Below are 288,358 nucleotides of genomic sequence, written 5' to 3'. Positions count from 1 at the left end.
CGAGGCCTAACGGATTTTTTGTCAGTTGTCTCCAAACTTTGGTTAAGGTCACATTTTGCTCTTCCTAAATACATCTAAGCATTTGAACAGGACATTTTCATCCATAGTGCATTCTTCATAAATAGTAGAGAACAAATAACCATTTCCCTCACCCTGTCTCTCTTCTATGTTGATTCTATGGTTCTGAGGACTCAAGAGCATTTTCCTCAGAGACCTCCTACTACAGAGCACAGATATCCATGACAGCAAGCAACGCCAGAGCAGAAGACTGTGGTAAAGCTGACCTACAGAAAACAAAGCAAATCTCATTCTATTTTCATGTTCTTTATATGTTTTTAATTTATCATTTTGTGGATTACTCACATAATACATGAATATAATTTTATTTTTTTAAAAATTCAGATAATGAAGATTCTTTTTTACTCCACTACTCAGCCCTACCCAGCCCTTCAATGGGTGGTGATACCCACCCATTGAAACTGACTCTAGAAGGAAACCCCCATAAGTTTAATTCTCTCTGTGTAGGGGGTGGGTGTGTGTGTGTGTGTGTGTTTGTGGTGCACTATCGTGGTTATGGCTTGGATTTGTGTGTCCCAGATGATTTTAGATTGTCCTGAAAAGGCTTGAAGCCTCTTTTAATCATTCTGGAATTTAAATCTTTTATTTTATGCATGGAAAGTCAATAGAAGTTTTTATTCCATTTACACAGTTTCTGTTTTATATCAATTTCTGGTGTACTTGTGTGTGTCTGAATGTGACTGTGTGCACACATGCACCTATTACCATATTGTGTCTGCCTACTTTAAATAATAGGGCAGTGAAATATTTTTTCTTTAGACATAGAGGCAGAAATTCAAAGTCAGTGTGGATGTTTATACAACACCCATCAAACATCCATCCAGTTTTTGCATGGTTGCATAGCAGCAAACTGCCAGTCAGTAGTTCGATTTTGGCAGTCACCATCCTTGTAGAACAATATCTTTGCTGGTACCTGAGTATCTTGTTTTTCCCTTTTTAGTTGCATTTAATTAGATGAAAAATGTAAATGCTGAATCTATTATGACAGGGCTGTAAATCAGCACACTAAAAACAAGAACTAACTTTAGTCAAATGCTTAAAAGACTTCATGCCATTTGGTTTTTGGTTCAGTTTTGAAGAAAAAGCACAGACTGGGCGTTAATTGAAAGAAATATGTTGCCAAAGCGGATGTAATGATGGACTTTAATACCTTTTTGCCTGTCTCAGAATAGGAAGTGCCTATAGCATTTTATTCTTTAACTGAAGACTTTTGCTGATTTGATATCTGGATTATTTTTAGGAATGCATTACAGCAGTATAATATAATGGCTAGTGGCATATTTTCTGGAGTCAGACACAGGTTGCTCCAACTTTTCGGCAAGTTCTTAATCTTCTCTGGGCATGGCTTTATTCCTGATGCCTACCTCAGAGACTTGTTGTAAAGATTAAATGAGATATGCCTTCAGCACAGTGCCAAGCTTATGGTAAGGGTCCAAAACTGTTAGCCGTCAGTGTTATTACCATTGTCTTCATCTTCATCATCATGACTGTGGTATGTATATGGCAAGGAGAAACTACCTAAACTGGTGCTTTACTTGTATGTGGCTATAATACAGCTCAAAACTTCACTAACTAATGAGGCATGAGGGCCTATTGGGAAAAGGCTACCAGCCTTTGACTTGTATTTCAAATAAGGTATTTTTGCTTCTCATTTTATTTATTCTACATATGTCCATATTTTTTTACCTTCCTCTTCACACTTGATTTTTAGCATTTCCTTTTTCTCCCTAAACTTTATATGGAGAAAAAGAGGCAATGAGATGCTATTTTTGCAACATTGGCAGAACCTGGGATATGCGTAGTCATGTTTATTTCTGCATCCAGAGATCACACACACCTAACTCAACTGTATAAAATATATTCAGAAGAAATTCAGTCAAATTAAAAGCATGATATAAGCATGCTTATGGAGTCAAAAGAAGAAAATGTTTTATCTTGATTATGGTCAAAAGAGAGAAAATAAAGGTCTTTTAAAAAATAATTTATGCCAGTTAATTAAGCAAATCTGCATGGGCATGTCTGAATAGCCATTGATGCTGCACTTTTTCCCATAAGATTGATACTTTAAAATAATATCCAAAATGCTAATTATTCTGTGGTTTTCTTAGAAATTTTGCTTATTATGACTGATGGAATAAGGGGTTTCACATTTATTAAACAGAATAGATGAACACTGAAAGGATATGTATACACATAAGTGAGTACTTTCTTTTCAAACTAGTCACTTGGGCAAATAATGATTTCACTGACTGAGAGATATGCCAATCTTTTGAATGGATCCTTAGCAATACAAATATTGATTCTTTGAGGGCAGATTTGGTTTTTCAGAAATTTCCACTCAGAACCAACTCTTGTGAATGAGATGAATAACAAATCTAAGGAATGAGGTGAATAACAAACCTAAGTAATATTTTGGGTGCAACTTGAGCTGTTATATAAAACAATACAGCCGGTTTTCTGATCTGGAAAGGTTTCTTGTGTGGACCGTTTTTTTTTTAACAGATTTCTAAAAAATATCGAAAATGACAACAGCCTTGCAAGGACAGTTTAGCCTCTAAAAGCAGTTTCTTTGAAGAGAAAATACTCAATTAGATGTATACATTCTATTCTGTTTAAAACTCAGTTTTATATTTTTCTCATTGTACTTAATGTAAAATGTATCCTATTAACAGTGAATAATTGGTTTGGGAATTTGTTTTTATTGAGAATATATAGTGAAAATAACTGTGAACACAATGTTCACCAGGGCTTGTTAGCATTTAATGTTATCATTATTCAGATTTCTCTATTTGATTTTTTTAATGAATGAAGATTTTTCAAAGTTTTTATATAATTTCTGATTAATAATTGACAGATCCTAATTTGGGGCCACATGCAAAATATATGAAAGCTCACATAATGTGGCAATTTTTTACTCTGAGAGACTGCAGCAGTTCCCATCTCCCCTTAACCTATTGCCACCAACACCGTTGATTTATTTTCCAGCGATGGCAAGCCGGCAGGTGGATATTGCAACTCAGGGCTGGTTCATTGGTCTAATGTGTGCTGTCGCTCTCCTTATCTTAATTTTGCTGATCGTTTGCTTCATCAGAAGAAACAAGGGTGGTAAATATCCAGGTAAGAAAGAAAGATTAAAATTGCTTTATAATGCTACATAATAATCCATTAAACTAAAAAGAAATAATGGGGGTAATCATGTAGATTGTAATATTATGTCTTCCCAGAGCCATGAGTTTGGAGTTTCTCTTCAACTGACTTTTGATCCCTTTTTATATAATGGCAACCTAAACATTATCAACGATCATAAGGCATTTGGAGGATTAAATCAATCTGTTCTCTGAAAACAGTAGTGAGTCTACTTTCTTAGACTCCACATAAGTTATGGATGCTGAAGTAACACCTAAAACCAACTGGCAAGGGGAGAATTGCAGGGAAGGTGCATGGAGTTTTTCAGAGGAAGTAATACATGAACTAAGTCTTCATATTGTGATGTGTGACATTGCTTTCCCTATGATGTAATGGTTTATTCAATTTAGCGGACCCATTAAATTTATATTTCCTTTACCTGACCATTTTCCCTTCAATGACAAGAAAAAAAAATCTGTGAAAGAATAGGCTTACAAAAACAATTTGCAACCATTAATATAGTTAATAAATAGATTGGTAAAATAGGGGAAAATCTTAGAAACTTAAAAATTATTTATTTATTGGGTGAGAGACTAGTCAACTTTATGTGTTAATAAATGTACATTCTATTGGGTTGCCTCAAAAATAAAACACCAGCATATATGTGTGGCCACAATATATATGGTTATACAACATCTACTTGTGTATAGAATTATTTTTCACTGCTGTATATCTCAAAGAATGCTCTCATGGACTTTGAATAAGAAAGAACAGGATCAACAGAAAATCATATCATTTTGACATTTTAGTTAAAGAAAAGGAAGATGCCCATGCTGACCCTGAAATCCAGCCTATGAAGGAAGATGATGGGACATTTGGAGAATACAGGTGAGCCCCTGCTTCTCTGCTCTTCATCTTCTCTGCCCACACGAACACAGTCTCGAGAATAGAACTCGGCCAGAACATGCTCTGCCTGGCATCTCATATTTTCCTCAAATAAAAGTTTAGGGATACTTCCATGTCTCAATGTTTACATGTCCCTCATGGTCAAACATTTTCATTTTTCATTAAAAAACTAAATTTTGATTTTAGTCATAATTGTGGAGGTGGAATGTCTCCCACTTTGTCATATTTTCCATGGGCCCATGCTGTATTGATCAATCTCATCTAGCAAAGCCAGTGTGCTACTATGAGCATTAAAACAACAAAAAAGACCCCCCAATGCCTGCGTTGTAAAGAAAACTATACTTGTCATCTTCTAAATATGCTGTAATAAAACCAGTGTGAACAGACTTTTTCATCTAGAATTTGAAGCTAGTTTTCCTAAACAATACCCATACCCTTGCCCTTTAATCATGAAATGGTGACTAGATTGTTTTAGAAGCTGTTAACTATTAAGAAATATCATAGCCCTCTAGGCAATGTGTTACTCACGGAACTTTGATAATACATTCTTGGCTTGACTCCATCATTAAGGGAAAATGTTAATATAACCTATGTGCTAAATTTTTAAACAATCTTCCCTTTAAACAAAGATAAATCTTTTCAAGAGAAGGAAAATATTATTTTAGATTTAAAAACAGAAACAAAATATGTATTTATTTAAATAAAATGTGAGGATTCTGTTATTCTAAAAGTCTACCTTTTTAAAATACCTTCTTTACCTTGCTTTTCTTTTTAGAAGCCTCTTGCTTATATAAAATACCTTTTAAATATGCATTAAGCCCACTTTGAGACATTGTTTGCAAGATGAAGAGGCTTTTAGGTGAAATAAAATATTTCACTATTGTGATTACCAGGCAGCATTTGTAGAGAAGATATTTATGTTACTTTTTACCTGTCTCCAGAGCTCATTTTTGGTTTTTCCATGTCACTATCATGTCAGTATCATAGAATTTCATGTGACATAATGCTAAGGATGAAAAATATAGAACTGATTGAGAAAAAAAAACATTTATTTTCAATAAAAATCACTTTCATATCAGTTTCCATGCAGATACCTGTGTTTTCCCTTATTATCTCAGCCCCTAAGTTTTTATATTCTGATCTCTTAAAGAGAGATAACTATGGTTTCAAAAAGTTCTCAGAATTTCTGTATCTCATGGTACAGAAAAATGAGTAGTGAGGGTTGTCTTGATATCAGAAGTTGGTTCTGGAGCTGAAGGTGTATGAAAACCTCATGCAGCATCCATACCCAGTTCACCCAAGAGGGTTTTGTAACACATTAGAGCAGCCTGCAGAAGCCCATAGCCTAGGGCATCTGGATGAGTAGAACTTCGCTGAAATAATTCACCCTTCTACATGTTTCTCCTGTAAAGCAGGTAAGCTGACAGTTACTAAATAACTTCTTATTTGTAAGACTTCTTGTGGCTATAATTATCTACAGGATATGCATACCACTCCCTTATTTATTGTGATGAAGCAAAATGTTTAATGTGGCCTGAAAAAAAAATATGTATTTGCATGAGTTGGAAATAAACTATTGTCTTTCATACATTCTCCACATGGTGATGGGCTCCTATTCTACATTATCATGCCTCAGTGAATCTGGCAATATACTGCTCACCACGTGGGTCTCAAACATCACCTTGCTCTTATGGCGATGTGAAACCATGATCTGAGGTCATGTGACTTTCCCAGATAATTGCTGCCTACTCCATTAAAACTTGACTAAAATCAAGGTTAATATTTGGGTGATGGTATACTAGAAGCCCAAACCCCACTGCTCTACAATGTATCCATGTAACAAACTTGCACATGTACCCCCTGGATCTATTAAAAACAAAACAAAACAAAACAAAAAAACGGAGTTTGAGTTTTATGAACTAGCTTGGAATTAAAAGACTGTTAGTTTTACTTTCAACTCAGCCATTGCCTGTGATTCATAGTTCTATAATTTCTGTTTTCTTCTATGAGCCATCTACTAACAACTTTAATAGAATTTTGTGTCTGGAGCAGTACATGGCAAGTATTTGGTTACTGGTCTCATAATCACTGTGTTTACGTCTGTTTGGTCATATTTCTTTGTCTTAGTGTTAATTTATATGTGCTGTGTTGGTAAAGTGTTTTCAAATAGCTGTCTTTAGCTTAGGCCTTAGTTTCTCAGGAAAGAAAGACTTTTCATTTGGGCTTATTGAGTGTAAACCCAATTGATACAAAGACAAAACCACTTGTCATAAATGTAATGATAAATTTGGGAGGTGCCAAGGGAAATCAGGTTCTGATGGGTGTCTTCAACTTGAAACATAACTCAATGATATAATTTTTTCAATGAAACTAAAAGTTCTTAAGGACAATCCCACAAGCAAAATCATTTCCCCAAAATTCCAGCCACGTTTTTTACTTTGGTTTACAAAGATAGGGCTTTGTCCTTTGATTTCCTGACACTACCTCAGAATGTTTTCCCTTTGGTTTATTTTCTATTTAAAGAAATCCAAACATGTTTATTATCTTAGAGTCTGTGATTAATGAAAACAGTTCCAACTGTTTATTAATAGAATCTTTTATTTTTAATAATACATTTAAGTGTCATGCACTTCCTGAAATCACCAGGGTCCTGTCTCTGCTTTGCACCTTCTGGAAGCTTTGAGCTCTGTATTATTTATTGATTCTTACTCTCTTTTATTTCAAAAATAAATTATTGTGCTGACCAGACACATACAAAATTAGGACTATTGCCTAAGTGTAAATTAATTCCATTTCTGATTTGCTTATTCACCAGTCTGAGGATGAAACCATTTCTACATGGCTGGCTCTGAGCCAGATGATATTTCATAGTGCAAAGAGGGATAGAACCTCACTGGTGGCCAAATGTGATTATATGCTATAACCCTGTGCCCTTACTCTGACACCCACCCCCAAGCAGTTACCCTCTGTTGGAAGCCTGCAGCTTTCTTTGTTTGTTTCTTTAATTATACAGACAGTAGGATCTGCATCCTTACTAGCATATAGAAAAATCAGAGAAACAATGCAACCAACAGTGTAAGTATTGTTTTATTCTTTAGATCCATTTTCCTTAAAACCAGAATAAACCTAGGTCATAAACCATATGCCCATATTACTTGAACTCATAACTTACTACGTAATTGGTGGCTCTTGCCACATGAATCTTGTCATTCATGTGAACATGGGCTTTTGGCAAGCATGCTAACCCATGCTCATAAGGCTTGAATGATGCCAAGATGTGTTGCATTCGTTATACACATTAGAGTTGTTTTGCTTACAAATATGAACTGGCTTGTAAGTAGAATAATAATGAACTTTTAGAGAGTGGGTAGGAAAGAGTATTTCGGTCATGAATGTCACTTGAGCTGCGATGTGGTTTGGCCATGGGAGGGTGGTAACGACAGGAAAACCTGACAGAATTATCACAGATTCACCTGCTGTTGCCGAATTTTACTCAGTGGGATTTAACAGATGTGCACACTTCTGAACAGAGTACTGTTGAAACACAATTTGAACTCCCTAAAAATTTATTCTTAGGGAAAAAGAAAGGAAAGGATATATTCCAATGCTTTGTCTGCCATCACAAAACTAAGAGGGAATGAAATGTTTTATGTTAGAATTTTTTTAAAAAGTTCTAAAATGCCCACTGTCTCCTCTATTATTTTACAGTGAACTCACTCTGCCAGTATTTATTGAGTGCCTACTATATGCCAGGACTTGGGAATATTCAAACCAATAGAATTTGGTCCCACTTAGGGAGTTTATAGCCTAGTGATGGATGCAGGAAAGTAAAAGAACAATGACCAGAGTGTGAAAAGTGCTATGAAAGAGATGTAACTAAGGTACCAAGGGAACAGGAGCAGGAAGGTAAAGCCAGGTGGGCAGCATAGAAGGAAGGTGGTACAGGGAGTCTTCTAGGGGAAGTCATGCAGTTTTAGCATTGTGATAGGAACATTTCTTTCCACTGCACAATGATCTTGATTCATGAATCTAAGTCTCAAGAATATACTTGATATTGTGTCAATACTTGTATACTGGATACTTTATATATATATGTCTTATTTTGAAATCCATTCAACCTTTGACATCCAAAACTAATAATTGTCTGATTCCTTAAACATTCTCATTAAAATGTGAATGAATTTTTACTTGTTTTGTAAAGCTTTGAATAATACTGCTGCCTACTCCATTAAAACTTGATTAAAATCAAGGTCTGCTAAATATATATATATATATATATATATAACTTTTAAATCATCTTCTATGACTTCTTGATTCATCTCATTTGGGAAACTCTCCCTTCATATTTAAACTTGACATGGCAACTTCACTGAATACAATGTCAAAAGCAGTTTATTTACTATTTCATTACAAAATTCATCTTGGAATTGAGAAAGGCAAGCCCTAATACAGTGCTTCACGCAGTCGTAACCACTCATTACACCTGGAAAGTTCTGCATGTGTGTTGCATAAGGTATTTCTTAGAAAAAAAAAAAAAATCTCTCTGAAGTAGGGACCTGGAGTGGAGAGAAGAGATGTGATGGGAGATGGACATGTATGCTTGTTGAACACAAACCATGTGGCAGCACTGTGCGTATGACACACAGTGATTTTTTCTCACTTAACCAGTTTCTAATTATTGAAGTATGATATTATATCACACCACTTATTAAAGACTGGTCTTCAAAAGATCTCACTGCCCTTGAATGGCTTTTCCTGGAAAGACTCTGTTGGAGGAGGGAGCATCCCACTTCCTTCTCTTCTTTCAAGCATAGCCTGTGTTGCTGTTGATTTTCTCCTCCGCCACAGCCCTTAAACTGGAGTGAATGGATGTTTCGGGAGAGCCCCTTCTTGGCTGGTCGTTAATTATAACTGATATGATTTTGTATGTAAAAACCCAAATGAATCAACAAGCAAATATTATAATAACAGAGTTCAGTAATGTTGCTTGACACAAAATTAACATAAAAGTCTTATATTTCTATGTACCAGCAAGCAATTGGAAAATAAGACTTTAAAATTTATTCTAGTTATGATAGCATAAAAATATGATGTAGGAATAAAACTAACAAAAAGATCTTCCCCCAGTTTCAAGATCCTGTATTCCATTCCATTGGTCAATCTGCCTATCTCTGCCCCAAGACTATATTGTCTTAATAATATAGGTTTTAATAAGTCTGCATATCTGCTAGGTCTAGTTCTCTAACTTCAGTTGTCTTCTTCAAGAGCCTTTTAAATATTCTTAGCCCTTTTCATTTATTTGTACATCATAGAATCAGCCTGCCAAGATACACATAAAAACCTGCTGAGCTTTTACTGGAAATAAATGGCAACTAAAGGGCAATATGGGGAAGGTTAACATATTTATGATATTTGAGTCTTCCATCCATGGATGTAGAACATTCCTCTACTCATTCAGATCTTCTTTAATAACCCTGAATAAAAGTTTTATTTTCTTCAGAGGTCTTACACTTATTTTTGTTGGATTTGTCTTTATATACTTCATATTTATGGTCTCATAAATGGAATAACATTTTAAATTTTATTTCCTAATTGTTTGCAAGAGCATAAGTAGACTTGACTTTTATGCCAATCTTGTATCAAGCAACATTATGAAAAATCTCTTTATATTCTTACATTTACCTGTAGATTCATCTGGATTTTTTTATATACACAATCATATCAGTTATGAATAATGATAGCTTCCTTTCATCTATTTCTTTTTCTTATAAAGTTGCTTAGGATTTTTAATGCAGTTTTTATTAGAAGTGGTTTATTCTAATTTATTCTAATTCTAATAATTCTAATTTATTAGAAGTGGCCATCATTATTATTTCTGATTTCAAACAAAGTTTTTGATGTTCACTTTAGGTTTCTTGTCGCTACCCTTAATCAGGTTAATGAAGATGCATTCTATTCCTAATGTTAGGAGTAAAAATACATTCTATTCCTAATGTTTTTATCATGAATGGGTGTTGAATTTTTTCATATACCTCTTTCTAAATTTACTGAGATTATCACATTTTTATTTTCTTCTGCTAAAATGATGAATTATATGAATTGATGTTTTAATGCTAAAATAAACCTGCATTCCTGGAATAAACCCAACCTGGATACAAAATATTGTCTTTTTCGTAGATTGCTAAATTTGGTTTGGTCATGGTTTGTTTGGGGTTTTTTCATCTATGTTCATGAATGAGATTAGCCTGTAGTTTGACTTTCTTGAAGTGTTCTTATTGGTTTTAGATATCAATGTTATACTAGCCTCATAAAATGATTAAAGGGATGGTTCTCAGGACATATTTTTAAACTTTAATATGCCCAAAATGGAACCATTGATTTTCCCCTCCCAACATGCTCCACTTCATAGTAACAGTACTTCCAAGCTTCCTGTTGCTCAAACCAAAAATCTTTTTCTCTGTTATTCCATATCTAACCCATCAGAAAATCCTATTGGCTCTACCTTCAAAATATGTTCATAATCTGAGCATCTTATATCACCTCCAGTGTTCCACTCTGGTCCAAGTCACAGTCATCTCCCTCCTGGATTATTGTAATATTCTCCCCTGACTCTCTAGAGCAGAGGTTGGTCAACTAAATATCTTAGACTTTACAGGCCACGTGGTCTCTGCTGCAACTCTGCAGTTCTGCTGTTGTAGCGCAAAAGCAGCCATAGACATTATGTGATAAATAGGCATGGCCTAATTTTACTGTAGTTTACCAACCCCAGCCCTCTAAGGTAGGCTATTCTCAACATTGATGGCAGAGTAGTGCTTTTAAAATATAAGTCAGAGCATGTCACTTATTATTTGAAAACCCTCCCAGGGCTTCCTATCTCACTCAGAGTTAAAGGCAGCATCCTTACAATGTCCCACAGGCCCTGATTTAGCCCTGCCACTCCCCTTACTTAACTCCTACTCTCCTACTCTGTGTGTCTCTCTCTCTTTCCAGCCACACCAAGCTCCTTAGTGTTCCTAGAACATGCCAGTCTTGCCCTCACCTCAAGACATTTATACTGCTTGTTACTCCTGCATGAACTGCTCTCCCTCCAACTGTCCACCTTGCTAACTCACCTCTTTTAAAGTGGTTGACTAGATATCACTGCTTGACGAGGCCTTCCTGGACATCTTATTTAATGCCAACTCTCCATCCCTTCTCCAACACCTTCTGTAGTCTTTACTCAGCTCTATAATTTGCATAGTGATAACCATCTTCTGACATAATATATGCATATTTTTTTATTATATTGATTGTTAATTGTATTTTCTTCCACTAGAAATAAAGCCAGTGAGGTGAGGGTTTTAATCTATTTTGTTTGCTGCTATATTCCCAGTGCCGAGAACAATCTGTCTTAGAGAAGGCACTCAGTAAACATTTATTGGATGAAAGGATGGGTGGATAGATGGCTAGACCAAAGAAATGCCACAGATGACAAATTTCCAGTAGTGTATTCCTTGGGACGCTCTATTACAAGGCAGAATAAGGGTAGTCATTGGAATTCAGGTGACAAAATTCTGCCTATTTTGAATTCTTCAGCTGAATTAACTGTCACACTGAAACATGAACTACATTTCACAGGAAGTATTTAATAATTAAACCCCAGAGATGTTGTGTAGGCTGTTTTCATAACAGGTTAGACACTCAATGCTATGTCCTCTGAAGTGCCCCCAAACACAGGCCACCCCAAGATGACTCCTCTCCAGTTGTTTATTAGCAGTGATGATCATATAGTTTATTCAGTGTGCAACAAGAAATCGTGTATTACCGAAACAGGTTGTTTTCAGTGGCATATGCCAGTGTGATATTATGCTAGCATTATTTCCCAGACTTGAGATTTTCTTCTTGGAGAAAAATTGAAATCCCTAGTAAAAGTTATTGACAAAAGAGCCAGGATACTTACGCATCTTGAAATATTTGTATCTTGGCTAGAAAAAGAAAAGTCACTGTCTGAAACAGAGGGAGCAGTAAAGTCTTAGCACAAATTGCTAGATTAAATACTGCAGCCAGTGATACCTTTTGTGTATTAAGGCTTTTTCATTTTTATTAATACTGTATATGTTTCCTATTTTGCCTTGCATTTTTGTTCTTTGAAAGAAAACAAAATGTTGGATCCTGTCATTGCCTTTTCCTATTTTTTTCACAAATGTTACCTATTTAAAAATAGATCAATATGCATAACTAGTTATTTGACCATAAGGGTAAACAGTCAAAAACATAATGATTACTCTTCAACTTCCAGAAATTGTGCTTAGGGGTTCAACAGAGAAATAAGCAAAAAATTGTAATAATGGAATCTTGTAAAGTCCTATTAAAGTATACTCCTCAGATTCCCATCCAGCGTGGTCAGGCTGCATAACACACATGGAATAAGGGAGCTGGGGGCTTAACATAAGTGTAGGAAGCATTTGCTATTACATGTTTGGAATCACTCGCATTCTTTAGAATATATTGGCATGCCATTCATAGTACAGATGTAGTGCTTTTAAGTTAAAGTGCGTCTCTTTCCAGATTAATAAATCTTTACTCATTAACTAAAATTTTTACCAAAACAATAACAAAAACAAAAAAAACTGTGTGCTATCAGTATAAGGATTTTGCTTTTCTTCTTAGGCTATTTTCATTTGTTTCTTCTGCATCCTTTTAATGGGATTTGTAGGTCTCTTGAAAGGTAAGGTTGAAGTTTACAGTCTGGCCTGCATTGATAACAAAATTATTTGAAATGCAGGATTTTGCTTCTCCTTCTGTCTCAGAAAAAAAAATCCATATTTCACACCTAACCAAAATCATGCTCCATTCACAACCAAGGAATCAGAGATATTGTGCAGTTTAACATACTAACTTCTTTACTTGCCATAAGCTTTTGCCTTTTTGAATTCAAAATAATGATGATTTTTCTCCTTTTCTTAATTCTTTCTTATTTAATGCTTGTGATTATTTCTGGATTGCTTTCAACTCAGGAATCAGAATTTGTCATTGAAATTAACATACACAATTGAGAGCCATCCACTCTACTGAAGACTTCATGATTCAACCATTTCTGCTCCTGATTTCCATTCCAACTCATCCTCGTCATTGGAGTCAACTTGACAATTAGATTTGGCCAGAGAAGCCCAGGACTCCAAATGCTTTCTCATAATTTGCATGCATGGTCTTTAAAAACAAAAAATGTTACCTAAATGCCAATCTCAACAAAAATGTTTTCTCTTTCTTCCAGTGACGCAGAAGACCACAAGCCTTTGAAAAAAGGAAGTCGAACTCCTTCAGACAGGACTGTGAAAAAAGAAGACAGTGACGACAGCCTAGTTGACTATGGAGAAGGGGTTAATGGCCAGTTCAATGAGGATGGCTCCTTTATTGGACAATACAGTGGTAAGAAAGAGAAAGAGCCGGCTGAAGGAAACGAAAGCTCAGAGGCACCTTCTCCTGTCAACGCCATGAATTCCTTTGTTTAATTTTTAAGCTCTTTGCCAATATTCCATTTCTCTAGAATGTTTATCCTAAGCACTTGTTTGTCAGCCCTCTCATACTATGAACATATGGGTAGAGAGTATATTTTCTGCTGTATGTTAATATTATGAGAATAGTTAGAGCAAAAACATAACTCAGTCAAATGATATGTTAATGTGAACTGGAATGCAAAGTGCATACTTTTTCGTTCAAAATGGGTATTCTTGATTTCCTCAGAACTGGTAAAAAAAAATAATGTGACATCACCAACAGATCCTGCTATTTCCTCTTCAGGATACAGTTCAATATGATGCATGAAAAATGCTCCACATTTAAAAGACATACCCGTGTATGTTATGAAAACATGGTTTGATACTTTGTTTATACTATCCTCAGCGGAACCCCTATATATGAATTCCGTTTTCATTGTCAAGAGTGTTACTGTAGTATTCTCTAGAACTTCAATGTCTTTGTGGACATTGTTGTGAAATTGGTGACTCTATGTATAGCTGTCGTTAGTCTTTTTGGGAGACTGTTAGGAACAGTATGTACAGTATATACTTGCTAAATGAGTTCATTATGACAGTCGCATTGCTGATGCTTACCGAGAACTGTTACCTACTCTTGGCTCCTGTTACTCCATAGGCTTCTTAATCTTCCAGGCATTACAGCAGCACAGTGTTCTTTTTACATCATTTCTATGTTGGGTTGTTTTTAGGCATAAACAAGGTGTATTGCAATGCATTTCGGCATGTGTGCCATACTGAAAGAATCAAAAACAAATCATTCAAATTAAATTTCAAACATTATTCCAGAGAACACAGGGCAAGACACATACAGTGCCTTCAGACATTAAGCATTCCATAACATACTGCATTTTGTATCAGCTGGTCCAGTCCATTCTGAGTCCTAGATTACTGTCATTGTCTAAAAGTAACTTTTAAAAAGCAGAGTTCATGAAAACTGCAATGCTGGGAAAAGAAGAAAACATGAAAATAAAAATAAGAAGACAGTTTATTTGAAATAGCATTTCCTCATAAGCATAAAAAGAAAAGCTTTGTCACCAACTGAAGCACATGATGATTTTGTGATCCTCTATGATTTCTGTTACATTCAGTAAGAAAGATGTCAACATGCTAGAAAATTAATTTTAAAAACTAAGTTATTCCAGCACTAAAAGCATACAACAGCATGCCAACAGTAATATATTTTTCTCCAAGACTTTATCTATGTGAGTGTTCAAAACTCTGCAGCATTAAACAACGTGTATGCAAATTGCTGTGGACACATTTCAGAATCTAAGGAATCTGACAAGTGCTTAAAAGGCCAACAGTCCAAGGGATTACATCTGCAGTTTAAAAAGTATATATTCTATCATATTCATAAACAATATCTATCAAATGGGTTACCTCCAAATATGAAAATCTATAACAACCTATGGTTGAAGGAATGCTCAGTTTCATTTGCCAATAAATTGGTTTCTCATAACTTGCATCAAGTTTAATTTTAAGTAAAGCTTTTTATATGTAGATATTTTGTTGAATTTGTAAATACACTTAAAGTGTAGATGCTATATGCTTATAGGTGTTACATACAAATAAACATGCAATGTTTATGTTGTACTGTATAAGAAGTAAGCTAATTAATGCAGTGAATGGGATTGGAAAGCATCTACTTAAATATGTACTGGGATCCCCCCTCCCCCTGCCTTTTTTGCTGTGAAACTGAAATAGTGAACTTTTCTACATATTGACGGCAGATTTCTCGATGAAATCTTCAGAGCTTTGCCTATGGGGCACAGTAGGCCTAGTAACCTGGCGTCTTTGATATATGTAGGTAAAGCATAATTTAAAGTAATCCCAGATAAAGATGGCCCTAAATACTTTCATGTCTCTATATTCACTTTTCACAGATCCACCTGTCTATTGAAAATACAAAAAGACAAAACAGGTTTGCCTTGGCATCAGAGAGCACAGAGATTAAAAGTTACTTTAAATTTGCCAATATTTTGGGAGAACAATAAAAACACAGTTTTTCCTCTGGTAGATGAAAAATACTGGTAGATGCGAAATTTATCTGTGCATGAAAGGGTCACTTCTGTATCACACCTGTAATAGTGCAACAGGTTTTGTATTAAAAATTAAATGTGGTTTTAAAAGTTCCTCTCTCTTTTGTAATGTATGTTCCCAATTGAGTGTGAATGTCCAAGTAATGGTGTATGTAATGGTACAGGCAAATGTGACTGCATTTCCCTCAAAAAAGTAACGATTAAACAGTCTTGATCTCTTTGTGATTTTTAACTTTTTCAAACATATATTGCCTAATGTTTTAAAATGGTGAAAGTTTTTATTTCTACTTTAAAATGGCTGTTCTATGCAGAGAAAATTAAAACTAAATACAAACAGACCTAATAAAACAGGACATACCAAAAACATTTGAATGAGAAACAGGACTAGATATTCCTAGCCTTTTGAGAAAGGTTCAAGAAATCAGGCGCTGCCTCCTTTCCCAAAGCCTGGTTCCTGGTGCCTGCCTGGGCCCGGCCCCTCTCTTCTGCTTGCCTGGACTCTGCCCTCCTGAATCACAGGCGACTTGGATTTCTTAACTCTCCTGCCTGAAGAGGACACTACAGGTATCGAATATATGTCATCCTCTCCCTTCTCTCCACCCTCATTCTTCTAATCTTCTCAAACCCCACTGCAAACAGCCAAGCCCCAGCATGTTTGCATGTTCCACCACCTGCCCATTATTCTCCAGCCCCCTGGTCCCAGCCCCACACCTACAAGACCTCCTGCTGGCTCAGAGCTGCCCTCCTCCACGGTGATTTGGATCACATGTTATATAAGTGAACCTTAAAGTGCTATGCCAAGCTTGGTGTTTCCACCTGGAGGGCATGTCTGTCACTCACTTCAGAACAGCATGTCAGGGCCTCTCCTCCCCTCTACAATGTGGGCCACATTCACAATCCATAGCTTTGTCTTCCTCATCAGTCCTGGGGCTCTTTAGCAAAAAGGGGCTGGAGAAATGCAATCTTGACCCCAAAAAGCAATGGTCCATTGATGGTATGAACTTTCTTGTTCAGATGGCTTACAACAGGCCTGGTTTACCTATAATGGCTGATTTGTTTTGTTTTGAGACAAAGTCTCACTCTATCACCCAGCCTAGAGAGCAGAGGCACTCACTGCAGCCTCTGCCTCCTGGGTTAGTTCAAGTGATTCTCATGCCTCAGCCTCCCAAGTAGCTGGGATAACAGGTGTGCACCACCACGTCCGGCTAATTTTTGTATTTTTAGTAGAGACAGGGGTTTTGCCATGTTGGCCAGGCTGGTCTCAAACTCTTGACCTAAAGTGACCTACATGCCTCAGTGGGTGGTCCGAGTGACTTGGTGGGCTGAGTGACCTACTCGGCCTCCCAAAGTGCTGGAATTACAGGTATGAGCCACCGCGCCTGGCCCTGATGACCGATTTTGGAAAAGGCTTATGGAGGCAAGGGAAAAGAATATGAATTCTCACCCAAATTAAGCAAATCCCTCCTGCTCAGGACATTTTCCTACAGATTACCACCAGAGGGCTCCCCTGCTCTATGCAGTGCAAGAGAAACCTACTTGCAGGAAAAAGTGGCCTCTGGACACAGTGCAAACCAGCTTTAATAATCAGCTTGTGATCTGATCATGCAAAAAAAATGATTGCCTGCTGCAACAGGGGAAAATGGGATTTGCAGCTTTCTCTGACGAGTCCACAGCTTCCAGGAAGCAAGCATGTGTCCCTGTGAGCCTTGTTAAGCTTCTTCCTCTCAATGATTGTGGCTGGGGAGTTTTGGTAGGGGGAGAGGAAGGAGGAGTATGCCTCCTGGGTCCTACTAAGCATCCCTACCACTGCTGCAAGTTGGTAGGGATGAGGAGAGGCATGTCCTTAAAATGGCATCTCCCTCTTCAGAGTATGCTATTTTATCTGCCAATGGCTTGATGTTTTGTGATGGTATAGCACCCCCCAAAAAAGAACTGTTTAAGCACAGACAGCTCTTTTCACTAAAAAAAAAAAAAAAAAAAAAAACAAGAGAGGGAGAGAACACTACTTGATACTAATAAATAAATAGTTCCTAGGTGGAGGTGGAAAATTCACTGAACCGGAAAGAGATGGGGATTTGTCACGGCAACAACCCCAATTCAGGAAGCCCCCAAACCTGTGAAATTAACCTGTGCTCGCAGCTGTGCTTGCTTACAGAAAGGAAGGCCGGATGCCAGTAACCATGAAGTAGCTCAGTAATACTGCCCTGACCTGCATTCTTGCTTCATTACCATGCTAAGACCTCCGCCCAGGGGCCAGAAATGTACCTTGCTAGGCACAAAAAGTGCCAAGTACAAAAGACTGTGCACACTGTAGTGCCTCCTGGAAGAACCCACCTTTTTTCAGGAATTGCGCCCCAGTCTCCACCTACCTGCCCTAAGAGCTCTTAACATCCCCCTTTACCCACCCCCATCCTCCCATCTGGCAAGAAGGTGCTTTGAGTATGAGCTTCCCTTATCCATTTCTTTATTAATAAATAAAGTTTCTGCTCTGCTTTACTAAGCTTGGTTTGGTTCTATTGGCCAAAACGGCACCAGGCAGGAAAATGACCCATTAGTGTCAACCAACCTCCCTGGAGGGTGGGTAACAGATTCAGATTCCAGCTCTGCCATCAACTAGCTGTGTGGCAGTATATAAATGAACCCCCTAATCTCCCACCTCTCCAAACCTCTGCCTTTTCAACATGAAAATGACAGATAGCAGATGTTTTCTAAGATATCTTTCTGCTTAGATCTTATGGTTCTTAATAACAAACCCACACACACACACACACACACACACACACACAATCTGAGCACCTTCTAGACCCAGGTATTTTGCTAATTGGGGAAGATACAAGATGAGCAAAACCAGATGTGGTTCCTGTTCTTATGTAGGCTGGAGGCTGGTGTGAGCAGACACGCGCTGTCAAATAATCACCTAAGTGAATGTGTAATTCCGAACTGAGGTAAGAGCTATAAAGGGAAGGCACACCATTCCATGAGAGCAAATGATGGCAGAGCCCAGCCTGGTCAAGGTGGTCAGGAAAGTGTCCCTGAAGAAATGTGAGCTGAGAGCTGGGACAAGTTGGATCCCTGAAGAAATGTGAGCTGAGAGCTGGGACAAGTTGGAACCAAGGAGGAGGAGGCAGGACAGAGTTGCTGCACAGAAAGGCCAGTGTGCCTGGAGCGGATGGAGGGCCAGACCATGCTGAGGCTTGAGGACAAGCTTTTGCATTTATTCAAGGAGCAGTAGCAACTGGAAGTCATTGGAGGGGGCTTAAGTCAAAGGCTGTATGATGCAATTTGTGTTTGTGGGGGGTGGGGTTTATGAGATTTTGTGTGGCGAATGGACTGGAAGGGAGTTAGGGAAGAAGCTAAGAGGCCTTTGGGAAGCTGAGCAGTAATTTAGACAAGAGATGATAGAGACTGGATCTGGTCATAACACTGGAGGTGGGGAGAAATGAGTGAATTCTAAGAATATTTAGGAAGTAAAACTGATGGGAACAGTGGATTAGATATGGAGAGTTGAGGGAAAGAGAGGTTATCAAGGATGGTGTTTAGATTTCTGACTTGCCTAACCAGACATGAGGTTCACTCAGGTGTGAATGTCAGAAAAGAACTAGATTTGGGGACACATTATAATTTCAGAATAATAAATAAGGAATTTGAAAACCTGAGACATCCAAATGGAAATAACTAATAGGAATTGGATATTTGAGCTTACAGCTCCAAAGAAACTTCTAAGATGAGAAGTAGCAATTTAAACCATGAGGCACGGATGAGATTGCCTAGGGAGAGAGTATAGACAAGAAGGCTGAGGACTACACCTTACTCAGACACTTCCAAATATAATGGACAGGAAGAGAAAGAAAGACCTCTAAAGGAGACCAGTAAACAGGAGCCCAAAGTCAGGAAGAAGTAAAGAGAATGTGTTGTCCTGGAAGCCAGTGAAAGAGACCATTTCAAGACCAGAGAATGGTTGATAATGTCACATTATACTGAAAAATCAAGCAAAATGAGGACTGAAAACTGTTTCTTGGATTTGAAGACATAAAGGTCATTTAAGACCTTAGTAAAAGTAACCACCTGGAGTGTGGTTCAGATTGGAAAGAGATGAAGAGTGAGTAGGTGAGGAAATGAGGACAAATTCTGCCATTACTCATATGGGCAACCCATCAGTGCCTACGTACAGTTCCGTGACATCTCTCCCTCCATAATCATGTAGTCTACACATCTCACTCTGCCCACAGCCTCTCCACTGCCCCTCTGATTTCCGTCGACCCTTCAGCTTACCCTTTTCTCCATCCCTTCTCCAGCACAGATGTTATAGTCCCTATGTGAAACACTCCTGCTTTACATTAAAGTCCTTTGGCCTTCTGTCTTTTCTAAATGCCCGTGGAGAAATTGCGGGACTCAGGAGCAAGTCTACTCTCTGTTTTCTCCTGCCCGCCCCTAGGGTCTGAGTAGATCAGTGTCATACAGTTTTGTATCTTCGAATTGTTCAACTCTCAACACTGCCTAGTAGACCTGCTATTTTTCTCAAGGGAACTTACATTCTCACACTCAACAATGACTATGTCAACTCTTCTTGATTCTCCTCAAGGATTTAACCCTGCCCTCTCTCCCCACTCACTCTCACAGATCACTTGTCTTTTTTTTTTTTTTTTTTTTTTGAGACAGTCTCACTCTGTCACCCAGGCTGGAGTATAGTGGTGTGATCTCAGCTCACTGCAACTTCTGGGTTCAAGTGATTCTCCTGCCTCAGCCTCCCAAGTAGCTGGGATTACAGGTGCCCACCATCATGCCTGGCTAATAGTAGAGATGGGATTTCCCCATTTTGGCCAGGCTGGGTCTTGAACTCCTGACATCAAGTAATCCATCCACTTTGGCCTCCCAAAGTGCTGGGATTATAGGTGTGAGCCACTGGGCCCAGCCTCACAAATCACTTTCTACAAAATGACCTTACATCATAATTCACTGAAAAGAGAGGAGGGAAGCATAGATGGGAATTCTCTCATCTTCCTGCTAGCAAACCAAAACGTTTGCCTCAATATTTTCGCATTCTCTACCTCTAACCTCCTGTTAAGACAGAGGAGCCATCCTTCCTCCTAACGAGGGCCAGTCCCTCTACCTAAGCTGCCATCTGTCTCCTCTGGTGGGTTCTTACCCATCAGTTATTTCTTCTCCTGTTTAACTGGAGTGTCTATTGACATTCACACTGTTCAAGTCTCTCCCATCTAAAACAAATGGACCATTGAAACCTTTGATTCCCACCCCACTTACCCCCTTCAGTTATCCTCCTCTCTCCTCCACTTCATGGCTGAAATAATACTGGAAAAAGTATATGAAGATAATTACAAAAGCTACTGTTTGCCAGACAGTACATCTTTTGTTCCTTGTATAGCCATAAAACTTCTCCAGTCTCACTCAGCGTGTCCTATAGACACTGTCTGTCTTCAGCTGTAACTATTTAACTCATTATCTCGGTGAATGACTTGACAAACTTTTTTTCATAGAAGAGCTTCTCAGTCTGCACACTGAAATCACCTGGGGAGTTTTAAAACCCTAATACCTGCCCACCCACCCTCACAGCATCTTTATTGTAATTGTCTGAGACATGGCTTGGACATCATGACTTGTTAAAGCTCCCCAGATGATTCTAATGTGCAGCCAAGATTGAAACCAGTGTAAAGAAACAACTTGTTCCCACCCTATTGTCTGAAAGCATTTAATGAACAGTATTTTGAATACGTTTCTTCCCACAGCCCATGTTTGATCTCAAATTCTCTCATATTCCTCTCATAGAAAATATATCTAGAGTAAATAGGCCCCTCATACATTGCTGGTAGGAATATAACAGTTTGGTGATTTCTTAAAATGTTAAATGAAAGTTTACCATATGACCCAGCAAGCAATTCCACCTCTAGGTATGTGCCCAAGAAAAATGAAAACACATGTCCACACATAGACTTGTACAGGAATGTTCAGAGAAGCATTGATCATAATTGCCCCCCCAAAAAAAATGTCCATCCACAGATGAATGGATAAACAAAATGTGGCATATCCACACAACTAAATGCCATATCTAAACAAGTAAATGGAATACTACACAGCAATTTTTTGAAAAGCATTAACACTCACCAAAATGTGGAGGACTGTCAAAAACATGCTGAACTAAAGAGACCACACACAAAAACTCACATATTGCATGATTCCATTTACTTAAAATGTTCAGAAAATGCAAACTTCTAAAGACAACGAAGAATAGTCAGTGTCTGAGGCTGGGAACGGGAACAAGGATTAACTGTAAGTTGGCATGCGGCATCTTACTGGAGTGATGGAAATGTTCTAAAACTGGATTTACTAAATTCAATTTACTAAATCATTAAATTTACTAAAAATTTACTAAATTTACTAAAAAATCATTTAAATTTACTAAAATTTACTAAATTTACTAAATTTACTAAAAATCATTAAAGCAAGTGAATTTATAATATGTAAGTTACACCTCCATAAGCTGTTAGAAGAAACCATCACTAGGCTTATGTTTGAGAAGTGAATAGACTATGCATAAATGAGGCTTCTGATGCCTATACCATATGTGGGGCACGTCCCCTCCCAGCCCTCCTGTTTCCTCAGTGAAACACCACAAGAGCAGTGAAGCCTTAGCTGTTTGGTAGCACCAGCTTCGTGTCGTGTACCATCCTGTTTCTCTTTCTTATCCCCCCACCCCCGAATTTTTACTACCTGTCTTACTCCTTCCTGGTACCTCCCTCATTTTTGCTCTCCAGGTCTTGAACAGCATCCTATATCCTAGCTTTCAAGGGACAAGGGATTTCTCTAAGGTCCCTTTTATGAGGGGACTAATATCATTCATGAGGGCTCATGATCTAATCATCTCCCAAAGGCCCTACCTCCTAATACCATCACAGTGGGGGTTAGGATTTAATATATGAATTTCGAAGGACTTAAATATTCAGTCTATAGTAGTGCCCAATCTCAGTAAATGGCACCACTTTGGCTCAAGGCAAAACATGTAGGAGTCATCTTTTAAGCTCCCCCTGCCTCCCCAACAAGTCCATTGGTCAATTCTAGAAGTCTTTTTCCAAAATATATGTTGAACACATCACATTCTTCATCTCCAGCCTCCCTCCTGTAAGCCATACTTCACACAACACAACAGGGTTGGCAGTCTTTTTCTTTAAAAACCCAGATAGATCGGGCACACTAGCTCATGTCTTTAATTCCAGCACTTTGGGAGGCCAAGGCAGGAAGATTGCTTGAGCCCAGGAGTTTCAGACCAGCCTGGGCAACAATGTGAGACCCCCACCTCTACAAAAAAATTAAAAAGCCAGGTGTGATGGCTGGGACCTGTGGTCCCGGCTACTTAGCAGGAACACTTGAGCCCAGGAGGTCGAGGCTGCAGGGATCACTATTCATGGCACTCCAGCCTGGGTGACAGAGCAAGACCCTGTCTCAAAAAATAATAATGATAATAATAAATTAGACAGTAAATAACTTAGACTTTGCAGGCCATTTGTTCTGTGTTGCAACTGCTAGCTCTGTCATTGTACAGCAAAAGCAACCCTAGAGAATACTTAAATGAATGGGTGTAACTATGACTAGCCAGATTTGCCTGTGGGCCATAGTTTGCTCATCTCTGCAAAAGAAAGATTATGTAACTCCCTGTCTAAGATACTTCAAAGACTTCCTACTCCACTTAGAAGAAAATCCAAATTTCTGACCAGAGCCCCTTGCTCCCTTCCTCCTTTCCACTCTGCTCTAGCCACATTAGCCCCCTTTCTTTTATTCACACAAAAACTGTGGCCTTTCCCACCCAAAGGCTTTGCATTTGTTGTTCTGTCTACCTGGAGGTTCTTCCTCCAGGTCTCTGCATGGTTCACTCCCCATTCTCCAGGCTGCAGTAGAATAATGCCTCCCCTCACATCTTGTCTACAAACAGTCCCCTTCCTCTGTTACTCTCTCTCACACACGTGTCATGCTTTGTTTTCCTTATAGCAGTTATCATAGCCTGAATTTTGCTTTTGTATTTATTTATTCACTCACTGAGTGTTTGCATTCCCAAACTAGAGCTGTAAGAAGGCCGGGGACTGACTTGTGTCCACCGCCAGATCCCTCATTCCTAGAATCAAATCCCTAAGACTTGTGTATTCTCTTCTTTTGAGGATATTTGCTGAGTGCCTCATATGTACCAGACACTGTGTAGGCTCACAGTTGATAATCAATAAATATTGCTGGAGTGAATTAAGAAGACAATGCAACCATTCCCAGATTCTTTTTATATTAGATGTCTCACTGGGGTGTGCATGCAACCATTTTTCCACAAACTTCAGCATTTTTAAAGCAATTCCTTTGACAAAAACTTCCCCAGACCAGCAAGGCAAATGAGATGTCTTTCCCTTAGTACTCGCTTTTGTCACCCCTGTTTGTGGTTTCCCCTTCAGACCTGTTCTTTTCTATTTTCTCTGGGAAAAAAAGTGTTCTCGGTCCCTTAAAAAGAAAAGACACCATTTTATATAATACCATCAGATACCATGAATAAAAATATAGGCATGCAGCAGCTTTGCACAAAAACACTGTGACCAAATGCTTTTTCAGAATAAAGCATTGCTGCATTGAGTGGAGATACAGAGATATCAGAATAAGCAATGAAAATAAATGTAGCAGCAACTGGCCTCTTGATGGATTCAATGAACAATTGACTTAGGAGAAGAAACAGGGAAGGTATGATATGTAGGAAGATGACATCATCTTTGGAGGGGAGGAGACTCTAAAGAGGGTGATTCTGGTAACTGAGGTAGCATGAGAAGTCCATTTCATCTGTAATGAACCACAGGAACTCTCACTGGGCAGGTGCATCAGGGGACCTGCGAGAAGACCCCACTCATCTCCACTGCTGTGGGGAAAGGCCAGGGCACTGGCTGATGCCACCATAGTCCAGAAAGGCAGAAGCAGGGAAAGAAGCATTCTTGTCAATATTAATGCAATTAAAATGCCCAAGGTGAAATCTGAAATGAAAGAAAATTTCAACTGTAAACATGACCTTGAAATCTGTATGGACTGGATATCTGTGTCACCCTCCACCCCCAAATTCGTATGTTGAAGCCCCAACTCCCAGTGTGACTGTGTTTACAGATGGGGCCTTTATGGAGGTAACTAAGGCTAAATGAAATTATAACAGTGAGGTCCTGATCCTATAGGGGTAGTATCTTTATATTAAGTAACAAATAAGAGCTTGTTCTCTCTCTCTCTCTCTCTCTCTCTCTCTCTCTCTCTCTCTCTCTCTCTCTCTCTGCCATGTGAGGACAGAGAGAAGGTGGTCTTCTGCAAACCAGAAAGGGAATCCTTGCCAGGAATTGAGTTGGCTGGCACCTTGCTCTGGAATACGTAGCCTCCAGAACTGTAAGAAAATAAACTTCTGTTGTTTCAGCCACCCAATCTGTGGTATTATTATGACAGTCCAAGCTAAGACATAATCCTTTGCAAATTATTTTACATTCTTTCACATCTTGTCCCCCAAATACAAACAATCCTTGTGTCTTCCTACTTTATATGTGTTTCTGGCATTTAATCCTCTTCATTTAGCAAGGAATTTCTGGATTAAAATGAGGAGGAAGAAGAAGATAACCCAACTTTGCTGCCCATTAAATTCCAAGTATTGTACAAGGCAATGTGTACATCATTCCCATCTAATATTCTCACCAATCCTGTGAAGTGGCATCGCTTTTATTTCCAAAGATTACATAGCTGTAGAAGAGATCTAGTCTATGAACTAAAGTGTGTCTGACTCCAAAATATAAGCCCTTTCTCTCTTTAAATTATTTCTCCTTAAATCTAAACTAAGTGAGAGTCTGATATCCAAAATGAGAGTAGGCCTATAAGTCTGTCCAGTTGTAAAAGACTATTATTTAAAAATGAAAAACAAGCCTATTGTTTTTAAAGGCCAGGAGTCCCCTAGTCCAAAAGCTGTGAAAAGGAAAGACATGGCTGTCTCTGGGTGTGCAGGTTTGGAGCTGACTATGGTGGCCTGGACCCACTTTTATAGAAGAGCAGAGACCCACATCTTTCTCTTTTTGGATTTTTGCATATAGAGCATGGCATGAGGGCAGCCAGCTTTCAAGAATCATCTAAGCTCTGATGGTCGTGAGGCTGCCAGATGCTTCAGAAGGCAGAGTGAAGGCTTCCTTGGCTTTCCCTCTTCTTACAAGTTGCTCATAAAGTCCCCTAAACCTTGTTGGGACTGGTTAGAGGTTGTCAGGGTTGTGTCATGATAATTATTTTCCATAGCGATGGGAAGGACACAGTAAGAATGTGAAAGTCAGGCCTAACCGCTTAATCAGCTCTATTCAGGAGAGCTTGCTCATGGGTAGACAATGACTTAGGATCTCAGCTCTCTACTCTGTTCAGCCAAGCTCAGTCTCACTTCCATAGCATGTAGACAAAGGAAGAAGAGAGGGCAAATCTAGAGGTCTGGATTTACCCCTCTGCATCTAGTTACTCCAAAAAAAAAAAAAAAAAAAAAAAAAGCAAATCCTTCCATCAAGCAGTGTTTTACATCTTTAGGTCCATAGCTAGTGTCACGGATTTCAAGAGAGATGGAAGAATGAAAACAATGATCTCTGCACTTCTGGCACCTTCCCTTTAGTGCATTTGGAGGACTAGGTGACTTCATGCCCAACAATTAGAGATCTAGGACGAAGCCCTGTGGTGGTTTATAGACTATAATTACAAAGACAGATACTACTGTGGGCTGAAGTAGAGGAATCCTAGAAGAGGACTCTGGAAAATGAATGAAATTTGGAAAGGAAATAGATGGAAAGAGGGTAGAGCAGACAGAAAAATGCCTCCCACCATCATGTGCATAGCATAATTAATCCCTGGAACCTGTGAATATATGACATGGCAATAATGACTTTGAAAATGTGATTGAGAATATAGAGACAGGGATATCCTGGATAATCCTAGTGGGCACAATAAAATCACAGCAGTCACCATAAGAGGAAAGCAGGAGAATCCACCTTAGTAACAAGAGACATGACGATGGAAGCAAGAGGTTTGAGTGGTACAAGGAAGGAGCCATGGAAGCTTCTGAAAGCTGAAAAAGGCAAGGGAATGGATTCTCCCCTGAGAGCCTCCACAAGGAACCAGACCTGCCAACTCTTGGCTTTAGCTTAGACTAATTCCAAACTTCTGACCTTCTTAACTGTAAGATAATAAGTTTGTGTTGTTTTCAGCCACCAAGTTTGTGGTAATTTTGTTACAGCAGCAAAAGGGAACTAATACAAGGGGAAACATTCAGTTTGTAAAAAAGAAAATTCAATAAATTCAAATGGCAATGGCTTCTAAGTGATAACAAACCCACAATCCCAGTATTGGGGTTAGGAAGAAGAAAGATGGGTGCAAAGGCTTCCCTAACAAAGTACCATGAACCGAGTGGTTTAAACGATAGAACTTTCCCAGGCATGGTGGCTCACGCCTGTAATCCCAGCACTTTGGGAGGCTGAGGCAGGCAGATCACCTGAGATCAGGAGTTCGAGACCAGCCTGGCCTACATGGCAAAACCCTGTCTCTACTAAAACTACCAAAAATAAATAAATAAATAAAATAAAATTAGCCAGGCCTGGTGGCACACGCCTCTATTTCCAGCTACTTGAGAGGTTGAGGCACGAGAATTGCTTGAACCCAGGTGGCAGAGGTCACAGTGAGTCGAGATCATGCCACTGCACTCCAGCCTGGGCAACAGAACAAGATTGTCTCAATTAAAAAAAAAATAAAATATAATACAATTTTATCTTCTCACAGTTCTGGAGGCTAGAAGTCCAAGATCAAGGTGCCAGCAGGGCCATGCTTCCTCCGAAGGCGCTGGGAAAGGAGCTGTTCCAGGCCTCTCTCCTAGCTTCTGGTTCCTGGGCTTGCGGCAGCAGAACTCCAGTCTTCACGTGGTGTTTTCCTTATGTGCATGTCTCTGTATTTCCAATTTTCCCTTTTTGTATGTGAAAGGGGAAACTAGTCATAATGGATTAGGAGTGCACGCTACTCCAGTATGACCTTGTCTTAATTTTAATTACATCTACAATGACCCCATTCTTAAATAAGTTCACATTCTGAGGTACTAGGAATTAGGACTTCCACACATGAATTCAGAGGGAGGGCTACAGTACACAATACAACCCGTAACACGTAGGAAATGGAAATGTGATCTTATCCATGCCAATACCTCCTGTAGCTTCTATAATATGCCAGATGTGGGAGGGTTGCAAAGGAAACAGAAAGGTCACTTCCTTTGAGGAACTAACATTTGTGCTTAGGCCTATGGTAGGTGGGGGAGGTATAAGACTCTACATGATTTCAGGTCTGGGACCAAAGAATTCTTAGGTCACCCAAGTGATAACAAATCCTGTAGCAGGACAAGGCGGAGAAGCACACCTGAAGACTGAGGAAGAGAATCAACAGATTCAGAAAAGAATTGATGCCAGTTTGGGGAGCACTTGTAATCGTACACTGCTTAGTTCTGTAAGAGTGCTTAAAGTTTTCTGAAAATCTTGTTCCTAACCATATTTTTATTCTCTAAGCTACTTTAATCAATAAATCCTGTATTGATTACTGAATGTGACATGACCCCTTGGGTTTCCTCACCAATGATACCTTCTGGAAGTGAAAATTTGGAGCAGCACAAAGAGCTGCCTGAGAAAGCAGAACTAGACTCCAGGGAGGTGCGTGGGTCAAACACACTGAGTGAAACAGGAAGCCACAAGAGCAAGGTGAAAGTTTCTTCACAGGACGAGAAGGGCAAAGCAGAAAAACCAAAGAATTAACGGAGATGGAAAGACAAGCAGAAGGGACTCTGAAACCCACGGATAAGCAGGCAAGTGAAAAACAATGAGAAAGCTACTCCCAGAAGTTGTACAACTGATCTCTGCCCAAGTTGGACATTGGTTAGAACTGGGCAGTCTCCTTAAGACGTTTTAAACATGTGCTCTGATCTAGGTACATTGCACCTTCTCAGAGCACAGCCACTCTTGCCAAGCCCCAGCAAGCTTGTCTTCACTACCTCTACCCGCACACTTCCTTGCTGTATCATTTCATTTCTGGGGATTAAGATAAATACTGATTTCTGTCATCTTATCTTAAAAATAAGGTTGATAGCTAGGCAGTTGTTAAATACTTGTTCAGAATACCATGCTATGCAAATGCCTTTGTTACCCAGTACAGGATGACAAGCATTTATTCAACAAATTTTGAGTGCAAACTATGTGTCAGTTACTATCTTAGGCATTGGTGATGGAAGGGTAAATAAGACCAAACCCACGTCCTTCAGGGCTTTACAGACGAGGTGTGGAGTTATAAGGAGAGAGTCAGCCACATAGCAGGGACGGCAATGGCTGCATACACACACACGGTATTATATGCATCAGGAAGGGGAAACGCAGCCCAGAATGGAGGGGTAGGGACAATGCCCTGGAGGTGATGCTGAGACTCTAGCAGCATGATGTAGACCATTGCTTAACAAACTTTTTCTGTAAAGTGTCAGCTAGCGGATGTTTTTGGCTTTGCAGGTGGTATGGTCTCTCACAACTACTCAACTCTGCCATCGTAGCTTAAACAAGGCAGCTGTAGACGATATGCAGATAATCAATTGGACTGTTCTAATTAAACTTTGTGAGTGCAAAAATTTGTATTTCATATCATTGTTATATGTCACGAAATGCTATTTTTAAAATTTTTTCTTAATATTTAAAAATGTAAAAGCCATTCTTACTTTGCAGGCCCTATAAAAGCAGGCAGTGGCCAGCCTGCACCTGTGGGTTGTAGAGTGCTGATCCTTGATCTAGATGAAGTAGGCAAAACATTCCATGCAGGAGGAACCACATACGACACACACGCACACGCAGGAAAGCCAAGCAGATGTTAAGGGTTAATATTTTTTAAAGGCAAAATCATGACTTTTATACAAATATAAAGCAAATATATACCAAAGATTCTATTCAATTTGCTCATTAATGAGAGAAACGGGAGAATGTTATAACCAGTTCAAAGGAGAATTTTTTTAAAAACACACATGTATAGGCCATCAGAAATGCTGTAATCAATTGGCTGGTATCTGTATCTATCAATATCTATATGGCAATAATGAACTGCATCTCTACAGGACACAAAATTGGCATTTCCATGGACAAGAATCGTTTGTACTGCTATCAGTATTCTAAGAGTACAGAGTTGTAAAGTAGCTCAAACACAGAAATAAACAGGAAAGATATACTACACAAGATACTAAGTAATATATTTGTTCATTTCAAAGATTTTCACAATTTTTCCTGGCACAGTTCAGCGTGATGGAAGGGAAGGTCCCTGGGAGGACTGATTCTGACATTTGATACCTGAGATTGGCCCCCAACAACCTAATCTTTACTACTCTACTTCCCCTGCTTTCTTGCTATTTCAGTTCATCTCGAGGGAATTAAATGTTGATATCTGTGTGATGATGGGCAAGTTACTTAACTTCTTTGTGCCTCAGTTTCCTCATTTATAAAAAGAATAATTTAGTATCTACCTCACAGGTTGATGAGGGGATTAAATTATTTAGTACAACATATTCTCTTACAAAACATTCCCATTTCCCTGGATTCACTGAAATCTTCAAGAGTGCTAGTGTAACTATGCCACAAAGCTACCACACCAAACAACAAAAGAAACATGGCATCACCGTGGGCTGTTACAGTGAGGTGGCTGTGGACTAATGTGTGGCTTTAGCTGAGTCATTTAACTCTCTAGATTTTCGCTTTTTCTCAAGGACAAAGAGAACTGTAATTATCTCTGAAGTCCTAGCTGGATCTCACACTCTTAGGACTGGTTAATTTTTGCTTAGAAATGACACATCTTTTGGTCGGGCGCAGTGGCTCACGCCTGTAATCCCAGCACTTTGAGAGGCTGAGGCGGGTGGATCACGAGGTCAGGAGATCGAGACCATCCTGGCTAACATGGTGAAACCCCGTCTCTACTAAAAAAAAAAAAAAAATACAAAAAAATTAGCTGGGCTCGTGGCGGGCGCTTGTGGTCCCAGCTACTCAGGAGGCTCAGGCAGGAGAATGACGTCAACCCAGGAGGCGGAGCTTCCGGTGAGCCGAGATCGCGCCAGTGCACTCCAGCCTGGGAGACAGCGAGACTCCAACTCAAAAAAAAAAAAAAAAATGGAAAAAGAAAAAAAGAAATGACACAGCTTTTACACATTTATCAACAACTGTAAAATGTGGTACATTTTAGCACTTTCCTATAAATGTTGAAATGTATTTTTAGATTCTTATAGGGATTATAACAATCAGTGGACCTGAGTCTCCTCTCCTCGTCTCTCCTAAATGCCCTGCGAGCTCCATCCACCTCGGTCTCTGTAATTAGAACACGCCAAGGCAGATTCTGAGGTGGAAGGTGCCAGGATAACCTCAGGCCCAGGCCGCTGCAGGCTGGATGGGTCTTCCTGTGAGGGGAAGAACTGGGAGAGCTGGTTTTAAGAGAAGCCAAATGGTAAGTCCATTGGGGTTCTCTCCAGCTACCAATGAGCCCTTTGTCTGTGGTCACTCTGAGGTAATACAAAGGGGGTTGACATGGGTTCTGTCAGGGACGGTTTTGCCACTTCCTCGCTGCCTAAGGGCGTTGTAGGCAGCCCAGCCCCTTCTGTCCTTTCAGAGCTTTGGTAGCGTGTGTCAGCTGCCTCAAGCACTAGGATCTTGGCTTCATTCAGGTTCACTGAATCTAATTAAAGGCTGATTAGCTGTTTCAAGGCCTCCTGTGACTCAGTAATCCTCCACACTTCCTGTCAGGACTTGCAAGCCTCGCTGTGCCCGGTGAAGACTCCTCAGCCCTCATGGAATCCCGACTGTGGGCAAGTCTCTTTAGGAACAGCCTCCTCAGCCCTGCAGTTAGGTGGGCCACCGCGGGGGAAAGACGGGCAAGGCTACAGCGGGAGGAGGCTCAGCTCACTAAGCAGTTCTGGTTGAGATGAGGCTGCGCAAGGAATTTCCTCCGAGGCTGACTTCTGGGGAAATACCTCCTCCTAAGGAAGAGATGAAAGTCACCTCTCTCACACTTAACTTCAGTTCAACCGAAGGCATTAACATGTATACTTACAACAAATGAATTCTGATAGGTCAGTTATACCTAATGGAATCTGTTGGTTTTTAAGGTTCTGTGACTAAAGAAACAGCTAAAGAAATAGAGACTAAAGAAAAATTACAGGCATATATAGACTAAAGAAAACCAGAGAATGAGGAGGAGGGATCTGAAAAGATAGTTATTCAAAAATGTGATGCTTTCAGGAATTTTTACTTTCCTTTTCCTTTGAATTTTTATGCTGTCTGATTTTGGGTAAATGAGCATATATTACTTTCCAGGAAAAGCAATAAAGCTATTTTCTTTTAGAAAAAAAGATATCAAGACTTTAAGAAGAGCTATACCAAGAGATTGCTTCTGATTAACTGATAGACTGATCTTTTAGTTGCATGGGAAAATTATTTTTCTTGAAAATATATCCTGCCTGACAGCTTCTAACTCTAAACCTAATCCTAAGACGTAAATAGTTAAATCATTCTGAGATGAAAGCAGATATGCCACGACATGGCATCAATTTACAGGCAAACAGCCTACAATAACCTATTCATGATTATTTAAATGGAAATTTTTGGAATTTGAACCATGTAACTTTGATTCTTGTAATAAAACTGGAGACACATATAAAGGGAAAAACCCTCAAGATATAATCAAATTACTCAAGAATGCAACAAGCTTTTAAAATTTACATATCTCAAAAGGCAAAAAAGACAATAGGAAATTCCAATGCTTGAAATAAGTTTTAAAATTATATAAAATTTCATGCCTAGAGTTTATGCTTTGCACAGTAATTTAAGAGTCTAAAGGGAAAATAGTATTGGTCTAATAAAACAGATCACAAAACCATCAATTGAACAAACTGAGAAGTCCCTTAATTTCACTCACACTCTTTGCTGAAGTATCTACCTAAAAACCAAATACTGCTCTTTGGTCTCCTACCACCTGGTACTTTGTGGAAGCTGTTGGCTTATAAAAATAAAACAAGTCAGTTTAGCAAATATTGACTGCAAGTTTCTTCTATACTTCATCCTAAAATGGAAAAGACATGTTCCTGCCATCTTGGAGTTTGCTTTCTAGTACATCAGAAGTGAGCAGATGAACCTGATCTATAGGGAACAAAAAAACAGTGGCATCAACTGAAAATAGAGCAATAAATTAAAACACAAATAACAGGTAAGAACCATTGAAAAATACCATTGAAAAAGCTTAAAGGCCTATAAGAGTGGTATTTGGTGAATGTTTGTTGAATCTATTTCCTGATTTGTAAATGTTGTATAAAAATGAGCATCTCATTTTGGCTCAGTTCACAATCATTATTCTTCCATGAGGGTACTTTCCATGAGCTTCTAGAAATCCTAAATGTTTTTTCAAGCAATCAATAAATGTACCCATTGAAACTGCATAGATTTGAAATGGAGATATTAATATACTGACAGGTGAATAAAACGTAAGACTGCTGTAGGTTCATTTCTATCCTACAAACCTTCCTCGTAGGAGAATGAAATTTCAAACCACATGGATTCCCAAACCACTCAAACCTGCTGTTCCCACAATGGTTAGTTGTACTTGCCAAATCACAAGGTAAACAGAAATCTACGAGCCATTTAAGATGATCTTGAGCCAGTTAGGACTGGTCAGAGCCTTGAGAACCCAACTGAAACTATTCCACCTGGTCCCCCTGAAAGTAGATTGGGATGGAGTCAGGAGTCTCACATTCCTGAGAAACAAACCCATCTAATTCCACACATTTTATAGCTGGTAAGTATCAAGCTGTCTGAAAATGACTGCTAAAACATGAACCAGAAAAAAATAATAAAACAGGGAACAAAATGTCTGTGCATTATTCCTGGCTATCAAAATTGTTTTAGAGAAAACAATAAAAATATTAGCTGTAAAACTAAGCTCTAGTTCCCTCTGTGTGTGTGTGTGTTTAAGTGAAAACTTAAGTGACTTCACAAATCACCTTTTTGACAGGTGTTGGAATACCTCTCATCTTTTTTTTTTTTTTTCCTACTTTTAGGTGCCTTGGGGAGAATGTTTTCTACATAAACTGGCTCTAACTTTCAGGTGTGTCTTCACATGCCCCGTTTGCTGCCTGCGCCTCTCCACAAAGACTACCAAATCCTGGTAAGTCTTGCCTGCTCTCTCACTAGCAAATTGGCATTTTTATGGATTAAATGAAGGTATTAGAATTTAGGGGGTAAGTGAAATTGGCATAAAGTAAGAAATGGAGCATATTAGCACATAGAATACTATTACTTTTACAGAATGATAATCCAATGACACTTATGTAAAGGTTATTGCAACATAAAACAGTATCCAATGGGAAAATTGATGTTAGTGCATTGTGATACGAAGCCAACAACTTGAGCTTTACTGTACCTTGAAGGAAGCTTCAAATTATATAGTGTTGAAATGTACAACTATATTGTTTTCAGTGAATCTTTGTTTTTGTTATGGTTATAAAACTTATGACAACTTATAAAAGTTTTAAATGCATTTTAAAACCCTTATTTTCAAAATATTTTGTTAATTTTCTAGATATGTGTAAGTATTGTTTTAAGAAATGTCTGCTATAACTAAAAGAAACAAACTTGGCCGGGCATGGTGGCTCATGCCTGTAATCCCAGCACTCTGGGAGGCCGAGGCAGGCAGATTGAGCTCAGGAGTTCAAGACCAGCCTGAGCAATATGGCGAAACTCCATCTCTACAAAACTTATACAGCCGTAGTGGCACATGCCTGTAATCCCAGCTACTCAGGAGGTTGAGGTGGAAGGATCTCTTAAGCATAAGAGGCTGAGGTTGCAGTGAACCAAGACTGTGCCACTGTATGACAGCCTGGGTGACAGAGTGAGACTGTCTCAAAAAAAAAAAAAAAAAAAGGAAACTTTATAGTTCTGTATTCTGCATTCCTCACTATGAAATTTAGGCAAAACAGCTGAAATATTTAATGAGTCCTGACATAACATGAAAAAAAGACAAAGGAATGTTAAATATAAGATTTCTGAGAACTGTCATTTTAAATATAAAATATAGACCATTATTTGTGTGCCAGAAAAAGTCTTATGGACTAATATAAATGTATTTATAATTATCTTCTGTGTTATAAATTACTGTACAATTTGCAGAAGAAACGCACTGTAGTAGAAACGAGCAGAATGCATGTCTTTCCTGCGGAGAGGTTCTTATCAAACATGATCCACCTGTGGGCCTTGGAGCTGGCCAACTGGGCACCACCTGCCCCTTTTCTCTTTATCGGTCTCATCCAAATTGTTTTGACAAAAAAGTCACTCTTTGCAGCCTTTAAGTGAGAGCAGATGAGGCAAATATAAGTGAATGGTCAGTAAATTAAATCAATTAGCAATGCCAGAAAGTTGTCAGTCTAATATATTTCAGTATTTATTGCAACATTTAATACACTTTAAGACTAGTGTCATCTAGCAGTATTCATTAAACAGTTACCAAAATGCACCCAGTGCCTTTGGAAATATGTTTGTACATATCTCATCCAAAGGAGGGATAATGTTTTGTTATTAGTCCCGAGCACTTTTACATATATTGCTAAAACTCACTGATGAATTTAACAAGAAAAAAGTGTCATGTAGCCCCTGAGAGGCTTCACAATGTCAGCTCTGGTAAACCAACCTGAAAAGCAGTACCAATTAAACTTATAGTTCAGAAAATGTGGTAACCCCATTGTCTGAAATTGTGCTATGTGTGCAGCTGTGGGTTTTATAATGACTGGATAGGTGATTTCAGATAACAGAACTTCTAGAAGTCGCCAGATTCATTATACTTATCTAGTTGGGAGCTTAGCTCTCCTAAAATGGGAAATAGAAAATGGGGAGGAAGACTAGAGGTGAGCAATTTTGGGAAATAAGGACTGAAATGATAAGGCCCATAGCTAAGGGCACTGAAGCCACTGAGAAAGTTTCCCAAGCTTAGCACTGTTAGTATTTTAGGATGCTTGATTCTGTGTTGTAGGGCCCAGGACCGTCCCGTGCATTGTAGAATATTTACTTAGCAGCATCCCTGCCTCTACACACTCAATGCCAGTAGCATCTGTCGTGCCAGAACCCTATTGACTTTAGTAGGGATGGCACCATGTTTGAGAGCCCAAAGGGACTTGGAGCCAGTGAACAAGACATAGAGTTTATTGAAGGGAACTTACATACAGGGCAGACCCATGGCTGTATGTAAGGCTGGACTGGAGAACCGCTCCTGCTTGTAAAAAACACGCAGTTCATATAGCATTTTCACTGAGCACCCTCCCTCTAACAACCTCCACCTGGCAACCTTTGTTTACACCAAAACAAAGGGCCTCGATCCCCTGTATCGCTGGCTGGCCTGTTCCATGGAATGGGCCAGGGGTTCAGATGTTCCTGATAAGGAATGAATCTTCAGGTTGGCTACTCCTGGATTCCTTAGCTTGGAACTCCAAACACACATTCCTTTTAGACCACAGGTCATTCTCAGGGTCTGCTTAAGTTATTGCTCTCAGGTGTGTCTGCCATACAGCATCTTCCTCTCATTATGACAGCTAAAAATGTCTGCAAACATTGCCGAATGTCCTGTACTCACCCCAGTATGGCAGCCGGCAGTGTCTTACTACTGAGGAGCCGTCAGTCTTTGTAGTGCAAAGACTTGGGAGTTGCTTAGGGCAGTGGTTCTCAAACTTGAGCGTTCATCAGACTCACCTGGAGGGCACATGGCAGCATGCTGAGCCCCATCCCAGAGTCTGTGAATCAGTAGGTCCCTGGCTGGGCCCTGATCATTGGCATTTCCACATGATGTTGATGCTGCTCATCTGGTAGGGTGACCAACCGTGTAGGTTTGCCTGGGACTGAGGGAGATTGCAGAACCTGGGGATTTGCAATGAGAAAATCAGAACAGTCCCGGGCAAACCAGGATGAATTGGTAATCTTATTAAGTCCATGGACTACACTTGGGGAACCACTGTTTTAGGAGATAAGGTCAAATGGGCTTGATGAGGAGAATTTAGATTTGAAGGGTGAGAAAAAGAGGAATCGAAGGTAACCCTCAAGTTTCTAGTCTGAGACCGATGGTCCATGGTTATGCAGTGGGTCTCCAATTTTGCTGCCTATTGGAATCACCTGGAATCTTTAAAAATCTGATGCCGGGACCTTACACCCAGATACTGTGGTGTAGTTGGTATGGAATGTGACCTGCGAAGCAGGATTTAAAAAAATTAAAATTAAAAAAAAAAAACCCTGGTGATTTTAATGTGCAGTAAAGTTTGGAAAGCGCTGGGTTATGCCTTTCTCTTAGAAGGGAATCCAGGAGCAGAGCAAGAGTGAGGGGCAAATTAATCAGTTTCAGGTATTGGCAAGCCATCAGTGGTTCTCAACCCTGGCTACAATCTCAGAATCCCCCAGGGAGAATTTTATACACATTGACACCTGGGTCCCTCCCCAGAGATTCTTAATTAGTCTGAGTTAGGCCTGAGCATTGGTGTCTTAAAATCTTCTCAGGTACATATTATGATATATTATTCAGTCTCAAAAAAAGGAAATTCTGACACATCCTACAACATGGATGAACCGTGAAGACATTATGCTAAGTGAAATAGGCCAGTCACAGAAAAGACAAATTTAATACAATTCTACATATATTAGATACTTAAGTAGTCAAATCCATAGAGACAGAAAGTACAATGGTGGCTGCAGGGGTTGGGGGAGACATGAAGACTTCTTGTTTAATGGATACAAAGTTTCAGCTTTGCAAGATGAAAAGTGTTCTGGAGATTGGTTGCATACAATGTAAATGTAATTAACACTACTGAACTGTACAGGTAAAAATGATTAAGATGGTCAATTTTATGTACATATATTTCTACCACAATTAAAAATAAATATTTCAAAAAGGAAGTCATTAAAAATATCTTCTCAAGTGATTCTCAGTTGCATCCAGGGCTGTGGCCTGCTGATCTAATGGAATTATTGGCAAGCTGTGTGATTCTGTCATTTATGTCTTCACATAGCAACTGTGATCATCCTTAACCAATTATCAATAAGGGAATGATATCTCTTCTAGTTCAATTTGGGATCTGCTTCTGACTCCTCCTCCTCTTTTGGGGCAGGTCATTTTTAAACCTGGCTGATGTACATTCGGAAGTCCAGTAGTCTTTGTACCGTGACCTTTATTGTTGCTTGAAGATAATTCCCATATGGACTGAAGAAATTTTCAGCAGTTCATTTTTATCATGGAAATATGGTGAACTGTGATACTAAGGAAGCTTTGTTCCCCAAATGCTCTGCAAAAGTTCCACTTGTTCTTTTATTCCTGCACTCAGCATTACAGTTCCACCTCCTTTCTTTCTAAATCTGAGTCCTGGGAATTCTGCACTCTGCCTCACTCCCACCTGTCCAATGTAGGAAGAGATTAGCCCGTGATTAGTAGCTTGAAACAGTCTTCTGCTTTGAACTCTGCCCTGTGAATAGGTTCTCCATTGGAGAGAGGCAGGAATGCCATGATATATCCTACGTAGCACTTTACCCTAGCAACTCAGAGCCTAGATCATTATGAGCCCTGAATCATAGGCTATTCACAGAGATTGTCATCTCACTGACTTCCATTTATTTGGTTATAGAGAATCATGTTTTCAAACTTTGCTAATAGTGCCCATTCTTATTAAATAAATGACCATGATGCCAATCATTTTGCATTTCCGGACAGAATGAAGCACACGGGCAGTTCTAAATAAAGGACAGCATCAGGATTAGAGATTTCATTTTTCAAAAGTGTATCTAGGCGGCTGACCAGAAGCCAAACTCCTGACTTGCCTGTGAGAAAAAAGCAATAAGAAAGTACCACCTAGAAAAAGTGCCTGTACAAGTTCAGGTGGCCTATGCAGAATGGACCTTCCTAACAGCTGCAACCTGGATTCTCCTATAGGTCTTCACAAGGTTTTGTGTGAGGCCATTAGCCCAAGACTGCAGACCTTTCTAACAGGTAGAACTCATTCTGATGGAGCTACTATGGGATGACTGTTTCTCAGTGAGTCACTTTCTGGCATTGGACTTCCAAAGTGAACCCTAGGCTTCATAAAGAGCCTGAATCACAGAATGGAATATTGGCTAATATCAGGCATTGCAAAACACCCTAAAAAGACTTCATAGGGAGGCTGACATTTGGGCTTAGGAGGGTGGCATTCAAGGCAAAGGAAACAGCATGAGAAGAAGGTTCAGAAAACAGAAACCGGAGTGCTAACGCTGGAGCGCAGGGACTGTGCACGTGCAGGGACTGGGAATATGGGAGTAGGAGGATGAAGGATTCACCAGGAAAAACCTTGAAGGTAGAATGTGAAAAAAATAGTCTCACTTGAAAATACATGAAAGAAGTTTTATATTTCCTCCTATTCAAATAAATTATAATGAGGCTTTTTTGCTTTTTAAACCGACAAATATTTAAAAATAATACTCCATGTTGGTAAGGGCTCATGTTAGCAGTTTTCACAGGCTGGTTGTAAGAGTGTAAATTGGGACAAAGTTTCTGCATGGTAGTTTGAAAGTGACATCAAAAGCTTTATATACACATATACATGTAGTATGTATATGTGTATATATGCGTGTGTGTGTATATATATACAATCTTTGTATATACATGTGGTTATATACACACACACACATATACTCTTTGGCTCATTATTTCTGCTCCATTTACTATATCCTAGTGAATAATTAAGGCTATAAACAAAGATTTAGCAGAAATATTTATAATAGGAAAATAGGAAAAACCAAGTACACATCAACCAATAGAGAATTCATTAAATCAATTCTAGTTTCTACATTCAGAGTAATACTATGCAGTAATTAAAAATACTGGTGTCCATCTTACAACATAGTGAGATTCCATCTTTACAAAAAGTAAAAATTAGCTGGGTATGCTGGCACATGCCTATAGTCTCTACTACTGGGGAGGCTGAGGCGGGAGAATCAGCTTGGGTCCAGGAGGCCGAGGCTGCAGTAGGCCACCATTGCATCACTGCACTCCAGCCTGGGCAACAGAGTGAGACGCTGTCCAAAAAAAAAAAAAAAATTATAAAGTTTACCTTCTTTTCTCCTGACCCACTGAAGTGCATATATATTCCACTCTGGATCAGAACTCTCTTTAATGGTAACTTGGGAATGGAGGGAGGCCTCTCTCTCAAGGGCCATGGCCAAATCTACAAAGAAGAAAATCATAAGTTTGCTTTATAGGAGACTCCAGGTGATCTTAATCTTGATAAAATATCACTAATTAAAAATGCATTTTTTAGTACAGAAAGATGCCTGGAAAGTATTGATTGAAATAAGAAAACAGTGTGATATTATTTTTGAAAACTAGTTGTGCAAGGAAAAAGTATGGAAGAAAAGGCCCTTGAGAGAGGGGCCTCCCTCCATCCCGTGTCTTGCCCTGTTGCCCACGCTGGAGTGCAGTGGAGCAATCATGGCCCACTGTGGGTGGTATCATAGGGGATATTTTTCTTCATTTTGCCTGTCTGAATATTCTACTTTTTCTATAATGAGTATGTATTAACTGTAATTTTTAGAAGAAAAAGTTTTTAAATAAGAACAGGTAAAAAGTAGGTTAAAATTAAAATATACAAAGGAAATTATATTTGTTTCCTCTTCTTTCCCACAAACAATTGAATTCTGTGATTTCGAAAAATGGCAAAAATTAAGAGCAAACAAATATTTATTAAAATGTTTATGCACTCTTATTTTTTGAGGAACTGGACAGTGTGGATATTTCTTATGTCTAAAGCATAAGAACCATTCAATAATTCTGAGCACTTTTACATAACATGTGATGATGGCAATTATTTCTTCTATCAGTGATTGACTTTAACCTTTTTTTTTAACCCAGTAGAATTGAACTTAATCATCTCCTGACAAAAGAATGCAATTTCAACTGACCCTTTTTTTGCACCTTGGTGAGTATTCGTTGTCAAAATCTATTTTCTGCTTGTATTGTCCTAAAATAAAGTGGAAATAGTTTTTAAACATTTCACTTCTTTCTTCTATAGTGCTGTGTACTTGTGTAGCTATTCTGTTGTTGTATAATTGTGTCAAGCAACTGAAAAATTCCACTCCAACAGGTTTAGTATCCACATATTGCTATTTCTGTCACTTTTTAATGGAATGTTATCTTCAGATAAGTAAAGTAAAATATTAAAGAACAGAGAATAGTTTCAGAGTCTTAATTTACAAATACAATGCGTCTAATTTTTTTAATAGCTATGCTTTCAGTGTAACACTTGTCCCAGCAATGAGGTCTTGTGAAGAAATTACAGGCACAAGTCCCTCTTCTAAGTAAGCAGCAGTTCTAAGCTAAAAGGCAAAATTCTTCATGCTCCTGCTATCTTTAATAAGCTGAGAATAATTTGCATTAATCATATAGAAGATGTTTCCAGCAATTACTCTCTTTGATCTGACTTTTCTACATTGAAAATAGGCCTGCCTTTGATTACTGAGTACTAACTAACTTGCTTAGAATCTTCACTTCAAAGATTTACGCTGAATTTCTTCATGACAGCAAACCTTCAGAATCTCACCTTTTTTTTTCTTGCAATTTTCCAACCCTGAGGTAATTTTCCAGTTAGATTTGCTGGTAATGGTCCAGATGGTAAGCACTCATTTGTTCTCTGTTGAAAATCCCCTTGGAGAGGTGAGCCACACCCCAGTGGGAACAGAAACATGTCATTCATCTGGAGCCCTCAGTTTATCCCCCACATCCCAGGACTAGGAGGTTTAGATCTGGTCTCATTCAGAAAAATAGTTATTTTAACCTGCACTTGCCTTACATGTTCTCTTTGAAACTAAACCAATATCCAAAATTAGAAGGGACCACTGAGGATCACTCTACCTTCTCCCCATCCTTTATATAGAATACCTTACTCGTATCTTGCAAAAGTTCTAAACCAATCCACAGTTGCTAAGAGAGCCTTCTTCAATTAGGGGACTCCTCTCTCTGGAGAAGGAATTTTCTAAACTAAATTAGCTTGGGCAGAAAAGGCCTCACTGCAATCAATCGTACATTTCTAAATGTAAGCTTGCCCTGACCTAAACCAAATCTCTAGAGTTGCCTGTGGTCAAACTCCCAACCAGGTTAGCCTCATATCATCAGCTTGGGAATTTTTCCATTGACAGTTTGAACATAACACTTATATAAATACTGCAGCATATTTAAACACTTAGTTTTGCCTTCTGACTGAGCAATATAAGAAGTAATCATAAAAAGTGCACTGCCCCATAGGTTTTAGGAACTTCACGCAAAGTGCAAACCTTATCTACATGCATTCTTTTTTTTTTCTTAAGACAGAGTTTCATTCTTGTCGCCCAGGCTGGAGTGCAATGCCACAATCTCAGCTCACTGCAACCTCCACCTCCCAGGTTCAAGCAATTTTCCTGCCTCAGCCTCCCGAGTAGCTGGGATTACAGGTGCCCTCACCATGCCCAGCTAATTTTTTGTATTTTTAGTAGAGACAGGGTTTCACCATGTTGACCAGGCTGGTCTTGAACTCCTGACCTCAGGTGATCCACCCACCTTGGCCTCCCAAATTGCTGGGATTACAGGTGTGAGCCACCATGCCCGGCCACATTCTTGGTATTTTTTTCTCACCCATTATGATCTGCGTGAGCATATAAATGTGTGTTTACATCCTCTAAAGCTCTGATGTGAAATCTAAAGTGTGAGAAAGCATCTCATGTATTTGAGAAAATTATGACAACATGCAGAAATACTAGAGAAATTATACAGTAACAGTAATTTCTATAAAACAATTCTTTACAGAAAATGTACTGTATATTTTCCTTAAATGACCAGATCTCCTAAATTCATTTTGGAATTTCATAACATTCATAAAATTCATAACATTCTATCTTCAGGTTCTAGCTTCAGGTTGTGTCATTTTTTAGGAATGTGTTGATTGTCAGAAGACATAAACATGTTTATTTTCTGAATTAATTCCAACACGTTGCTAATGTGATTTGGCATTCGGAAACTTCATCCCAGGAAGGATATTGCTTAGTCTATGTTCAGGCATGAAACTTTAACTATTTACATTTCTAGTCACTTTTTGCCAAATATTTTAGACAAGAAGTTCATATTTGCACTTATTATAGGAATAATGCTCAATTTCCCCAAGTCCTGGAATATATTTTCTGAAAAAAATTTCTGTTGTAAACAAGTTTGGCCAAGTCAGGTTATAAAAACATGTTAAATCTCTAAGGCAACAATTCCAATTTAAAAAAAATCCAGGATGGAACTTGTCTAAAAGAATAAATCCCTGGAAGGGAAGTCTTCTTTTATTCACATGTAACTTCAACGGAAATGTTATACCTGATCTTGTCTTTAAAAATCTTTGGTCTATTGGAGTCCAAACTTCTGAATAGCTATTTATCCTAGATACCAATTCTGAAAAAAACAAAACAAAACATGAATGTGGGTTGCTGGGTAAATTAAAGTCCACATTAACCATTTATTATACCACAAAACAACAAGTGTCCGATGGAGCCAGCTTTCTTCACATAGCTGTCTCAGAGAAAGAGAAAGAAATATGTTTTTGCTTTAGAATAATAATCTTTATATTGAGATTGAGAATAGAAAATTTCCTGTTCAAAGTATCATTTAGTAACTTGTGTGGGTGGAGACACTATAATATTCTTAGCTGTAGAACTTATGATCCATGTATGTTTTATGCCTAATAATACAAAATGACCAGATTAATAGTTCATGTGAATAATGTGTAAGAGAAATAACATGGTTTTTTCAATAACCGTATAGGCTATATTGGAGGTCAAACTGAAGGAAAGAAAGCCATTAAATGTAAAACAAGTTCATGAAAGATGATTATATTTTTTAAATGGAGAAAACTGAGAAGAAACCAAGCTGATTTCACTGTATGGTTATTATTTTTTATTATAGGCCCATCCCTGTCACTCCTGTCTACTGAAATAAGGCTTGGCATAAATTTTCATGTCTCAAGGATAAAGTGTGTAAGAGCAGCTAGAACATGTCACGTGTATATTTTGAGTCTGGGATTTGCTTGGTTTACCATCCAAAGGCTGATGGATGTTGGGAATTGTTTGTCTCTTTTACTTTTTATTTTGAAATAATTGTAAGATCACACACAGCTTTAAGAAATAACACAGAGGGAGACCATATACCCTTCACCCAATTTCTCTCAGTCATAGCATCTTATATAACTATAGCACAATATCACAACCAGGAAATCAACACTGATGTCGTTCACAGGCCTTTCAGATTTCACCAGTTATACATGTACTCATGTGTGCGTGTATTTGAGTCTATGCCATTTTATCACCATATAGATGTATGTGCCCATCACCACAGTCAAGATACAGAACAGTTCTACCACCTCAAGGATCCCTAGCACTACCCTTTTATAGCCACATCCACCTCCCTCCCTCCCTGCCTTCCTAACCACTGACAACCACTAATCTGTTCTCTATCTCTATAATTTTGTCATTTAGTAATGTGATACAAATAGAATTATGCAGTATATAACCTTTTTTCACTCTGCACAGTTCCTTTGAGATCCATCCAAGTTGTTGCTTATATCAATGGTTCACTACTTTTTTTTGCTAGGTTCCATGGTACAGATGTACCACATTTGGTTTAACCTTTCACCCAATGAAGGACATTGGGTGTTTCCAGTTTTTTATTATTACAGATAAGGATGCTGTGGACATTTGCGTAGGGTTTTTGTGTGAACATAAGTTGTAATTTCTCTGGGATAAATACTCAAGAGTTCCCTTGCTGAGTTGCATGATTAGCACCTGCTTAGTTTTGTAAGAAATAACCATACTCTTCCTGGGAGTGCCTATACCATTCTTCATTCCCACCAGCACGGTATGCATGATCTTCACATCCTTTCTAGCATCTGGTGTTATCACTATTTTTATCTTTGCTATTCTGATCTGTGTGTAGTGATATCTCATTGTGGTTTGATTTGCATTTCCCCAGTGGTTAATGATGTTGAACCTCTTTTCATGTGTTTATTTGCCATCTGTGTAACTTCTTCACTGAAGTATTGTGTTCATTTGCCATTTGCTCATTTGATTGGTTTTTTAATGTCAAGTTTTGAAAGCTCTTATTGCAAGCACAAGAGCTTTGTTGGATATGTGGTTTGCAAGTATGTTCTCTTACTCCATAGTTTACCTTTTCACTTCTTCACAAGGTCTTTCTCAGAGCAAAAGTTTTTAATTTTGACACGGTCCAATTTTCTAAATTCTCCTTTTATGGGTCATGGTTTTTTTGGCCATCCTAAAAATCATTCATCTAGCCCTAAATGCCAGATTTTCTCCTATGTTTTATATGAGTTTCATAGCTCTATAGTTTCACATTTTACACTTAAGTCTATGCTCAATTTTTAATTAATATTATAAGGTGTGAGGTTTTGCTTGCAGTTCATTTTTTCTTTTTCTTTTTTTTGGCTGTGGATCCAATTGCTCCAGCACTATTTATTTAAAAGGCTGTTCTTCCTCCGTTGAGTTGCATTTGCACCTCAAAAATCAGTGGGACATATTTATGTTGGTCTATTTCTGAGTTCTCCATTCTGTTCCATTGATCTAGGTATCTATTCATCTGCCAAAATTGCAGTCTCTTCTTTATTGTAGCTATATAGTAAGCCTTCATATTGGATAGAGCTATTCCTTCACCCTTATTTTCCTTTTTCAAACGTTTTAGCCATTCTAGGTCCTCTGCCCTTCCATCTAGAGGCTATTTTACGGCCACAAAATTATCACTATCATTTTGAATTGCAATAAAGAGAAAACTAGTGCTTAGATTTGGCCTCCAGAATCAAACAGGATTCTAATGCTTTAATTGAATTAACAATAAAATGATATTGTCCTCTTCACATATAGTTTTTAAAGAACAAATAAAACTATTTCTGTAAGGGTCAGAGGCATGTGAACCAGAACAACTCCATCTTGAATAGGAGTTGGGTAAAATGAGGCTGAAACCTACTGGGCTGCATTCCCAGACGGTTAAGGCATTCTAAGTCATAGTATGAGATAGGAGGTCAGCACAAGATACAGGTCATAGAGACCTTGCTGGTAAAACAGGTTGCAGTAGAGAAGCCGGCCAAAACCCACCAAAGCCAAGATGGCCACGACAGTGACCTCTGGTTGTCCTCACTACTACACTCCCATCAGTGCCATGACAGTTTACAAATGCCATGGCAACGTCAGGAAGTTACCATATATGGTCTAAAAGGGGAAGATATGAGTAATCCACCCCTTGTTTAGAATATCATCAAGAAATAACTGTAAAAATGGGCAACCAGCAGCCCTCAGGGCTGCTGTGTCTGTGGAGTAGCCATTCTCTTATTCCTTTACTTTCCTAATAAACTTGCTTTCACTTTACTGTATGGACTCACCCTGAATTCTTTCTTGCATGAGGTCCGAGAACCCTCACTTGGGGTCTGGGTCAGGACCCCTTTCCTGTAACATAAGTGGCTACCCACAAAATACAGTAGACGCTCATTGTATATATGTTTAACTTTGTGTGTTAACTTTAGATCTTAACCTCCAGTAAGATTCCACTTTGTTTTATTCAATCTTCCCAACAATTAACAAATCCATTAATAAATTATTGCTTACCAAAGTGTATTAGATAACATGATGGAACAAACCCTGCAGGAAAGAAATATTTCAGATGACCCTACTTGCCACTCATGCCCGTATAGACGTTTAACAGTTATCTTAACTCGGAATGATTGGAATGCTTGCTCATCTGCATGTAGAGTTTCCTTTGTTTCCTTCTTTATCTTCTCAAATGTTATGTTAGGATTTGTCTACACAAAACCATGTATACTGTACTATATAGGTAACTTACGAAATTTTCCAGAATAATTTGATTATATGGATTTATAACTTAATTCCTGAGATTTAACTTTAAATTCAATCTCTAAGTAAGATATGTGGACCTTCCTACTTCCAAAATGATAGGATTGTTTTGGTGTTGCTTTTGAGATAGGGTCTTGCTCTGTCACTCAGAGCAAGGCTTGATTGTCCATTGTAAATAAGAGAGGGATACAGAATGCGGTATCTTTCAAGTGTATTGTTCTCGGCATCTATTTTTGATGGAGAATCCTGCTGATACGGAGCTCAGTTCAACACATTTTAGAAGTATTTATCTTTAATCCAAATCTGTATTTTGGAATACAGATTTCAAAAGACTCAAAGAGTTATTACACCTCATGCCACCCAGCAAGCAAAGTAGGGACCATTTATCATCTATCAATAAACTTAAAAGTCTGTTACATCTTTGACCAATGTTAAATAAATACATAACTCTCCCCCTTAACTAGTCATTTCTGCAGGCCCTGTGCTATCCTTAGACTGCATTCCTTGTAAGGTATTTCTGTTGTGTTCAAGGCTGGCTCAGTTACTCAAAAGCTCAAGATGACTGCAACAGGGGTGCCTGTCATCCCACCACTGGCGATCTCCTGGTGGGCAGGAACACACAGCTTACGGCTTCTTCTACCTGTGGGCTGAGCAGAGCCCAGAAATACTGCATCCTCAGTTACCTGGAGGTGGGTTATTCATTTGCTGGGACATTATTTAATCAATCATGTAGATTTTTCCAGGTACACCTGGGGCTACTCAGACATTAAAGGAGACAACATTCCTTTCTAAACAATGGAGACACTGGTGCAGTTGTCCCTCGGTATCCACAGGGCATTGGTGCCAGGACCCTTTCCCCCAACACCGAAATCCATGGATGCTCAAGTCCCTGATCTAAAATGGCATAGTATTTACATGTAACCTACGTATATCCTCCCATGTACTTTAAATAATCTCTAGATTATTTGCAATACCTAATATAATGTAAATGTTATGAAAATAATTATTACACTACATGTTAAAATCTATGTTCTTTTTATTGTTATATTGTTATTTATCTTATTTTTATTCATTAGGGACAGGGGTCTCACTCTGTTGCCCAGGCTGGAGTATACCTCAGCCTCTGAAGTAGCTAAAAATACAGGCATGCACCACCACACCTGGCTAAGTTTAATTTTGTTTTTTTTAGAGACAGGGTCTCACTATGTTGCCCAGGCTAGTTTCGAACTCCTGGCCTCAAGCAATCTTCCCACCTCAGCCTCCTGAGTTGCTGGGATTACAGGCTAAGCCACTGGGCCTACCCTGTTATTGTTTTATTGTTGATATTTTTTCCCAAATATTTTCAATCCTTGGTTGGTTGAATCCACATATATGGAACCCGCAGATATAGAGAGCCAACGCTCACATAATTCAAAGTCCAGGAAACTTTAACTAATCAAAAATAAAGAAGATCTGCTTAATTTCCATTTCCTGTTACCTTCAGAATGAGACATAAAAGTCTTTTTGGTTAGTCTTTGTAGGGAATTACTATAAAATTTACTGGTCTACTTGGCTACCTTAGCCACTCCCATAGAGCAAACATAATTGACTCATTTAATGAAGTTTGAAGATTCATCAGGGCCTGCTGCCATTATGCTGAACATGAGTCCTCACTGCTCTGCCTTAATTAGAGATGGAGGAGGTGTAGAACTTTGAACTGATTATACACCAACATAATACCACTTGGAAGTTATACTGTCTAAAAATCATAAATTCCCAGTGTGAACATATTTTTATGCCTTTTCCCCTTAAAGACCAACTTTATAAAAGGATCAGTGGCTTTTCAGGTTTCTTTTCCTCTCCATGTACTAGCAATGGAACAAGCATCCAAGGTCATCTGAGTATCATCCCTACCGAAAACCCTGAGGTAATCACGTCCACCCCTTAAATGAGAGGATGTGCAGGAAGGAAGTTGGACATAAGCCTAACGTTAGTGGTCCAGGCTTTTCCATGTATTGTTCATTTAAAGCAACTGTTTAAGTCTCTGGGAAATGCTTTGTATTCAAATTGGTTTCTAGTAAAAGGTGACTATTGTAAATAAGTGGAGACAATACTTGGGTGCATATCACTGTTCTAAGTTTGGGAAGTACTTGTGTAAGAAAGCAAATTCTCTACATGTGCAAGGAAATTACATGGTGGAAGTTCTGCTCAACTCTAGGCCAGGTGACTACTAAGTCCAGGTGCTCTGGACAAAAAAGTGGTTCTCAACTCTATTTTTTACATAGGGTCTCACTTTGTTGCCCAGGCTGGCATGCAGTAACACGATCACAGCTCACTGCAGCCCCAACCTCCCAGGCTCAGGTGATCTTCCCACCTCAGCCTCCCAAGTAAGGGAGGCTACTCCACCTACTGGTGGAGTAGGCAAGCACCACCATGCCCTGTTAATTTTTGGTATTTTTATAGAGACCAGTCCCACTATGTTGCCTAAGATGGTCTCCAACTCTTGGGTTCAAGCGATCCGCCTGCCTCAGCCTCCCAAATGCTGGAATTACAGGCATGAGCCACTGCCACTTTCCAATACGAGCACCACCCATCTTGTTCTCCAACCACTGGCATTTACTTACTGTTGCCTGAGCCAACATGCTCTGATGATAATTAGAAATTGGTGTTCTTATATCACAAAATTATACTACCAAAAATAGAAGTAACTCCAGTTGTGGAGGCTTCTTTTGTCTAGAGAATGACAGAAATCTTAGAAAGCTTAGAGCTGGAAAAAACCCTCAAAATATTTCAGGCTGACAAAATGTATTATAGGAGGGGCTATGACCACTAGTCTAGACATACATGCAGCATGGAGGATGATTTTTTCCCATCTGTTACCTAAGAAAGAGCTACCAAACAAAACATTTTGTTCAGAAGCTTCCAGTCAACACTGACCTATTAAGTTATCCAAGATGGAACTCACATTTAGTGGCTACAACTAAGCATTCTCTTAAGTCAACTTCATCAAAGACTATACTTCTAAAATGTTAACCAAAAAATGGCCCACACGCCCTGAAGTTAAATATTTTCTCAAGCAATTTCCATAATATTATTGGAAATTATTTGAAGACCATCACTTTTGATAGAATCACAAAGCTTCTACTGGTCACTGGGATGAGCCTGCCCCTATGCAAAATTTATTTAGATCCATTTTGCCTTAATTTTCAAAGGGTATTTTGGCTTTCTTCAACAATAAGGTCTATAGTGACAAATGATGCTAAGATACAATGATTATACGAATCTCTTGAAGAGTTGATTTGTTTTGACAGGCGGTAACTGAAATAATCATTAAAATCATCCCGCATTTAATAAATTTTACTGAACATCTACTATGTACCACACACTATTCTAGGCAACGGGGATACAGCAGTAAACAAAACCAAGTCCTTGCCTTATTCAGTTTTGATTCTTATTATGGAGACAGACAATAAACCAACAACTGTATAATATAGCCTCAAGTAGTGATAAGGGCTTAGGAAATATATAAAGTAGGATAAAAAATAGAGAGTGGCAGAGGGCCATGGGGGTGAAAAGATGGTGACATTTTAGATAGGGTAGTCAGGGAATGTTTCTTTGAAATGAAGGTATTTAATCAGAAACCTGAAAGAAGGGAAGGAGCAAGAGATAAGACTAGCTGGGAGGAAGAACAGCTTGAACTCTTCTGACTCTAAGTGCTTAAAAAACAGCAAGAAGCACGTGTAGCCAGAGTCAAGGGAGTGAAAAGCCAAGTAGACACAAAGGCAAAGAAGTGGCCCTGGCCAGATCATGTTGGGCCTTGTGAGCCATGGTTAGGACATACAAGTAACGTGCACTGAGTGCCAGCAGCTGAGCACCTATGCTGTTGTAGGCAATTTTCGGCACAGAAGGTTATAATGACCAGCCCCCACTTCCCAGAAGCTTTGCAAAAGAGCTCCTTCAGAGTTCCCTGAGTATTAGCCAGGAATAACTGCAGGCCACTGACAGTGCTTTGGAAATCCTTGTAGAGCCCCTTAGGAGTTTCAAGTACAGCTGCAAGTAGACGCATTAAATTAAGCAAACTCAAAGGCCAGGCTTTGCATTGTAACCTTCAAAAATCCATCCTAAGCAGGCCGGGGGTAGTGGCTCACACCTGTAATCCCAGCACTTTGGGAGGCCAGGCAGGCAGATCACTTGAGGCCAAGAGTTCAACACCCAGCCTGAACAACATGGTGAAAGCCTGTCTCTAATAAAAATACAAAAAAATACCCGGGTGTGGTGGTGCATGCCTGTAATCCTAGCTCCTCGCGAGACTGAGGCAGGAGAATCTCTTGAACCCAGGAGATTACAATACTGCACTCCAGTCTTAGTGACAGAGTAAGACTCTGTCTCAAAAACAAAAACAAAAACAAAAAAAATCCTAAGCAAAACTAGTTCCAATTCAGTAAGACCTTCTAAGAGGTCTATTTCTAATTTTTTATTTCTTAATATTAGTTGTGGCAGTTTAAAATAACTTCCAGGTCCTCTGCCTCTTATATGACAGAAAATGAGTTTTGCATAAATTTACATTTTTATTCCAAATGTATCAATTTCTAAAATTTTAATTCATAGTTTATTGTTGTACTTTGGCACCTATTGATAGGAATTTTGATGTCTTGTTATTTCCTCTGCTTTTTATTTTTAGCCAGTTTGGAAGACAAATATAGTAAGTACAGCTTGCCTTTAATTAGAAGAACAATAAGTAATTCCAACTCTTATTTTTAATTTTAATGACGGTGTTTTCCAGGGGGAACAAAAATGCTTCATCTGTGACTCTAGATTTCCATATGATCCATACGCCCAATCCAACAGCCACACCATTGAGAATGTCATTGTAAGTTTTGAACCAGACAGAGAAAAGAAATGGTGGCAGTCTGAAAATGGTATGATTTAAGTTCTTTTCCAGTTGTTTATTTCTTCGATATTTTAATATGACATCCTCTTCCTTGTATGGTTTTAATAATGTAACAGCAAAGTATTATATTGGAATGGAACAGTATCCTCCAAGAATATAGAGACCCATACAAGAACACAATTTATTTTCATTTTAACAAGAATACTTTCCTTTACAGGAATATCAAAGTATATTTTAAGCACATAACTCAGAATGTTTCACTCTTTCCATGTGGAAGAAAATATCTCTGCATCCTTCTGTTCTTTGTAAAAAAATAATACGAAGAAGAAAGTTTATGAAGTGTTGGTAAAACCTAATACAAAACACACTGATGTAAACCGAGTGAATAATGCCAGGGGAAGTCTGAGAGTTAGCGCCAAGTGCTTTTTCCTTCAACACACGAAGGGAAAGAGAAAAAGAACATTTTGCTTTTTACTGTAAGCCAAAGTAAAATATCTGAATTGAAAGGATAGCTGGCTACGGACTGAAGTTCTTTCCTTCCTGGATGTATGCCTTTCTCTCTTTGTGAACAATTGTGATATTGAGCCTACATTGGCACTGACCATCTGGATTCCTAGATGCTCACTATAAATGTGGACCTGATCAGGGATCCTCATGTCCCACCCCAGCCATGGGCCTCATGTGCCCAAATGTACATCCATCCAGGCCTGACTTTCCTGATGCAGGCTTGCCTACTCTTGATGACCCCTCTTTAACACTAGCCTGGAACTCTTCAGTTTTCCTTAACCCGCACAAGACGATTTCATTCACTACATTGATATGTGTTGCCCTTTGGACTATAATTCCTCTATTCTCTACAAATTCCTGAATGTGTTTCCTTTAGGAGATTTTAGACCGTTAGAAGTGAGTGTGGAATAATAATAATATATAAGATACTTTAGGGCAAGCATAATATGAGGCTGTTTTATTTATGTCATCCACTTGACCAATGATTGACTGGTGTCTACTAAATGCCATTTCATTTTGGATCCTAGTTATTGATCTCCAGCTGGACTCTCCTTAATGAATGTGAGGTGTTTTTTTCCACAGCCACCTGTCCTCCTGATGAATGGTGCCATTTTTGCTTAATGGCTGTTTTGACCCCCACATCTAACACTTGTTTCACATTTCCTCACAAAGGGAATGTCATTCTGTCCAAGCCAATGACAAAGAGCAAGGATTCTCAACCAAGCACCTTAGAGAGAAGGACAGATCTCCTTTCTAGAAAGGGTTAGGACTCTTGACACTCAGCCTGCAATGTGGCTGCCCACTTAGCAGCAAACACGTCCCTAAGCTTTTCACCCTAGAACTCTAGGCTGAACCCCGATTCACTGTAGTCCAGCCACTGTCGTCTGGAGCCATACTGTCCAGTGTGAGCACTTGAAACATGTCTAATCCAAACTGAGATGGGCTGGAAGTGTAAAAACATCCCAGATTTCTAAGACATAGTTTGGGAGAAAATGTACAATAAAGAATCACTGATTTTCTGGCAGGGTGCAGTGGCTCATACCTGTAATCCGAACACTTTAGGAGGCCAAGATAGGCAGATCACTTGAGCTCAGGAGTTTGAGACCAGCCTGGCCAACATGGCAAAACCCTGTCTCTACTAAAAATATGAAAATTAGCCAGGCAAGGTGGAGCAAGGCTGTAGTCCCAGCTACTCGGGAGGCTGAGGCAGTAGAATCCCTTGACCCGGGAGGCAGAGGTTGCAGTAAGCCAAGATCCTGCCACTGCACTCTAGCCTGGGGGACAGAGCGAGACTCTGTCTTTAAAAAATCACAAATTTTTAAAATATTGATTATATGTCAAAGTAACTTTTAAATATGTTGGCTTAAGTATATTATTACAAACAAATTTTTCTGTTTCTTTTTACTTTTTTTAATGTGGCTATTAGAAAATTTAAAATTACATACATGACTCATATTCTATTTCTGTTGGACAGTGCTGCTCTAGAGAGATCTGGGCTGCTTTTGTGTCCAGGTTAGGACTGATACCCCACATCTGTGCTAGAGATGGATCATAACTAGCTCGGTGTAAAACCCTGACCAGGGTACCTCTGCCACCACCTCAGCCACAGAAGAGCCCACAGGTCCCCAATCCAAGGGAGATATTCCAAGTTGTGTTATATGCCAGGTGACAATGAAATTCTAGTTCAAATGACTTTTAGCAACTCTTGGAAGAAATGGGTGCATTGGTTTTTACCATCCTCTGGCTAGCTAGCTCATGTTTATGTGTAGTCAAGATTTTAGTACAAGGAAATGAAACCTCTCTTTCTCTCTTTCCACCTAGGGCAAATGTCCTGAAACTCCCTTGGTTATATGTAATGCTGCCACATAGTGGCCATGTGTGTTGCCACTAAAACACAGATGTGGGCACCGTCAGGGTGAAACGTATCCTGCCCTCCACACCTCCTGGGCTTGGAGTGGCATGGGATACCACTCCAACAGACGGGGAAAGTGATCATCAGCCTTGTGGCATCAAAGAGATTTTATTACAGATAAGCCACAGTGGGGAATTAACATGATAAACAGGAGTCTCTCAAATTCACTGATATTCTTCTTTCTGGATTCTTCCTTAGGTCTTGATCATGTCAGCATCAGACTGGACTTAGAGGCATTATTTCGGTTCAGCCACCTTATCTTGACCTTTAAGGTACAGACGAATAGGCCTGCTGCCCCTCTTTTATCTATTCCCCAAATGCTCAGTGTTTATCTGGAATTTCACTGCCTTGCTTCCTTGCAGTGAACAAAAACAGAATAAGTTCAGACTTGACCTTTGCCACCTGAGCTTTGACTCTTACATGAAGAAAAACAAACACTTTTTAAAAATCAATGGCCATGACTATATGATTTTTTAAAAAATTAGAAGACACAGAGAAAAGGAAAACTCCCAGTACTGAGGTGATAGGAACCACAAAACCTATAAAGATAATTTTTGGGAGAAAAGGGCAGGAACTGGAACTTATTCAGGTAAATATGGAAAGGTTGTGATGAAGGGGAAGGAAAAAAGAGTCTTTACTAAGGTTAGTCAGATGCCAGAGAAAATCATTGTGCTATAGTGCTTCTTTAATCATTCAGGAAAACTCTAATTTTGATGTCAGACTTCATGCTCATTTTGGTAAGAAAAAATGAATATGAAATTTAAAAAATGAAAAAAAAAATCACCAGTCTTTGTCTCCAAATAACTCCCAATCTAGTCATGGATACAAACATATAAATATAATAGAAAATTATAATGCAAAGTGATAAGTACAGAATTAGCAGTATGATTGATTTAAAATGCTGGGAAATTTAAGGGGCTAAATCTGCTGTGGGGAACCAGGATAAACTTAATGGATAGGTTTGAAGGACGTATAAGAGTTTGCCAGAGGAAAAGCATGCTTGGCAAAGAGAATCACAACAAATTGCTGTAAAGTATTAACTACATTAACTTTTCAATTTATAAGCCATCTTTCTTCATTAATAATTCACAATGCCATAAACATTTTTATAATGTAATTAGATTATGAGGACAAAGTGTGTACTCATAAATACTGAAAAGAGACTGTGGTGTGTGTATTGTGTAGTAGATTTTAAAAGATAGACCCGGCCAGGAACAGTGACTCACACCTGTAATCCCAGCATTTTGGGAGGCTGAGGTGGGCATTTGAGCCCAGGAGTTTGAGAACAGCCTGGGCAACATGGCAAACTCAGACTCTGCAAAAAAATTATCTGGGCATGGTGGCATGCACCTGTAGTCCCAGCTACTCGGGAGACTGAGATGGGAGGATCACCTGGGCCTGGGAAGTTGAGGCTACAGTGAGCCGAGATCATGCCACTGCACTCCAGCCTGGGCGACAGAGTGAGATCCTATCTCAAAAACAAAACAAACAACAAAAAGATACACCTAAAGTTTTTAAAAATGAAATTAGAAAATATAAATATTCAATCTGAAGTCAATAATAAAATCTGCCTTTGTGAAATGTGCCAACTTACTCATTTTTCCTAGACTTTTCGACCTGCTGCAATGTTAGTTGAACGTTCCACAGACTATGGACACACCTGGAAAGTGTTCAAATATTTTGCAAAAGACTGTGCCACTTCCTTTCCTAACATCACATCTGGCCAGGCCCAGGGAGTGGGAGACATTGTTTGTGACTCCAAATACTCGGATATTGAACCCTCAACAGGTGGAGAGGTAGCATTTCCTTCCTTGTATTTATTTTATATAAATTAAACTTTTAAAAAGTGTAATTAAATGAAAAAATTTTGATAGTGTTTACTGCAACATAATTTGGGCTGTTGCTTTTTTAAAAATGAAAGTGTCTAAATTGAAATGAGTCCCAAATAAATACTAAATACGTTTTTAGAAGCAATCCTGCACAAGAGTGCTTAGCTGAAGGTGGGAGTGGGATAAAACTTAAACGGGGCACCATGGCCCCAGGCACCCAGAAGAAAGAACACCCATTTCTAAAGCTTGCAGAGGAGCCATGTAAGCTAGCAGCAGCCTGGCATTAGCTATCTCATCCCCGTGCTCTGTAAACCACCACCCCAGGGGAATCTGCCAGGAACAACCTTCTGAGCAAAGCTGGTGCCTGGCAGAAGGTTGGAGTGAGTGGGATTGAACAGGTACTATTTTATCAGGTACAGCAGAAAGAATTAGTGGCAGAAGACAGCTCCAGAATTCCCCACCAAATCCAAATTGATCATGGCTTGCCAAATTGTCCATCACTCCATCCCAATCCAGCATAAGTGTTCTCTTTGCCTTTTCTGCCTGTATGAACCACTTGTACATAAAAAGTTAGAAATGACTGATTAATACCTTTCATTTATTTCTGCTCTTGGTACCTCTAGTCATATGGTAACCCAAATGATAATCAGTATTCTATGCCAGCTGGGAAGCAATGGCTCAGCCTTCTTGTAAGATCAGGGTCTCTTCCATAAAAGTGCATTTCACAGTCAGGTGTGATGGCTCACATCTGTAATTCCAGCACTTTAGGAGGCTGAGGCAGGAGGATCACTTGAGCCTGGGAGTTCGAGACCAGCCTGGGCAACATAGGGAGAACCCCACCTCTACAAAAAACTTTAAAAATTAGCTGGGCGTGGTGGTACACGCCAGTGGTCTCAACTACTTGAGAGGCTGAAGTAGTAAGATTGCTTGAGCCTCGGAGGTTTAAAAAAAAAGTGTGTTTGACAATTACATTTTCGGGTAATATACTATAAATTTATCTATATTTGTTTTACAGGTTGTTTTAAAAGTTTTGGATCCCAGTTTTGAAATTGAAAACCCTTATAGCCCCTACATCCAAGGTATGAATTCCTTTATATTTTTCATATCAGCTTTAAAAAAATTTCAAGTTTGGCATATTCCTTGTAATTGCTTTCTTTTTTTTTTTTTTTTTCTTGAGACGGAGTCTTGCTCTATCATCCAGGCTGGAGTGCAGTGGTGTGATCTCAGCTCTCTGCAACCTCCGCCTCCTGGGTTCAAGCAATTCTTGTGCCTCGGCCTCCCAAGTAGCTGGGATTACAGGCATGTGCCACCCTGCCAGGCCAATGTTTGTATTTTATGTAGAGACAGGGTGTCACCATGTTGCCCAGTCTGGTTTTGAACTCTTGAGCTCAAGGGATCCTCCTGCCTCGACCACCCAAAGTGCTGGGATTATAGGCGCGAGCCACCACACTGGGCCTATAATCACTTTTCTATAGTATATTAAGGGTATATCAGTCAAGAAGAGTCCCTTGAACTGATGTGCCTCAAATTCACTTTGATTCATTATTTTCCTTTCTTTAGACCTTGTGACATTGACAAACCTGAGGATAAACTTTACCAAGCTCCACACCCTTGGGGATACTTTGCTTGGAAGGAGGCAAAATGATTCCCTTGATAAATACTACTATGCTCTGTACGAGATGGTTGTTCGGGGAAGCTGCTTTTGCAATGGCCATGCTAGCGAATGTCGTCCTATGCAGAAGGTGCGGGGAGATGTTTTCAGCCCTCCTGGAATGGTGAGTTATTAATCCGAAAGAACAGTGGGCTGTCCTACCTGCCTTTCACTGTCCTGGTGCTGAATGTAGATGAGGCGCTGCACACGGAGATCAACAAATCTAAGTGCCAGTTTTATGCTTAGGTGGGTGCCATTCAGCCTATCCTAATAGGCCACCTAGGACCCTCCAGTTCCTCCAGCCACAGGTGCTTGTGGATTCTGCAGCATATGGACGTCATTGAACTAGTGAGCAGAATTTATACTTTAGGATTTCAAGATACTTCACTTGCCCTCTTTTCATTTATTTTGTAGAGCATGGAGATTTGGTGGAGAGGGATCATATTGGGTTGGTGCAAAAATGCTGTTTTTGCCACTTAATTGCAAAATCTGAAATTACTGTTGCAGCAACCTAATAATTTCACATTCATTCTCTTACAAAAATCTATTGAAGGACTTTTGTGTGCAAGACCCTGTAGTCAATGCTAAGGTATTTCAGCAATATCTGATGTTGTAAAGTGTTCAATCTAAGTAGCATTCTTACACTGGGTCTTAATACTGCAGATCTCTCTCATCTGGGGGCACTAGCCTTAAAAGATATTGTAAAAGAGTTGTAGTTTTATGCAGAGCCCCATGGAGTGTGTCTTCTAAATAAATGTCAACTGTTTATTAGGCATACTCACACAAGGCTTAATGTTCAGCTAGTATGCCTTCCCATTCAGCTACACTGTTTCCCATTCACTGGAAGCAGAACTTCTCTCTCTGCATGTGGGTCATTTAGAGCATTTTGGGAAAATCCAGGAGAATCACATGGCTTTCTTCAGCTCCGTTCCCTTTTCTAACTCCCTCTTTTTTCTTATGCTCCTAAACAATCCCATATACCACTCCCCCACAACTCCGCACAAACCCCTTAGCCATCCTGTCCCTCACTTTATTGAGGGCTGCAATGTGCTGCCCTGAAACTAGAACTTAGAAAAGCCAAAAAACAGTATTGTATTTTAGAAGTTCACTAAACTTTTTAAATTTTTATAAAGTTTAAAACTAGTTAAGAAAATAATAGAAGATAGTCAAGGTCAGTATTGTAATTAACATACGGGAAACTAAGGATCAGAGAGGTACCAGGACCTGGTATTTCATTTCCCATTTAAAGAACCCCAACGTCCCTAAGGACAAGCCCTCTTTTAATGCTCTGTTTATTGCACAATGCAGGTTCACGGTCAGTGTGTCTGTCAGCACAATACAGATGGTCCAAACTGTGAGAGATGCAAGGACTTCTTCCAGGATGCTCCTTGGAGGCCAGCTGCAGACCTCCAGGACAACGCTTGCAGATGTGGGTGAAACTCAGTTCCCTGCATAGACTGAGTGTGCTCTGAGTTTCCTTATTTTGAGAAACACTTCGTTCATTTCTGTGGGGCTGCAGGCACCAAAGTGGTGAGGCTGTCCTCCCAGCTCCTATAGTGTGATATCCCGATGTTCCCAATTATCTCACATAGAAGAATTGCCAACTTCTGCGACCCTCACACCACAAATTGTTTAATTTTAAAAATGAAACAGTAAACATGTTGTGTGGCACCCTTCCAGTAGAGGTACAGAGCCATGTAATGGCAATATCAGCAGGGACAAGGCAACTCAAAGAATTTGGTGAACACTAGATTTGGTTCAGAGATCTGTACTGTCATCCTGAATAGTCATACATTCCATGAGCATGACCTTAAACCCATCTGTAGGATAATAGGAGAAATGAGGCCCAGTATTGAGTTTGACAGGCTATTGTATTGTTTTAAAAAAAATATTCAGGCTAATAAGATGCTGGTTTTGTTTTGGCTAACATGTTTGCTGCCTTTGAATTTTAATGAACTTCCAAACAAATTTGTTATTCAGTTTCTTTTCCCAGACTAGGAAAAACAATTTGAGGGAATGAAATGTCCCTAGAAGAGCTCTAATAAAAAAGCCTCATCCATGAGAGTCACAGTATACAAGACCCAGGAAAATGCAGCCTGACCTTAGATTGTTTACAGGAAAAGAACCAAAAAGACAAACAGTGTAGACATTACCATGAAGACAAATTCCTCCAAACAGACTGCCTTTGCCTCCAGGCCTCTGGCCCAGCCTCAGATGAGATAAAATTGACCGCAGCCCTTGCAGCTCCCTGCTTATGTGGAGAGGCCGGGCCGATTGAGCTTTGCCGTCTTCTCTAGGAATCCCAGAGCATGCAGAACATTTCATGTAAAAATTTCAGTTGCACAAAGCATAAGTCAGTAAAAGCATCCTTTAATGAATACCACAAATATTGTACTCTGTGACTTTAGATCACCGAAATGATTTACTTTTGTTCACTTGATTTTTAAAAACTACATATTTAACGTATCGGGAGCACATTTTATAGAAAGCGTTGGAGCAGAATCAGAGTACTAGAAAGATCCCCTGAGAGCACACATTTTCTCCCTTTGTTTTCTTGGTATATCTATACAAAGAGCACAAAGTGGCAGGAGGACGCGGAGGACCAGCGGGTGCCCTGACCAGTGCAGAGGTGCTGGCTGTGCCACCCGAGGCCTTGGTCCACCTCTCAGTCACTTTCTTCTCCTCTCAGCGTGCAGCTGTAACAGCCACTCCAGCCGCTGTCACTTCAACCTGACTATGTACCTGGCAAGCGGTGGCCTCAGCGGGGGCGTGTGTGAAGACTGCCAGCACAACACTGAGGGGCAGCACTGCGACCGCTGCAAGCCCCTCTTCTACAGGGACCCCCTCAAGACCATCTCAGATCCCTACGCGTGCATTCGTGAGTCCCCGGGCTCTGCCTGGATCCTACCTGCTGTCTGAGCCAAGTTCAGTTTGATCTTACTGGGGCTGCCTGCGCCCCCTCTGCTTAACGGCATCTCCAGACTACCCTATTTTGGGGAGTGGAGGATTGCAAAAATACCTCAGCTTTAAGAGCTTGTCCTTCTGCAAACAAGTTGATCCAAATAATCTGTGTCTGTCCTGGCAGTTAGGAAATCATGTAGGATTCCACGAGGAGAGGCAGACACCTTGAGTATCATGGAAGCCTGCTGGGGGAGGAACCAAAGTGGTAAAATTGGCTAAAACATTCGACTGGCCGTAGACACTTCAATTTTGCTGTTAAGATGCATAAGCTAACATGTTACTTAACTTGCGCTTTTTAAAAACCTTTAAAAATCTTTTATCTTGAATCTCAACTTCTTAAATGAAATATTTCAAGCATGTACAAAACAATAGAGAATAATATAATAGACACATTTATACCCCACCATCAGCTTTCTCTACAACAGTCTTAGCCTGTCACTCTCAGGACTTTCTTTAATAAAACATGACAGGCACTATATCGTTGTCTCAGGTACACAACTGTCCCATTTGCCTACCCTCCTTGCTAGGGGTAAATGCATATATTTTGCATTATCATGATCTTTTTTCACACTTTCACATGTGTTTTTATCTACGAACAATATATGTTGACATGTTTTCAAAGTTTAGATAGATGATGTCATTTTGTATGTGTCTTTCAGCAACTTGGGTATTTCATTCAACATTATATTTTTGAGACTTTTCCATATTAGGTAGCCTTGGTTCTTCCATTTTAATTTGTTATAGAATTTTTTCCTTTAAATATGACAACACTTATTTGTTCACTTTTCTTTGGATGCTGCAGTAAACATTCTTGTGTATGTGACCTTGTGCATCTATGCAAACTTTGTCCCTAGGAGACATACCTAGCAGTGGAATTTCTGGGCCATGGAGTATGGACTTCAAATTGATTAAATAACACCACATGGTCCCCTAAGTGAATATGCCATTGGCCACTCACACCATAGTAAATGGGAGTTCCTGGGGCTCTACATCCTTGCCAACACTTGATTTTGTCAAACTTCAATTTTTGTTTTCTTGGTTTTATCACACTTTAATTTTCACTAATCAAATGGTATCTCATCATTGTTTTAATTTGCATTTTCCTGTAGGACTGGGACTAGAGTGAGCCAAGGAAGGCACTTAAGTTCCAAAATGTAAGGAAGAACTCACTATCAGGGTGATGGAAGTGCAAGGCTAACACTTGCTGCTTGCACAAATCTGAGAGTGGGTACCTCCTTAAATGTTGCACCCCAGCCACCTTGCTTGCTCACTCTCGTCCCATCATTGCTACACATTTTTGCCTACAGAAATACTCCAACCTGATTTCAAATACCCAGTGTCAGTAACTGGGTCTGAAATCTTACTCTACTTGCAGACTAACAAGTTGGCCTGTTATTGTTTCATAGATAACAGAAGACACAAAACTCTTGGGCCAAATACAAAAGACTTTATAACTCATGGCATAGCAAGCAACAAGATCATTGTATTGGCCTGAGTTTCCATGTCCGCATGTCCCATGGGAGTGACACAAAGGATACCATGTGAATAGTACACATCTAGTGAGTTTATGATACAGCTGAGGAACACTGAACTTGGAGGATTCATTGCTTTATAGCAAGTGGAAGCAAGCCTATTTTTTATGCAGGGGAAGATGCCGCTCCATCCCTCAAGGTTGCTTGCTGCAAGCACAACTCTAAGAAATGGCTAGATAAAGAGCCAGTGGGGCCTTGCACGGCTGGCACACTTAGCAAGAACGTTCAGGATACCAGCACCCATTGAGGATTGCCTCTCCCACTACTCAGGGATTCCGCTTCTTAGGGTATATCCAAATAATGCTAAAGTGGGGGCAGGGAAGCTGCTATAAAATCTAACTTCAACTTTCATATAATAATAATAATACATAAAATGAAGTCTTATACAGTGTAATTCAGCGGCCATCTGAATACATTCAATGTCCTAGATTTCAAACTTTAAGTGATCACAATATAGAAAATGCATCAATGAAGTATTTTGGCTTGGATTACTCAGTAGGCACCTGACTATATAAAATTTACCTTACATGACATGTCCAAAATTGATATAAAGAACTAGATTCTCAGAAAATGTATTTCTTTAGAGCAATTTCCTAAGTATCCTACAGTTTTTACCACAATCTGTAATCATGCACGCACATAACTGTTATTGTTTTAAAAGCTATATATTTATAAAAGAAGATCAAATTGCTGTCTTGGGTAGAATCAGGGAAATACAATTATTGAAACAGATAATCTAGGAATCTGGAAAGAGATTTGGAAATAATAAAGCAAATATTGTGAGCACATCAATCAAAGTCTTGTTCCTTAAGAACCACCGAGTATTAACTTGATAGTGCTTTGGAAAGAAAACTAGTACTCCTGGTATGAAACTAAGAAGTCATTCTTTGTAAACAAGGAATTTTTCCATAAAAGGTAGATGAGGAGTTTGTAACCAACTACTATCATGAGACACCCCAGTCTCTCCTAGTTTACCTAAACAAATGTTTATGTGTATATATACAAACGATGTGTATTTGAAGATTGATTAGCATTCTCATATAAATTTTCTCTAAGTTGTCCTCGTTCGAACCTAAATATTTACATAAGCAGATTCCAGGCATAAGAGTTGACTAATTTTAAGTTTTCTACAAATAAGATGCCATTAAGTTTGATACAGAAAAGCAAGATTTGGTAGACTCAACTGCTGATAATAAAAGTTTGCCAGAATTATGTGACACCAAGATATTTAATTAGACTTCTAAAGGTCATGACATAGGCTGTTTCGAAGAACGTTTACTATCTACCCTCCCACATCTCTTTCCCAAAGGATATTTCTGTGCATAATTAAATTATTCTCTGGAACTCAATACTGATTCTTTGGAGTGTCTCCCAAAGAAATTTTAGCTTTTTCCTTTTGGCCACTTCTAAGATGAATCCAGTTTGTTCCCTTCTTTCTAGAAGCAACTGGCTTTAATTAGAAGAAAATTGTGGTTTTTGCAAACTAAACAGAACTCAATGCTATTTTTTCATAGTAAGTCACCAGTCACAAAACAATAACAACAAATGATTGAAATGTGAAAGATTGCGTCAGAGAGCAAACACGGGTTGCTTCAATAATGTGAAACAACTGGTTTGACTGAATTGTTTCCACTAAACTCACTAACCTAAATGGTGGTTATATAGCCATGGTTTTAGACTTGATATTTTTGTTTTTAGTAATCCAAAGGAAGCATGTATAAATGTGAATGTGACTGTTCCTTAAAATCAGGATATTCGTATTTTTAATTTTTATTGCCCTCTTTAAAAGTGGAAGCCCATGGAAACACAGAACCACAAAGGTACAAGAGACTTTGGTGGTCATCTAATGCCCAACAACACATTTGTCATCCATACCAAAGCCACAAGTGCTGTTTCAATATCTACCTGGACACTTCCGATGATGAGGGGTTCACTGCAGTATTGGACAGCCTTAACTATTAGAGAGTTCTTCCTTAAACTCAACCAAGTGCTACCTTTTGTGACTTCTACTCTCTCCTGGTTCTACTCTCTAGAATTAATTCAAACTGTCAACATTCTTTTTCATATGACACCCCATCCTTGAGTTGTTCAAATGTCTACAGCAACAACAACAGAAAAAAGGTTGCTACCTTTATGGCTCGTTTGCTACAAGTGACTGTTTATCATTTTCCAGAATCTCTTCCATCAAACTCTTGACCTGTCAGCAGATTTCCCCCAACAAAACCAAGGATATGAATACTTCTCGCTATTCCTTTCCTTTCCTTCTTACAGGTGTTTCTTCCAAGGAAAATAAAATAGAATGTCACTTTTCCTCATGACATATTTTTCTGTGATAGAGGAGAGACTTACTTTTTAACCAGGTTTCAGAGATTTTGACCTTATTTTCACCTTTAGAGTCTTTTTTAAAATCTATTTTTAGATGAAATTCACATAACATATTAACCATTTTTAAATGAACAGCAGTTCACCGGCACAATGTTGTGCAACCATCACATCTACCTAATTCCAAAACATTCTCATCATCCCCAGAAGAATCAATCTATTCTTAACATAATCTAGTCTTAATTGTCATAACAGCAGTCTTCCTCTGGTCCTCTGACTTTCGAATCATTTAAAAGTCTTTTTAAAATATATGTGTGGATTTATTCAAAGTTTTCCAAGGCTAGAGATCTGGGAGACATTTCTGAATAGCTCTTGCCAAATGGTCTAATTATTTAAACATTTAATTATTTAAACAAAGCGAGATAGTTATAGCATGAGTAAAATGCTGTACTTATATTTCAGGCTTCCCACAATTTGCAATTAACTAAAATAATGAATGTTTGTGTCCCCAGCTTGTGAATGTGACCCTGATGGGACCATATCTGGTGGTATTTGTGTGAGCCACTCTGATCCTGCCTTAGGGTCTGTGGCCGGCCAGTGCCTTTGTAAAGCAAACGTGGAAGGAGCCAAATGCGACCAGTGCAAGCCCAACCACTACGGACTAAGCGCCACTGACCCCTTGGGCTGCCAGCGTAAGTCTATGGTGGGCGATTGGGCGCGCATCCATCAACCTCTATGTGGTTGGTTGGTTGGTTGGTTGGTTGGTTGGTTGGTTGGTTGGTTTTTGAGATGGAGTCTTGCTCTGTCGCCCAGGCTGGAGTGCAATGGTAAAATCTCGGCTCACTCCAACCTCCACCTCCCAGATTCAAGCAATTCTCCTGCCTCAGCCTCCCGAGTAGCTGGGATTACAGGCATCCACCACCATGCCCAGATAATTTTTGTATTTTTAATAGAGACGGGGTTTCACCATGTTGGCCAGGCTGGATTCAAACTCCTGACCTCAAGTGATCTGCCCACCTTGGCCCCTATGTGTTTTAAAGCTTGGGGCTGTCTCTGTCTGCTCTAAAAATTGATGATCATGAATACCTAAGAATCCTGCCAACCTCTGGGTTTTAAAAAGTAACATATTGGCTCCTGTAAATTCTAAGCGGTTAGTGGAGAACTTTTTATTTTTTTATTTTTTTTTAGATGGAGTCTTGCTCTGTCTCCTAGGCTGGAGTGCAGTGGTGTGCTTTCAGCTCTGCACTGCACTCCGCCTCCTGGGTTCACACCATTCTCCTGCCTCAGCCTCCCCAGTAGCTGGGACTACAGGCGCCTGCCACCACGCCCAGCTAATTTTTTGTATTTTTAGTAGAGACGGGGTTTCACCGTGTTAGCCAGGATGGTCTCGATCTGACCTCGTGATCCGCCCGCCTCGGCCTCCCAAAGTGCTGGGATTACAGGTGTGAGCCACCGCTCCCGGCCTCTTTTCATTTTTTAAATTATGTTTCCACTTTCTTCTCACACCCCTTCTAATATTGATCCATATGTTCTCTGATAAAGAAAAAAAAAGTAAAGAGCTCAGGGAAGGCGGGGAGTGGAAATAGAAGAAAACCTCAGCAGTTTTCTGAGGCCAAATGAGCCAACCCTCAGCTATAGGATCACAGAAATTTAGAACCGCTCCAGGCCTCTGTAGAGCTACAGATTCCTCAGGAGCCGTGGGTAAATAATTTCCATTTGGTGACAGCCTCCTGCTCCATATTTTTGCCCATATATGGAACTGTGGATTATTTGCATATTTAGAGAACATTGGGCTGAATCTTTCTGTAATAAAATGCTCTCCTTGGGTTTGATGGCAAAATTAAATGTCATGATAATGAATTATATATCAAACCAATTTCCCATCATACCTTTCAGCATTCCACAGTTTCTCTGACTCTCTGACTAAACTGATGTCCTCCAAGAACAAGTTGAACATTATTTTGGTGTGTGTGGGTGTATAGCAGCTTTAAATTTTTTTTTTAGTTGGGGGGAGAGACAGAGTCTTGTTTTGTCATTAAGGCTGGCTTACAGTGGCATAATCATACTCACTGCAGCCTTAAACTCCTGGGCTCAAGCAACTTTCCCACCTCGGCATCCAAGTAGCTAGGAGTATAAGCACGTGCCACCACAGCCATCTAATTTTTTGTTTTTAAGAGACGGAGTCTCACTATGTTGCCTAGGCTGGTCTTGAACTGATCCCAAGCAGTCTTTCTGCCTCACCTTCCCAAAGTGCTGGGATTCTAGACATAAGCCACTGTGCCCAGCCCATAACAGTTTTATTGAATATAATTTACATACCATACAATTCACCCTGTAAACAATTCAATAATTTTTAGTATATTGGAAGTTGTGTAATCATCACCACAATCGATTTTATAACATTTTCATCCCCCCACAAAAGAAACCCCTCTTCTGGGTATATACCCAAAATAATTGAAAGCAGACCTTTGAAGGGATATTTGTATTTCCATGTTCATAGCAACACTAACCAAAAGGTGGAAGTAACCCAAGTATCCACTGATGGGTGAGTGGATAAGCAAAATATGGTGTTTACATACAATGGAATATTATTCTTCCTTAAAAAAGAAAAAAATTCTGACACATCCTTCAACATGGATGATCTTTAAGGACATTATGCAAAGTAAAAGAAGGCAGTCACAAAAAGACAAAGACTATATGATTCCACTTATATGCGGTACCCAGAGTGGTCAAAATCAGACAGAAAGCAGCATGGTGGTTGCTAGGGCTTAGAGGGGAAAAGGAGTGGGGAGTTATTATATAAAGGGCATAGAGTTTCAGTTTTGCAGGATGAAAAACGTTCTGGAGCTTGTTTATGCAACGATGTTAATGTACTTAACATAATTGAACTGCCTGCTTAAAATGGTTAAGATGGTATAGTTAGCAATGTTTTCAAGTTTTATCCATATTGCAGATTACATCAGTCTTTATTTTTTATTGCTGAATAACATACTATTGTACAGAGGTGCCACTTTTATTTATCCATTCATTAGTCAGTGGGACATTTGGGTTATTTCCATGAACGTTGGTATTTGCTGCAAGTGTATTCCTTGCTCTGGTAGCATGTCTTCTTAGCCTTTGCAACATATGAAGGGCTCAGAAATGTCTATGGGTAAAGGAGAAGAAGGACGGAGGGCATTAAGAGAAAAAGTAACAAAGTACTAAGGGAGAGAAGAGAGAGCGGGATTCCAGATGCGTCTGCCAGAGAAGGAGCCATCAGTAATAACCATGACTCCCAGAAACTCCTGCCTCTGAGTCACCAGCCTGGTCAGCATCACTCAGGATTACTGTGCCAGTACTGCAGCATGTACAGCTAACTACACCTACTTGTCTCCTCCTAATTGTCATCCAGTAAAACTACATAAGGCTCTGGAAGTGTCTGACACAGGATTTCCTCTGTGAGATTGTATGCAATACAATAATCACCAACCAGGCACACAATAAACCTGGCAGGGCAGGCTTCTCTGTGTTCTTGCGGTTATGCTTCTTGCTTTGTGTGAGCTACTAAGTACACTCACAAGAGTGGAGGAATTAAGAATGAGAATAACTGTGTATGCTGTGCTTTCAGCCTGCGACTGTAACCCCCTTGGGAGTCTGCCACTCTTGACCTGTGATGTGGATACAGGCCAATGCTTGTGCCTGTCATATGTCACCGGAGCACACTGCGAAGAATGCATTGTATGTATTTGACTATCATTTCCCTTTTATATAATGATGTGGATTTCTATTGCTATTGCCATTGCCTAGGTGAGACTTGGTTTTGCTAATCTCTTTCCTTTTCCTATTGTGTTTTAGTACTCCAGTGGTATGAGTATTTACACTACAGAAATCAGCAAACACTACCTATCAGCCTCCCCTCACCCCTGCATTGAGCTGCCTGTTAAACATTTACCAGCACACCACTGGACTGGACTAAACCAACCCAGGCACAGATGTTATTAGATTTATCCACTGTTTTCCTGAAAATGCCAACCAGTAGAATAGAAGAACATTTATCTGCCCATGTTTTGGGCCACCAGAACTTTCTTCTATCCCTTGCACACAATCCCCTTATCATCCCTACCATGCCCTTCCTAAAAATGTTTTGGATAAGGTCTTATAAAAAAACAAACATAGGTTTAATGTATTTTAGATTCCTGTGGGAAATAAACTCTTGGATTTTTCACAGACTCTACTAAACATACAAGCATGTATCATCTAAAATTAGTAAAATAAAACATATTCACTCCATAAGAAATGCATGATGCAATTGGGGAGTTCAAACCCAACTCTTTTCTTTGTTCTCCAATCTTGGCAGCTCACCATGACATTTTAGAAAAAAACACAAAAACTTAACCCAATAAAAGAACAGTGACCTCGATGTGTCTGAAGAAATGTAGCTGATGAATAAGAAACATATGCCTATGAGGACATGGTTTTGTGCTCATATTTTAAGTCATTTTACTGAAAACAGGATGGGGCAGACAGGGTGGGGGAAAGAAGCAAGGAAGGAAATATGAAGAAGGGATTCTAGAAGAGAAATCAGAAAATCTGAAAATTGTACCTTAAAGAGAAAGGTCAGCTATGCCAATCTCCATGACCATAAGTGTGTCACACAAAAAAAGGAGCACAGTTGGTTATAGCATCATCAAATCCTGAAATTATGTGATCAAATCATGTAATTCCAGACGAAGCTTAGGCTCAGGCTGACTTTTTTCACTGGCTGGTTAACTGCTACGTGTGCAGTACAGACTCACTTTTGCTTGCAGGGCAAGCAAGCAAAATAACTGAATAGGGACCCCCCATGGGGGAACTGTCCATCGTGGCTGAGCCCGTGTACCCACCAGGTTCTCCATATCCACATTTCTCCAGTGGCACCCTGAATCTGCCCTGAGGTGGCCAGCATGGCCACAATCCCTGTCCTAGAGGGAGTTTTCACAACCACATCCTGTGGGAAGCAGTTCTTGTCACATCATTTTTTTTTTTTTTTTCTTAAACTGAAGTTTTGGCTTGGGGAAAAACATCAAGTTCTTTGTCACATTGTGTCCAAAGACATCAATGTTTAATATCTAAAAGATATCTTTTTGAGTAATATCATGCATAAAATTGTACCAAGATACAAAAAGTATGGATGCTTAACAAGACCATTTCCAACGAGAATTTCATACTACTAAAATGTAAGTTTTATCAGAGCACGTTCAATTGAGATTGGTTGGAGAAGACTTTTTTTGAGCATTTTATACTAAATATCATAACACTTAGAAAATAGTTATTTGTATCTAACCAGCTGTTTATTTTGAACAACGGTCAAGATGTTGCAATGATGGAAAAAGTCTGGAACAACAGAGTTGATCTCTCACATGGATTCATGTTATTATGCCAAAACAACTGATTGATAAACAAATGCCTATGCTAAAGTGTGATATTCATATAATATCTCAAAATTAACTTGAATGATTTCTCTGCCTCCAAACATTTCAGTATTGCATGGGTAAAATCCCCAGGGATTGTTGTGGTAAGGGAACCTATAAGTTTTTTTAAAAGCAGTTACATAACCGAGCCTGGTAGCTCAGGCCTGTAATCCCAGCACTTTGGGAGGCTGAGGCGGATGGATCATGAGGTCAGGAGTTCAAGACCAGCCTGGCTAACATGGTGAAACCCCGTCTCTACTAAAAATAAAAAAATTAGCTGGACGTGGTGGTGGGCACCTGTAATCCAGGCTACTTGGGAGGCTGAGGCAGGAGAATTGCTTCAACCTGGGAGGTGGAGGTTGGTCAAGAGCATATCACTGTGCTCCAGTGTGGGCAAAAGAGCAAGACTCCATCTGGGTTGGGGGGACGGGAGATAAAGGCAGTTACACATAGGCTGGTAGAAGAACTTCTATTCCAATAGACTTATATAACCCAGCTTGAGCATAAACTGGTGATGTCAGAGGAATTGTAAGGCTTCCATTGCTTTTCCACTTGACACATTACATGGACAACCTTCCTGTCCCCTTCATTTTTAAAAAATTTTTTTGAGATGGAGTCTCACTCTATCACCCAGGCTGGAGTACAGTGGCATGATCTCGGCTCACTGCAGCCTCTGCCTCCAAAGTTCAAGCGATTCTCCTTCCTCAGCCTCCCAAGTAGCTGGGACTACAGGCATGAACCACCATACCCATGCAATTTTTGTATTTTTCGTAGAGATGAGGTTTCACCATGGTTGGCCAGGCTGGTCTCAGACTCTTGGCCTCCCAAAATGCTAGGATTACAGGCATGAGCCACTGTACCCAGCCCTGTCCCCTTACTTCAAATCCTGGAGATGGGAGATGTGTCTGTGGAGATCATTAGCCAAGCACATAGGCCAGGAAAGCTTCTCTGAGATGGTGCAGGCTGTTTGGCTATTTGATGTGTGGCAATTGCATTGTAGTGATTTCAATATTGCACTTCAGAGCAACAGTATCTTCATAGCAGGAATCAGCTGAGCCTGTTTTCTCTGTAGGTTGGATACTGGGGCCTGGGAAATCATCTCCATGGGTGTTCTCCCTGTGACTGTGATATTGGAGGTGCTTATTCTAACGTGTAAGTCAAATGAGTAAGTTTTATAGCAATATTCCTTATTTAAACATAAAAGCACATTTTATTCTGATATGCTCATAGTCATAGGTGAAAAATTTCATTCCATGACAAGCGATGATCTTGAGACATTTACTACAACCCTTTGATTTATTTCACTTCAAATATTTCCAAGGGTGAGGTAAACAATCCTTCTGCTGGGTATCCCACCACAAGCTGGTGGCATGGGTGCTTGAATACGTGTGACCTGCCTAAAACACCAGCTTTTTCCATCCTGTAAAGAGAGATCCTAATGCCCCCTTTTTGCCAGATTTTAGAGCAGAACTGCGGGGAAAAAAGTGGCCACCTGAGCTCCATGACCCTGGATTCACTATTCAAGACCAGTTATGTTAAACCCATGGCCTTTCTACATCTGCCCACAGGACTATTGATTGACTGATTCTCAGGATTGCTCCAAACTCAGGGAGCATTAACCCAGCACCCCTACACCTTCATTTTACACTCACCTACTTTGTATTTTTTCAGGATGAATTGCTTTTTCCTCAGGTGTTCACCCAAGAATGGGCAGTGTGAATGCCGCCCACATGTCACTGGCCGTAGCTGCTCTGAACCAGCCCCTGGCTACTTCTTTGCTCCTTTGAATTTCTATCTCTACGAGGCGGAGGAAGCCATGCCACTCCAAGGACTGGCGCCTTTGGTTCGTATTTCATTTACTTTCCCTACAGACTGTGTTTGATGATACATCAGTAAACACACACAGCACATACTTGAGATCATGGTTAAGATACCTAGAGAAGAATGCTTTTGCCCAAAGATGCAGATCAGAGTTTGTTATAACCTGCAAATGCAGATTATATAACTCTTGAGCGCAGAGTCTGTTTAATTCATCTTTGTCTCCCAGGTCTAGCACAGGGTCTGGCCCATCAATGTGAATGGATCAAATTATGATGAAACAGACTTTACTTTTGCTGTTTCAAGGTATACCCATCAGACAAAATGTGTTTATTGAGTGTCTACTTCTCCATCTCCCCATGATACTATAAACTATAAAAGGGTGAGGTGGATGTGTACAGCATTCATCATTGTTGCACTATAGCACAGTGCCTGACACACTGTAGGAACCTTATCGATATCTGCTAATAAATGAACGACAAAGGTATAGAAGGTTCTCAAGAGTGTAACTCCAGATAGGAATATGACAAAGGAAAGGTAATTCAAGGTGAAAGTCTTTAAGGAGAGAAAGCATGTGAAAGTTGATCCCAAAGACAGGATTTGGACAGATAAAGAAAACAAGGGGAATGAATTCTAGGTTCCAGTAACTGAGTCATTCCTGGAATCTGTTCCTTATCTGTAAGGACAGATGGGAAGGGATGAAAATGCCCCGTAGGAGGCTTGGAATTTGCTCTTTTACTGACTACACTCAAGACTATAGCATGAGATTTTCATTGCCCCTACTTAGATGTAACAACTGCAGTAGGTGGAATCCAAATTCCAAATGAAATAATCCATTGTCTGGGTTCTTCTTCATGGTCTTGAATATTGCATCTTTTTTTGCTGAAAAAAAATTTTTGGAAAGAAGTATTAGTATGTCTGTTTAGGTCATAACTAGGTCTCACTTTTTAGATAAGAAAACAGAATAAACATAATTATCTAAAATAGATGGATGTAGCACCCCCAACACGGCACATACTGAACAAATGTTTATCCTGTTACCAATTAAGTAGACTAATATCAAGTATGCCAATACAGCTCTGAGCCAGGGGTTGTGAGTAAAGCGTCTGAAACAATGCTGATTTCACTTGTGAGGGGGGTTAAATCATGCATGATATGAACCCTTACTACTCCCTCAGTGGCTTAAGGAAAAATATCCAGGACGTGGAATATGTTTAAAGGGCAGGTAACATTTTCTTAACAAGTTAGAAAGTAATGCCTATGACAAAAGAAAAAGCATTCAAGGTGGGATTGATATTAAGAGTTTAAAGGGCAATAATGTGAATAATTTTCTTTCTCTGCTGAGGGTATGATCTTTAACTGTAGTAGAAAAGATTTAAGTTGGTTACCATTTGATTATTTGCACATTCATTAACAAAATGTTATGGTATGCTTGCTATGCTGTCACTGTTGCTATATTATTAATATTATTCCATGTATTTAATGTGCTATGCTTTGTGCTTTACATACATTGTCTCATTTAACTCTCCAAACAACCTATTATTCCTAATTCCCAGATAAGGAAAAAACATTAGAGAGGTTAGGTAAGTCACTCAAAGTCATACATCTAGTAGATAGTGGGGGTTGGGAGAGACTGGATTGAAACCCAGGTGCATCTGGTTTAAAAACTCTTATTCTTGATCAGGCACAGTAGCTCATATCTGTAAAGCCAGCACTTTGGGAGGCCAAGGCGGGAGGATCACTTGAGTCCAGGAGTTTAAGACCAGCCTGGACAACATAGTGAGAATCCACCTCTACAAAAACAATGACAAAAAATAGTTGGGTATGGTGGCACATGCCTGGAATCCCAGCTACTCAGGAAGCTGAGGTGGAAGAATAGTTTGGGCCTGGGAGGTTGAGGCTGCAGTGAGCTGTGTTTGCACTAATTCACTCCAGCCTAGGCAACAGAGCAACAGACCATGTCTCAAAAAAAAAAAAAACAAACATAACTCTTATTCTTAACCCATTAAGATGTTGTACAATGTGCACACAAAGCTGAGCTCCAGGCTAAGGACAGATAAGGATTAGTTAGGGTCACTGGCTCCAGGAGTTTTTACTATAGCTAACATATTTACATAGATAGCTTAGGATGGGCCAGTGACAAATGATAAGGAGAATCAGTAAGTGTATTAGGATTTCTGAGCCATGAGTGAGGCTTTATGAGAAGACAATCTAGCCAGAGCAAGTTATAAATAACAGTTCAGAGGAGAACCAAGGCAGGTATAGACACAAGTACAGTAGGGAGTGTAAATAGAGAAGAACTATTGTAAAATAAAATTATAGTCTCCTGCTAAGGAGGCTAAACTTTATTTTTTGGGCAATGAGAACTTACTGAAGCCTTCTGTCATGCTGGGCCCCTATTGACCTCAATAGATACTGCACCATGTTCAAAGAGACCAAAGAAGACACCCAGAGCCAGCGAATGAGACATAGGGTTGATTGAGGGAACTTACATACAGGGGTCCATTGGCAGCAGGCTAGACAGGAGCACTGCTATAAAAAAAAGAAAGTGTAGTTTATGTAGCATTTTCACTTAGTACCCTCCCTCCAGCAACCTCTTCCATAAAACCTTCATTTAACCCAAAACAAAGGGCCTCAAACCTCTGTATGGGCTGTATTCCATAGGATGGGCCAGAGGTTCAGATGTTCCTCAGAGACAGGGAATGAATCTCTAGGTTGGCGACTCCCAGATTCCTTAGCTGGGAACTCTAAACTCACATTCCTTTTAGACCATAGGGTCATTCTCAGAGTATGCTTAAGTGATTGCTGTCAGATGTGTTCACCGTACACCTTCTGTGCAAGGGAATGATATGACAGAGGCCGTCCTCAGTATTCTTACAAACTTAATCTAACAGAAGTGAAGCCCATTTCTGTACAGACTGCACTAGTCCAGACAGGAACAAATAAGGACCTAAGTTAAGAGGTAACAGAGAGAAGAGAAAGGCTGGAGATGAAACTATGAATGTGAATAAAAGCAAACCCAACTGCATCTTAGGAAGAATTGTTTCAACATTCTAATTGGAGAACTAAGAAGAATTACAATTAACTTTCTCCATGGTTCATTGGTGGAATAATCTGAACCTCTTGGTCCATGGTATAATTAATACTTCTGATAGGTACTTAAACTGTCATTTCTTTTTAAGATGTTGGGCCGGGCATGGTGGCTCATGCCTGTAATCTCAGCACTTTGGGAAGCCGAGGCGAGCAGATCACCTGAGGTGAGGAGTTTGAGACCAGCCTGGCCAACCATGGCAAAACCCTGTCTCTACTAAAATACAAAAATTAGCTGGGCGTGGTGTCTCACACCTGTAGTCCCAGCTACTCGGGAGGCTGAGACACAAGTATCACTTGAACCTGGGAGGCAGAGGTTGCAGTGAGCTGAGATCGTGCCATTGCACTCCAGCCTGGGTGACAGAGGGAGACTCTGTCTCAAAGTTGCCCATTTTGGAAAACAGAAAACTGAAAAAAAAAAAAAAAAGATTTTAGCAACAGCTTTGCCTGGAATGTGATGTGTATTTCCGGCAACAAGGAAGTGATTTCATAATTGACAAAGAAAAGATAATATTGAAGAGAAATCAGAAATAAAGCTTCCATGCTGATGAGCAGAGTGAGGTAAACCATTTATGAATGGCCACAGTCACAGGTCGTAAATGAATGATATAGTAATGAATGCACTTACAACTGTGCTTGGTCCATGCATGTATTCAGTTAGTAAAAGCTCTTGTTACCCTCATGAATAGAAATGGAGGAAAGGAAAAACCAAGTCCAAAGAAATCAGATCCTCTGGGGAAAAACATCAATAGCTTTATTTCTTTGCAAAACAAATAATTTCTAGAAATCTGGGTTCTGAAGGGTTAGAGAGTTGGACACTGTGAATTCACAATTTCTTATCATTTTAGTAAGGAGAGGTAAAGTGCTGAGGAGTGGCTCTCCTCTTAGATGGAGAAGGAAAGACACACTGATGGCCCCTGGGTTGGTGCTGTAGCTGTGCCTCAGACTTTGAGGCAGCTGCAGTTGGTCAGTGCTGGCATCAGTGGCAGAGCGACGTCACCTCCTCATGGCCCAGTCTCCCATGGCTACAGAAGCCCCAAAGAGTCCAGAAGACCCTGTAGCCATCCCTTGTTATTCACGAAAGTCAGAGCCACTGTAGGCTTGTTTGTGGGTTGGTTCATTCCTTCATTTATTAGCCGTATTGAGATTTTTACTGAGCCTTCCTGGGTGCATATGCACAAATGGGTGTATTGGAGAAGCAAATGAAAGCACAAGTTGGCTGTCTTGTTCCCAAACCCAGCACCGCTTACACATAAGAGAACTTCTCAAGTAAATAAAATGGCTGAATGGAAGAAAACAGAAACACTTCAACATGGAGCCTGCCCTCATTGTAGTGGGAAGGAGCTGTGGACACAAATGGCTAATGTGTGGTGGGCTGGGCTAAGGGTCATGAAACAGCTGCATGTAACATGATACGGACTTCAGATTACAGAGAAATACCCCAGCTGAGAAGTTCAGAGAAGGCTTCCTGGGCATTGCTCCCCCTACCAGGATCATGTGCGCTAATCATGGGGTCTTTGCTTTCTCCTACTTGTTCCTATTCCTATGCTACAGCCCCACAAGGCCTTCTCTGACTTCTAGGCTAGAAGTGGCTCTCCTCGATCTGAAGTCCACCTGAAAAGAGGAGACTGGGGAATGAGTCGCTACTCCCCTCCCCTAATTCCCGCAGTGATCCTCAAATTTTTACTGTGCGTGTTACCTAGGGAGTTTATTTAAAATCCAGATTCCAGGTCTGACCCTTGAGATACCATATCCGGGAATCTGAGGCTGGCCAAGAAACCTGTGTGTTTGCCACGAGCCCCTAGGTGAGTCTGATATGGGTGGTTCATGACAGCACTTTGAGAAACCCTGCTTTAAGCATGCACAACATACTCCTCTCTTTCTTGAAACAACCACCTCTGTGTTATTGATTGGGAAAACTTCTTCTCATCCCTTAAAACCCAACTCAGATTTCTTTTTCTCTGACATTTCCTACCCTGACATCTGGACATAATTGTCCATCTCTGGGGTTCCATAGAGCTGTAATTTTTCAAACTGCAGGACATGCTAATTAATAAGTAGGCCATGGAATCAGTTTAGTGGGTCAGTTTAGTACAACAGAAGAATACAAAATCGTCATATTTTTATCCATTTTTTTCAATTTTATATAATTGGATATCTGCATGGGTACAGTGTCACTCACTGTCTTAGATTAGGTTCCTGGAAGCAGATGACAACAGGGATTCAGGTGCATGTGTTTTATTAAGGGAACGCATGTCAGGGAAAACCTATAATGGAGTGAGGGAAATAGGCTAGGAAATGAGAAAGGGGAAGGCAGATATGGGGTCGAGGGTCAAGTTTAGCTTTGGGTCTCATCCCCCAGGGAAGCTCTGAAGTATAAATTACACCACAGAGTTGTCCCCTACTGAGGCACAGGGCTGGCCTGTTGTGTTCCTGCATCAGTCAGTTGTTGGTGCTGGACTGCCAGGGCAGACGTGGGTAACTTTCCAGGTGAGATGACTCTCATCAGCCAAGAGCAAGGCCCAAGAGAAGAAGGGCGCAGTCGGGAGCCATAGCAGCAACAGTCTCAGGAGCTGGCAGCTGCATGCACTGGCCCAGTAAAGGGGATCTGGCAGCAGAACAACGGCACCTACAACACCTACTCATTGCATGCTCAGACCCACCTGCAGGGCCCAGTGCAAAATAAAAATGCAGAGCTTGTGTTCTAAAATCAGAAGAAAAAAAAGGGCCATTGAAAGTACTAAAATATAAAGCATTATACTTTCTTTCATGATCGCTCTCTCAGTGTGTCAGAGCATTTTGTTATTTGCTGTTCAATGTCACTCTATGTAAAGATATATTAAAATTTAAAATTATTAGCATGAATTATACCATTCATCTTTGTAGAGTGCAGTGCCAATTTTAACTGGAAACATAAGTACATTTCAACTCACACATGCAATCACTGAATTTGTAGAATTTGTATTCATATCCACATTGTCAATTTGTAGTCATATATAGATATGTATTTCATTCTTAACAGAACTGTGAGAACTCTGCACAAGACTAAGTTAACTGTTTTCATTTCACTTCCTGCTGTGTATTCAACCGACACTCTACCTTCAGCATACTGATGAGTAAGGAAGGACTGAAAGGAAATGAAACTGTGGGTTGTCCTATCTTTCTTTCCTTCTAGTCATCCTTTTCAGTGGAAGTAGTGGGCTAATGCAGGTAAGTCACATGAATAAGAAAATATATGAGGTCTGGCATGGTGGCTCACACTTGTGATCCCAGCACTTTGGGAGGCTGAGATGGAAGGATTACTTGAGCCCAGGAGTTTGAGACTAGACTGGATTTGAGACCCCATCTCTGCAAAAAAATAAAAAATTAGCTGAGTGTGATGATGTGTGCTGGTGGTCCCAACTATTCAGGAGGCTGAGGTGGGAGGATCACTAGAGCCCAGGAGGTCAAGGCTGCAGAGAGCTGTGATTGTGCTACTGCACACCAGCCTGGGTGACAGAGCGAGACTCTGTCTCTCAAAAAAACAAAAAAAAAGATATAGGATTCCTTGGTTGTTTATGTTTCTTAGAATGCCTTTCTTTCTGCATTCAAAAGAAGTCTGGTTCTAACAGAAAGCTTGGTTTCTTGGAGCTATCGACACTCCTGCTAACTTGATCACATGAGTAACACACTTACCTTGCACTCACTTTGAGTCTCACTGAACTCCCAGGCACAGTAGGTCCCCCAGAATTCTGTGTTCATTGGCTGTGATGTGCACTATCTGTAAATGGGGCAACAAGGAAGCACACACACATGATGCGCATATCTCTTCTGCTCACATGCATGCTCCACTGTCCCAAAAGATTTCACTTACAGAACAAGTTCAAAGAAATAAAATTATTAACTCTATCAAGATGGTGACAGCAAAGCATCAAATCAAGCAAGGGGGCTTTCTTTGAGGGGCTGGGGGGTGGTCCTAGGTAACCATTTGCTTCATTTGCTTCTTTGCCCATTTGCTTCTTACATTAAGTTCATTCCATGCAGGCACAGCTTCTCCAGGATTCTGATTAGTCATAATTCCTGAGGAAATTTACAAAATGACACTAGTGAGACAAACTACAGCTTCTAGCTGCTGCAGTTGGTCCCAAGGCTATAATTGATACCATCTCCCTCCCTCCTCTCTACACATTCTAGATTCCCCTCATCCTCAACTGGTACTTCTGAGATGACTCACACTCTCATCCCTCATGGGCTGGAGGCCCTGCATTGCATGCCTTATCAGACCACATGTATGGGAGCACCAAAGATGCCCCAGTGGATCACCTCAGTGCCATACATATTCCTCATGTCCCAATGATATAGCCACAGCCCTATAGTTATGGTAATTCCTTCTTGTGACTACTGGTCTGCTGGCATGAGGAGCCCAAGAGACCATGTAGCAGCCATAGCTTTAAGATTAGCAGAAGGAACTCTGTCCCCCTCCAGGAATCAAGACCTCTAGACCCACAGAGTGGTAACATTACAGTGACAAGAAGCCCAGATTCCCATGGTTACTGGGAGTGATAGTGGGCATGGCTAATCCTACTTGGTTCTCCCAAGCCCATGTATTCTGCCTATTAGGGACACAGCATCAAATAAATGCCTTGATTTAAGGAGTACATAACATCCCAAAGAGCACTGGCCCATCTCCTTGGGCTTCATTTCCAAGTTTGTGAAGCTAATGCTTCAGCTGCATCTTTAAGGGGCCCCAATGCACTGCCATCTCAGGTCAGCATCTTCCAGGTAGTATGGTTTGTGTAAGGGCAGTGAATCCCACAATCACATGACCACTGCTGAACTTCTTTTGCTGGAAAGTGAATCTGTTGTGCAGAGGAGATATTATATTTTCCCATCTTGGTGAATTAGACACTCAGCCCTCAGAAAAGGGTGCTGGCCAAGGCCACAGAACAGCTGGTTCTCACTATGGGAAGTCATGTGATATCACCTTGGCCCGAGGCACCCACTTCACTAGCCCTCAATGTAGGGGACTAATGTGGTATTTCATAGAATATGCTGATGATCCAGATCCTTTTGGGCTATATTGTGACAGAGAACAGGATAAGTAAGTAGGCCTGGAGCAAGACTGTGAACATACCTTCTTGCCCTTCCCAAGGATTCTCCTCAGCACTCTCAGACTACAGAAAGAACCCACTTGCCCTTGTTGGAAAATAGAGCACCACCATTCCACCCCACCACATTTGCAGACAATATAGAAACATCAAAGGACTGCAGATGTTCCTTTTTCCTTACAAGTATGGAAGAGAAAACATTTTTGCATATCAATATCTACATAGCATGTTCCAGAGGCTGTATTAATCTGCTCTAGTAAAGACATTCCATCCAACCCAACAGCTGCAAGTAGGACTATACCTTGATTAAATTTGTGGTAATTCCATCTGCCAGTGATCCATCCAACAACTGCAGAAACAAGACTGGTGCCTTAAATGGGGATATGTTGAGAACCACCACCCATTCATCCTTTAAGTCCTGAGAGTGGCACTCTGAGGATGCCCCTGATTTGCAATAGTGTTTTTATGTACTGTCTTGGTTTGGGGTTGGGGCTCATTTTACGGGATTTTACTTGGTCTTTTCCTACTACAAGAGCTCTTAACCCACAAGTCAAAGAACCAGTGCCAACTGCAAAGCAGATTCATTCCATTATATACTCAAGAATTGAAGAAAATTATCAATAGGTGGTTCTGTAAATCCAGTGAAGTCACTATGAAAGGCACCTGGCCCAGCAGTCCATTTATAGGACCCACATACATCCCTATTCTAACAAGGGGATCATGGTGGCACTTTGGATACCTGGTTATCAGCATAAGCTCAGATCCTGTATCCACTAATACTGAAAGATTATGGGTATACCCCCTTCCCCAATAGACAGTTATCTTTATATAAGTAATTTACCTAGGCTGATAATTCAGCCTCTTCTCTGAAGTTCTGCAACTCTTACAATTAATGTTTGTGAAGAATATTCAGCTCTTCTTGCCCTCTAGTTTAAGGAGATGAGAGTCTCTTTAAACATGCCCCAGGGAGGCCCTCTGATTCTCACACTTTGCTTTACATTGGTGATTGATTGTCCTGACTCTGTCATTTTCTCTCATCAAAGACATTCAACAACAGCCACCTATTTCCACAGTTCTCACTGGAACATCAAAGGATGTGGATGCCTCCCATATCTTTCAGTGCCAGAAATACTGCTCAAGTCAGTGCCTCCCCTTCCCTGCCTGTATTCTGTCCCATTTCTCCACAGGTGACAGTTTTAGCAATTGTATCACTACTTCATGCCAGAGATCATCTGTGCATGTCACCCACCATGGTCCTCACTGCCAGCCAAACAGTAAATTATCCACCTCCAGAATTGCATCTTAGGATCTACTTTTAGGTAAACTGTCTGGCATTAATTATGTCAAGTCAGGTGCCCTAGGAGAGCCTAAGATGGGATTCAATTGCATGTGATTTTTCAAGGAAATGTTCTTCAGGAATACTCTTAAGAGAGTGAAGGATAAAAGATAGAGAAAAGGAAAGAGCAGAACGAGACGTGGTCTCAGGTAAAACAAACCTTGAATTGATCCTCAGAGGAGCTCAGGGGCATACACTGCAGGCAAAGTTGTCCTGCCACTTGAGACAACCTGGTCAGCCTTGTCTCAATCAGTCACTGGCTGTGAGCTCCCAGAGGTAGTGTTGGGTGGTTAGGGAGGGAGATATGAAAGAGCAATCCTCCAGAGCAAGGCTCAACTGTGAGCTGTCAGCAGCCACACACACAGCAACTGGAGGATGGGTGCACCAAACAGCTAAAGGAGATTTGGGAGGGGTACCTACAGTGTCTACTGCAATGGCAAGGGTATTTTATTTTATTTTATTTTATTTTATTTTATTTTATTTTATTTTATTTTATTTGAGACAGAGTCTCGCCCTGTCACCCAGGCTGGAGTACAGTGGCGTGATCTCGACTCACTGCAACCTCTGCCTTCCGGGTTCAAGTGATTCTCCTGTCTCAGCTTCTGAGTAGCTGAGACTACAAGTACACACCACCACTCCTGGCTAATTTTTGTATTTTTAGTAGAGATGGGATTTCACCATGTTGGACGGGCTGGTCTCTAACTCTTGACCTCGTGATCCACCCACCTTGGCCTCCCAAAGTGCTGGGATTACAGGCCTGAGCCACTGCACCCCGCCTCACAAGAGTTTTTTGGTTTTTTTGTTTGTTTGTTTGAAAAACATTGCATATGGATGACTTTACATATACTTCTATTAAAACCCAGTCTGACAGTACAATTTCTCATTTACATTTCTGCCTCAGATACAAGATTCTAAACTCCTCTGTGGCAGAGGCTCTGTCCTAGTTATTTTGCATTCCTAATTCAGGAGCTGGCACATAATTGTTACTAACCATTTATCAAATGAAGGGCAGTTTGGGGTAGATCACAGAGCAGCTAGAACTCCAGGCTAGGTAACTTGGGCGTTTTTCTGTTGGCAGTTAGAAAGAGTTTGAGATGCCTGGTTGGCATCAGTACATGATATGTATTGGACCAAAGAGAGAGAAGAGAACAGTGCCAAGAGACGATTGCAGCAACACAGGCAAAAGTAACAAGAGGAGGAATTTGAGTGGAGGCTGTGAGTGTGGAGAGGCAGATGCAAAAGTAATTAAAGAGGTATTATCTACAGGGTCCAGATGGCCTCAGGCTGACATCCAGTATAGAGACCGTCAGGGATTCTAATTAATCTTGTTAGGAGTTTTATACTTACATGCTCCCAAGCAGATAGAAGAGGAGCATTTCTCATTTTGCATGGAAGAAATATCTAGAAAATAAATCCATGTGGTTTTTCTCATTGTCATGCCCAATTAGGCAAAATCCTTAAAGTGGGCATGGGAATAGCCTCCATATTTTGGGCAGGACTCCACAGTCATATCTGAGAAAACCCAAGGTTATCCATGTGGAATTTGCTCAGTTCATTAGCACAAGGGGTACTTAAAATTAAAGTTGCTTCCCAGGACACTGCTTTCAAATCAATCATTCTATACAGTAACATATGTTCCGAAGCTGCAGTATTAGCACATTATTCTCAGCTGGATTCTGGACTGTATTCTGCTTAGAATAATTCATCTGTGACTCATATGAATCATATACACACCAGGAAATACAGGGGGTGGGGTGGTGCAGTGGGGGACTGGTTTTCTTGAACTCTTTCAGGCCTTGATTGTAGGCAAAGCTGTTTACATTCCTCTCCCATTTTAGGGCTTGGAAACTTTTGGCCAGAGTCCTGCTGTTCACATTGTTTTAGGAGAGCCAGTTCCTGGGAACCCTGTTACATGGACTGGACCTGGATTTGCCAGGGTTCTCCCTGGGGCTGGCTTGAGATTTGCTGTCAACAACATTCCCTTTCCTGTGGACTTCACCATCGCCATTCGCTATGAAACCCAGGTATCCTTTAACTCTCCAACTTCGGTGGTGAAAAGCTGACAGAAATACATTCTTGAACTGTTTCCATTTCAGCCTTGCTAGAATAGGTTCATCAGAAAAAGATTTGTAAAAAGCGAACATCTGGGGAGCGTTATAAAGCTGGTTTCTTAAAGATATTGAAGCAGCACAGTGACCCATATGCATGCATGTTGTAGCCCATGGAGAGAAGCTACAGTTGGAGTTACACATTTAAGGTACCAGGTTTAAGGAAGTGATGACTGTTTGTATAAGAAAAATAGCCAAAATAACACAAATCCTGCCCTCCTGGTACTTTTCTTATAAAAATTTAATAAACCAGCACATGTGCAGAGATTCAGACTCACAGGTGATGCAGCAGAGGCATTTGTTTGCATTTGGATCTTACCCTGCAACAAGAGAAAGACCAAAAGCAAACTGCCCCTCTTGTTTCCCACTACTAGACCCCCTGCTGCCCGCCTTTTAAGAAATATCTAAAACAGAATACAAGCCAAATTAGAAAAATAGTTGATTTACACCAATAGTTCCTAACCTTCCTTTGGATTTGAAACCCACTGAACATCTCCTTTGAAACATGTTTGATATGGCTGGAGGGGGTGTGGTCTTAGAGGCTCCCAAGCCCCACTGGGGACCACATTCTGGAGGCTCTCATGATGCATCACATGTCCAGAGCAGCTGATCTGCTTTGAAATGCATGATAGGACATAATTCTCTATTTCTCACTTACAAATGAAAGCCAAGGAACGTCAATGAACTTTGGCTCAGTGAATATGATAAGAAAGGCTTTAAAAATAAATATAGATTAATATATCTATAGAGAAAACATGACCCTGACACCTTGAAAAAGCTTTTCCAAATTCTAAGACTTCAGAATAGAGCAAATTTGCATATCTCCCCAATATATAGATTCCTTTTGTAAAGGATTCCAAATTATTATTATTTGTTCTGTGATCCAGAGCCATGATAAACGAGTCAACTCCCTGGGAAACAGGGGTTAGGGATTAGGCTTGTCAGGAGAGCTAAGGTTTTTCCAGGCCCGTGAGCCCATGAGAAACAATGCTGCTTCTGCCTGGATCACAATTCAGGCGTCAAAGAGTTGGGCCTGGGAGTGAACCTCTAAGACTCTTTCAACTCCAAAACTGTTTGCCAAGTGGCCTATGGGTTGCAAATTCAAGTTCATGCACTTTCCATTAGCTATATGTGTGTGCGTGCAAAACATTCTCCTGCATCTGTGCAGTGACATGCCTTAATGTCATGCCTGTCTAGTCTGCAGCTGACTGGACTGTCCAGATCGTGGCGAACCCCCCTCAAGGGAGTGAGCACTGCGTACCCAAGACTTCACAGTCAAAGCTTCAGTCTTTTGCCTTACCAGCGGCTACCAGGTATGTTTCAGACCTGTCTTCAAACATTGAAAGCTTCTTAGAATTTTGTTCACTTATCAGTAATTTGTATCTGGGAACTAAGTGGGGAAAGAGGAGGACTGAAGAAAACTGTAACATATATTAAGCACTTACTGTGTGCTACACTATGCTTTACATTTATTATCACTTTTAATCTTCATAACAGCTCAGTACGGCAGGTTTTGTCTTTATCAGATGAAGACGAAATTGAGAAGGAGAATAGTTAAATGACTTACCGAAAACTCATCGCTAATGTGTAGCAGAACCAGGATTCTAGCCAGGATATCCTGACTCTAAATCTTGAGTGTTCCTTTTCCAGTCCCCAGGTGGCTTTGAAATATAAGAAAGCAAAATGCAACAAGAATAAGAGTAAAACATTCAGCTTGATTACTCTCAATAGATGAGAATCTTTGAGGTAAAAGCCTACTAATTTTGAGGCCACTGATTTTGCCCCAATAGAAACTTGTGGCAAAATAATTCTTTTTTTTTTTTTTTTTTTTGAGTCAGAGTCTCACCCTGTCACCCAGGCTAGAGTGCAGTGGCATGATCTCTGCTCACTGCAACCTCTGCCTGCTGGGTTCAAGTGATTCTCCTGCCTCAGCCTCCTGAGTAACTGGGATTACAGGAGCGTTCCACCATGCCCGGCTAACTTTTTGTATCTTTAGTAGAGACCGAGTTTCACCATGTTGGCCAGGCTGGTCTTGAACTCCTGATCTGGTGATCTGCCCACCTTGGCCTCCCAAAGTGCTGGGATTACAGGCATGAGCTGCAGTGTCCTGCCGCAAAATAATTTTTTTGAGATTTTTTGAGATCCTGTTGATGTTAACATGAGAGATGGGATGAGGACCTCTGTCCCATCCTTTCCCCAGAGTTGTCATAACAACCCACAGCCAATAGTTTCTCAGACTTTGATACTTGGCACAATCGTATGGAAGAGCCACAGAGGATCTGAACATGACTTTACCGTCCAACCAACCCACCTGTGCTGGTCTAGACCTACACTGGCCTCAGGCCCACGGTGTAGGCCACTGCCCAGCACAAGTGCAATGCTACCAAATACTATGGCCATTTAGCTAATATAATTGTGCTTCTGTGGTCTGAATTTTTGCTTTATCTCTCTTAATACAGAATCATGCTGCTTCCCACACCCATCTGTTTAGAACCAGATGTACAATATTCCATAGACGTCTATTTTTCTCAGCCTTTGGAAAGAGAGTCCTACACTCATTCACACGTCCTGGTGGACTCCGTAAGTATCACAGAGCTTTGTGGGTGCTTTCTTCACTACTAAGCACCATTATAACTACTTTTAGACTCACTAGTGAAATATTTCTTAAAAAATGTAAATGTATTTGCTCAATTATAAAAGCCAACTAATAGCATTTGCAAATCTTATATAACAATATGTCCCAGTAATGGTTTGGAGTATTTTACATATTCTTTAATCACAGAAACCCTGTGTGGTAGGTACTTTCATAATTTTACAGGTGATAGAACAGAGGCACGGGGTCACAGAGCTAGTGAGTGAGAAGTTTAGAATCAGAGCCGCCCTGCCTGCTTCCACATCCCTGCCCTGAGCCACGACAGCACCCTGGTGGTATAGGAAATGTGTGGAAGAAATCCAACCACATTAATCATTATCATTTTCTAAGTTCCCATTTTATACATCCTACACTTTTGTATCATTGAAATCAGAGTGCTTATACAATGTTGTAGCCCAATTTTTTTCACCTCACACTTCATCATAAGCATTTTCTTATGGTATGTATGCCGTCTTCTTATCTTTAGAAACCATGCATAATATTTCCTGAGTGACTTCTTCCAGCGTCTTTCCCCCACAGAGTGGGGCGACTGGCATTCCTTCCAAACTTCTTACTCTGCACAGCCCTTCAGACCCAGGCTTGTCCCTGGGCAAAGTTGGGCATTGAGTAGATTTATTTAAGTTACTTATCTGTTTTCCCTATTCCTGGTCATATAAGTTGCTTCTATTTTTTACTACTATGTATATTTGATACATTTGAAATATACATATATTGATATATATTACTACTATATATATTTGATACATATTTTTAAAAATACTTTAAAATATTTTCCTACTTTACCTAAGGTGTTACGGCTCTTGAAATAATTTGTCAAAATATTTTCTGGAACATGTTCCCCAATTAAATTTTTTTTTCTTTTTTGAGACAGAATCTTCTCTGTCACCCAGGCTGCAGTGCAGTGGCATGATCTTGGCTCACTGCAACCTGTGCCTCCTGAGTGCAAGCAATTCTCCTGCCTCAGCCTCTCGAGTAGCTGAGATTACAGGCACACGCCACCACACCTGGCTAATTTTTGTGTTTTTAGTAGAGATGGGGTTTCACCACATTGGTCAGGCTGGTTTCAAACTCCTGACTTCAGATGATCTGCCTGCCTCAGCCTCCCAAAGTGCTGAGATTACAGGCATGAGCCACTGTGCCCAGCCTTCCCAATTAATTTTTAAGGTCATTAGTACTGTATGAAGGTACCAGTTTCATCCCAACTTCAACAGAATTGTATAGAATTGTGTGGGATTTTTAAAAAGTAATTTCATGGATAAAAATAAAATTTCTTTACTAAAATTGCATTTCTGCATATTTGTGAGAACCTTCTAATACCATGACTTAATTGGCAAACTACAGCCCAACAAAGTTTTACTGGGCCACAGCCAGTCCCATTTGTTTATATATTATCTATGGCTGCTTTCAAGCTAAAAGGCAGAGTTTAGTAGTTGCTCAGAGACTTTACAGCCACATTTCATCTGGCAACCATAATCAAAGGTGTTATAAATCCTGTACCTAGAGAGCTCTGTAACAGTTCAGGTGAGAGGATCTACCTAGTAGATTCTACCATATTATAGTAGAAATAAAGTAGAAAGCAGAAACAAACTCTTAACTGGGAATTTTAAACTGTCATGATTTCCCTAACCATATAATCCATTTCTCCACTGAGGAGTTTTAAATAGAACCACACTCATTAACCAACATATGAGTTACAAAGGGAAGAAAATCAAATCCGATAGGTTTAATTTGGGGAGAAAATGCCAAAAATTGGGAACCCCAGCAAATTAAAGAGAAAGGAAGAAATTAATGAAGTCCTAGATCACTAAGGGGTATTACTGTTACTGTAATAATCAGGAAACTCAAAATTATAACAGTCGACATACCTTGATTTTTAAATCTATGTCCTAAATATTTCTAAACTTTGTAAATTCCAAAGAGTATCACTTGATGCTGTACTAAAGGTATTCATACAAATTATCCACTCATTCACTGAGTATATACGGGCCAGGAAATACGCTGGTCCTGGGGTGTAAAATATGGTTCCTTATTAAAAAATAATTCTCAGCCTAATACAGAAGAAATACATGTATATAATATCATTACAATGATGTTTGATAGATGCAATAAGTAAATAATTTGGAATTAACTTTAAAATATTGCATTTAGACGGGGCATGGTGGTTCACACCCATAATCCCAGCACTTTAGGAGACTGAGGCAAGCACACCACTTGAGGCCAGGTATTCAAGATCAGACTAGGCAACATGGTAAAATCCTGTCTCTATTAAAAATATAAAAATTAGTCAGGTGTGATAGCACATACCTGTGGTCCCAGCTACTCAGGAGGCTGAGACACAAGAATCGCTTGAACCTGGGAGGCAGAGGTTGCGATGAAACAAGATCACGCCACTGCAATCCAGCCTGGGTGACAGAGCAAGACTCTGTCTCAAAAAAATAAATAAAATAAAATATTGAATTTGATTAGTTTTCAATCGATCATTCTCTTACATATAACTCTGGAAAACCTGAAGCATAAATAAAAGTTAAGAGAATAACCCATAATTGGTAACTGTCAGAAATCTGGGAAAAGGCCCAGACCTGTTTTAGGTCAGATTCCCTAAAGCGGAAGCTGAGACAGGGACTCAGGTTGATGTGATTTACTGAGGGTGTGTTCCTGAGAGGAGAGGAGTGAGGAAAATAGGGGAAGACAGGGGAAGGAACTGAGCAAGGATGTGATCTCCACTGAAGTGTGGCCTCAGGCTGATCCCACCTGGAGCTCTGGAGCCTGGATTACACCACACAGTTGAACCTCCCTGGAGGCAAAGGGGTGCCTTACATATGCCCAGCTACAGGTTCATCACCACCACCATCCGCCCCACTGTGAGTGCATACCTGGACCAGGTGGCTGAGTGCAGTTTTCTGAAGAAGGGAACAGCTGTGAGGCTTGAGGAGCCAGTGCCACACCCGCTACAGGATGAGTACACCAGCCTGCCAAGGCAGACCTAGGCCGGGCACCTACAGTGTGCACTGTGGTCTCTGACCCAAAATATCTAGGAGGAGAAAGTCCTTGCACATTTCATTGTTACTGACTAACATGATTAATGCCATACAACCAATTTTGTTGCTGAGGGAAGATAAGATACTTGACTGCTTGGGACACAGCCCTTTCAAAGTTGATTCTTTTCTGCAGCCAGATTAACATTTACATCTAAGACCAGGGGACATTACCAAGAAGACCAAAGGAAACCTTTGTTTAACCACGGTGCTCCTTCTGCATAAATGCCTTTTGTTTGGCAAGCACTGTGAGATCACTGAAATTTGTTTTCAGTTACCCAGATTACATGGTATGTGCATTTATAAAACTGTGTTTATAAAAATATATTAGGCATTCTAGAATATAAAACTGCCATTCTTCTTTTTAAACCATGGAATGGAATATACTTGGTAAACATAAAGTCCTTAAAAGTTTCTAGTAGAAGTGAATCATGGCATTACAAAATCCTATAGCTGGCCAGGTACGGTGGCTCATGCCTGTAATCCCAGCACTTTGGAAGGCTGAGGTGGGCAGATCACCTGACGTAAGGAGTTCGAGACCAGCCTGGCCAACATGGCAAAACCCCGTCTCTACTAAAAATACAAAAATTAGCTGGGCATGATGACATTTGCCTGTAGTCACAGCTACTTGGGGAGGCTGAGGCAGGAGAATCACTTGAACCCGAGGGCAGAGGTTTCAGTGAGCCGAGATCACACCACTGCACTCCAGGCCTGGGTGGCAGAGCAAGACTCTGTCTAAAAAAAAAAAAAAAAAATCGTATAGTTGACAGGGTCTCTTGTCATCTGGTCCATCTTCTCATTTCCCAGAATGGCCAACTCTCAATGGCTCAGACAAAGAGCTGTAAATAATCTCTGGTTGGCTGCCTTCATCCCCAGCCCCAGCCTATCTGGCTTTCTTCTTCATCTCTCCCCACTTGGTTTGTGTTTGGAGAGCACAGAGTCATTTTCATATCAACTTAAGAATACAGTAGTAGACCTGTAAATATTCTTTACTGAACAAATTTTTATGAAGCACCTACTATAAATTAGACACTGTGGTAGGCATAAGTGTAAACAAAACATGCATTATCCCTGCCACCCCAATTCTTATTCACTAAAGGGGAGACGCAGACAACCAGGCAATGAGAGCATGGGGTTAGAGGTCCTGGGAACTGTGACAGGGCACAGACCCAAAAAGCTCAGTGTGACTCTCACAGTGGTTCTCAGCCTCATCCGACCCAACCCCATGCCCCCTTTTTTAACTGTTAAAAATATTTTTATTATAAATATTTTCTAATATTCCTTACCATCCTGAAATGAAATTCATAGGCACTATAGCCTACCTGCGCGCATGACTTCCAAATAACATCAATGTAATATGCTAATATTAATACAAAGAAAAACAAAAGGAAAGTAATGGATAAATAAATCATCAGACTTCAATATGTTCAAGTACAGGCATGAATACACCAGAATATGCAATGAAATAGGAAGATGCTCACATAGATAGAATCACTGCAGGGGAGACAGCCATGAAAGCAGGTGTGTTGTAAATGTGTCTAAAAAACATAGAGTTAGGCTCTCAACTCGAACTATAAACAGGGTTTTCTCCTTCATGAATATCCAATGGAACTTTCAAAAGCTGTAGGGGCCATTTTGTGAGAATGTCCCACGTTTCTGACCGTGACCTGCTAAATGCCTGTAATAAACATCACTCTATTGCTGTGACAACTAAAACCACCTCCATGAATTTCCAAAATGCTCCCTAAAGGGGCAGTACCTCCCATATTCAGGACCATGGGGTTGAGAGGATGAGCAGGAGGAGCATAGCAAAATGAAAAAAAAAAAAAAAAAAAAGTTCAGATTTTTATCCTGAGGCAATGGGAAGCCACTGGAAAGTTTTAAGAAGGAGATTATCTGGACAAACAGCATTTAAAAGGATCACTCTGACTTTAGTGTAGAAAATTGATTGGGTGTGGCAAGAGTAGACACTGGGCCATCTGTTGGTTTGCCACTATAATCATCCAGGTGGCCTGAATTAGGGAAGTGGCAGGGGAACAAAGAGCCATAAATGCACCCTAGAAACATCTAAGAGGAGGAATTGGCCAGGCTTGTGATTTGATGTGTGGGGGACGTGTGTTAGGCAAGAGTGTTGATAGCAAAGAGGCAGGTGTCAAAGATGACCTCCCTCAGTTTTCTCCACTGAGCAGCTTGGCAGATGGTGGCATTGTTTACCAAGAATAAGCACAGAAAGGAAAGTGGGGTTCAGGCATGTTTGTTTTGCAGTGCCTGTGGGGCAACTAATAGGCATTAGATATCAGTGCAGATCTGGAGCCCACGACTGACAGGGGCGCAGGAGATGTAAATTCAGATGCTGGCACCCATTCAGACAGTGGTCCAGTGTGGCCAACATCACCTGGGAAGTAGGTGTGGAGTTAGGAGGGGGCTGATGAGAGAACTCTGAGGAACTCTAACATTTAGGGATGGGGTAGGGGAGAAGTATTGCATTGGTTTGAAGGGTGAATGGGAGATGAGGCAGGGGTGATGGCAAGGAAATGACTGTTTAAGAAATTTGGCTATCAAGAAGTCAAAGGGCAGAGACAGGGCAGTGGCAAGAGGAATATGTGCGATTGAGGAGGTGATTTTATAGATGGGAGAGACTTGAGCACATTTAAATGTGAGTTGAGAGGAAGAGAGCAAAGAAAGCAAGCAAAATTTGCAGAAGAGTTTTGTGAGGTTAGAGGATTTACCAATGGGATACCTCTTCCACTCCAATACCTCTTCCTTCTTGAGCACTAAATGTCCTGGATGGGTGGTAAGACTTGAGAACCTGGAATTTGGGAGGCAGGTAGTAGGAACCTCCAGGCCTTTTGCTGGGGTCTGTTTCCTCTGTGTAGTAAGGAGGTAACAGCATATGCTCAGAGTGCAACAGAAAGAGGAGACACTGGTAAATACAGTTGACTTTTGAACAACTCGGGGGTTAGGGGCGTCAACCCCCCATGCAGTCAGAAACCTACATATGATTTTATACTCCCCAAAAACTTAAATACTAATCGCCCACTGTTGACTGAAAGCTTTACCAATAACATACAGCCAATTAATATATATTTTGTTTATGTAGTATATACTGTATCCTACAATAAAGTAAGCTAGAAAAAAGAATGCATTATTAAGAAAATCACAAGGAAGAGAAAATGTTTATATTCATTAAGTGGAAGTGGATCATCACAAAGGTCTTCATCCTCTTCATCTGCATGCTGAGTAGGCTGAGGAGGAGGAGGAAGAGGAGGGCTTGGCCTTGCTGTCTTGGAGTAGTACAGGCAGAAGAAAATCCACATAGAAGGGACCTGTACAGTTCAAACCTGTGTTGTCGAAGGGTCAGCTCTGGTCATCTAGGGTTGTGATGCCACTAGCTGGGTGTGTCAAAGGACAATTAGGGAAAGACTGAAGAGGGTTGAAGTAAAGGTCTGTGGAAACTGGTTTCTGGATGGATAAAGCAAAAAGAAGACTAGAGGAGATGTATCTGTGCACAGGTTTAGTCTCCAGACTTTGCCTGCTGAATTAAAACCCACTTTCACGGCTACTTTTAACAAAGTTGTTCAAAATGACCAACTTGATGTTATTACTCTTTCAAATCTAGGCAAACATATTAGCAAGTGAAAAATATGACAGTAAAAACATAAAGGCTTATTTTTTTTCTTTGCCACAAGTCCAGAAATATAAATATTTAAATATTTCTTCCATAAATTGAAAATCTTAAAAGTCTTCAGTCCTAACCAGCTTAAAGGATTGAGTTGAGTGTTCTTTCAACCATTATTTTCATAGATCTAATTTTTTTATATATATAAGTAGAATCTTACACAGCAGATAGTTTGAATGTTAAGTCTTTTTGCATTCTTTCAAAAGCTTGGCCTTATTCCCCAAATCAATTCATTGGAGAATTTCTGCAGCAAGCAGGACTTAGATGAGTATCAGCTTCACAACTGTGTTGAAATTGCCTCAGCAATGGGACCTCAAGTGCTCCCGGGTGCCTGTGAAAGGCTGATCATCAGCATGTCGGCCAAGCTGCATGATGGGGCTGTGGGTATGTATCTGTTTAATGAACTCTACTGAAGCACTGACATCCATACAAATGCTTTTTAGAGCAAATCAGTTTATGTTAGCATCCACTCCAAACAACAACCAAAATATCCATCACTCAATAATTAGATACACAGAGCGGTCTGCTGATGTGTTGGAATCATAATGCACAGTACAGTGAGTGTGTAAAAGAGAAACTTTGCAGCAGCATTTGTAGGCTAGATGGCTAGAACAATGGTCCTAAAATATTCATTTGGAATTCTAGTGCTGGAAGGAACTCCAGACATCTTCTTTCATCCCAAAATATTCATTTAATAAATGAGCATATTGGAGCCCAAAATCTGTATGTAACTTACCCATTTTATTTAGCTATGGAAGGATTTTTCTCCCTCAGCACTACTGAAATTTTGAGCTGGATAATTCTTTGCTGCAGGGGCCTGCCCTATGCACTATCAGGTGTTTAGCAGCAGCCCTACAGATCTTATACCAGTACCGCCCTCCCCTAGTTATGACATCCAAAAATGTCTCCAAACTTTGTCAAATGTCACCTGAGGGACAAAATCATCCTTCAGTTGAGAAGCGTGGCTATAGAGTGACAGCTACAATGACAGTCGAGGCTTCCTGAATGTCAGGCAAATGCTTTTTCCCTTAGGACAGAGTTATGAGTTCAGGGTACCCACCGTCTTACGAAATATATGGAATAGGGGGAAATAAAAAACTAGTAAGGGGGGCCAGTCATGGTGGCTCACACCTGTAATTCCAGCACTTTGGGAGGCCGAGGCAGGCAGATTGTTTGAGGTCAGGAGTTCAAGACCAGCCTGGCCAAAATGGTGACAGACCATCTCTACTAAAAATACAAAAATTAACCAGTTGTGATGGTGCGTGCCTGTAATCATAGCTACTCGGGGGGCTGAGGCATGAAAATCACTTGAACTGGGGAGGTAGAGGTTGCAGTGAGCCAAGATCACACTACTGCACTTCATCCTGGGCCATAGAACGAGACTCAGTCTCAAAAAAACAAAAACAAACAAACAAAAAACTAGTAAGGGGCAGACACCTGTAGCCCTAGCTACTTGGGAGGCTGAGGCAGGAGGATTGCTTAAGCCCTGGAATTCAAGGCTGCAGTGAGCTAAGATCACACCACGCCAGTAACAGAGTGAGACCTTGTCTCTAAAAAATAAATAAAATAGTAGGTAAAATTCAGCACCAATGTAGAACATCAGGAATTGAAGTATTAAGAATGCCAATAGTATTAATTACATTAGAATAATTATTTAAAACCAATTTTAAGTCTGTTAACTTGTTAAGTAATGTTTATTGAGCACCCTATGTACCAGCACTGTTCTAAGTACTTCACCGACCTTATTTCCTTTTATCCATACAACAGTCCCACAAGGCAGATCCTATATTATCCCTGTTTAACAGATGAGGGAGTTGAGTGTTAAAGAGGTCTTAAATGAGGGAGAGGTAAACTATAGCTACTAACAAGGTGAGGTGCTTCTCTGCCTTTTCATTCATTTCTACCTCCCTTCCTTTGTTCCTTGCAGCCTGCAAGTGTCACCCCCAGGGCTCAGTCGGATCCAGCTGTAGTCGACTTGGAGGCCAGTGCCAGTGTAAACCTCTTGTGGTCGGGCGCTGCTGTGATAGGTGCTCACCTGGAAGCTATGGTTTGGGGCATCATGGCTGTCACCGTACGTAGCAAAACATACCAGGGGAAACACTTGCTCACAGTCTTGACATTTTGACAGCAGGCAAAGTCATGGGAGGAGTTTTTAAGGGGAGGAGATTGGAAACTTGACTACATTATTCAGACTATCTATGTAGATAAAATATACTGAACATTTTTTTGCTACACTTCATTCATCCATTCATCAGTGGGCCCTGACTGTAGGCAGAGCTGCATTAGGAACTGAGAGTAATGAACAAAGTATAGTCCATGCCTCTGGAAGTTTGCAGTCTGTATCAAATGGATGGTTAAGGTAAAATGTGGAGGACCATGAAGGGAGCTGGCAAAGCCAGCTTGAGGATCTAGCTCATGAGCCCAGTGGCTGGAAAGGCTAAAACAATGATAAGATTGGGGAGTCAAGAAAGGGACAATGCTGCCACCACAGACAAGACTTCTCCCAACGAGGGTATCACCCTTTCTGATGCGAGGTTTGCAAACAACCTTGTAACTCAGTTCTTAAGTCACTCACTGATAAGGGTTTAGATGGGGCTTCATCCGCAGCTGATAATCCAGCTCTCATGGCTATAATGTTCAGGTATATAGTTCCCTCTTCACAGTGAAAATCATTAGTGAAAATACTGTTCCCTCAGATTCCTACCTTAGGAACCATGAAAACCTACAGGTAGGTTAATTTCCTTTCCAAGTAGGGAAACATATCTTTTCCGTCGTAATTCAGAGATGGTTCCCCTTCCTGGGCATTGCTTGGGCATGGCCGCCTACCCAGCCCATCACTGGACCCATCATTGCTTTCTTTTCTTTTCTTTTCTTTTCTTTTAAAAAAAAGTTACAAAATGCCTGAGATACACAAAGGGATCTAGACAAAGGAACAAACATTTCTTCCATGTGCCACCCTATCAAACTGGCATCACATTGTGGCACAGGGAAGATTGGCTCAAGGGATTCAAAAATTTATCAGAAAAGGATTGGGCCTCTCCCATCTTGTCTAGGAAAAAGAAAACTCTGACCGTGTTAAGATGAGTTCTTACATGGTTTATAATCTAGAGGTTATATTAATACTATACCATTATTATAGTATAGTAGTTATATATACTATATTAATACTATAATATTAATACTAGAGGTTTTATTAATATACCTAAGATATATGGAAGTTTCAGTCATTAAAAACATGTTACTTGTTTGGTTTCTCTGTATAAACAACAAATGTTCGTAAGACCCAATTGTTCGCAACATACTGTTTATCCAGTGACTCAGTGAGTTGTTATTTAACGTTTACCTGGAACTCATTATAAGCTCTGTCCTAAGTACCTTACAGGCTTACTTGGTTCACCGAGCTTGGGACAGGAAACCCGACACCAGAACTGTAACTCTTTCACCACCACACACCACTCATCCCCGCCCCAGCATACTTCTCTTTGCTTTATCCAGCATGTCACTGCCATCCTCAAGGATCAAAGGACACTGTGTGTGACCTAGTAACAGGACAGTGCCCCTGCCATGGAGAGGTGTCTGGCCGCCGCTGTGATCGCTGCCTGGCAGGCTACTTTGGATTTCCCAGCTGCCGCTCTTGCCCTTGTAATGGGTTTGCTGAACTTTGTGATCCTGAGACGGGGTCATGCTTCAATTGTGGGGGCTTTACAACTGGCAGAAACTGTGAAAGGTATGGAATTCATATGCACTTTAATTTTCAGGTTTTTGATACTTTGTTCCAATCTCCTAATGGAGGTCCATTGAGTAGAGACTCAACAATATTTAAGTGTGGGAGGGAGGACTGTTAAAGGTGGGGGAGATCATTGTTTTCTCACCCTTCAAAATCATCTTACGAGCCAGAAAATGTTGGATTAAATCAATAACACACATTTGCCTGGCATGTTACTTTCTATGTTCCTCAAATGTGACATGTAAATCGAGTGCTATTACACAGAGTTTAATTGACCATACCTTGAGACTTTTAATTTAAAACCAAAAGTCGTTTTGCAGAGCAAATGAACGTCTTCTAAAATATTCAGTTTTCAGAGTTGCACTGTTTTAAAGCATAGCAAATCCTCATTGGCTAACGTGATCTTTTCCTGGGAACATTTTGGTGAAAGGAAATTGTCTTGACAGGTGTATTGATGGTTACTATGGAAATCCTTCTTCAGGACAGCCCTGTCGTCCTTGCCTGTGTCCGGATGATCCCTCAAGCAATCTGTATTTTGCCCATTCCTGTTATCAGAATCTGTGGAGCTCAGATGTAATCTGCAATTGTCTTCAAGGTTATACGGGTATGTGGTATAGTGCTTGATGCAATTTTTTCTCTTTATCCCACACTATAATCTGTAAAATGATCATATATTCATGACTTATCTATCCTGGACAGATGTGTGGTGCAGAAATGGTAAGAAGACACAATGTGATAAATTGCTGCTTTATTGAACAAAGAATTTGAATGATTCACAAATCAATGACAATTAAAACTCATTGGCCACTGAGCTATAATTGTTTGCAAATAATGTTCTAGAAAATTAATTGACCAAATGAGACCAAATCAATTAATTTATTTAAAATAAAATTATCACATGTTAAGTAAGATATAAATGTGATAAAGTAGCATATATACTATATATAACAAGCAACTAAAAAATAAATGGAATTAGTCAAATGCTTCTTTGCATAATGTCAAATATTCAATTTGATATTTCATAGACATTACTAATTTTTTCAGATATCGTGAAACAATATTTGGGCGTTCTACAGACATCACATAAGTCTTAATTCAAAACATGTATCTATTGCACAATTAAAAATGTTAAAGACTTTAAAAGGGCTAGGCACAGTGGCTCACACCTGTAATCCCAGTACTTTGGAAGGCTGGGAAGTGGGTGAGGGAGGATTACTTGAGGCCAGGAATTCAAGACCAGCCTGGGCCACAAAGCAAGACCCTGTCTCCACAAAGAAATTTTAAAAATTAGCTAGACATGATGGATTGCATCTGTAGTCCTAGATACTGGGGAGACTGAGGCAAGAGGATCACTTGAGCCCAGGAGTCATGGTTACAGTGAGCTCTGATTATGCCACTACACTCCAGCCTGGGGCCTGTACAACAGAGCAACACCCTCTCTCTAAATTGAAAAAATAAAAAGGTATTTAAACATGAGTGTGAATGTTTACTACAAACAAGAAGATAACTTATGAAGTCTATTTGATTTAATGATATGTAGAACATATGGCAATATTAATGATAATTACTATCATGATAATAAATTACATGCCTGATTTTCCCCTCATTTGTTACATCTAAGGTCAACAGTTAATTCTCACCTCTTCCCGTGCAGCCTCTTTTCCATGCATAGTTTGGTGTGTTTGGTCAGTTTTTAAGAACTGAGACCACGTTTGGGCTAAATGAACATTTCCAAGTGTGATGAACCAAAACGTGGAGAGTGGAGCCACAGTTTGGGCACCTAAAAAGCTGCAGTCATCTCATGGTTGCAAGGGTGAAGAGTGTTGGAGAGAAAAGTGGTTCCTCCAGACTGCTTAATAGAAACACCCTCAAGGGCTCATATGTCATGAAAACTGCTCTTGCTCATCTTCACTTCTAGAAGTGACGGCTATTGCTGTTTGGGACTTTCCCTTCAGGCCTGCTTTATTTTCACCTTAGTTCACCTCTAGGATCACCTGAGAGTGGGTTGCCCCAGGAGAACAGGGGCTGAGATTAGTCGTGGGTCCTGGGGCATGCTAGTGTGATGCTGATCATATAAGGATCTAGAAATCCTGAGCCCACAGCCCCATGGTATTTGAAGAAAGCCTGGAATCCATGCTCCACCAAACACTTTTGAGTGCCAAATAATTATTTTGTTCTCTAAATGAATAATAATGAAAACGAAGGTTTTGTTTCACTTAGAACACTTTTCCTTATTCACCCCGAATGTGGGATTTCTCATTATTTCTTGAGGAGCCCAATAATTTTCTATTTAGGACATCGATCTCCTCCTCTCTCCCAACACTGACACCTCACCCCATTCCTTTTCCTCCCCCTGTCTTTCAGGTACTCAGTGTGGAGAATGCTCTACTGGTTTCTATGGAAATCCAAGAATTTCAGGAGCACCTTGCCAACCATGTCCCTGCAACAACAACATAGATGTAACCGATCCAGAGTCCTGCAGCCGGGTAACAGGGGAGTGCCTTCGATGTTTGCACAACACTCAGGGTACAAATTGCCAGCTCTGCAAACCAGGTCACTATGGATCAGCCCTCAATCAGACCTGCAGAAGTAAGTCTGCAAAACTCCCGGGGCGAAATGTATCAGCTGAGTGACAGTTTGTAAGTGTGTTGTCAACTCTCCCATGCTCATTTCAGTTAGGCCAGTCCCAGCAGGCAAAAGCAGCACCCACCAGGTGACAGGGCTATTGTACTGAACTCATCAACAGAAATTAGTGCAATGCAACCACTGGTATTCTCAGATGCAGCCACAATGTTCTCACTGGTGTTACTAGTTTGCCTTTTGTGTCTGTTGCCTGAAATACCTGTCCTCGTGGATTCAAAGCATTGTTTCTCAGAGTTTAGTCCGCAGTGGACCAGTGCCAGAGCAGTGGGGAGGTGAGGTGTATTAACATGCAAATTCCTAGACTGCACTTCAGACCCACTGAGTCAGAATCTCTGGGAGTGAAGCCCAGGAATCTGCATTGTAACAAACTTGTCAAGTGACTGTAATGTATAAGTGAACCATTGTTTTCAAGTCATTTAAATAAATGGGAATTTGGTGAGTGGCATGAGGGAAAAAATAAGATTTTTAGGCATCCTAACTGTGAGCTCTTGGCACAAGTTCCACCACATGAACTTGCCATTTGGGGAGATCGGAAACCATTAAATGGGTTCAACCTGCTTAGATTCTTCGGTAAATTCTTTACTATTATAAGGTGTTTGTTCTTTGAGCCCCTTGGAGAAATGATACATCCAGGTCTAAAATGCTCTTTGTATGGTTTGCTAAATGCCAAATGTATCATTGAATTTACCTCTGATGATGGTTTTATCATCCCAGGATGCTCCTGCCATGCTTCTGGCGTGAGTCCCGCGGAGTGTCCCCCTGGTGGGGGAGCTTGCCTCTGTGACCCTGTCACTGGTGCATGCCCTTGTCTGCCGAATGTCACAGGCCTGGCCTGTGATCGTTGTGCTGATGGATACTGGAATCTGGTCCCTGGCAGAGGATGTCAGTCATGTGACTGTGACCCTAGGACCTCTCAAAGTAGCCACTGTGACCAGGCAAGATACTTTAAAACTTACTAGTGCACTCAGAGTAAGGACTGATAGTGAGACATGGTTTCTAAATGTGTAAAGAAAGTTTCTTTTATGTACTGTTGTTAATTAGTGCATTTAAACAGGATTGACCTTACAGGGGATGGAGTCAGCCTCTATCAAGGAATGAAAACCAAAAAAAAGAATGAGCATCTCAAAGTTCAGCTTCGCCTACTTCAGTTTTCTCTCTGTGACTGAGGAAGTCAGAATTCATACATAATGGAACATAGACATCAACCTCACCTTTCACTATTTCATACCTGTAATCATAGGGAAGATCTAAGAAATAATCAGAAGAGATTATTAATCAGAATGAAAATAAACAGATACCTTCAAAACCCACAAGTCCATTTAAAAAACTGAGCTGTTGTTTCCTATTGCTCACCAATGGCTTTACATATGGGTAAAATAAGAAGTCTTCTTGACTTCCAGACTGGCATCATGTAGGCATGTGTACCAGGAGCAAATCTTCAATGTTTCATATACAACTAATACTACATAGATAGATGCATGTGTGATTTTTCAGTCAATTAACCAGTGAGCACAGAATTTTTAATAAGGATAACATTACTTGTGGGAAAAAAACTATTTGTTAATATCATGCCTAGTTTTTTTGGCAGTTGTTTTGGTTTTTGTCTTTTGGCTTAATCTATTCTTTGAAATGATTTTCACATTAATAGAGTTTGGGGGGAAAAGGGTAAAAACAATGACAAGAAATGTTAGAAAAAGCCAAATTCACAATATAGGGATCAGGATTTAATTGGAATGAAAATGCAAATTTAAGTAACTGGAGTCTTTTCAATTAGTAAGCATGGCTCACCTCCTATTTCAGCTCCACTATTCAACCTATTATTCAAAGGTCAAATCTTTTGAAGGTAGTTCTTATATGTAGAATGTGTTTTTCCTTCTCTTCTTTTCCTTTCTCTCCAATCCTCATCCACCAACCGACATAAACACCATACTTTTTTTTTTTTTTTTTTTTTGAGACAAGAGTCTTGCTCTGTCACCCAGGCCTGAGTGCAGTGGCATGATCTTGGCTCACTGCAACCTCCGCCTCCTGGGTTCAAGCAATTCTCCTGCCTCAGCCTCCTGAGTAGCTGGGTTTACAGGCGCCCGCCAACATGTCCTGCTAAGTTTTGTATTTTTAGTAGAGACAGGGTTTCACCATGTTGGCCAGGCTGGTCTCAAACTCCTGATCTCAAGTGATCTGCCCACCTCGGCCTCCCAGAGTGTTGGGATTACGGGCATGAGCCACGACACCCAGCACCCACAACATACCTTTTTAAAAATAAGCTTTTTGTTTCAGAATACATTTGTGAAGTTGTAAAGATAGAACAGAGAAAATAAACCCCATACCCAGTTTCTTCTATTATTAACACCTTATATTAATTTAATAACATTTGTCACTATTAATGAATCAATATTGATACATTATTGCTAACAAATTTAGTCAGATTTCTTTAATTTTTAGCTAATGTCCTTTTCCTGTTCCAGGAGTCCATTCAGAACACATTATATTTAGTCATCTTATTTCCTTAGGCTCCTGTTGGCTGCGATAGTTTCTCAGGCCTTCCTTATTTTGTAGAATGTCGCTCAATTCAAATTTATCTGGTATTCTTCTCATGATTAGACTGGGTTTATAGGTTCTGAAAACACCAGAGAGGTCAAGTGCCACTCTCATCACATCCTATTAAGGGTACATATTATTAACATGACTTATCACCGTTAATGTGAATTTTGGTAACCTGATTGAAGCAGTGTTTGTCAGGTTGTTATATCATCAAGTTACTCTTTTTCCTCCTTTTTCTACTGTGCTCCATGGAAGGAAGTCACTATGTACAACCTACTTAAGGAGTAGGGAGCTATGCTCTTCCTCCTCAAAGACAGAGTATCTCCACAAATCATTGGAATTCTTCTGCACTGGAGATTTGTCTGGTGTCTTACGTTTATTCATTCGTTCGACCGTTTATATCAGCATGGACTCATGGATATTTATACTTTTGGGGATAGTCCAACACTACTTTATTTTGTGGTTCAAATTGTTCCAGCTTTGGTCACTGGAAGATCTCTCAGTGGCTCCTGTGTCCCTTTGACATAGGCCAATACTGTAGAGTTTTAAAAAGCATTTCTTATTTTCTGGCACTGCAAAATGTTCCAGGCTCATCTTATGTATTCTCTGCCCCAGTCCTAGAATCAGCTATTTATCTAAGGAACACTGATTCCTTTACTAGAGAGTAGTGTTAGAAACCAAGATCTGGACACTGGACGGCCATGCCTGTTTTATAAGCTCCCCTCCGTTCCCCATGCCTGCAGCCACTAACCATAGAATAAAGTGGTAGATCTCCACGTGACCACCTGGCTTCCCAATTCTTGAGGGACTCCTAGTGCTCAAGACAACGCTTTATGGCAAGTTTCTTAGACCTTTTGGGAAGTGTATTTGTAGCAGCATTCAATAAAGACCACAGTTCCAAGGTAGCCTATGAAGCTGAAAGATAGATGGTTTTGGTTTAACCAGGAAGCCCCTCATGACAAGGGTCCTTTGGGTTATTTGGCGCATAGGAGATCCCTTGGGGGAACACTGGTCTCTGCAATCAAGAAACATGTTCACTAGAGTGCAGGGAAGACATGTGGACATTTAGATTCCCAGTTGTTTAAACAACTACTGATAGATGTCTCTATGTTAGCCAAGAGGTGGCTCCTGGTACATTCCCACAGAGAGATCCAAATGTGCCATCCATTATTTTCATCAACACTTTAGATGGAGTTGGGGAAACATGCTTCTCAAATTTGCAGATATTACAAAGCCATAAGCTAATATGATAAAGACAGAACAAGATATCCCAGTAGGCTGTCATGCAGGCTGGAAACAAGGAGATGAAATGTTAACAGGGTAAAAGTAAAGTTTTGCAACTGGGTTTTTTAAATCCCTTGCATAAATACAGGGTGGGAGTAAGAACTTGGCACCAGCTCTTGTGAGAAAAATCTGAGGATTTTCATTGCGTGCAGGCTTCCAGTGAGCAAGCAGAGTGGCAGGGTTGCCAAAGAAGCGACGCCTGGACAGGCTGGAGTAGGGGGGTGCTGTGCCCAGGTTGAGGACAGTTACCATCCCATTATCTGCTCTACTGGCCCGATGGTGCCAGGAGCATTGTTGTCATTTCTGAGCACCATATTTTAAACATTATATTGACAGACTAGTATGTGCCCAAAGGGAGACAACCAAGATAATGGACAGAACTATGCTATTCTGTGACAAAGGCTAGAGAGACTTAGGGGTGATCGACCTGAAGAAAAGAAGCCAAGGTAGGTTGGAATGGCCATCTCTAGTTGAGAGAAGGACTGTAAGGGGGAAGAGGCAATTGCAAACTGTTTTGTGCAATTTTGTAAGGACACAGAACAATGGGAACAAGTTAAAAGGAGGCAGATTCTACTTTGGTATAAGAAAGCACTGCCCAATAATCAGGGGCAATCAGCAGTACAACAGGCCTCAGGGCAACAAGCACCACATAACTCCTTATATTTGAGCAGAAGCTGGCAGGAACTCCAAAGATATTGAAACTTGGCAGATCCAGGCCAGGCATGGTGGCCCACACCTGTAATCCCACTTTGGGAGGCTGGGGCAGGGGCATCACTTGAGGTCAGGAGTTCGAGACCAGCCTGGCCAACATGGTGAAACCTCGTCTGTACTAAAAATACAAAAGATTGCTGGGCATGGTGGTGCATGCCTGTGGTCCCAGCTACTCGGGAGGTTGAGGTGGAAGTGAACCTGGGAGGCAGAGGTTGCAGTGAGCCGAGATCGTGCCACTGCCTTCCAACCTGGGGAACAGAGTGAGATTCAGTCTCAAAAAAAAAAAGAAAGAAAGAAAAAGACCCGTGGCAGATTCAGTCACTCTATGAATCCAGCCACTTATTCAGGGGAAACTTATGGAGTTGTTGTTTAAGAGCTAATTTAGGACTATAACAATAGTGATTTGCTTTTGTATTTTCTCCTGTTAATTTTCCAACCTCCTCAGTTTTCAGAAAAGCTGGTCTAGAGTTCAGCTGGGAGGGTAAAGAAAAGTTCAGCCCTCTCTGAAAAACACAGTTAAGTAACTCTCATTAAATCATTAAGCGTGAAGTACAAAAAAAAGATGTTTTCTTGAGCAAAACGCTAATCCAGTTGGTAAAAACTACATCATACATTCCATAATGAAAACATTACTTGACACATTAACTGATGAATGGTAGACCAGGTCTTTGGCCTCACTCACTTACAGAGGAACTCCCATAACAGTTGAGGAAAAGAATCTGGCCCATTTCCCATTATGTGTTTTGTGTTCATTTACATCTGTGTATGTTTCCCAGTTTGGGCCACCTGTCCTTGAACATCTGGACTCAGGCGATATATTCAGGAGCTTTAGGCCAAAGCACATTAACTCCTGATCCTTGGTATTGTCGGGGGTGGCTGCTGGCCATGGGAATCATCCTTCCTCTGCCTTTGCACAGCTGTATGTTCTAAATCACCAGAGGGGAAAATGCATTATTTTTTAAGACCATAAAGCTTGTCAATTCCTCACCCATGACTGTTCTCACAGCTTACAGGCCAGTGTCCATGTAAATTAGGCTACGGCGGGAAACGTTGCAGTGAGTGCCAGGAAAATTATTATGGTGATCCACCTGGGCGATGCATTCGTAAGTACTGGGAATTCTAAAAACTCATTTATGCAGTCAGCCTGGCCCTACCATGGACATGCTATGAATCAACTGAATTTTAAATTTTTTTTTTTGGTTGCTTTTAATAAGGTGGACTTAGAAAATTCACAAAGTTTAATTCTACATTTTGAAAATAATCTTCCTATAGCCCTGCAAAAAGATTATTTTCCTCCTATGTTAAAAATTTAGCCTATATTAAAATGCATAGCCTGTCTTAAAATTCCTCAAACTCATTACAGATGAAACAATCAGCTTCCAAAAGAAGAAAATCCAAAGAAATGTCAGGTATCATAGGCTTATCACCCTGGTCAGTGATATATAGCCACACATGGCAACTCTTTCCTCCTCTCCATTCCTTTATAAATATGCCCTTGTGGCTAAAAAACATTGCTCATTCCCTTGCCCCATTCAAATGCATATTCTGAATGATTTTCTCTGGGCCCCACTTATTCAGTTTTCTAAGTGGAATTGCTGGGTTAAAACCCAGGATGAAACTTTGGCTCTTGGAAAATCTATCTTAAAGCCTCTTTCCCTGTGTCCCTCTACTGTTTTGATAATCTTATTTCATAAAAATGCTTTCATCTTTTATAGAGAAGCAGTAGAGGAAACTGCAAATAATCAAGTCAGGCCACAAACCCCACTAAAGCTCCTGGGGAAGAGTGGCTAACAAGGGGGAATGGCCTCCGGGTGATGAAGTGACATGACACCACCCCCTAAGTGGTACCTGCTAAGCCTCTGGACCGAGGCCAATGTACTGGACAGATGTTATCTAGCTGAAGAGCCTAGTGTGTTAACTAGTTTTTATTTGTAATTGGCATCATTTTTACTCAAACTAACGAATGCTTTTTTTTTTTTTTTTTTTTTTTTTTTTTTGAGACAGGGTCTCACTCTGTTGCCTGTGCTGGAGTGTAGTGGCATGATCACAGCTCACTGCAGCTTTAACCTCCCTGGGCTCAAGTGATCCTCCCACCTCAGCCTCCAGAGTAGCTGGGAATACATGTGTATGCCACCACACCTGTCTAATTTTTGTATTTTTTTTGTAGAGATAGGGTTTCACCATGTTGCTCATACTGGTCTGGAACTCCTGGGCTCAAAAATCCACCCACCTTAGCTTCCCAAAGTGCTGGGATTATAGGTATGAGCCACCACACCCAGCCTCAAATGCATTTTTAAATTACTTATTCCTTGCAGTTAGTCCAAAAACATAAGCTAGTGATTCCCTAATCTTTTGGAGATTGCAGTAAGATCAGTAGATTTCCCTATCCTCTATCTTCAGGCTTGGTCAGAAACCTACTCAAATAAAGTACTGTGTGGAGTCAGTTTTTTTTTTAATTAAGACGAAATGAATTTAATTTCCTCTCCTTTTTGGCAAATGAAATTGTTTTCCTTATGTAATGGAAGACAGCATGGTCAGCACACCCAAGCTGGGCTTTACTCAGAAGAAGTGTGACCATGGGACTTCTTAGAGAGTCTTGATACACCACCCTCCGAGGCTGTAGCAGCAGAGTTACTACCATGTGTCCATCATTAAATCACACTTCTTACTCAAATAGATGAGGATCCCACTTGTAGACGCTTGCACTCACAATAAAAACATCTGATATTTGCCAAATTGAAATAGTAAACTGATTTGTTAGTGGAATATAGAGAGCCATGCTGTCTTATAATGGCTATTGCACAGATCTCTGAAATTATATTGGCTTTAAATATTCAGCTTAGAAGTGTGAGTTGGGAAGATTCTCAGGAGAGAGGAAAAGACCTGATTCTTGAGCTAGTCATCAACAAAAGACCCAGTGACATTCTCTGCTCCTTCTCTTTTCCTTTTTAGCATGTGATTGCAACAGGGCGGGTACCCAGAAGCCCATCTGTGATCCAGAGACAGGCATGTGCCGCTGCCGGGAGGGTGTCAGCGGCCAGAGATGTGATCGCTGTGCCCGGGGTCACAGCCAGGAATTCCCTATTTGTCTTCAATGTCACTTGTGCTTTGATCAATGGGACCACACCATTTCTTCCCTCTCCAAAGCGGTACAAGGGTTAATGAGAGTGGCTGCTAACATGGAAGATAAAAGAGAGACCCTGCCTGTCTGTAAGGCAGACTTCAAAGGCCTCAGAGAGAACGTGTCTGAAATAGAAAGGATTTTGAAACATCCTGTTTTCCCATCTGGGAAATTCTTAAAAGTCAAGGATTATCATGACTCTGTTAGGTAAGATTTATGCTCAAGTAACAGACAGCCAAACTCCTGATTTGCCTTAACTCCCGCCAAGCTTTAACATCCTCAACCTTCAATTTAGAAATGTACCTATATTGACTTCAGGGGACTGATAGTTGTTCAGTTAATAACCAGGCTAGGCCGGGCCCCGTAGCTCATGCTTGTAATCCCAGCACTTTGGGAGGCTGAGGCGGGTGGATCACTTGAGGACAGGAGTTCTAGACCAGCCTGGCCAACATGGAGAAACCCCGTCTCTACTAAAAATACAAATATTAGCCAGGCGGGGTGGCAGGCACCTGTAATCCCAGCTACTCAGGAGGCTGAGGCAGGAGAATCGCTTGAACCCTGGAGGCGAAGGTTGCAGTGACCCAAGATTGCACCGTTGCACTCCAGCCTGGGCAACAAGAGTGAAACTCTGTCTCAAAAAAAAAAAAACAGCTGGTAATCATGTTTGTCTACTTTTTTCTCACCTAGTTAGGATTATATGTGATTTTTCCAGATGCCGTTGATTGTAACAAAAAGACAGTCATTAACGGGGAAGCCCAAACTCAGTAAAGCTGAAAGATATAAAATTGGAAGTATGGTAGTTATGGTGGTTTCAAAAACAACATATATTTGTTTCAATGATACACCTAGGGAAAATTTACCAAATCTTCCGAAGTTCTTCAGTTGCTTAGATGCCTATACACTAATATGAAGTCTTATACCAAGTATTTTCATTTTTCGAAAAGGCAAGCTCATTTTTATTACATATTACTGAATCTTTTTTAAAAATTTAACCATTTGTTGAGATTATGTTGATAGTTTTGGGCCACGGCTCAGCAAACTACAGCCCACAGGTGGAATCTTACACAGCCTTTGTTTATGTAAATAAAGTTTCCTTGGAGCACAGCCACACCCGTTTATTTACCGCTCCTCTGTGACTGCACTCTCCAGAATGGCAGAGTTGAGTAGTTATGACAGAGATGCTATGCTTCCTAAGGCAAAGTTTGCCAACCTGTTATGGGCAAAACCAGGATGAATTGGGTATAGTTTCTACCCCCATAGAAGCACACAGTCTGCTAAGAAACCCCAAAAATGTGCCCATCTAGCAAAATATCCTTTCTCCCCAAGAAAAGTTCCTGGATTAAGGAATAGTTGAAGCTGCAGAGGCTTATGTCATATATAACACAAGTGTAAATATAAGGTCACTCATTACTTATAGGGAAATATCCCAGAAATATATGATAATTGCTTAAAAGGTGCACAAGGAAGAAGGTATTACCCACCTAGGTAGTTCAGGGAAAGGGTCACCGCATCATAAATGCAATGACAGGGCCCAGGGAGGCCACATGGCCAGGGTCAAGCTGGCAGGTGACAACAGGCACATCTATACCTCTCTAAAGACTTCTGGGCTGGGCACAGTGGCTCTCGCCTGTAATCCCAGCACTTTGGGAGGCTGCGGCAGTAGGATCACTTGAGGCCAGGAGTTCAAGACCAGCCTGGGCTACATAGCAAAAGGATCATGTGAGCCCAGGAGTTCAAGGCTCAAGTGAACTATGATTGTGCCACTGCACTCCAGTCTGGGTGACAGAATGACACCCTGTCTCTAAAAACAAAGAAGGAATAAAACTTCTTCTGCATTGCAGGATCTGGACCCCTATGTTAACAGATCTCCTCAATTTTCTAGAGATGTCAGATATCCCTATTTTTACTGAACTATCCCCACTTCAAAATGTATACAGCTAATCCAATAGCACTTGTAAGAAGCCCTACTGTATAGCCCAAAGAAAACTTGTCTGAGAATGAGCTTTGGCCCATGGACCACTGGCGTGTGGTTAGACGCCATTAGGAAAATGTCAGACAAAGTAGCACAAAGAAAGCAGAATGAACCAATCCACCGTGGACATTCTGGACAGACTGCAAGAGCCACAGGCAGAGCCAGAGAGAAAGAGCGAGAAAGAGGAGTGCCCAGCCCAGGTCTGGAGTGAGGAGAAAGCAGGGGCTGCTGAGCTTCTTCAACCAGCAGCCCAGAGGCCTGTTCCCTTCTAGCCCACCTGCCAAACTCCTGCTTCACTTTCACAGCCACACAAACATCACCTCCTCCCTGAAGTCTTTCCTGACTTCCTCACAGAGAGGCCTGTGTTTCCTTCTCCATCTTCTCACCTCTTTGTGCTCCTTTGCCATTTCCTTGCTGGGGGGGCACCCTGGACAGGGCCTGCCCTACCATGTGCTTGTCTTCTCCAGGTCTGGTGTAGTTCTATTTAAAAAAATGTTGCTGGATAAACTACAAGTGGAAGGGGAACAAGAGGACAAAGAACCCCGGGTGTCATGAGCATAAATTCAGAAGTCAAACCACCTGGTTTAAATCCACTTACTAGATGTGTGGCTTTGGGCAAGCTACTAAACTCCTCCAAGCTTCAATTTCTTCATCAAAAAAGGGAGAGAAAGTCTGGATTTCATAGGATTCTTGTGAGAATTACTCACGATCCATCACTTAGCATAGTGTCCGGCATAGGTGAGTGCTTAAGGAGTCCCAATTAGAGTAATTGTCATTATTTTTGTTGTTATTATTATTAGCCTGAAGAATTGCAGTTGTGACAATTGGAGCTTGAAGGAAGAGTCTATAGATTAGAGGGGAGAGTTACAGCAGAAAACGGAAGGAAGCATTGCAGTTGTGCTAAGATAAATTAGTCCCATACATTCATTTTATAACTTCCCCCAACTGTACACTTCGAGATTTGTGCAGTTTCTCCATCATGAGGAATGTGTTCATTATCCCCTCGAAGCAACTGTAGGTGCTAAACCCAGCAAATTGAAGCAGGACAAAGGTGTACCCCATCAAAGAAGAAGGTGATGGGAAAAAAACCCAGGGGAAGACTCACCAGCAAGAAAACCTCCCTGTCACTAATGGAAAGTAAGAGTTGAGACCCTGAACAGAAGTTGCACTAAAAACAAGCTTGCCGAATGCAGATTGATTCTAAATGAAGAGCTGATTTTACCCCAGGCTAAGTAAACGGTTCTGTTTTATCATATGTTGAAAGCCAGATGTAGACCAGCTCCCTTAGATTGATTTCATTGAAGCATGTCTGAACGCATGTTTTCAAACACAAAACGAAGGAAGACAGAGCATAAACAGTCAAAATGGAATGATTTGAGAGGCTTTATTCTACTATTCCTTGTATGCTGTCCTATTTTAAATGAATGTTGCGATAGTCCAGGAAGGCGATTTAAGATGAAAGAGATGAGACATAAACACGATTATAAACCGTGAAATGAAAAACTTGACTAGAAGGAATCCCTTCTAATCAAGAATACCTAACAGTGAGGGCAATTTTGGTGGCATTTTTTCACCAATATATCAAATGTAATACAAGCTTAACTATTTACCCTCATTTTCTCTGATAGAAAACAAATCATGCAGCTAAATGAACAATTGAAAGCCGTGTATGAATTTCAAGATCTGAAACATACAATAGAAAGAGCAAAGAATGAAGCAGACCTCTTACTTGAAGATCTTCAGAAAGAAATTGATTTGCAATTCAGTGTCCTTAATGCAAGCATCGTGGGTAAGGGAAAAATGCATTTTTGACTGTGTCTACACAATGTTTGATGAAATCCATAGTGCATTCCATTAATGAGTCATCCTGTGCTTACCACCATAGTGCCTGAGCACTTCAGAACATGCAAACACAACCATTAAAGGTATTATTTGTTCATGGATATTTCAACTTTTTAAACATCACAGAGCCTGGATAGCATTCACTCAAAAATAACAAGTAAACAATGTCTAATATTAAACAAATGCTAACACCCAAAGTAATCTAGTGCCAAACCCATGTAAGGGGTCTTGAGTAATCAACAACTTAGAAAATCTAATATGGCCATAAGCAAATGAGAGAGACATGTTTATATGCCTTTCTTGGTATAGGCCACTCCATTTTCAGTAACCATAAATGCAAAGCAATGTGAGGCAAAACAAAACAAAACAAAACAAAATCCACAACATTTCTCATAAGGGTTTTGTAAGGGTGGGAGTCATGCAACATAGTACAAGCTCTTAACTCATATCACATAGTTCTTAAAACTGAATGTGAGCTATACCTAAGCCAAGATAATCTGCAGGAGAAATGGAACTCTAAAGCAAAACTTTGATTAGCTCATCTCCTATTCAAGATGATACCCCTGTTATATTTAGAAATGGACAACCTGTTACTGCTGAGAGAAGCATCACTGAGTTTATTCACACCTAAGACATCCAATTGAGAGGCAAATATACATGAATCCATGTCAGGAAAAAACTTTGACTGCTTTCATTATCCTATGTATATACTCCTGTGTTTTATCTGATTTTGACCTAGAAGAGAAAAAAAATAGAAGGCAGTTAGGAACACCTAATTTCCCTAAAGGAATGCCTAAATTTAGTCAAATAAATTCTAGCAAAGATGTATTGATGCTGTTTAGTAAATGCCATGTAATGAGTAAGGAATCTATTCTGATTCCTAATCTAGAAGACAGTTCCCACTAAAAGAACTCAAAATCCATCAGCGGTCACCTGACGCCAGGTAAAATAAAGTGAAACTGCCCCCATGCTAATCCTCTCAAACTTGCAGTCCAATAGCAGTTACTGGGCTTTTTTCCAATGCCTGACATTGCACAGTAGAAACTGGCAGATCATTACAGCAAGTCCCTACCTTTGAGTTATTTCTATCTAATGGGGGCAGGGGACAAGAATATAAGCCACCCCAAACAGCATTAAGACTGTTAGACCATCTTAAAGCTGCTTCAAAAACAGAATAGCAAAAACGAAATTCTTCCTGGGTTCATTAGTAAAGCCTTCAGGGAATAGTGGGCAATTGAATTATCTCCACAGGTAGGAGAAAATCTTCCATAAAAATGAAAGAATAAACGAATTCTGAGTAATAGGAACTTTTTTTTCATGATAAGTGAAAAACATGATATATTAAGAGTATGGTCTTATAAGAACCAGAAAAGTTTGAAAGATAAGGTATGGTTGTCTCCTGCCTGGATTATGGTTCTATAGGGAGTAAAGATCAGATCAGGACCATGGGCCTCTGGTTCCTAAAATATGGAGTTATAGTTTAAACCCCTAATATACTATAATTTACAATAAAATATATCAGACACACCTTATTACTTTCACAAATTTGTATTAATAATGCAAACATAGGAAATGTAGAGAAGTGCTTAAGAACACAGGCTCTAAAGTCAAACACCCTGGATTCACATCCTGGTTTCATCTCTTACTATCAATGAGAACTTAGGCAAATAACTTTCCTCAATAGAGCCTCAGTTTCCTTATTTGTAAAATGAAGATGATCATACTAATGTGCATTTCACACTGTTTTGTGAAGATTGAAGAAGAAAATTGATGGGAAGTATAGTACAGGCACCTACAAAGCACCCAGCTAACTGTTGTTAGCTATTGTTATCAGCCTCAACATCAGGGTTCAGGAAACTGCAGCATCAGGGCGAATCCTGCCCACAGCCTGTCTTTGTAAATACTACTTCAATAGAACACAACCTCACCTGTTTATTTACATATTGCCTGTAGCTGCTTTCACTCTACAATGGCAGAGGTGAGTAGTCGGAACAGAAATGCTTTGGCCACATCTTCTTAATCCAGTCTGTCACTGATGGACATTTGGGTTGATTCCAAGTCTTTGCTATTGTGAATAGTGCTGCAATAAACATACGTGTGCATGTGTCTTTATAGCAGCATACTTTATAATCCTTTGGGTATATACCCAGTAATGGGATGGCTGGGTCATATGGAACATCTAGTTCTAGATCCTTGAGGAATCGCCATACTGTTTTCCATAATGGTTGAACTAGTTTACAATCCCACCAACAGTGTAAAAGTGTTCCTATTTCTCCACATCCTCTCCAGCACCTGGCACATATACACCATGGAATACTATGCAGCCATAAAAAAGGATGAGTTTGTGTCCTTTGTAGGGACATGGATGCAGCTGGAAACCATCATTCTTAGCAAACTATCACAAGAACAGAAAACCAAACACCGCATGTTCTCACTCATAGGTGGGAACTGAACAATGAGATCACTTGGACTCGGGAAGGGGAACATCACACACCGGGGCCTATCATGGCGGGGGGGGGAGGGGAGGGATTGCATTGGGAGTTATACCTGATGTAAATGACGAGTTGATGGGTGCAGCACACCAACATGGCACAAGTATACATATGTAACAAACCTGCACGTTATGCACATGGACCCTACAACTTAAAGTATAATAATAAATTAAAAAATAAAAATAAAAAAAAAAAAAAAAAAAATGCTTTGGCCAGCAAAGCCTAAAACATTAATTATTTGGCCTTTGGAGAAAAAGTTTGTCAACTCCTGTTCTATAGGGTTAAGTAAATTTAGTTGGTTTATTGTATTTGAGTGTATATAGGTATTCATAGTTAATACCTTATATTTGTGGAAATATTTACAGAATATATTCATATTATCTCAATTCTCACAAATTATTATCACCAATTTACAGAGGAAGAAACGAAATGTAAGAGATGAACTGATTTGCTCAAGGGTATGCCCAGGCAGTAAAGGGTGAAGGCAGGACTCACACCACATCTGTGGACTTAAATCTCAATGCCATGTATCTATTCTATCCATATCTATTATACTATAGCTAATCCTTCCCCCATCAAATGCAAATTCAAGGAAGATGTTGAAATTTTATAGTGATAGTTGAGACCAAGACAGTAGCCAAATTATAGAATGATTATCTTAATAACTGATATGTAATTTCATTTGTTTTTACAAAACTTACCTTACTTCAATTTGCATTGACATAGACTCCTCAGAAAACATCAAGAAATATTATCACATATCATCATCTGCTGAAAAGAAAATTAATGAAACTAGTTCTACCATTAATACCTCTGCAAATACCAGGAATGACTTTCTTACCATCTTAAATACATTAACCTCCAAAGGAAACTTGTCATTGGAAAAATTAAAGCAGATTAAGATACCAGATATCCAAATATTGAATGAAAAGGTAAATATTCATGATGGTAAGATCAAAGCATTTGTGGTTTTTACTTGATATACGAACCTCTTCAATGATATTTCCCTAGCTTACATTCTAAATTTCTTTTCATTATATATTATAAATATATAATTATATGTATGTATATAAAATATATATTTTATTATATACTGTAAAAAGCCTTATTTTTATTTAACTCAAGAATTGATCAAAGAGTAAAGATTATGGCTTGATTTGATTATTTGATATTATTTACTATTTCTAAAACAGTACAGGCTATGAACATTTGCTCCTCTTGCTTCATTATAAGAAAAAGGCTAATTCTCTCAAAAGAATAAAAAGTGCAGGCTGGGCATGGTGGCTCATGCCTGTAATCCCAGCACTTTGGGAGGCCGAGGCAGGCAGATTACTTAAGGCCAGGAGTTCGAGACTAGCCTGGCCAAACATGGTGAAACCCCCTCTCTACAAAAAACACAAAAATTAGCTGGGGGTAGTGGTGTGCACCTGTAATCTCAGCTGCTCAGGAGGTTGAGGCAGGAGAATCGCTTGAACCTGGCAGGTGGAGGTTGCAGTGAGCGGAGATGGTGCCTTTGTGCTCCAGCCTGGGTGAGAGAGCAAGACTCTGTCTCAACAAATAAATAAATATTTTTTAAAAAGTGAAACTCACGTGTAATTCCTAAAAGTTTGACTATTTTCTCAGAAAACTATAAATATAAAGGATGACAGACTGACACAATACTGATAAGTAATTTAGATGTTTAGTTACCTAGGAAATGTTTAATGTTTAATGGGTTACCCGCATGTACCAAGGATGAACAACTATTGAAGAAATATATGAATAAAGCAATGCCTTCACTCAGTGAGCCTGGATGGCATTACAGCTCTGACGGCCAGGCATGGTGGCTCATGCCTGTATTCTCAGCACTCTGGGAAACCGAGGTGGGCAGATCATCTGAGGTCAGGAGTTTGAGACCAGCCTGACCAAACTGGTGAAACCCCGTCTCTAATAAAAATACAAAAAATTAGCCAGGCGTGGTAGTGGGCACCTGTAATCCCAGCTACTTGGGAGGCTGAGGCAGGAGAATCTCTTGAACCCAGGAGATGAACGTTGCAGTGAGCCAAGGTCACACTATTGCACTCCAGTCTAGGCAACAAGAGCGAAACTCCGTCTCAAAACAAACAAAGAAAAAAAAGCTCTGACAACAAGTTGCTATTTAATGTAAATCATTTCTTTTGCAAGGTGTGTGGAGATCCAGGATATGTGCCATGTGTTGTGCCCTTGCCCTGTGGCGGTGCTGTCTGCATGGGCCGGGAGGGGCACAGGAAGTGTGGGGGTGCCGGCTGTCATGGCTCCCTGACCCTCTCAACGAATGCCCTCCAAAAAGCCCAGGAAGCAAAATCTGTTATTCGTAATTTAGACAAACAGGTTTGTGGGTTGAAGAATCAGGTAAATACCTTCTCTTGCTTTATTTGTAAAGTTATAGCAATAAAGAAGCAGACTGCTTGAAATTTATAAAACTGCCATATAACTTCCAAGTGAGAAGATAGATTCTAGATAGTTGGTGTTCTTTTGCCTGGAAATATGGGATAAAATTGTAGATGATGTGAATGTAGATTTAGAAATAGAGATGAATATTGATATTTTCCGATTATATATATGTATACAGTTGACCCTTGAACAACATGGGGGTTAGGGACACCAGGCTTCCACTCCACAACTGAAAATCTATGTATAACTTTTGACTACCCCAAAATTTAACTGCTAATAGCCCACTGTTGACTGGAAACCTTACCCATAACTTAAATAGTCAATAATATATATTTATGTATGTATTATATACCATAATGTAACCATAAAGTAAGCTAGAGAAAAGAGAATATTATCAGAAAAATCATAAGGAAGAGAAAATATACTTACTATTCATTGAGAGGAAATAGATCATCATTAAGGTCTTCATCATCATCTTCACATTGAGTAGGCTGAGGAAGAGGAAGAAGAGGGGTTGGTCTTGCTGTCTCAGAGATGGTTTGAGGTGGAGGAGGTGGAAGGGGAGGCAGAAGAGGTAGGCACACTCAATGTAAGTTTTATTGAAAATAATTTGTATATAAGTGGGGGTGTGCAGTTCCAACCTGTGTCATTCGAAGGTCAAGTGTGTATGTGTGTGTGTAAAGAGAGAGAAAGAATTCAAGGTACATTATCATAGGTCATAGACTCGTGTGGACATGTTTGTTTACAGCAAAAACTACATAGAAATGTCAGGACTCCAAGCCTTAAAAATTTGAAAACAGGCCAGGAGTATAGGTCACGCCTATAATCCTAGCACTTTGGGAGGCCAAGGCAGGAGGATTCCTTGAGCCCAGGGGTTCAAGACCTGCCTGGGAAACATAGGGAGACCCCATCTCTATTTTATAAAATAATAATAATAATAATAAAGTATTTAAATAAATTTTTAAAAGGGTTGAAAACTATAGATCTCTCAAAGAATAATTTTTCGTAAATTCATAAATATATAAGGGTATATATGAAATCCTACTAAATATACACATTGTAATGTTAGAACTTAATGTTAGAAAATAGCTTAATAGGAATTAAACTGTGCCTTGAACTCATTCCCCTGTTGATAGACTGAGAAAGTTGTTTTAACATTTAAGTACCTTATAATTAAATCTATAATAATTTGAAATGATTTCATTTACTTTTCTGGTCATATTTATAAATGAGCATCATTTTTAATTACCTAGTTTTCTTTAGACTTTTTTGTGAGAATGCATTTTATTCTCTGGTTTGAAAACAAGGTAGTGGTGTGCTCCCCAGTCTGTTTCTTTTCTGAAAATATGCAAAGAGCCTCTGGCAAAGAAGAAAAAGCTTTTAAAGAGCTGAAATTTTTACCACTATATGTTAAATATTGTATCAGTAAGCATTCTTGTTTGCAAGCAAAAAAAAGCCCACTCCTGGCCAGGCGCAGTGGCTCACGCCTGTAATCCCAACACTTTGGGAGGCTGACGCAGGTGGATCACCTGAGGTCAGGAGTTCGAGACCATCCTGGTCAACATGGTGAAACCCTATCTCTACAAAAAATACAAAAAAAAAAAAAAAAATTAGCCGGGTGTGGTGGTGCATGCCTGTAATCCCAGCTACTCATGAGGCTGAGGCAGGAGAATTACTGGGACCTGGGAGGCAGAGGTTACAGTGAGCCGAGATCACGCCATTGCACTCCAGCCTGCACCGACAACAGTAAGACCCCGTCTAAAACAAAAACAAAAACAAAAACAAAAAAACCCCACTCCTGAACAAAAAGGAAACATATGTAAGGACATCTGGGTCTCAAAATCAAGTAAAGGATAGAGGTCCAAGCTTGGGAATGGGGTGAGAACTACAGCCAAGATACACACACACACACACACACACACACACACACACACACACACACACACACCCTATATCCTTGAGCAAGCATCTGATTAGCCAGTCTAGAACATATCCCTACATAAATATTGAAACTTTACTTACATAGTCACAATTCTGTATTGCCACATCATTTTCCATTCACACGTGGTTCTTCATTGCTTTAACAAATATCCACCTACTATGTGCCAGGCATCCATCTACAAGTTGAGAATACAGCAGCAAACATAGCAATGTAAATCCTGGTCTTATGTCCCAGTGCTTAAAACACTCCTTAATTGTTTAATGTAATTTTAAACTATTATATTGCTAATTATCAAAAAAATAGAAATCTCACCCTCATTTAAAGGAGTCTTGATTGCCACTTGATCATATCATTAAGTCAATAATATGTTAAGCTATCAGTGTTAAAAAATTATCCTTGAAATCCATATTAGCAGAATCTAGTTTAATCAGCACATAAATGGAGAATTGGAAAACGATGAGAGGGGATGTCATGTTGATAAAATTGTGTGCTATTTTCCTCTTGATTAGAAGGAGGGAGTGCCAGAAGAGATTGTGAGAGAATTCTCAGGAGTCAGTTGTGACAGAAGATGGATTGCAGAGGGATGTTTTAAGAGTGAAGTAATTTCATGATCTCTTTCTTTCTGAATATGGTATCAACTAATCTATGCCGAGATTTCCTCTGTATCACTTGGTGCTTTGCTAGTGCCTAGGGTATTTTATTTCTGGAATTCTCATTTTACTGCAATCCATTCTTACTGCTATCCATTTTAAAGCTAAGAAAGTTCTAGAGAATTAAGTATCAACTCTGAAAAAAATGATACGCATTTTTAATCATGTAAATACTTTTTTGTTTTATCATTTGCCAATGACTATAATTTAAATCTTTTTCTTAAAAATCTGTTTGGCTCAAATTAAGCAGGCTCCTTTTGTGGGGAAATAAAGGGAATATTTTTCTTTTCTTTTTTTTTTTTTTTTTTTGAGACAAGAATCTCACTCTGTCTGGCCCAGGCTGGAGTGCAGTGGCACGATCTTGGCTCACTGCAACCTCCGCCTCCTGGATTCAAGCGATTCTCCTGCCTCAGCCTCCCCAGTAGCTGGGATTACAGGCATGCGCCACCATGCCTGGCTAATTTTGGTAATTTTAGTAGAGATGAGGTTTCACCATGTTGGCCAGGCTGGCCTCGAACTCCTAACCTCAAGTGATCTGTCTGCCTTGGCTTCCCAAAGTGCTGGGGATTACAGGCATGAGCCACCGTGCCCAGTGGATTTTTTTTTCATAATTATGTTTGATCCTAATTAGCCCTACTTCTGTCACAATTAATTTATTCAATAAAGCTCAGCTTGTTGGCAATATTGTCCTGTTGCTTCTGGGTTTTTTGTCTCTCTCTAATTTGTTGGAATCCCTAGAAAAAGTCCATGACATTTCTCAGATCACACAGTTAAGAATTTGCACTTCTAGTTTGCTAGCCTATTATTCCTATCATTCCTCTACCAAGAGTACAAAGTGTCTGGAATTTATCTTTGTAGCCCACTCTCAGTTCAAGCTCATTTATTAAGAGGAGGAATGCTTTTTTGTTAGTTTTCAAAGAAAGTACATTACTTGAATTTGAGGAATGTTTAGAAGAGTAGCATTTTAACTTACATAAAAGAAAATGCTCTCAACCTATTAAACATGATGACCACTGCAGGTAAGTAGTCCTATGTAATTTCTGTGAAAGTTGGTATTAAAGAATGCTAAAGCCCCATTAAAACAAAATTTGTGTTTTAGACTTATATTAGAAAAATTCATTAGCAATAGGTCAATAATGTTCTAAAAGATAAATGAATGATATTAAGAAAACATAATAATGAGAAGAGATAATAATCACCTTGTAAAAGATTCCTTGCAAATGCATCTATGGTTTATCTAGACTTATTTAGTTTTTAGTGACAGTTTTATTTGGTCCAGCTAAATAATTAAACATCAAAGAACATGCCTTTGTTGAGTATTTTCTTCACTGTGTTTTTCTCATTCCAGATCAAAAATATAAGTAAACTGGCAGAAGCCTCCAAAAACAATGCCTTACAGCTAAGGGAAAAACTGGGAAATACAAGAAACCAAAGTGACTCTGAAGAAGAAAAACTCAATCTTTTCATCAAAAAAGTGAAAAACTTTTTGTTAGGTAATTAAAAAAAATATATTAGGACTAGTTTTTGTTTTTTTCTCTTTTTTTAATATATAGTCAAACATCATAGCCAGTTCCTAATTACATTAATTGGAAATGATAAGCCTAAATCAGAAAAATGATATACCCTTTGGTTTTTAATTCCTTAATGAGAATAATCTCAAAATACCAACTCTGTGCCAAAACATTACAGCTTTCTGTAAAAGATAAATGTGGTAACAAATGCTAGAATTTAGTTCAAATTCCAAACACATGAACTTTGTGTTTAAAGTTATTTTATGTTTTTTTTAAAAGGAAAGTTCAACATGACAATTCTATCAGATTCCCTAACATCAGGATTCGGTAATTTTCTTTGCTGACAGAAATGATATGAGATCAAGATATGCTGAATTTTAATTAGATATCAAATATCATAGTGAGTTGGCATCTAAAAATTTGATTATTAGCTATTATTGACTATTTTCCAAGTCTTCTTTTGTTGGTTCTCTGTGACTGACCAAAAGTAGCTGATTTATTGTACATTATGCCTTACTTTGGGAGAGGCTCATTTTAAACTCCAGAGAATTAGTAAAGATTAAAAAATCAAGTACTGAAGCTGGAAATTGACCTGAAACCTTACTCTCTCTACACACACACACACACACACACACACACACACAAATATATATGATTAATCTGAAGAGGCTTTATTTTCCATAACCATTTTCCAAATTCAATAATTTAACATTTTATACATGAATTGGCAATTGCAGCATCCATTACAATCTCTTTAATCACTTCATTATTCTACTTAATAGGTGTGAGAGACCGCTATGGCCAAGATTTTTTGTTTTTTTATTTTTCCTATCTCAATGTTTCTAGAAATTGTATTGGCAGTTTCTAGTTGTTATTTTCAAGATAAACAAAAATTAGGTGGAAATTACCTTTGACAAAAATAGGAAAAACAAATGGGGTAGAATCAGTCTACTGGACATTTTTTTTATTCAAAAGCAAACTTTCAGTGATTTAGCTGGATGAATCAGTATTGACTCAGGTCTAGGATTAGGCTGGACTGAAAAGGCACCAAAACAAACATCAAAATCAAAGTTGCTAAACAAATCGCATGAACTGGTGGAACAGGGTCTACATGACCTCCTTTCTACCTAGTTTGCTGGGTCATAGAGCCTGTCCTCTTATTACTCTTCATTGCTACTGAATACATTTCTAATAAATATTTTACTTTAATTAACTTGAGGAATTGAAAGAAATCTATGTCCAGATTATTAAAACTAAAGGCATAAAGAACTATTATCACAACTAGGCATACAGAAAAATCTTTTTTCATACAAGAAACTTCTTACTGCTCAGTGTCCCTAGAGCCCTGGTGACCAGGAAGCTTTCATGCCTTGCAGTGCCCTCTACCCACCTCTTGCTTCTCCTCTTTGCCTGGCTATAAAGCCCCAATAAAATTATCATTACATTACGTGATTACTATACTATTCAGCTCTTCTTTGATCACCTCAATATTTTTCTTGAAATCGGAATGCCTTATTAACAAAGGGATATATCACTTCTCCTGAAAGTTCTATATATAAAAATTTGAATCTATAGTCTCATAATAAATACGAATAACTATTTGATAAATGAATAAGTGATTGAAGTAAATTCACTTTTCATTCGAACTTTTTTTTTTAACCTTTAAGTTCAGGGGTATAAATACAGGTGTGTAAACTCAAGTCACAAGGGTTTATTGTACAGATTATTTCATCACCCAGGTATTAAGCTTAGTACTCATTAGTTATTTCTCCAGATCCTCTCCTTCCTCTCCACCTTCTAAAAGGTCCCAGTGTGTGTTGTTCCCCTCTTATGTGTCCACGTGTTCTCATCATTTAGCTCCCATTTATAAGTGAGAACATGCGGTATTTGGTTTTCTGCTCCTGTGTTAGTTTGCTAAGGATAATGGCCTCCAGCTCTATCCATGTTCTGACAAAGTAAACGATCTCATTCTTTTTTACGTCTGCATAGTATCCATGGTGTATATGTACCACATTTTCTTTATCCAGTCTATCATTGATGGGCACATAGATTGATTCCATGTCTTTGCTCCTGTGAATAATGCTGCAATGAACATGCATGTGAGTGTGTCTTTATGATAGAATGATGTCTAATCCTTTGGGTATATACCTGGTAATGAGATTCCTTGGTCAGATTGTAATTCTTTTTTTAGGTCTTTGAGGAATCGCCACACTGTGTTTCTGCAATGATTTAACTAATTTACACCCCCACCAACAGTGTATAAGTGTTTCTTTCTCTCTGCAATCTCATCAGCACCTGTTATTTTTTGACTTTTTAATAATCATCATTCAGACTGGTGTGAGGTGGTACCTCATTGTGGTTTTGATTTGCATTTCTCTAATGATCAGTGATGTTGAGCTTTTTTTAATATACTTGTTGGCCCCATGCATGTCTTCTTTTGAAAAGTATCTGTTTATGTCCTTTGCCCACTTTTTAAGGGGGTTGTTTTTTTCTTGTAGATTTAAGTTCCTTATAGATGCTGTATATTAGACCTTTTTCAGATGCATAGTTTGCAAAAATTTTCACCCATTCTATAGGTTGTGTTTACTCTGTTGACAGTTTCTTTTGCTGTGCAGAAGCTCTTTAATTAGATTCCATTTCTCAGGTTTTGCTTTTGTTGTAGTCACTTTTGGCGTCTTTATCATGAAATCTTTGCCCATGCCTGTGTCCTGAATAATATTGTCTAGGTTGCCTTCCAAGGTTTTTTATAGTTTTGGGTTTTACCTTTAAGTCTTTAATCCATCTTGAGTTAATTTTCATATAAGATGTAAGGAGGAGGTCCAGTTTCAGTGTTCTGCATATGGCTAGCCAGTTATCCCACACCATTTGTTGAAGAGGGAGTCTTCCCCATTTCTTGGTTTTGTTGACTTTGTCAAAGATCAGATAGTTCTAAGTGTGTGGTCTTATTTCCAAACTCTCTTTTCAGTTCCATTGGTCTATATGTCTGTTTTCTTGTACCAGCACCATGCTGTTTTGGTTACTGTAGCCCTGTATTATAGCTTGAAGTCAGATAGCATGATGCCTCTAGCTATGTTCATTTTGCTTAGGATTGCCTTGGCTAGTCAGGCTCTTTTTTGGTTCCATATGAACTTTAAAATATATTTTCTAGTTCTGTGAAGAATGTCATTGGTAGTTTGATAAGAATAACCTTGAATCTGCACATTGTTTGGGAAGTATAGCCATTTTAATGATGTTGATCCTTCCCACCTATGAGCATGGAATCTTTTTCCATTTGTTTGAGTCACCTGTGGATTCTCTGAGCAGTGTTTTGTAGTTCTCCCTGTAGAGATCTTTCACCTCCCTGGTTAGCTGTATTCTTAGGTATTTTACTCTTTTTGTGGCAGTTGTGAATGAGATTGCCTTCCTGGTTTGGCTCTTGGCTTGACTGTTGTTGATGTATCAGAATGCTAGTGATTTTTCTGCATTGATTTTGTATCCTGAGACCTCACTGAAGTTATCAGCTTAAGGAGCTTTTGGGCCAAGGCTACAGGGTTTTCTAGATATGAGATCATGCTATCTGCAAACAGGGATAGTTTGACTTCCTCTCTTCCTGTTTGGGTATGCTTTATTCGTTCTTTTGCCTGATTGCTCTGGCCAGGACTTCCAACACTATGTTGAACAGGAGTGGTGAGAGAGGGCATCCTTGTCTTGTGCTGGTTTTCAAGGAGAATGCTTCAGCTTTTGCCCATTCAGTATGATGTACTAGAACTTTTTTAATTAAAAAGCTGCTGTTTCTGGCTGGGCGTGGTGCCTCACACCTGTAATCCCAGCACTTTGGGAGGCCGAGGCAGGTGGATCACCTGAGGTCAGGAGTTTGAGACCAGCTTGGCCAACATGGCAAAATGCTGTCTCTACTAAAAATATAAAAATCAGCTGGATGTGGTGGTGCACGCCTGTGATCCCAGCTACTCGGGAGGCTGAGACTGGAGAATCGCTTGAACCCGGGAGGCGGAGGTTGCATTGAGCCGAGATCATGCCACTGCACTCCAGCCTGGGCGATACAGCAAGATACCATCTCAAAAAAAGAAAAAAAAGAAAAAGAAAAAGTATGTTTCTTTAAAGAGCCAACTCCCTGATTTTATTTAAAATGTCATTTTACTTTACTCACAAAAAAATTCTTGTCACATTGCTTCAAAAATATTACAGAAAGTAAAATATTTCATTTATGTTAAGAAAAATAGCTAAAGCAAAATGACTACAAGCAGAATATATACTCATGTCATGTCACTCAAATGCTGAAAATCATTTTTGGCTCCCACTATTCTCTGAATAAAGTCTAAGTTCCTCAGCCTCTGATACAGGGACTTGTGCCATCTGCTCCCAGCCCTTCTAAGCACACTACTCTCCTGCCAAGAGTGATCCATGCACTGTTTCTTGTACCACCATGAGCTTTAGCTCCTGTAATTCTCTCAGTTTAGAATATCTCTTACCCCTCCCCATACAGTCTCCACAAGTTTAACCTGCTGTCCTCCCAGGCGCAGTTTCAATGCACCTGAAGTCCTTCCTGGATTATTTTCCCCTTCCTCTGAACCCCATAGCGTTTTGCCTTATATTGATCACTTCTGTTCCTATGTGATCAATATTTGTATATAATGACTTATAGGCCCTCACCTGACGGCAAGCCCCCTGAGGATTAGATCCACATCTAGTTCATCTCTAGCTTCCCTACAGGAATTGTAGATGTTCAGTAAGTAGCTGAAGAGTGACAAATGGCTTTGCTGTAACACAGGGGTATCCAATCTTTTGGCTTCCCTGGGCCACCCTAGAAGAGGAAGAATTGTCTTGAGCCACACATAAAATACACTAACACTAACAATGGCTGATGAGCTAAAAATAAAAATAAAATCACACACAAAAAAATCTCATAATGTTTTAAGAAAGTTTATGAATTTGTGTTGGGCCAAATTCAAAACCGTCCTGGGCCACATGTGGGCCCCGGGCTGTGAGTCAAACAAGCTTGCTCTAACAGTTCATCTTCCACATTAGTTCTCAATAGGGGCCAAATTTACTTTTCTGGAAAGTAGAGCGTGGATGTATCTGAAAGTTTCTTTGGTGGGGCACAGTGGCTCACACCTATAAATCCCAGCACTTTGGAAGGCCAAGGCAAGCAGATCATGAGGTCAGGAGATCAAGACTATCCTGGCCAAATAAATAGTTTAGTACAACTATTTTGTACTAAAAATACAAAAAAATTAGCTGGGCATGGTGGTGTGTACCTGTAATCCCAGCTACTCAGGATGCTGAGGCAGGAGAATCACTTGAACCAGGAAGTCAGAGGTTGCAGTGAGCCAAGATTGCGCCACCACTGCACTCCAGCCTGGCAACAGAGTGAGATTCTGTCTCAAAAAAGAAAAAAAAAAGTTTATTTATAACATGCTATTCACATGTTCCTTTACTCTGTATTGTCTCACTCCAATCCCAGAATAGGCCTTTGAGTCTAGTATCAGGTACAATTACCCAATTACATAGATGACCAAAAATCGTGAGCCTTTTTAATGTCATGGAGGACCAGAATCCAGTTTTGTTGACTCCAAACGCAGTGCTTCTCCAATGTCTCATTCACTGTGCTTGAATTTTCATGACAGGTATCTAAACATGTTAATTGCTTTTGAGTATGCACTTATAATAAATCATCCTCAGGGCATTTTGTAGAATACACACAATGTTCCAAATCTGTAGTATTTTGTTTTTCCAGCAAGCACTTGTTCAGCAAGTATTCAGCACTCAGCCAGCAGTGTTTCTTCCAGAGACAAGGGACAGCTGAGGATGAAGAAGAATCTATGGGACACCTACAATCTAATCCCTGTATTCTAGGAACACATAATCAAATCCTAGTGCCGTTGGCTGAGACATCATTGTGGTTATACTTTTAAGATACAGTATTTGTTAAGGAGACATGATTACCTAAAACCCTCCTTCTTATTTAAGAGGAAAACGTGCCTCCAGAAGACATCGAGAAGGTTGCAAATGGTGTACTTGACATTCACCTACCAATTCCATCCCAAAATCTAACGGATGAACTTGACAAAATACAGAAACTTATGCAACTCTGTGAGGATTACAGGTCAGATGAAAACAGGCTAAATGAAGAAGCAGATGGAGCCCAAAAGCTTCTGGTGAAGGCCAAAGCAGCTGAGTAAGTACTGTATTAATATTCTTATCTTGCTCTAACAGACCATCTGCTGAAAGGACATCTGGAAAATATTCGCTTAGGGAGCTATAGCATTCAAATGAAATTACCTTCTGAGAGTTCAGTGTCCAAGTTGAGGGCTGAGCTCTCTTTGGAGATACCCCAGGAAGCTGGGTGACTGGGCGGCAGGGTTCAGGGATGCTTTCTTCCTGTTTTCTTAGACTCGAAATGCCTTTCCAGTGGCCTGATACCTTTTTATACCAATAAATGTTAAATACTCATTATATGCCAATATTTTAACAGGTGGTTGGAATATTGGTATAGTTTTTCCCTTATTTATGTTTGGTATTTTCTAAGTTTACTATACTAAGCAGTACTTTGAAATCAAAATCTTTTTAAAAAGTCTGATATTTCACTCCCTCAGTACATTCTCAGTAAAAAGATATTAAGTTGGTGCAAAAGTAATTGCAGGTTTTGCCATTGAAAGTAATGGCCAAAACTGCAATTACTTTTGCACCAACCCAATGTAATGATGGGGAACGGAAGAAATGGACACTAGAGTTCCAGGAATACTGCAAGATGAAAATGGTATCTATGCTAGACAGAATTAACTAACTCTCGCCTTTTGTCCTATTGACTTAGCCAACCAAAAAAAAAAAAAAAAAAAAATCATGTTGATGTTTTTATGAGCATGGGGTGCTGTGGGTCAGGGTTACAGGATCAGTTAGGTGGTGGCCATCTCAGCACCCCCCATCACTGAGATCTGACCCATTGTCACTGTCTCATCATCCACATGTACAAACGAAGTGCACCAGATTCATCCAAAAGTCCAACCCCTTCCAGGTTTAATATTTAAAACCAGGAAGATTAACTGCACAGCAATTACTTAAGGATTAAGTAGGCCAGGCACGGTGGCTCACGCCTGTAATCCCAGCACTTTGGGAGGCCAAGGCGGGCTGATCACTTGAGATCGGGAGTTCAAGACCAGCCTGACCAACATGGAGAAACCCCGTCTCTACTAAAAATACAAAATCAGCTGGGCATGATGGCGCATGCCTGTAATCTTAACTACTTGGGAGGCTGAGGAGGAGAATCGCTTGAACTGGGGAGGCGGAAGTTGCAGTGAGCAGAGATGGTGCCATTGCACTCCAGCCTGGGCAACAAGAGCAAAACTCTGTCTCAAAAAAAAAAAAAAATCAAGTAGTCACACAGCAATTAAAAGTGATACTGATGGGTTGGGTGAAGTGGCTCAGGACTGTAATCCCAGCACTTTGGGAGGCCGAGGCAGGTGGATCACTTGAGGCTAGGAGTTAGAGACCAGCCTGGCCAACATGGCGAAACCCTGACTCTACTAAAAATACAAAAATTAGTCAGTGTGGTGGCATGAGCCTGTAATCCCAGCTACTCGGGAGGCTGAGGCAGAGAATTGCTTGGACTTGAACCTGGGAGGCAGAGGCTGCAGTGAGCTGAGATCACACCATTGCACTCTAGCCTGGGTGACAAGAACAAGACGCCATCTCAAAAAATAAAAAAGGGTGATAAAAGATGTTTAATAACAGGCAGAGATTCTTATAGTTCAATGGTAATGCTTTTTAAAAAGCAGGTAACATCCAAACTGAACAGGAAGTTGAAAAAAAAAAAGCAGGTAACAATTTATACATGAAAGAGGATCTGAATTATGAAAATAAAAAATTTTGCTACAATATCCTAACATTTTAAAAGATGGCAAGATTACTGGCTTTTTTCCCCTTCTTACATTTTGTTTTTCCTTTTTGGGTATTTTCTAAATTTGCTATAATAAGCAGTACACTGAAAATCTTTTTCTTTTTTTTTTTTTTTTTGCTTTTTTTTTTGCTTTGTAAAAATATTTAATAAATTAATATAATTGTATTCATTTGTTTATTTAACAAGTACTTATTGAGAGCCTATTATTTATTAGGCATGGTCTAGGCATTTTACACAAACAAATAAGACTTATCACTATGCACTGAAGCTTACAGTCTAGTGGGGAAAATGAACATTTAAATAAATATCACATACTCGAAGGTAAGTGTACATATGATATTATGAAAATACAGAGGGTTTGATGAACTCTTCCTGGAAGAATCACAGGGGAAATGATATTTGAACTAAATCTTGAATAAACATAGATCTAAATAAAGTGACTAAAATTATTAACTTCTAGAAAAAAACAGCAGGGAAAGTCTTTGAGACATTGGGTTAGAGAAAGTCTTCTCAGATCACAAAAAAGCACAAACCATTAAAAAATGATAAAATAGACTATTTAAACTAACATTTAAGAAAATGCAAAAGCAAGCCATATACTTGGAGAAGATATTTGTAAGACTGATATTTGACATAACTGAATAGAATGCTTATATCCAAAACACAAAAAAGAGCTCTTAAAATTCAGCAACAAGGGAAAGAACCCAGTAAAACAATGGGCCAAAAAATTTCAACAGACCCTGCCAAAGAAGGTATACAAATGGCCAATTTAGCTTAATTTAACTTAAATTTAACAATTTAATGCTCAATATCATTAGTACTAGGTTAATGCAAAATAAAATCATGAGATATCATTATACACCTACTAGAATAGTTAATGTTTAAAAGAATGATTAAATCTAATGTTGGTGAGAATGTGGAGTAACTGAAATCCTCATGCACTTCTGGTGGAATTTTTTTTTTTTTTTCTTTTGAGACAGGGTCTCATTCTGTCATCCAGGCTTTAGTTCTGTGGCACGATCTCAGCTCACTGCAACCTCTACCTCCCGAATTCAAGTGATTCTCATGCCTCAGCCCCCCGAGTAGCTGGGATTATAGGCATGCACCACCACTCCCAACTAATTTTTTGTATTTTTAGTAGAGATGGGGTTTCACTATATTGTCCAGGCTAGTCTCAAAGTCCTGGCTTCAAGCAATGTACCTGCCTCAGCCTCCCAAGGTGCTGAGATTACAGGCATGAGCCACCATGCCTGGCCTGCAGCAGTAAATTAAAAATCTAAAGGACAAAAAGAATATAATAAAAAGATAATGGTGGCAGGGAATAGAAAAAATGGACACCGGTACCCTAGGATTATCACAAAAATGAAATGCTGGTGACAGTGAGATGATGAGGAGGGAAGGCTCCTGAAGTTTAGAAAGGGAAACAGATTACCACTGGGAGGAAAGGATGAGCTGGGTGATAAAGGGAATATTTTGCAATTTAGCTAACTCTACTGTGGGCACACACATTTCTAATGATGCTTCTGCAAAGGTCTATCTGATATTTCACTCCCTCAGTACATTCTTCTCAAGGTGGCTTTGAGCCCACAGATCTAAGTATTTGGTGATTGTTGACTTGAGGTGAGTTCCTTTCTGCAGAAAGACTATATCACTTGAAATGCTTGTGATTTTAACCTCTGACTGGGCTTCTTAGTGGCTGGAATGTCAGTGAAGCTTAGCTAACTCTGAATAAACAAGCCTGAAAATGCAGGGCCTGTAGTCCTCTCTTTGCTCTCTGTGGGGCCTCTTGACCCTCCCAACCCCCACTCCAATAGAGATTGAGAAAGTGTAGCTCACATTTAAGACATCAGGGAAACTGGAATTCACAGGATAGTTTTTGTGTGTAAAGATTGATAGTTACATCACCCCAAACCTCTCTGCTTATGACAAATCAAAAGAAACAAGACCTGTATCCTTAATTTCCATATTTAACAAAATCTGTGTCTACTGGGTATGAATATATATGTGTGTGGGGTTTTCTTTTGTTGGCATTTAAATATACCTATTTCTCAAAATGAAGACTTCAGCACTTTCTCTTGTTTAAGAGTAATTTAAATTTGCTTAATAATTCAGTAAAGTATTTGGTTGAGTCAAATGAACTCTCTCAAGGTGAAATAAGTGAATAATTATGTATTTATCTAATCTGATGTGTTAATATCTTACCTTAGGAAAGCAGCAAATGTTCTATTAAATCTTGACAAAACATTGAACCAGTTGCAACAAGCTCAAATCACTCATGGACGGGCAAACTCTACCATTACACAGCTGACTGCCAATATAACAAAAATAAAAAAGAATGTGCTGCAGGTATTTGTCCTCTTTGAAACTAACCTGAAATAGGTTTTGAGGGTAGAAACATCACAGTTTTTTTACGTATGCCAATGCTATGCTTGCTTTACAAGTCTGATGGGATTATTATGAGGATAAAATAAGATTTGGGTAGTATTATGCATGTATTTAATGTTCTACAGAGCACTTCTCAGCATCGTCGTATTAATTGTGACCAATTCTGGGGTTATACCAAGGCAGGTACTAACACCAGCTTGGAAATGAGGAAACTAAGACTCGGGAAGGTTAGGTGATTGCCTAAGGTCACACAGCTAATTAGTGGTAGATATGAGGTCAGAGCATCTCCCTTCTGACACCAGGCAAAGGAACAGACTTTTTAAAAGCTCACAAACCAAAGAAATGAGAGTTCACTGTTGTAAGGTTCTTGTAATTAAACGTGCATGAAATCTCATCAGAGCATCCTAAAACTAAAAAAAATCTCATCCAAAAGAAATGCTCCATTTGGCCAGGCATGGTTTCTCACACCTGTAATCCCAGCACTTTGGTAGGCTGAGGCGAGTGTATCACTTGAGGTCAGGAGTTCAAGACCAGCCAGGCCAACATGGTGAAACCCCATCTCTACGAAACATACAAAAATTAGCCAGGCATGGTGGCAGGCACCTATAATCCCCGCTACTTGAAAGGCTGAGGCAGGAGAATCACTCTTCCGGGGGGCGGAGGTTTCGGTGAGCCGAGATTGCGCCACTGCACTCCAGTCTGGGCAACAGAGCGAGACTCTGTCTCAAAAACAACAACAACAACAACAATGAAAAGCAGAAAGCAACAGAACAGGAAGTAATACACCAGGAAATAAAGGGATTGGATAGGAAGAGGTTGCATATATAGGGTAGCAAAAAGGAAGGCCCCAGGATTTCCCCTTCTAGGCATATACTTAGAACAAGGGATAGCAAAACATGACCACAGGCTGTATTGTCTATGGCTCCTTTTGCACTGCAATGACAGAGAGTTAAATATTTGGGATAGAGACTTTATAGGTCACAAAGTATAAAGTATTTACTAGCTGGCCCTTTACAGAAAATGTTTGCAGGCTGCTGCTCTAGGTAAACCACCACATATGCCCAAAGGTACAGGAAGGGACTTTCATTTCTAAAAATGTGGTGAGCCAATATCCTAAGGAACCCTGGTAGTTGAAAAAACACATGAAAATATTAGATTGGCTATTTAGATTTTTTAATGCATAGCTGAATTAGTAAGAAACTTTTGATAGTCTCAGAGGCCAAAAATGACAGGAAAGCATGAATTCAGAGGTAATCAAGCACTAACTTGACAGCAGGCAGCAGGCATCTGCCAATCCCTGGAGCATTAAAGCTTTGGGTTTTAATGGTCCCCATGTATATAAGACAGAAAGCAAAGGCCGCACAGGAGGCAACAAGATTCTTGCATAGAACTGGGACCCCAAATGGCAAAATTCTTAGTGAAATGTTAAAATCTCTCTGTCTCTCTCTGTCTCTCTTTCTCTCTCTCTCTCACACACACACACAGACACACACACAGAGCCAGAGCCAGTAGAAAAACTTGCCCCTGGGTTGGGGAGTAACATCTCCACTAAGATTTGCTAACCACAATTTGTGGCTCCCATACAATTTGGAGGCTAGAATTTACACTACCTGGGTGGCCCTCAAAACCCTAGTATCATTTGAAGTAGCCCTGGGTTGGTAGTACTCCCAGATGCCTGACAGAGGCAAACAAAAATCCCCTCCAAAGGAATGACCTTAAAACCTAGCCATCAAGAATTTCCCCCAAACATGTAAATACAAATTGCCTCTTTAGAATTTTTTTTTTTTTTTTTGAGATGGAGTCTCACTCTGTCGCCTCAGCTGGAGTGCAGTGACGCAATCTTGGTTCACTGCAACCTCCGCCTCCTGGGTTCAAGCAAGTTTCCTGCCTCAGCCTCCTGAATAGCTGGGATTACAGGCACGTATTACCATGCCCAGCTAATTTTTATAATTTTAGAAAAGACGAGGTTTCACCATGTTGGCCAGGCTGGTCTCGAACTCCTGACCTCAAGTGATCCACCTGCCTTGGCCTCCCAAAGTGCTGGGAATACTGGCATGAGCCACTGTGCCCAGGCACAAATTACCTTTAAACAAGAGTCATCAGAAATAATGAACAACAAAATCAGGACACAAGAGACAGAGGATATTACCATTATTGGATACAGAATACAAAATAAGAATGTTTACTATGTTTAAGAAAATCTAAGAAAATATGAAAGTATGACCAACAAACAAGAGACAAGTGCTAACAACCAGCTATATTTGAAAAATATTTAAATAGGATTTGATATGATCAATATAGACATTGAAATAAGAAACAGGCATAAAGTATTATTACTGTTTGTAAGGGAAAAAATTAGAAGCCACTTGCACCAGCTGGAGAATAGGAAATATATTGTTATATGTTCAAACAATGGAATGCTTTAAACTGGTAAAAATGAATGAACTAGAGCTATGTAGATTAGCTTAAATGACCTACATAAGCATAATTTTCATAACTTTTCATTTTAGAAAATCAACTTGCAGAAATATACAATACATTTGTATAAGGTGAAAAAAATTAAATACTATATATTGTTAGGAATACTGCACAGGTTGTAGAAAAAAACCTACAGAGATACATGGAATGACAAAAATTAGATTCAAGACAGTGGTTGTCTTTGAGGGGAGAGAGAAGACATAATGGGGAGTGGTACGCTGAGGGCCTTAGTGCATTGTTAGTGTTCTATTCTTAAACTGGCTGGTGGGTACATGGGTATTTGTTATATTTTTTATTTTTTATTTGTTGTTGTTGTTGAGACAAGGTATCTCTTTGTCACCCAGGCTGGAGTGCAGTGGCACAATCATAGCTCACTGCATCCTCAACCTCCTGGGCTCAAGCAATCCTCCTGCCTCAGCCTCCTGAGTACTGGGACTACAGGCACACACCCCACACCAGGCTAACGTTGTATTTCTCAGACCCTTTTGAATGTCTGAAATATTTTATTATAACATTTTAAATACATGCAACAGAAAAAGTGAAGGCACTATTTTCTTTTCCTTTATACCCAGCATATTTTTCAAGGGGTTAATATATCATTTATCTTCTTGTTTGTTTCATAAAGAGATTGTCCCTTTCTGGTCTTTAAATCAACAACAGGCTGAAAATCAAACCAGGGAAATGAAGAATGAGCTGGAGTCAGCAAAGCAGCGATCAGGGCTGGAGGATGGACTTGCCCTGCTGCAGACCAAGTTGCAAAGGCATGAAGACCACGCTGTCAATGTGAAAGTTCAGGCTGAATCTGCCCAACACCAGGCTGGGAGTCTTGAGAAGGTCATTAGTTCCACCACTGCCACCAAGAGCAGAAAAACAGAGCTTCTTTGAAAGATAGTCCTTTAACCTCAGATTTTTGTGCCATTTCTCAGCGTTTCCTTTGTGCTGGTCCATGACTCAATGGTATATCTTCGAGGGGATCCTGATACACAAAGGATCTTCTGTCTGTAGATGGCAGAAGTCCCTGGCCAAATCGTGTTGGAGTGTTCCCCCCCACCCCCCATCTCTCTATCCTATTATTCTTAGTGGTGTCCTGGTCAAACAGTCCATAAATCAAATTTGCCCTGAACTTCCAAACTTTCACAATTTATGTTGTTTGTCTGAATTGCATGTATTTGCCCTCTATTCTCATTCAGTCACACAACATATAAAGAAAACAATAAATGAAAGTCACCTGCCAAAGAAAATACATCAATTTACAAAAATCAGAATGAGTTAATTAAACGGTTGAGGAAAGTAGACCATTAATTTAGGTTGCTGAAAGAACCTATCAGCTCATTTTCCTCGCAAGAAATCTTTGGTTGGTTGCATTAATATAGTTGCCTAAACAAAAGAAAAATGTTAGTGTTTTTACAATTGGTCTATTCTCCTGCTTTTAATTCCTAACGTGCTGGGTAAATTTTCCACTGAGAGAAATTGAGAACATTTTCTGTGGAACAGAGATTGAGAAAAGTTCTTTTTTTTTTTTTTTTTTTTTTTTTTGAGACGGTCTCGCTCTGTCACCAGACTGGAATGCAGTGGCTCAATCTCAGCTCACTGCAACCTCTGACTCCCTGGTTCAAGCGATTCTCCTGCCTTAACCTCCTGAGTAACTGGGATTACAGCCACGCACCACCACGCCCAGCTAATTTTTGCATTTTTAGTAGAGACGGGGTTTCACCTTGTTAGCCAGGATGGTCTTGATCTCCTGACCTCGTGATCCGCCCACCTCGGCCTCCTAAAGTGCTGGGATTACAGGCGTGAGCCACCGCGCCCAGCCAAGAAAGGTACTTTCTACTCACCCTGTTCCCACTTCCATATTTCATTTCTGGCTCTGGCCTTTATTCATCTACTTAAGCTTCTATGTTGTCAACACACAAGCTAACTCAAAGATTTCCATTCTATTCAAGGGAGGTCTCCATACTACACTTCTACTTCCCCACCTGCCTCCCTTCCTACCTCATTTCTCTCTCACCTTTTTGCCAACCAAATAACATATCCTTGCTGTTTCTAAATCTTCATCACTCACTCTGTCCTTCATTTTGCATGTACAGCTGAACCAGAGATTTGTCAAGGATGGGATTGGGTCATTTCTGTCTTCCACATCCTACCTTAACATAGTGCAGAACAACCAGTTGGTGCCTCAGAAATACTTGCCTTAACACGCAATAACAATTGCTATTTTGAACAAAGAAGTTTTATTTTTAATAGAAGCTGAGATTTTTTTCAACCTGAAAAAACAAACATGCAAATAAAACTCTGCTGGAAATATCAGAGGACTCAAGCTTATTGACTGGATTAAGGTTTCCTCTGTATTCCTTCTATGAATGGTATTAGGAGAATCATCATGCATATAGGTACATGCTTTATACATATTTTCTCATGATGTGAATGTTGCTTGTTACAGGAATTTGTTGAGCTGAAAAAACAATACGCTATGCTCCAGCATAAGACAAGCACTACAGGACTAACAAAGGAAACATTAGGAAAAGTTAAACAGCTAAAAGATGCTGCAGAAAAATTGGCTGGAGATACAGAGGACAAGATAAGAAGAATAACAGGTATCTATTCTTTTATCCATCCTGCCAATTTGATAATAACATCCTGGTACTCTACCTTACTAGTAGAATTTATACCAATGTCAGCTTACAGTTTTATCACATGGGTCCACTGAGGAGAAAGAAGTCGAAATTGGTCTTGTGTTTTGGGGACTGTGAAGTTAACAAGCCTCTTGCATGGATTTGCCTAGAAAGGTTAATGAGCATCTGCCTTGCATTAGTCAAAACAAACTGAGATTTCCTTTGGTCACCTTGAAATGCCCTTTGTTGGCTGGGCACAGTGGCTCACACCTGTAATCCCAGCACTTTGGGAGCCCAAGGCGGGTGGATCACCTGAGGTCAGGAGTTTGATATCACCCTGGCTAACATGGTGAAACTCCGTTTCTACTAAAAATACAAAAATTAGCCGGGCATGGTGGTGGGCGCCTGTAGTCTCAGCTACTCAGGAGGCTGAGGCAGAAGAATTGCTTGAACCTGGGAGGCAGAGGTTGTGGTGAGCCAAGATGATGCCACTACACTCCAGCCTGGGCAACAGAGTAAGACTCCATCTCAAAAAAAAAAAAAAAGCTTTTTTTTCGAACTTTGTTCTCAACTCAACTAGGGGTAAGATGTCTGAAGACATTTTTGCTTGTCGCCCTAGAAGGAACTACTAGCATGTTGTGGGTAGAGGGCAGGGATGTTGCTAAACATCCCACAATACACAAGACAACTGCCTAAACAAACAGTTATCTTGCCCAGAATGTCAATAGTGCTGAGATTGAGAAACCCGGTTCTAACCTAGGTTGTTTATTTTTCCTGTCATGAAAGTAACTCTCCAAAAGAGTCAATATAATCTAGGGCACTAGGTCATCTAGCATATATCTTTGGATAGCAACCCAGAAAGAATCATATTCTGGACAAGGATTTTGATCTAAATGGACATTCTGATGCACACAAAGTGTTGTAAACATAGAATACAGGCTGGGTGCAGTGGCTCACACCTGTAATCCCAACACTTTGCGAGGCTGAGGCAGATGGACTGCTTGAGCCCAGGAGTTTGAGACCAGCCTGGCCAATATGGCAAAACTCTATCTTTACTAAAAATTTAAAAAATTAGCCAGGCATGGTGGTATATGCCTATAATCCCAGCTACTTGGGAGGCTGAGACAGGAGAATCACTTGAACCCGGGAGGCGGAGGTTGCAGTGAGCTGAGATCATGCCACTGCACTTCAGCCTGTGCAACAGAGAGAGACTCTGTCTCAAAACAAAATAAAACAAGAAACATAGAATACATACAATCAGAAAGCTAATCAGAATCTTTTTTTAAACAATTGATATTTATGATTTTGGGGGGCAATCATCATGTCCTTGACTATCTCTAACCATCAAGAAATATCAGATGATGATTGTATAGTTATAATATACCCCTGGTTGTATTTATTATCTTCCAAAACTTTAAAACTAGGAGTATAAGTAACTCTCAAAGTACTAAAGTAACCAAAACTCCTCACTTATAAATGCCTCTTTTTTTATTATCAAATGAGTCTTTGGTCTTACAATCACTTATATCATCACTATGACATGAAAAAACTGAAAATGGAACATTAGTATGGGCCAAAGTCAGGAAAAATGCATACCAAACTGCTAACATTAGTTATCTCTAGGGAGGCAGTGGGAGTGAAGAAGAAACCACTGCTTCTTGCACTTATATAATTGTTTTTAAAGTAGCAGGCTTGTGGGTAATTTTTTTCATATTTAAGTATTTTCATTAAAATTTTGTTTTAACTACAAAACACTAAGAAAGATTCGAAAAACAGATTTTTTTAACCTTGCATTCCATAGACAATACTATGAAAGTCAGTTTTTTTTTATCCTAGATCTTGGTCCTTACTATAGGAGCAAAAACATGGGGAGAATATTTCTGTCCTGTTTTTATGTCATATACAAATTGTTTCCACTGATCCCCATTGACCACAGCTTTTATAGTTCTTGAAATTAGATTGGAAGAGAAGTTGAAGCTACAGGGCTTCTCAGGGAGGTCTAAAATAAGGCATTCTACTGCCTTTTCTCTTTTCCTTTTGAGGCTGTTTTCAGAACTCAGCAAGATAGAAAAATGAGACATTGATTTGGCTGTCTTCCCCATGCTGCCACTTGAGAAGGGACTGAACCACAAGGCTATGCCTGTTCTCCTCTGTTAGGAAGAGGAGCCCCTGGATCCCAGAATGGAGTCCTTGGCACCAACAATGTTGAGAGAGTGGGGAATGGACTCCAGTCTTCAGCCAGGGTCCTTCTACAGAACTTGGGGTCAGTCCGGGTCCCAGCAAGAAACAGAAAGCATACTTCAGCATAATTTTGGATAAAGTATTTAGAAGTAGAGTTGTCTCAGTCATTCATTCACTGCATAATAAATTACCCCAAAATGTAATGGCTTAAAATAACCACCATTTCTTTTTTTTCTTTTAAACTTTATGTTCTAGGGTACATGTGTACAACGTGCAGGTTTGTTACGTATGTATACATGTGCCATGTTGGTGTGCTGCACCCATTAACTCATCATTTACATTAGGTATATCTCCTAATGCTATCTCTCCCCCCTCCCCTCCACAACAGGCCCCAGTGTGTGATGTTCCCCTTCCTGTGTCCAAGTGTTCTCATTGTTCAATTCCCACCTATGAGTGACAACATGCGGTGTTTGGTTTTCTGTTCTTGTGATAGTTTGCTCAGAATGATGGTTTCCAGCTGCATCTGTGTCCCTACAAAAGACATGAACTCATCCCTTTTTATGGCTGCATAGTATTCCATGGTGTATATGTGCCACATTTTCTTAATCCAGTGTGTCATTGATGGACATTTGAGTTGGTTCCAAGTCTTTGCTATTGTGAATAGTGCCACAATAAACATAGATGTGCATGTGTCTTTATAGCAGCATGATTTATAATCCTTTGGGTATATACCCAGTAATGGGATGGCTGGGTCAAATGGTATTTCTAGTACTAGATCCTTGAGGAATCGCCACACTGTCTTCCACAATGGTTGAACTAATTTACACTCCCACCAACAGTGTAAAAATGTTCCTATTTCTCCACATCCTCTCCAGCACTTGTTGGTTCCTGACTTTTTAATGATCGCCATTCTAACTGGTGTGAGATGGTATCTCATTGTGGTTTTGATTTGCATTTCTCTGATGGCCAGTGATGATGAGCATTTTTTCACGTGTCTGTTGGCTGCATAAATGTCTTCTTTTGAGAAGTGTCTGTTCATGTCCTTTGCCCACTTTTTGATGGGGTTGTTTTTTTCTTGTAAATTTCTGTGAGTTCTTTGTAGATTCTGGATATTAGCCGTTTGTCAGATGAGTAGATTGCAAAAATTTTCTCCCATTCTGTAGGTTGCCTGTTCACTCTAATGGTAGTTTCTTTTGTTGTGCAGAAGCTCCTTAGTTTAATTAGATTCCATTTGTCAATTTTGGCTTTTGTTGCCATTGCTTTTGGTATTTTAGACATGAAGTCCTTGCCCATGCCTATGTCCTGCATGGTATTGCCTAGGTTTTCTTCTAGGGTTTTTATGGTGTTAGGTCTAACATTTAAGCCTCTAATCCATCTTGAATTAATTTTTGTATAAGGCATAAGGAAGGGATCCAGTTTCAGCTTTCTACTTATGGCTAGCCAGTTTTCCCAGCACCATTTATTTTTTATTTTTTATTTTTTTTTGAGACGGAGTCTCGCTCTGTTGCCCAGGCTGGAGTGCAGTGGCTGGATCTCAGCTCACTGCAAGCTGTGCTTCCCCGGTTTACGCCATTCTCCTGCCTCAGCCTCCCGAGTAGCTGGGACTACATTAGCTGGGACTACACGCGCCCGCCAACTCACCCGGCTAGTTTTTTGTATTTTTTAGTAGAGATGGGGTTTCACCGTGTTAGCCAGGATGGTCTTGATCTCCTGACATTGTGATCCGCCCATCTCGGCCTCCCAAAGTGCTGAGATTACAGGCTTGAGCCACCGCACCTGGCCCCCAGCACCATTTATTAAATAGGGAATCCTTTCCCCATTTCTTGTTTTTGTCAGGTTTGTCAAAGATCAGATGGTTGTAGATGTGTGGTATTATTTCTGAGGGCTCTGTTCTGTCCCATTGGTCTAGAGCTCTGTTTTGGTACCAGTACCATGATGTTTTGGTTACTGTAGCCTTGTAGTATAGTTTGAAGTCAGGCAGCATGATGCCTCCAGCTTTGTTCTTTTGGCTTAGGATTGTCTTGGCAATGCGGGCTCTTTTTTGGTTCCATATGAACTTTATTTTATTTTATTTTATTTTTATTATTTATTATTATTTTTTTTTGAGATGGCGTTTCACTCTTTTTGCCCAGGCTGGAGTGCAATGGCGCCATCTCGGCTCACCACAACCTCCGCCTCCCAGGTTCAAACAATTCTCCTGCCTCAACCTCCCGAGTAGCTGGGATTACAGGCATGTGCCACCACCCCGGCTAATTTTGTATTTTTAGTAGAGACAGGGTTTCTCCATGTTGGTCAGGCTGGCCTTGAACTCCCGACCTCAGGTGATGCACCTGCCTCGGCCTCCCGAAGTGCTGAGATTACAGGCATGAGCCACCGCGCCCGGCCCATATGAACTTTGAAGTAGTTTTTTCCAATTCTGTGAAGAAAGTCATTGGTAGCTTGATGGGGATGGCATTAAATCTATAAATTACCTTGGGCAGTATGGCCATTTTCACGATATTGATTCTTCCTATCCATGAGCATGGAATGTTCTTGCATTTGTTTGTCCTCTTTTATTTCATTGAGCAGTGGTTTGTAGTTCTCCTTGAAGAGATCCTTCACATCCCTTGTAAGTTGGATTCTTAGGTATTTTATTCTCTTTGAAGTAATTGTGAATGGGAGTTCACTCATGATTTGGCTCTCTGTTTGTCTGTTATTGGTATACAAGAATGCTTGTGATTTTTGCACATTGATTTTGTATACTGAGACTTTGCTGAAGTTGCTTATCAGCTTAAGGAGATTTTGGGCTGGGACAATGGGGTTTTCTAAATATACAATCATGTCATCAGCAAACAGGGACAATCTGACTTCCTCTTTTCCTAATTGAATACCCTTTATTTCTTTCTCTTGCCTGATTGCCCTGGCCAGAACTTCCAACACTATGTTGAATAGGAGTGGTGAGAGAGGGCATCCCTGTCTTGTGCCAGTTTTCAAAGGGAATGCTTCCAGTTTTTGCCCATTCAGTATGATATTGACTGTGGATTTGTCATAAATAGCTCATACTATTTTGAGATATGTACCATTAATACCGAATTTATGGAGAGTTTTTAGCATGAAGGGCTGTTGAATTTTGTCAAAGGCTTTTTCTGCATCTTTTGAGATAATCATGTGGTTTTTGTCTTTGGTTCTGTTTATATGCTGGATTATGTTTATTGATTTAAGTATGTTGAACCAGTCTTGCATCCTAGGGATGAAGCCCACTTGATGATGGTGGATAAGCTTTTTGATGCGCTAGTGGATCGGTTTGCCAGTATTTTATTGAGGATTTTTGCATCAATGTTCGTCAGGCATGTTGGTCTAAAATTCTCTTTTTTTGTTGTGTCTCTGCCAGGCTTTGGTGTCAGGATGATGTTGGCCTCATAAAATGAGTTAGGGAGGATTCCCTCTTTTTCTATTGATTGGAATAGTTTCAGAAGGAAAGGTACCAGCTCCTCCTTGAACTTCTGGTAGAATTTGGCTGTGAATCCGTCTGGTACTGGACTTTTTCTGGAATAACCACCATTTCTTACTTTTCCGTGGGTTGCCTGGATGGTTCTTTGGCAGGTCTCACCTGGGTTTCTCAAGCAACTGCATTGGGCTGATGGCCTATTAAGGGCCAGGTGTGGCTGAGATGCTGGCACTCTCTCCACGTGGTCTGTTATCCCAGGCTGCTTTACAGCATGATTGTTTCAGGGCACCACGAGAGTGAGAAGAGAGGATGAAAGGTTCTTGAGGTCTTGCACCATCAGTTCTTCCACTTTCTATTGGTCAAAACAACTTACAAAGCCAGCCCAGATTCAGGGGCGTGGGGGTAGGAACAGGGTAAGTAGATTCTACTTCTTGATGGGAAGAACTACAAAAGAATGCACAAGAATGAAGGGAAGCCACTGAGGCTGTGGAGGTACTTGGTGACTAGCAGCAGTAAGAAGGCATTAGCCTGTCTGTATCTGAAGGGGCCAGGGAAACAGGAACGTTGCCAGAGCCCTGTGAACACAAGAGTGTTAGGAAAGAGGCCACCCCACAGGAGCCTGAGGGATGGAAGAACTGCCCACACCTCTGTTCTGAACTGGGATGGAGACTGCTCACCCTCCCATCCACTGACCACTTGTCGTCACTGTCCATTGGCCATGTGTGAATGAAAGCCAGAGGTCAAGGGAGCCAAGTGCTGTCATCCAGGAAGGGTAACTTTCCAGAACACAGATGAGGATGGCGAATAGGTCTGGTGTAACCAGCACAATGATATTAACTTTCCTGGTACAAACAGAGGACTTTACTTTTCCTTTAGTCCAAATATGGTTTCAGTGTCAAATCCCCTTTTCAATACCAAATGACCTATATTTGAAAGTTTCGGCCAGATGCGGTGGCTCATGCCTGTAATCCCAGCACTTTGGGAGGCCGAGGTGGGTGGATCACCTGAGGTCGGGAGTTCAAGACCAGCCTGACCAAAATGGAGAAACCCCATCTCTACTAAAAGTACAAAATTAGCCAAGTGTGGTGGCGTATGCCTGTAATCCCAGCTACTCAGGAGGCTGAGGCAGGAGAATCACTTGAAGCCGGGCGGTGGAGGTTGCAGTGAGCTGAGAGTGTGCCATTGCACTCCAGCCTGGGCAACAGGAGCAAAACTCTGTCGAAAGAAAGAAAGAAAGAAAGAAAGAAAGAAAGAAAGAAAAAGAAAGAAAGAAAGAAAGAAAGAAAGAAAGAAAGAAAGAAAGAGAGAGAGAGAGAGAGAGAGAGAGAGAGAGAGAGAGAGAGAGAAAGGAAGGAAGGAAGGAAGGAAGGAAGGAAGGAAGGAAGGAAGGAAGGAAGGAAGGAAGGAAGGGAAAGAAAGAAAGAAAGAAAGAAAGAAAGAAAGAAAGAAAGAAAGAAAGAAAGAAAGAAAGAAAGAAAGAAAGAAAGAAAGAAAGAAAGAAAGAAGAAAGGAAAGAAAGAAAGAAAGGAAGGAAGGAAGGAAGGAAGGAAGGAAGGAAGGAAGGAAGAGAGGCAGGGAGGAAGGAAGGAAGGAAGGAAGGAAGGAAGGAAGGAAGGAAGGGAGGAAGGAAGGAAGGGGAAGGGAGGAAAAGAGAGAGAAAGGAAGGGAAAGGAAGGAAGGAGGGAGGGAGGAAGAAAAGAAGGAAGGAAGGGAGGGAGGGAGGAAGGAAGGAAGGAAGGAAGGAAGGAAGGAAGGAAGGAAGGAAGGAAGGAATCAATCTAGTGACAGAACACTCACCACCTTCCACAGCAGCTCTTTTGTCTTTGAGCAGCCATGACTCCTAGAGAGTTTTTTATATTTAGACAAAATCTTCCTTCATGGAGCTTTACCTGCTAGTTTCCATTTTATTTCCTCAGGATGACAGAGAACACATTTACTCTGCATTCCTAGGTTGGTCCTTCAGATACTTGAAAACAGCCATGGCACATGCTGTGAATCTGCCTTCCTCGTATGAAACATCACCAGTTAATTCAATGTTTGTTTACAGGACAGTTTCAAGTGTCTTCAGCAATCTGATTCTTTTTTCTAAACACATGTTAGTTTGACAGTTACTCCAAACCAACTTGGTATTCATGTGTGATCTGACCAAGTGAAGTGAGACATTTACCTTCCCTCTTCTAGAAGTTTTGCAAAAACTCTAATGTCAGAGTTTCTTTGCAAAATGCTGCCTCATATTATTAACTGTAGCTCTCTATGCGTCTTATATCCACTAATATGGGCTCCTTGTTAAGGTTTACTAGAATTTCTGGATATTTGTTGAATGAAGAATATATAAATGAATGTATAGATGGATGGATGGACAGATGGATGGATGGATGGATGGATGGATGGATGGATGGATGGATGGATGGATGGATCAATGGATCGATGGATGGGTCAATGGACGGGTCGATGGATCAATGGATTGATGGATGGATAGGAGTGAAGCCAAGAAAGGCATCACTTAGCTGTTACTGTTCAGGGACTTCAATATCAGCAGGGAAGAAGAAAGAACACATGACAGTCAGTCTTTTTTTCTGAAAGATGGGAAAACACTAAAGTAAAGAACATGTTTTAAAATGAAGCTAAAATAATAAGAACAAACCTTTGGAAATATAGAACTTCAGCAAGTCCCATCAAGGATGTTATCTGTCTTTTCATTTCTAATGAATTCTAACCAACTACAGCTTCACATTGATAAATGTCTTTAGATATAAAAGTTTTTAGATAAAAATGTCAGTTTGCTCTAATTTATATGAAAACCTTGAGAAGCCTGATGAAAATAGATGTTTTATCCATTGACTCAAAACAGAAAACTAAATATATCTTTGAGAGACATGCAAATCCCTGTGTTTGTTATAATGTGGATATCCAGGAGGAATCTATCAAGTGGAAATGTATCATTTCTTTTGTTTTCTACTTTCAGATTTAGAAAGGAAAATCCAAGATTTGAATCTAAGTAGACAAGCGAAAGCTGATCAACTGAGAATATTGGAAGATCAAGTTGTTGCCATTAAAAATGAAATCATTGAACAAGAAAAAAAATATGCTACGTGCTATAGCTAGGCAGAGTTAAAGTGCAAAAGCTTGTGCCTTTGTTTCTGGTTTCTGATATACAAGCCCATGGGGCTCTGTTGAACCTGTGAAATACTGAGAATGTCTTCTACCTTCCTTCCCCACAGCCCATCCTTATTACACACCTGCTCAGTGTGGTTGGAGGTTGAAATGCCACCAGGAAAATGCCACTTCATAATTGAAATGGGAAAGTAATGAGATTGTCTCTGGTTTCAGAAACTTTTCCTCTTGCCTTCTTTTCTCTTTCCTAACTTAAAAATAACAGGTTCCATATAACAAGTAGAAATTTAAGTAAGTACTCTACTTACTAATAATCATTTCAGTCAAATAAACCTAAACATTAAATAAGTATCTCCAATACTAGGATGGAATACATATGGATGGCATGTACTAGATTGTCCTATATTTTATGTTTATTTGGATTTACTTTTATTTGTAAAATTATTCTTTTGTGAATAAACTGCATAGAATTCAAAATGTAACTTGCTTTTATACCTACTTTCCTACACACTCATTCTCAACCAGGGGATTCTATTTTCCCCAAATGGCACTGGAACAATATTCAAAAAGATAAATATTGAACTACTTCTCCTCATTTATCAGTGGACATTTTTGCTGTCAAATGTGTTGCTTATTTTTAAAAGACTAGCAATCATGTTCTTATTGTTTAGTATAAAAGATCATATTGTCTCGTTTCAAAATGAGTCTGATTTCACACTAACTTTTTTGCATGTATGATTTATAATAGAACAAAATGCTTCTGTTTGTGAAAGCTATCCTTCAGAAAGGTTATTTTAAGGGAGTTTGGTTTCACATTTTTGAATAAGAAATAATAAACATCAACATTGACATATGAAAAAGGAAGATCTGCTGGAGCATTTCCCTTAAGGACTGACTCATAAAAAATGGATTTAAAGCCAGGTGTGGTGGCTCACGCCTATAATCCCAGCACTTTGGGATACAGAAGAAGGCAGATCATCTGAGGTCAGGAGTTCGAGACCAGCCTGGCCAACGTGGTGAAACCTTGTCTCTACTAAAAATACAAAAATTTGCTGGGCATGGTGGTGCACACCTGTAATCCCAGCTACTTGGAGGCTGAGGCAGGAGAATAGCTTAAATCCAGGAGGAAGAGGTCACAGTGAGCTGAGATCAGGCCACTGCACTCCAGCCTGGGTGGCAGAGCAAGACTCTGTCTCAAAAAAAAAAAAAAAAAAAAAAAGGATTTAAAAATTCAACAAAAGGGCTTTAGAATTATACATTAATTTGAAAAATCTTAAAATCCAGGCTGTTAAAGAAAATTGCAGAATCTATTTCCCTAGAGATCCTGAAGAATAGAAAGAAACTTTTCTACAGGAAGGACCGCCCTAGAAAGCTCTCTTGAAGTATATAATTACAATGGTTCATATATCCAGCATTGAGACTTTTTCAAACCTCCACCAATTAATGGTGCATAAAATAACCTAGAGTCTAAAAATGCAGCTGTCACCAAGTCTACATTCTTTCCTCCACAGCTGAGGGTGAAACACACTCCAGCTTTCCCATCAGGATACTGACTTTCAACTTATTACAAATAATAGACAATTTTACAAGCATGGTTTCTTTGTTTGCAATAGCAACATTCAATTGTTCTTCCTTTTCAGTGATCAGAGACTATACAAGTAACAGGCCGGGGGTGTGGGAATGGTTAAAGAGAGAATGGTTTCTATCTGCTGACTGGGAGAACTAGCTATTGAGTTCTAAAGAAGCAGAAAAATCCCCAGCTGTTAGAAAAGCACACTTATCTGGGGAATCAAGTGAAAAGGCAAGACAAACTCATCACCTAAGGAGGTCCTTGGGCATTGCAGTTTGATGATGGTAGGAAGTATGTGATATACCCTGAAAAGATTGTAGACTGCAATTGTATATGGTTGTGCTTTCTTTCTTTCTTTCTTTCTTTCTTTCTTTTCTTTTCTTTTTTTTCGAGACACAGTCTTGCTCTGTCTCCCCCGCTGGAGTGCAATTGCACTGTCTCAGCTCACTGCAACCTCCACCTCCCAGGTTCGAGTGATTCTCCTACCTCAGACTCCCGAGTAGGTGGGACTACAGGTGCATGCCACCACACCTGGCTAACTTTAGTATTTTTTCTAGTAGAGACAGTGTTTCACTATGTTGGCCAGGCTGCTCTTGAACTCCTGACCTAGTGATCCACCCACTTCGGCTTCCTGAAGTGCTAGGATTACAGGCATGAGCCACTGGTGCCCGGCCTATGGTTGTGCTTTCTAGATGTTAGTGTTTAAAATAATAAGCTTTGGCCGGGCGCAGTGGCTCATGCCTGTAAGCCCAGCACTTTGGGAGGCCAAGGTGGGCAGATCACCTGAGGTCAGGAGTTTGAGACCAGCCTGGCCAACATGGTGAAACCCTGTCTCTGATAAAAATACAAAACTTAGCCGGGCACAGAGGGGGGTGCCTATAATCCTAGCTACTTGGGAGGCTGAGGCATGAGAATCGCTTGATCCTGGGAGGCAGAGTCCTTGCACTGAGCCAAGACTGTGCCACTGCACTCCAGCCTGGGAAACAGAGTGAGACTCTGTATATTTAAAATAAATAATAAATATATATAATAAAATAATAAGCTTTAGTTATCTATAAAAATCTATATATGTGAAAAATCTCATTCCTCTGTAATGCCAGATAAATCATTCTAACTTCTATTACTTGCTGTATCAGTTGTTCAAAATGTGACCAATGCTAGATTCAGTGAAACAGTATCTCTTTACATTTTAAAGTATTAACAGTTTGACAGTGTGTATCATGATCTATTATAAAACTCAGTAATTCCACTGTGGAAACTGTATGTTAAGAAAATAATCTTATAGATGGAGGGAAAAGCTTTGTGCCTAAATCATTGAAGCACACCTTATATTAAAAATGCAAAGAAGCTAAGTAACTAACAATAAACCAATTAAACATTAGGATTTTACCAGTCTGAGTTGTTGGATGCAATCACTAAAAACCAGCAGTAGCTTAAGCAGGAAAGGAATTTATTCAAAGGATATCTGACAGCATACAAAAAGAAATGGCTGGAGAAAATGTAACTAAGGACAATTATGCATCTGGCAATATTCCCAAGACCACACCTCAGTACACTCAGGCCAATGCTGGCCTCCCTGGACACTCGCCACCATCCCAGTGACTTGCAACTGTCTCTGCGTCTTGTGTCACTCTCTCACTACTCAGCACTCCTGGGAGAAGTAATCCAGTTGGCCGGGCCTCCTCATGTGCCCTGGGTACCATATTGACTAAGTAGAGAGAATATCTATTCCCTTTGACTTTGGTAGTAGAAGGGGAGTTTTTCCTCCATCCATCTTTGGAATCCTCCAAGATAGGAAGGATTTTGAAGCCAGGTATCAAAAAAATTACAAATTTCTATTAAATGTAATCAATATGAATAAAGTCCACCTCTTTGACTTCCAAATATCATAATACATTCTTCATCCCATTTCCCCACCCCCCCTCTTTTTTTTTTTTTTTTTTTGTGACGGAGTTTCACTCTTGTTGCCCAGGCTGGAGTACAATGGTACGATCTCAGCTCACCACAACCTCCGCCTCTGGGTTCAAGCAATTCTCCTGCCTCAGCCTCCCAAGTAGCTGGGATTACAGGAATGCGTCACCACACCTGGCTAATTTTGTGTTTTTAGTAGAGACAGGGCTTCTCCATGTTGGTCAGGCTGGTCTTGAACTCCCGAACTCAGGCGATCCGCCCGCCTCGGTCTCCCAAAGTGCTGGGATTACAGGCGTGAGCCACCGCACCCGTCCCCCATTTTCCCTTCTAAAGTAAAAATAAATGCTTCCACCAAACAAAATGTAGCACTCAGCCAAATGAAAGCACACCCACATTGTCTTCAAGGGAAACCAACCCACAGTCCCATCACTCACCAAGCGCATCCAGCTCTGAAACCTTGGCTGCCAGCTGAGGTCCACTTCTTCTGCACTTCAGCTAACAATTCTATCTGGAAATACTGCAACTTATAATCAAAATTGTAAAGTTAACCACCAACAAGTACCAAATGTAGACTACTGAGGGAGGAAAGGGAGATAAAAAGGAAATTAAATATATTTGATAATTAAAAATATAAATACACACAAAAGGTAGCATATTGAGAAACACAGATTGAGGACGTAGACTTTGTCTTTGTAATCACTCAGGAGGCTTTTGCTGGGATTTATGACCTGCTATCTCTACTGCTCCTTCCATGGTCCCTCTGGTCCCAGTCACATCCCTCCTTTGCCACTGCAAACCAGCAGCTCCATTTATCTTTGTCAGGATCAATTACATCAGCCAAAATTATACAACTTCCTTTTTTGCTTGTTTATCCTTTAGTGAAGAGCTTGAAATAGCTGGGTATTGGTACATATTCTAATTCAGTGGAACAACCATTATATCATCGAGTAAAAACACACTTCCTTAGAGACCAGGACCCAAAGTCACATGTACAAAAAGGAACGTTTTGCTTATAAGTCATTTGGATATAATTGTGATCAGTGTCATGTATTCCCACTCTTGGTTTCAGATCCATGTATTCTGCCTATAAGAGGTTCCATCGGCTTTCATTGTAGAAGGCACAGCTCTGCCTCCCATCTAAGAGGATTTAATGTGAGTAGCCAAAATAAATAAATAAAAAGAATTAAAGGAAGTAAACAACCTATATGTAGTCAATTGATAATATGATTAGAAGATGAATCTTAATACCTCATATGAAATATTTATATGCAACAACATGCATACTTTTTCTTTTTTCTTTCTTTCTTTTTTTTTTTTTTTTTTTTTTTTTTTTGAGATGGAGTCTCACTCTGTGGCCCAGGCCAGAGTGCAGTGGTGCGATCTCGGCTCACTGCAACCTCCACCTCCCGGGTTCAAACAATTCTCCTGCCTCAGCCTCCTGAGTAGCTGGGATTACGGGCATGCACCACTACGCCTGGCTAATTTTGTATTTTTAGTAGAAACAGGGTTTCACCATGTTGGCCAGGCTGTTTTTGAACTCCTGACCTTGTGATTTGCCCACCTCAGCCTCCCAAAGTGCTGGGATTACAGCACTAATCTAATCATTTTCTTAATTCAAGTTGACTGAAAATGACATCTCCCTAACACTAGGAGATCCGATAAGGTGTGTGAGGGACCAGCGTGGAGGAGTCAGGATGGAATCTGCGCATCTCAGAGTAGGGGATGAGTGAGGGGAGGAGTCAGAGAGCCCACGTTTGAACCCCATAGGGCAGGTAGAAGTATTTGGAACCCAGCTAACCACATCAGAAAATCAATATGAAGATCAGAAAGCAAATCGCCATGAGGTAGCCGGTGTGCCCATTAAAGGAGACTATCCTGTCTCTTCTCCCAGATTAGAAACCAGTCCCAGATGAAGGACAGCTCAGAACCAACAGGTGAAAACAATTAGGCAGAAGCACTAACATGACACAATGAAGGGAAGGAAAGCTGAAAGCAGACCCTGGCAACAATGCGTGAGACTCATGAGGCTCAGGCTGGAAATTGCTGTCTGACATCCATTCTACCCCTTCTTCCTTTTGGTAATAGAACTTCTCCACGTTTTAACCAGGCACACAGCTGCCTAGCAAGAGAGACTGTATTTCAATCTCCCTTGCAGTTTGATGTGACCATGTGACTAAATTCTGGTCAACGAGATGAGTGTCAATGTTGTGTGCAATTTCCAGGGCACAACCCTAAAAGGAAGTTGTTTGTCCTTTGTGGGAGAGGCAGAATTATGACCCCCAAAAGACGTCCACGTCCTAATATCCAGAACCTGTGAATATATTACATTACATGGCAAAGGGAAAGTTGACAGAATGAAGGTCTTCATCAACTGGCTTTGAGATGGGGAGAGGATGCTGAGTTTTCCAGGTGGGCCCAGTGTAATCACAAGGGTTCTCTCAAGTGGAAGAGAAGGCAGGAGAGAGCAGGAGAGACAGCTGCACGGGAGGATTGGCCTGACATTGCTGCCTTTGAACATGGAGGAAGGGGTCGAGAGCTGAGGAAGATAAGTTGTCCCTAGAAGCTGGAAAAAGCAAGGAAAGAGATGCTTCCTTAGAATCCCCTGGAAGGAATACAACTATGCCAACACCTTGATTTTAGCCCTGAATTGGGCTTTTAACCTACAGAACTATGAGATAAATTTATGTCATTTAAAGTCACTAAGTTTGTGAATATTTCTTACTGCAACAAGAGGACACAAAAACACCCTCCGCCCCCACCCCACCCCCACCCCTTCAATTGGGTGGGACTATGATAAGCCAGCTATCCCCATGCACATGAAGATAATACTATGAAACAAGGTGGAAGAAACTTAGGTCCCTGGTTGACTGTACCAGTAAGGGTCCTACCAGGAAATGGGACACACCTGGGGCAGTTCAATAAGGGGGCTATTTACAAAGACATGGGTAGGGTGGATGAAAGCCATAAAAGATAGTACAGCATCCCAGAGCCAGCACCAGGCAGGGGACATCCCCACCCTTGGTTTGAGGGGTAAAGTGAGAGGGTGACCACTGAATATTGAAGACAGACTGTGTAGGAGGGCCTCTTGTTTGTTTGTTTTTGTTTCTGTTTTTGAGACGGAGTCTCGCTCTGTCACCCAGGCTGGAGTGCAGTGGCGCGATGTCAGCTCACTGCAACCTCCGCCTCCTAGGTTCAAGCAATTCTCCTGCCTCAGCCTCCTGTGTCGCTGGGACTACAGGCACGTGCCCCCACACCCAGCTAATTTTTTGTATTTTTTTTTTTTGAGACGGAGTCTCGCTCTGTCGCCCAGGCTGGAGTGCAGTGGCGCAATCTCGGCTCACTGCAAGCTCCGCCTTCCGGGTTCACGCCATTCTCCTGCCTCAGCCTTCCGAGTAGCTGGGACTACAGGCGCCCGCCACTGCGCCCGGCTAATTTTTTTCTATTTTTTAGTAGAGACGGGGTTTCACCATGGTCTCGATCTCCTGACCTTGTGATCCACCCGCCTCGGCCTCCCAAAGTGCTGGGATTACAGGCGTGAGCCACTGCGCCCGGCCAGGAGGGCCTCTTAACAGGAGCTGTGATCTTTGGACAAGGGATGCAACCAGCCATGACAACCCTGCAGAGGACATTGGGTCATGGACGCCCTGATGTCACTCTCCTCCCTGTCCAGTCTTTTACTGGTGGCTCCCATTGACTAAACCAAGGGCCTGGGGTGATGTTCCCATGTAGATCAGCCTCCACAGGCACAGAGAAGGGGGCAAATAGATGTGGAGAGGCGCAATGCCCTTGTGGATTAAAACTGTCTGTGTCTGACTCCTTTGGACTAACAACCAGCTTAAACTTGCACACAAAGAAAAGCCTGCCTTTCCTTAGGTGCCTATGACTTTGGCCTCTGTTACAGCAGCTGAACCAGCATCCTCATTAGTCTCTTTGTGGTACCCCAACTCCTCGCCAAACTGCTAAAATTGTCCTTTATGCCCTGCTGCTTGGGGACAGTGGATCAAGGATAAGGTGATAAACACGAAGAGCATGGTTTATCCCCTGCATGACCTCAGGCCATTCACAGCCTGCCTGAATTTCATGTCCTCATTTCCTTTAGCTGTAAAATGCTAATAAATATACCTGGTCTCCCTCCCAGGGCTACAGAGCTAATTGGAGTGAAAGAGCTTTGAGAAGAGTGAGATATTACAGGAATCCTTTAAGACATCACTATTATTACACTGTGTAAGTTACACTTGCATTCTCCTTCTGAACTATCACTCCTGTGGTCCTGCCTAATTTAAAATTGTCCTCTCTCTCCCAAACCTAACCTTTTCCTATAGCCCTAGGGCCCCTTTTCTAGCCTCATTCAAAGCCCTTTCTCTGAAGTTCTAGTATTGTCACTTAGCTGATAAGCCTTTTCTAACCAGATAGCAAGTTTTATGAGGACTCACAGCATGCATTTGCACACGTTTAAGTCTTTTAGAGAACATAGCACAGTGTGGAGCACTCTAAATAAATACTTATTCCCTTTACATATTAGTTCCATAAATTGACTCCAAATTGGCACAAGTCAGGCAGTCCTTAGGCCATCACTGGATTAAAATGTTTTCAACTGTAATATGAAACTAGTTTGCCATATGGCTCAGCCCCTCTGAAAATGTAATTGAGAACAATTTAAATCTTTTCCTCACTATTTAGAGAGAAAATGTCACATAGGAATGGAATAATGCATAAGACAAAAATCCTTTCCCATCTTTCCCACACTCAATAACTAACACACCCTACAGCAGCGATTACAAATCCTTTCGTCCCTCTTGAAACTCTTCCCCCTACAAACCTCCCCCAAACCAAGCTCACACAGATCTTCATTCTTGGAGTCTTGTCCCTTTCCTCTCAAAGCTAGTCTCTTCTGTTTGCACTTGGTGACTTGCTTTTCCCCACCATATATGTTTGAGTTTAAAAAGACTTGCTATTTTCCAAGTCACTTGGGCATAAATTAGGGTGAGTCTCTCCCAGATAAAGGTCAGGGCCTCAGACAGATAACAGCTACATTTCCCTGGCAGAGCTCACTGAGCCAAAGAGAAAGAGATCCTTTCCTTTCCATTTAGTTAGACTTTGTCCAGAAAAATCCATTGCATTAAGTAGCTAAGCAAAAAAAGTGAAGAACACATAACATATTTCTACATAAATATAAAGGTTTATATTTATACTTATATTATTTAATGCAAAATGTATACAAATGCACATGTAGGTAGGTCTCTCAACAGTCCTTTGCCATTAAACAAATTACAGTTTCACACTGTGTGAATACACACCCCACACATACATACCTACCCCTTTTTCTCCCTTGCCCTTCCCCCAAAACAAGCTTGAATAGAATACTTGTTTTTTTGTTTGTTTGTTTGTTTGTTTGTTTGTTTCAGGCCGGGCATGGTGGCTTATGCCTGCAATCCCAGCACTTTGGGAGGCCAAGGCAAGCAGATTACCTGAGGTCAGGAGTTCAAGACCAGCCTGGCCAGCATGGCAAAACACCGTCTCTACTAAAAAAACAAAAATTAACCAGGCATGGTGGTGCGCGCCTGTAATCCCAGCTACTCAGGAGGCTGAGGCACAAGAATCACTTGAACCTGGCAGGTGGAGGTTGCAGTGAGCTGAGATCGTGCCACTGCACTCCAGTCTGGGTGACAGAATGAGACTCCGTCTCAAAAAAAGCGGGGGGGCGGGGCTGGGCACAGTGGCTCAAGCCTGTAATCCCAGCACTTTGGGAGGCCAAGACAGGCGGATCATCTGAGGTCAGGAGTTTAAGACCATCCTGGCCAATGTGGTGAAACCCCATCTCTACTAAAAATACAAAAATTAGCTAGGTATGGTGGCACATACCTGTAATCCCAGCTACTCAGGAGACTGAGGCAGGAGAATCACTTGAACCCAGGAGGCAGAGGTTGCAGCGAGCTGAGATCGTGTCACCACACTCCAGCCTGGGCAACAAGAGCAAAACTCCATCTAAAAAAAAGAAGAAGGAAAAAAATGAATACTTTTTTTTCAGTTGCTTTATGCTTCTAACCAACATTCTTTCCAAACCCTGATTCTGATGCATTAAAGCAATGAAGAATTTTAGAACTTTGGTGACCACAGGTCTCTCAGGCTTTTTTCATTATAAGCTTTAAGGCTTCTAGCAGCAGAGCTATCTTCCTACAGTTTACCAGAAGACAGTCCCCTGTTTTGTTCTTTCACCTTTACTGCCCTCCACCCTCTGTTTCGTCTCTCTCCTTGAAAGAGAGCAAGAAAAAAAAGCAATTTCTTTTTTCTTCTTGCAACATGAAACAACCTAAGTAGGATTTCTCTTAACACCTGCTCATCCATCAGCACCTAGTTTTTCTCTTCTGAAGAATTTGAACCTACCTATAATCTTTATCTTTACTTATTACATGTTAAAAGTGGCCACTCTAGGAGGCTTCCCCCTCCCTAACAACCTGCCTCTGATTCAGCCTGCCAGCTGAACAAGCTTTCAGTGACACAAAGCAAGCTTGCCACAACATGTATTGCACATATTTAATCAGAATGTAGAGTTTTTGAACAGAGATACCGTGTTTTCTTCATATTCATAAACTCTGTGACTAACAGATAAGTGTCTAAGATTCACAGCAGTATCTGACATATTCCACACACAACCACAGTTCACTTTGATGGCAAACACCAAGACTAGGAGGCAGGAGGTTGGCTGCACTTTATCTTACATTCACTAGGTGGCAACAGATTAAGAGTGCTGTATTTCAAAGCTCTCTCCAGTCATCCCAACATGGCACCAAGAACTAAAATCTAATCTTTAGTACTGTTATTTCCTTACAGTGAAGACTTTGAAATATTTAGTCTATAAAACATTCACAGTGAAAAAAAACTTTAAAATCTACCAGCTGAAGATATTACCTCTGATGAGGAAAGATACAAAATGACTGTCAGAAAACTATTAATACAGCTGGGTTAATTTTTAGAGACACTAGATGCAGGTATCAGCTCTCACATATGATTTTCTCACTGATGTTGCCTCTCATTCAGGAAAGAGGTTTAAGAAATTCCAAAATAGGTGGGGCTCAGTGGTTCATGCCTGTGATCCTAGCACTTTGGGAGGCTGCGGCAGGCGGATCACTTGAGGCCAGGAGTTTGAAACCAACCTGGCCAATATGGTAAAACCTCATCTCTACTAAAAATACAAAAATTAGCCAGGTGTAATGGCACACACCTGGAATCTCAGCTACTTGGGAGACTGAGGGACAAGAATCATTTGAACCTGGGAGACGGAGGTTGCAGGAAGCTGAGATCACGGTGCTGCACTCCAGCCTGGGCAAGAGAGTGAGACTCCATCTCAAAAAAAAAAAAAAAAAAAAAAAAAAAAAAAAAAAAAAAAAAAAATTCCAAAATGCAAGAGATTTGAAAAATTCCCTAGTCCTACTCCCTCATTTTCTGAAGAATACTAAGGCTAACTTAGCCAGGGCCACTCAGTTAGTTGGAAGAAGTGGCAAGGCAGGTGTGATGGGAAATGTGCCCTGCGACTACACTCATTTTGTTGCACCCTCTTCCAAGACAACTTGCTGTTTTAACTGGTCTGAGGCTCTATTAAATAGACCATCAAATAGTGAATCATTTTCTTATAATGAGTAACTGATTTCTTTACATAAATGACCTAAGCTATAAGTCAAATATTTGAGACACGTGAAACATTTCACAGGAAGTAATCCTGCTTTAAAGAAAACAAAGGACAAAGCGAACCAAATAGAAATACTTTATCTTTGAAATGTTATTGAACAAAAATGTATAATTTGGGGGGACTAGCATGTCTTTTGAGATTAGTCAACTAAGCAAACATATAGTTGTAGCTACTAAACACCTTCAATAGGATTGTTTTAAGAATCTTAAGTAAAAACAAAAGAGTCTTCAAAACTTCCCATGCTGTTTTTAAAAATAGGACTACATATAGAAATAACAAAGTAGGCTAAATTTTAGGTGTTAAGCTTAATGTTGCCAAATGTATTTATTCAAAACAATTTATTTGATTATATAGAAAAACAAAAAATAACCTATTAGAATAACTACTTGGTTGGAAACACTAGTTTTCTATGATATACAACTAATTTCTAGGACTTTGTCATAACACAAACGGAAATCCAGATTACTACCTCTGTTAAAGTCAGTATACAATTTAAGGCAAAATTTTCTCTTGAATCTTAGTTTATTGAGCCAATTAAAGGTATCACTTCACTGCAAACTTTCTAGAAAGGATTAGAAATGAAAGTTAAATAAAGCCTGAAAATTTAACAACCAAACTACTGTTTGAAAATTCCTAAGATTCATACCATGGGAAGAAGCTCAAAGCTTGGGAAAGCTGTATAAACATTCCATATCTAAAGATAAACACTGGGATCTTTATGACATTCAGGTTTAGCTTTGTGTTAGACACACTGCATTGTGACTCATCTAGGGAAGGCAAAATATAAATGGGAAAGATTAAGTATTCAGGATTAAGAGAACAATTACTTTTACTTGGAAGCAAGAAATCTAACTTTTTTTTTTTTAAGATCAATGTAAAGAAGCCAACCTATTTAGATATGACTGATAGGATGTCTTAAATGAGAATTTTTCCTTTTAAAAATCTCAGTTCTAGGCCGGGCAGTGGCTCACATCTATAATCCTGACACTTTGGGAGGCCAAGACTAGCAGATTGCTTGAGGTCAGGAGTTCGAGACCAGCCTGGCCAACATGGGGAAACCCTGTCTCTACAAAAATACAAAAATTAGCCAGGTGTGGTGGCTCACACCAGTGGTCCCACCTACTCTGGAGGCTGAGGCAAGAGGATCAGTTCAGCGTGGGAGGCAAAGGTTGTAGTGAGGTGAGATCACACCACTGCACTCCAGCCTCAGAGACAGAACAAGACCCTGTCTTAAAAAATTAAAAAACCCAGTTCTAGTCTTCAGTCCTTCAGACTGCCATCATACGTTCTATACAGAAATCATACATTCTATACAGCAAATAAATAGAAATGTCTATACTAAATTTTCTCCTTAAACTCAATTTTCTTTTAACCCACTTTGGGGAGATGAATAATATATAGACAATTTGAAAGATTTAAACATTTGCTAAACATTTCTCTGTAAGGAGAAAAAAAAAACAACTTTCTCAACTCTTAACACAGCTAAACATATTTTGATTGGAACATATGAGCAAAGGAAGTGGCTAACAAAAATTAATCATGGCTACTGTAACATTGCATCCAAACCCAAACAGACCATAACACTTCCTACTCAACTCAAACGAACTCTAGTTTCTAGAAAGTACCTGCATATTTTACAGAATATCAGCAAGCTTGATTTATTTTTCCCAGTTTTAGCTGGCCAGAAGACACAGACTCTTCTCTTGGGGATGTGAACATCGCCCAATATAAAAGATCACTACTGAAAATACACCCATAGGAAACTATCTTAAATTTTTTTTTTTTTACACAGAGCTTGGTTGCCTATAATTTTGGAATATTTTATTAGAGCAGGGACTATACATGTTAATTATAGAGAAAAATCATTAAAGAAGAAATAGCTATCATTTAATATTTTGAGCTATATAAATAATTTCTGGGTGGCCCTTTCTAATTCCTCAAAAACTATATATACATGATGTACATACTTTTTCGTCATTGGAACCTACTCCCCCTACAGCTCCCTGCCTACAACCACACACGCCCTTTTCTATCCTAGAAATAGGTACCAAATAGGTAACTGTTTGGCACTCTGTTGCATAGGTCCAGCATAGTTATTTTATCTAGTCTCCTATTGATGGTCATTTGGATTATTTCCACTTTTTCTGCTGGAAACAATATTGTAAACATCTTTCTGGCATAATGTGGCAAGTTTTCCCAACCAAAATCAAAGTTATGTCTGTTTTAAATGTTAGTACGTATTTCAGGCTGCCCTCCAGAATGGGACAATTTTGCCTTTCCAATTATAATTTATGCTAGTGTCTTCATGAGCTTCATTACAGATGAGGTGACTAAGACTCGCAGACTTTGACTTACCATTATATGATCGCCACCTTGAGCCTCTAAAACCATCGTAGGGATGATGCTTTCCACATTACAGTAGAGAGCAGTCACTGAACACATTTATAAGGAATTAATACTTTATGTATTAATACTTCATGCATCTAAATCATAGCAAACTGCTCACTTTTCTGTATTTTCCACCAAATTAAGTGAAACATGTGATATGCTCTTTAAAGTACTCATGCGTATTGGCTGTGGCTCACTATGACTAGAGAATTATCTGTGAGTGATTTCTCCCCAGAAAGCACAAGAGGCATAGTCCCAGGCATTTATTCCGTCATTCCTAAATGTGCCTGACAAATATCTGAGCACCTGCCAGGTGTTAGCTCTGTGTTTAGTGCTAAGAAAACTAAAATGCTGTCAAGGCACTTGCAATTTGGCACATAAGAAAATTATATTCATACACTAACCACTTACTTGATGAATACTCTTCACACACCTACAATGTGCTCTAGGATGTGCTAGTGCTGGGGACACAGCAATGAGTGCGAGGTGGGGTGCCTGGCCTCATGGCACATCTGTTCTAGAATAATCTAGAAAGATCCTCTCCAATAAGCATGTGTCCAAATATTGTTCCTGGGCAGTGAGGCTGAAAGGGCTCCACATGTGAAGTGCCATCAGAGCTGGGCTGTGAACATCCATAAACACCGGCTTGGCAGAGAAGGAGAAAGCATTCCAGATAGAAGGAGCTGTAGGAGCCAAAAAATTGGGTTCGGTTTTTGCAAATGGTGAGTATATTTAGAGTGGGAGGGGAGGCCGATAAACTGAGAATGTGGAGACAAAAGAGAGATTATATAAGGGCCAGATTGCTGACTAAGAGCCTATATGCTGACTAAAGGCATGTGAACTTTGTACTTGTTTCACAGATAAGGAAGCTGAAGCACACAGATGTGATGTAACTCACTATGATCCCAATTTAAGAGCTTGCCTTGTCGTTCAGTAAATTCATTTGTGACTGAATAAACGGTGAGTTTTAATTCTATAGACCTTTACATTTGTATTTCAAAGAAACAACCCAGACTTAATCAACATTTATAGTCTACTTTCTTCAAGGTATAACAAACATTTATACTTCAAAACAGATCTTTGTTAGACTTTTTGTTTGTGTTTAATTATTACCAAGTATAGACAAATACATTTTCCTCGTTTAAAAAAATACAGATAAGGCAAGAGTACCCTTTAACCCCCATCCCAAATACAGTCCATGTATCCCATAAAGTACCCCCGTTATCATTTGCTATGCCTCCTTCTAGAACTTTATTCATATGTGGTTTTGTGTTTATATTTTGTTTATAGAAATAGAAAATTAGAAATTATTATAATTTGCTAATCTCCTTCTAGAACTTTATTCATGTGTTTGTATAAGTATGTGTTTATATTTTGTTTATAGAAAATTAGAAATTATGTTATCATTTGCTATGCCTCCTTCTAGAACTTTATTCATTTGTGTTTTAGAAATATGTGTTTATATTTGGCTGGGCGCGGTGGCTCATGCCGGTAGTCCCAGCACTTTGGGAGGCAAAGGCAGGCGGATCACTACATCAGGAAATCAAGACCAACCTAGCTAACACGGTGAAACCCTGTGTCTACTAAAAATACAAAAAATTAGCTGGGTGTGGTGGCTGGTGCCTGTAGTCCCAGCTACTTGGGAGGCTGAGGCAGGAGAATGGTGTGAACCTGGGAGGTGGAGCTTGCAGTGAGTCAAGATCGCACCACTGCACTCCAGCCTAGGCAGCAGAGTGAGACGCTGTCTCAAAAAAAAAAAGAAAAGAAAAAGAAAAATAAATATGTGTTTATATTTTGTTTATGGAAATAGAAAATTAGAAATTATGTTAACATTTGCTATGCTTCCTTCTAGAACTTTATTCATATGTGTTTATATAAATGTGTTTATATTTTGTTTATAGAAATAGAAAATTAGAAATTATTTGCTATGCCTCCTAGAACTTATTCATCTGTGTTTATATAAATATATGTTTATATGTTTATAGAAATAGAAAATTAGAAATTATGTTTTTTAATCCTTATTTTACCAATAGCATATACATTGCTATTGGTAAATTATATTCATACACTAATCATTGTGTATGATTAGTATATGATTAGTGTGCAGCAGTGCTTGGCCCATAATAGGTCTCAGAATTGTTTGCTAAAGACTGAGAGTGGGCCAAGTGCGATGGCTCACGCCTGTAATCCAAGCACTTTGGGAGGCTGAGGCGGGCGGATCACCTGAGGTCAGGAGTTCAAGACTAGCCTGGCCAACATGGTGAAACCCCGTCTCTACTAAAAATACAAAAATTAGCCAGGCGTGGTGGCGGGTACCTGTAATCCCAGCTATTTGGGAGGCTGAGACAGGAGAATCGCTTGAACCTGGGAGGCAGAGATTGCAGTGAGCTGAGATCACGCCATTGCACATCAGCCTGGGGGACAAGAGCGAGACTTGTCTCAAAAAAAAAAAAAAAAAAAAAAAAAAAGAATGAGAGTTATGCGCCGATAAGGCTTTCAAAGGTACTAATTAGGAAGATGGGTGGAGCTCGCAAAGTCAAAGGTCAACCAAATAACCGCGTCTATCACCAACAGGATTAAGAAGTCCTCTGCATAGATGGCTGGATTGTCAGCCCCACAGTTCATGATTTCCAAATAGGATCACTGAGAAATAATTTACTCCCAGATCCTTACTAGACTGGAGGCTAACACTGGCATTTCATTAGCCATGCTGCAGAGAACAAACACATCCTACAGCCTCTTTGCCTGGCAAACAGCCCAATATTTGAAATAGAACCTAATCCTGGAGTGAGACCGAGTGCTGACTTGTTTCTGATGTGATAAAAACGCAGCACTCAGCTCTGGGTGGGCTGGCCTTCATAAATCTGATTAGCAGCCTTAGTAGCAGCAAGCGTAGCAGCTATGATGAAATAAATGCTCTCTTTCCAGAAGAGCAGGCTTTTTCTTTTAGAGGAACTGCAACTGTAGAGCTAATTAATCTAGAAGGCCAAGGGCATTATGGTTGGAGAGAGGAGGCAAGACCACTTCTATTTGAGAGAGGAGACGGCTTTTACTAGCATTTTTATCACTTCTGAAATGTGCTCATAGCAAAGATCCATCCCCCCACCTTCCCAGGGTAAAAATACTGGATTTAAAATTAGGATTCACTTTTTGTCCAAGCCATGAATAGTAGTAGAGTGTTTAACTTGCTAACTGAATTGTTTCCTAGATCACCCTAGGTAATAATTAACAACCCAGAACTAAGAGATAGTCTACTCTATTGCTACAAACCTATTACTCTGATCCTCTCATACAGAGATATTGCCTGTATGGGAATATAGGTGAAATATAGGTGAAATAAGCAGCACTTTTTCATTTAGAAAGCATTTCCTGAGTACTGACTGTGTGCCAGGCACAGGATTAGGAACTCACAGGGAGGTGCGGTGGGGATTTCAGGGACTCACTGAAAGCAGAACTTGACTTTTCAAAGAGAGAATGACAGAGCCTAGATAAAAAGCAGAGTACAGGAACACTAAAAAATTGAAATATTTGGAAAACAGTCTTTTTGTTTTTTCCTCTAGATTTTACTGAATTTCAGCATCCTTAAAAGCTGGGGAAAGTACCATCAGCTGTAATAAAAATTTCCAGGTAATCTTTAAAATACAATTTCAGGTGGATTCCTGTAAGAGATGAACTGAGTTTTAATTAGGAAAAGTTTTTCTGATATGGTATAAATATCTCCCACTGAGTGTTAGCTGTCTACTCAATTTGGCATCAGTGTTTTTCAATAAACACAGTGATTCACTCAAGGATGGAGGTAAAAATGAATGTGCCAGAAAAACAAAGCTTGGGTTCATGACTAGTATTCAAGTCTTAAGGCATTTACTTGACTACATTTAAGTTACTCTCGTTATGGATCTGACAAAACTTTCTTTAAAAGAGCTTTCCTATGGCCCTCTAGCACTAACTCAGACATTAATCTCTCTCCTACTCATTTTTAAGGTGCCAGATTAGCAACCAGGTGCCAAAATTCATATACAAGAGTGAACTGAGAACAACTTGCCCCATTTAGGCATTCCTGTTAAATATAGATTCAAACTTTTTTTAAAAAAGGTTTGGAATTTATGGGCATAGATGGGTAGAAATAAAGTGGTACCCTTTCTTCCATCAGATCCTGCCACCTTCTTGGGAGGTGAAATGCAGTGGGTATGCAGCCTTGCAGAAAGCCTGTAAAGAGCTTGAATGAGGCTTTCTTGCACCTATTTTAGTGACTGTCCTCAAACAAATATAGATTTGAGTGCTCTCGTTTGTGATCTCTTTTGAGATATTTAAGAATAGACAAATGACCTTTTTTTTTTTTTACTTTATTTTATTTTATTTTATTTTATTTTATTTTATTTTATTTTATTTTATTGAGATGGAGTCTCGCTCTGTAGCCCAATTTGAAATGCAGCAGTGTGATCTCGGCTCACTGCAGTCTCCACCTCCGGGGCTCAAGTGATTCTCCTCGTGCCTCAGCCTCCCGAGTAGCTGGGACTACAGGCGCACGCCGCCACGCCCGACTAATTTTTTGTATTTTAGTAGAGACAGGATTTCACTATGCTGCCCACAGTGGTCTCGAACTCCTGAGCTCAGGCAATCCGCCTGCCTCAGTCTCCCAAAGTGCTGGGATTACAGGTGTGAGTCATCACGCCCAGCCAACAAATGATCATTTTTAAGACAGTGTTGATAAAGTCCTGCCTGCACCAGTCAATATGTTGCAGTTTTTTAAAAGCCTCCTAAATTTCAGGCTCAAAACAACAAAAGTTTAGGTCTGTCTCATGCTACATGTCTAGAAAAATGTATTGACTAAGGTAAAGTGGACTGGTTTCAGGTATAGCTGGATCAAGGTACTCCAAAGTGTTCTTTAGGGACCCACCCTCTGGTTCCCTCCGTTCTTCTTTCCTTTGTGTTGGCTCCAGTCTCAAGCAGCCTCCACCAGTTCCAGGCTGACATCCACATAACTCTAAGTCCAGGGGGGAAAATAGGTGCTTTTTGTTTTTTGTTTTTTATTTTGTTTGTTTTTTCCGAGGAATTCCAACAAAAATCCCAGAGTCACCTTAACTAGAATATGTGAGTTTCATATCCATCTCTGAACCACTCACTAGAAAGAAGAAGATGGAAATGCACTGAATAGCCTGGAGCTCATGGGGGGATTAGCCCCATCCAAATCAAATAAGCTGAAAATGGGAGAGGACTAGTCCCTCAAGGAAAATCCAGGTAATGTTACCAGATGAAGGGAGGACGAATGTTAATGCAAGCCCAAACTACTGTTTGTATTACCTGGTCCGAGGCTTAAAATGCTGTGACTCCCTGCCTGGTTTCAGGCGCTGATGGTTTTCCTATTACAGAGGGTAGTAATAACGTCCCCTGTGTGTTCCCTTAACAATTGTAAAGAAAGTTACTCAATTTTATTTATCCAACAAGCAGATATTGAGTGTCTATAATACACTAGAAACTCTGCCACCTGATGGGAATCCAAAGACAGTCTCTGCCTTCAAAGAACTTCTGGGAACAAGGATAATAAAACAAAACTACAAATTACTGTTCTACATATTATAAAAGACATATATATACATATAAAGTATAGCATGACATTTGACCTGAAACTTATTGATCATTGAATTTACTTTTCTAGATCAATTCTGAATCTCACAAAATGCACTTAAATCTAATTTTCAAAAAGGAAAAATCTAATATTTTTCATGAGAACAATATTATTTAAATAGCCACATTTCAGGACCCAAAGATCGAAGTCTAGAATGTAGCATCCTTGTTTTACTGTCAATCAGGATTTCAAAGGAGACATACACGTGGTGTTCTAAGACTGTGTGAAAGTGAAGGTGACCTTGAAAGCAGTTCTTGTTTTGTTTTCAAATGAAAATAATAAATGCTGAAGGGACATAACTGTCACACATTCTTTGAGACAGAACAGCCAGCAATTTGCAGTCCCATCTGCCATTTAAACTGCTGCAGAATTCTCTGGTAAAGACTGCTTTATGTTAAAGCAGGTAGTGCCAGGTTAGTACAAATGACAGACAAGAGACGGCTGTGTTGACAGCCAGAGTGAAGCCCTGGACAGGCTAACAGAAGAGATTCATTCCTCCTCAACTTGTAACATCTTCAGAAATCAGAGGAAATTGTATGAAATATAATAGACGAGAAGAATTTGTGAGTGAAACTTGGAAGTATTCCTAAAATTAAGTCAAGCGGTGGTATTTCTTTTTCTCTTTGGCTAGAAATTCATATCAAGGTAGAAAAAAGTGGACATTTAAGATTTAAGGAAGGTTTTAAAACATGGAGACTAGTCATCATTTACTTTCATTCGAGAAACACTTATCGAGCACCTGTAATGTGCCTCATCTCATGCAAGGCAACATTAATGCAAAAATGAATGTTACACAATACTTGTCCTTGTCTTGCTGTCTATTGGGGGAGATAAGGGCATAAACAAATAGTTACAGCATTATGTTACATATGCTGTAACAGGCTTTTACAAGGAGGAGAGAGAGGCTCATGGAGAAAGTCATGTTTAAGAGGAGTCTTCAAAGGTGTGCAGTAGTTCACTAAGTTGACAAGGTCAAGGAGGACCCATGTAGTGAAAGTCATGAAGGAACAAATTATGTCATGTACAGGGAAGGAGCAAAGGAGAGCCATTGAAGGCTTTTGAATAAGGGAACTACATGATCAAGGTTTTGACTCTGAAAAAAATCCTTCTGCAGGTATTAAGAAGGTTTAGACTGAAGAGAGGAAGAATCTGGAAGTAGGAACACCTGTCAGGGGGCTCTGGCAGGCATTCAGACTGAACTCTAAGGGAGAGCAATGAGGTTGGAGCAAGGGGACATGCTGGCTAGCTGCTAGGCAAGTAGAAATGACAGGACCTGGTGATGGGGAGGGGAGGGAATGAAGGAGTGAGAGATGTCCAAGATTCCCAGGCTAGGCTGGCTTCAGGGGCGTGTAATTTGTGCAATTGCACAGCCCCTCCCCACCACCGCCCCACTCAGGAGAGTCCCACGCTACGTTTAATGCTCTTTCACTGTCTTTACCTTAATAACAATAGAGGGGCTCCACATTTGTGCCCTGCTAATCATGCAGCCAGTCCTGTTCCCAAGTCTCCGTCTTGAGCTAAGGGGTGGATTGTGGTGCCAATAACTGAAATGGGAAACAGAAGAAAGAAGACATTTTGTTCTAGGAGAGCTGGGTGGAGAGATTTCAGTTTTGCCACAGATGAATTTCATGTACCTATGGATCATTGAAGTAGAGATATTCAATGGCCTGTTAGAAATGGTATGTAAATTCCAAGTGAGGTACAAGCTAGAGAGATAGGAATTGGAGGTTGCGGAGAGTCCAAGTGGTGCACCCCTGGATGTGGATGAGTAGAGGGAGCAGACAAGAGGACAGAACCTTTGGTAGCACCAGTGTTTAAGGGATCAGAGAAGGGCAAGATAAATGGGAGAGGAGGGGTCAAAGCCTTGTGGGAAAATTCTGGAATTATGTCCTGGGAGCTAAGGAGAAAGGAGTCTCAAGAAGGAGGGTGTAATCATCTGAAGCATAAGCCACACAGAGATCAAATAAGATCACAGTGGGAAAATGTCCATTGCATTCAGCAATTAGAAAGTCAAGGGCACTTACCAAGAACAGTGGTGGGGATGGAAGCCACACTGCCATGGAATGGAGGAAGAACTTGGGGAAAGCAGAGAATAAGAGCAAACTATAATTTCAAGAACCTGAGCTATGAAGCCAAAGGAAGGAGAGGGAGTGTAGAGTATTTATCCCTCATTCCAGCCACATTTGCCTAGAGCAGGAGCATGGAATCAAAGCTCAAGCTTTGATTGAGCAAACCCTGAGATTTGCTCAATCCTTCCTTTGGCTTCATAACTCAGGTTCTTGAAAGTACAGTTTGCTCTTATTCTCTGCTTTCCCCAAGTTCCTCCTCCATTCCATGGCAGTGTGGCTTCCATCTCCACTGCTGGAGTGCAATGGTGCAATCTTGGCTCACTGCAATCTCCGCCTCCCAGTTTCAAGCGATTCTCCTGCCTCAGCTCCTGAGTAGCTGGGACTACAGGCCCTGCCACCATGCCTGGCTAATTTTTGTATTTTTAGTAGAGACAGGTTTCACTATGTTGGACAGACTGGTCTTGAACTCCTGACCTCGTGATCCACCCGCCTCACACCCCTTACAGGCACCAGCCACTGTGCCTGCCGCCCTTGACTTTCTAACTGCTGAATGCAATGGACATTTTCCCACTGTGATCTTATTTGATCTCTGTGGCTTATGCTTCAGATCTCCCTCTTGAAACTCTTTTCTCCTTAGCTCAATCTTTGATTCCATGAGCAAATCTCCAGAGCTCAAGCTTTGATTCCATGCAATGCAGCGTTTGTGTTGTTTTTACCTAAAACAGGAGGAGACTGAGCAAGTATATGAGAGCACTGAACTTCGTAGATGAGAGGAGGGCATACTTCTAGGAGAGAAGCACTAAAGATAAAGGTGGAAAGGGAGGTAGACACATTCACAGATGAAGTGGTCAGAAGCTGAGTGTTACACACACTCCTCCCCCTGCACGTATACAGGCAAATTTTTAAAAACCGAATTCTCTCAGTAGTGTTCAGTTTACTACTGCAAGTGAGGTGATCGGGAGAGCAAGCAGGCTTCTGAACATACTGAAGGTAAATGACCTTTTGCAATGGGAGGGGACGCTGACCAGGGACAGGTAGCAAGGAGGGCTCGGCTGCTGTGAGAGCAGAGGCTAGGCTCAAGAAAGAAAAGGAACTGAAAGATGCTTGCAGTGCGTGCACATGAAAATATGAAACTCTGGCCCAGGGTATTAAAAGCTCAACAGGAAGAAAAGACATTTGCCTTTTAATATTTTTCTTTTAATTAAGCCCTGAAGACCCTCCATTGCAATTCTACAGCCTCCCAACAGCAAGGGCTCTCAGTGTTCTCAGGCTACGCAGCCGGTGCAGAGGATCCTAAGCGTCAGCAGAGGCAAAACCACCCCAGGCTGTAGCAGGGCAAGTGCTGATTTGGTGAATAATTAATGCCTCACTCACCTAGACCCCCAGGCTCCTACCTGCCTCAGACTCGTGCAGGCTTACAAACTCGTAAAGCAGCTGACTCTATGGTCTAATGATTAAACTTCTCTGGGCCTTATTTCGTGGCAGTTAAGTTAAAAACTGACCAGCTAGCCGCTTAAACTCTCCTCCCTGAGATGACTAGAAAACATGCCAAGTCTCCTGACTGGACTAACAACTAACTATACTCCCTGAATTCCAGCCACATTTGCCCAGAGCAGGACTCCAAGTTTTGACTGTGTCCATTGCTAAGGGTAGCAGAATGGGTGGTGGTGTCCCGTCACCAATCTCTTTTCCCTCTCCAACCCCTAGAAGATGGTGAGCTTCTATGTACCCCTAATTTCACCAGGCAGGTTACACTGTGTTGTTAGAGACCCTTCTTTAGAGGCCCTCTCCCGACCTCACCATTTGCACACCGTGGAGGATCGTTGAGATGCGTTGTGGGGAAGTGCCTCTCATGAAAGATTTCCATTTCCTGGCTGTGTCAACTCTTCCACGGCGAGATGGGAAAGGGAGTCAGTAACAATAATGGTGTCATTTGAGGAATTACCTGAGTTAAAACCATCATCTGGATACAGGCAGGAAGATTTTATTTTATTTATTTTTATTTTTATTTTTTGAGACGTAGTTTTGCTCTTGTCGCCCAGGCTGGAGTGCAATGGCGCGATCTCGGCTCACTGCAACCTCCTTCTCCCAGGTTCAAGCGATTTTCCTGCTTCAGCCTCCCGAGTAGCTGGGATTACAGGCACCCGCCACCACGCCCAGCTAATTTTTGTAGTTTTAGCAGAGAGGGGGTTTCACCATGTTGGAAGTAGATTTTTCAAAAACAGAACTAGCCGTTCAATTCAATGCCGTGACCACCTGGGTAACAGGGACTACAGAGAGGTCCTGAATAAATGTGTGTGCAAAGAATTGCAGGGCGCACAGCGCTTCTCCTCCTTCCTAGGAAGACACTGTAGAAGTCGCGCCCATCCCAAGCTCTTGGATACTGGGGGCGGAAAGGAAGTGTCACTTTCTAAAGAACAAATACGACAGGTCGACCCTGTTTCTAAAGGGTTAACCCGCCTTCCCCGAGCGCACGGCACGACAGTTTTAACCGTGGGCACGTTTGGTGATTCACTTCTTGCGAACGTAAATGCGCGAGTCCGCGGTAGGTCCCTCCGGCCCCCTGGCTGGGCGACTTGAACACCCACCTCGGAGACGCCCCCATGCATCCGCCCCCCTCGCTGGACGGCCACGCCGCGCGCCCTTCTGGGACGCGCACCCCGGGGCGGACCCGCGCTGGGACTGGGAAGCGCCCCAGCCCCGCAGCCATCGCAGACACTGCTTTCAAACAAGAGGCGCCCCGGGGGGTGGGACCGGGACCTCACCCGGTCCTCGCAGAGTTGCGGCCGCCCGCCCCTTCAGCCCCGGCTCTCCGTGTGCGCATGAGCAGAGGCGCCTCCCTCTGTTCCTCCCAAGGCTAAACTTTCTAATTCCCTTCTTTGGGCTCGGGGGCTGCCAGGAGCAGGGCGAGCGCTAGCGTCGCCGGGTGAGGAGAACAAAGTGGCTGCGCGATTTTTCCCCCTTTCCAGCCCACCCCCAGCTTCCGTGGGAGCGACAGGAAATGGAAGGGCGCCTCTACTCTCTTTGAACATTTGCCTTTTTTCCCCTCCTTTTCACCTCTATAGAAAGGAAGACGGGAAGAAAGGGCAGGCGGCTCGGCGGGCGTCTTCTCCACTCCTCTGCCGTGTCCCCGTGGCTGCAGGGAGCCAGCATGGGGCTTCTCCAGGTGTTAGCTTTCAGTTTCTTAGGTAATTCTGTGGAAACGGTGCGGGGAGGCGGATGGACTTGGGCATGGGGAAGGAAAACCCAAAAGCTGTTTGCTCACCTTCGAGGGAGACTGGGGGCTTGGGAGAGGGACTGGATGGAAATGACGCCCCTAGGATTAAACGCCAACGCCCTTGCTTCGGTGGTGGCTGGAGACGGCGCACGCGGAGTGCCGCGGACCCGCATCCCCCGGGCTCTGCGCCCAAGCTCCGGCCCCTGCGGGCTCCCGCGGCCCCGCTCAGGGTTTTGCACCCTCGGCCGGTTCACCCTGGGTTTCCCCACCGCGGAGGGCAGGTTCCCTGGGGTTGGCGGTAGTGACTGAGGAGGGCTCTCCAAAAATCCATTGCCCAGGAAAGTGCCTGAGCTGAGCGGAGGCTTCATTCTGGGAACAGATGGGGGCCATGTGGCTTTAATTAACCATCTCGTTTGTCTCCGGATGGCACCAGAAACAGCTGGACCTGGCGCTTCCCTGGAATGGCGAAGCCTTGAAACCACTCCAGAGCCCCAGGGACTGTCCATGGGCTCCCCTACCTCCGGAAAGCGGCGTCCACCGCGAGACCCGGCGCCTCGCCCCCAGCGAAGCGCCGGTGACCCTCGCGCGTGCACGCACACGCACTCTCGCGCCCCGTGGTCACAGATTTCCACGCGCACACTCACACCGAGGATGCGCGGGCTGCCGCGTGCACGCGGGTTCACGTGCGTGGGTGTGTGGCGCTTGGGGGGTCAGCCTCCCTGCGGCGGGCTCCAGGCACGTCTAAGTGGAGGGTCTATACATCCACCCTTTGTTGGAGGAGCTGCTCCCCGGGGCTGATCAGGGTGGGCGCGAGCGTCGGTGGGTTTCCCAGGAGGGAGGCTCTCGCTGCTGGACAGACCTGATGACGTGTGTGGGTTTCTTTCCGTGTCCTCCTCCTCTCTGAGTCCCTGCCTTCCCAGCCTCTCCTGCGCTCATCTCTCCATTGTCCTTTCTGTGCATTTTGCCTTCTTCCGAATGGACTGCCCTCTCTCCGCACCCACTCCCCCGCCCCCGCTTTTTCGTTTTGTTCGGACTCTACTCCCTGCTTGTGTGCCCCCAACCCTGTCGCCTGTCCTTCCCGCAGCCCTGTGCGGAGCCGGAGTGCGCGCTCAAGAACCCGAGTTCAGCTACGGCTGCGCCGAAGGCAGTTGCTACCCCGCCACGGGCGACCTTCTCATCGGCCGAGCACAGAGGCTTTCTGTGACCTCGACGTGCGGGCTGCACAAGCCCGAACCCTACTGTATCGTCAGCCACTTGCAGGTGAGGGCTGACAGCCGGGTATGAGGCTCTTCTAGCGCCTCCTCCCGTCCAGACCTAAGGGACAGGCCCTGGGGACTCCGCATCCTTCCAGCAATCCAGATAGGAAGTGCAGCCAGCCGGGGAGTCCCGGGATTAGGCTGGTAGTTTACCCTTTCGCCCCATCTCAGTTTGCACAGTTGCATCCGCCACACTTCCTGCTGGCGCGGTCAGTATGGAAAGGCAGGACTGCCGACAGTCCTGGCTGCCCCAACCCAGGGCCTCCAAAGGCCTGATTGTGTGTGTGTGTTTTTTAATCTTTAGTTTTGGAAGTGTGCATTAAAGATGATTTATCCTCTTTTTAAAACCCAGTGATCTTGGGTTCCACCCCCGCCCCCAACCGCATCTTCACTTGAGTAAAGAGGATTCCAGCACTGAGTCGTCTTGCAAGGTGATTCCAATCACTGAACGAACCCGTTTTCCTCTCCTCACTTGGTGCTGTTCCCAACTAGATATCAGGATCAGATGCTTGCTTTCACGAAATGCCCTGGTTGCCGTGGTACCCTGATAAAGAAAGACCACAGTGAAATTTCAGGGTGTTACCTGTTTCTAAAAGAGGACCCAAATTTTAGATTTCAGGGGTCATATTTATACAAACTCAAAAGTAATTTTAAAAGAAGACACAAAGTATAAAATATCCAGAATCAGAACACTTTTCCTTCATTTTTAAAAACGAAGCTGGCCTGGTGCAAAATGACTCAGGCCTGTAATCCTAGCACTTAGGGAGGCTGAGGTGGAAGGATCACTGGAGCCTAAGAGTTCAAGACCAGCCTAGACAACATAGACTCTGTCTCTACAAAAAATTTTTTAAAACTTAGCTGGGCGTGGTAGTCCACACCTGTGGTTCCAGCTATCTAGGAGGCTGAGGTGGGAGGATTAAACTTCAGCCCATTAGGTCGAGGCTGCAGTAAGTGATAATCAGGCCACTGCATTCCAGCTTGATCAACAAAGGGAGACCCTGTCTCAAAAAAATTTTTAAATAAAAAAAGGCTGATATTTCTGGCCTCTAACAAAAGCGGAAATTATCAGTCTCACATTCAGGGCAAGTTCCAAGCTAATTGCCCAGAATGTGGTCGGCCCACCCACCGGTACAGTTGCCCTTCAGAAGAAGGACAGAGTATTGTGTGTGGTTTGCACAGCAGATCCCTTAAAATGGAGTCACTTTTACAAAGCAGAAAGTCCATTCTGGAGACCTGATAAATTAGACCAAAGGAATGTGGTAAAGTGGATTCCGTTCATTTGCTTCCAGGTTTATACAGAGATGTCTAGACTGCTTCCTCCTGATTAGAAGGGAGGCTGTAATTAAACTTTTTTAAACTTTTTTTTTTTTTTTTTTGCAGTTCTGGTGATTGTTCTCCAGTACTAGTTTCCTTGACTACAAGTTATTGAAGGCAGTTGATGTTACTTTTCTAATATTAGCATTTAAATTTTACCTACAATATTATGCTAACATTTTCTTGAGAGGCCAGGACATCCTGTAAATGAATCACCAGATTTTGAAATCAACTTTGACCAAAATGAGAATCAGACTGTTTGTATTAAAAGCAACTGGGAAGGAAGACTGTCCTCTCAGAGATGATTTCTATAGTTCATTACTGGAGAAGTTTCTCTGTGTAGAGAGCATCAGAAACCACAAGAAAGAAGCGCAGCGGTCTCTCCTGAGTGTGAAGCTGGCTCTTGGTGTTGTTGCTTCTTGGTTCTTCTCTTCCTTTGGGAGAGGAAGAGGGAGAGGATGCAGTCTTAGTAGTTTCCCTTAAAAAAAATAAATAAATAAGCAACTGGAGCCAGGCTTTCTGGTATATATGATTAGCCATGCATTTGTGAAGTGCTTTTCACAGATAGCAGGGCCTAAAAAAGGGACTGGATACGTGCTTTTCTCAAACATCTAGTGGGCATCAAGATAGAGGAAGCTTGTTTTATCCAGGCTCCCAATGCATCCCTGGCTTTTGGTCTCTGTTTTTTAGACAGTACACTTTGCCAGTCTCCAAATCCTTTTGAGAAGAAGGTAATAACTAAATAAATACAATGTGAAATACAGTGTAAAAGTACAGTCAGTTAATTGTCCTTATAAGAATATTACACTTGGGCCGGGCGCGGTGGCTCAAGCCTGTAATCCCAGCACTTTGGGAGGCCGAGACGGGCGTATCACGAGGTCAGGAGATCGAGACCATCCTGGCTAACACGGTGAAACCCCGTCTCCACTAAAAAATACAAAAAATTAGCCGGGCGAAGTGGTGGGCGCCTGTAGTCCCAGCTACCCCGGAGGCTAAGGCAGGAGAATGGCGTGAACCTGGGAGGCGGAGCTTGCAGTGAGCTGAGATCCGGCCACTGCACTCCAGCCTGGGCGACAGAGCGAGACTCTGTCTCGGAAAAAAAAAAAAAAAAAAGAATATTACACTTAATCAAATGCTGTTTGTAACATACATGTGGGTCTCTTGTATAGTTCAGTCTTAGTCTCATTTTCACACTTAAGAATAATCTGCATTTCAGAAAATGTAGGTACAGAGCAAAGCTCTATGTAGAAAGGGAGCTATTAAGCTCTGTTGTTTATGATTTGCCTTGACGGAATGCACAGAAAGTAGATAACTCTCCTAACCCAACTTCCCCGGGTGGCTCTGGCTTCCATTTTAGGAAAAAGAAAGTGAGAGAAATTCAACGCTACCCTAAAACTTACAGTCTATCTTCATCCTAGTTCATGACCATGTTGGGGTTCTTTGAACTGGCCCCAGATTATAGTGGTCCCAACATGGTCTGGTCCTTCCAACAGTCTGGCGCTCCCTTTCCCAGATACTCTGAGCAATTTGCAGGTTAGCCTGCATGCCCCCACTGTTGATTCACTGCCCGGGCAGGGTGGAAATGAAGAAGTCTTGTTCTGTGGTTCCCAAAGCTTCTCTAAATACTTCTGCCCAATACTTGGTTTCTGCTTCATTTAGGTTTTAGAAAATCAGGCCAAGCGAATTGTGTTTTTTTCTTTCATTTTTAGTTTGCTTTCTGTCAGCAAAAATTCTCTAATATAGCCTCTACATTTTACTGTAGAGTAAGCTTCTCTGTTTATTGAGATTAAGGTTTAAGCCTAGAAATTTGATTTTGGTTAGATTAATAGCTTGAGGAAACAATGCCGTCTTTTACTTTAGACCTTGAATTTGCAAGGAAGGAGGAAATTATTTTCAAGAGTATTTTAGACTCAGCAAGTTAAAAGTGCAAGATGTGATACAAATCACCTAAGCAATTTTCACACATTCATTTTTCTTGAAGCTAATAGGTTGATTTTTGTATTATGGGCTTGATGGGGTTTTTTTAATTAAAAATGTTTTTAATGAGGTTGCTTTCTAGACTGATGAACTCAACTTTGTTTTCAGGAGGACAAAAAATGCTTCATATGCAATTCCCAAGATCCTTATCATGAGACCCTGAATCCTGACAGCCATCTCATTGAAAATGTGGTCACTACATTTGCGCCAAACCGCCTTAAGATTTGGTGGCAATCTGAAAATGGTATGTGGTTGGTGTGGGGACCAGTTCCATTGAGTGTGATTGATAACTTGGGTGGAGCTTACAGGTTCCTGGGTGTTTGTAATTATGATTTGCTTCTCTGTCCTGTAAGTATGGCCTCTGACAGATTGACTGCCTGGAGCACTAACTTCTCTTGGTAAAATCTTATCCTTCTTCCTGAAGCATGTATTTCCTATAAGAAAGCAGTCTTTCATGCTAGACCAAAGGAGCATTTCATAGTCCTCATTCTGAGGGGCTTTTGGAGAGAGTGCTTGTGTGCCGGGGGGCTGTGTGGGGAGGGTATGGGTACTGTCTCAGGCCCTTATTCTTCCACAAAACATAACATCTTTCACTTTGATCAATCCCAAAGGAAGGGGCAGAATCACAGCCCCCACTCCACCCCTCACCGCCTTCCTTCATCTACAGAAAATTTCTTGATAGTAATAATAGCACTGTGAATAAGCAGCAAGATGTAATTTTTCAAAGACTCTGTCAACATGGATATGACCCCAAGTCAAATGGTTCCTCCAGTGATTGCATGAATTACACCCTTTTTCCTGTCTTTGCTGTTTGGGATTTGGTTTAATACATTCATCAAATATAATTTTACTGTTGCTGTGCCATGAAGCCCAGATGAGTTTCACATTTATTTCAAACTCGGATGCTGAAATTTGGGGAATAAAGGTAGAGTTAGTGTTTTTGTTAATCAACAATGTACCATTAGATCTTCTTTTAAAAAAAATGTGAAAGTATCCTCAAAGAAGTGAACATAACCCTGGTCGTTAAAAAGCCTGGAGACTACTAGATTTCTTCATTCTATACCCTACACCTGGGGAGCCTTATGGATGCTGTTGCAGCCATCTATCATTCTGTAAAGACAAACACCCTTAATAGATTTCTTTATCATTGACTGTTTGTTTGTTTATTTTTGAGGCAGAGTCTCACTCTGTCTGTCGCCCAGGCTGGAATGCAATGGCGCAATCTCAGCTTACTACAACCTCCACCTCCTGGGTTCAAGTGATTCTCCCGCCTCAGCCTCCTGAGTAGCTGGGATTACAGGCATATGTTACCACGCCCGGCCAATTTTTTTGTATTTTTAGCAGAGACCGTGTTAGCTAGGATGATCTTGATCTCCTGACCTCGTGATCCACCTGCCTTGGCCTCCCAAAGTGCTGGGATTACAGACGTGAACCACCACGCCCGGTTATCATTGACCGTTAAATTGCAATATTTTCTAGACTATTGGTTTCTAGGGAGAGTTGATTTGTTCATTGGTTGGCCTTGGCAATTCACTGGTTACAAACTTCACTGGGTCATCAGAAAGCATGTATCATTTAGAGCCATATTCATTCTTATGGGGGCATATTTTGGTTGATACTTCAGTGTGAAAGAGAAGTTTCTGTAAATCTGCAATGCATCCCATTCAGACTTCTGAAACAGCAGCAAGCTTATGACAAAGACTAGGAGCATTTCCTGATCTCCCACATTCTTCCAGTGAAAGACAGTTTGAACAAGATGTCTCAACATTAGGATCGAGACTGTCCCCATTTTACTGTCAACAGACAGTGAAACAGTTTATCATGTGCTGTAGTTCTAGAGGAAGATTTGTCTTGGTTATGTCGAGTTAATCAACTTCTACAACTTTGAATCTGTGGGACAAAAGGGACCAGATGCCAGAAAGAAGAGATTTTCCAGTAGAGGGGCTTGAGTTCTCTGTCACTCTGTCACAAGAAATTAGATGAGATTAGACTGATGGAACTTAGTCTTTAGAAAGTCAGACTGATTGTTACTATACCCTATCATCTCTGTGTTGTCTGATCACAATTGAAGACTTTATGAACGTGATTTTATCTATTTTCTGTGTGTTTTGCAAAGTTGTGCTTATACATGGTGGGGTTAAATTATCAGTGTCCAGGCACAGAAATGAGCTTGGAATGTACAACTATTTTTATCCATCATGATGATCTACTCCTAGGTCTGACAGAAATCCAATATACTATAGAAGAATGACCTTGTTTCTTTTTTCTGGATTTTTCTTCCCATATAAAAAAAGCCTGTAGTGCTTTATCAGGTTATAAATCAAAATGGAATGTGCTTTTGGTGCACACATTGCAGCATATGTTCTTAGGTTACAGAAATGGCACTAGTCTTGCTTCGCACTTTACATTATTTTGTTATCTCTTAATTTTGAACAAATATTGTAGGTTTTTAAAAGCCTGGAAGAGGAGAGACATACAGTTGCCTAACATTTCACTCAAAAATAAATGCCCATTGTAGTTCTGTAATATGGTTCTTTTTAATAAGTTAGATAAGATTAGTTAGTATGATTATAATGTTTTTCTTTTAACATTCCAGCTAACTCATATCCGTTCTAGTGACCACTTTCCACGCCTCCACCCCCCAATTGACTTGGCAATTTTCCAGCAAGAGAGTTTATTTCAAAAGGTCCTCCTGATTTCCTGAAAATACACCAGCCTGTGACATGATTCATTCTGACACATTCCTGTCTTCCCGCATTTAAGACTCTTTTGCTCTGGAAGATGGACCCCAAAAGCTCTCTCAAACACAAGAAGCATGGAAAGTCTCCCTTGCTGAACAGGCAGGCTTGAGAGCTCTAGGGACTGGGGAGGAGGTGCTTTCCATCTCTGGAATTCCAGTGGCCTTTTTAATGTGTTTAAGTGAGACTGATTGACCCTCGGGGCAAGGGTGCAAAGGCTCATTTGTTTGTTCAGGCTTTCCCCTGAAAGAGAAGATGTTAGTATTTGTTCTGAGCCAGTTTATTTGACCGACTCTTTTTTCCTCTGGCATTGTTTTTCATTGTGGAAATGCATCCAAAGGTTTCCCCATCAGGGACAGGTTTTTCTACGTTGTAGTATAACTAACATATGTGGTAGACTCTTATTTATTTTCTTTGCTGCTGCATAGAGAAAAAGGAATATTTGTGTGTCTACTGGAGGAGGATTGTGTCCTTGTGCATCAGACTGCAAGCTGACCCCCTACTGTGCACAGGAAGTGCCCTCCCGTTTTTCCTTTGAGAGCAGCTTGGCTTAGAGGGTTGGGAAGATGTTTCACTTCTGGCTAGGCAAAGGATGTCTTTCTTGACAGCAGCTAGGGGCACTCTGCCAGATGTCTTGTTCCAGTGAGCAGATTCAATCTGTTGAACTCCAGAATGATTTGTGGAAAACTAAAGAATCATTCGACTTGTGCTTTACCACGGGATTATTATTTAGTTTCAGCTTCAGCTTAAGGTAGAATGCAAGGATACTTTCTATGGGGAACATAAAAATAATTTTAAAACATAGTCTCAACTATTCACAGATGTTTCTGTTTACAGTTTCATTTGTTGTTTTGTTTTGTTTTGTTTTTTTAATCTCCCGTAGGTGTGGAAAATGTAACTGTCCAACTGGATTTGGAAGCAGAATTCCATTTTACTCATCTCATAATGACTTTCAAGGTAAGAAATCCATAACTTTCTCACAAATGACACATGAGAGTGCTGTGTAATGTCCCCTTTCACAATGGATGTCAGATGTGAGTTGACCTAAGTGGGAACTTAAATATTGTTGCCATAAATTGGGGTAATTGAGCAGTTTTTAAAACATCAGCATGAATAACTACATTTAACAAATACTCTATTTTCATGACAATAAGTAGAAAGAGCCTCTATTCTAAGGTAATTCAACTGTAAACTTTTAATTAGGTATCTTTTTATTTCCCCATAGAGTAAGGCAGTGTTGACCCTCTTCCAAACTGCAGTAAAACATCTGGAGAGTAAATCCCTGGTCCCTTGTGTTTATGCTTTAATACTGACTTTGGTAACTGGAAAGGAAGTGTATTCTCTTTGGTTTTCAAAGTTTTGCAAAATTTGTGGGAACAGTTTTACAGTTCCTTAAGAAATGTGTAATGCCTTCCTAAATGTGGATTTTCTCATCATTTTTCTTTGAGAGATGTAAAATGACTCCAGAACTAGGGAATGTCTCTGTACAAAGTCCCTTTGTTTCTTCTTAAGCAGCTGCCTGGAAATGACAGACTTCACATGGCTTAAAGTACACATTGGCGCACAGAAAACCCATAATTTACTTATTGCTTCTCAGATTAAAAATCACTTTTGAATAGTTTTCATTTGGAGTTGGGAACCTTATCTACACCCTCTCAGGAAAGGAAAAGGTGCCAAGGATAGATTTACCATGTGGGCAGGTAGCCATGAAAATCTCACTGTCTCTGCCACCAAAGTGGGAGGCCAAGGAGCTAGGGTGGGCGTGGGAGTCAGAATGCAACTAGGAGGGACGTTGGGCTGTGCAGTTCCCAGGCCTGAGCCTTCATCCCCGTGCCCACTCCCCAGCAGCCTGCTGTTCCTGCTGGAGCAGGAAGGTGGGCACTGTGACTGTGACACCTGGTATTGAGAGTGGTGGGGAAGGTTTCACTAAATAAATCGTCAACTACTCCTTGTCACCAACCACTTGTCCCTTCACTGACCACATAATCAATCTGGTGATTAAACTGGTGCTCGTCGGCATATAAGGATGTTACCTTTAAGTTATGTGACACCTAAGAGTACTCAAAATCATCTTTATTAATGTTTATGATCCTATCTTTTCCTTTGCAGAGGGCATTTGTTCATATACATGGATAGTTCTGAGTTCATCTAGATCCAAAAGTCCTTTGGGCACATGTTTTGTAATTGAATACTCACTCAGGTGAATACAGTGGGAGAAAGATGAATTTACTCATGTAGGTGCAGAAGGTAAAACGGGGGCAGTGATTGAACTGAGACACGCAGAATGGCTATAAGCTGGGGCCAGGTGTGGTGGCTCACACCTATAATCCCAACACTTTGGGAGGCCAAGACAGGCAGATCACTTGAGGTCAGGAGTTCAAGACCAGCCTGGCCAATATGGTGAAACCCCGGCTCTTAAAAATACAAAAATTAGCCAGGCGTGGTGGCACGTGCCTGTAGTCCCAGCTACTTGGGAGCCTAAGGCAGGAGAATCATTTGAACCCTGCAGGCAAATGTTGCAGTGAGCCAAGATCATGCCACTGCACTCCAGCCTGGGCGACAGGGTGAGACCCTGTCTCAAGAAAAAGAATAGGTACAAGTTATCACACTGGTTTATGAGAAAACAACTCATCCTTTGGGTCCTAGCTCCAGTGAGAAAAGCAACATCTATGGGGTTGGGTACATGGGGTGTGAATCCCTGTCTGCTCCTTCTTGGCATGTGTGGCCAGAGCTGTGACTTCCTCATTGGTAAATGGGAAGAGGAATAATACCTACATCATAGGACATAAGACAGAATGGTGATGCTCTCCTGTTCCCCTCTGTTTTTTGTTTTTTGTATTTTAAATACTGAGTCTCGCTCTGTTGCCCAGGCTGGAGTGCAGTGGTGCAATCTTAGCTCACTGCACCCTCCACCTCCTGGTTTTAAGCAATTCTCCTGCCTCAGGCTCCTGAGTAGCTGGGACTATAGGCACATGCCACCACACCTGGATAATTTTTGTATTTTGGTAGAGACAGGTTTCACCATGTTGGCCAGGCTGGTCTGGAACTCCTGACCTCAGGCAATCTGCCCATTTTGGCCTCCCAAAGTGCTGGGATTACAGGCATGGCCACTGCACCTGGCCTGTTCCCTTCTGTTCTAGGAATTCGGATAATCTTGCTGGCCTGGCATATAGTGGGAACCTGAAAGTCTTTATAAATGCAGATGCTTGGCATATAGTAATTGCTCTACAAATGTTTACTGAACGAAAGAATAAGTGGATAAATGATTTCAACCATCTTCTGTTTGTAAGAAACTACCCTACTTTAACCCTTACAGGAAATTGTAAAGATAGAATAGTGACTGCCCTCCAGGAGCTTCCAGTCTTCCAGGGGAGAAAGATATACTTGCAAATAACTTACAGTACATGACAGAAGGTGCTAATGACTACAGCAGAAGTTCAGACAATGTATGTTAGCCCGGAGGAGGGTGAGATTAATTTTAGCCTGCAATAAAGAGGAAACCTAGGACTGGGACTGCACTTGACCTGGGCCAGGAAGGGAGAGCAGGATGTCAGTGGGAGGAGATGGAAGAAAGGCCATTCATGGCCAGAGGAAAACAGTCTGCGAGCAAGGCACTGTTGGTGGGACAGTGGGTCAGGGTTTGCTCAGCAAGTGCTATGTAGATTTGCCTCGAGTTTGGGGTAGTGAGAGAATGAAAGTAAAGTAAAAGTAGAAAAGCAGATTAGACGCAAAGGGCATTGACTCCTTGCTAGGGAGTGTGAACTTTATAAGAAAAAGGGAGCCGTTACAACTGGTCAATCTTAGAAATTCTTTTTTTTTTTTTTGAGACGGAGTCTCACTCTGTTGCCCAGGCTGGAGTGCAGTGGTGCGATCTCAGCTCACTGCAACCTCCGCCTCCCAGGTTCAAGCGATTCTTCTGTCTCAGCCTCCCGAGTAGCTGGGATTATGGGCATGTGCCACCACACCCGGCTAATTTTTTATTTTTAGTAGAGACAGGGCTTCACCATGTTAGTCAGGCTGGTCTCGAACTCCTGACCTCAAGTGATCCACCTGCCTCTGCCTCCCAAAATGCTGGGATTATAGGTGTGAGCCACTGCGCCCGGCCTCTTTTCATATTTTTAATAATGAATGATCATTTCTTGCCAAAATCTTCTACTCTGAGGTGATTGGGATAATTCTGTTGCAAAAACATTAACATTTAGTATGACTGTTTTTTACTATATTCTTGCAGTTAGTAACTGCAGCTATCTTGCTATTTTGTGCTTTATTTTTGTTTATGCCAATCTTAAAGATCCAGATTTCTGGATCTTTAATTTAAAAAAAAAATGAATACCAAAAAAAAATTGGAAACCTTTGACAAGAAAAGGAGACCTGTGTTTCAGGAAGGTAGCCCAAGAGGAAATACAAAGCAAGGACTGGGATGGCAAAAATAAAGGGCATGTTGGGAGGCTCTATTGATGTCAGCATTGATGAAACATTAATGGAGGGTTGGTGCTAATGAAAAAACTGGCTATGATTCTCAAGTAGGAGGGAGCCTCTTCCTGCAACCCAGGAGTCCTGTATCTTAGAAAGCTTTTTCAAATCCCATGTGTCCACTCACTGCCATACTCTGATACTTTCTGCTGTTACTGCCTTTGAGGATCATTGCCAAGATGAGGAGCCCCTGTTTTCTAAGGGCAGTCATTTGGATCCTTTAAAATCAAAAGCTGAACCATGAAGTAGAGAAATATTAGAAGCAGAACAGTGGAAGGAAAGGGCTGAATCAAAAATTACTTAGGGCTGCTCTGCCTATGGAGTAGCTGTTCTTTTCTTCCTTTACTTTCTTAATAAACTTGCTTTCACTTAAAAAAAAAATTACTTAGAAAGTCAAATGAAATAACTAGGAAGATGGTGAAGCTACTAACAGTAGTGAAATCAGGAAGAAAACTGAGGTTGTTGATTTTTTTCCCCAAGTTTGCCGTAGAGACGGCTAATTGCTAAGTAGATTTAGACTAGCAAAAGCTCATTTAGCATGTACACAGTATGTTTTTCTATATTGCTAGATGTTTCAAAACTCATAACTCTTGGCCGGGCATGGTGGCTCATCCCTGTAATCCCAACACTTGAGGGGCTGAGGTGGGAGGATCGCTTGAGCTTCAGGAGTTCAAGACCAGCCTGGGCAGCATAGCAAGACCCTGTCTCTGCAAAAAATTTAAAAATTAGCCAGACATGGTGGCACACACCTGTAGTCCCAGCTACTCAGGAAGCTGAGGTTGGAGGATCGCTTGAGCCCAGGAGGTCAAGGCTGCAGTGAACTATGATTGTGCTAGTGCACTCCAGCCTGGGCAACAGAGCGAGACTCTATCTCAAAAAGACACAAAAAACTCATAGGTCTTTTGTTTATTATAAATTCGGAGGCAACTGTGCAGCAATGGCAGGCCTGAGAAGGTTGATGACTAAGCAGAGAGCATGGAAAGGATTCTATTCTTTAGGTAAAATGTGTTGTTCTGGTTTCCAGCAACTTCTTAACTCCACAGGAAATTGGATGACTCGTCAATGGTCCTTTGGGACTTGAAAGTTTCCAAAAGAGAGGGAGAAGGAAGCACAGCCAGAAATGGCTTTCACACTTTTTCAGACCTTCCCCTCTCTGACTCTCCCCAAGCCTCCCAGCCGGGTTCTCACAGGGAGTTTGCCATGGTACGTGGCACACATGGTTCAGTTAGTCCTTAGGAATTTTTCTCTCTTATTTTAAAATTCTTAGGCTAATACTGTCTTGAGTTGAATATGGTATCATTTTCTTATATTCCTGAGTAGGTGAAAAAAAAACCTGAGCAGCTAGTGAGTGAATAAGTCAAAGAGTCAAAACGTAATTGTCCATTTTCTTATCCTTGACATCTTTTATCAGAGAAAAGGCCCAGCAGGATTATTAAGGAGGGCTAAAGGAAGCTTAAGCATATTTCTAGTTTTCAGCGTTAACCCTCACCCAAATTTCTGTTAAGCATTGGTTTTAATTCAGAAGTAAGTGTCTTTATTTAGGTTCTGTTTTCTAGGTCAACTGAACTTTCCTTTGATCTTCCCTTGTAACGTGACTTCCAATTCCCAAAATGCATCACTGTGTTGGTCAGTGTCAAAGCTTTTGCCTGATTGCCTGTTTTCAGTGCTCTTTCTGCTTCATCTTTTACTTCCAGTTTTCTCTGTTCACCACACCCTCCTAAATCTCCCTCCTGCCTTGGTTTCAGAAGACTGCCTTTTTTCTCTTTCCTATCTGACACTCATTTTCCAGTCTTCTATGCCTTTAGCCAGTGAGGGAGAAAGATAGGCATGGATTTGAATCTAAGCTCTGCCTATAACTAGCAAATCAATGTCTCCAAGCCTCAGTTTTCTCATTTGTCAGACAAATGTGTTGTGAGGGTGCACTGGTTTCCTAGGGATGCGATAACACAGTGTCACAAGACTGGGTGGCTTAAACAACAGAAATGTATATTCTCACAGTTCCATAGGCTGGGAATCTCAGGGTAAAGTGTTGGCAGGGTTGGTTTCTGCTGAGGCCTCTCTCCTTGGTTTGGGATGGCTGTCTTCTCCCGGTGTCTTCACACGGTCGGAACTCTGTGCATGTGTGTGTTCTCATCTCTTCTTACAAGGACACCAGTCATATATGATGAGAGCCCACCCTCATGACCTCATTTAACCTTCATTACCTTTTTAAAGAGCACATCTCCACACACAGTGACCTGAAGTATGGAGTTACGTCTTCAACATATGACTTTTGCAGAAACACAAATAAGCCCAAATTATAGAGGGCTCAAGTAAATAATGTAATGAGTGGTACTGGCACCACTCGGTTTTCCTTGTCTAGCCCCTGGTTGATACGTTTTTCTGGAGCACAGACTTAGACACTCTTTATCTTGCCCATTCCTTTTTCTTTCTTTCTTTTTTTTTTTTTTTTGAGACATCGTATACTTGGAGGTTTCAAATAGTATGTGTGCGCAGTGACTCCCAAATTAATGTTTCAAGCTCCCTTCTTGCAACTGAGTGCAGACCACTTTTTCCAAGTGCCTGATGGGTGTCTCACGTGGACGTCACACATGTGACTAATTCGCCTACAACCAAATGCTTTCACGCCTCTTCCCTATTGTTGTCATTGGCAACACATCTACCCAAGTGCAGGTGCCTGCATTTCTTTCCTCACTCTGCCTTTTCCGCTGCAGTCTAATTGATCACCCAGTGTAATTCAATATAGTCTTCTGTCACTAAATTTTCAGAGTGGTCGGTTCCATCCCTTTCTATCTACATTGTAACTTCTCAAGTTAAAACCTTCATCTTTTTTCTTTCACTTGGTTTTCCTGTGCTTTGTGTTGTCCATGTCCAGTAACTCTACCACAAGAGTTATTTTTCTAAAGCGCAATATGATCATTTCATTCGTCCACTTAAATTTTTTAGTGTTCCCTTTTCATTGCAAAAAGATAAGTCCCTTAGCATGGCCACTCCTTCTTATCCAGGCCCGACCAACCTCTTCTGCTACATGTAACTACCTCTACCCACTGCCTGGAAAATACCTTGTTGCCCTTCTAAGATCCAATTTGGCCCGGGTGCAGTGGCTCACACTTGGAATCCCCTCACTTTGGGAGGCCAAGGTGGGTGGATCACCTGAGGTTAGGAGTTCTAAACCAGCCTAGCCAACATAGTGAAACCCCATCTCTACTAAAAATACAAAAATTAGCTGGGCGTGGTGGCACGTGTCAGTAATCCCAGCTACTCCGGAGGCTGAGACAGGAGAACTGTTTGAACCCAGGAGGCGGAGGTTGCATTGAACTGAGATCATGCCACTGCACTCCAGCCTGGGCGACAGCAAGACTCTGTCTCAAAAAAAGATCCAATTTTATGCCTTCTTCTCTGTGAAGTATTCCTAGCTTTTTTTTTTTTTTTTTTTTTTTTTTCTTGGCAGTAAAATATCCATAACAGAAAGTTTACCATTTTAACCATTTTTAAATGTATAATTCGGTGATGTCATGTATATTCACAATGTTGAGCAACCACTAAGACTGTCTATTTCCAGAACTTTTTCATCAGCCCAAACAGAAATTCTGTGGCTATTGCCTCTCTGCCCAGCCTGTAGTAACTGCTAATCAAATTTGTGTCTCTGTCTACTTAACCAATTCTAGGTATTTCATACAAGTGGAATCATATAATATTTGTCCTTTTGTGTAGCTTATTTCGCTTAGCATAATGCGTTCAAGGTTCATCCATGTTGTAGCATGTATTGGCATTTCGTTCCTTTTGGTGGCTGAGTAATATTTCACAGTATGTATATATCACATTTTGTTTATCTTCATCAGTTGATGGGTACATGGGTCGTTTCCGCCTTCTGGCTATTGTGAAAAATACTGTTGTGGTGAACATTCATATGCAAGTCTCTGTTTGAGTTCCTGTTTTCAATTCTTCCGGGTATATACCTAATAATGTGGAACTGCTGGATTTTCCAGCTTCTTGAGTTATTAATTTCTTCCTCTTCCTTTTCCAAAGCACATTGCATGCGACCCTACTATGGTGTTTGACATAGCATATTGCAACTTATTGACACCCATATCTGTACCTCATGGGACTGTGTATAGCATATACACAGCATATAGGCCACTGGCTGCTACTAAGGAGGTAGTCATACATTTATTGAATGATTAAATGAACGAATGAAGGAACAAGCACTCAAACTTGCCACTCATATTACAGTGTACATGGTGACTAAATACACGAAAGTGCCTGTTTATAATCTTCTAAAGAGAAACAGTTTACTTATCCGGTAGGGTGGGGAAAAGTGCCCATTTTAGAGGCTAGACACTTTCCTTGTGAGAAGAGGCTCCGTGGAACAGCTTAAATTATTTGAAATCCAGCCACAGTCTGAAATACAAACCACATGCCGTTCAAGTTTGTGGCATGCAGTTGAGTGACATTTTTACCTGAGATTAAAAAAAATACAGACTACCAATAAAAAACATCAAACGAGATTTTTGCTCCTGCCTTTAGACATTCCGTCCAGCTGCTATGCTGATAGAACGATCGTCTGACTTTGGGAAAACCTGGGGCGTGTACAGATACTTCGCCTATGACTGTGAGGCCTCATTTCCAGGCATTTCAACTGGCCCCATGAAAAAAGTCGATGACATAATTTGTGATTCCCGATATTCTGACATTGAACCCTCAACTGAAGGAGAGGTTTGTTTGCTTCTGTGTTTTACATTCTACTTGCAAATCTACTTTTTGATTATTGCAATAATACCAGTTACTCTTGTTTCCATTTTTAGGTGATATTTCGTGCTTTAGATCCTGCTTTCAAAATAGAAGATCCTTATAGCCCGAGGATACAGAGTAAGTTCATTTTCAAATAAAAGTTTGTTTTTGTTTGTTCGTTGTTTTGTTTTGTTTTGTTTGAGATGGAGTTTTGCTCTTGTTGCCCAGGCTAGAGTGTAATGGCGCGATCTTGGCTCATCGCAACCTCCCCCTCCCAGGTTCATGTGATTCTCCTACCTCAGCCTCCCAAGTAGCTGGGATCACAGGCATGAGCCACCACACCCAGCTAACTTTATATTTTTAGTAGAGATGGGGTTTCTCCATGTTTGTCAGGCTGGTCTTGAACTCCCAACCTCAGGTGATCCGCCCACCTCAGCCTCCCAAAGTGCTGGGATTACAGGCATGAGCCACTGCACCTGGCTCAAATAAAAGTTTTTGTTTTGTTTTGTTTTTTGAGACAGAGTTTCACTGTTATTGCCCACACTGGAGTGCAATGGCGTGATCTCGGCTCACTGCAACCTCCATCTCCCAAGTTCAAGCAATTCTTCTGTGCCTCAGCCTCCTGAGTAGCTGGGATTACAGGTTCCCACCACCACGCCCAGCTAGTTTTTTTATATTTTAAGTAGAGACAGGGTTTCACCATGTTGGCCAGGTTGGTCTCGAACTCCTGACCTCAGGTGATCCACCCACCTTGGCCTCCCAAAGTGTTAGGATTACAGGCGTGAGCCAACGCGCCTGGTCCAAATAAAAGTTTTGATGGTAAACAGCAACCATGGAATAAGTCTTACTCAGAATCTAAATATTCGGTGCTAAATCTACCTTCCTCATTTTCCTTCTTTCTCTGCATTATCTGACCAGAGGGTCTTGAAATTAGCAATAATTACTCTCCACTGATAGAGAATACATTTACATCTGATATAAGATGTAAATACAATACATCCGATATAAGATTTAGAAGTTATCAAGTAATTATATTGATCATAATACCTGATTTTATTGCTCAGTACATTAATTAGGGTATATATTGGGCTTTTGTATCAAAGTGTCCCCCCAAATCTAGTTGTTCAAATAAGGTGAAAGTTTCTTTCTCTCTTATGAAACCCACCAAAGAGTTTTCTAGAGAAGAAATGTAGCTCAATTGCCATAATTAAACTTACCAGATAAAAATACAGGATGATGCCCAGTTACATTTGCAGATAAATCATTCTTTTTTTAAGCATAACTATATCCCATATACCCCATGTAATATTTGTGTTTAGTACAAGTGTTTCCTGTGCAATATTTGTGATTGGTATAACTATGTCCCATGTGATATTTGAGACACACTTTATCCTAAAAAATGATTGTTTATCTGCAATTCAAGTTTAACTGAGTGTTGTTTATATTTAACGATTTATTGTTAAATCTGGCAACCCTAGTTATAAGGCCACCCATGTTTCCAGGTTTATTCACATGGTTAGAGTTAGACCACCACCACCATGTCCTCATCTCAACTCAGGAGAAGAGGGAAGATGAGGCAAGCAAATTCCATTTAAAGAGGAGACATAGGCCAGGTGCAGAGGCTCACTTCTGTAATCCCACCACTTTGGGAGGCCAAGGTGGGCAGATCACTTGAGGTCAGGAATTTGAGACTAGCCTGGCCAACATGGTGAAACTCTGTCTCTACTAAAAATACAAAAATTAGCTGGGCGTGGTGGCACATGCCTGTAATCCCAGCTACTCAGGAGGCTGAGGCAGGAGAATTGCTTGAACCCAGGAGGCGGAGGTTGCAGTGAGCCAACATCGCGCCACTGTACTCCAGCCTGGGTGACAGAGCAAGACTCTGTCTCAAAAAACAAAAAAAATGAGATGTGGAAGTTGTACATGTCACTTCTGCTCACATCTCATTGGCCAGAATTAGTCACATGGCTGTACTGCAGGAGACACTGGGAAACATCTCTAGGTGGTCATGTGCTCTACTAACACTCTTGGTGAGGGCTGTTACTGTCAAAGGAAGAAGGGAAGAAAGAATACTGAAGAGAAATCAGAAGTCTCTGCCATACTCAGTATACTCAATAAAATGAGGGTTGCATTTCCATTTAATAGAAGAATAAGCTGAAGCTTATAGAGTTGGATGTTATTACATAAGGTGATATGGCTATTAAATGGCAGTCAGATCTTGAATCCATATGTTACGGTGCTCAGTTCAGAGCTCTTTACCACATTCAACAACTGCTCTTATTACACAATTACATTTTAATCTTCTTGGGAGGCATGTATGGTAATTAAAAGAATGGGCTCACCGGGTACGGTGGCTCACGCCTGTAATCCCAGCACTTTGGGAGGTCTAGGCAGGCGGATCATGAGGTCAGGAGTTTGAGACCAGCCTGACCAACATGGTGAAACCCCATCTCTACTAAAAACAGATAAGTTAGCTGGGCGTGGTGGTGCGCACCTGTCACTTGAACCCGGGAGGCGGAGCTTGCAGTGAGCTGAGATCACGCCATTGCACTCCAGCCTGGGTGACAGAGCGAGACTCTGTCTCAAAAAAAAAAAAAAAAAAAAAGAAGAATGGGCTTTGGAGTCACAAAGTCCTGGATTTAAATGTGTTCATAAATCATAAATGTGTTCAGTAAATCAAAGCTATTGCTACAGTTATTGCTGTTGATGTTGCTGTCGCCATTGGCTGTCGTTTGGGTTTTGCACAGGACTAGACCCAAATGTTGGAATGAAAGGTGAGACTGCCTCTCCTGCTACTAAGGTGCAACCAGTTGAGTAGAGGCAGGGCTGATTCTTGCTGATCTCTCCCAGCTGCAGAAGGCCCTATTTTTAACCAAGGCCCCAAGGAACTTCCAAACTTGAAGCATGGAAGAGTACAGTGGAAAAATTCCGGGGAATATTGCCAGAAAAATGCTGCTTCCCCATTGAAATTAATGTTACATGTGACCCAGGCTGTCTCTGGTCTGTAATTTACTCATTCATTCTGTTGTAAAACAAATATTTAATAGATGTGTCCAGCTCTGCACCAATTTCTGAGTGAGCCATGAGGGCTTTCCTCCATGTCTCAAAATGCAGTTGTGAAAAATGTCCACATGGGCTCTGGGACAGACACCCCCTAAGTCCCTAAAAGGACTCAACCATCTGCCCCCTTGTAAGGTGAAATTTATGGGACTTGGGGGATGTGTTGTCTTTATTATTTTGATTCTTTTGTCTTTTGTTGTTAAATGGCATTGGAGAATCTTTTTGTATGTTACGGAAGCATGCATGTTAGCTGATCATGGTTTTGATTTAATTTGTAATCAAAGGAGCAATATCTCTTTAGTTGCGTATTGTTGAGACCTCTGAGACTCACTTCAAAAGTGATTTGCCTCTTAGAATAGCAGTCAAGATGAGGCTCGCTTGTTAAATATGGCAGGAGAGAGTGGGGGGAGCGTATTTGCTCTACTGAGGGTTTCCACAGAGGTCAGTTCAAGGGTTTCCAAATACTCCAGCTACTCTTCAAGTTTGTTGTTTGGCCTCTTGTCAATAGGCGCTTATGCTCATTTTGTGCAGGAGGATTTGTGCAGGAGGAAGTGTTCGCGTTCATAACTGCCATTCAGTTGGGGAGTACCACGGTTTCTCTGTTTAGTTTTTGAGTTTACAAAGAACCTAAGTTTAACACATGGACTTTCCCTTTCTACCCGCAGCCATTTCTGTAGCTTCATTGTAAGCTATGCATATATTAAAAGCATTTGAAATTGTATTTGGGCTTTGAAAGAATCTGATGCACTGGGCCACTACCATGTTGTCTTATGTTGTACATTATAAGAATACATAGACATAACTGACAGTAAAGAGCCATTTCAGGCTACAGAGCTTGAGAGTGCAGATGGATGAATCAACCTCTGGGGATCCAGTTCAGCATGAAGAACTTAGTAACTCATGAAAACCCTGTGGAGAAGGTTGAACGGCCTTGGTTTGTCTAGTTGCTATAGAATGTAGTTGGTAGCCCAGCGTTTATAATGAGCATAAGTCTGCAGACCTAGGAAGAAGAGGGAAAGATAAAATTGATTTACAAGTAACTTGTATTTGAGAAAAAATAATTTGCCCCACATCCTAATACTAAACTTCTTTATGCTTATGTCACTATATAATATTGAAAAATGAGGAAATGCTCTGTAAAACTGGGACCAAAAAAATTGTGGACCAAAATGTTGCTTAAAAACTTGAAATATTCTCTCCTTGGGTTATAATTATTCTATAGCAGTAACACTATTTTGGTAACTTGAATGTCATTTAAGTGGTGGGAAATTTCAAATAGTATTTTCCTTTCCAAAAATAGAAACAAAAATATTTCTAACTATCTTATAATAACAATGAGTATTGGAGTGCTTTGATAAATCTTTTCCCACTTGAATGGAATTTTCTGATGTTGAAACTGACACTAAAAGCGGAGGGCATTGTGCTACTTCAAATTACTGTCTGCCCGCAGGTTCCAGCAGCCATGCAGCTGCATTCTTACAATTTATCCACTTTCACACTTCTTCCTGAACAGTTGTTCTGCAAACAGACCCATCACAAAATAGATACTCTTTTTTGTTGTTGTTCAGGCAATTCTCCTGCCTCAACCTCCAGAGTAACTGGGATTACAGATTACAATTAGCCACCACATCTGGCTAATTTTTTTTTTCTTTCTTTTTTTTTTTTTTTTTTTTTTTTGGAGACAGAGTTTTGCTCTTGTTGCCCGGGCTGGAGTGCAATGGCACGATCTCGGCTCACTGCAACCTCCGCCTTCCAGGTTCAAGCCTCAGTCTCCCTAGTAGCCTGAATTTCAGGCAGATGCCATGATGCCCAGCTAAATTTTGTATTTTTAGTAGAGACGGGGTTTCACCATGTTGGTCAAGGCTGGTTTTGAACTTCTGACCTCAGGTGATCCGCCCACCTTGGCCTCCCAAAGTGATTACAGGTGTGAGCCACCATTCCTGGCCGACATTCTTATGAAATGGATGAGAGGGCAGCAAGCTTTCCTCTTTCCAGTCATGTTATGTTAGGCTTCATTATTGGAGTCATCTAGATAATGCAAGATGGGGAACTTATGCTATTTTCGTGTATCATGACTTTCTCTAAAAAGAAATGATGCAAAAAAAAAAAAAAACTTCTTGCTTGTCTAATCAGACTTTTCACCTTCTTGATGACCTTCTTAGATTTATTAAAAATTACCAACTTGAGAATCAAGTTTGTGAAACTGCATACTTTGGGAGATAACCTTCTGGATTCCAGAATGGAAATCAGAGAAAAGTATTATTATGCAGTTTATGATATGGTGGTTCGAGGAAATTGCTTCTGCTATGGTCATGCCAGCGAATGTGCCCCTGTGGATGGATTCAATGAAGAAGTGGAAGGAATGGTAAGTAAGCCCTCTGTGCACCTTTCTCCTTTACATGGCTGATTCTAAAATGCAAAGTCAAGCTAGTCTTACCTTAAGCCTTTTACATTTTCCGGGGGTTGTAGTTTTACAGAGTTACATTTAGCCCTTTGCACCATACAGGTTGTTGATTGTTGATTTTCTCTTTGAAGAGTTTCTTGGACACGGAGAATGTACAGACTACTTATTTCATAGACGATGAATTTTTGGAATTTGTTGCTTCAGGCTATTGCTAAAGTAGATATTTTAGTCAACAAGGATTAAAAAGTTGTCTAAATAACAATTGAGTCTGCCTTTACATTAGGGAAGATTAAAAACCGCAATTATGCTAGAAGGCATAAATTGATCTCAACCCAAAGAAACAGGTTTTTTTTTTGAGACAGAGTCTTGTTCTGTCGCCCAGACTGGAGTGCAGTGGTGCAATTTTGGTTCACTGCAACCTCCACCTCCTGGGTTCAAGCAATTCTCGTGCCTCAGCCTCCCGAGTACCTGGAATTACAGGCCCACACCACCACCCCTGGCTAATTTTTGTGTTTTTAGTAGAGATGGGGTTTCACCATGTTGGCTAGGCTGATCTCAAACTCCTGACCTCAAGTGATCCGCACACCTCAGCCTCCCAAAGTGCTGGGATTATAGGCGTCAGCCACCGCGCTGGGCCAAAACTGGAATTTTTTTTTTTTTTTTTTTTTTTTTTGAGATGGCGGTTTGCTCTTGTTGCCCAGGCTGGAGTGCAATGGTGCGATCTCACCTGCAACCTCCGCCTCCCGGGTTCAAGCAATTCTCCTGCCTCAGCTTCCCAAGTAGCTGGGATTACAGGCATGCGCCACCATGCCTGGCTAATTTTGTATTTTTAGTAGAGACGGGGCTTCTCCATGTTGGTCAGGCTAGTCTCAAACTCCCGACCTCAGGTGATCCACCCGCCTCGGCCTCCCAAAGTGCTGGGATTACAGACGTGAGCCAGTGTGCCCTGCCTACAGCTGGAAAATTTTAACCCACACCCATGGGATATCATTTTAGGGATCAGATGGAGTTGATTTCTTTCTCTCTTTTCCTCTTAATTCCATTCTTTTCCCACTTTTATGCCACGTTTGCAACTTACGTACATTTTGAAATTTGGGATTCGGGTGATTTGCCAAATGGATAGATGTGTTTAAAGTATTCTACTAGTATCTAGAAGAATTCTTATAGACCTAGAGGATTTTAAAGCCAGATGGGATTTATGAGATCACCTAGACCAACTATTGGTGATAGAGGAGCCCGAGGATTAAGTAATTTACTAGAGAGCCCTAAGTAAATGAGCAGCGGATGGGAGCTCAAGCCTCTCCTCACTGTGCCCCAGGGTTCCTTTCACTAAGCTGTGGCCTCGCCTCATGAAGGCTATGCTTACCTGCTGTTGCCTTTTCAAAGATTGTTAGTCCTTTTCAGAGAAGGTACAGGATTGAGTGTATTCAGCCCTTTAAAAACTTCTGCCTTCCCTTTACTCCAGTTAGAACTTTTGTTGCATAACGAAAGTTGAATTTTTGACAGAGCCTGAAGGGGAGGGAGGTATTTCTCTAATCTTATTGGTCTATCTTTCAGAGACTGCTAGGTAGATTATACTCCCTTTACAGCATAACAAATCAGCTGTGTAGCTAATGTCCTGTTACTGTCATGGGTCTCACAGCATGTGCTGTTGATTCAGACACAGTAGGGTCTTATGGTATGTGCTTTGGAACTGGTTTTCTAAAACTACCTGGTAATAACAGGACTTTAGTCTTCTGCTAACTGCCATTCCCACCAAGGTGGGTCCAGGAGGGACCTGTCTGTCCTGTTCCTGAATTCCATTCTGTAGAAACTCTTGTGAAGGTGAGATGCCCATATACATGCATATTTAGTGAACCAAAAAGCCATAATTCATTTATCATTTATATGCCTCAAGGGTGGTAAGTATGCCTTACAGTGACACAGGCAAAATCATATATCATGGGCCCTTCATCAAGCAAATTAATATATTTCTTTTTCAAGATCTTGTATTTCCTTACGTAAAAGGAAAAAATAAATATAAGTGTGATAAATGATTATTTTTTTAAATTTTACTGTCATTCAAAGAAAAACTTAAGTGCTATGCCTGAAGTAAAAGAAACTAAAATAAGCTAGCTAACAAAAACCTTTTAAAATAAATGGTTATTTGGCTTATTGGTAAATCGTGCAGTAATATAAATTGGTTTCCAGGTAGTATATATGCATTTAGCTCTACATTATAACTTTTGTAGATTTCTATGACAATAGGTTTTTTTTAAAAAACCTCTTAAGTTTTGTTTTGTTTTTTTTTTGGATCTTAAGTAACTAATTTTGTTCATCTGGGTTATTTTCATAGATAATAAAATATTTCTTGTGCATCCACTATGTAATAGGAACATTCTAGAAATGGGGCATGTAGCCATCAACAAGACAGACAACTCACTGCAGGGAGGGAGAAAATAAAAACAACCCTTTTCTGTGGTGAGCTAGAGATTAGTACAAAAAAGGGTTTTACACTTTCAATTGATTATGGAGAAATGTGGCTATTCATATATCTCTTCCTTTGCTCTCTCCTGTTTTTATAACTTTCAAGGTTCATGGACACTGCATGTGCAGGCATAACACTAAGGGCTTAAATTGTGAACTCTGCATGGATTTCTACCATGATTTACCTTGGAGACCTGCTGAAGGCCGAAACAGCAACGCCTGTAAAAGTAAGTCTCTGATGAAGGAACATTTTTTTTTCTTTTTTTTTTTTTTTTAAGACGGAGTCTCTCTCTGTCGCCCTGGCTGGAGTGCAGTGGCGCTATCTCTGCTCACTGCAAGCTTCCCCTTCCGGGTTTATGCTATTCTCCTGCCTCAGCCTCCCAAGTAGCTAGGACTATAGGTGTGAAGGGACATTTTAAACCTATTCAGACTCTAGTATCCATTTCCTAATTAGAGGTACTATAACAGTATACTGTTTTGCAGAGGGAAGAAAAGTTACTGTCTTTTTTCCAGCTTCACCCTGATACTCCTAGACAACCAACAATATGCGTTCAGTTAAATTAATTAATATTTACTGAGCAGCCCCTACTGTGTGACACTGACCTCTGAGTAGTTTGGCAGCTACAGTAGAAAACTAAGGTGCTGTCCTTGACATTGTACCTGGTTTTTTTGTTTTTGTTTTTTTTCGTTTGTTTGTTTGTTTTTGTTGCCTAGGCTGGAGTGCAGTGGCACGGTCAGCTCACTGCAACCTCTGCCTCCCGGGTTCAAGCGATTCTCCTGGAGGAGCTGAGATTACAGGCGCGCGCCACCATGCCCTGCTAATTTTTTTTTGTATTTTTAGTAGAGAAGGGGTTTCATCATGTTGGTCAGACTGATCTTGAACTCCTGACCTCAAATGATCCACCCACCTCGGCCTCCCAAATGCTGGGATTACAAGTGTGAGCCACCACGCCAGGACTTCATTTGTACCTGTTTTTAAGACAAGATGACCACGAGAGAAAATGAAAGAAAAATATGGCATGGTAGCTGCTGAAAGTCTAAGAGATATGGTTTTCGACCCTGTTTCTGTGCCAGCCCAGCTGCGACCTCTGGCATACCTCCCTCCATCCATCTCAGGGGTTTTATCTGGGTGGAGGTGTAGCCAGCAACACCACTGCCCCTCCCCACTCCACACACAGTGATTCTGATACATGTCCTCCCCTTGAAGAGCAGCTCTGCCTTTGCCCCCACTGAGAAGGACTATTTGAGAAGTTCAGCAACCAGTGAGAGCTGGAGTGGTCAAGGCTTTGTTTGTAGGTAAAACCCAGATGGCCCTTGATGGATACTTAACTTGGAGAAGGAAGGAAGAAAGGAAGGAAGGAAGCGAGGGAGGGAGGAGGGAGGGAAGAGGGGAAGGAAGAGGGGAGAGGAGGGGAGGAAGAGGGGGAGGGGAGGAAGGAGAGGAAAGAAAAGGAAAAGAGAAGAAGGCAGGGGGGAGGGAGTTCAGGTAAGAACAACAACATGAAGCACAAGGTCGCAAGGACGTTCTTGAAACCATCACAGAGTCCATGCTGGGAAAGATTACTCCAAGGTTTGGTTCAACCAGTGTATTGACAGCAGTACTCTGTTGGGTACCAAAGATGTGAGTAGATAAGACACAGTCCCTCTTCTGCAGGCTGTTGTGTTGCAGGGGGAGACAGGCAAGGTGGGAGGCTGGAGTGCAGAGCCCCAGGAGGGCCAGGCTGAGTCAAGCTTCCCTGTACAAAGACAAAAATGGGATTGTTAAACCTGAAAGCAAGATGATTAAAGCTGGGTGGTGCCAAGATGACTCCCGAATGGGCTCACAGAGGGAAGCGCTGCACCCAGGGAGGCCAGCTAGCTGGCTGTTAAACAGACCTTCCTTCTCACTGTGTTCTGGCCTGGTGTGGTGGTGGGAATATGGGAATACGGAGGAGGGACTCCATCCTGAGGCCTCACGGTCCTCGAAGCAGGGAGCTGGTGGACAGGCTTTCCTAGCAGCACAGCATCTGGAAGGTCCCTCGCTGCAGTGTCCTTCCATCCAGTCCCACCCCAAGTGGACCAGAATGCACCCTCAGTGGAACGGCAGCCATCCTCTGTCATATGCTTCCAAAGGGACTTTCCCTTAGAGGTGTTTACATTTTTCATAGCCCATTCTCTTCCACAGAGGTCAGATAACTGTTTATTTTATATGAGGTTTCTCATCTACTTTAGGGTTTAAACAATGTCATCAGTGGATGCGTCCTTTTTCCCCAGGAGTCCTGCTTGTTGACTGCCATTTTGTCTGAAGCTGGTCCCTGGTTTCCTAAATGATCTTCCTTCCTGCCACCCCCATCCTCCATTGGTCCATAGATTTAAAAGGCTTTTCTTGATGTTGCTCTTGTCACACAGAATGTAACTGCAATGAACATTCCAGCTCATGTCACTTTGACATGGCTGTTTACCTGGCCACGGGGAACGTCAGTGGAGGCGTGTGTGATGACTGTCAGCACAACACCATGGGGCGCAACTGTGAGCAATGCAAGCCGTTTTACTACCAGCACCCAGAGAGGGACATCCGAGATCCTAATTTCTGTGAACGTATGTTGGGAAATGTCACTATGTGGGACCTACTTCAGATTGCCTTCCAAATTGAATAGTCTGTAGTCTCGGAGCTCAAAGTATGAGCAGCAAAACCAACATTGTTATTGTAGTTGCAGTCGAAGATGCTGGGAGTGGAATTCACTTGGTAGTTGTGCTGCTTTTAGTCGACTTTTGTGAGGTTTAGAGGTTTGAAGGGAATATATGTATTTATACAAAGATACATTGAGTTTCCTTCTGATTTTAACCTGGTGCTTTGCATTCTTCTCAGGATGTACATGTGACCCAGCTGGCTCTCAAAATGAGGGAATTTGTGACAGCTATACTGATTTTTCTACTGGTCTCATTGCTGGCCAGTGTCGGTGTAAATTACATGTGGAAGGAGAACATTGTGATGTTTGCAAAGAAGGCTTCTATGATTTAAGTGGTGAAGATCCATTTGGTTGTAAATGTAAGTCTCTTTGCTAAAAAGTTTGGGAGTTTTCTTGTCTTTGGGATTCCCATTTTACTTTGTAATTCTAAAGCCAGATTATTATTTGAAACTCATGTGGTCTGTGTTTCTCCACCTCATTTTGTTTTAATACAGCTTGTGCTTGCAATCCTCTGGGAACGATTCCTGGAGGGAATCCTTGTGATTCCGAGACAGGTCACTGCTACTGCAAGCGTCTGGTGACAGGACAGCATTGTGACCAGTGCCTGGTAAGTAAATCCTCATTACATGGGATGGGTAGTTTGTGAGAATGATATGTTTTATTTTTTATTTTTATTTTTAATATACTTTAACTTCTAGGGTACATGTACACAACATGCAGGTTTGTTACATAGGTATACATGTGCCATGTTGGTGTGCTGCACCCATTAACTCGTCATTTACATTGGGTATATCTCCTAATGCTATCCCTCCCACTCCCCCCACCCCATGACAGACCCCGGTGTGTGATGTTCCCCATCCTGTGTCCAAGTGTTCTCATTGTTCAATTCCCACCTAGGAGTGAGAACGTGCAGTGTTTGGTTTTCTGTCCTTGGGATAGTTTGCTCAGAATGATGGTTTCCAGCTTCATCCATGTCCCTACAAAGGACATGAACTCATCCTTTTTTATGGCTGCATAGAATTACATGGTGTATATGTGCCACATTTTCTTAATCCAGTCTGTCATTGATGGACATTTGGTTTGGCTCCAAGTCTTTGCTATTGTGAATAGTGCCACAATAAACATACGTGTGCATGTGTCTTTATAGCAGCATGATTTGTAATCCTTTGGGTATATACCCAGTAATGGGACGGCTGGGTCAAATGGTATTTCTAGTTCTAGATCCTTGAGGAATCACCACATTGTCTTCCACAATGGTTGAACTAATTTACACTCCCACCAACAGTGTAAAAGTGCTATTTCTCCACATCCTCTCCAGCACCTGTTGGTTCATGACTTTTTAATGATCGCCATTCTAACTGGTGTGAGATGGTATCTCATTGAGGTTTTGATTTGCATTTCTCTGATGGCGATTGATGATGAGCATTTTTTCATGTGTCTGTTGGCTGCATAAATGTCTTCTTTTGAGAAGTGTTCGTGTCCTTTGCCCACTCTTTGATGGGGTTGGTTTTTTTTTTCTTGTAAATTTGTTTTTTGTAGATTCTGGATATTAGCCGTTTGTCAGATGAGTAGATTGCAAAAATTTTCTCCCATTCTGTAGTTTGCCTGTTCACTCTGATGATAGTTTCTTTTGTTGTGCAGAATCTCTTTAGTTTAATTAGATCCCATTTGTCAATTTTGGCTTTTGTTGCCATTGCTTTTGGTGTTTTAGTCATGAAGTCCTTGCCCATACCTATGTCCTGAGTGGTATTGCCTAGGTTTTCTTCCAGAGTTTTTATGGATTTAGGTCTTACATTTAAGTCTTTAATCCATCTTGAATTAATTTTTATATAAGGTGTAAGGAAGGGATCCAGTTTCAGCTTTCTACATATGGCTAGCCAGTTTTCCCAGCACCATTTATTAAATAGGGAATCCTTTCCCCATTTCTTGTTTTTGTCAGGTTTGTCAAAGATCAGATGGTTGTAGATGTGTGGTATTTCTGAGGACTCTGTTCTGTTCCATTGATCTATATTTCTGTTTTGGTACCAGTACTATGCTGTTTTGGTTACTGTAGCCTTGTAGTATATTTTGAAGTCAGGCAGCATGATGCCTCCAGCTTTGTTCTTTTTGCTTAGGATTGTCTTGGCAATGTGGGCTCTTTTTGGTTCCATATGAACTTTAAAGTAGTTTTTTCCAATTCTGTGAAGAAAGTCATTGGTAGCTTGATGGGGATGGCATTGAATCTATAAATTACCTTGGGCATGGAATGTTCTTCCATTTGTTTGTGTCCTCTTATTTTGTTGAGCAGTGGTTTGTAGTTCTCCTTGAAGAGGTCCTTCACATCCCTTGTAAGTTGGATTCCTAGGTATTTTATTCTCTTTGAAGCAATAGTGAATGGGAGTTCACTCGCGATTTGGCCTCTGTTTGTCTGTTACTGGTGTATAGGAATGTTTGTGATTTTTGCATATTGATTTTTGTATACTGAGACTTTGCTGAAGTTGCTTATCAGCTTAAGGAGATTTTGGGTTGGGACGATGGGGTTTTCTAAATATACAAACATATCATCTGCAAACAGGGACAATTTGACTTCTTCTTTTCCTAATTGAATACCTTTTATTTCTTTCTCCTGCCTGATTGCCCTGGCCAAAACTTCCAACACTGCATTGAATAGGAGTGGTGAGAGAGGGCATCCCTATCTTGTGCCAGTTTTCAAAGGGAATGCTTCCAGTTTTTGCCCATTCAGTATGATATTGGCTGTGGGTTTGTCATAAATCGCTCTTATTATTTTGAGAAACATCCCATCAATATCTAGTTTATTGAGAGTTTTTAGCATGACGGGCTGTTGAATTTTGTCAAAGGCCTTTTCTGCATCTATTGAGATAATCATGTGGTGTTTGTCTTTGGTTCTGTTTGTACGATGGATTACGTTTATTGATTTGCTTTTTGATATGCTGTTGAATTCAGTTTGCCAGTATTTTATTGAGGATTCTCGCATCAATGTTCATCAGGGATATTGGTCTAAAATTCTCTTTTTTTTGTTGTGTGTCTGTTAGGCTTTTGTATCAGGATGATGTTGGCCTCATAAAATGAGTTAGGGAGGATTCCCTCTTTTTCTATTGATTGGAATAGTTTCAGAAGGAATGGTACCAGCTCCTCTTTGTACCTCTGGTAGAATTCGGCTGTGAATCCATCTGGTCCTGGATTTTTTGGTTGGTAGGCTATTAATTATTGCCTTACTTTCAGAACCTGTTATTGGTCTATTCAGGGATTCAACTCCTTCCTGGTTTAGTCTTGGGAGAGTGTATGTGTCCAGGAATTTATCCATTTCTTCTAGATTTTCTAGTTTATGTGCGTAGAGGTGTTTATAGTATTCTCTGATGGTAGTTTGTATTTCTGTGGGGTCGGTGGTGATATCCCCTTTATCATTTTTTATTGCATCTATTTCATTCTTTTCTCTTTTCTTCTTTATTAGTCTTGCTAGCAGTCTATCAATTTTGTTGATCTTTTCAAAAAACCAGCTCCTGGATTCATTGATTTTTTGAAGGGTTTTTTGGTGTCTGTATCTTCTTCGGTTCTGCTCTGATGATCTTAGTTGTTTCTTGCCTTCTGCTAGCTTTTGAATGTGTTTGCTCTTGCTTCTCTAGTCTTTTAATTGTGATGTTTGGGTGTCGATTTTAGATCTTTCCTGCTTTCTCTTGTGGGCATTTAGTGTTATAAGTTTCCCTCTACATACTGCTTTACATGTGTCCCAGAGATTCTGGTATGTTCTGTCTTTGTTCTCATTGGTTTCAAAGAACATCTTTATTTCTGCCTTCATTTGGTTATTTACACAGTAGTCATTCAGGAGCAGGTTGTTCAGTTTCCATGTAGTTGAGCGATTTTGATTGAGTTTCTTAGTCCTGAGTTCTAGTTTGATTGCACTGTGGTCTGAGAGACAGTTTGTTATAATTTCTGTTCTTGTACATTTGCTGAGGAGTGCTTTACTTCCAACTATGTGTTCAATTTTGGAATAAGTGCGATGTGGTGCTGAGAAGAATGTATATTCTGTTGATTTGGGGTGGAGAGTTCTGTAGATGTCTATTAGGGCTGCTTGATGCAGAGCTGAGTTCAATTCCTGGATATCGTTGTTAACTTTCTGTCTCGTTGATCTGTCTAATGTTGACAGTGGGGTGTTAAAATCTCCCATTATTATTTGGTGGGAGTCTAAGTCTCTTTGTAGGTCTCTAAGGACTTGCTTTATGAATCTGGGTGCTCCTGTATTGGGTGCATATATATTTAGCATAGTTAGCTTTTCTTGGTGAAATGATCCCTTTACCATTATGTAATGGCCTTCTTTGTCTCTTTTGATCTTTGTTAGTTTAAAGTCTGTTTTATCAGAGACTAGGATTGCAACCCCTGCTTTTTTTTTTTGTTTTCCATTTGCTTGGTAGATCTTCCGTCCCTTTATTTTGAACCTATGTGTATCTCTGCACATGAGATGGGTCTCCCGAATACAGCACACTGATGGGTCCTGACTTTATCCAATTTGCCAGTCTGTGTCTTTTAACTGGAGCATTTAGTCCATTTACATTTAAGGTTAATATTGTTATGTGTGAATTTGATCCTGTCATTATGATGTTAGCTGGTTATTTTGCTCGTTAGTTGATGCAGTTTGTTCCTAGCATCAATGGCCTTTACAATTTGGCATGTTTTTTCAGTGGCTGGTACCGGTTGTTCCTTTCCATGTTTAGTGCCTCCTTCAGGAGCTCTTGTAAGGCAGGCCTAGTGGTGACATAATCCCTCAGCATTTGCTTGTCTATAAAGGATTTTATTTCTCCTTCGCCTATGAAGCTTAGTTTGGCTGGATATGAAATTCTTGGTTTAAAATTCTTTTCTTTAAGAATGTTGAATATTGGCCCCCACTCTCTTCTGGCTTGTAGAGTTCTGCCAAGAGATCTGCTGTTAGTCTGATGGGCTTCCCTTTGTGGGTAACCCGACCTTTCTATCTGGCTGCCCTGAACATTTTTTCCTTCATTTCAACTTTGGTGATTCTGACAATTATGTGTCTTGGAGTTGCTCTTCTCGAGGAGCACCACTTCTGTGGTGTTGTCTGTATTTCCTGAATTTGAATGTTGGCCCTGCCTTACTAGGTTGGGGAAGTTCTCCTGGATAATATCCTGAAGAGTGTTTTCCAACTTGGTTCCATTCTCCCCATCACTTTCAGGTACACCAATCGAATGTAGATTTGGTCTTTTCACATAGTCCCATATTTCTTGGAGGCTCTGTTCTTTTCTTTTTACTCTTTTTCCTCATTTGATCGCTTCATTTCATTCATTTGATCTGCATTTCATTCATTTGATCTTCAGTCACTGATATCCTTTCTTCCACTTGATCGAATCAGCTGCTGAAGCTTGTGCATGCGTCACGTAGTTCTCGTGCCATGGTTTTCAGCTCCATCACGTCATTTAAGGTCTTCTCTGCGCTGTTTATTCTAGTTAACCATCCATCTAATCTTTTCTCAAGGTTTTTAGCTTCTTTGCGATGGGTTCAAACATCCTCCTTTAGCTCGGAGAAGTTTGTTATTACCGACCTTCTGAGGCCTACTTCTGTCAGCTCGTCAAAGTCATTCTCTGTCCAGCTTTGTTCCGTTGCTGGTGAGGAGCTGCGTTCCTTTAGAGGAGAAGAGGCACTCTGATTTTTAGAATTTTCAGCTTTTCTGCTCTGGTTTCTCACCATTTTTTTTATCTACCTTTTGTCTTTGATGATGGTGACATACAGATGAGGTTTTGGTGTGGATGTCCTTTCTGTTCATTAGTTTTCCTTTTAACAATCAGGACCCTCAGCTGCAGGTCTGCTGGAGTTTGCTGGAGGTCCACTCCAGACCCTGTTTGCCTGGATATCACCAGCGGAGGCTGCAGAATAGCAAATGTTGCTGCCTGAAGCTTTCTCTGGAAGCTTTGTCTCAGAGGGGCACCCGGCTGTATGAGGTGTCAGTCAGCTCCTACTGGGAGGTGTCTCCCAGTTAGGTTACTCGGGGGTCAGGGACCCACTTGAGGAGACAGTCTGTCCATTCTCAGATCTCAAACTCCATGCTGGGAGAACCACTATTCTCTTCAAAGCTGTCAGACAAGGATGTTTAAGTCTGCAGATTTCTGCTGCCTTTTGTTCAGCTACGCCCTGCCCCCAGAGGTGGAGTCTAGAGAGGCAGGCAGACCTCCTTGAGCTGCGGTGGGCTTTGCTTACCTACTCAAGCCTCAGCAATGGCGGATACCCCTCCCCCAGCCTTGCTGCCACCTTGCAGTTCTATCTCAGACTGCTGTGCTAGCAGTGAGCAAGGCTCCATGGGCGTGGGACTCTCCAAGCCAGGTGCCGGATATAATCTCCTGGTGTGCCATTTGCTAAGACCGTTGGAAAAGCACAGTATTAGGGTGGGAGTGTCCCGATTTTCCAGGTACCCTCTGTCACGGCTTCCCTTGGCTAGGAAAGGGAATTCCCCAACCCCTTGTGCTTCCCAGGTGAAAAGATGCCCCGCCCTGCTTCAGCTCATACTCTGTGGGCTGCACCCACTGTCCAACAAGCCCCAGTGAGATGAACCCGGTACCTCAGTTGGAAATGCAGAAATCACCCGTCTCTGCATTGCTCACGCTGGGAGCTGTAGACTGGGACTGTTCCTATTCGGCCATCTTGGAAGCAGATCTTCGAGGATGACATGTTTTAATAGAGAAGGCTTTTCGCCATTGTAGAGTCTACCATCACCCTCACATGTACATGTTAAAAGACATGAGTAGACAATTCACACAATAGGAATTACTAATGGATAATTTGACAAGATGTTCACCGTCACTCTTAGAAGTGTAAAGTAAAGCCACAATAAATACCGCTTTTATAGACACAATTAACACAAGTTTTTAAAAATGGGAATGTTTACTATTAGGACATCATGAGGTACTGGTACTTCTTGGCTGCTGATGGGAATCCACATTGGTTTGTACTTTTGTGAAAAGCATTTTGGAGATACGTATCAGTAGCTTATAGAAATGTGCATACCCTTTGACCCAGTAATCCCACTTTATTCTAATGAAATAATCAGAAAATTGGACAAAGATTTATTCACCAGAAGACTCATTGCATCTTTTATTAATCATAGCAGAAGACTTGGAAACAACAGTGGAAAAATAGTTAAGTAAGTGTGGGGACTTCTATACAATGTAATATTTGGTTGCCACTGAAAATGACAATAACATCAGGAAATGCTCATGCTACTTGCTATATTTAAAAAAAAAAAAAAAAACAACACAGGATGTGAATAGTGTCTTGATTATGTAGGAAATAAAATTCATCAAGGAAAACAAAATCTGGAAGGAAATACACCAAAAAGTTCACTGTAATAATTCTGAGTAGGAAAATTATGAGATAAGTTTTTAGAAATGTGTATTTTTAATAACATTGTTATACTTTCTCATTTAGGGAGGATTCACTAGCCCCAAATTATTATGACCATTAAATATGTATATTTATATATAATCCTAATACATTCTTAAAGGAGATTTCTGGAAGTCTAATTTAAATTGATGAGCCTGGTCGGGTGTAGTGGCTCATACTTGTAATCCCAGTGCTTTGGGTAGCCGAGGCAGGGGGAGTGCTTGAGGTCAGGAGTTTGAGACCAGCCTGGGCAACATGGCAAGAGCCCATCTCTAAAATTTTTAAAAATCATAAATAAAATAGACCAGGCACAGTGGCTCATGCCTGTAATCCCAGCACTTTGGGAGGCTGACGCAAGTGGATCACTTGTGGTCAGGAGTTCGAGACTAGCCTGGCCAACATGGTGAAACCCCATCTCTACTAAAAAAAATACAAAAATTAGCTGGGTGTGGTGGCACATGCCTGTAATCCCAGCTACTCGGGAGGCTGAGGCAGGAAAATTGCTTGAAACCAGGAGGTAGAGGTTGTAGTGAGCTGGGATCACACCACTGTACTCCAGCCTGGGTGACAGAGCAAGACTTGGTCTCAAAAAAATAAAGAAAAAAGTAAATTGGTGAACCTGTTTTTATATACTCATTTTTGAAGTGCACAGAGCTCCTCTTCCCTATATAGATACTGTTCCATTTCTCTTTATTTCCATCTCTAGTGCTCTAAAGACTTGATTTCCTCACCGCTCAGTTGTGAGAATAGTCGTAGCTGTATGCTGTATTTCCACGTAGATTCTTGGAGGGCTTTCTGTATGGGATTTATGACAGACTGAACTGAGGGCAAATTTGAAGGCCTGCCAAACACTTGCCATACTTCTCTTACAGCCAGAGAGTAATTCTAATGAGGAAAATTGGTATCTTTACTGCTTGCTCTCATTAGTTGTCGAATGGAGGTTATCTGTAGGGCAAAGCAGCTAGTCTGTGACCTGGCATGATCACGTGATTGTGGACGGCTCTCTGACTCCAGTGCCTGCAGCTCAGGTTTCTTCATTTCAGAATACTGCTTCCTTTTGTTGGCTTTCTGCTTTAATGATGAAAATGAGCATTTGATGGAACAGCCGAAACACGCTTTAACTTGCTCCTTGCTGAATCTATTGTATAATTACAGAAACCTACTGTTACATGTTTCATGTTCTGTTCTGCAGCCAGAGCACTGGGGCTTAAGCAATGATTTGGATGGATGTCGACCATGTGACTGTGACCTTGGGGGAGCGTTAAACAATAGGTAAGTGGAGCTCCACCTATGCTCTTGTCCTCAGCCTTCCAGGAAAGTCGTGACTTCTAGGAATGAGTGACATTCAATTGTTTCTCAAAAACATATGCAAAATATATTTTTACATGTCTTGATAAATGTATGTAGGTACCTCTATGGACTAGATTCCCAGTGATGGAACTGCTAAGTCAAAGTACATATGTATTGTTAATTTTAATAGAGAATGTTAGATTGTTCCAGACATACTGAACTAGTCTATTTTCCTATCACTTACAAAAGTACCTTCTCCCCCATCCCCAGCAACAATTGTTATCATCAACCATTTTATTTTTCAACAGTCTAAAAACATGGAAAATGGACTCCTGTTTTAATTTGTGTAGAGAATCTTTTCATTTTCTTTTTTTGCAACTTCCAAATCCATTAATGAAAATTACATAAAATCATGTTTAGCTCCTTAAATACGCTAGTATTCCTTGAATAAATGAAACATAAAGCTCCACCAGAAGCTATCAGAACACACATTTGGCAAGATGTTAAATCTGTGGGAGTTTAACCACCTTCGAGTCAAAGAGAATGTTGGTCTCTGTTCCTGGCTCAGAGTCAGAACATCTGGAACAGATAGTGTAAGTGACTGCTGAGAGAATAGACAGATGTTTCCCTGTGACCTTGAGTCTTCCCAGAGAGAACACTCTGAATTCGTTGAGCAAGCTTCATGTACTCAAAAACGGACTTTCTTTCCCAATTTATTTCCCAACACTATAGTAGTCTGCTGGGAAGGAATGAGGTTGTCAGCAGCAAGAACATGTTGTGTTTGTCCTCTTTATTTGGGTTTGTTCTGTTCGAGGTCATGCCATAGACTCAGTACAGCATGTAGCCTCTGAAATCCGGTGTGAATTTCTGTTCTTAGAAAACCTCCAGAGACGAGGAAGCTAGGATAATTCCATAAAAGCAGGGAAGAAGACGGAATGCTGTCTGCTTGTGGAATCACTTTTCTGACTTTCCTTTGTGACTTCCAGAACACATGTTGAATCCTTTAGTAAATGACTCCTCAATTCAAAGCTGTCATCACTCCTAAAGTCCTTCTTGATGAGATGAAAGTGGCATATGCAATTCCCCAAATTACATCATAAACTCAGGAATGTCCTATGGTTCTTAACCCTAAGTAATTTTTGTTCCTACACTCCCTTCCTCTTTTTCTCTATTCCACACACACTTCCTGTCTGTCTCCACCCACGCACAGGCCCTAGCCTGCCCTCTAATCTCTCCTGCAAAAATGTATAAAAACCAGAATGTATTCAACAAGAGAGTTTGGGAAGCAAAATTATGTAGTAAAGATCTTTAAAGCAGGTAATCATCTGATCTTTCCAGCATGATTGATGGGATGCCCTATCTTTAAGAATCATTGGCAGAGGGGAAAAAAAGAACATTTAAAGATGCCTTCTAGTCTGGTGACTCCAGAGTGTTTTATGGTGATCCTTTTCAAAGTTGTTTTCCCTCAAGAGGAATTTCCCCAGGAGCCCCTTAGGCAACTGAAGCACTGATTCTGCTGGGAGATCTGCACACATGCCACTGGGGAAATATTTGCTGGATGATTGGTTTGTTGCAATCACTCATCAAAACCTTTTACCTGATAATATTTCTTTGCTTTGCATTGGATACTTAGTAGGTACTGAATAAATGCTGATTGAGGAGAAGAATTGAAAAATAAAAGATTTCTAAGATGTTAAAAACTAGATACGTACTCCTTAGGAGAGGCAATCTCTAAATGTGATCCCAGACACTCCTTAGTTACTTTGGTGAGGGACAGAATTAAGCATAAAAATCACTGGAAGTGGTAAAAGCTTTAAGATGTGTTGTACAGTGAGCCGAATGGATTTTTGGTAGTATGACAAAAGTTTAATAATCCATGTCTATTACATTGACAACTAACCTGAACTTTGGAATAACTAAAGAAGTGGCCAGGCATGTTGGCTCACGCCTGTAATCCTAGCACTTTGGGAGGCTGAGGCGGCCAGATCACCTGAGGTCAGGAGTTCGAGACCAGCCTGGCCAACATGGTGAAACCCCGTCTCTACTAAAAATACAAAAATTAGCCAGGTGTGGTGGCACCTGCCTGTAATCTCAGCTACTCAGGAGGCTGAGGCAGGGAGAATCGCCTGAACCTGGAAAACAGAGGTTGCAGTGAGTCACACCATTGTACTCCAGCCTGGGTGACAGAGTGACTCTATCTCAAAACAAAAAAGTAAGACCTAATTAATTTAAATAATGTAACGGAAGCCAAGTTAATGAAGTTTTGCCTAGTAGATTACCTGTTTTAATGAAAAAGAATTGGCAGTGGTTGCTAGGTAAATGCTACTTGTAAATGTTTAATAACATTGAAAAATATAAACATTTTTACAGCATCCTTCAAAATTATTTTAACAATGAAATGTAGAGTCTTCATATCTGACTTGAAGCCCATCCCCCCCTTTTTTTTTTTTGAGGCAGAGTCTCACTTTGTCACCTAGACTGGGGTGCAGTGGCATGATCTCAGCTGACTGCAACCTCCGCCTTCTGGGTTCAAGCAGTTTTCCCACCTCAGCCTCCCGAGTAGCTGGGTCTACAGGTGCCAGCTACAACACTCAGCTAATTTTTGTATTTTTAGTAGAGATGGCGTTTCACCATGTTGGTCAGGCTAGTCTTGAACTCCTGACCTCAAGTGATCTGCTTGCCTCAACCTCCCAAAGTACTGGGATTATAAGCTTGAGCCACCATGCCTGACTCCACCTCTTTTTTGAACTTACCATGCTGAAGCCCCGAACCCTCCCTTGATGCATTACTTCTTCATCTCTTTTAACATTTATTTTGCTCTTACAGTTGTATTAAAAAGGTCTCTTTGGACAGGGATTAATGTCGTCTTTGTTTTTGCATCTCACTTGGCACCCAGCACGGTGGACCTGGCAGGTGCTCAATAAATAAGGGACTAAAATTTATTATGCTTCAAGTCCAGAACAGAAGTTAGTAGATATTTTTATCATTGTATTGAATGACTATGGTATAGCTAACCCTTTGTTAATTATAATCATGTACTGCATAATAACATTTCAGTCCAAGATGGACCACACATACAGTGGTGGTCCCATAAGATACTGTATTTTAACTGTAGCTTTTCTACATTTTGATATGGTTGAATACACAAATTCGTGCCGTTGTGTTACAATTGCCTGTGGTATTCAATACAGTAATATGCTGTACAGGTTTGTACCTTAGGAGCAATAGGCTATGCTATACAGCCTGGGTGTGTAGTAAGCTATATCATTTAGGTTTGTGTAAGTACACTCTATGATGGTCACACAACAACAAAATTGTCTAACAACACATTTCTCAGAACATATCCCCACCATTAAGTGGCACATGACTATACCGTGATAGAATGGGATTATAGAACATAGGTCCTACCGAAAAGGAAGTGTCCTAGCTGGGGGTGGGGAGGAATGCCACCCTGAGAAAATGAATGGTGCTGACTGAACACTGTGGTTGGTTATTATGAATGATGCTTTTTATGCTTTAATATTTTTCTGCCTAATTCCTTAGTAATAGAGAAAGGTTAAAATTCCATTTTCCCTATTCATCACCATTTAAATGAAATGGAATTTTTAAATGTTGTCAATTTCTATATTTATGATAAATCTGGTTTTTTTGGGGTTTTTTTTTTTTTTTTTTTTTTTTTTTTTTGAGACGGAGTCTCGCTCTGTTGCCCAGGCTGGAGTGCAGTGGCACCATCTCGGCTCACTGCAAGCTCTGCCTCCCGGGTTCATGCCATTCTCCTGCCTCAGGCTCCCAAGTAGCTGGGACTACAGGCACCCGCCACCACGCCAGGATAATTTTTTGTATTTTTACTAGAGACGGGGTTTCACTGTGTTAGCCAGGATGGTCTCGATCTCCTGACCTCATGATCTGCCTGCCTCAGCCTCCCAAAGTGCTGGGATTACAGGCATGAGCCACCACACCCGGCCATAAATCTATTTTTTTAAGAAATAATCTTGGCCTTCACCCACTGAGAAGACATAGGGCCTGTATTAGTTTTCTGTTGCTGCCATAACAAATGACCACAATTTGGTTGTTTGAAACAATATAAGTTTATTATTTTCCAGTTCTGTGTGTCAAATACAGTCTCAGTGGACCAAAATCACCATGTTGGTAGGGCTGCATTGTTTTTCTGAAGGCTCTAAAGGAGAATCTGTTTCCAGCTCATTTGGGTTGTTGGCAGCATTCTGCTCCTTGCAATCATAGGCTCAGGTTCCCCTTCTTTTGCTGGCTGGCATCTAAGGGCTATTCTTGGCCTCTAGAGCTACCCACATTCCTCGACTCATGGTCCCCTGTCTCCATCTTCAAAGCCACCACTGGGTCAAATCCTTCTCATGGCACAGCTCTCTGACCCACTTACTTCTCTGCCTGCCTCTCCAACTTTTAAGAATTTATGTGATTAGATGGGGCCTACCCAGATCATCCAATAATCTCTCCATCTCAAGATCCTTCCCTTAATCACATCTGCAAAGTCCCTTTTGCCACATGAGGTACCATCCCACAGATAACAGGGATGAGGATGTGGACATCTTTAGGGTCCATTATTCTGCCTCACACAGGGCCTTACTTATTTTATGTCCTTATTGTCCCTTACTGATTTAACGAATTGAATCTCTAGTTTACAGAGAAATTTGTAGAGAATACATAAAACTTTAAACTGTACCATTTCTATCAGATGTGATTTTTACTTGAACACAGGAGATAGTAATTACATGGAATAAATCATTGGTATCACAGTGAAGAAGAGGATTTGAGCTTGAGTTTTGAAAGCTGAGATTTGAAAGGTACAAATGGTAAGCAGGGGAGGGCCTCCTAGCTGGGAGGGAAAAGATGGGTAAAGGCACAGAGATGGGAATGACTGTAGCAAGGTCGAGATTTGGCCTGATCTTGACCATCTCTGCTCACATTCTCCCATCACCCTCTTTGCTCTTGTTATTCCTGTCCTCTCTCTCCCTGTCAAGTCCTCTCCAGGCTTTAAGGACACCTCTTTCATGACGCCTCCCTCAGTCTCCTCAATCAGATGAATCATATCTTCTTCTCCCATAGTGCTTTGCTTGTAACTCTATCAATGCATAGGTCCTTACTGCATTTTGATTTGTTGCATTGGTTAATTTCTTTATTGTTTATCCCCAATTAGACTGTAAGTTCTTTAGGACAGGGACTTTTTTTTTTTTCTCTCTATTTCTCTTTCTGTATATCATTTAGCCAGAAATAATAGACTTACTGAGGAATAAGGATTCATTCAGAACAAAGTTCACAATGGACTAAAATGTGAGGGTACCTGCACTGGGAAGCAAGGCTGCTAGGGCCAATATTTGCTCAGTAAATATTTGCTGAAGAGTATGAGGTGTGTGGCTCATTGGAAAGCAGAGTCAGCACCAGAAAGAGAAGCCATTTTCAGAGGTCATGGAGGCTGCAGAAAGCCAGGCAGAGGGCATCATAACTTGATATCATAAGAAACAATTGTGGGTTTTCGTGAAATAATGCAAGCAGTGCTGTGGGAAGATCGGTTAGCCCATGGTAGACAGGATGGACTAAGCAGAAGAAGGAGAAGAGTTTGAGAGGTCAGTTTAGGAGACTGTTAGAGTAAGAGGTATGGGGTGATGCCATCCTGGATGGAGGCAGTGGCAATGACAGTGAGAGGAAGCTGCTAAGTTGAGAAACATTTTGAAGTAAAACTTGAATATTGGGATAAAGGTAAGAGAAGGTGATGTCTCACCTATACCATGAGAAGAATTTTAAATCTAGTGGCAGAAACAGCAGAGCTGAAGATAAGAAATCAGTGTGGGAGGTGATGATCTGTTTGGGACAAGATGAATTAGAGATGACAGCTGGCCAGTCCATGAAAATGTCCCATGGATGACTGAGAATAGAGAAGCAGAGCGCAGCAAGCTGCTGGATCCTGAGAGCTGGAGGGTGAGGGCCATCTGCATAGCAAAGCCACGAGAATGAGTTCACTGAAGGAGCCAGTCTTGAAATTGGAGCCATGCCTATCTGTGATGACAATTCAAGCCTGTGGACAGAGACTTGTGATTGGCAGGGCCGCTGTTAAGGGAATTTTTTTCACATGATTGGCTCTCATGGAGCCATTCCTTGTTTAGAATTGTGCTGCAGATAGAGGCAACACTGGGAGTCTGCTGGTGCCTTTGTCCTCACCTTCATTTGCTCGTTCTCTAATGGCCGCGCATGAAGGTCTAGTTGTTTTCTCCTTTGGTGGTTCACGTTTTGGATATTTGTTCTCTCAGTAAACATTTGGGGAGGAAATAATTTTCTTTTGTCCATATGATGTAATGTCTGATGCCTGAATTTCTTAAAATAGCTTTTGTTCATGGACCGTGCCAAAAGAGGGCTAGGTCCTAATTAGAACAAGCTTTCCTCTCCTGGGAATTGGCTATGGGACGTTAAGAATTCCTATTCCTGGCTGGGCGCAGTGGCTCACGCCTGTAATCCCAACACTTTGGGAAGCTGAGGCAGGCAGATCACGAGGTCAGGAAATCGAGACTGGCCTGGCCAATATGGTAAAACCCAGTCTCTACTAAAAATACAAAACTTAGCCAGGTGTAGTGGCGGGCGCCTATAGTCCCAGCTACTCTGGAGGCTGAGGCGGGAGAACAGCTTGAACTCAAGAGGTGGAGGTTGCAGTGAACCGAGATCCTTCCACTGTACTCCAGCCTGGACGACAGAGCGAGACTCCGTCTCGAAAGCAAAAACAAACAAAAAAATAATTCCTATTCCTGTAGTATAACAATATGATACACAGAAAGAGGACTTCAGCTATGCTGTGGCAGGGCCGTTTAGGATTTTATTTTATATATTTATTTATTTTGAGATGAAGTCTTGCTCTGTCTGGAGTGCAATGGCATGATCTCGGCTCACTGCAACTCCCACCTCCCGAGTTCAAGTGATTCTCTTGCCTCAGCCTCCCAAGTAGCTGAGATTACAGGTGTGTGCCCCTATACCTGGCTAATTTTTTGTATTTTAAGTAGAGACGGGGTTTCACCATGTTGGCCAGGCTGGTCTCAAACTCCTGACCTCAGGTGATCCACCCGCCTTGGCCTCCCAAAGTGTGGGATTACAGCCGTGAGCCACTGCGCACCCAGCCTTGGGACAATTTTAATAAGTCTGTGAGTGCAAAGTCTTCCTGTGAGTTGCAACTTGCCTTAGGTACCTTATTTAAAACTTTGGGATGGGAAAAAAAGAATCTTGAGAAGGGGTTAAAGTAACAATTCCAAACCACAGCTCATTTTTAAGTGAAATAAAAATGGATACATGTAATTTGAGTTTTATTTTGTATACAAAATTATGATACTAATAAAAAGGACATAAGCTGAGAACAGAAGTTTCACTCTAGTTGCCCAAGCTGGAGTGCAATGGGGTGATCTCAGCTCCCCTCAACCTCCACCTCCCGGTTCAAGCGATTCTCCTGCCTCAGCCTCCCGAGTAGCCGGGATTACAGGCATGTGCCACCACGCCTGGCTAATTTTGTATTTTTAGTAGAGATGAGGTTTCTCCATGTTGGTGAGGCTGGTCTTGAACTCCTGACCTCAGGTGATCCGCCTGCCTTGGCCTCCCAAAGTGCTGGGATTACAGGCATGAGCAACCGCGCCCAGCTGCTTTTCTTATATTTAGCATAGCATAGCCAATGGAAAGGGGGAAGAGAGACACAAGATGCAGAAGTAAAAATCACAGAATTTGATTCCTAATGGAGTGTGAAGAAAGAATCTGGAGAACTTCTAATTTCTGACTTGGTTAACTCAGCAGGTGGTAGCACCTTCACCCTGATAGAGACCATGGGAGGGATTGAGGCCTTCTGTTTTAGATCCATTGGTTCAGGATGCCTCTGGGACAGCCAAGCTGGAGATGTTCTTCAGGGAGCTGGATATTTGAGCCTAAATCTCAGGAAATAAGCAAAAGATTTAAGATGCCAAAGCAAGAAAGTTTGGGATGTCGAAAACCTCCATGTGATGTGGATGGAGTGTCAGTCAAGAGAGGGCAAGGGAGGTAAAACCGAGAAGACCAGGTTCTCAGCCATGCTTTTGGAGTTTGGGATTAATCCATAGGCACTATTTTTTTCCACATATGTATTTTCTGAAGAAAACAAGAACATGCTATGTATTTGGCCCTGTGTACTGAGTAATGGCAGCTATAGGGCTGCTTCTGGCGGGTTGACTCGGGTGACCATGAACTCAGTTGACCTGGCTCCTCCTCCCTTCCAGTTGCTCTGCAGAGTCAGGCCAGTGCTCATGTCGGCCTCACATGATTGGACGTCAGTGCAATGAAGTGGAACCTGGTTACTACTTTGCCACCCTGGATCACTACCTCTATGAAGCAGAGGAAGCCAACTTGGGGCCCGTGAGTAGGGGAGTGCGTGGCAGGTCGGTAAAGCAGTGTTTTGGGGTGTAGTGGAACATACATGCTTTGTAAAGAGTCCATTTCAGAAGCATTTTTATAGCTTTGTCAGTGAGCACAAAATAAGGATCAGGACCATGCCTTCATGAGAGCAGTCATATTTAAAGCTAAGTAAATCTATAACTCACAAATTGGCTTTGGAGCATTCACTGAAAAGGCTTTTGGTTGGTTGAAGAAATTTGTCTTTCCAAGAAACTTTTCTTCTCCCTACTTATGCTCCAAAGTTATCAACCTAACATGGTAAATACTGAGGCAAGGATATTGTTTCATCTATTCATCCCCAAATTTAATGACTTTAAATGTATGCCTGGCTCATGAGTTGGGGTGGGCTGAAACAGCTGGAGGCTGGCTGGGCATTTCTCTCCATACGACCTTTCTTTCTTTCTTTCTTTTGAGATGGAGTTTTGCTCTTGTTGCCCAGGCTGGAGTGCAGTGGCGCCATCTTGGCTCACCACAACCTCCGCCTCCTGGGTTCAAGTGATTCTCCTGCCTCAGCTTCCTGAGTAGCCGGGATTACAGGCATGCACCACCATGCCCAGCTAATTTTGTATTTTTAGTAAAGACAGGGTTTCACCATGTTGGTCAGGCTGGTCTCGAACTCCTGACCTTAGGTGATCTGCCCGCTTTGGCCTCCCAAAGTGCTGGGGTTACAGGCGTGAGCCACCATGCCTGGTGATAGTGAGATTTCTTAGATGGCTTCTGGCTTCCAAAAAGAGGAAACAAGCTGCCAGGTCTCTTAAAGCTTGGACTCAGAAGTCCTAGAAAGTTCCTCACGTTCTGTTGGTCACAAGTCACAAGGACAGCCCGGATTCGTGGAAAGGATAACATAGTTTGCACCTCTTGCTGGTTAAGGCCACACATGGATACATACAGATACAGGGAATGAAAGAGTTGATCACAGCCATTTTTGGATATGACCAACAACAGGTATTAAAAAAATAACCTTGTAAACAGTTAATCAGAATTAACTCATCAGTTGTGAACATTCATTATCATATCAAGTTTCTTTACTTGAAAATGGAGCCTAAAACTAATGCCAATATGAGAGACAGAAATCCACTAGATATTGGACTAACCTTGTGGAGAATCTGGGAAGCACCTTATGATTCCTAGACTTGCTTATAACGGCAGGTGTGATGTTCTCTTTTTTCCTTTATGCTTATTCTCCTGGTCGTATCAAATAAGGTATATCCCAAGCCTTTGAGTACCATCTCCAGTGTCCCAAGACTACTCCAACCACAAAACTAAAAAGGAACCAGTTTCCTGTTTGGATATCAAAAACTTTTTACAATCTATTAGGGGAGATTTGACTATAAAAAATAGACATAAGGTAGCAACCGTTTTTGAATCTTTGGGTGACTTCGGGTTTCTTTGACTATTGAAAGTTATTGAATTCCATTTCAAATAAAGAATAACCATTTTTTTGCCATGTCCTCAGGGGGTTAGCATAGTGGAGCGGCAGTACATCCAGGACCGGATTCCCTCCTGGACTGGAGCCGGCTTCGTCCGAGTGCCTGAAGGGGCTTATTTGGAGTTTTTCATTGACGACATACCATATTCCATGGAGTATGACATCCTAATTCGCTATGAGCCACAGGTAAAGAAACCACTCAGTGGACTGGTGGAGGAGGGAGGGGAGAAATCAGTAGAAAAATAGTACTTCTAATGGGTATTATATATAGTTGTGAAATATGGAAGTTGCATCAGAACAGGTGAGATTCTGACAGTCTCACCTCCTCCATGGAAGTTAAAATGTACCATTTTCTTTCTTTCTTTCTATTATTATTATTATTATTATTATTATTATTATTATTATTATTGAGTCTCACTGTGTTGCCCAGCCTGGAGCGCAGTGGTACAATCTCGGCTCACTGCAACCTCCGCCTCCCAGGTTCAAGCAATTCTCCGCCTCAGCCTCCTGAGTAGCTGGGATTACAGGCATGTGCCACCATGCCTGGCTAATTTTTGTATTTTTAATAGAGATGGGGTTTCGCCATGTTGGCCAGGCAGATCTCGAACTCCTGACCTCAGGTGATTCGCCTGCCTCAGCCTCCCAAAGTGCTGGGATTACAGGCGTGAGCTACCACACCCAGCCAAAATGTACCGTTTTCTTGAATCCAGTTTCTCAAACATAGTGATCTTTTGTGAGGCACTCAACCTTTCTGAGGACTGAGGTGGTGATGAGGATGTATGAGATCCTCTCCTTCCCTCACAGCCTGGCTGTCCAGTGACAGACTGAAGCCCCGAATTGTAATGAAAGACTGAAGGTGGCGGTGCAACAGCAGAGAGATGCATGGTCCTAGAAGATGGGCATGCACCAGCCAGCCCGAGCCAGGGCTACCAAAATGTTTTCCTAGAGAATCAGAGCGAGGCCTTAAAGTGTGAATGGAATTGTGGAAAGCTGGCACAAAAGTAAGAAATAGTGTGAGTGGAAAAGAGAAGGGAGGGTTTTGTTTTTATTGAGAATCGTTCCACGTAGCTTGATGAGAGATATGGTTGGAGATGCTGTTGGCAAAAATACTTGGATTAGTAAAGGAATTTGGACTATAATATTCACAGGAAGCTGTTGAAGCATTTCAAGCAGGGGATTGTCATTATCTGAGATGCTTTAAAGTGGACTGAAAGGGACATTGGGAAGAGGCAGAGAACAGTTGAGAGGTGTTTCAGCATCCAGGGTAGAAGGGATTTAGGCTGGAACCAGGAGAGTAGCAGACGTAGCAGTAAAGAGGAAAGGGAAAAGCAACTGTTTGTTTTCCATTTCAACTTGGCAATTGATTGATTTGGAGAGGTCTTTTTATAAACAGGCAGTGGTGGACTAACCATCTTTTCACTGTTTGTTTCTTATTCTAGCTACCCGACCACTGGGAAAAAGCTGTCATCACAGTGCAGCGACCTGGAAAGATTCCACCCAGCAGCCGATGTGGTAATACCATCCCTGATGATGACAACCAGGTGGTGTCATTATCACCAGGCTCAAGGTCAGTGTGACAGTGGTGTGGCAGCTCTACAGACTTCATATGCAAATTAGTATTTTTCTAATATTTTGTGAGTTTTCAAGTCACTATTTCAGAGCCAGACGTTGACTGCTGACTTTTTTCCTTTGGAATTATTGATGCAGAGCTTTGTTCTTAATTTTTATTTTTTGGATGCATGAAGGTTGACTTTCGTTGTTGTCTTTCTTTTTTGTTCGGGGGCAGATATGTCGTCCTTCCTCGGCCGGTGTGCTTTGAGAAGGGAACGAACTACACGGTGAGGTTGGAGCTGCCTCAGTACACCTCCTCTGATAGCGACGTGGAGAGCCCCTACACGCTGATCGATTCTGTAAGTGTGAGATCGCTTCTGGCATATGCAGGAAAGCCTGGGCGGAAAGTGCTCAGCTGCTCCTGGGGTGTTGTGTTGAGGCGTAATGCTGAGGCCAGCGCTTAAGCAGAATCAGCCTTTCTTGCCTCCGAGGTCACTTTGCTTACACTCCACCCCGTGGAAAGGATTTATTCCTTCTAAAAATATAAAATGTCTTTAAAAAAAAAATAGTATTTCACTGGGCCTAGTGACTCACACCTGTAATCCCAACACTTTGTGATGCTGAGACAGGAGGATCGTTTGAGGCCAGGAGTTCAAGACCAGCCTGGGCAACAAAGCAAGACCCCATCTCTAAAATAAAAATAGCATTTCAAAAGCCATCAAGCTGTGTAAAATATATCTAAAATTTCCTGCCAAGAGTATTTAGGAATAGGGAGGTTTATGCTTTATTTAATGAGTCTAATGATTTCTGTTCAAGGGTCAAAGAAGCATTTGGGTTTTTTCCACGTTTGCTTGCTTAACCCCATGCCATGGGGCACCACTGTAAGGATGTTTGACTGTTGTCATTTCTTCACAGCTTGTTCTCATGCCATACTGTAAATCACTGGACATCTTCACCGTGGGAGGTTCAGGAGATGGGGTAGTCACCAACAGTGCCTGGGAAACCTTTCAGAGATACCGATGTCTAGAGAACAGCAGAAGCGTTGTGAAAACACCGATGACAGATGTTTGCAGAAACATCATCTTTAGCATTTCTGCCCTGTTACACCAGACAGGCCTGGGTAGGTATTGCTTGGCAGCTGCAGCAGCTGCTGTTTCTGGCTCTGAGTATACCTGGCACATGAAGTGCAGTGGAGTGCCTGCCCTGTAGCCCTGTGTTAGGCAGCAGAAGGGAAATAGTGTCTTAGTTACTGTGTGTCTTTATCTTTTTAAGTAATATTTTAGCGATAGAGCACCACTGAAGATGGAATCGATATTCAAGAAATATGCAAATAACAGGTGATCAGGGGAAAAGTCCATGAGGATAAAGCATTTCCATAAGCAGGGGTAATGAGTGGGGAATGGAATCAGAGAAGCATCAATGACTGAAATGTGTATTTTTCTCTTTGAAAGGTCAGACCATCCTCTGAAGGTCACTAGGCTTTGGTCTAATGTCCTGTGATATTTGAGCTTTGAAGGCAAGGGGAGAAAACGTTAATGACCTCCTGCCTAGAAAAACTGCTTTGATCTGCCAACTCTGTCTCCCTTTTCTTCCCTTCCGCTCATCATAGGGATGACACTGTTTTAAACCAGAACTCTGAATAAACCAAAGTAGTAAAGGAGAAAGGATCAGGGAGAGCCTGTTGATATGCTGCTCCGTTTCATGGGTTCTGACCTCTCTTTACCCACAGCTTGTGAATGCGACCCTCAGGGTTCATTGAGTTCCGTGTGTGATCCCAACGGAGGCCAGTGCCAGTGCCGGCCCAACGTGGTTGGAAGAACCTGCAACAGATGTGCACCTGGAACTTTTGGCTTTGGCCCCAGTGGATGCAAACGTAGGTTCCTCAAAAGCATTGTTATGCATTCATTCAGATTAACTCAGCCATTGTGGCAGGGTTCCTTGGCTGCAGAGCCGATGCCTCCCTCCTGAAGTTGATCACACCAACCCATGAGCATTCTGAATTGGGAATAGGGTGCTTATAAAAGGGGCATGTTTCCATTGAATGAGTTTCTCAAGGCAGTTCCTTGTTTGCCTGTTTCTTTAGCTTGTGAGTGCCATCTGCAAGGATCTGTCAATGCCTTCTGCAATCCTGTCACTGGCCAGTGCCACTGTTTCCAGGGAGTGTATGCTCGGCAGTGTGATCGGTGCTTACCTGGGCACTGGGGATTTCCAAGTTGCCAGCCCTGCCAGTGCAATGGCCACGCCGATGACTGCGACCCAGTGACGGGGGAGTGCTTGAACTGCCAGGACTACACCATGGGTCATAACTGTGAGAGGTATGCAGACGCTGAAAGTAAGGAGAATGCAATGATCTCCGGCTGAGCAGACAGCATCTTAGACCAGCCACAGAATTCATCTCCACCAGGTTTCAGCTCACTCATTCATTTCTAACCACTTCATTATTTTTTAGGATCTTGTTTATCTATCTAGTATGTATTGAGTTTACATCCTCTATGTGCCAGGCACCGTTCTGGTGCTGGAGATACCACAGAGAACAAAACTGACACGAATCTGTCCTCTTGGAGAGTCACCCTAGAGCTTACCATAGGGCTGTATAGAAATTCTGTCTGTCTCAGCAGATTCTGACCGAGGATGAGAGTTGTGAAATGCTCCTGCCTAATTTAGGCGAAAGGAGAAACTAATCCAAATGGGATTAGTCATTTTAAATAGCTTTGTTTTTCAGAACACTTTATGCAACCACAGTTTCCGGGAGACTCTATAAAACATGCCTAAGTAGATCTGTTCTCCAGTTAGCAAATGTCAGTTGAATAATCATTATGGATGTGCTAGATATATAGTAAGAAAAGGAGAGAGAATGTGCCTCCATAACATTAATAGGATAGCTCAATAGACAAAAAATAGTCCATAAGAAAAAATTACCTGCTGACTTATACTGTTCATTACTAATTAAGAAATACAGACAGTACTGTTAGAAATGGCTTTTTGGGGGTAATAGTCCGCACCTTTTCACTGTGATAAATTTTCTCTCTTCCAACATCCATTCGCCCTATAGAAGATACTTGTTTTTAAAAGTTACTCGTGAAACACTGCAGCAAGTGCTTCAGTCAGTGGTGAAGTTACTCACGAGACAAAGGAGAAATTGTTAGTGAAACACTGAGTATGTGATTAACTTTTGGCATGAAGATGTTCATGGAGGCAAACATGTGGCTCTTGGCTCAATGCTAGAACGGTATTCAAGAATAAAAATTATCCCTTCCAACCTTAAAATTATGTTGTAAAAAGATAGCAAGGACACAGTTATACAAGAGTGAAAGGAGGAAATTAATATACTGGGGTCATCTTTTTCTTTTCTGCCCTGTTTTCCATTATTGTGTTTTCAAAGAGAGCTGGAGAATACGAGAGAAAGACAGGAGAAAACCAAATTAACAGGGAGCAGAGAGAGGAGGGGTAACAGAGGTAAACAGCAAAGGGGGCTGCCACAATGCTGATTCAGAATCAGCATTTGTTCAAACTGTGGAATGCATTTGAACAAACATCATGTCAGAATGGCATAGTTGATATCTGTGACCAGCTTTGGATTTTGTAAAGGGTTTTGAGAATGAGAAAGGGTGTGGGAGAAGGAAGATTTTTAATTTTAGGTTTGGGTGGCAAACACTTGATTTTAAGTATTTGGAATTTTACTATCTAGTTTGAGCCAGTTTCTCATCATTCTTTTTTCTCATTCCAAGATAACCACAGTTTCAATCCTGTGAATTTATAAAGAAACTCTACACTTAGATTGTTCCCAAGGGGAGGCAAGAAATGAACAATTTCTATCATGATGTATTTGGATTGCCTCCAAAAGACTTGAGAAACAAATTGAATTGGAAATCCTTGGACCTCAGTTCCTGGCCCAATTCTGCTTCTAACTTGCTTTCTAACCTTGGGTGAGTTAGGATATCCAGCTTTAGAACATTTTTTTTGAGACGGAGTTTCACTCTTGTTGCCCAGGCTGGAGTTCAATGGCACAATCTTGACTCACCATAACCTCCGCCTCCCAGGTTCAAGCAATTCTTCTGCCTCAGCCTCCCAAGTAGCTGGGACTACAGGCTTTTTGTTGTTGTTGTTTGTTTTAAGATGGAATCTCATTCTGTCACTCAGGCTGGAGTGCAATGGTGCAATTTCAGCTCACTGCAACCTCCATCTTCCGGGTTCAAGCGATTCTCCTGCCTCAGCCTCCCCAGTAGCTGGGATTACAGGCACGTGACACTATGCCTGGCTAATTTTTTGTATTTTTAAGAGAGATGGGGTTTCACCATGTTGGCCAGGCTGGTCTCGAACTCCCAATCTCAGGTGATCCACCCACCTCAGCCTCCCAAAGTGCTGGGATGAGCCACTTTACAGGGGTGAGCCACCGCACCTGGCCAGAATATCCAGCTTTTCGTAAGTAGAATAGCTAGGTTGGATTAGATTGTCTCCAAAGTTCCTTCAAGATGTTATGTTGAAGGAAATTAAAAAGTAATCTAATTACCATTCATCTTGACAAGCAGGCTAACATAGTAAAAGAATGTATTGCTAAAAGGACACCGAGTTCAACTTCTAGCTCATTATTTAACTAGTTGTATAAACTCTGAGGATCCTTTGACCTCCATGTATTTGTTATCTTTAAAGAGTAGGATTGACGTGTTGGATGTGGGAACTAATAAGTAACATGCCCCATCCCTGCCTGAGTTTGGAACCACCTGAGAGACAAACACAGGGGCTACACAGCTGGACAGCACCCCGTCACCCCCTCAGCTCCAGTACTGGGAAAAGCTGGGTTGTAGGACATGGCTTTAGACCTGTGGCCACCGTGGGCTTGCCAACACATCACCCCTCCCAGGCATAGGCAGAGGCTGACAGGTATAAGCCACCCCTGGGAGGACAGACCCTGTAACACAAGGAGGGAGCAGAACTGAATGGTCAGGACAGGCAGACAGCTGATGGAACAATCAAGTGCACATGGGGAGAGGTGGCTCATCCTCTGGGGAACAGTGAGTGAGGGGCCAGGTGAGGCCATGGGTGTCACTCGAACGCAGTGGTCCTGCAAGTAGGATCCCTGGATCAGTAGCATCAGTATCACGGGGACCTACTGAATCAGAAAGTCGGTGGGAGGAGCCCAGTCATCTGTTTCAGGTGATTCTGATTGAAGCTAAAGCGTGAGAACCATGGTTCCCATAGTAAATCTTCCACATGAAAACATAAAGAGAGGTGGGCAGATCACCTGAGGTCAGGAGTTTGAGATCAGCTTGACCAACATGGTAAAACCCCGTCTCTACTAAAAATACAAAAATTAGGCTGGGTATGGTGGCTCACCCCTGTAATTCCAGTACTTTGGGAGGCTGAGGCGGGTGGATCACCTGAGATCAGGAGTTCAAGACCAGCCTGGCCAACATGGTGAAACCTGTCTCTACTAAAAATACAAAAATTAGCCAGGTATGGTTGGTGGGTGCCTGTAATCCCAGCTACTCGGGAGGCTGAGGCAGGAGAATCGCTTGAACCGGGAGGTGGAGGTTGCAGTGTGCTGAGATCGTGCCACTGCACTCCAGCCTGGCAACAGAGCGAGATTCCATCTAAAAAACAAAAAAAAAATTTAGCCGGGTGTGGTGGCATGTGCCTGTAGTCCCAGCTACTTGGGAGGCTGAGGCAGGAGAATCACTTGAACCCGGAAAACAGGTTGCATTGAGCTGATATAGCGCCACTCCAGCCTGCGTGACAGAGCAAGACTTTGTCTCAAAAAAAAGAAAAGAAAAAGAAAAAGTGAGTGGAGAAGAGTGTGCCCAAACAGAACAGTTTTCACGACTTTCCTTGGAACAGGTTTCTTGGAACTGTGGGATCATGGCCTGATCTCTTCTGTGACTGATGCAGGTGCTTGGCTGGTTACTATGGCGACCCCATCATTGGGTCAGGAGATCACTGCCGCCCTTGCCCTTGCCCAGATGGTCCCGACAGTGGACGCCAGTTTGCCAGGAGCTGCTACCAAGATCCTGTTACTTTACAGCTTGCCTGTGTTTGTGATCCTGGATACATTGGTAAGTCGTGTGCAGACTTTGGGAGGCAAAGAGGGAGGAAAAGATGTCTTTATGAGTTCGTTGTTAATGAGAAAAAGAGATGCAAAGTGAATCAATTAAGACCACTTTTATAATCTTTAATTTAAAATTAAAGTTAGAAGAGATGCTCTTTTCCTATTTGACACATAGGGTAGAGTCAATTCATGAGCCTCTGATAAGAATGTTATAACACAAAGCAGGAGAGCAAGCTCGTGGAAATCTGGAAACCCTGTGGAACACTTTTCTGTTATTAAACATTAGAAAGATTAACTTACATTTTACTCCTGCCTTTCTTTATCCAACTCCTAGCAAAAGTATCTCAAAGCTGTCAGGTGACCAAATAGTGGTCAGAAGAAAGAAAAGAGTATCATCCAGGGAATCACCAGATGGCGGAATATATTCTTCACTGTTATGATACTCACATTATCTACCAAGATTCAATGACTCTAGCTGGGTTGTAAAAAACTCCCTTTTATTTCATCCTTGAAGCCACTGTTACAAATACTACTTATGCTTATACGTAGCTCAGTAAATGTTTTTTGCATATACTTTCAGCATTTCTTAGGGAAATTGGTCATCATTAAAGATCTCATTTTTCAGGTTGCTCACAGAGGAGTGGTAACTTTTCAGTCTCTGTAATTCTTGAATTAGGCCATGTGTGGTGGCTCATGCCTGTAGTTGCAGCACTTTGGGAGGCTGAGGCAGGCGGATTGCTTGAGCCCAGGAGTTACAGACCAGCGTGGGCAAGATGGCGAGACACCCTCTCTCCAAAAAAAAAAAAAAAAAAAAAAATTTACAAAATTAGTCAGGTGTAGTGCTGCAAACCTGTAGTCCCAGCTGCTGGGAAAGCTGAGGCGGGAGAATTCCTAGAACCCAGGAATTCAAGGCTGCAGCGAGCTATTATCATGTCACTGCATTCCAGCCTGGGTGGTAAAGCAAGGCCCCATCTCTTAAAAAAATGTAATCCTTGGATTAGGATTTTAACATGAAGCTACACTTCACATTGTTTGTTAGTTTGCTCCCACCCTGTGTGCTCAGAAGCTAAAGTCCCATGTGCTAGGACCCTTCTCATAACTGTCCATACCCGCTGTGGCCTCTGAGGCAGCTGCAGCACTGTTAGAGGCTACAAAATACTAGATTGGCGCAAAAATGACCGTGGTCTTTGCCACTGAAAGTAATACTGCCTTCCCCTCACAATTCAAGCCTATTCTTTCCCCTTCGGATGCGATCACCCTGGGGTCTGTAAATCGCGCAGTGGAGATGAAGCACTGCCACGGTCAGCTGTCTCTAGGCATGAGTGTCGGTGCACTGGGAAGCTTTTGGTCAATAAGCTAAACATCTTGTGCTTGGTTTTATCGGGTGACAGGTTCCAGATGTGACGACTGTGCCTCAGGATTCTTTGGCAATCCATTGGAAGTTGGGGGGTTGTGTCAGCCTTGCCAGTGTCACAACAACATTGACACAACAGACCCAGAAGCCTGTGACAAGGAGACCGGGAGGTGCCTCAAGTGCCTGTACCACACGGAAGGGGAACATTGTCAGTTCTGCCGGTTTGGATACTATGGTGACGCCCTCCGGCAGGACTGTCGAAGTAAGATGCACATTTATTCTGCCTGCTCCTTAGAATGACTCCCACCTTTTTTTTTTTATTATTATTATCAGCAGATTTTATTCTTCCTGTATTTATTTCACTTGGGAAAACATTTGTTCAGAGAGGTAAAATTTCACGTTCAACTAAGGAAAGATGAGACCAAATTTTTTTTCTCTTTCACTTTTTCTTTTCTTTCATTTTTTCTTTTTTTTTTTTTTGAGACAGAGTCTCACTGTGTCACCCAGGCTGGAGTGCAATGGCATGATCTCAGCTTACTACAAACTCTGCCTCCCAAGCAGCTGGGATTACAGGCGCCTGCCACCACACCCAGCTAATTTTTGTATTTTTAATAGAGATGAGGTTTCACCATGTTGGTCATGTTGGTCTCGAACTCCTGACCTCAAGTGATCTACCCACCTCGGCCTTCCCAAGTGCTGGGATTACAGGCGTGAGGCATTGCGCCAGGCCATGTTTATTTTTTTCTTTACATCCACACTTTCTAGCAGGACTGAGGTCTCAAGATGTGACTTGGTGCCTGGGAGAGACAACAGGAAAGAAAAACCATGTAGCTGTCCCCATGATAAATGGCATCCAGTAGAGGGTATTGATGGTATGCTTTGCCCATGAACTTGCTGGTTGGATGGACTTTGAAATCCTAAATACCCACTGTGGTCCCACCTTTTCTAGTTGCATTGATGGAATAGAGCCTTCCAGCTTAAGGAAGAGAAAGAAGTAGCATCTCTAACATTTCTCTTTTGGAACTCTTTGTTTCTCTCTTATCAAGAGATCAAGTAGCATTTCCTCCTGCTGCAGCTGCACAGCCACCAGGCTCCTGGCTTTGTTTATACAGACATGTGTGGAATGCTAGGGACCAGCAGGACTGGATTCCTTAAAGCCTTAGTAGCTTAAAGGGCTTTTACCTGCTATGTCCGACACGTTTATTACTGCTGTTCCCTGCCAAGAGTTTGAAATTATTAGATATCTCAATTCCCACTGGCATTTTTTTTTTATTATTTCCAGTTAAACCTTCAATTTGAAAATGACTCACCAGCATCTTGTCAAATCTGTGTATTTTGAACATACTTTTAGGTGAAATGTATCATTGTGTGTATCTGGGAAATGTCAGAACTGTGTAAGACATCATGAGAACTTCTAAACAACAATAATTTTAGCTTTCTTTTTGAATCACCTCCATTTCTTTCCTTCTTTGCATTTCAAGGTCAGGATCTGAAGTGGGAACATCTTAGCGTTTAGATGTGGCTAACGTCTGCATGCCTGTGTATTTGGGAGTGTGACAATAAGTAAATGTGATGTTCTTTTTCAGAGTGTGTCTGTAATTACCTGGGCACCGTGCAAGAGCACTGTAACGGCTCTGACTGCCAGTGCGACAAAGCCACTGGTCAGTGCTTGTGTCTTCCTAATGTGATCGGGCAGAACTGTGACCGCTGTGCACCTAATACCTGGCAGCTGGCCAGTGGCACTGGCTGTGACCCATGCAACTGCAACGCTGCTCATTCCTTCGGGCCATCTTGCAATGAGGTGAGGGACTGCTGCTGGGGATGATGCCTTTATGAGCCCAGGGGTCAGCTTATGGTGACTTTGCCCCAGTTAGAGCAAGGCCCCAGGGCACATGGCTTGGCAAACACAGCGTGGCCTGGATCTCAGACCTCATTTGTACCCCTTGGCTGGGTCTACATAACGGTGCACAGACTCCCCATCAGACACACCCATAGCATTTCAATAGAGGGTCCCAGCTGCAGATGCAGACTCACATAAGAATAGACAAGGGTGTGCTATTTCTCTTCTTCTCTTCAGTACCTGGCCGCTGAAGCAGACTTTTTTCTTAGCTTCTCAACTTGAAAGGAACCAATTAGCCATACCCAGCATTGTAAAAAGTGCTGTTGTTTCCTGACACATACTAAGGAGGACATACTCCCTAAGTCAGGCGAGTCAAAGGTGGCCCAGGATTGTGGCTGATCTGTGAGAATAAAAGTGAGGAAACAGGTAAATAAATAACAATATGCCACAGACCTTTCCAAGCCCTGTTGCAAAAGAGCAGTTAGATGCTGACATGGGGCTCTCGACACCTACGATCGAAGCGGGAGGCCCTTTTCCTAGTCAATGGAGACTTTCTCAGGTGAACAGTTCATTCCCACTTCTAATTGGCAGCTAGAAAAAAAAGATGACAACTGGCTTCTGGCTTGAAGCCTGCTTGACTAAGGTCTGTGTTCTGGCCACAGTTCACAGGGCAGTGCCAGTGCATGCCTGGGTTTGGAGGCCGCACCTGCAGCGAGTGCCAGGAACTCTTCTGGGGAGACCCTGACGTGGAGTGCCGAGGTGAGGTGCGGGCGTTCTCACGTTGACTTCATCAGAGAGTGGAGGGAACGGGGTTTCTGCAAGAGCCTTCTGTAAATTATAAAACACAGTACAAATTAACGTGTCGATAAGAACCTGTATTTAATTGCAAAATAAATTAACACTGATTGTTTAAAAAACAATCTAACAAATCAAGCCCTGCCCATAAGTATAGGTAGTCAAGAGTGGATATGCATACTCTCCCGGCCCCACACCCTGGGATAAAGTTTGTTTCTGTGTGTCTGTAAGCAAGCACACACACACCATAAATACACACACAGCTGCTTTTTAAAATACTTTTAACCAAAGTGGGACCATATGAACCATATTTGGCAAAGTGACTTTTTACCCCCTCTGAACAGTATTTTGTGGCCAACTTCCTTGATGGCACAAGAAGAGGTAAATGGTTATCCTAGTAAGATCACTGAAGGCCGGGCGTGGTGGCTCAAGCCTGTAATCCCAGCACTTTGGGAGACCGAGATGGGCGGATCACGAGGTCAGGAGATTGAGACCATCCTGGCTAACACGGTGAAACCCCGTCTCTACTAAAAAATACAAAAAAACTAGACGGGCGAGGTGGTGGGCGCCTGTAGTCCCAGCTACTCGGGAGGCTGAGGCAGGAGAATGGCGTAAACCCAGGAGGCGGAGCTTGCAGTGAGCTGAGATCCGGCCATTGCACTCCAGTCTGGGCGACAGAGCGAGACTCCGTCTCAAAAAAAAAAAAAAAAAACCACTGGATTCATTGGATTAACTAGACTTTGCTGACAGTTTAAGCTCTTGGCGTATGTGCGTAAGATAACATCCCCACTAGTGAAAACTGGAGGGCAATGTCATAGAGACTTCGTGCACAACAAAGGTATGTACGGTAGGGGCTCCAAGTCAGTTAAATGTGAATAAAGCCCAGATTTTCATCTAGGCTTATGTTAAAAAAACTAACAAACAAAACTGACATTTTCTTACGAACAAAAACTTGTTAAAATTAAGTGAATCATAAGGATTGCTTGATTTTTATGGCATTGCAAATTTTTTGACCTGGAAAATCATTTTTCAGATCTTAAAGTATTTATGGAAAAGATTGAACAGGCTGTTGCAATTGTTTTTATATTTTCTTTCCTACTTCATTTTCTTCCCTGTTTTTAATTGATCATTATGGATAAATATTTTCTGTAGTTTCTTATGTACTCTTTGGTATATATTTGTTGCACATCTGAAATTATAGGTCTCTGTTGGACTCTTAAATTTTTTTATTTTTTATTTTTTGAGACGAAGTCTCGCTCTGTCACCCAGGCTGGAGCGCAGTGGCGCAATCTCAGCTCACTGCAACCTCTGCCTCCCGGGTTCAAGCGATTCTCCTGCCTCAGCCTCCCAAATAGCTAGGATTACAGGCACACACCACCATGCCTGGCTAATTTTTGTATTTTTAGTAGAGATAGGGTTTCACCATGTTGGTCAGGCTGGTCTCGAACTCCTAACCTTATGATCCTCCTGCCTCGGCCTCCCAAAGTGCTGGAATTACAGGCGTGAGCCACCGCGCCCGGCCAGGACTCTTAAATTTTTTAAATGACTGTTTTGTTTTTTTGGACACAACTAGAGCAAGAAATAATACAGATCTTCAAGTTGGCAACTCATTCAGTATCTCCTATAGAAGGTCAGGAACCTAGAAACTGTGTTCCTTCAGGGTGCAAACCCATCTGTTCCTTAACAGCAGAGAAAGGTCAGTGGGCAAGATCAGAACAAATTAGATAGGATTTGAGTTTTAAGTCGATGCTTAGCCAGAAGGGTGTGTATGGACCTCTTAGATTAATGTTTGTTTCACAGTGGGGATGATGTTTGCTATGTCAATAAACAAGTACTTTTCTTTCATCATTCTCCAAATTTGGTTCTTAATGAGATCTGACATCCCCACTTCCATAAGAAGGTATTGAAATCCAGTGGACCAGTTTCTCCAAGATGTCTCTTGAAAGTAAAACTCTGCTTAAAATCTGTTTTTTCCAGGGCTGTAATCACTACTCTGTTAAATTCCTCAAACTTGTAATGCCCCAAAGCTTGATTTTTTCCAGATAATGGCTCTATCGTTGCTCATACCCTGATTCTGTCAGCATGTGTCATTGGCAAAATAGCTTTCTCTGCCAAAGCTTTCTGACCTTTGGCTCCATCTTAGCTTTGTTAGCAGGAAAGGCCTGCTACCCAGAGTCAGAGTCAGTTGGAGAGTTGTTCATGTGGTCCTTAGAACTTTACTCCTTACCCTTTTATCTTCTCTTTAAACTTTCGCCTCTAAATCTGCCAGAGAAATTGTGGCTTATAGGAACCTTGTCAACTTGTTTGGGTCAAAAGTTAGATCCTGTTTTAGAAACTCTGCAAAGAGTAAGATTCATGGCATCATTGTTCGCCAACTTCTTTGTTCATTTTATCCAGAAGAAAGGTCAGCTCCTTAGGTAAGAAACTTTTCATCAGGAAAAGCAAACAAGCAATAAAAAACAGAAACGCAGTATTCTGCAAATAAACCTGGTTTGTTTAAAGAGAATGTATTGAAACTGGATATGTCTGTTCCTTTTTGCTTTTCCCTTTGGCATTTCCTTTTTTTCTGTAAGATAATCATAGATAATCATAGTTAATGGAGGAACTACAAAGATCACCTGGCTTTATGGTTTGCCCATTGTGTTGGCTGATCCCAGTGGCATAAGGGCAGCAGGGATGCAGACAGATGAAAAGATCCCATAGCAAAGAGTATAGGTCCTGGAGCCAGGCTGCCTGCATTCACTTCAAGCAATTGGTACTCCTGTATTAGAAGAAAACAAAGTCTCTTCTCATCTCCCCTACCCAGTATACTCCTCTTTTTACTCAGCTTGATAGGAATCTTTCCAATCCTCTCTGCATTTATACGTATGTATCATTCATATTTGTGACCCTAGTATTGACACCCAGTCAGCTCACACCAGCAAGAAAAAGTTGGTTTCAAGCCCTCCGGAAGTATTAGAAGCTCCAGGTGAGCACAAGTGAAAACACCTTAAGAGATACTTCCAGGTTCTAGATCTAGGTGTTCCCTTTTCCCCTTGTCTTCCCACTACATTGTCATCTCTCCAACCTTATCTTTAGGTTGTTTTTTTTTTCATGGAAGACCAGAAATCCTCTTTCCCCAAAGTGTTAAAATATGGGGTGAAGGCAGCTGACCTCATTGCAAACTTTGGCAATTCAAAGTTATAAAATGTTAGCTGGGCACGGTGGCTGACACCTGTAATCCCAGCACTTTGGGAGGCCAAGGCAGGAGGATCACTGGAGGTCAGGAGTTCGAGACCAGCCTGACCAACATGGTGAAACCCCATCTCTACTAAAAATACAAAAATTAATCAGGCGTGGTGGTGCACACCTATAATCCTGGCTACTCGGCAGGCTGAGGCATGAGAATCACTTGAACCCAGGAGGCAGAGGTTGCAGTGAGCAGAGATCGTGCCATTATACTCCAGCCTAGGTGACAGAGCAAGGCTCTGTCTCAAAAAAAAAAAAAAAAAAAAAAAAAAAAAAAAAAATATATATATATATATATATATATATAAAATGTTGAGGCATCTTTCTTTGGGGTGTTAAAGTAGACATTATCCCTCCTTTGTGCCCACAGTGGCTGAGCTGGGGTGAGGACATCTGGAAATTTGGGAGGAGGGGAGTATTTTGGGTCATCACCATAATGGGGTCGTTGCTATAGGCACTAGGTGTGTAGGAGTCAAGGATAATAAATGTCCCACAGTGCTTAAGGCAGTCTGTCAGACAGAGAAAGTGTTGGATCCTTAATGCTTTTGGCACTCTTTTTGCTCATAACCTACAAAGCACCCAGAGAGGGTGAGAATTGATTTGAGTGGACAATGGGGGATTGATTCATGGCCATCTAGGGGCCTGGTGCATACAGGGTGGCAACAGGAGTAGGACCAGTGTGGCCTGTGAAGGCAGGGGCCAAGATGCAGAGGCAGACAAGGCTCATGGTTCTGTTTGTGCTGGAATGCATTCACGAATAGAAACAGGAGGACAGGGGCTTTCTGAAGGGATGGGCCCAGAAATCAGCAGGAGCAAGAAGAGGTGTCATTCAAAATTAGATGGAACTATGCAAAAAGAACATCAGCTCTTTTCTCCAATTATATAATTGCTTGACAAATATGTTTTCAGTTGAATTGGTTTGTTAAAGGGCATAAATTTAGACTTTCTGGTGCCAACTAGCTAACAATACGCTTATAGAAAGATTTAAGTCCTAGCTAAGTATTCCCCTTATGGAAAAAAAGAATGTAGTTATATAAAAGACAAATGAGTTGAGCCTCCAACTTACAGATTGTTGAATGTTCCTATTGTCCAGGCGGGTTGGGGCTGTCGGCCCATCGTGCCAAGCCTGAACAAGCCCACCACTGTGCTGGGATGGAGAGGGAATCTCATCCACCCACCATGAACGTGCTGGAGAAAACAGCCTGGAGCGCTGCATTGTCCTCCTCAGGAGTCCAAGGGTCACAGGAGGAATCTTTCTGTTGATTCATAGACAGCAAAAAGGAAGGGTAAAGTTTCCATTTGGGGCCTCTGGCTCTTGGAAAAGGGCAGTGTCTCTAAACCCAGGCAAACTGTAAATGTGGGGCATACTCAAGAGGCTTTGGGTAGTGGCCACTTCCCCACCATGCTTGTTTCTCATTTCGTGTTTTTTAGTAGAAAAACACAGTGTGTTCTTTTGCCCAGACATTAATCTTTAGAATGCCTGTATTTTCTAATGTTGGGATTTCTTTCACAACCACCCACCTTAATATTTCCATTGTGACTCACAAAATCAGACTTCATTTGATTCTTTGGAGAACTATAAATACTGTTGAAGTAGAGTGAAGTCTTGTCTAACATAATCCTAATTACAGAATGTATCCTCAGAAGTGGTAGGCTAGACCAGAACTGGGCAGACCACAGGCAGAGGCCAAATCCAGCCCCCTGCCCATAGTGGTTAATAAAGTTTTACACCCACTTGTTTATGTATTTTCCTGGCTGCTTGTGGACAGCAATGCCAGAGTCAAGTCATCATGACAGAGACAGAATGGCCTGAAAGCTGGAAAGATTTACTATTTCAACTTTTACATTAAAACTTGATGACCCCTGTGCTAGACAGGCAGCTCATTCCTGGCAGACGAAATTATATTCATCCCCCAACTTTCATTCCAAAATTGAAGTTATATTACTGAAGCCAAAAAGGGAAGAGGATAGAAGAGAATGTCAGAAAAAAGAAAATCCCATGTAAGAGATAAAAATTATTTAAATTGCCCTTGCTTTTAGTAAATAGAAATGCCTAAAGTATAAGTAAACTTCTTGGCATTGCAGCAGATCCTGGAGTCCCATGTTGCTTTGAGGCAGGGTCCATGGCAGAAGAGAACCCGATTACCTGAATCTTAGGGTGTGGCACTTTCTCTGTCCCAAGGCAAATTTAAGTTTCCAACAGAAAGGAGGATAATAAGCCCAACACTGAGTGACCAATGGTGTGGAGTGGGGAGTGGACACAGAGAGAACAGCTGATACTGTTCTGCCACTTGCAGGCTATTTGGGGACATGAGGTACATAAAATGAAGTAAAAAGATAGCAGAAAGTAAGTGGTACAAACTTTCAATTGTCAGAAGAAGATCAGTAGTAACTGGAGTCATTAGGGAAGGGTTTGCAGAAAAGATTAGCTCTAGTGGCCATCTACAGATAATGTGCTGAGTGCCAAGCACTTTTAGGCATATTATGTAAGTATTCTTAATTTTATCCTTGCAACAAACAACCTATGGGGGTATCATCCCCATTTCACAGTTGACTAATCTCAGACTCAGAGAGGTTAAGGGACTTGCCCAAAGGCTTATCGCGAGTGAGGAAAGAACTGGGATCTGAAGCCAGGCCTATGTGGCCTCCTGTCCCAGCTCTTTCCACAAGTCTAGGGGCTACTAGTTGACAGTTGATATTGAGAGAGGAAATTGTCATCCTAGCTAAAGGACAATACAGCTCTGGGAGGTGCCCTCAGGAAACAGTCTTAGCTGGAGAGTCATGAAGAGATTTGGTTTCACCAGACTGTGCGAAGCCTTCAGTGCCAGGCCATTGAGGGTAGACTTCGTTCAGTGGGCACAGGAAGGTCTGGAGGAGCAGAGGGAAGGATGTAAAGGAAGCAGGCAATATAAGTCTATGTGATAAATGGGTACATAGACTATTTCCCATTCTGGCATTGACTTGCTAGTGTTCTCCTCTGGGCCTTCATATCTTGAAAATCGGTACAATAGCTTTCATTTACCTACCTCTTAAAAATTATGTTTGAAATGATAAGAAAACTTACTAAAAATAGAGGAAGCCTACTGACCACAGAACAGAGAGTATATTCACAGATGAAAGTCGAATTATTACGGCTTGTTAAAATGATTATTTAAAAAATACTATTTTTATTATTTGTTCATCTTAAAGATTAGGCAACAACTTTTGCTATATATGCTCTCCTTTCCAAGAGAAAGTTGCTGATTCTCTGCCAAGTAATCCCATTTCTTAAAATAAGGCTGTGCTTTATCCAGGTCATTTGGATTCTGACTCCTTTCTCTTAAGAGAGAAGAAACCCCACTGGACCTCGTCAGCGGCAGCCAGAATAGTCAGTTCACAGTTTTTCAGATCCTGGTGGGTGTGTGAGATGATGGGAGAATCTCCTCCATACATTAGTCTATGAAGTTTTACTAACTTGTCAAGTGTGAACTGACGTTTCCGCTTCAGCCACGTGAGTGTGGGAGTTTCACTGAAAATATTCTTGAAGTGGAGGGGGTCTTTTTACAAGGTTGTAAAATGTGGGCCTTCTGGTGCCTGCCTCTTAGGTGATCCCAAGAGAAGCAATTCTGGAAATTCAATAGCCAGGGAGGGAAGCACATGACCAGGGGCTTCAGCTTGAAATCAAAACCAGGTGCATTTGAGACTAGTTATTTGGTGCCCTTCCCGGAGAGTCAGGACCAACTTTTTCAATAATGAGACTGCAATCCAGTCATCTGTGAGATTTGATGGTTTACTTTTCAGTTGGGAGAAAGGAATGTTGGTCAGCTGGGGTGAACTGGTGGTTGACTTCTGGAGAGAGCCTAAGCTCTGCTGGCTCATTGGAACTCTTGCCCAGGCTAATTTCCCTTGGCCAGATAAAGAGGGAAGCCTTATCTGCCTTTAAAGTCTTTCAGGGTTGGGCTGTTTTCCCCTTAAAGATGCCTGTGACAGAATGGGAGCGAGACATGCCTTTAGCAATGAAATAAATGAAAAATGATCAGAGAAATTAAAAATAAACAAACATATGCAGGCATCCCTTGCCCCAAGCATGAATCCAGCAAAAACCTAATATTTAGGACTGAACAAAGGTGTACCTTTGCATCATCTATGGGAAATAAATAATTGTCTAAGCAAACTACAAGCAATATGCAGCTCTGCCTCAATTGTGTGAAGCCTAAGGGAGATAAGGGTGAGTAGGCCCCAGAGGGCTGCCTCCCCCTGACCACTGGCTGGGCCCTGCAGGGCAAGGGCAGACAACGTAGTTTTATTACAAATGGCATCACTTCTTCCTCTGTTATGTAAGTCCTGAGATTTGTGCATCAGCCTACACTGGTGAACTTCCAAAGTCGTGATTCTGCTCCAGTGCCACCCTTTGAAGGTATCTCTTTCTCCACAGACACAGACACACATACATACACACACACGCACATGCTCTTTTTTTCTCTAACATACAGAAGGCGGGCAGAAACAGCTGGGAAAGTAACAGTCAGTGCCCCCACAAAGCAGGGTCTCATGACTCTAAACATCAGTATCTCCTGGGAACTTAGAAACAAAAATAATTCTGGGCCCCACCCAGACCTACTAAATCAGAATGGGGGGATGGGAGGAGAGTGGAGAAGCAATCTGTTTTTTAATGAACCTTCCAGGTGATTCTGATACCTACCCAAGTTTGAGAGCTGAGGACCCAGGTGACTCGGGTAACTTTTAGCTTTCTTTCTGGAAGATGACTAAATTTTACCAAATGATAATGGAAATCTATTTCTAAAATCTAAACAACATAAACTCTTAAGGTACTAAGTTCTTTAAGTTATTTGTAAGTTATCTAAGTTCTTCCTAATCTCAGAAATTGATTAATCTAGTGGTTTTCCCAAGCCTTTCTCATTATTTCTCTGGGGTGTCACTGGCATTGACTTCCACTAAGAAAAGATCTCACGGTCAAATGACTTTGGCATACAACTGGATAAAAACAATGTAAAACAAGTTTTTCCTGCAGAACTCTTCTGAGTCTATAATATGCTGACACTTGTTTTTAATCTTCAAGATAAGGATACAGAATTTCTCATAATGGGATACTTTTCTCAAGGAACACGTCATAGAACTGATGGTCTATGGATCACTATTAAAGTTATCCATGGTTTGGGCAGCTTCCTGATTCATTATGAGAATATTCCCCAAACAAGAAAAATGAAACATACCTTATGTGCCTGGAAAGGATCTGTTTTTTGAAAAACATACACCGAAGTTTTACTTTTGAAATCCTAAGGTCTTGGTTTCGAAAACCCCAGGCACTAAGGAAATTACATGTTTTAAAATCCTAAAGGTTGAAGAATTAATATTCTAAACTTCAAATTTTGGAATAATCATGTTTTTTGGCAAATACATATAAACATATGGCCAGAACATATGTTTTTCCCCTTTATCCAATGGAAATATGACCAAGCATCACTCTTAGCAGAAGACTACCAGACACTTGTAGGGACACAAAAAGCGGTAATAAAAATGATTTATTTATTGAATGCTTGCTATAGACCAGATGCTCTTCTAAGCACTTTGTAATTATTTTATCTCGAAAGCAGTCCTGTAGTTATAATCATTACCTCTTCTTACAGATGTGGAAGACGTGACTCAGTTTCCTAATTACCCACGGTCACATAACAGGTGTGGAGAAGGCAGGATTTACAACCTCAGTCTACAGTTCATGTTCTTAACCACAATGCTGTCCTTCTCAAACCTGCCACTCGAGAGCTTGGAATGTAGGGGGAGAACAAAGGCAATAAAAAGACAAACTAGCAATACAAGGCAGGATGTGGTGAGGGCCAAATGAGTGGGCCACAAACACATGCCTCTGGGTTGAAAGGATGGTCATGTCATAGCAGATCTCAGGACCCTCAGTATAACTGGCTCTGGGAGATGTTCCGTTAGAAAGTTTTTCAGAGGAAGGCTGGGTGCGGTGGCTCACACCTGTAATCCCAGAACTTCGGGAGGCCAAGGTGGGCATATCACGAGGTCAAGAGATCGAGACCATCCTGGCCAACATGGTGAAACCCTGTCTCTACTTAAAATACAAAAATTAGCTGGGTGTGGTGGCGCATGCCTGTAGTCCCAGCTACTCAGGAGGTGGAGGCAGGAGAATAGCTTGAACCCGGGAAGTGGAGGTTGGAGTCAGCCGAGATCGTGCCATTGCACTCTAGCCTGGGTGACACAGCAAGACTCTGTTCCCCCAAAAAAGGAAGTTTTTCAGAGGCAAATCACAGCTATTGGCCCAAGATTTTATACAGATATCTGAGAAAAGGCTGCAGACAGTGGCTCATGCCTGTAATCCCAGCACTTTGGGAGGCCGAGGCGGGCAGATCACCTGAGGTCGGGAGTTCCAGACCAGCTTAACCAACATGGAGAAACCCTGTCTCTAATTTAAAAAAACAAAACAAAACAAAACAAAATTAGCTGGGTGTGGTGGCGCATGCCTGTGGAGGCTGAGGCAGGAGAATTGCTTGAACCTGGGAGGCGGAGGTTGCAGTGAGCTGAGATTGTGCCATTGCACTCCAGCCTGGGCAACAAGACCAAAACTCCGTCTGAAAAAAAAAAAAAAAATCTGAGAAAGCATGAATCTGTTGTGCTTTGCCACACTTGACATTGCACTTCAGGAGGATTATTTTCTGTTATAAAGGTATGTAAGCGTCCTTGCAAGCCTAGACTAAAATAAGGTTAGGGCTTCATTTGGCAAAGACGTTTGGATTCTGATTGCATGTTAACCCTGGGTCCGATGCTGAAAAAGGAAAAATAGTTTAAGATGTGCCCCTGCCCTTGGAGTCCACAATCCAGTTAGAGAAATAAGATAGTATATTACTTTATGTATTCCTACCTTTTGCCAGAATGGGTGGAAGCCCAGTGATAAGATGTTAGTATAAGGCCTTTTGTTACTTAAACCTTATATAAATACTTTTAAATGTCAGATGTTGATATAAAAATGATTTGGTCACCTGAAATTTGGGAATCTAAGCCAGGGTCCAAGGGCACAGCCATTGTGCTAAGTAATCTCAGCCACAGCTACTGGCCAAGAACAGATTTTGTCCTGTATGGCATGTGATTTTACCCTATGCCATTTGGCTTTGCATAAGGTGCCAATCCTATTGGGTCTGTGAGAGGCTGAGACTGCATGGCTCCCAAGATCTCTGCTTGTAGTACTGGCAGTGGTCATCACAATGGCAGACAACCCCAAGTTAGATTATACTTAGTTAAAAGCCTTTAAACTGGATACTTAGAATTCCTTTGGGTTTTGTTTTGTTTTGATCACGTTTATTGCATTTCATCAAGTATGTTTTGTTGCGAGATAGAGTCAGGTATGTTAGGAACTGCTCATTTGTGATGTATTCGATGCCAGGTGGCATGTTAGCAGGATGTAACCCGGATTGTTTGTACAGACATGGTATGTAGGGAAATCCTAGTAAGGGGGAGGCAAAGGCAGAACGGAGGTGATGAGTACAGACTCCAGAGTTGCAAAGAACTGAATCAGAGTCCTGGCGTGGCCTTTCCCTTGCAGTGAGACTTGAGGCATGTTACGTAATCTCTCTAATCTCTCAGTTCCCACATCTGCGAAATAGTGATTATTATAACACCTATCCCATGGGGTTATTCTGAGAGTTAAATGGGGTCATTCATGTAAAATATTTCTGTTTAAAGTATTATTACTGCTAAGGGGTTAGCAACCATTGAAGTCACGCATGTGCTACAAGAAGCTGCTACAGTCTCTACCTGAGCTGCTGGTCAGTTGTCATCGATGGATGACACCTTCCCATTTTCACAGTGAAATGAGGATTCTAAATGGCACATCTTGTCACTGAGGTTCACGATCAAGTAGATCAGCTAGCATTGCTTCTTCCCTTCTAGCCTGTGACTGTGACCCCAGGGGCATTGAGACGCCACAGTGTGACCAGTCCACGGGCCAGTGTGTCTGCGTGGAGGGTGTTGAGGGTCCACGCTGTGACAAGTGCACGCGAGGGTACTCGGGGGTCTTCCCTGACTGCACACCCTGCCACCAGTGCTTTGCTCTCTGGGACGTGATCATTGCTGAGCTGACCAACAGGACACACAGATTCCTGGAGAAAGCCAAGGCCTTGAAGATCAGTGGTGTGATCGGGCCTTACCGTGAGACTGTGGACTCGGTGGAGAGGAAAGTCAGCGAGATAAAAGACATCCTGGCGCAGAGCCCCGCAGCAGAGCCACTGAAAAACATTGGGAATCTCTTTGAGGAAGCAGAGTAAGTAGTTAATGAGCCAGAGGAATAACTCACAATATTTTTTCAGCTTTATGAATAAACAGCAAAGATTTCCTGGCATGGTGCTTCCATCAGGAGGTTGGGTTAGTCCTGTGGGTGAAAACAGATTCTGAGCCATTTATTTTCCAGCAGTCTTGACTGGGCATTTGGGTGAGTGAATGTTGGCATATCCATGGGGATCAGCCTTCTGGAGGCTGCAGTACAGAACATGCAAGCAGTATACTCAGTGCTCCTCCTTGCAAATCATGTTCTAAGTCAGTAAAATGGGAGGCATGCTGGATTTAGAAGACAAAGATCCATAACTGAGTCTTGGCTCTGATGCTAGGCTTGTGAACTTGGTTGACTCAGTTCCTGAGCCTGTATTTTCTCTCCTGTGGAGAAGGGGTAGGATAATATATGCCATTACCTTATGCAGTAATGAAAGGATTGATATATAAAATGACAACAGGATTGAAAAAAATCTATAAATGGTTAAGTATTGCTACTATGGGGGAAATGCCATTACCTCAAGTAAGACTCCTTACTTCAAGTTTTTTCTGCTTCTCTGCCATTAGTCCACCAGACCAGTGCTTCATTCATCTAGTTATAACAGCCGTCTACACTGAAAGTCCTCATCCCACCCCTTCTCTGGGTAATTTTCCCTCTGATTGGACAGTGTTTGCTAGTGGAAGCCTAGAGACTTGAGCTGAGTGATGCTGAACTTCTCAAGGATCATTTTTCTACCCTTTCTCCCAGCCTCCCCTCTCTTGCCCCTAAACATCCCAATTCCTTTTGCCAAATTATTTTTTGCCAAAAAGGAACCCCCAAAACAGCACAATAAAACCTAAGTGCTAAAGGACAAAAACAGGAAAGGGTATGAGGCATCTGTGCTTCCCTAGATGCTATAGTTTCACTGCAGACTCACCATCTAGGCCTGAGGGGACCACTTCACAGTTAAATCCTGCACACTGAGGTGTTTATATTACGAAATGACAGTAACATTTTGTGTGTGTGATGAGACTTTAATCAGCATCTCTAAGAAGCCAGAGGGACTTTTCATCTCATACCATACATGAGTAGCAGAAGACAGCAACTTGAAGGAAGTCCTTCCTAGACCTGGATTGAAAGTAATTGGACCTTGATGTCAAGCCTCGGGTTTTATGCCCAAGACCATGTAGCTGGCCAGAGTGTTAGGAAATGTCTGATGCAGGGCGACAATGCATTTAATGAGGCATTTTACCTCACTGAAAAGACTAAGCCTCCTAATGTGCAGAGATCACAGTTGTGGCAGGCCGTGGTCCGAATGCAAGCCCATTTAGGAAATGATTCTTGGCCTGGGTCTTACGCACCTCTGGGAGGAAGAAAAAATCTGGTGTCCTTTGAGAGCCTGCCAGAAGAGAGATTACATTCCCAAAACAGCTCTGTTTCTACCCTCACTATTCATTTAACTAGACAGATTGTAATAATCACAGGGAAACTAGTTCCATTACTCTTTTTTCAACATACTATCCAAGGATACATGTTTTAGGAACCAAAGTGGCCTTATTTTAAAATATGTTAGATTTGCTTGTTTTAAAAAATTGTATCATTTTATGAGAACTGAGAAGAAATGAAAGCCTTCTGTGAGGCAAATAATAAAAGCAAAGCACTGAAAAAAGAAACTATGTACATTATCCTCAGGGAAAAGGCATTGAAATGTAATTTAATCTACCATTTCAAACGATCCCTTTAATTACTTTTTGAGTTGGGTTATGGTTTTATCTCAGCCTTACATGTCATTTTTCTAATGGCTCCCAACCTTTCAGCATCTTTACATTTTCCTGGTTTTTTATACTATTATATCCCCAAGAAGACAATTATATTCAATTAGGTGAACCAATAATACCCAGAGGTAAAGTCTGCTCAAATATTACTTTATTTACGATACACATACAACCCCACCTGCACCCACCTGGAGCACACTCCCACATGCACACACATGCCCACATACTATGTACACAGTAATATACAAATAGATGTCAAAAGTACGGCCTTGTAGGTTTGAAAGTGCAGAACAAAATGCAGTTTAGATTCCAAATTAAATACCGTGAAAGCTAAATGTTCTTATTTCATTCTTAGTAGATGCTATTTTCTTTTAAAAAATAAAAAGGCTGTTGGTAGGAGGAGGAGGCTCCTCTGATGGAAGAGAGGAGTGTATGAAAGCTGATACAGCTGGCTCCTGTTGTCTTTGTGGTAGGCTATAGGGCTTCCTCTCTGCATGTTCCATCTTGAAGGAGATAGGCTTAGGGAAGAATGTTTTGGGCTGGTGGCTGGGAGGCCTAACTGTATACCAGAGTCATTTATGTCTTAAGTTTTTACGATTGTAAGGGCTTGAAGCTGCCTGCGAATGGAGCCGGAACTCCACACTCTGACCTGTGCTCATGTTACAGCGGAAATTTGGAATCCCTTAAATGGCTTATCTGCCACAACTCAGCTGAGTGGTATTTCTGTGTTTCTTAAGTCTGAACAAAGAAAAATAGTCAGATTTAATACAATCTTTTATAAGGAAAATAAAACTAGCACTTAGAAAGAGATGAAATGTTACAAATTACTGAATTGGTTTGAAATTAGTAATGGATACAGTACTAGTAGAAAATATGAAATGTAAAAGTCCTCCCTTGGGTTTATGTAAGCTTAACTTTCTCTTTACAGGAAACTGATTAAAGATGTTACAGAAATGATGGCTCAAGTAGAAGTGAAATTATCTGACACAACTTCCCAAAGCAACAGCACAGCCAAAGAACTGGATTCTCTACAGACAGAAGCGGAAAGCCTAGACAACACTGTGAAAGAACTTGCTGAACAACTGGAATTTATCAAAAACTCAGATATTCGGGGTGAGCATTTTTTGGTGCAAATACTCAGTCCCAGACCATGAATTTAACAATATGTCTAACCTTTCAATATAGCAATTTTGGAAAAAAAATTTGTTTTCTAATAAATTTTAAAACTGCTCATCCAGTTTCTGGCACAAATGAGGATCAAAGTCCCCATTTTACAAATGTGGGACTTGGGCACAGAGAACCTAAGGGACACAGCAAAGGTCTCACAGAGTGAATGGCAATAGTTGTATCAGAATGGTATCCATTTCCTGATTTTTTTTTTCCTCCAGTTAGTAGTTTAATCCCTTGTCATTTTCTTGGATGGGGGTTCTTTTAATACTTAAGGTATTAATACTTCTGCAAATCCTTTCACATTCAAGAATGCTGCTTGGTCAGAAAAAATTTTTTGCAAATCATTATTTATATCTTAGACCATATAGGATCCTCAGCAAAAAGTGAAAGAATGTAGAAATATGTTACATCATACTATCCAACTATCCATACTGTTTTATGCATGATTGCTTTTGGACAAAAGCTAAAACACATCGTGCTGTTATATATAATACCGTCATCCCTTGGAATCCATGAGGACTGGTTCCAGGACCCACTGCAGAAATCAAAATCCACAGATGGTCAAGTCCGTTATATAAAATGGCATAGTATTTGCATATAACCCATGCATATCCTCCTATATACTTTTCTTTCTTTTTCTCTCTCCCTCTCTCTCTCTCTTTCTCTTTCTTTCTTTCTTTCTTTAAGAAATGGGCTCTTGCTATGCTGCTCAGGCTGATCTTGAACTCCTGGACTCAAGTGATCCTCCCGTCTCAGACTTCTGAATAGCTGAGATTATAGAGGTGAACCACCATACCCAGCTTTACTTTTTTTTTTTCCCTCCAGTATACTTTAAAATAATCTCTAGATTACTTACAATACCTAATAGAATGTAAATGCTATGTAAATAGTTGTTATACGTTATTGTTTAGGAAATAATGGCAAGAAAAAGTCTGTACACATTCAGTACAGGTACAACCATTTTTTCCAAATGCTTTCTATCCACAGTTGGTTGAATCCACATTATGTGGATTCTACCAATATGGAAGGGCTACTATATTAGTCATTAGAGTGGATCTGAATAAAAGATTGAGAAAAGTCATCTGGTCATATAATCTTCAGGCTGCCTGACACCAGCTGTTTATAAAGAACTGGATGTTTGCTTGTGAATAGAAACAAGATTGCATGATTTTCTTAATTTTTCATTTTTCACCCAGATGTTTGCCATACTCCAGAGCTGGAGTAGGTGCTAATGGGACAAAACATATTCATTGCTCCTGAAAACTGTATTTCATAAATATTTTTTCTTGAATTTTAAAACCTTACAGTAAATGTAGGACCTGAAGACATCAAATATAGACACTGCTTGGGGAGGAAGCCTAGTATGATGAGGTTAACTGTGGGCAATTTCATTTCCTACCGTAGGTGCCTTGGATAGCATTACCAAGTATTTCCAGATGTCTCTCGAGGCAGAGGAGAGGGTGAATGCCTCCACCACAGAACCCAACAGTACTGTGGAACAGTCAGCCCTCATGAGAGACAGAGTAGAAGATGTGATGATGGAGCGAGAATCCCAGTTCAAGGAAAAACAAGAGGAGCAGGCTCGCCTCCTTGATGAACTGGCAGGCAAGCTGCAAAGCCTAGACCTTTCAGCCGCTGCTGAAATGGTAAGGTTTGGGGGTGTGGCCTTACTGCTATGGTGCTGAGAAAAAAAAAACACTATCCTTTGTCTTTATTATAATAGTTTGCAAATGAATCAGCAGGAGTGAAACTCCTAGGCTGAGGTCTCTGGATCCTGGAATGGGCTATCTGTAACCAAGAAAGATTAAAAACAGCAGCATATGGGTTTCCAGCCCTCCCCTCTTCTGTTTCTCTGGTCCTCAACTAAAGAATGAATCGTGACTGGTCTCCCATTCTGTTTTAGCTACTCAGTGACATCGCACTGAAACTTGATCCTTTTTACACTGTGAACATTTCTTTAATTTTTTTTTTCCTAAGTAGAGATAGGGTCTCACGACATTGCTCAGGTTAGTCTTGAACTCCTGGTCTCCAGCAATCCTTCTCCCACCTCAGCCTCCCAAAGTGCTGGGATTACAGGCTAACACCCCTGCCCACCCCCACCCCCCCTTTTTTTTTTAAGAGATGGAGTCTCGCTATGTTGCCCAGGCTGACCTCAAACTCCTAGGCTGAAGCAATCCTCCCACCTCACCCTCCTGAGAAGCTGCGATGGCAGGCATGTGTCACCGTACCCAGCTTGGACACTCCTTTTTTAGTTTGTTCTGATTTGAAATATAAAACCCATCTCAGTGTAGGAAATCAGAATCATTCTAGAAGGGGCTTCCGTTAAAAATTAAAGGGAGCAAAAGAATTTTTTCATAGGTATTAGCTATTATGTTCCTTTGTTCCAGTAACTTTACCTAGTGAAGATTAACCCTGAAACCAGCCTAGAAAGTAGATTCATTTCCCAGAAAGTTTTAAAAAGTAACTCTGGAGCCAAATGAAATTGAGTTGTGAGTTTAATGAAAATCAGGCAGAAGGCCCCAAAAAAGCCTAACTGAGCCTGTTTCTTCCTCTTCCTTCCTGTTTTTTCAAGGAAGGATACCTATCTGAGATAATTTGGAGGGTATTTTTTATAGACAAAGGTTTGTGTTCTCTTAGCCCAGACACACAGAGAAAGTTAAAGATGGAAGGTACATAGGCACAGAAGAGTTCAAACTTCATTACAGCTTTGTCTTAGTGATGGTTCCTCCCTCCTCTCATCCTCACTTTCTCTGAAATAGACAATATTAGTCACAATATAAGACAGTGTTTATTGATGCCTGCTAGGTTTCATACTCATTATCTTCTGAAACTTTATAGCAAACAGGGAGCAAATAATCTGTCATTTATTAAATGGAAAAATAAAAGATGAAGAAAAAAGAAAAATGAAGGCCTACAGCAATGTGTAAATTGCAGCTAACAGGAGACAAAGTTATTAAGCATAAAATGCCAATTCTCTCAATCTTTCCTTGCATATTGTAGTTAAAAACAAAAAAATCAGTCATCACAAACAAGTTCTCTGTGACCTACAAGCAGCAGCTAAGCATGCTAAAGGATTTTTGTCTTGAACTGGAGGTATCTCCGTGGGCAACAGGGAGGTGCATGGGCGGTGGGTGGGGTTCGGGGTTCCTCTGGCCTTTCAAATGCGTGCCCTTCCCTATGCTTGCTTTTCCACCTGGGAAACTACCTAGGGATTAGCAGCTTCTTCAGTTCTCTTACTGTGTTTTTGTCTTTGTTAATGATCCTGTGAGAATTCTTTCTGTAAGTTCTTTACTGCCATTTCCTTGTGTAGAGAGACTTTTGTCCTTTTGTTTTTCAGGTACTTCTAGTTCTGTATCTTTGTGGATATTTAGCTAGAGCCATGCTGGTTTCCCCCCCCCACCCCCCCATGTCTGCTCCGTCTGTTGAAACAAAACGATCTTCTATGTGTGCTGTCAGATGGTTTTTAAAAAGAAACACTTCTGTTCTTAAGACTCGTGTTCTATAGCATGCAGAATACACTTTATATTCTGAAGCTTTTTGTGTTTTTGTAAATCAGATAAATGATTTATTTTAGTTGTAATTTGAGATATAATGGGATTATAATTATCTCAAAATTATTAGGCCAAAGAGTTGATTGTATTTATTTAAAAACTGCTTTTTTGTACTTTTTAAAAACAATATTTTCCTTGTCTTTGGGAATATTCTGTTAACTGCTTTTCACTGCAGTAAATCTTTGGCTTCTTTTCAGTATGAGCATTTCCACAAAACAGCTCTAAATGCAATTTTCTTCCTGCTCAACCTTTTCTATCATATAGCGCACTTGTATTATAATTTATCACTTTGCATTTGTATGCCATGACCAAGTGGTGATCTTTGAGAGGTTCTGGTAGGTAAGAAAGGAGGACTCTAGGCATGTGTGATGGCTGTGGGGGGTGGTAATTTGGAAACGCTTCATCTACCTTTGTTCCTTTGTACTGTTTTCTTTAACATGTGGAATGTTTTCCCACTTCCCCTGCTCAAATCCCACCAGCCAACAAATCCTTCTTCAGCTACAACTATAGCATTCCTCTGCAGTCTCTCCTTTGTCTACTTTCTTTCAATAATGACTGCATCTGACCTATTCTTGGCTATTTTATGTGGAATGATCCAGTCCTAACAAGATGGGAAGTTACTAAAAGGCTAGGTAATAGGTCTTTTATGTCACCATATTTACCGGAGGAGTTAACATGATGCTGGTGCTGGCCCCAAAGATGGTTCACAATGGCTTTTTTTTTTTCTTTTAATCTAACTGGTTAGAAAAAAAGGAAGGCATTCCTTGGCCCTTGCATTGGCAGAATTCAACTTGATATAGCAGATGTCTGCATCCTGGGCAGAGCTCATACAGTATTTTAACTCATTTGGGCAGAAGATACTGATGAGTTGTAAACTTCTATTGTTTCCTTGGAAACAAGCAGGTTAGTTTATTCCTAAACTCTTTGCTCCCCTCTCCATTCTGTCTCCCAAACACCGTTTTTAAGCACCCTTACTGAGGACCACCTACACATTCTCTGGGGCCACCCAGGCCCTGCACAGCTGTTTTGCTGCAGCAGATTCACTATCTGAAGTATTGTGCCTGATCCTTGGCTTGTTGCAGACCTGTGGAACACCCCCAGGGGCCTCCTGTTCCGAGACTGAATGTGGCGGGCCAAACTGCAGAACTGATGAAGGAGAGAAGAAGTGTGGGGGGCCTGGCTGTGGTGGTCTGGTTACTGTTGCACACAACGCCTGGCAGAAAGCCATGGACTTGGACCAAGATGTCCTGAGTGCCCTGTCTGAAGTGGAACAGCTCTCCAAGATGGTAATTTAGTGGATGTCCTCAGTTTTTGTTATGTATGTTTGCTTTCAGCTGTGGACTAGAGGATCTGAAAGGGAGAAATCAATTCTAAATGCTAACTGAAATGAAAAGCGCATATCATAATCAAATATGAAAGTTCATGTTTCTGTGAGGTCAGAGAAAGAGATGGGGAGATTTTCTTTACAGATAAAGAATTTGCTTTCTCCTCACTCAGAGGAGAATAACACATGCTTTAGTGCAAGATGTTTAAATCTTATACTGGATAATTTGAGATAGCCATCTTACTTATATGACTCCAGGGTTATAAATACATCCAGCTGTACGAAAAAAATTCTATACTAAGCAACTGAGCATTTATTCTTCTAAAGTGACACACACTTTTTAAGTATTTATGTGGGTACCTGAGAACAAGACTCAGGACTATTTTATAGGCCAGGAGTTAAAAACAACTTGAAAAATTTTAAATGCTAGTTGTATTTATATAAGAACCCTGTTTAGGAATCTCTATACTGAATACTTGCAGTCTGTAAGAATACAATACTTTGTTGAATGGGAGAAAGTTGTTTCCCAGACACATGATTCCAAGTAACATAGTTTTTCAACATCATTTCTGGGCCATTTCCAATATTCTGGTCTCCTTCAGAAAGAACGAAAGTCTTCCATGGGTAATTTATTCTTCACATTTAGGTCTCTGAAGCAAAACTGAGGGCAGATGAGGCAAAACAGAGTGCTGAAGACATTCTGTTGAAGACAAATGCTACCAAAGAAAAAATGGACAAGAGCAATGAGGATCTGAGAAATCTAATCAAGCAAATCAGAAACTTTTTGACCCGTAAGAAATTTTTTCATTTTACTTTTAGACATTTGTTTCTGTGTGATTGTTTACATTTTAGATAAAATCAATTTCTGTCAGTGTACTGACATTTCCAAATAAGAAAAATGTCCATGTATTAAATGTTTCCACTTCTTATATATGTGTATCAAATAACTTTCTCCAATGTTATGCAGATACAGACACACCTGATGGGATACTCAGCCAATTAAAAGTCAAATATTTACAGTGAAAATTGAATTTGGAATTTGTTAGAGATTATGTATAGTAATCTCTAACCTTAAAGAAGTGGAGTTTGTTACTTTGGCATTGCCCCCAAAGCTTTGTAATTCTGTTATTTACAGGATATTATACCTATAGTTAGTTAAGAGTGTTGCTAGTTACAGTTCAAGCGTTACCAGTAAAGATGGTTTTGGCTACAAATTACAGAAAACTCAAGTGAAAGGGACTTAATCAAAAAGGATGTTTATTATCTCCCATCTTAATAAGATATCCAGTAGCAAGATAGCTTCTTGGGTCTGCGACCCACATACTTTTCATCTTTCTACTCTACCATCTTAAGCATATCAGCTTTGCCTCTAGCTCCTCATGGTTACAAGGTAGCTGCCAAAGTTCCAGACATCATATAAAGATAAACAATAATAATGGAAGAAGAGACTACCTATTCCTTGTATCTTTTTAAAAAAGAGGAAGTCTTCCCTAGAAGCCTTTAAGCAGTCATCTTTATAAACCTCACTGGCCAGAAATAAGTCACATGCCAATGCATAAATGTCACTGGAAAATGGAAATGTGATTACAGTAATTGGCAAGCTAATAAAGACTTAATGCTGGGTTGATAATTTTACCTTAGAGGCAGGTGCCTGAAGAAAATCAGTATTCTGTTAGCAAGAAAAAAGACATGGCTAATAAGAAGTCAACAGTATTTGCTAAGGATATTTTGGTAATATTCCATGGAAGCCATCATTCGAGTACATATTTTACTTGAATAAATCCTCTAGGGTCCATTTTTATGTTCAGTAGTTTAAAACATAAAGCTCGAAAGTGAATGAGGATCTGACATATTTGAAGCTTAACTTCATAAACTTTTTATTTTTCACCATTTTCCACATTTCACATTTGAAAATCCTTGGCTTCACTGACAACCCACTATCCCAGTTCTCTTCCATCTATAATTTTCTCCCTTTCTATAATTTCCTGAATCTAGATAATTTGTAAGAAATATCGAATCTTTATATCTGCATTCACAAGTTTCTGAGCTGTTTGTCCACCCTCAATTAAAAGATATCATTGCCTTTAAGTCCCAGCTTTGAGCTCTGGCCCTCTATGGTTTTCCACAATCTTCAGATTCACTCTGCTAGACTTTCCCGTAACATGCTCTGCCCTTCCTGTCTCCCCACCTAGAACTGTCCTTTCTTCTTTCAAATTCTATTACCCCTTAAAATCTAATCAGCTCCTCATCTTCCACGAAGGTTTCCCTCACTACCCAGCCTAAAACAAATTCTAGTAGTACTCAATTGTCTGCAGTTACTTTTTTTTGTGTGTAGGTCTCATCTTCCCCCAAAACCCCAGACAGATTATAAACTCTTAAACAGAAAGTTAGTGTCTCTTGGTAACCCCACCGTGCTAGTCCATAGATGACCAGTAAGTGGTTGAATGAATGAACCATCTATTCTTTTCACCTCTTTTTGGGGACATCTTTGCTTTTCACAGAGGATAGTGCTGATTTGGACAGCATTGAAGCAGTTGCTAATGAAGTACTGAAAATGGAAATGCCTAGCACCCCACAGCAATTACAGAACTTGACAGAAGATATACGTGAACGAGTTGAAAGCCTTTCTCAAGTAGAGGTTATTCTACAGCAGAGTGCTGCTGACATTGCCAGAGCTGAGATGTTGTTAGAAGAAGCTAAAAAAGCAAGGTATCTAAAGACATGGCATCTAAGGGGCTTATTTTGTGTATCTATCATGGAGTAAAAAGTATCTCTTTAACTAGTGGAACTTCTAAGAAGGACCTATGCGAGTCTCTCTGGGTCATTTCAGGAAGGCTATTCTTTAAAGAAAAGAACACTGAGAGTACTTTTTTCATGTTCAACAACAATATACTGTCTCATTATTTTACTCAGCAAAAGTGCAACAGATGTTAAAGTCACTGCAGATATGGTAAAGGAAGCTCTGGAAGAAGCAGAAAAGGCCCAGGTCGCAGCAGAGAAGGCAATTAAACAAGCAGATGAAGACATTCAAGGAACCCAGAACCTGCTAACTTCGGTAAGCATACACAATCATTACATGTATGGGAAAACAGCTACATATACACTTTTACCAGAAAAGTACATTTGTTATCTATGAACAAAAATTCTTACAACTCAACATTAAAGGATTCCTTTAATTGTAATAAATCTGAACTACTCCATTAGCATGGATGCTAAAAATAAGTGGAGATAGGTTTTCATTTGAGCTGAGATCACACCACTACACTCCAGTCTGGGCAACAGAGACTCTGTCTCAAAAAAATAAAAACACTCCTATTCATTGAGGAAACAGCATGTACTCTGTTCAGTAGTATGAAGTATAATAGTTTTAGAAAACTGTCCTGATGTTATAAAGCAGCTTATATGGTTAAGGCCAATGTCTCAAGATTTTGGTGATCAAACATTTTACTATATAGCAGTTTTAGAAACTACTGGAGAACAGTCAGTCTGCTTTCAATACCCAATTCTAGAGGAACCTAATAGAGTGCTTATAGCTAAACAATCTATATCTATTCTATTCAGAATGCATGGAAAACTTAATTTTTTTTTATAAGGAATACTTTTTCATAGGGATCTAGCACTTTGCTCTAAAAATCCTCTTTATCTCTTAAAAGAAGTAATGCAAACATAATTCCATTAAATTCTTTTATTTCTCAAAAAGTTAATTTTTTCCTTCCAACTTTACGAGTTTTTAAAAAATGAAGAAAATTGATGAGTTATCTAATCCATATACATGTTCTCAGAATATACTTTGAAATTAAATGCTCCCATACCCAGCACTGTCAGCCTTCTCAGGCCAATCCTCCATGTGTTTAAAACCTGGGAAGATGAATTTTCAACATGCTTTTCTTACCATTAGTTGGTAAAAACCTGTCTTCCCCTATTGTATTGCTGTCAGTTAAATAAAGGTCAATAATTCTGCCCATTTTCCTCCTTAAATTTTGAGTATCAATAAGGCTTTTTCTTCAGGCTATTGGTTCAAGTTTAGAAAAATTATGTTTTCCCACCAGACTTATAAATATTTTGATGTTTTCGATCTCTAGGTTTTTCCATTTTCTCAGTTTGCCATTAATATTTTAGTGAATATTATGTCAGTGACTACAGAAATTATTGTTTTGAAAGCCAGGTGCAGTGGTGTGTGCCTGCCACTTGGGAGGCAGAGGTGAGAGGATCACTTAAGGCCATGAGTTTGAGACTATAGTGCACTATGATCATGCCTGTAAACAGTCACTGCACTCTAGCCTGGGAAGTAGAGCAAGACCTTGTTTCTTGGAAAAAAAAACTGCTTTGAAAAGCAAATTAGAAAATATTGAATTATAGGTGAGATATGTGACTTGATGATGCAAGTTAATAACTGGGGTTCTGTTTTTCAGGGGCCCTGGAGGGCAGGAAGTGTTTTAGGTTAGTAACAATAAGAAACAGAGAACCTCTAACTGAACTATGTTCATGAAAGCTTATCAGAAGCAATTCACTCAAAGAATGTCATTCTAATTAAAGGGTCCTTAGGTTTGAAATATTTACAAATTTTAGCCTATGTCTATACTGATCCCATTAACTTCATTATGACAGTATTGTTATTCAGTTAATTCTATGTAATTAGACCCATCCTTGAAGATCATTTTAAAGAAAAATTGAGTGCTCAGTGAAATTGACTCTTTTGTTGTGGGCTCACCTGCTTACTTTGGCTAGCTTTTAAAAGTCAATGTTTATTGATTCTACTTTGAAAGGAGATCAGATGTGGATCCTCACCAGTTGCCCAGATATTTTTTTTCCCTAAATAACTGAGTATTTAGAGTTTACAGCTGTAATGTTCCCAGACCATACATCGTCTCACAATTCTATAGAAATTCAAAGAACATCCCTAGTCTCCATTTCTTCAGTAATTAGCTGAAATCTCCACTACTAGAGTTTAAGATTTATTTTCCCACTCACATTAAGTTGGAAATTTATATATGGAAACCCCTCTTCGCACAGCTGCTTATTTGTGAATGTTGTTTAGCCAAAGTCTGCAGTTGTCCTTAAAATGCTTTCTCAACACATCATGCTCCTTGGGGGGGGGGGGGGGGGGGGGGTTTCTTTTTTGTTTTTTACTGTCAGAAAAAACTTTACATCCATCTCAGATCATCAGAAGTACCAAAAGAATGAAGTGAATATATGAAATGTAGCAAAGACTAAAGTTAGACACTTCATGTAACTTTTCCTGAAATATTCTTTTTAGTAATTACTTCTTTTGGTCTAGAGCAAAATGGCACAGCAGACTTAAATCTTCCTCCAAACTTGTACTGATAGTAATTCAATTTCTTAAACTAATGGCTTGCTGGAAAACTGACATACTTTTAGATTGAGTCTGAAACTGCAGCTTCTGAGGAAACCTTGTTCAACGCATCCCAGCGCATCAGCGAGTTAGAGAGGAATGTGGAGGAACTTAAGCGGAAAGCTGCCCAAAACTCTGGGGAGGCAGAATATATTGAAAAAGTAGTATATACTGTGAAGCAAAGCGCAGAAGATGTTAAGAAGGTACGTAAATCTTTGTAATTTCAGAGCTATGCTGTTAAAGGAGCCACCAGTCTCCTCCTTGCCTGCCTTAGAGTAAGGGACATGGACCTAACAGAAACAGAATTCATCAGAAACATCAAATGACCTGTTTTGCAACCGCAGTCTTTAGAAGTGTGGATGGAAAAGAATGGGAATGAATATGGAAGTATCTAATAAGTATGACTTATGCCCTCAAATCCAAACTTGGACAAGAGTTTAGAAGAATGCAATTAACTTAGGGGTAGAAGTCTTAAAACAGGCTTTTTTTATTAAAAAAAAAAAAAAAAAAAAAAAAAACCAACTATACTGACAAAAACCAGGCATATTGAACTTGTATTTCTCTGCTGTAGTCAATTAAATTCTTCATGGCATACAGTAATTACCAGGCCATTTGAGAATATTTTAAAAGCAAGTTGGAACAGAGAACAGGTAGTAGGAAACCAAATCTTATCTCTTTGAGACACATTTTGAATTAACCTCTCACCTCTCATTGGAAGGCACTGTATTTTGCAGAGAAAAACTCACAAAACCCAAATGTTTAATCGGAAGCCATGTAATAACTGAAACACATGTTTAGTTTCTAAATAATGCTTTAAAAACTTGGTGGTGGCAGGGTGGGGCTTAAAACCATTAAATGACTAGTCCCCAACTTTTTTGGCACCAAGGACCAGTTTCCTGGAAGACAATTTTTCCACAGACTGTGGGGTGGGGATGGTTTCAGGATGAAACTGTTCCAGCTCAGATCAGGCATTAGATTTCATAAGGAGTGTGCAACCCAGATCCCCTGCATGCACAGTTCCCAATAGGGTTCGTACTCCTATGAGAATCTGATGTCACCACTGATAACAAAAGCTGGAGCTCAGGCAATAACACTTGCCTGCCCACCCAGTTCCTAACTGGTCCGTAGGCCTGGGGGCTGGGGAAGCCTGCATTTACGGACCTAATTTCAGTATATAACTCCCTACTATTCAAAAATTTTCCTGGAAGTTACTGTAGCTTTTCAGGCATTACATAAGAGTAACTCACTACCTCTCTCTAGGTTGGGGAAGAGAACAAAAACAATGAGAAAAGTTCACTGCCACAGTATCAGACAGCTGTCTTTTCTATTGTGGTTTGTATGGTTTCCTGCAGTAGAGGGCACAAATTTCTCAAGTACTCTGCTTCAGGACATTTTGCTTAATGACATTTTATCACAATAGAAAGAAACAAAACCTCTTGAAATGAAATTTCCATAAATGGTTATTTGAACAGTTTCTAAAAAGAGTAATTTGCATTCCAACCCCACACCCCATTTCTCTTCTCCTCACTCACTTCTTGCATATGCTACAATCTCACCTTTCCTTCCTATATCTTTTAATTTTTTTCCTCTGATTTCCTTATAAGCAAGTCTTCACAAACCCTAATTTAGTCAAGATCCAAAGGGCCTCCATTTCAATATGGGCTTCTCTAATATCTAATTTACTTTTGAAAAATCTGCACTTCTCTATGTAATTCACAATACAATTATGCTACAATTTTCTATAGAAAAGTAATAAAATGAGGACTTAGCCCTAAGGACCTGCTGCAACTCCAGAATTTTTTGAAATGTTCTTTAAAATCATGTCTATTTTGCATTCAATTCCACTGTTTGAAGATAAAATTTTAAATTACTTACCAGTGAATAACTTAATGAAGCCTGAATATCCAGAATGCATGCCATGATTACACTATTGCTCTTAAACTGACACTAACATTACCACTTCTTTCTGTCTAAATGTGGAACTACAGACTTTAGATGGTGAACTTGATGAAAAATATAAAAAAGTAGAAAATTTAATTGCCAAAAAAACTGAGGAGTCAGCTGATGCCAGAAGGAAAGCTGAAATGCTACAAAATGAAGCAAAAACTCTTTTAGCTCAAGCAAACAGCAAGCTGCAACTGCTCAAAGGTGGGTCTTGTTTTTAATTATTTTAAATTTAAGGCATCGATAGTTTATTTCAAAGTGAAAAATCTATTCACTTTGTCTTGAGATCATCATAGTATAAATTGCTCAGACTTTATATATATATCCCCAGATTTAGAAAGAAAATATGAAGACAATCAAAAATACTTAGAAGATAAAGCTCAAGAATTAGCAAGACTGGAAGGAGAAGTCCGTTCACTCCTTAAGGATATAAGCCAGAAAGTTGCTGTTTATAGCACGTGCTTGTAACAAAGGAGAATATAAAACGGCTGAGGTGACCAAGGTAAAACAGCTACATTTTAAAAACTGACTTAATGATCTTCAAAATAAAACTCATCACCTATTTAATGTTTTTAATCACATTTTGTATGGAGTTAAATAAAGTACAATGCTTTTGTATACATATTTTGGTGTACTTGTTACTTTTACTGATTGTTGATGAATCCCTTTAGCAAAGAATGTTTTTTTCACGGTAAACTTGGATTTATAAACAAGTTTACTGCCTCCATGAAGACCCTAATTTATGTTGTCTATGAACAGGCTAATTATCTGACAGGTAAACATCCTCCAAAACTCCACACCCTTGACTCCCCTCCCCCCAATCACCTTCCCAGTGGGATTCCCTCAGTGGGATTCCCAGGTTGAGGTTAAGGAGGACAAATATCTATGCTACCATCACTGTTTCAATGGTTGCTGAGTTGCTCCAACCATCAAAACTCCTCTAAGTATTCCTTGCTCGAGGAATGAGAAAATCAGCAGGATAAACTAGGGCTTATAATCATTACTGCCTAGAAAAGGACCAGGGTTACTGAGGGGCAGGTTTCAATTAAATCAGGCCAGAATTTATGGATACTGCTCTTGCCAATTGAGCAATGCTACTACAGAGCACAGAATGATGCCCTAATTTCTCAGCTTTTGTATTGTATTTTGTGTGATTTTGCAACTAATCTAAGGAAGTAATTGCCAGGCCCATGTCAACTTTATTGCCTAACTAGCTGTATAAAAGGCCAGCCCTATGTGTTTTTTTCACACACTCTTAGAGCAAGACTATTCTGTGGACTGCTTAACAACCACCCACACATCCAACACAGCTGCATCTGAAGCTGGGCCTGGACAAAAGTTATGTAAACAGCTGTAAGTCAGTAACTTTCCTCTGGCCCAAAGCAATTAATTTGTCACTTTTATGGTACTGGTACCAAAACAGATATACAGACCACTGGAACAGAACAGAAGTCTCAGAAATAATACCACACATCTACAACCATCTGATCTTTGACAAACCTGACACAAGCAATGGGGAAAGGATTCCCTATTTAATAAATGGTGTTGGGAAAACTGGCTAGCCATATGCAGAAAGCTGAAACTGGATCCCTTCCTTGTACCTTATACAAAATTAACTCAAGATGGATTAAAGACTTAAACCTAAGACCTAAAACCATGAAAACCCTAGAATAAAACCTAGGCAACACCATTCAGGACACAGGCATGGGCAAAGACTTCATGACTAAACCACCAAAAGCAATGGCAACAAAAGCCAAAATTGACAAGTGGGATCTAATTAAAGAGCTTCTGCACAGCAAAAGAAACTATCATCAGAGTGAACCTACAGAATGGGAGAAAATTTTTGCAAAGAACTTCAACCCCATCAAAAAACTGGCGAAGGGTATGAACAGACACTTCTCAAAAGAAGACATTTATGCAGTCAACAAACATGAAAAAAAGTTCATCATCACCAGTTATTAGAGAAATGCAAATCAAAACCACAATAAGATACCATCTCATGCCAGTCAGAATGACGATCATTAAAAAGTCAGCAAACAACAGATGCTGGAGAGGCTGTGGAGAAATAGGAATGCTTTTACACTGTTGGTGAAAGTGTAAATTAGCTCAACCATTGTGGAAGACAGTGTGGCAATTCCTCAAGGATCTAGAACTAGAAATACCATTTGACACACCAATGCTATTACTGGGTATATACCCGAAGGATTATAAATCATTCTACTATAAAGACCCATGCACACATATATGTATCGAGGCACTGTTCACAATAACAAAGACTTGGAACCAACCCAAATGCCATCAATGACAGACTGGATAAAGAAAATGTGGCACATATACACCATGGAATGCTATGCAGCCATAATAAAGGATGAGTTCACGTCCTTTGCAGGGACATGGATGAAGCTGGAAACCATCATTCTAAGCAAACTAACACAAAAATAGAAAACCAAACACCACATGTTCTCACTTGTAAGTGGGAGCTGAACAATGAAAATACATGGACACAGGGATGGGGGTGGGGGAGGGAGAGCATTAGGAGAAATACCTAGTGTAGATGATGGGTTGATGGGTGCAGCAAACCACCATGGCACATGTATACCTATGTAATCTGCATGTTCTGCACATGTACCCCAGAACTTAATTTAAAAAAAAAAAAAATCCTAATAACTAGCAAAATTCTCATATCTCATCATCTACTAGAGCAATTATATAAGTATTTTACTTAACACAGTAGAAACTTTCCATGCCTTTTCAGCTAAACAATTAAAGATCTCACTTTGAAATTACTTTTTTTTTTTTTTTTTTTTTGAGACAGAGTCTCGCTCTGTTGCCAGGCTAGAGTGCAGTGGCACGATCTCAGTTCACTGCAACCTCCGCCTCTTGGGTTCAAGTGATTCTCCTGCCTCAGCCTCCTTAGTATCTGGGATTACAGGGGCCTGCCACCACACCTGGCTAATTTTTATATTTAATTAGTAGAGATGGGGTTTTACCACGTTGGCCAGGTTGGTCTCAAACTCCTGACCACAGGTGATCCGCCCACCTTGGCCTCCCAAAGTGCTGGGATTAGAGGAGTGAGCCACTGCTCCCAGCCGGTTGAATTTATTTTAATCAGTTCAATGAAGTGGACAATTAATCTCACTCTTCACAAGCTATGAAAATATTGAGAGCTTAGTAGATAACAGTAACCGAAAAAACTTGTTTTATTCTTAGGACTTTATTCCCCACCCAGATATATTTGCATTCTCATACTGAATGTAAACACTTAAAGATGGATTTAACTGTTTTGTGTCTCTACAGCTAGGATTCCATATTAAATTATATTTCACTATTCCCTAACTAAAAACTTTTTTTCCCCTGAGTAAGGGATATGTTGATATTTACATTAACAGCACTTCACATGATACTGGGATTTCAAATTTTTAAAAAGATGCAGAGTTCACTTCCAATAATGCCAAAGTAGCACACAGATACCAGACCAACCCTCCTGCTGATCACAACTGCAAACTCTGAACAAACATATTTTAGGAAAAACTAAAGGCACTGGAAACAACTACAAACAGGTGGAAAGTAGAGGGGAGCTGGCACTTAAAAAGTGAACAGCACTGGCTCAATGTCTCATTTTTAATAGGTTCTCACTTGAGGGGGAAACAGAAGCCAAGTTTTATTGGTTAAGGATCAGAGGGCAGAATATGGGGCAACCACAACAGCTGGAACATGAAGGGGAAACCCCCAAAAAACAGGAGGCACAGAAGGGGCAGACTTCTGCCCAAACTCTGGTTGACCCCTGAACTACACACTTGCATGGGAAAGACTTCCAGCAGCATAGGTAAAGCTAAAACAACTGAGAAGAGATTTCAGCTGCTGCCACCTACAAAGAAGACAGAGTTTGGAGTTGGTGTTCAGCCAAGTTAGACAACTATCAATTTTCTTTAGAAGTATATAACAGAATCCAGGGTCATTATGTCACTCATAATGAGCATGAGACAATCTATGCTATCTATACCAAATTTCAGAACTACTTAATCTGAATTATTCTTAAATTTAGTTATAATATGCAAAAGCCTACTTAGCATTTAGTAATTTGTTACTTAAGTTTCCTTAGGACATGGTCATTTTAAACACCACACATCCAATTTTATACCACTCTTTAAATAGTCATTTACCCAGCCAAGGAAAACACAGATTAAAGACTCCCTTATGTTATACTTCTCCAAAAGTATATATTAAACATTTAGTAGGTGTTTCTAAAATAGATGAAAGGATAATGACCTTTAAAATGCCTTAATATTGTCCTATAACATGAAAATAAAGATGCATTCAGGCCTATTAAATAAGAATATACACTAGAGGTAGTCGTAAAAAAAAACTACGACCATCTCAACACGTACTCATAATAACCAGTAAATGAATATTTAAGATGTTTATTTCAGTATCTTCATTCCCCACTGTAATACATTTGAATCCCCACGTATTTGAGTTCCGTAAATAGACTCTCTTAATTTGGATAACTATGTAATTACCCTTCAGAGTTGTAGACAACAGTGGAACCTTAAAAACCTCTTAAACACATAAATTCTACCCCAAACTAAAAGAATTCAGGGGTTAAATAAAACAAGTAAGAAGCCACTTACTTACATCAGTTTGGTTTATAGACATTTGAATCTTATTTGAATGACTGACTTGTTTCTAATGTGAAAACCAAATTAAAAATAACTTGATCACTTTGCTTCAAACACAACTGTTCACATATCAAATTCTAGCTCCATCTATGTAAAATTCAACTTTTCTGTATCAGAGAAAAAAGCTATTTAAATTCAGTGGCATTGAATCTTTCATGAACAGCATGAAAATATGAGTTGACGGAGATATTCCAGGATGCTACAATAAGTAGCTTTTTGTCTTACATATTAGTGCACTGAAACAAAATACTAAATTTATGTAAAATATAGATATGAGTATTCCATTCTGTCCAAACCTATTAAATACCTTCCAAAAGTTTCATAATTCAGTCCTAGAAATTCTTGGAGCTGTGAGAATATCCTGTTCAGGAATGTGACTTCTACAAAAGCTCCCAGGAAATTTCAGAAAAAAAATATATAATCTTCTAATTCAAAAGTTGATTGATTTGCCAAATGATGCAGCAAGATTTGCTTCTCTAAAAGCTTCTGATAAGGTCTGCAAGGGAAGAAATTTAGAATTAAAAAACAAATATTTGTGGGCCAGAAGAAAATTTAGGCAACCATCAATTCTATATGTTGTTAATAATTACCGGATGTGCATGACAGACTCTAGCTATATCTTCACAGGATGCTCCATATTCCAAAGCAAGAGCAGCTTCATTTACCATTTCTCCAGCACCCTTTAAAATAACAAGCCAAGTAAATTTGCTACCATGGTAAAAACTACATGCTAATAGGATAGCAATGGTTAACAGAGGAAGCTTTTAGATCTTAAAAACGCCTTAAATCTGTCTATCAGTTGAAGAAAAGTCAGGAAAAGCTTAACAGAAAAGGTGACACTGAAGAGCTTGGGCTCTGAAGCCAAAGGGCCTTCAATTCATATCTACCATTTACTACCTTAACCATTCATTGGTTCTGTGTGCTTCATTCAGTTTCTTCACCTCAAAAATAACAGCACCTATCTCACACAAAGCTTATGTAAAAATAACAAAATGTATACTAAAGTGACACAGCACTCAAATATTCTATTCTCATTATTGTTACATCAGATACAAGAGATATCTGTAAGAAAGATATATACTTTAGGCTCAGTGGTAGGAAAAGCTTCCCTTAGGAGGTAACATTTGAGCTGAGACCTGAACAATAAGGAGCCAGTCATTCAAAGATCTGGAGGCAGAACAGTTTAAGCAGAGGGTACCTTAAGCACAAAGGCCCTAAAATGCAAACATTTGGCCTGTTGTGAAAATGAGAGAAGGCCCATGTGACATGGAATTAATGAGTAAAGGAGAGCAGAAAAAGAAGAGGTCAGAAAAGTAGGCACAAACAGATTCAGTGAGGCCCTGGATGTAACAATCTGAAGTTGAAAAGCACCACTGGAGGACTTTCAGGGGCATAATCTGGTATATGTTTTAAAGAGAGAATCTTGGCTGCAGGACAGAAAGTAGATGATACAGTGAGCAAGACTGTGGGAGTGCTGCTGGTATTCTTCTAGAAATGATGTACAGAGAGCCATATTCAAAGTTTTGCTGGAAATGAGCAACCTCAGAGTAACACCAGGCGGTTTATAATTAATAAACAGTGATGCTTTCTAGAAATCTTAATGGGATTTCTCTGGTTTTATAATACTCACTGGTCCAAGAATATGTGCTCCCAGTACTCTGTCTGTCGATTTCTGCCCAAGGATCTTCACCATGCCATCTGTGTCAGCATTTGTCTTAGCTCTGCTGTTAGCAGCAAATGGGAATTTCCCAACTTTGTACTCAATACCCTGTGTGACAGTCAGAAAAAAAGAATCTACGTAAGTGCCAGAAAAGTTCATTCCAATTAGTAACATCATCTACCATTTGTTCAGAAAATAAATCCCAAGAAGGCAATTGTTCGCAAAGCACATAGAAGGAAAGACCAAAAGACTGGTTAATGAAATATATCTTGGGCACAAATGCAAGCAAATACAAATGTCTGTCCATCTGGTTATATTTCAAAGTCAAATATAAAAAATCTGGAATTACTAGTTTTTTAATATAAGCAACTTCTCCTCCTCTCAATAACTGCTGATAAATCTGTGAATGATCTCTTTATAATGCTAACAAGGGAAAAAATATATAAGCTAAACTATATTTCACAGCTGTTAAATATATTAGCATAATGATAAAATGCTGTTTCTCAACCACCAGTGTCACTGGCACAACTCACACATTGGCGTAAAACCACCCACGTTCAGACTTACCTCTTCTTTCAACTGCTCTTCTGATTTGCCAACCCAAGCAACTTCAGGGTGTGTGTAAATCACTGATGGCACACAATTGTAGTCAATGTGCACAGCACCACCAGCCATTCCTTCCACACAGATAATGCCTTCATCCTCTGCTTTGTGAGCCAGCATTGGACCAGCAACTACATCACCAATGGCATAGATACTACCACAGAAATCAAAAGAAACACAATGAATTTCTGAAATCACAGCTACTTATCTTCAGTTACATCATGGTAACAGAAGTTTCCAGTAAGTAAGTCACCAAAAAATATATCAAATGCAGCTCTTCAAAAATCTATGAATTCGGCTTCTTATCTCTGAGTAAAATTCAGTTCTTTTTTATTTTACATTTTGTAAGTTTACTGTTCTTCCCCAAAGCCAATACATATTTTAAGCATAAAAATCTTACTTTTCAAAATACTGTTTGAAATAAATTTTAAAATTACTGAAAATGCAGACAATTATCCAACTTACTTTGGAATTTTAGTTTGAAATCTGGTATTAACTGGAATTCTACCTCTGGGATCTAGTTCAATTCCCAGCTCTTCTAGTCCCAAATTCTTAGTAAAGGGTCGTCGGCCAATGCAAACCAAGAGTACATCACAAGTGATAACTTCAGCTTTACCACCAGAAGCAGCTTCAATACTAGATAACAAACAGTATATAAATGTTAAATACACATCTGCATAAATCAATAGGCTTAGAAATTTAAGGCCAGTTATTTCTCAACTGTTGATGACATTTTTGTTTTGTTTTGTTTCTGAGATGGAGTCTTGCTCTGTCGCCAGACTGGAGTACAGTGGTGCAATCTCAGCTCACAGCAACCTCCACCTTCTAGGTTTCAGAGATTCTCCTGCCTCAGCCTCCTGAGTAGCTGGGACTACAGGTGCACGCCACCACATCCAGCTAATTTTTGTATTTTTAGTAGAGATGGGGTTTTACCACGTTGGCCAGGCTAGTCTTGATCTCCTGATCTCATGATCCACCCACCTCGATCTCCCAAAGTGCTGGGATTACAGGTGTGAGCCACCACACCCAGCCAGCACTGATGACATTTTTAACAATATAAGTTTATTTGAATGCAAACTTAAGACTCAGACAATGAAAGAGATTTATCATTAAAATCTAGAGGTCCATTATTAAAATCTCACAAAAACCACAGTATAATAAAACAGCAGTTAAGAATACGGTCTTTGGGTCACAAAAATCCAAATTCAACTACTGACTGCCACCCACTAGCTGTGTGGCAAGTTAGTCATTAATTAAGTCAGTGAATTCAGCTTCTTATCTTTGAGTAAAAGTTAGTTATTAAACTATTTAAATACTATTAACTATTTAATTTAAATATTTATTTAAGAACTAATTCATTAAATATGTGAAATGCCACTAAAGTATTTAATCAGTAGAGTACCAGACATATAGTAAACAATCTTTTATTACTGATTTCCCCATATATCTGCCAAAAAATATTGGTTCAATTTTATTGAATATTGGGAATTTAAATTTTTCTGAATATACTATAAGAAGGTACAACAATGAGAATATTGGATTAATCTTTCTAGCATTAACCTAATCATAAATTTCAATGTGCTAATGCAATAATTTGATAAGCAACTGAGTGATATTAAGTAATAAAATGACCTTACGTTAGGAAAAAACCTGTATTTGCTAAGCTGATTTTGAAACTTGAGTGTTTTGCTTAAAGAAACAAGACAGGGATGCTACATCAAAAACAAATGATGTATACTTACGAAACATCAATTTTTCCATCTGACTTCTTGGTAGCACCAGTAACCTTTGTATTCAATTTAAATTTAAACCCCTGTTTTTGAAGGATGCGTTGAAAGTTTTTAGATATCTCCATATCAATTCCAACTCCACCTACATGACCTAAAAATTCAACTGCTGTCACATCTGCACCAAGTCTTTGCCAAACTGAACCCTGCAAATAAAAACCCCAATAATCATAAAAGTTTCTATAGCAAATGTTTATGAAATCATCTTAATAATTTATTGTAAAATATTTTCTTCTTTCACTAGTATGTTCCTATGAGAAGCTCTGAGGTTTAAAATTAACCCTGTGTTAAATATGTATAACTTCATACATTTATTAACTTATTCATTCAATATCTGTTGAATACTACATGCTAGGCAATATTTTAGCTTCTAGGCATACACTAGTGAACAAAGCTAAAATCTCTGTTCTCAAGGATCTTATATTCTGGCAGGGGACATAGACAAATACGTAAAGTTCATAACAGAGAATAAAGTGCTACAAGAAAAATAAAATAGGAAGTAGAACTGGGACTACTGATTACCGGGATTACAATTTTGAATAGCACGGTTGGGGAAAGCCTCACTGGGAGTGACATTTGCACAAAACTTGAAAGAATGAGGCAATGAACTATCTAGTTAACTGGGGGAAAAGTGTTGTTCTAGGCAGAGGGAAACAGCAAGTGCAAAGGTCTTGAGGAAAAGGAAGTAGGCTACGAATCACTGATGTTTGCAGAATATTAAACTGGCTTCCTATTTTCTTTTCTCAACAAAGGACAAATTTTTACTTTTTCATTCAAATTATAATTTAAACTGAATGCCAGTTTACTTTAACATTTTGAAAATGAGCATAACTTCTAAACAATTATATATTAAACAATACATAACTGGCAAGATAAACATAATTTCACAGCATTAAATATGAAAAACCATGAACATATCCTTTGCAAGAATGTATACTAAAACCATCTGGTAATTCAAATGAACTATACAAGTTTACCTTCCCTAAATTAGGTGTGGGCATTCATTTAAAAAATCTCATGAATTTCTGGTATGAAGACTGAGTTAACTAGAGGCAATACAGTGACACTAAAAATCTAACACTATGTACATATAAAAGTTAACTCAAAATGGATCATGGACCTAAATGTAAAACCCGATACTATGAAACTTCTAGAAGAACACCTAAGAGAGGAAATCCTAGAATTGACCTTGAATTAGGCAAAGATTTCTTTGATGTAACACCAAAAGCACAATCCATAAAAGAAAAAAGATAAATAGGACCTCATCAAAATTAGAAAGTCTTAGATAACATTGAGAACACAAAAACAGAAGCCACAGACTGGGGGAAAAAATTACAAAACTTCTATCTGATAAGGGATTTATATCCAGAATATATAAAGAATTCTCCAAACTCAGTAAGAAAAAATTCAATAAAAAATGGACAAATGTCTGAAGAGGGAAGATACAGAGATGGCAAATAAGTACATTAAAAAATGCTCAACCCTGTAAGTCATTAGAGAAATCTAAGTTAAAACCACAATGAACTGAATTCAACAACACATTAAAAAGATCACTCACCGTGGTCAAGCAGGATTCATCCCAGAGATGCAAGGATGATTCAACATACATAAACCAATAAACATGATTCGTCACATTAACAGAACCAAGAACAAAAACCATATGATCATTTCAACAGATGCTGAAAAAGCCTTTAATAAAAATTCAACATCCCTTCATGATAAAAACCCTCAAAAAACTGGATATTGAAGGGACACACCTCAAAATAGTAAGACAAACTCATGGCCAACATCATACTGAACAGGGAAAAATTGAAAGCCTTTCCTCTAAGATCTGGAACAATATAAGAATGCTCATTTTTCACCACTTTTCTCAACATAATACTGAAAGTCCTGGCCTCAGCAATTATAGAGGAGAAAGAAACAAAGGGCAATCAAACTGGAAAGGAAGAAGTCAAATTAATCTTTTGTGCAGACTATATGATCTTATATTTAGAAAAACCTAAAGACTCCACCAAAAAACTATTAAACTTACAAACTAATTCAGTAAAGTTGCAGGATACAAAATCAACATACAAAAATCAGTAGCATTTATATACAGCAATAGTGGACAATCTAAAAAAGAAAACCAAAAGCAATCCCATTTGCAATAGCTACAGAGAATATAAAACACCTAAGAATCAATTTAGCCAAAGATGTGAAAGATCTATACATAAAAAACTAAAAAACACTGATAAAACAAATTGAAGAGGACACAAAAAATAGTTCATATTCATGGACTGGAAAAATTAATATCGTTAAAATGACAATACTACCCAAAGTAATTTACAGATTCAATGCAATCCCTATCAAACTACCAATGACATTCTTCAACTGCCAAAGTAATCCTGAACAACAAAAAAAAAAAACCTGGAAGAATCATATTACCTGGCTTCAAAATTTACTAAAAAGCTGTGGTAACCAAAATAGCATAACATAATACTGGCATAAAAAGACACATAGACCAATGGAACAGAATAAAAAACCCAAATATAAATCCACACATTTTCCACTAACTCATTTTCAACAAAGGTATCACAAACACAATGAGGAAAAGGCAGTCTCATCGATAAATGGTGCTAGGAAAACTGGATAACCGTATGCAGAAGAATGAGACTAGACCCCTATCTCTTACCATATACAAAAGTCAAATCAAAATGGATTAAAGACTTGAATCTAAAATCTGAAACTATAGAATTACTGAAAGAATACATTGGAGAAATGCTCCAGAACACTGGTCTGGGCAAAGACTCATTGTGTAAGACCTCAAAAGTATAGGCAATAAAGCAAAAACAGACAAATGGGATTACATTAAGTTAAAAAACTTTTGCACAGCCAAGGAAACAATTCACAAAGAGACAACCCACAGAATGGAAGAAAATATTTGCAAACTATCCATCTGACAGGAGATTAATAATCAGAGTATATAAGGAGCTCAAAAAAAAAATCCAGTTTTAAAATGAGCACCAGATCTGAATAGACATTTCTCAAAAGATGACATTCAAATGGCCAACACATGTATGAAAAAATGTTCAACATTATTAATTGAGAAATACAAATCAAAATCACAATGAGCTATCATCTCACCCCAGTTAAAACAGCTTTTATCAAAAAGATGGCAATGCTGACAAGGAAGTGAAGAAAGGAGAACCCTCATACACTGTTAGTGGGAAGTAAGTTAGTAAAGCCACTACGGAAAACAGTATGAAGCTTCCTCAAAAAACTAAAAATAAAACTACAATATGAGCCAGCAATTCCACTACTGGGTATATACCCGAAAGGAAGGAAATCAATATATTGAAGAAATATCTGCACTCCATGTTTACTGCAGCACTATTCACAATAGCCAAGATATAGAATTAACTCAAGTGTCCATCAGCAGACAAATAAAGAAAATGTGGTACACATATACAATGGAATATTATTCCGCCATAAAAAAAGAATGACATTCTGTCATTTGCAACAAAACAGATGGAACCAAAGGACGATATGTTCAGCGAAATAAGCTAGGCATAGAAAGACAAATATCGCATGTTCTAATATGTGGGAGTTAAAAAAAAAAACAAAACTGAACTCATGGAGATAGCAGCATGATGGTTACCAGAGGCTAGGAAGGCGAGGGGGAGAAGAGGAATGAAGAGAGGTTGATTAATCAGTGCAAATATACAATTAGAAGAAATAAGAGCTGGTGTTAATGCAGGGTTGACTATAGGTAACAATCAATTATACATTTCAAAATAACTAGAAGAGAATAATTCAATGTTCCTAGCATAAAAAAAGAGTTTGAGGTGATGGATAGCCTAATTACCCTGATTTAATTATATGAATGTATCAAATTATCACATGTACCTTGAAAAAAGTACATCTATTATGTAGCAATTTAAAAAATAAAAATAGGAAAAAAAATAAACCCACAATGAGTTACTACTACACAACCACTAGAAGAGCTCAAATTTTTTTTTAAAATGACAATACCAAGTACCAGTGGAAAAGTGGAGCAAACAGAAATTTACATTGCTGGTGGGATTGTACGGAAAACAGTGTAACGGTGTTCCTTGAAGTTAAAATAATTACCATATGACCCAACAATTACACATCTAGTTATATACCCAAGAGAAATGAAAACAGATATCCACACAAAAACTTGTAAACAAATAGACACAGCAGTGTCATTCATAATAGTCTGAAAGTAGAAACAACCCAAATGTCCACCCCTGATGAATGGATAAACAAAATGTGCCATATCCAGAGAATGAGATATTTAGCCATATAAAGAAACGAAGTATAGATACATGCTACAACTTGGATGAACCATAAGAACATTATCCTACGTAAAGAGAGCAGACACAAAATAATACATATTGTATGATTCCATTTATATGAAATGCCCAGAATAGGCAAATTCATAGACACAGTATAATTAGTGGTTTCCAGGGGCTGAGCAAAGGGAGAAATGGAGAATGACTGCTAATGGATACCAAGTTTCTTTTAGGGTGATGAAAATGTTCTAGAGTTAGACAGTGGTAACAGTTGTACAACTCTATGAATATACTAAAAACCTTTGAATTGTACATTTTAAATGGGTGAACTGGTATGTGAATTATATCTCGATAAAGCTGTTTAAAAAGCAAACAAAAAAAAAGGACCATTCTTGGAAACTGGGATAGGAATAAATAGAGGGGAAATAATGGGAGTGTGGAAATGATAAGAAACATCATCTTGGAGTCTAATTCAAAGTAGGGAGTGATGAGCATAGACAAGCGCCCTACTCTTTAGGAAAACTGATTTTAAAATACTTACAGACAGGAAAACTCAACAGCATCTACCACTTATTTAGAGCTTACTAAATGCCAGTCACTGCATTAAGTGTTTTAAATGTATTAAATCCCAGCAATAGTCCTTTAAGTTAGTTATTTTTATCCCCTTTTTGATGACAAACCAACTGGTTCAGAGTGGCTCATTAACTTAACAAAAACATAAGTCAGTAAGAGGCAGAGTTGAAATTCAAATTTAAATCTGTTCAATTCCAAAACATTTGTTCTTTAATACTACACTAAACTGGAATGGAAGAAGAAAGGCAAAATATAAAAAATAAAAATACGGTCATGTGAATAATCTTTATGAGAAAATAAACATATTATGACTACACAGTAAATTCTCTAATAAGTTTAAGTTTTTAAAAAGACATGTAAAAACTAATTCAATACAGTCACAGATATCTAAATCATTGTGTCAAAAGACTCAAGGCTTATACAAAAACCTAAAGCAAAACTGCTGAGATGAACAGAATTATTGCTTGGAGATATTATTATTATGACCAATAAAAGAAAGTAAACGTTATTCCTTTTTTCTTGCTTTATCCAACTATGAGAACAAAGAAGAATGAACAGAAGAAATATTGTTAACCAAGAGGCAAAACCCAAGATTAAGAACAACTGGTCATTTTTGAAGAGTTAATTCCCGGCTGGGCATGGTGGCTCACGCCTGTAATCCCAGCACTTTTGGAGGCCGAGGCAGGAGGATTATGAGGTCAGGAGTTCAAGACCAGCCTGGCCAACATGGTGAAACCCCGTCTCTACTAAAAATACAAAGAAAAATTAGCTGGGTTGGTGGCGCGTGCCTGTAATCCCAGCTTCTCAGGTGGCTGAGGCAGGAGAATTGCTTGAACTGGGACCTGGGAGGTGGAGGTTGCAGTGAGCTGAGATCATATGCCACTGTATTCCAGCCTGGGCTATGGAGCGAGACTCTGTCTCAAAAAAAAAAAAAAAAAAAAAATTGACAATACAGGCACTCTCAGTGAACTCTGGGAACTTAGCACAAGGGAACTGCCAAAAGGTGGCAGACAGGCAAATATGCCTAAATTTTCAAAAATGGAAAAGAAGAGATTCTGCTAAACACTAGAAGACATTATTAATCAGCTGGTTTCACAATCATTAGACACTACCACAAGTGTTCCAAACAGGTCACGTAAACTACTCTTACTTTCTGAAGGGTTTCTGGACTGGTTAATGTAGTATATTTTGGTATCAGCAAGGTGTTAAAAAAAAATTTAAGAAAATCTCATGATATCCTTGTAGATTTGATGGAGAAATGAAGACGAATAAACATCAAAGGTGTTTATAACTGATGAAAGACTGTACTGTCAGATGGCTTTCAATATTTCATCCTGGTCAAAAATTTGTACTAATGACGTGAATGACAACAGAAGTTTGCTTAACCAAGATCGGACCAGATGATGGGACTGTGTGCCTTAATTGTCGTATTTCCAAAATTTATGAACTATGAAAAGTAAAAGCAGTTAAGTACAAGAATGACAGAATCAAGACTAAGATATAGATTGAAATAATGAGTGCGAGTGAACAAGATTAAATTAAAGCAAGAATAAAGGTTCAAAGTCACTTAGGTTTAGAAAATCAGAATTCCAAATGCAAAGAATGTGGTTTTTATCTGAACATAAGCTCAATGTCTGCTTTATAAAAACAACTAAACTGATTTTAAAGGATTACATTATAAGAAGTACACTACACATATCAAAAGAAGTACTCTCTACAACCCTGAACATGTTTAGAATACAAGCTTTCTTTTTCTTTTTGAGATGGAGTCTTGCTTTGTTCCCCAGGCTAAAGTGCAGTGGCGTGATCTTGGCTCACTGCAAGCTCCACCTCTCGGGTTCATGCCATTCTCCTGCCTCAGCCTCCCAAGTAGCTGGGACTACAGGCTCCCGCCACCACACCCGGCTAATTTTTTGTATTTTTAGTAGAGACGGGGTTTCTCTGTGTTAGCCAGGATGGTCTCGACCTCTTGACCTCGTGATCTGCCCGCCTCGGCCTCCCAAAGTGCTGGGATTACAGGCGTGAGCCACCGCGCCCGGCCAGATTACAAATTTTCTTGACGGACTGGACAGGATCCAAAGGTTGATGACAAAATAACAGACCTATTATCCATGAGACCTAAGTACTAAACATTAAGAAAACCAATGGAGATTTAAATAGGAATTAAAAATTCAGTCTTGCCTTCAAGGAGCTTTGGTCTTACAGGAAAGTCAGCCATGGACAAATAAATGCAATTATTAGTGGTTACTATGGAAATGTAGATACATTATACTAAGGACTCAAACAAAGAAAGACTTGAGCTTTCTTAGAAGAAAGAATTCTTCACTAAAAAGGTAACTTAAAAGCTGATTTTTGTTTTTGGCGTTTTTTTTTGAGACAGGGTCTCGCTCTTTTGCCCAGGATGGAGTGCAGTGGCATGACCCCAGCTCACTACAGCCTCAAACTCCCAGGTTCAAGTGATTCTCCCATCTCAGCCTCCTGAGTAGCTGGGACTACAGGCACACACCACCGTGCCCAGCTCATTTTTTATATTTTTTGTAAAGATAAGGTCTCACATTGTTGCCCAGGCCGGTCTCAAACTCCTGGGCTTAAGCAATCTGCCTAACCCAGCCTCCCAAAGTGCTGGGATTACAGGCATGAGCCACCATGCCCAGCCTAAGCTGATTTTTGAAAGGTATTTATCCTATCAAAAATGGGCAACAATAATAAAAGCTAATATGTAAGTACTTATTACATATATCAGCTACTGTGCTACATGCTAAAGACAGTGAATCAAACAGCTATGATCTCTGCCCTCATGGAGTTTATGTTTCAGTGAAAGAGAGAGAAGAGAACAAGTACAGGTTGTGTATCTCTTATCCAAAATGCTTGGGACCACAGTGTTTCAAATTCTGGATATTTTTCCAGTTATTGGAATATCTGCATTATATACTTGCTCAGTTAAGCATTCCCAATTTGAAAGTTTGAACCTGAAATGTTCCAGTGAGCACTTCCTTTGAGTGTCATGTTGACAGTCAGAAAGTTTCAGATTTTGGAGCATTTTGGATTTTTGATTTTCAGATTTGGGACGTTCAACCTGTAATACCAAGAAAGTAAGATAAATACTGTAAGAAACAGAAGTATGCAGTGCAATGGAACACTCGACAAGAATACCTGAAGACATTTAGGGTAGTCAGGGAGGGGCTCACAAGAGTGCAAGGACTGGTAGAGGGAAATGTTCCTAACAGAGGAAGGTCTAAAGATAAGACCAAGGAACTTGGCTTGTTCAGGAACTAATATTTCAATATACTAGTACACAGTTTGAGAGCAGGGGGAGCTAGAAAAAAGGCTAGAGATATAAGCTGGTGCCACATCATGCTGGTCTTTAAACAGCAAAGAGTTTGAATTTATCCTAATAGTAATAGTAAGCTGTTGAAGGGTGTTAAGCAGAGAAGGAACATGGTTAAATTTGTGTTACAAAAAAATCACTCCAGCCACAATGAGGAGGATTAGAAAAAGATGAAAGAAGCCAGGAAGACCTAGCGCAAGACATGACACTGGCCTGAACTAATCTATCTAGGTAGATGAATAAAGAGAAGTAAATATACTCCGTGTGTGTGTGTGTGTGTGTGTGTGTGTGTGTACCCAGTGACTGACTGATACGGGGGGAGGGCACAGGAAAAATCATATGTAAGTCCCAAACTTCTTGCTTAGGACTTTATATAGACAGCAGTACCACTCACTGAGGTGGGAAATGCCAGAAGAGAATTAGGTTTGGTTTTGTTTGTTTGAGGTGGGGAGTGGGAGTAGGATGGGGAAAGAAAGGTTAAGTTATACATTTAGTGAATAAATAGAGTGCCTGTGAGACTCACAAGTAGACATTCAGATATAAAAGTCTAGAGGCAAAGAGAAAGGATCAGGCCGCAGACATCTGTAGTCCTTAGGCAACTGAGGTGAGAGTGAAGAGAATATTCTGTAGAAAGGCAAAAAAAGGTCTAGGACAGAACCCTGAGATAGAATCTAGAGTAATATTAACAATTGGCCAGGCATGGTGGCTCACACCTGTAATCCTAGCACTTTAGTAGGAGGCCGAGGCGGGCAGATCACAAGGTCAGGAGTTTGAGACCAGCTTGGCCAATGTGGTGAAATCCTGTCTCTACTAAAAGTACAAAAATTAGCCTGGCATGGTGGCGGGCGCCTGTAGTCTCAGCTACTAGGGAGGCTGAGGCAGGAGAATCGCTTGAACTTGGGAGGCGGAAGTTGCAGTGAGCCGAGATGGTGCCACTGCATTCCAGCCTGGGTGACAGAGCAAGACCTGGACTCAAAAAAATAAGAAAGAAAAAAAGAAAAATACTAACAATTAAAGGGAAGCCTAAGAAAGGGGACTTGCATAATATGGAGAATTCAGCTCAAAGAGCAGATGTAAAAATGGAAGACTATGAAATCACAGAAGTTAGGGAAAGAGTTTCAAAGGCAAGAAAATCAGCAATGCTAATTACTGCCAAATAAAGCAGTGAAGAAATTATTCCACCAGACTGAGCAATAAATGGATTCATGCCCCAAGAGCAATTTATTGGCACAAGCCATAGACTGAGGAGTGAGTGGAAGTTGATGAAACAAAGCATGGACAACTCTTTCGAGAAGTTGGGTTTTGAAGTAAAAGTGCGAACAAAATTGGTAACTCAAGAAGGACATGGGACCAAGAGAAGGAGTATTTATGTGCACACAAATCTGTGTTAATGACTGCAAATGCGTCTGAGCATGTGTATGGTACACAGGTGCACACATAGCAGCACATGAAACTATAAATGAGAAGGAAAGAGTCTGAAGACTGAAAAATACAAGAATAAAAATCACAAAACAAGTCTCTGAAAAGGCAGATGATGTGCTACCAAGCATAAGTAAAGAGATTGTCTTAGGGAAAATGGCATTTCCATAGTAAGAGGAGAGGTAATCAAAAGGATAGGTGTAACAACAGGTAAAAGCATTTTCAAATTTAGGACATCAACTTGAGGGAGTTCTCATCTGATGATTTCTCTTTTATGTAATATTTAAAAGACAAGGTCATCCACAGGCAGAGAAGACAGTATACAAGCAGAGATTTGAGAAGAGTAGAAAATGAAAATGGCCATTGCAGAGACCAGGGCAGTGTACCATCTTAGGAAATAATAAACTGTCAGCAAGGCTGAGGTTCTTGTTTAGGTTTGTGCCAAGAATTAATACAAGTACCAATGTGTAGGGTGTGTTTTTCTCCAGGTGCGGTCAATAGCCTGGAAATAGCATAAAAAGGGCAGACTGCTGCATTCAACCAGAACTAGAGTTTTGCCAAGCAGATATGACAGAACAGTGAGGCAAGCAACTCAAGGACACCTGTAAGAGTGTGGTTAAAGTGATGGACTATGGCATCTAAGCTGATCAGGAACACAGTCAAGACTAGAAAGGGCAGATCGCAAGAAAGTAGATCTATGGATTAGAAAACCTAAAAAAGGGTACAAAGTACACTAGGAATAACTGAGTAAAAGAGGAAAGGAGGTCATGGTTAGATAATAAAACATCTGAATGTATTATTTCAGAAGTAGAGCAATTCCTGGTGATTATAAGGCACAGTGGCTCTAAAATGGAGGGAGGTCATTGGAATTGTGTGGAAAGCTGCCAAATGGGCAAGAAGGGAGAACAAGGCAGACAGAAGGTCTAAAATAACATGGTGTTCAGAGAAATGCAAGTAGTTTGACATTTCTAAAACCTAAGAGGCATAAAGATGAGGATAGAGAAGGGAAGAGCCAAATCATGTATGTCGTGGTAAAGAGAATAATCTTTATCTGGAATGCAATTTGCTCAGGATAAAAGCTGTCCTCAAATATCTGAATGGCTGTCATATTAAAAAAAGAATTAGACCAGTTCTAGGAAATAGGAGGGTGGAAGGTACAAGGAAACAGACTAAAATAAAGAAGAACATTCTAAATGAGTAAATAAATAGGCTGTCCTGAAGAAAACAAAAGCAAACTCTTTTTTACTAGAAGTGTTCAAGCAAACCTCAATGCTGATCAGCCTATAATGTTATACAAAGAATCAAAAAGGTGACATTTAAGTCCCTTCCAACTCCAAGGAGGTAATAAGAAGCAGAAAGACAACACTTACCAATTCTACACCTATTACTCCTGCACCAATAACCACCATCTTTTCTGGAACTTTTTTTAAAGATAAAGCACCTGTAGATGACACTATTGTATCTTCATCAATCTGTAAGAAAAACAAAAGATACAATCAAAATAATCTGAAAAAACCTAGTACAGTCGACCCTCCATATCCATGGGTTCTGAATTTGCAGATTTAACCAACCATGCACTGAAAATATTCAGAAAAAAAATTGATGGCTGCATCTGTACCAAACATGTACAGATGGGTTTTTTTTGTCATTATTCCCTAAACAATACGGTATAAGAACTACTTGCATAGCATTTACAGTGTATTAGGTATTATAAGTAACCTAGAGATGACTTAAAGTATACAGGAGGAAGTATACAGATTATATGCAAATACTATGTCATTTTATGTAAGGCACTTGAGCATCTGTGGGTTTTGGTATCCAAGGGGGTTCCTGGAACCAATCGACGAAGGATATGAAGAGATAAATGTATTTATAAACTGTGATCTCAGCAGAATCACTAAAAATACTAAGTCATTTATTTGTTTTGAGGTATCTATATACCTAATTTCATCAAATCCCATTAAAAATGCTGACTTTAAATTTTATCCTCCAATATTCCAAACGCAATGGTCAATTTTAACTTCATACTGTACTCGAACATATCTTAATATAAAGTGTTCTATAGCTGGTCAAAATCACTGCAGAATAAAGACAGGTAACTTCCCAAAGCTGAATGACCATCAAAATATAGTATTTCAGTCAGAAATCTCTCATTCAAAGTTCACAAATAGCATAATTTATAAAACATATTTCTAAAGAAAAGTTGTAATGGTTGTAAATTACGAAGCATAAATACCGTGATTCCAGGAAAAGGAGTAACTTCTGAACCCGTAGCTATAAGAATGTTCTTTGTATCAACAACTTGAGTGCCGCCATCAACTTTCGTAGCAGTGACTTGATTTTTGCCAGTTATCTTTCCATATCCATTGACATGAATAACCTTTATGAAATAATGTTTATAAATTCACAAAGTTTAAAGTAATTTGTTTTATGAATCATTCCAAGGAAAAATTACTCTGTAAATAATTTATCTAAAACAAAATGCTTCCTTACTCAGTAATGCTACACCATGCAGCAAAACATGTGATATATGTCAGGGAAATCTATTTCAGGTTAGCAAGCTATTTTAAATTAAATAAATATTCCCCTGTAACCAAGTTCAAATATCATCACTCCATAATGCAAAGTTTAATGTGTATTCAAAGTAAAGCAGAAATCTGAATATTAAACACTGACCTTATTCTGTTTGAATAAGTGGGCAATTCCACCTGTTAAAGCTTTTACTGCAGTACTCTTCTGCTCCATCATCTTGTCTAAATTCAAGCGAACTTCGGACACTGTAATTTGTTAAATTAATCTTTAGTCCTTGGCTAAATTCTTGAAGCACTGTGCAGTGTTTTTCACTCACCAACTGGAAAATTTCAACCTAATGCTCATAAAAGCCAGTATTAAAGTTTCAAAATGTAATAACTTATAATTATGGCTGACAAAGTTTAATCACCTAGGTTTTAATCACTCATTCAACTCAGAAGAGAACTCTGAAGCAACAGCATTGGATAAAAATGCTCAACTCAATTAAATTTTAGAGGTAAGAAGGGTATCTTAGAAAGTACCTCACATAACAACCAACACATATTTTAGAGATAAAGAAAAAGAGACTGAAAGATTTCTGATTTACCCAGGGTCACAGAGCTAGGATGTAAAAGCCTTGCCTACAATGCAGGTCTCCTGACTACCCCTAGCTCTTCTTTCTTTACATCATTCCATTTTTCATCTAGTATGATATTCTATATGATTTAGTGCGTACACATCATCTCTATATCCAATGGATTGCCTGTAAGTAGCCCCTCAAACCTACCTCTGTAAAGAAACAAATGAAGGAAAAGTAACAACCCAAGGTTATGACTAGGTCCTGCCCAGAAGAGACTACCTTTCTGGAAGTACCTACCAACAACAATAATTGGAGACAAAAGATTAAAACAGCTCAAAAAGTATGTCAGGAGACAAGATATGTTATGAAATGTCCTTTTCCTTTTCCGCTATGCCTCACTCTTTCTCTCTAATTTTTCTACTACCAAAAGTTTAAGTGGGCCTTCCTTCCTTCCTCTATCTCCCCATAGTACTCAGGAATCCAGCCTTCTCAGTGATCTCCAGGTTTCAGGAAATGAAAACTGACTCTTCAAAAACACATAAAGGCAAACCTCAGGAAACAGTTGGCAAAGGAACAGAAGATATAATGATAGAAATCTGGATTTGCAGAGTTAGGCTTGGTTATACTTGGCTGGGAGAAATCTGGACTTAGGCCTTCCTTTTTCAGTAAATCTCTCCAAATTTTTGAGATTCTTTATTTTACTCTTCCTTCACTAAACATCTATTATACATACATTAGACACATTTAAGTCTTTAGACAGAAGAGCCAAGTCAAGCAGTCTGGTTATGTCATTAAGTATGAAAAGTATACTTACTTTCAATTCCTCTAGATGCAAAATCTTTTCCATGGGCCATATGGTAATAATGAGAGTTGTTCAATAAAGCCTAAAGGAAATTAAAAAGATTAAATTATCAAATATTCATACATAGACTTCACATAATCAAAAAGAACTTATGAAATGATAGTCTCTTTCTTTTTATTTTTTGAGACGGAGTTTCGCTCTTTTTGCCCAAGCTGGAGTGCAATAGTGTGATCTTGGCTCACCGCAACCTCCGCCTCCCGGGCTCAAGCAATTCTCCCTCGGACTACAGGCATGCGCCACCACACCTGGCTAATTTTGTATTTTTAGTAGAGACGGGGTTTCTCCATGTTGGTCAGGCTGGTCTTGAACTCCCGACCTCAGGTGATCTGCCCGCCTCGGCCTCCCAAAGTGCTGGGATTACAGGCGTGAGCCACCGCGCCCGGCCGATATTCTCTTTCAAATGTTCTTACCACAGAAATGGTAGGTAATGAAAATGTTAATTAGCTTGACTAAATTATTCCACATTATAGTCATAAATCATAACACCACTTTGTATGCCATAAATATATACAATTGTAATATGTCACTTTACAATAAAAATTTAAAAAGAAGTTAAAAAAAAAGACATGGCATTCTCTACATGGAATAGTATATGGGACTACACCCATTCAGTTTCTCTTATTAATCAAAGACAGACAATAATGATGTGAAAAACATTCAACAAACAAGAATGAAAAAGACTTTTACTTTCTTTAAAAGTAAAGGCATAAGTACACACTTCAGGGTGGCAGGTGAAAAAGGCAGTCATGTTTACATACATAAAGGACCTAAAAGAACAATTTACTTACTATCTATTATCTGTTACATTGGTAAAGGAAAGATAAAGAGAAAAAACTAGAACATCAGAGTCTGTCTGAATGGAAAGCTAGGCATTCTGAGACAAGGAAGCTATTTCAGGAATGAGCGGCAGAACAGTGACAGCACTCTTTAAGTTTTACAAAAGAGAAGTGTGTTTTTTATCATTCTTTTTTTTCTCTGTGTGAAATGTGCCACAACTTGGATTGTTTTTTAACAAGTGTATTTGTCTAGTCTCAATCCATCCTTCTAGTTGGTTGCTAGCCAAAAACAATCTCTGCGCTGTACAAAACATATGCTCACCTTAGAAGGAATACAACCAACATTCAAGCACGTTCCACCAAGTGTTTCATTTTTCTCAACGCAGACTGTCTACAACCAAAGAAAATATTATTTAACTGCACATAACCCCAATGTTTCAGATCACTAAAATTCCAAATATATGTCTTAATTTGTCTACAAAACAAGCTATTTGAGCTGTGTTTTCACAGAGACTAAAATATGTAGTCCTTTATAATTTACCATTTGAATAATAATAAACTCTTTTGGGCTAACCCAAAAGTGAATTATTCTAAAAGATATTTTTGTGTGCTTAACATTACCAAATATACGCTTTTAGTTCCATCACTGTATCTTCCAAAGTGTGATTAGAAGTCAAAATGAAAAGTACTGGGAAGAGAAGAAAACTAATAGATTTCACTTTCCACTCCAAGAGAATACTATAACCAAATGAACCTAATCTTTATTAGTCTCAGGCTTACAAGTTATTTATAGAGTTAAGAAAGTATTTACCACGTTTTTGCCTGCAAAGTACTTTATACACATAATCAACCCTTCCCAAATTAAAATAAACCAATACTTAGTTGGAGTTCAAACCTTACCTTGAAGCCTAACTGGGCAGCTTTAATAGCAGCAACATATCCTCCAGGACCAGAACCTATAACTGTTACATCAGCATCAACTACAATAAAAGCAAATTGATATAAAATAGTAAATTGCTTAATAGTTACCAAAAAGAGCTCTTTGGAAGAGCAAACAAATAATCAGCATTTTCTACATAGTTTCTGCACTATTTTATTACTACTACTTGATGCTCTTTGATGCTACTGAAAAATGGCATAAATATTCAAATTTCATTTTCTGTTATCTTAAATTTCATTTTCTATTATTTTCTATTCATTACAACATGCAGAAACACAACTGAGTTCTGTAATACTAACATTGTATCCACTGACCTTCCTAAATTCTATTGATTTAATAACTGACAGGAATTTAGTGATATTGGAAGACAAGTATGTATGAAGCAAAGAGCCTGAGCTTTGGAATCTGACATTCTGGGCTTCAAATCTCAGCACTGCCAATGATTAGTTGTGTGAACTTGACCAAATGACTTAACCTTTCTGTAATATGGGGATGAAAACACTGCCTTCAATGATTGATGTTAGAATTAAATAAGATAATTTCATATAATGCTTTAATATTTCCAATAAATTTAAGACCTATTACCTTTTTCAGGTCCTTAACTTCTGAAATATGAGGGAAAAAACAGCTTCCACGTAATATTTAACAAATATGTTTTGAACTTGCATATTGATATTTTTTGTATACTTTAAGATAATAGGCTAACCAGAATATTCAATTAACTACTGTGGCTATTTTTCAAATAAAGATAAAAAATTGAAAATTAATTTTGATCAGTATCCTTAGGAGTGTAACAATCGTAATACTAATGTGCAAATAAGTTCAATTACTCCCATTCTTCTCAATCCAACTTCAAATAAAGTAACAATGACTTTTAAGAGTTAGGAAACAGTCTCCCTTTTCTTCCCCTTCCACTGTCCTGACAACCACAACTAGTCTAGCATTTAGCAATTCGTAACACATATTCACATATATTATCATGTTTGAGTCTCAGAATTTCCTATGAGGAAGATAAAGATGTCATAAATAAGACATTTCACAGAAGAAACAAGAAGTTCAAGAGAGGTCAATTAACTTGTCTAAGGTTAACTGGCAAGTGAACTGCAGAGACAAACTAAGCTTTTTGACTCTACTTCCAGTAGTCTTTCCATTATTCAATACTATTCCATTCCTCAGTTTTAACCATCATAAACTAAAATCCCAGAGAGCAATAATCAAGCTTTATAATCACTACCTAAGTGACCTTAGGTGAGTAATTTAACCTGCCTCATCTTTGTTTCCATACCTGGCAAAAGAAAGACCACAAAAAAATCTACTTCATAGAATAAAATAATGTACGTAATAATTTAGCATAGTACCTCTAGCACACATAGTAAGTATTCTATACAGAGTAGGTATATTCTGACCTACAAAGAATACTATTCTAATTTGCATCACCGCCTCTCCCCAAAAACACACATCCCTAGAGTAATATCATTCAAAAACCTTTGCTGGCCTGAATAGAATCATAGAACCTCTGTGTTGGTAGATAACTAAGTTATTCAGCCCAATTATCCACAAAAATCTAAGAATCCCTCCTGCTGAATAAATGAAAGTACTAGATTTTCTTTGGTTATAGCAGATGATAACTGAGATAATACATGAAAAATATGTACAGTCATTTCAATATATGAAAAATTGCTTCAATTTTTACTGATCCATCTGTGCTTTTTAGCCACCCTGCGTGGTTCAGACTCAGGTTCAGAATTAAGTATCTAATAAAATGTATTTTTATTTTCAAATCTTGAACCAAGTGATAATCTACACAACATCCCTCAAATGGGTTCTAATTTTTAATTTCAGAGTAATGTAAATACAAGCTACAAAACAGGTTTCTTTGCTGAATTTTTAATGTCTTTTCTGATTAAAAATACAAGTTTACTGAATAAATTTAAATACACTAAATAAAAAAAAAAAACCCATCCACATTGCCATACAACCCAGAGAAAACTTTATAGGACCTCCCAATCTTTTCTCTAGGAAAGTTTTTATAAAATTCAATTTTTGCCATATTTTATATTCTTTTCTCATTCTTACATGAGCATATATATTTATAACATATTATTGCTATGATTCTCCAAAAACCCTTTTAATGACAATAAAACTGAATTAAATATTTTAAATTTTGGGTATATGTATTTTTGAGCATGTATCTTTAATCACTGATATATAACAATTCTTATAGTAGGTCCATGGTACTAAAATGAAAAATAAATTTGGTTTGGAAAAGAACTGTTTTAGTAAGGTCAGGAGAAGTAAACAAGAGATAAAAGATAACAGCCAAAACCCTTGGGTTTCATTTCCATATTCACTACGTAATTTTAGGGTTTTTTTTTTTTTTTAAACTTCAGAAAATACCAAAAATTCAAGAGTTCCTCTCTCACTATAGATACTAGATGTAATATTCCATCACAATACCACTAAAGTGCTAAGATGCACAAAAATGAGAAAAAAGCAGACTCTTTATGTAAAGATCTGTCAACTGAGAATACAGGAGGGTATAAGCCAGGAACAATCTTTCAAAAACAAACCAGTATTTAGGGGAAGTATACACACATCTACAATATACTTTGAAATGTATCAAAAAATAAGATGGACTGATGGATAAATTGATGAGCACATATGTGGTACTGTAAGCACAGAAAATGTTAATGGAAGAAAATTATGGGTGTTCAATGTAAAATTCTTACAATTTTCTAAATGTTTGTAAATTTTCATAATAAAATGTCAGAAAAATAATCTAACTCTCACCTGTACCAAAGGATGCATACAAATGAAAGCTGACAACAAACGATTCTGACTCACCCTCTCCTTGTCAAGAAGAATTTTACAGGTTAGGTCCCATACATAAAGTTAAAAAATCAGAATACAGGCCGGCATGGTAGCTCATGCCTGTAATCCCAGCACTTTGGAAGGCCGGGGCAGGTGGTCACCTGAGGTCAGGAGTTTGAGACCAGCCTCACATGGCGAAACCCCATCTCTACCAAAAATACAAAATATTAGCCAGGCGTGGTTGTGAGAGCCTGTAATCAGCTACTCGGGAGGCTGAGGCAGGAGAATCACTTGAACCCGGGAGGTGGATGTTGCAGTGAACCGAAACCGTGTCACTGCACTACTCCAGCCTGGGTAACAAGAGCGAAACTCTATCTCAGAAAAAAAAAAAAAGGATACAGAAAAGTAGTTAAATGAAATACATTTATTTAAGGCAAGCCTGATGGAAAAATGGCAAATGACAGCTGAATAGCAATCTGTGTTTCAAGTGTCAGTGAAGTATCAGCTGATTCAAACATGGTCCTTTAGATTCTGAAATGTGTGCTCCTATCAGGTTTAAAGTATCAGGTTGATACTTTAAAAATACTGGAGTACAATAAGAAGTGACTGACTTGAACAAGGCAATTAATGTTATTAAAATTAACTCAAAGAAAAAAGGCAAGAAAAGTACTCTACAAATTCTCCAAGTGTTACATATTAGATCATTATAAGGAAAATAAGGCACCACAGTATCCAGGCTACCACTGAAATAAAGGTGTTGTGTTACAAATCAATTTTAATCATCAATATAATTATAAGATGTATCTCAAGAAGTCAGTCTGTGTAATCCCAGCACTCTGGGAGGCTAATGTGGGTGGATCACTTGAGGTCAGGACTTCAAGACAAGGCAGGCCAACATGGTGAAACCCTATCTCTACTAAAAATACAAAAATTAGCTGGGCATAGTGGTGCATGCCTGTAGTCCCAGCTACTCAGGAGGCTGACGCATGAGAATCTCCTGAACCTGCGAGGCAGAAGTTGCAGTGAACCAAGATCGCACCATTGCACCCCAGCTTGCACGACAGAGTGAGACCCTGTTTCAAAAAAAAAGTCAGTCTACAATACCTAACGCTTGGGTAGTTTACAATGTGCCAGTTAGTGAGCCAGTCACGTGTACTGTCTTATGTAAGCCTCATTACATTTCTATGACATAGTTATTACTACCATTAACAGAGGAAGAAAAGGTTGAAAACAACTAAATAACTTGCATAAGGCTACACAACTAGTAAGTAATCTAGCCAGGATTCAAACAAAGTCCTCTAGATTCTGACATGTATGCTCCTACATACCATTATGTTCTATCGCCTGCCAAAACACTCAGATGATCCCATAATCTCCCGGACAATCAAAAACTTCAACTAAAATGACAAGAATATGCTTTACTATCAGAACAAAATCAAATATTTATGACTCATCAGTACCTTCAATAACCTTACAATACAGTAAGGAAAAAGAGGTACATGTTAAAATGAAGATAAAACCAGATTTTTGGCTGGGCGTGGGGGCTCACACCTGTAATACCAGCACTTTGGGAGGCCAAGGCGGGCAGATCACCTGAGGTCAGGACTTCAAGACCGGCCTGGCCAACATGGTGAAACCCCGTCTCTACTGAAAATACAAAAATTAGCCGGGCATGGTGGCAGGTGCCTGTAATCCCAGCTACTCGGGAGGCTGAGGCAGGAGAATTGCTTGAACCTGGGAGGCGGAGGTTACAGTGAGCCAAGATTGTGCCATTGCACTCCAGTCTAGGAGACAAGAGCGAGACTTTGTCTTAGGAAAAAAAAAAAAAAAAAAAACCCAGATTTTTAAAAAGAAAAATCAAACAGGAAAAGAGATGTCATAAGGCAATAATCATTAATTACCAAATGTACTGAATATAAGAGCTACTTGGTAAGGTTTATTTGCTGACATTTTGTTGAGGGGTAAGGGAAGTTGTTTTTACATTGTCAATGGCCTTATTCTCCAGTCTTTTTCAGTAACCTCCTCCCATAGTGAACACTCTATACTTGTTATCACCCAAAACTGTTCAGCCTCTGAAATCAACACTCCACCTTCTGGTCATAACCTCCTGGTCCCTAAAGAAGAAATACAGTGAAAAAAGAAATAATCTGAAGTAAAACAAACCTGGGTTCCAAACTCTACCCCGGCTAAATTCTTGGGCCAATTACTCAATCTCTCTGGGCTTTGATAACATGGGGATAATAGTAAGGATGACACCTGCAGCCTCAGAGAGTATGCATGTTAAGATCCTAGGAAGGTGCCAGGTGCATACTGGTTACTCTGTGATACTCCCCTTCTCAGATCCACCTCCAAACTTCAGTCCGGCAGCCTCTAGTCTCATTCACATCCTCCATTTTAGTCTACACAGTAATACCGCAGAGCTAAAACCCAACTCAGATGTTATTCTCTTTGTTGTTATGCTCTATTGGTTCCCCAATCTCTTGTTAGATAAAGCCCATGTTCCTAAGTACAACATCCAAATTCCTTCAGTAACTATTTCTCCAGCCTCATCTCCTACCACGTTCTGTTTACTCACCAATACCATGCAGTTTAAGCCTCAGTAACAGTGAATTACTACTCTTAGCCTACATGCATAGAATTATGCTCATCTACCTATGTACGATCTGTTCCATCTACCTAGAAATAAACACTAACAGCATGCATTTCACATTACAAACACTACTTTAAACTCTTGGGGGGGGGGGGTGTGCCTGCACATGCTGTGTCATGTGTGTATACATAAATGACATAGCCCTAGTTCTTATAGTATAAATAGGAAAAAAAAAAAAAAAAGAATTACAGTAAAAGGTCCAACCTGTAACCAGAGTTACTCTCAACCTTTTCAGCTATCAACATAATTCCTTAGGAAAGAATTATGTGACCATTCCTAACCCATATATATATAGATGTCATTACTCCCTATGCTTAGTCCGTGGACCCCTGTCACAATTATGTGTTGGATGTTTGTCTCCCCCAGCTAAATTGCAAGCGCTATAAAAGCTGGGTCTTGTCCGTCTTGCTCACTGCTGTATTCCAGTAGTTAGCCCAGTGACTAACACACAGTAGATATTAGTATCTGTCAAAATAATAAATAAAAGAATGAATGAATGAGTGAACATGAGTGATATAAGTGCTACAAGTTTGATTAAGTGCTGTCATGAAATAAAAGGTCACATCAACAGCAACACACACAACTTTGCAAATTCTGATGAACCTGGTTCATAAGGCTATTCAGACATCTCTCAGATGTTGTAACCGAGACTGTATCATAGTAAGATTTGAACTCCTCAGGGGAGTCAATCAATACTCATGTAAGGAAGAAAACTGAATAAAACATTAACAGTGCAGGCTCTGAAGTCAAAAGGATTCTCCCAGCTCTGTCATTTCCTAGTTGAAAAACCTAACTCTTCCATCTATAAAATGGGGAGAACAGCAGCACATAGGTAGTAGAAAGGCCATGAGGGTTAAATCTGTGCCCAAGACAGAGTTAAGCCCTTAGTGCATCAGTTAATATTATCATTGTTGTAGCTGGATACTTACTTTGTACAAGACACCATACCAGATGCTTTGCCATAGAGCAGTAACTAAAACAGACCTGGCCCAGGGTTCATTCATTCAATAAATATGTACTGATTACCTACTGTATCACTTTAGGTACAAAACAAAACAGTCAGTCACACACAGTCCCTGCCCTGATGAAGTCTGCATTCCTGAGGAAAAGACAGTAAGCACATACCTCAGACAAATACAAGTATGTGTGTAAAATGTTTGTTACTGCATCCACTCAAAGCTTTTACACACTTTACATACATGGGTACTAAGTGATTCATGATTTACTCAATGTCAAGGGATCCCCAAACTGATCGTGGAACGCTCAGCCTCATTCCACTAAAATCCAAGTTCTGGCTCAGGAGCTGCCTGGCAAATAGAAGGCACTGAATAATCTTTGTTGACTGATTCCAAAGGTATAAAAAACATCCTTTAGAAATGAAAATCTAACATCTCTCCTGTTATGTGAGTTGAGAAAATGAGATTCCCATTTAAAAAGAGACAAAGTGTATAAGAGGTCCAACTTTTCCCCTCATCATCATATTAGCTTTTTTTAGAAAAGGATTTCTTGAACTGTTTAAAGCTAGGATAAATCACTCACTCACTGTTGGTCATGGGTGACTAGAATCCTCCCCCTTCCTCTAGAAATAAAATATCCAAAATGATAATGGCTGGATAACAGTTGAGGATACAGGATTAAATTACTTCACAGAATGCAGGGAGACTGACAGTCACAGTTCCCCCAGATAATGATTTCTATAATTGAAGCTTTAAGACACTCGATTTTACTTATAATCCATATGGGTGAATTCAGTAAATGTCAAAACGGTTCATTTCAAATAATCAATATCCTTGGTACTGACAGGTCAAAATACTTCAACATAATCCTATTGATTTTCTGTTTTAAATAATTAAAAAAAAATAAAACGCATATCCTTTACAGGAACTTCAAAAATATAAAAAAAGTATACAGGAGAAAATTCCATGATCCATAGCTTCCTTTTAAGGTACATCCTGCTAATCTTTAAAACATGCTTTTGATAAACCCATGAAGACTTTCATTCAGGATGTCAAGAAAGTCATCTCATCATTCTAAACAGTATTAAAATAACCAACACAACCTCACCCAATGGACAAAATTAACTTTTTAAATGTAAACATATGAAATTGCTGCCCTGCTCAAAACCTTTGTTTCCCATCATACTTGGAGTACGATCCAAACTACTAGGCCTGGCTTATAAGGCACTCCATGATCTGTCTCCTGCCTACCTCTCTGATTTTACATTCTATGGGTTTCTATTCCAGCCCCACCAGCCTTCTTGCTATTCCTTAAACTTCACAAGCTAAGTTCCACCTCAGACCTTTCTCAGTGTTGTTTCCCTCTGCCTGAAGTAACCTCAATCCTTCACTTCACTCAGGATCCTGCCCAGACATCATCTCCTCAGAAAGGCCTTTCCTGACACTGTATCTAAAATTATCTTTCTCCCTATCACCTGCTTTAATTGTCAGTTACTTCCCAAAATATTTATCCGTTACTTATATATTGTTTGTCTTTTATCACCAAATTACAAGTTTCACAAGAGCAGGGTTTTACCTTGTTCACCGCCTGGAACACACTAGCTCAACACACATTCAAACGAATAAATACATAAACAAATGAACTATAAGACACTTAACATAAGTTATTCCAATATTCACTTACTTTTACATAGAAACAAAAACGAACTGTCAACTAACGTGATGAAAAAAATGTTTTACTTAAGTACTTACTCGGCTGATCTGCGTAAGTTCTCAGAGGCACTGCAGAAAGTCCCTGTAGGCCATGAGATATTCGATTGAAATGGCCCCTCTAGAAAAAGAAAATGTTCCTATTATGTAAGATATGAATTCAAAACATAGAACTACTTAAGGCTGATGAAAACAGAACAATTTTTGGCAAATGTATCAAGCAAGGATTATTAGTGTATCTTCTTCCATTGCCACACAGAAGTTACAGATCAATTTTCCCTCTTTGACGATAACTCTTTGACGATAACTAATCATTTGAACTTTTCAGTCTCAGCTTGCCACACCCATCTTTTTATTATGAATAGTCAACAAACCATCTCATACTTAATTTTAAAAATGTATTCAATGGTATTTTTATTCAATTTTCAGAAAACATGGCTAATTATTAGTGCCAGGGATCATTTTAATGTCATAAAGCTCTGAGCCAGCCGTGGTGGCTCACGCCTGTAATCTCAACACTTTGGGAGGCTGAAGTGGGCAGATCACCTGAGGTCAGGAGTTCCAGACCAGCCTGGCCAACATGATGAAGCCCCGTCTCTACTAAAAATACAAGAAAATTTGCCAGGTATAGAGGCGGGCGCCTGTAATCCCAGCTACTCGGGAGGCCGAGGCAGGAGAATCGGTTGAACCTGGGAGGCGGAGGATGCAGTAAGCGGAGATCGCGCCATTGCACTCTAGCCTGGACGTCAGAGTGAGACTCCGTCTCAAAATAAATAAATGAATAAAGCTCTGAAAGTTCTAACTTAAATACTTGAATAATCTATACATGATAATCCTTTTACCTGTAATTTTTGTTTCCTAACTTTAAGCCAGCATGTATATATAGTCCATATTTACCTAGAACCATCTATGAAGATGTTCCTGAGCCATCAACTAGGAATAGCAAATTAGACAAGGTAACTTAGGAAAATGCACCAAGTAGTGTACTTACGTTCTGGAGCTACGACAGTTTGATAAAACTCATCATCTCCCTAATCTCTATATATGGATGGCTACCATTTCCTAACGGCAATGAGGCAGAAAGAAAGAAAGCAAACAGCCCCTGCTCCTATCACAGTAGGCAAATGGGCGGCAGTGACAAAACTACTCCAAGGCAACTCTTAACACTTGAGGTCAGGACAGCAAACCCAAAGAGCAGCCGACTGTCAATCTTAGAGTTTTAGTCCCACCTCCGCCGCTCCCTAAAAGCATGAATTATAGAATGTTACATTAAGTTTTGGGAACGCAGGTTCCTCATCTCTGAAACAAAGGGGTTTGATCGCTATATTAATTTTGAGGTCTCCACCAATATAGTACCCGGCCACGGTGCCACATACACACAATTTGGCTGTGTCTGGTAGGCAGGTTTAAAAGGAAAGTTGTTCTGATAACCTGCTGCAATTAAAGATTTAAATATCCAGAAAGACCTGAGAGATGGCAATGAACACCAGCTGAAAGCTGCCAACACCGACAAGACCTTAGGGGAACTCCGAGGGCTTTCTGTTGGAGCTGACTGGGTCTGAACCATTCAAGAAGTGACCCCAGGGCTACCTGTCCACTGCATAAAATGAGGCCACTCAGGGGTCAGAATTAGGATGAGAAAAGGACAGAGGGTATAAAGAGCCAGACTATACGGGACGTGGGTGGCTTACACGTCCTCCAAGGTAGAGGCCTCTGTGTGACCGGGATGGCCCTTGGCCCAGGCTTGGGGGTGTGGCATGTGTGACCGCCGGCCGTCACACAACCTGAAAGGACTCGCCACAGCCTGGGCCCAGGCCCGTCCCTCGCCTGCTGCCGCCACAGGAGAAGCTGCTACCTCGGAGCCTAGGGCCGGGCTGAGCCGGTGCAGAGGCGGGGCCAGAGGTGGTGCGGGCCAGGCGCCTGGGCTCCGCTAGGCCAGCGGGCTTAGGCCGCGTCCCGGACCCACTGAGCGGGACCTTCCGTGCCTCTGGCTCAGCACGACCCCACCTATCGGCCCTCACCTTGGCCAAGGAGCAGTACACACGACTCCAGCTCTGCATTTTTCCGCTGTATCTTCCCTTCCGCCAATGCTTTAACCTCCGCTGGGCGCCTCCTCCGCCTTGCCAAGGTCTCCCCGACCTGCGCATGCACAGGCGCAGTTACGTTTCCGCCCGGGAGCAGCGCGATTGGCCCGCGCGGTTCTACCGTAAGAGGTGTTCCTGTCAGGCTAGGCGTCGTACGCTGTCGTAAGGAGCGTAGTGCTTTGTCGCAGCGGGGGTGGTGGTGGGAAAGATTTAGGGGCCGGTGTCAAAATGTCGAGCTACAATGTATTCTTATACTTGGAAGATGAAATAAACAAATAAAACTATCGTTTGCCTAATGCACGCTACAGACAGTAAAGCGTGACAAGTTTGACAACCTCTTGGTTGTGCTAGGCATTCCTCGGCACTTTCTACAGAGATTTCATCCTTGCAACAACCATATGGAGTATTACTAGTATTTCCATTTCTTGGATGAGGCCCAGAGAGGTTAAACATTGACCCCAAGGTCTTGAAAAGGAGAGATAACTGCAGCCCCAAGGCCAAAACCTTTGGTCTTAACTACTGCTTTATACTCGCTCCCCTCAAGTGCCATATAAGGGATGGGGCTACAGATTTTGGCATCGCCAGCATTCTGCTCTAATTAGCTAACTGACAATAGGTAGAAAACACACTATCTTCTATTTCTTTGGTTGAGAAACACATCTGCCCAGTAAAACAGAGTGGGATGGTGGATGAGATTTTAGGTTTTGAGAGATAATCGGTTGAAAGGGTTGAAAAACACTGTCTTCAAGATTGAGCACGAAAGTCTAAGGTCTGATTCTTGCCTTCCATAACTCTAAATAGTGTGAATAAACTTAATTCTACATTTATTGAAAGTCTACCACCCAGGCCTTGTGCTGGGCTAAACACTGGTTAGAAATTACTGCCTATGTTCAGATTTAGATATGTTGTAATATTTAGTGTTTGTTATAGAGACGGCATTGCTGGCAGCTCTGTCCTGTGACAGGGTCCCCGGCTCCTTTTATCTCGTGACTCTGCCATCATCACAGCTTGCCTTGCATCCTTCATTCAAGATGGCTGCTGGAGTTTCTACAATCATATCCCCTCATTCCATCTGATAACAAAGCCACACCTAGCTGCAAGGGGATCTGCGAAACATAGTCTTGTCACCTGAGTGCCTACCTAAAATTGTATTAATAAGCAAGATGAAATGAAGAGATATTGGGGGACAGTGAGTAGCCTCTACCACACAGATGGGGAGAATTGTCTCCTCTCCAGCTTCATGGCAGTTTTTGACATCTGGTCTAGGAGTTATTGTTCCATATGCACCAAATCTCACAGTTCTTTCCTGAACTTTCTGGGACTTTGTCCCCTACTCCCTGGTCCAAAATTACAATATCGTATTTTTATTTTTTAAAAATGAAACATTTCCATCCCTTCCAGCTGTCATTCACAAAGCCTAGGAGCTCAACCTAGTATGAGAATTGAGGCAGGAAATAGATTCGTTACTGCACTCACCATATTCCTCCACATTCCTCCTCATCTCTTCTACCAATTATACCTCTTCTCCTCTCAGCTAGAACAAAAGCCACAATGCATATAAATCAATGCAAACACGCTGGGGGTGGAGGGAGAGATGTCAACAATGGACAGCCCACACTTGCAGTGTTTGTATTCCAGCTAAGGAATATAACCAGAAATTGAAACATACTTATTTTGCTAACTTGATTTTTTTCACTTAAAACTCTCACGAGCAAATTTCCACCTTCATATTGGCCTACAACATTAGTTCTAATTGTTTGGGTGAGGGAGAAAGGACAAGATCGAGGAAGGTGAACAAGAAAGCACAAGCCATGTTGCTTCCGGGTTCTTCCTCACCAACATTCCCGTACACGGGAAAATGCAGCCCGCCCCAGGAAGATGCAGATCAACCGAGCATGCGCTAGATGACGTCAATCCGAAGAGATGGAAACTTACCCGGCCAGGCCTATGGAGACGCCCCTATCACGCCCTTATCCCGCCCACTGCCCTCCCCCTTCCAGTACCAATGCATAAAATTCTGCCAGTGGCAGGAGCCAATGTGACTTCTTCAGCCCCCGCATTTGTGGACCGGAGAACCTCACCTGAGAGCGTCGGCGCGACTTCCCTGGCCCCCCACACCTGAGGACCAGAGAACCTCGCGGAGAGTGTATGCATATTTGCAAATAAAAGGCTACCACTTTCTTTGCTCGTTTTGGCCTTTATTGATATTTAGTCTTTGCGTCTATTAATAGTAGTAATAGAGAAACAAAACACTAATGACTACTAAGAATTTTGGGACATACCCATTTAACTATATTTTATTATTAGATATGTAAGCCATTACCAATTTTTCAATGTCATGATTGAAAATCACCTGAGGTCAGGAGGAGTTCGAGACCAGTTTGGCCAACATGGCAAAACCCCATCTCTACTAAAAATACAAAAATTAGCAGGGTGTGGTGGCATGCGCCTGTAATCCCAGCTACCCA

General features: G+C 40.5%; 4 protein-coding genes and 1 pseudogene across 54 annotated transcripts in view; 4 read left to right on the top strand and 1 right to left on the bottom strand.

Annotated features, from left to right (window-relative positions):
* The window catches only part of NRCAM (neuronal cell adhesion molecule), a 305,485-nt gene extending 289,601 nt beyond the window's left edge, over positions 1-15,884 (top strand). For all 50 annotated transcript variants that reach the window (XM_073009252.1, XM_073009268.1, XM_073009263.1 and 47 more), the window contains 3 exons: positions 3,064-3,195; positions 4,014-4,092; positions 13,364-15,884. In XM_073009252.1, the coding sequence (XP_072865353.1) occupies positions 3,064-3,195; positions 4,014-4,092; positions 13,364-13,601 (449 nt within the window). In that variant the 3' untranslated portion in view covers positions 13,602-15,884. The remainder of the gene's footprint in view (positions 1-3,063; positions 3,196-4,013; positions 4,093-13,363) is intronic.
* Positions 15,885-33,795: 17,911 nt separating this feature from the next.
* LAMB4 (laminin subunit beta 4) lies at positions 33,796-143,873 on the top strand. Its single transcript, XM_073009250.1, has 34 exons — positions 33,796-33,892; positions 40,634-40,700; positions 47,173-47,330; positions 51,404-51,539; positions 54,129-54,202; positions 55,538-55,726; positions 56,775-56,838; positions 57,320-57,534; positions 58,719-58,839; positions 60,100-60,288; positions 64,738-64,917; positions 67,833-67,942; positions 70,727-70,806; positions 71,347-71,497; positions 82,824-83,009; positions 84,291-84,406; positions 85,553-85,673; positions 92,667-92,844; positions 94,388-94,531; positions 95,956-96,187; positions 96,634-96,791; positions 98,552-98,776; positions 99,545-99,765; positions 104,370-104,466; positions 106,316-106,691; positions 110,085-110,245; positions 113,517-113,722; positions 114,954-115,160; positions 119,143-119,287; positions 125,273-125,480; positions 129,407-129,545; positions 132,723-132,896; positions 134,503-134,656; positions 143,248-143,873. The coding sequence occupies exons 2-34, from the start codon at positions 40,667-40,669 to the stop codon at positions 143,385-143,387; spliced, it is 5,289 nt and encodes a 1,762-aa protein (XP_072865351.1). The 5' UTR covers positions 33,796-33,892; positions 40,634-40,666; the 3' UTR covers positions 143,388-143,873.
* Positions 143,874-167,464: 23,591 nt separating this feature from the next.
* On the top strand, positions 167,465-252,290 carry LAMB1 (laminin subunit beta 1). Of its 2 annotated transcripts, XM_007982563.3 has the most exons (34): positions 167,465-167,573; positions 167,713-167,835; positions 168,949-169,124; positions 172,520-172,655; positions 176,033-176,106; positions 184,150-184,338; positions 184,428-184,491; positions 189,576-189,778; positions 192,390-192,510; positions 194,672-194,860; positions 195,132-195,311; positions 195,447-195,559; positions 203,525-203,604; positions 211,875-212,010; positions 213,506-213,664; positions 214,918-215,045; positions 215,265-215,388; positions 215,945-216,149; positions 216,759-216,902; positions 217,113-217,344; positions 220,916-221,079; positions 222,464-222,688; positions 224,013-224,227; positions 224,929-225,025; positions 236,195-236,564; positions 239,253-239,437; positions 240,899-241,140; positions 244,128-244,331; positions 245,016-245,160; positions 246,871-247,078; positions 247,283-247,424; positions 249,749-249,925; positions 251,711-251,870; positions 251,998-252,290. In XM_007982563.3, exons 2-34 carry the CDS (start codon positions 167,799-167,801, stop codon positions 252,132-252,134), a joined length of 5,361 nt encoding a protein of 1,786 aa, XP_007980754.3. In that variant the 5' UTR covers positions 167,465-167,573; positions 167,713-167,798; the 3' UTR covers positions 252,135-252,290. The 2 variants fall into 2 exon arrangements, with proteins under 2 accessions (XP_007980754.3, XP_072865350.1); XM_073009249.1 differs by lacking the exon at positions 167,465-167,573 and having other exon boundaries at positions 167,684-167,835.
* Positions 170,718-170,908, top strand: LOC119626364 (small nucleolar RNA U3; annotated as a pseudogene).
* A 3,781-nt stretch (positions 252,291-256,071) lies between the features above and the next one.
* DLD (dihydrolipoamide dehydrogenase) lies at positions 256,072-285,964 on the bottom strand. The gene is made up of 14 exons (XM_007982562.3): positions 285,828-285,964; positions 283,849-283,927; positions 275,640-275,719; positions 275,062-275,130; positions 273,916-273,985; positions 272,687-272,787; positions 272,247-272,390; positions 271,381-271,482; positions 260,351-260,541; positions 259,074-259,244; positions 258,573-258,762; positions 257,976-258,113; positions 256,936-257,025; positions 256,072-256,841 (listed from the first exon to the last, which is right to left on the bottom strand). The coding sequence occupies exons 1-14, from the start codon at positions 285,951-285,953 to the stop codon at positions 256,776-256,778; spliced, it is 1,617 nt and encodes a 538-aa protein (XP_007980753.3). The 5' UTR covers positions 285,954-285,964; the 3' UTR covers positions 256,072-256,775.
* Between the last annotated feature and the right edge of the window lie 2,394 nt (positions 285,965-288,358).

Source organism: Chlorocebus sabaeus, chromosome 21 (assembly GCF_047675955.1).
Source record: "Chlorocebus sabaeus isolate Y175 chromosome 21, mChlSab1.0.hap1, whole genome shotgun sequence".
NCBI classification, from domain to species: domain Eukaryota; kingdom Metazoa; phylum Chordata; class Mammalia; order Primates; family Cercopithecidae; genus Chlorocebus; species Chlorocebus sabaeus.
The sequence above is the reverse complement of the archived record's forward strand: the minus strand, read 5'-3'. Positions and strand labels throughout refer to the sequence as shown.

Bases quoted from the DNA above. Each gene is read 5' to 3' on its own strand.
- LAMB4 (XM_073009250.1), top strand. From the start codon at position 40,667: ATGCAATTTCAACTGACCCTTTTTTTGCACCTTG. The intron at 57,535-58,718 runs GTGAGTTATTAA...TGCACAATGCAG, and splicing joins TTTTCAGCCCTCCTGGAATG to GTTCACGGTCAGTGTGTCTG. The intron at 67,943-70,726 runs GTATGTATTTGA...TTTTCTCTGTAG, and splicing joins CACACTGCGAAGAATGCATT to GTTGGATACTGGGGCCTGGG.
- LAMB1 (XM_007982563.3), top strand. From the start codon at position 167,799: ATGGGGCTTCTCCAGGTGTTAGCTTTCAGTTTCTTAG. The intron at 236,565-239,252 runs GTAAGTAGTTAA...TTCTCTTTACAG, and splicing joins AATCTCTTTGAGGAAGCAGA to GAAACTGATTAAAGATGTTA. The intron at 249,926-251,710 runs GTACGTAAATCT...GTGGAACTACAG, and splicing joins GCGCAGAAGATGTTAAGAAG to ACTTTAGATGGTGAACTTGA.
- DLD (XM_007982562.3), bottom strand. From the start codon at position 285,953: ATGCGCAGGTCGGGGAGACCTTGGCAAGGCGGAGGAGGCGCCCAGCGG. The intron at 260,542-271,380 runs GTAAGTGTTGTC...TTTTATTTGCAG, and splicing joins GAGTAATAGGTGTAGAATTG to GGTTCAGTTTGGCAAAGACT. The intron at 258,114-258,572 runs GTAAGTCTGAAC...ACTGTCACACAG, and splicing joins AAGAGCAGTTGAAAGAAGAG to GGTATTGAGTACAAAGTTGG.